General features: G+C 32.7%; 2 protein-coding genes and 5 long non-coding RNA genes across 23 annotated transcripts; 3 read left to right on the forward strand and 4 right to left on the reverse strand.

Moving 5' to 3' along the window:
* Window positions 1-29121: 29121 nt before the first annotated feature.
* LOC127736561 (mucin-12-like) lies at window positions 29122-96464 on the reverse strand. Of its 10 annotated transcripts, XM_052247123.1 has the most exons (13): window positions 96425-96464; window positions 93673-93819; window positions 89450-89875; window positions 86716-86889; window positions 85910-85984; window positions 83741-83914; window positions 82963-83037; window positions 71975-72148; window positions 68769-68843; window positions 61060-61131; window positions 49343-49384; window positions 42876-43691; window positions 29122-38689 (listed from the first exon to the last, which is right to left on the reverse strand). In XM_052247123.1, exons 2-13 carry the CDS (start codon window positions 93782-93784, stop codon window positions 38226-38228), a joined length of 2679 nt encoding a protein of 892 aa, XP_052103083.1. In that variant the 5' UTR covers window positions 93785-93819; window positions 96425-96464; the 3' UTR covers window positions 29122-38225. The 10 variants fall into 10 exon arrangements, with proteins under 10 accessions (XP_052103083.1, XP_052103084.1, XP_052103088.1 ...); XM_052247124.1 differs by lacking the exon at window positions 71975-72148; XM_052247128.1 differs by lacking the exons at window positions 85910-85984; window positions 86716-86889.
* On the reverse strand, window positions 76088-80513 carry LOC127736573 (uncharacterized). The gene is made up of 3 exons (XR_007999046.1): window positions 79495-80513; window positions 77630-77951; window positions 76088-76115 (listed from the first exon to the last, which is right to left on the reverse strand). It is a non-coding gene; the product is annotated as an uncharacterized LOC127736573 (long non-coding RNA).
* Window positions 96465-96682: 218 nt separating the features above from the next.
* Window positions 96683-197376, forward strand: LOC127736564 (uncharacterized). 8 transcript variants are annotated; one of them, XM_052247140.1, is made up of 7 exons: window positions 96689-96748; window positions 98690-98782; window positions 115616-116070; window positions 119609-119967; window positions 122128-122285; window positions 122850-123180; window positions 126034-128816. In XM_052247140.1, exons 3-7 carry the CDS (start codon window positions 115784-115786, stop codon window positions 126231-126233), a joined length of 1335 nt encoding a protein of 444 aa, XP_052103100.1. In that variant the 5' UTR covers window positions 96689-96748; window positions 98690-98782; window positions 115616-115783; the 3' UTR covers window positions 126234-128816. The 8 variants fall into 8 exon arrangements, with proteins under 8 accessions (XP_052103101.1, XP_052103103.1, XP_052103100.1 ...); XM_052247142.1 differs by having other exon boundaries at window positions 115697-116070; XM_052247141.1 differs by lacking the exon at window positions 98690-98782 and having other exon boundaries at window positions 96683-96725.
* LOC127736569 (uncharacterized) lies at window positions 144430-183639 on the forward strand. The gene is made up of 3 exons (XR_007999042.1): window positions 144430-144558; window positions 180248-180355; window positions 183155-183639. It is a non-coding gene; the product is annotated as an uncharacterized LOC127736569 (long non-coding RNA).
* Window positions 197377-201282: 3906 nt separating the features above from the next.
* LOC127736574 (uncharacterized) lies at window positions 201283-204160 on the reverse strand. Its single transcript, XR_007999047.1, has 3 exons — window positions 204010-204160; window positions 203163-203291; window positions 201283-201583 (listed from the first exon to the last, which is right to left on the reverse strand). It is a non-coding gene; the product is annotated as an uncharacterized LOC127736574 (long non-coding RNA).
* Window positions 204161-218596: 14436 nt separating this feature from the next.
* Window positions 218597-233476, reverse strand: LOC127736570 (uncharacterized). Its single transcript, XR_007999043.1, has 4 exons — window positions 233328-233476; window positions 225553-225735; window positions 222713-222889; window positions 218597-220000 (listed from the first exon to the last, which is right to left on the reverse strand). It is a non-coding gene; the product is annotated as an uncharacterized LOC127736570 (long non-coding RNA).
* A 29170-nt stretch (window positions 233477-262646) lies between these two features.
* Window positions 262647-263969, forward strand: LOC127736571 (uncharacterized). Its single transcript, XR_007999044.1, has 2 exons — window positions 262647-262840; window positions 263842-263969. It is a non-coding gene; the product is annotated as an uncharacterized LOC127736571 (long non-coding RNA).
* Window positions 263970-288358: the final 24389 nt, after the last annotated feature.

A 288358-nucleotide genomic window follows, 5' to 3' on the forward strand; every position in this document is an offset into this window, starting at 1 on the left:
TAGTAATATACCAACTTCACCTGCATATGGGATATACATTTCCCAACTCATTTGGTATGTAAGAGCTTGCAGCTGCTTCTCAGACTTTATAAAACGTCACCAGTGTCTGAGCAGAAAGTTGATGAAGTAGGGTTATGTCATTATGTCAAAGAACGTCTCGTCCTGTTTCTAAAAAAAGTTCATCGGAAGATAACAAGACCTTGTTGATAAATATTCCGTATCAACGTCACAAATAATACATTATGGTCTTGAAGTATAGATTCTGGGTACTGACGTTGTTTATCATCTTAATTACGTGTTATAGTGTTTTTTTATTTGTCTTTGTAAATTATTAACCTTTACTGTTTAGTCCATTTTTGGTAATATCCTTTTGGCGTGGCTAGGTGCTTATGCATTCCGCCAATGTGTTGTTGTGCTATAGTCATTTTATGTATTCTTGTCTTAAATGTTTGCTTATGTGCTTTGTCTATATGCCATTTTGTTTTTCTTTGTTGACATATTTTTTGTTTTTTTTTTTTTTTTTTTAATGATTAACATTATAACACAATGTTGACTGCTGTACCCTATTTTTGACATTTTTACCTATTATATAGATATAAGAAGATGTGGTATGAGTGCCAATGAGACAACCCTCCATCCAAGTCAAAATTTATAAAAGTAAACCATTATAGGTCAAAGTACGGTCTTCAACACGGAGCCTTGGCTCACACCGAACAGCAAGCTATAAAGGGCCCCAAAAATTACTAGTGTAAAACCATTCAAACGGGAAAACCAACGGTCTAATCTATATAAAAAACGAGATGAACCACATCAACAAACGACAACTACTGAACATCAGATTCCTGACTTAGGACAGGTGCAAACAATTGCAGCGGGTTTAAACGTTTTAATGTACCAAACCTTCACCCTTATCTGAAACATTAGTGTAACATCAAAACATAGAAAAACACACTATAAAATATCAATTGAAATGGCTTAACTCAATCAAAAGACATATTAACGCGGTGAACATACACTGAACAAATAAATTTGATCTATGATACAATGCAAATACAAAATAAATTAACTAAGGGAAGAATAATTAATGTAACATGTTATACCCCTGTGAATTGTTAAACAATTTAAGAAAAACAATATACCTGAACAAAAATATCAGCCATTTGCAATTACTTTAAACACAGGTAAATACAAATAATTTTGTTGTTAGGTATACGTGTACAGTTCAGATAGAGAAAGGAAATATTTTTACAAAATAAATAATTTTGATGTTCATAGTACGAAGAAGTGAAAATTTATAGTAATACCAAACACTTATCAATGCATGTATATAGACCAGATACAACCCTGAATAACATTAAATAACAAAAAAGCATTACAATTAGTATTACATGTCATAAACAAGAAAGTACGATTTGAGAGTCCTCGCAGATACTGACAGCTAGTTAAAAGCCAAAAACAATTAATAATAAAAAATCATGCATCAGAGACTAAAATCAACTAAAAAACATCCCAGGGATTTAGTATTTTAACGTCATGGACAGTCAAAGAAGACATGACTTGTGCATTGCCAAAAATAAATGTATCGACAGGCAGTAGGCTAGTTAGGAGTTAACCTTTTATAGATCAAAATGAACGTGGGTCTGTCTTTATACATCCCGTTTGAAAAGAATACAAATTTAGTTATGTTTAAATTTGCCGATGACAAAATCGATATTATTGCCAATGTAAACTATATTCAAAGATCGAATTACAACATTGGTAAGATAACCTTTACTAATAAGTTTGTTTCAAGGTTCGATGAGTTTACACTGATCACATAGTATTATGTCTGTTTGTTTTGTTCACACATCGTTGTCAATATAATGAAATTGTATGCGACTGTCATACAAGTGAGAGGTTCAGCTAGCTATCAAACCAGGTTTAATCCACCATTTTCTACATAAGGAAATGCCTGTTCCAAGTTAGGAATATGACAGTTGTTTACCATTCGTTTGATGTGTTTGAGCTTTTGAATTTGCCATTTGATAAGGGACTTTCCGATTTGAATTTTCCTTGGAGTTCGGTATTTTTGTTATGTTACTTCTTTTTTAAGTCAGTTGTGTTGTATGTCTGTGATATATGTTTACACAGTTTTGACTGCTTGATTCTAATTATTATCACATTAACCTATTATGTCTGTTTTTGGTTGTTTAATCAATTTTGTCAATATGATTGAACTATAAACAACCGTCATACAAGTTGGAAATTTAGTTAGCGATAAAACCAGGTTTAACCCACCTTTGTACCAAGTCAAAAATATGGCAGGTTTTTTTTCTCACTTTTGCGGTTGATTGATAGTGTTTGAGTTTATCAGTTTTTTATGGACTTCACCTTTTTCAATTTGTTTATGAGTTCAGTATATTTGTTATACTTTTTTACGCCCAGTGGAAAGTTAAATGCATATTCAGGAGTAGGACATGTTTATGTGAATTTTGTGGAGTAAATATCAGACTTTTTTTGTCTTTGAATATGATGAAAATAACAACTTTTGTACATGGAAGTGTTCAAATTTAATAATTTATAATTGTAGATTGATTTACATATTTTATCAGTACCAAACTCAAGAGTGGATTTTAAAATGAAATCATTTTCACAAGGAAAAAAATATATATTTGAACTAAAATTATAAAGGTTAAAATGAAATTGAGAAAATACTAAAATGGGTTATCTAAAATCATAAACGGAAGAAAAACTAACAAAACCATTGCCATAGATTCTTATAAATTTATTAAGTTGATTGAACTAAGCCTGTGACTAATTAAAAACCCCATATATATGGTCAAGGGATAATTTCATATCATGACTTTTAAATTTCATCCAAGTAGATAGATAAGATGTGGTATGAGTGCCAATGAAACAACTCTCCATCCAAGTCACAATTTGTAAAAGTAAACCATTATAGGTCAAAGTACAGTACGTTTAATACTAGTTGTGGAATCACCTATTAACATATAACAACATTTCATAGTAAAGAAGAACTATTAGTCAATTAAGTGGTTCGAATTCGAATTCTTGGGCAGTGAATCTTTCTATTTAATAGTCATAGCAGAATCATGTATAAAGGTGATAAAAAATAGGACAAACACACTACTCTGGAAAAAAGGTGTAGAAGTTCTGATGAGATCAGGAAAAAGAGTTTTTAACATTGCATAAAATTGTGTGAAAAAAGGACATAAAATTATTAAACTTTTAACAAGGTGTGCCAAAGTTTTTATCATTAAAATAAAACAAATTAAACCGAGGTACTGATTTCAACACCACAGTAATGAATAATTGATTATTTGTTTCATATCAGTGCTTACAATCTTAAATTTTTTAAATTATCGTTATATTTAAGTAATTCAACTATTGCATATCGGATATTTTATATTACTTTCATAATTTACTATGAATAAAGTAAACGTGAACTGGTAGTACCAGGATGTTTCAGATCACTTAATCTATTTTTAATGGACACAGTTAGATGGTGGTTTCCACACATTTCTTATAATTATGAAGGCGATGAATAGAAATAGCCAATGAGACTGATTACAACTCAAGAACATCTAGGAGAAAGTGGGCAATTGGTGGATGCGGACTCGTTCAAAAAACAAAAACTAATTGCAAGCGAATTGTCCATTGGAGAGTGTTTAATGACTCTATAGAGATACGTGAAAAGGGGAAATTGTACTTTATTTTTGCGATTTATTATTCTATATACTAAACAAGTGTAAAATAACAAATATAATATATACAAAGAAGTTGTATTTCAATTTTTACTGATTTATTAGACCGACTTCAGCCCGTTATTTACCTATTCGTAGGTCCAAAATATACCGAGGTAGTGTAAAAATAAAGTTTTTTTTAGAAATTATATAAAAATCAATAACATAAATAAACAACACACAAAAAAGCGTAGCACCTACATGTAAGAAATAAAATGTAAATATTTGCATAATGTGAGTACGACACTCTTAGTATACAAATATATATATAATATACATGTATTTTTTTAAATTATATTTTGCCTGATTATTATACTGTTTTATACCAAAGGAACTGTTAGAAACTAGATTTAAGTTTGTATCCCTCCGTATCCACTTGTACCACTTGTGAATTATATTTCTAATTACAAACCGTTGACGTTATTATTTGCCATCAGGATGAATCGATTAAAGCGCAACGTAAATACAGTAGGGCCCTGTGTACTCGACCGGGGCCTATAAAGAATTACTAAAACTATCTTTAGTCAGATTTTATATTAAAATTTTCAACATAAGGTTTAGAAAAAATACAATGAAATACTTTAATCAGATTTTCTATTACGATACATATAAACAAATTTGCGGCATAGGTAGAAGAAAACGTAGACACCAAATATATATTTTTTTTATTAGAGAACAAGATAAAAAACTGAAATTTCATGTTAAATCCCCAAATATTCCAATTCATACGTAACTTGTAGCGACAGTCCGAAGACAAGAAAATTTAGAAATAAATGGGAAAGTTTTTTAATTTTTTTTCAAATGTTGTCACTTAACTGTTACATCATTTCTAACTTGGAAAACAAATATTAATGAAAAGTTTGATCAACGTAATAAACATTTAAACTTGAATTTAGTTTTTGTCACTATATGAGCTTTTACAACTGAAAAATGATTAGACAGTTTTATTGACAGTTAAATGGATATTTTTCTTAAACGGTTTCAATAATGCTTTCACATTTTTAATCATATTTGGTTCGTTTATATTAAAAAGCAAATATTTTATTGGAACCTTATCGTTAAATTTACCGATATTAACAATGTACAGATAAAATTGTCATGGCAAATAAAGCATTGCACACTGTACTCCCTTTTCTGTTCTCTAAAATCATTTTTATCTAAATTTATATAAAAATCATATAAAAACCCGATGTCTTTTATGAGTTTTTCTATATCTAAAATTATTTCTTTTCATGTATTGATATGATTTATTACTATGATAGATGATGAATATGCAAAAATGGTATCCTAGATAAAAAAAAACCCCAGTTATTATTATCATTCCTTTTTCAATAGCATTCCAACCATAATGTAGATTTTTATGAATATAAGTTAATATTTTTTTCCTCAATTTGACAACAGTTGGCCACCGTCTTTTACTCGTCCGTGTGAAACAACACTCGCCTCTAGCACCATTGAAGTAGTATAAAGGCACGGGTACATGAAATTCTGAGGGGAGGAGGATCTTGAAAATGAATAACGTGGCCTGGTATGAACTGAAAATAAATAAGTTTGCACAAGACAGAATGAAAATGAATATTCTGAAATAAAAACGCAGGAATCAATGTATCAGGAATCAGGATGTACAAAAATGAAAAGATTTTTTTGCGCGGCGAAGCAGCAGAAAATGAATAAGCATGCGTAGCAACAGGTAAAATTAAAGGATCAATCCCCCAACAATAAAAAACAATACTATTTAGTGTGGTTTTAATTTAGTGATAACAAAATCAATATTTATACCAATAAAAACAATATTCAAAGATCTAATTACAGTGTTGAATTGGTAACCTTTTAGAATAAGTTCATTTATTAAAAGTTTACCCGGATCGCATATAAATTTCCGGGCTCGGTAAACAACATCACCGTAAAATTTAGGATGTGATATTCCGTCTGAAATACTTTTATTACAGGTACAGCAAAACTTGCAAACCAAATTTTTGTAATTATGGATGAATTTACTAAAGGTTTTAAGTAATTTGTGGTAACGAAATCCCTGACTTTATAATTTTACCAGTAATACATAGATTACACTCATAGACATCCAAAACGTCACTACAGACACGGGCATAGCGAACGAGTTGGGATATATAAACACAGTAAGACGGTGATAAAGGAACATCATCGTCAAAAAAAGGAAAATTAACAATAGGGAAAGAAAAAAATCATCCCTTTTGTCGTAAATTTTTGTGTAGAGTTTCTGGTGTAAAACTGAAATGTCTAAATCAAGGAAAGGACACTTATTGCTGTTAATGTCTGATTTATTTAAGGTAAGTTCCTTTTGGGTAATTTCGGCAGTATATTTAGGGAATTCTTGGTTATTTATCGAAAAAATATCATTTGAATTATATGATTTGAATGGCGGGTGATGCATGCATAGCAGGAGACGCTTATCCTGTCGACAGACCCGAGCTCGTTCATACGATTCCATCAGTTTTTGTTTTTGACCTTGATTTGTCTTCTTAGTCAGTTAATGAGATTTAAACATAGGTAAACGTCAGCTGCTTAAGATAAATCACTGATATCTTAATACTTTGTGAATTTTCTACAATCTTTTCTTTTTTAAATGACACTTGATCGTAAGTTAATATATACATATTTGTATAATTGATATGTCATATAATTTTCAAATTTGGTCGTAATGGTGTTTCTATTGTCTCTTCAGAATAACCATCAATTACCCCTCTTGACATCTAATTTGATCGCCTCCGTAGATGAGGATAGATTTGCAAAAGAAGAACTACTTTTTGACCCATGAAATACCAAATTTACATCCGTATCAGACTTAATGATGTTCATTCGGTAAGTGTTTGCATCTCATTTATCATAGTGAACGTGACATTTATGCATACTATCGAATTTGATAATATGCCTCATATCTGGTTTTCTTTTGCTGATATGGATACAGATAGACGACTTCAACCTAGAACCTATGACAAACGTGACGATTTCTGTTTTACCACTTGGTTGACCGATACGACGTGTTTGTGTCTCAACCCCCTGACAGGAAACAGGTATTAGAGTTTGAAGATAGCAAATGGATATTCAAACTTATAAGACAAACTGGCAACGCCATGGCAACAATAACAAAAACGATAAACGATAAACGCCGAAAAAACAAACAGTATAAGAAGACTGGTACATTTATTGTCTAGACAACAATCAATTAACGACATCAATCTACACCAGATAGTTTTTCGTCTGTTTATATGTTAATGATATTGTGACTTACATCAGACGTATATGCTTCATTAAATAAATATTTTATTAAATTTCGTCATGATATAAAGAATGATGTAAATGATTTGACAAGATTATTTTTTTTTTATATTCTTGACAATATATATAACAGAAAGATAACCAAGTGTATGGCGCAGCGGTTTTTAGAGAGTACACAATGTTATCTAAAAAAGTATCAACAAAAATACCGAACTCCAAGGAAGACCAAAAAGGGGGAAGTCCATAAAAATGACAAAATCAAAAGATCGACTTTATCAACCAATAGAACGAATGGAAAACAACTGTCGTATTCCTGACTTGGTTCAGGCATTTCCCGAAGATGGTGGTTTAAACCTAGCTTTAAAGGTAGCTAAACTTCCCAATTGTACAACAGTGGTTTATAGTTCCGTAACATTGAAAAAAAAAAAAAAAACTGGTGAGCAACCGAAATAGACATAACTGGGGAATGTGACAATGATTGGGACCCAGCAGCAAAACTGAGTAGATATACACCATAGACATATAACACAACTGACTAAAAATCTCAAAAAAATATACAAATAAATCTGGAATAGACGCCAACAAAAGAATATTTTTGTAGTTGAAAGTACATACATTTTATTAAAACACTATGCCGTTCTAGTATACACTTTCCCGATAAAGTACAAATCAAGTGAAATATAAGATCATGGGTAAACAAAATGAAAACAGCACTGTAAAAACTGTGTCCAAATCACACATCACACCTGAACCAGAAACGCCTAAAGTAAAAAAACCGATAGCTGGATATACAATTACCGAGTCACGTCAACAGTCATACAACCAAAACAAAATGAACATAATAGCTCAAACACAATTAAAGGGAAAAGTGTAAAGTAGATAAAATTATACACATCATTAGCACCTCAAATGTATTACTCAAGACCATCATGTTTTATTTGTGAAGGAGACACTGAATATTTATCTATTAGGTCTTTGCACTTTCCGATGAAGTTTTTTGGGAAAAGGACGATAGTCCTTCGACAAAATCCTGGCTCATTACTGTTTTTGCTCAGACATCGTTGAAGTTTTTCAAAGTCTAAGTAGCCACTGCAAGCGATTGAGTATCGTATGAGTTGAGAAATACGTACTCCTTACGCAGGTGAAGTTGGCGTATTGCTGTTGAGGTGACAAAAATTTATGATTTCAAAATTGAAATCGCCTTGATTGTAATACCTTCTGGTACTGAGATGACCGCTGTAGTCAATGTCGAGGTATATATCTAGAAATGAAGCTGGGGAGCTGTATCTGTGTTTTTTAATCTCTAGTTTAGGAGGGTATATCATTGGACCAAATCAGAAAAGTTTGGACTGTAAATGAATAGAACATCATACACCTTATCGCTATTTATTCCAATCCGGATAGGTTCTGGAATTAAACAACTTTTTCATCCAGCGGAAGCTATCTGGAGCTCTGTTTAAACAATGCATTATGCACAAAACTTTTCAACGAAACATGTTTAAACCATCGTAAACACCTCATTCAAAGCATTTTTATGATTTAAATTGGAATCTATCAAAGTTTCAAAGTGTTCGCTTTCTAAACATTTTACTCCCTCAGCTCGTTACTGGTGAACTTTGTTTTAGCGACACTTGACCCAAACAGGAAGTTGTCTAAGCGACTGTGTTTTTCCGGATTGGACTGAATAGCGATAAGGTGTATTAATACACCTGTACATTCAATGAAATGATATAGTTTCTCTGATCTTCTGATCTGATTCTTCTGATCTGTGTCCGAAGAAACTCCGACTTGTATGATAATAAGAAAAGGTCGGCCAAAAGGGTTCACAGTTGGTTCCCATACGACAAACTGCTGAAAAATTCCGCCTTCGAATTTTTGGCATATGATACTATTCTTAGTTAGGAAAGCATTGTGGGATATTTTTAGACGGGCTTTCAATTTACATGTTGTATGGTGGTGTAAATGGTGAAAAAAAAATCGAAGGTTTGATAGAATCTATTTCAGAGAATGACCGAGATTTTAATATTTTACAGAAGTTCTTTTGCGAATCGACAAAGGGTTAATCCCACTACGCGAATAAATAGTATCCCTTATGGAAAAGTCAGAGTGTATTAAACATCTTGATAACGGAATAATGTAATTATGTATTGTGTCGCTTTCCTAGTCGTTACCATCATACTCATATGAACAAAGAATTAGGGATACACAGACTATAAAATTTGGTATGTAAATGAAAATTTTGAAGGAATTTAGGACTATAATAGAGTTTAGATTGAATGGTTGATTCATTGATTGATTGTTACTGTTTAATAAAAAAATAAGAAGATGTGGTATAATTGTCAATGAGACAACTCTCCACCAGAGGCCAAATTACAAAGAAGTTAACAACTATAGGTCACCGTACGGCCTTCAACAATGAGCCAAACCTATACCACATAGTCAGCTATTAAAGGCCCCGAAATGAAAATGTAATACAATTCAAACGAGAAAACTAACGGCCTGATTTATGAACAAATTATTGAACGAAAAACAAATATTATAAAAAGAAAAAAACGACAACCACTGAATTACAGGCTCCTGACTTGGGATAGGCACATACAGAATGTGGCGGAGTTAAACATGTTAGCGGGCGCCCAACCCTCCCTTAACCTGGGACAGCGGTGTAACAATACAACATATGAACAAACTATAAAAATCAGTTGATAAGGGCTTAACTCTTCAGATCACAAAAACACAGACAGGACGTTGCAGAGTATTTATACATCCCTACAACAAAAACGACACTAATTACAGATCTGAGAGAATTTGCAGTAACTGACAGCTAGTTCAAAGCCAATAACAACCAATAAAAAAATCATGTATCTAAGACTAAAACATCAATCAGCACACATCCAACATCCAATGGATTTAGTGTGAAGACGTCATTAACAGCCAAAATACAGATATCGACAGATTGTAGAACCGTGAATGTGCATATATATTATGTATATGTATATAACAATAATATTATTTTGGTTTTAATTTACTGATAACAAAATCAATATCTCTACCAAGAAAACAATATTTAAAGATTAAATTACAGTGTTGAATATGGGTACCTTTTAGAATAAGTTTATTTAAAGGGTCGATTAGTTTACCCGGATCGTATCTAAATTTACGAGCTCGGTAAACAACATTTCCTAAAAACTAGGATGACCTATCTCGTTTAAATTAAGTACAGGTACAGCCAAACTTACAAACCAAAATCGTTGTATCTATGGAAGAATTAAGTATAGGTTTTGAGTAATTTGTGCTAACGAAATCCCTGACTTAATAATTTACCAGTACTACATAGATTATGTCATTGAAATCTAAAACATCACCACAGACACGGGCATAGCGAACGAGTTGTGAAATATAAACACCGTAACGCCACTTTCCGCACTTTTGGCCATATTGTAGAAGTCAGTTTTTACAAGTGAGGAAGCTGGAGTGCCAAGAGAGAACTACCGGCCTTCGGCAGGAAAACTGATAACCCTAGTAATTTAAGATTGGCATCGAACGCACCTGCCAGATCAGGGGTTCGAACTCATAACAAATACGTATATCATTAAATATTTACCCACGAAATCCATTAAAAGTAAGTACCTTATGACTAAAAATTAATCCACATTATTTATATAATTCATCATATTTAAGTTTCAGCGTAGCTTACATTTTTCGTAGCATATATACTTTTAAAAATGTATGATATTTTTCTTTTTCTAAATTAACTTTCAAGTTCTTCAAAATTGTAATTGGACAATTTTCATTTTGAAAATAATACACGTTTGTGACTTCAATAGTACATGTGTCGTAAAATATTAAACATGCTTGTGGCTAAAGAATGAAAAATGACAGAATATCGAATGCTAACAACGTTAGCAGGTTAATCCGACTTTCTCCAATTAAATAAATTTGATATAAATGTATATTTACATCATAAAAGTGATGCCTAATTTAAAAAAAAAAGATCATCGTGTTACTTTATGAAATCAGTTATCCAGTATATTTATTATTTGATCTAAGATCAATTCACTTCTGCGAGAGGCCGAAAACACTTCCGACATTGATACAAATTCTGTAAGTACAGATTGGTTGCAATAATGATGAATTGCTAACCATATGTTATTCAAATAAGTAACAACATCTTACAAAGATGATGAAAATCGTACATTTTTCATGTAGAATTTGCTAATTAAGGGTTGGATGCCATCAGAATCAGCAATATTTTCCACCAACAATTTGTGCAGAGAGCATTATTACTTTAAAGATAAAACTACAACATGCATTTCATATACAAACACCAAACTTATTGCTTTTAAACTTTTCAACCACAAGAGGGTATTAAAGTCTTTTAATCTGAGGGAAGTAAAATCCAAAGGTCCCGATTGCTCTTGTGCATCGTCCCAATACAAATATAATCCAGCTTGTCATGTTAATGCAGAAGATCTTGGCATCGTTAACAATGGGCAGCTTAGAGTGTGTTTAGCCAAAGTCTAAACATATCAAATTGCACTGCACATTAACTGGAATAATTTCAGGTAGCTGATGTATGCAGATGAGGACTATGCCTGCAAAATGGGTAAAACACGAGCCAGAAGAAAAACAAATGAACACTTTATCTGAATGGACCAAAGCTGTTCGTCTATGCATTGAAAAGTACATTCAAAATCTTCGATGTACAATGCCATCATGAATTTCTATTGCTTTCAAGAAGCCCAGCAGACAAAACCCTAAACAATATTTTTTTATATGGAAAAACCATCATTTAGAATTTCTCTCTAATGAACTCGGAATTCAAAGCACAACTGAGAATTCCACATAATATTATACCCTTAGATCATTCACGAAAGATACGATTTAAGAAAATCACAAATCCGTCCTTCCATCTTTTGGTATAAACATAAAAATGCACGATGAAAATATCCAATCTATATATGCTGGATACTAATACCTAAACTTCACAAAAATCCTTATAATCACCCCCAGGTTTTGGTGGGGCTCGTTTTGCTCAGTGTTTAGTTTTCTATGTTGTGTATTGTATACTGTTGTTTGTCTTTTCATCGTTTTTCATTTTGTGCCATGGCATAGTCGGTTTGTTTTCGATTTATGAGTTTGAATATCTCTATGGTATCTTTCGACTCTCTTTTATAAAGAACGAAATAAAGCACACTCGTCAAGATGTTCCACTTAACATCTTTCTAAAGTTCTTATCACCATTCTTTGCCACAGTAAAGGATGGCCTTCAGAGATATTGTGATGAGGTATTTTCAACCAGCGTTGTAAATCAGATGCGGACTCTTAAAAATTTTAAATTCTAAAATCTAAAATTAAAATCTAACACAAATCGCAGTAATGTCAAAACCTTTGATTTTTCTACGCTTTACACTACTTTTCTCCATGCTTAATTTAAAAATAAAGGCAACAGTAGTATACCGCTATTCGAAATTCATAAATCGATTGAGAAAAAAACAAATCCGGATTACAAACTAAAACTGAGGGAAACACATCAAATATAAGAGGAGAACAACGACACAACAGAAACACAACACTAAAATGCAAAACACACAGAAACGAACTATAATATAACAATGGCCATTTTCCTAAATTGGTACAGGACATTTTAAGAAAAAATGGTGGGTTGAACCTGGAAAGATCGACTACATCATCTCACTAAACAGAGCTTTTTCTACTAAAAATGGAAAACGTAGATACAAATTTCTTGTTTTAAGTCATGGAAATCTTACTTTACAAACAACCACACCAATCCCTACAACAAATGCACCGAAGATGACATCATGAAAATGCTGGACTTTTTGTTCGACTACATATTTGTTGAGTTTGGTGGGTTGATATTTCAGCAGACTGTTGGTATTCCAAAGGTTACAAATTTTGCCCCACCACCGGCCGACTCATATGAAGCAGAATTTTTACAGAACCTTCTTGAAGACAATAAAGAAAAGCATCTTGCAAAGTTTTTTAATTTCAATTTCAGATATATTGATCATGTTCCGTCAATCAATAACCCATATTTCATCTCATAAATCCCAGTGAACTTGAAATTAAAAAAAAAACTATCGAAAGTAGAGGATCTGCTTTATATCTTGATCTTTTCCTCGATATTGACACAGATGGAAGACTCCAAACTAGAATCTATGACAAACGTGATGATATAAAATTTCCTATGGTCAACTTTTTATTTTCAGCAGTCACATACATTCTGCTTCGTCGTAAGGCGTTTTGATATCTCATCTCAGTTAATACGTTTGTACGGTCACCATAACGAATTGGTTGACTGATACTATATGTCAATTCACTAGTGACATTTTTTTTCGCAGGCTTAGATTTCTAGATACCAGTGAAGTCGTCTCATTTGTAATTTTTCCCGATTGTGTCTTATTCCGTTCGTTTTGACTGAATGTGTATTCACATGGCGGCAAGTATAGCAGAAGACGCTTACACTGTCTCGTTCTTTTTGGAGTTAGTTTCTGTTTGTTATCATGATTTGCTCTTCATACCCGGTTTACATCGGTAATATACAGTCTATTTAATTTGATAATGATATAAAACATTGTTGCATTAAACAGTTGAAAGCTGATCAAAGTTTACGAGTTAGTTAATTATTTAACTTTGAAATTATGTGAACGTAAATGTAAAAATGCCAATCATCCAAACCCAAGGCTTGGTTATATGTCAAACGACAAATAATTAAAAACAAATCAAATGCAGATTTAGTGTAAACTGGTTCTACAAATAAGATGCAGACATCAAAAATACAGGTGGTCGATACTAAGGGATATTCTAAACACATAATTCGAAGTGAAACTGACAGCGCCTTGGTAGAAAACGAAATACAACCAAAATAATGTGATAATAAACTTCAATACATCGTATCATTTAGCCATGCATAGAATACTAAAAACATCGTCCTGGGTCAACTTTCTTATCGGCTAACCAGTTAATCGGTCGAAAAATTATCAGATAATTTTTTTTTGATTTGACAACACAGAAAACTAAACAGATGTGGTATGATTACTATTGACACAACTATCCACTCGAGTCCAAATGACGTGTATTTGATTAACTGCAGATCACCGTACGGCATCCAACTACGAATAAAACTCATTGCGTATAGTAAGCTATAAAAAATGACAAAATGTGAAACCTGTGGATTTGTATAGGCATGCATTTCATGCTTGAACTATAATATAACTTATGATTTTTATCAAAGATTTACTTTGATGTTTTATCTGATGTTGCATCAATGCATTAGTAATTTATAGGTTCAAACTTTTTATCTATATTGTGAATTTGTGGAGATATGGAAATTATACTATGATATGAAAGAAGCAAGTGCAGTATACCAGAACTCGTCCATCCATTTTAATATATATATCAAGATAGCGAATATAAGGGGAACGGACGGACTCCAAACGAAGCGAGACCAGATGCGTCTACAGAATAAAAGTCTCCTACTATGCATGCATCACCCATTATGCGAATTTAAACTTTGTCAAACTGTCATGATGTGGAATAGGACACAGTCGATTATTAAATTACAAAAAAGGATCACTATTCTGGTATTTTTATATATAAGACTTGAAATCATGCATCTCTTTAATTGAGACACAGGCATAACAAAATTGGTTAACCAGTGCTGGTGGTAAAAATTGTACCGTGTCGATATCATTCGTTCTTAACTTCCTCCCAACTCTGCTTGAGATTTTTTGGTACTAGGAACACAATCCTATTTAGGATCAGTTGACATGGTTGAGATGTATATTTATACATAAAAAAAAACGATTTGGCAGAGTCTATGTTACAACTGGGAAATGATAGTTTGACAATAGAAAAACTAAAATCGTGATGTTTTTCATAAATTCTACTTCGACGTCATCCATCTGTGTCAATCTCAAGCAATATATCAAGATATGAATTAGACCATCTAGTTTCGGTTTTATCCTTAATGTCAAGTTCACTGATATCCAATCACTCGTTGAAATATGTAGTGACAGGACGTCATCAATTTATTCGAAGTTGAAATTAAAGAATTTTGCAAGATGCTTGTTCTTTTTTTCTTTTTCTGAAGGTGTTGTATGAGTTCTGCGTCATATGAATCGTGTAAAAACAAGTCCATCAGTGGTCGTGAAAAGATAGTACTCATTTAGATTACCAACAATTATACATTTACAATTGAAATTATCCTGCAGCCGTGTTCCTTAGTGCATAAATGTATTGTAATCAACATCTAGCAAAGACTTCAACCCAAACCAGTGCTAGGGACCTAGTTGAACTTACAGTGAAATCCGAGTTAGAGGCGTCGCTGTACATTTTAGATGAAGAACGGCAATACTCATGTTGTTAATACTAAATCGCCTCTCAACGTAATCCAGTCATTCCTTTGTTAATAAAGAATCACATAGGAAATAAGTGATGGGGAACACCCACGCCCCGTTATACACATGTATATGTACTTGGTTCGAGAGATCTAATCAAAATTCAACTTATGCAATGATGTTTAAATGGATATAAGAAGATGTGGTATGAGTGCCAATGAGACAACTCTCCATCCAAGTCACAATTTGTAAAAGTAAACCATTAAAGACTATTGGTATCCTCTTCTTATCAAATACGGAGGATTCATTTTACTTATAGAAAAACTAATCGGATAATTATAGAATAACATTCAACCAGTGACCGAACAACACATTAATTTACGAATGCGCAGTTTTTATTTCACTTGGAAATCACGGTAATTCATTGCAACCAATGTAATAATAGGCAATATTACAAAGCTTTTTTGTCACAGATCGTGCACGTATTTGTTTTTGAATATGTTCAAATTTGAACCATTTATTGGTCTAGGAAAATAGACAAAGAGCCCATGTACCAACATTGTTATCTATCGTCCATTAAAAAATCAGAAAATCACATACAAATCAGGAGTTCACTTCAAATTTAAATTATTCATTGGTATATTACCAACACAGAGTACGCCGTACGATGAAGACAATTTACAAAAATAAACGATGTTTGGCACGCAATATGGAAAGGAATATGACGTTTTTAATGCAGTAAATGGATAACAAATTTACTTCGGGCAACTTTCATCACGTTCTAATGAAGTAACAAACTTATGTTGCCGAAAGTTGGAATTATTTGATGTACAGTGTACGCTCTCGATTCTCGCGGAAGTGATAAAAATTGTCTTCATGAAATAACATGCCACCAACTTAAGTCAATGCTTCGTTGTGGTTGTCGCCTTTCGAAAAACCCGATTTCGATCCAGATAACGCAAAAGGGCACATGGCTTCAAATTTTTTGGAAGAAAAAGGGCATGGCGTCCGAAAAAAAGGGCATGGCGTCAGGAGAAAAGGGCATGGCGTCTCGCCATGCTAAATTGCTTTAGATAAAACACTAAGTACCAGCTCATTTCATATCCAATACTACCATTTGATTAAGATGGATTACAGTTAAGAGATGCCCAAATTCAGGACAGATATATTTAGTAATGAAAAAGTAATCTGAATCATGAATGTATGACTTTTATAAAATGCCAGTATGGTTTTGCACATCATTATCATTATGACAATATGATTATGGTAAAAATAAGGTTTTACTGTCTTCTTCTAACAATAGAAATCCGATTTAAACAATTGTAGATGATCGTTCGAAGAAAGAGCACTCTAATGTTTCTGTAGTATTAGTTAAATTCTAATGTCACTACTGATGTTTACATAAAAGTATTATGCATGAATGTCATCAGCGGTTTTTATGTACTTATCAGAAGATATAGATACACATTTTCATCGGTATTATGCGTTTATTTTACCACTCTTGGCCGATACTGTGGCTGGTATGTAAACCTTTCGCAAACTCCATATATCAGTAATGGTATGATTTAACTGGCAGTGCTTTTTTTAATTTGAAATTTACATAAATAGACTGATATCAAGGATGCAATGTCCTTGTGCAGAGTTACATAGGGAAATTTAACTCACGGAAATTTAGATTCATGTGAATCTCACGTGCAATTCACGTGCATTTCACCTAAAACGAGCTTATACGTGGGAGTTGCGTGAACTAATTTCACGTGAGTTTCACGTAAATCTCATGTGAAACTCACGTGAATTTCACGTGAAAATCACGTGAATTTTTTCACATGAAATTTACGTGAATTAAGAATTGTCACCGGAGTTTCATGCATGAGCTCGTTTGAGGTGAATTTCATGTTAGAAAAATTTGTTTGTGTAATGAATTAGGCTGTTTTGTTTATAGCCTTTGGTTTGCACAATACTCGTAGGTTTTGTTGTGTATTTCATTTTAGTCAACGTAAAAAGAGTACTATAAGGATGATTATCAAGAAATACGTGTCGTGCTTGCTAAAACGTGTTTCATACAATTATCTCGGACATTTTTCGGGTTTTATAATAATATTGAAAAATACAATCAAATGAGGTGAACTTCTATAGTTATCGTCAAGAAATGGGTAAACTTTAAACTATCTTTGTATCAGTCGAGTTAGAGAGATCTTACAAGGTCGGATAAGTATACGTAAACTATCAGTTCAAATAATGATATAAAAAAAACATAAAACATTTCAATCAACCATAAAAATACAAAAATAGTAATGTTATCACGTCAAAATAGAGACATTTTATTCAAATCTATGATTAATTTCTTCCATTAATGAACGAAGTGTAACATAAAAAAGTAATAGAGACCTGCATCTTTATAACATCAAAAGGTCTGTTTTAAACTAGTATTTAAACCCATTGTGAAGTAGAAAAAAGACAAACAAAAGCACAACAAAGAAATCACAAATATTGTTCATGTGACCTGAAGTATAGGTAAATTAAACGTAGAACAAATTGATGTTTAATTTATGCATATGATAATAAAAAAACGATAGATATCTTTTTTTATCTTAGATATGCACAGATTGAAATCTAAAACTTCAAATGATAAACAAGTTGTTATTGCAGATTTATATTATATTATGATATAGTCTAATAGATTTTATCAACATATGAAAATAGACATTGAAATCATAGTTTTTCACGTCTTATTTGTTTCTGAGATGGTTTAACGATAACTACTTTTTCAAGTTAATTCTACTTTGGAGAATTAAGAAATCAAGGTTGGAATTAGAAATATCAAAAGTATAGCAATTGAAGCGGTCCTTTAAAATATTTACAAGGCTCAGGAAAAAATTGCCTATCAGTTTATATGAATATGGATTATAATAAAGTTGATCAATATCTACCTAATATTCCAAAATTTTATAAAAATGTATTAAAAAGCTGGATAAAAGTAGGAGGAGGGCAGACAGATATACCAAATTGTCAATAATCAATGTCCTTTTCATTTACAACATTCAATTCAGATTAAACAAAACAAATATTCTTTTAGATTTCAAAATACAGAACAACTTCCACCGACAAGCTATTTACGACTGTGTATATAATTATTTGTTATGTCGTATGTATGCTGTATATTTGGAAAATTTCGGTGTCAAAGCTCTATATGTTGTTCAGTTGCAATATATTTGACTTTAAAATAAACGTTTTGTATTGGAATGCGTATTCAGTTGCATCAACTGCATACGAATACAAAAAAGAAAGGTAATAAGGACAGTTACACAAACCTGCATACTCTATGGCCTAATATTTGCACATAACCATGTGTCGGGGTTTATTTAACGTTACAATTGTTCATTGATCGTGATTCTCTCTGAATTATTTTTTAACTTTGAGAACCAGTTTGAATAATCTAATGTACCCGATGATGTTTGTTTAAGATACGGGTGCCGACTGTATATAATGGTATTAGGGATATTCCCCATCAGTGTTTTATTGTCTAGGTTGTCAAATTAACAATTAAATTATACTTAAGACCTGATGTCAAGATTTATTTCAATTCTTATTTTTAATTTTTTGTTCACAAGAGTATGTGCGCTTATATCCCCTGTCAATGTAAAAACATCATTAGAGATACCAACCATACATTTTGCACGCCAGACGTGCGTTTCGTGCACAAAATACTCATCAGTGATTTTCGAATCAACAAACGACTGTCTTTTCTTGCCACTATGGTGTTGTCTTTTTTATTTTATTATTAATCATTACTGCTTTAATATCTTCTTACTTTTCTTGATATATACTGGCAAAGCATGGTCAAAGAATTATGAAAAATGTTCAAGAATTTTGTATCATACAATATGATTAGAATCATACACCACTACGGGTATTTTTTTAAAACAAAGATCAAAGACAGGTCAACAAAAGCAGCAGCCTTTAACCTCAAAGATGTGAAATCCAAACCTCCGGATTGTTCATGTGCATCGTCAAAATACAATTATAGTCCAGCTGGTCATGTTATTACTGGCGACCTTAGCATCGTTACCAATGAACAACTAAGAGAAGCTAGCCATAAAACCTGGTTTAACCCACAATTTTTTTTTAAAATGTCCTGTACCAAGTCAGGAATATGGCAGTTGTTATCAAATAGTTCGTTCCTATGTATGTGGCGTTTGTTTTTGTTGCACTTCAGTGTTCCTGTTTTTCCTTTGTTTTCCTCTTATAGTTGATGTGTTTCCCTCGGTTTTAGTTTGTAACCCGGATTTGTTTTCTCTCAATCGATTTATGACTTTTGAACAGCGGTATACTACTGTTTCCTTTATATATCCCTGAATTATACATACTCTTACAGTTATGTATTGAACTATATCATACTTATTGAAATACCTTTGACCTATGAACCTGAAACAAATACAGTTTTTTTTTTCAGAAGGAATATAGTTAAGATACTGTTGTCAGGTAATTAAAGATAGCATTTCTTTTTAAATTAATATTTATTCACTCATAGTGTCTTTGCATCTGAAATAAACACATTTATTCTAAAACCAGTTATTGGCATGGTACGGGTTAAGTTCTTATATCGTATATTTTATGATGGTATGATACTAAACCCTTAAAGGGAGGAATTGTGTTTGATTTTCATATGATGAAGACATAATCTTTCAATCAGTTTGATTGAGGTCTGGAGCTGGCATGTCAGTAACTGCTAGTAGTCCTTTGCTAATTTATGTTGATTATTGTCATTTTGCTTAGTTTCTTCTGTTACCTATTCTTACATCGGACTCGGAATTCTTTTAAACTGAATTTTACTGTGCGTATTGCTGTGTGTTTCTTTATTCCACATTGGCTACAGGTGTTTAAGGGGGTTTGAGATCTCACAAAAGATGTTTAATTCCGCCGCAATTTTGCGTCTGTCCCAAGTCAGGAACCTCTTGCCTTTGTTAATCTAGTATGTTTTTTTTAAATCTTGGTTCATTTATGTTTCGGAGTTTAGTGTGACGTCCATTTTCGCTGAACTAGTATACATTATTGGTGAGTGGCCAGCAAAAGCCCGCCTCCGGGTGCGAAATTTTCTCTCTGTGTTGAAGACCCATTGGTGGCCTTGGGCTGCTTCCTGCTCTTCGGTCGGTTGTCTCTTTGACGCATTCCCCGTTTCCATTCTCAATTTTGAAATGTATTCATCAATTTCATTCAAGCATGACTCATAGTCCAAGTTGGGTTTTTTAATGGTCGGCATAATGCGATGAAAGCCAGCTGTGTACACCATAGTTAATGAGGTTAATCTTATATAATAGCTAATACGGGCAGGAAAATAAGAATCCTTACGCCACACCCAAATTTCAGCAAGGGATAACAGACGGTCCTCTAGAAGCCCAAAATTGCTTCACCAGTAAGATAGGTATCTAAAAAATTTTCAACGCTGGTGTCAAGTAAAAAGAGTTTTCTAAAACGGTTAAGGTATTGTATTCCAGTAACACGTGACATTCGTAATGAAGTAAATACCATACTTTTACTTAACTAACACTTGGTCAGAGTCGCAGACAGTCTCCGAGGGAACATGTACCTAGTAGTCCATTTACAACTTTTTCTCACCAAATAAATCAAGTCTATAAATGTTTAAATCATAAAAACGAGAACAGTCACGTCCCTATCTGTATTTTTCGTATATTATACATCTTCTATTGAAGGAGACTTAATCGATGCAATTAAGTTATTTTTTTCAGCAGCGAATATCCTTAAATTATACATTTTTGGGACGAATATTCAATCTATAAAGTATGAGACTACGAAAAAAAATTGAAATATAAATCCAATTAAAATAAGGCAAAGCCGACTTTAAAGGATGTATACTGCTTTGTTTACGGTCATATAATCAAAAGTAAAATTACAAAAATACCGAACTCCAATGAAAATTCAAAACGGAAAGTTCCAAATCAAATGGAAAAATCAAACACATCAAAAGAATGGAAAACAACTGCCATATTCCTGACTTGGTACAGACATTTCCTTATGTAGAAAAATGGTGGATTAAATTAATATTTCACATATTAATCTTCACTTGTTGGCGCTCGTGAGAACTTATTTTTGAATCTGTTGAATACTTTTCCAGAAGCCCGTTTCGTGAGCATTCGTAATGTTATCATACATTTGCTTTGTGGCGGAAATAAGTTGGTATCTTGGCAGAAATAACGATTTCATAAGATTACTACAACTACAATGATACTTTCATGACCAGTCAGTGATGGAATCTTCTAAAGATCTCAAAATCTCAAATGTAATATTTAATCTACTATTTGCAATAAGGGTATAGTGCTCAACAAATGTCATTTCTAAAAATGGGACCTACTGAAGGAGGTCAATATTATCAATGAAGCAAACATTAAGTAAAAGATAAATTAGAGGCATCAGTAGTCTACCGATTTTCAGATCTCTTTGTACAATTAAAATATATATTCATAGGTGTATAACATTAGTAGACATTCAATTATGTAGGACGAGAAGAAGTTGCTAAAGTTGAAAAACTTGTGTCTAATTCGTTTGTCCTTTTTGAGCAATAAAGTATGTATAAACTTAAATAAACTATCATGTACTTTCACCTAAAATACAAATCCTGTAATTGTCACACGAACTAAGCATTAGCATGGATCAATCTAATTAAAATTAGATATCCGCATTTGCTCACTTTCTATGCTTGGTCGATGAAGTCTTGCAATCTTTAAATTAGATTGAGCAAGGAATTATGCAAGTATACTTCAGTATACTTTGAATATTTCGAAATACTAAGGATTTTCTACCCCATAGACAGATTAGGAAAACCTTTCGGAATTTCGGGTCCTCAATTCTCTTAAACTTTAATATTTTATTTACCCTTTTTGTTTAGCCTTACTGATGAGTCTCGCTATATGCAAAAACAGTATGTATGGAACACAAATTGTCTCGCCCTTAACAGATGCCTAGGTTTGTTGAGCGAGCTGTTGTTAAGATGGAAAACCAAAATCATGGCTCAGAGAGCCTACATTTTATTATTTCTTTCATAATGAGAAACATTTAGAAATTACAAGTTGATATATTACATGGTCTCCTTGACTAAAATTAATTGTGCTGAAAATTATACATAATTTTAATTCTAACCCTTAAAAAATACACAATTGTATGTACTACAACCATTAAGAAAGATAATGTATAGGAAACGAACTAGTTTGAAAATCTTTTCTTAATATTCCATATCAAAGGTAATTGTCTAGTCTATATTCGTTTCGTCTGGTGATCTTGATGAATCACACGGTACATGTATGTGAAAATCACATGAGAATGACGTTGCAAGCTGCGTATGTCGCCAGAAAACTGACATTCATGAATATTTAAGATTTGCTTTAGATTTATTGTTGCTTGCTTAACGTCCAGAGTGGCAAATATAACGTCCACAGAGTGACAAATATCTAATGCATATCCCTGACAATAATAATATAATAAAAAGCAAACTCACCAATTAATTGTGTTTATCTCAAACCACAAATTCTTAACATGCAACAAAAACAATCCCAGTCATATATAAGCAACAGGTATAATAAAATGTATCGTTATACTGTTTTGCAATCCGTTCAGGATCAATACCCGTAGAAGATTTACTGATGAGGACCTACTGTGCATGATTTACTTAACACCCTAGGACAAATCTCCTTATAAGATACTTTGAATCAAATCAATTAATGATGATAGACATCACTTAATAAGAAATAAAATATATTCATCTGAATCAAGATGTTGATTATACACATATTTATTCTACAGTGAATTTCTCAAATTCATGACCCTAGTTTGACTGGCACAGTTGGTATATTTTGTATGTTATAGCTGCATGAGTCTTCAAACTAAGTATTCATTAAGAATGCAAGTTTATGCTTGGCTTCAAGGAAAATACCCTGACAAAACACAAACTTAAAATTTTCGACTTACTTAGTTAGCAAATCTAGTCTTTTCAAGATGCCACTATCCAGCCTTTTTTTTTTTACAAAGAACCCAACTGGGGTATGTGAATAATCCTTGATAGACATTGTAAACTTTTAAACTATACATTCAGGTTGTCGTTCATTAAAACTATTAATGCCGCAGAATGATCTTAGTTGTAAAAAGAGGATATAAAATAAAAGCTTATGAAACTCGTCAAACATAAAAATAAGAAAAGGCGATATGAATGCAAATGAGTCTATCAACTAAAATTCTAAGGACAAAGATATGAACACAACCCATATTGCACAACAAGCAATATAAAGCCCTGGAATGATAAAATGTGAAATGATTAAAAAGAGAAACCCTTTGACGATTTAAAGCTGACTATACGGGATGGGTTTGCTCACAGGCTTTACTGTGATCTGTAAAAGCTAACATCTTGTCATTTCGTCTTTAGAAAATAATTTCCTAATGCTTGTAGAGTAAGAATTTGGTTGGCTTGCTTGCTTTGTTTGTATTAATGTTTGTTCAAGCATTGTAATTAAGATTGACATCTTCAAACAATATAAATAAGCGGAATTAAACCTATATACATTTATATTTAGATTTCTAACCTCCAGGATAACATCCTGTTATATTGAAGTATAATTTATACAGGCTTAAACAAACAAAGCAAGCAACCCAACCTAAGTCTCACTCTACAAGCATTGGGAAATTAGCTCTAATGAAAGCTGTCTCATTATAAATTATACCACATCGACTTATTATACGACAGCAAAAATATTTTGCGGTCGTATATTGGTATGACGTTGGCGTCGTCGTCGACGTCGTCCGAAGACACATTGGTTTTCGCACTCTAACTTTAGTTTAAGTAAATGGATTTTACCATAAGGTTCAATACCACAAAAGGAAGGTTGGGATTGATTTTGGGGGTTATGGTACCAACAGTTAAGGAATTAGGGGCCAAAAAGGGGCCAAAAATAAGCATTTTTGTAACTTCCAGACATAACTTGTGTGTTAGTGTATAGATCTCTCTGACATTGAACCACAAGGTTCCATATCACAAAGGGAATGCTGGGATTGATTTTTGGGGTTATTGCCTCAAAATTTAAGGAAAAAGGGGCCAAAAAAGGGGCAAAAAACAAGCATTTTTCTAGTTTCATGACAATAACTTGTGTGTAAGTGTATGGATCTTTCTGAAATTGTACTACAAGGTTCCATATCACAAAGAAAAAGCTGGAATTGAGTTTGGGAGTAATTGCCCAAAACATTTAGGAATAAGGGGCTAAAAGGGGCATAAAAATAAGCATTTTTCTAGTTTCCAGACAATAACTTGTGTTCAAGTGTATGAATCTCTCTGAAATTGTACTGCAAGGTACCATACCACAAAGGGAAGGCTGGGATTGATTTTGGGGGTAATTACCTCAAAATTTTAGGAATTAGGGGCCAAAAAAGGGGCAAAAAACAAGCATTTTTCTAGTTTCAGGACAATTACTTGTGTGTAAGTGTATGGATCTTTATGAAATTGTACTACAAGGTTCCATATCACAAAGGGAAAGCTGGAATTGAGTTTGGAGGTAATTGCCCAAAACGTTTAGGAATAAGGGGCCAAAAATAAGCATTTTTCTAGTTTCCAGACAATAACTTGTGTTCAAGTGTATGGATCTCTCTGAAATTGTACTGCAAGGTACCATATCACAATAGGAAGGCTGGGACTGATTTTGGGGGTAATTGCCTCAAAATTGTAGGAATTAGGGGCCAAAAAGGGGAAAAAAACAAGCATTTTTCTAGTTTCAGGACAATAACTTGTGTGTAAGTGTATGGATCTTTATGAAATTGTACTACAAGGTTCCATATCACAAAGGGAAAGCTGGAATTGAGTTTGGAGGTAATTGCCCAAAACGTTTAGGAAATATGGGCCAAAAAGGGGCCAAAAATAAGCATTTTTCTAGTTTCCAGACAATAACTTGTGTTCAAGTGTATGGATCTCTCTGAAATTGTACTGCAAGGTACCATATCACAATAGGAAGACTGGGACTGATTTTGGGGGTAATTGCCTCAAAATTGTAGGAATAAGGGGCCAAAAAGGGGCAAAAAAACAAGCATTTTTCTAGTTTCAGGACAATAACTTGTGTGTAAGTGTATGGATCTTTATGAAATTGTACTACAAGGTTCCATATCAGAAAGCTTGGTTTGAGTTTGGGGGTAATTGCCCTAAACGTTTATGAATTTGGGGCCAAAAAGGGGCCTTAAAAAAACATTTTTCTAGTTTCCAGACAATAACTTGTGTTCAAGTGTTTGGATCTCTCTGAAATTGTACTGCAAGGTACCTTACCAGAAAGGGAAGGCTAGGATGGATTTTGGTGGTAATTGCCTCAACATTTTAGGAATTAGAGGCCAAAAGGGGCAAAAAACAAGCATTTTTCTAGTTTCATGACAATAACTTGTGTGTAAGTATATGGATCTTTATGAAATTGTACTACAAGGTTCCATATCACAAGGGAAAAGCTTGGTTTGAGTTTGGGGGTAATTGCCCTAAACGTTTAGGAATAAGGGGCCAAAAAGGGGCCAAAAAGGGGCATAAAAACAAGCGTTTTTCTAGTTTCCAGACAATAACTTGTGTTCAAGTGTATGGATCTCTCTGAAATTGTACTGCAAGGTACCATACCACAAAGGGAAGGCTGGGGTTGAGTTTGGGGGTTATGAATCATAAGGGGATTCAAAAAATTTGGGGGAGGGATTTTTTTCCCTTTTTTTCCTTTTTTTTCTTTAAAATTTTCCATTTTAAATTGGTTATTTCTGATTTATATATAAAAGCAAATAATAATGATATGGTTTGAAAAGGTAAATTACAAGGTTTTAAGTTCTTAGACCACATTCATTCTGTGTCAGAAACCTATGCTGTGTCAAACATTTAATCACAATCCAAATTCAGTGCTGTATCAAGCTTGAATGTTGTGTCCATACTTGCCCCAACTGTTCAGGGTTCGACCTCTGCGGTCGTATCAAGCTCGCCCAGCGGAGCATTTTATTTTTTTATTATCGCAAGTCAAGAACCTTATCAGTGATTGACTTATCACATGTATAATATATTTTTGTTATTTAGAGAATTGAACAATCTCAAATATTTTCTGTTTAATTCATACAAAATTATAAACACCAGACTATTAAGAGTTTTACAGATTGTAACGAAATCTGCCTATTGCTGAAGACAGTATGGTTGACCTCTCAATTTTTTTTGCTTTGTGTGTCGTTTGGTTTTTCTGCAATTTGCATGTACCCCACGTTTCGTTGTAATGATTTTGATTGATGATTCTGGTCTTTTAGTCTATGCTTCATCCTTTTCTGTTTAACTATCTTTTCCTGAACATTTTGCGCTTTTTTTAACATGTAACACGAATGGACATATGCGCTGAAAACACTTTGGACATTTGCGCTTATAACTGTAATACACCTGTATTAAATTGACAGGACATTTGCGCTAAAATTTTACCTATGAAATCTAATCATTACGCAAATTAAAATCAACGTATATTCGTATCATTCATCGATTTAAAATCGGAAACTACATTCCTCTTGTGTTAATTCTATAGCCTGGAAAGTCAGAGGACTTCTCACGTCAATGCTTATCTTAGTTTATTTAAACCAAAGGCTGTTTCTACATTTTGTACATCTCTGGCTTTCACGTGTTTGGGTGTGACCATTTCTGATGAAAGTTAATCGAGAAAAGTGCCCAGAACACATGAATGAATGCAACAGTAATTAGTCATCTTCCTGTTTAATAGATTACTGTAAGACTAAAGAAGAAAGAAAATCAGTTCGCTAATTTACATACAGTTAAAAAAAACAAGGTTAAAATGTTCCTTTCGTTTTTTCTGTATTGAAATTCTACACAGCTTTGTTCAGGACATTGCACAAGATGGTGTCTACTTGTACTGTTTGTGACCTTCTTGTACGCATATTGCTGATCGTGTTGCTGAATGAAATCTACTATAAAGTACAGCCACTGATGTTCTAGTGGATGGAATTACTTCATACCAGCGGGATGTTCTTTGAACTTGCTTTCCGGTTCTACAAGCATTTTGAGACGGTATGGATTCGATCCTATTTTAGAGCTTGGAAATGTTGCAAAGACATCCTTCTATTGTTAAAGACTATATGTTGTCTTTAAGATGTCATTTTGTAATTTTTATCTTTGGTCTCTTTGACCTATACTTCATATCTCTTTTCATTCAGATTTACTATTGCTTTGTCTGTACTTTTGTTTTTATTATCTATTTTACCTTTATTCTGCAGATGGCAGATCTTTTAAAGTCTTTGTTAAATTTATTCACAACCTTTTAGACTCCGGATGATTGAGAGATTGAAGACTTTCTGAAGTTGTTGAATACCCTATGTTGGCCTGTCTTGATGTCTTTTGATTTTATTTTTTGTTGAGTTGCTGTCTCACTTACATATACCAACATCTTTTATTCTTATTTGTATAATTGTTGCTTTGATCATCTGAAATTAAATACAAGTTTGCTAGTGAGGGGACTAAAATAAGAACTCAATTAGAATACCAAATATTAGTTAAAATATCAATCAACATACATTTGTAACTTAATAAATATATTGGCACTAAATATGTTAACCCCTTTGATCCTTTCAACCTGGATGAAATTATTATTGGATCGGCATCGTTGTACAGAAAACTGGTATATAGGTTTAATGGAAGACCATTTGATATTCTGGGGGAGGAGGATTTTTTCCGGATTGATCATTTATCTTCCATCTGTTGCTACGCATTTTTTTCTGTACAAAAAAATATTTTCTCTTTTGTACACACATTTGTTTCTTGCATTTTGTTTGCATAATATTCATTCTCATCATGTCTTGTGCAAAGTTATTTATTTTCAGTTCTTACCAGGCTAAGTTTTCCATTTTTTAAATCCCCCACCCTTATTAATTAGATGGTCGTCCACTTACCAGTGAAGAAGAGGACTAGAAGATAGTGTAAAAGGTAAATAAATTGAACATTCTGATATTACAGCTAAACTTCTGACTGGGGTTGAAGTAAAACTAGTAAATCATTTGAATATTAAGAATCCTTATCTGATTGACACCATTGTTGGGAGTAAACCTCTTCACAATATTTGGTTTTCTTTGACTGCTAAGAATAGTTCTAAAATTTCTATTTATGTTTTTTTTTTTGCATTTTTCAAGTATCTTATATAAGGTAGAAAAGAGCATCCTTTTCTTAGATATTTATACCAAAAGAGGACAATATATATATATATATATAAGATTTCTAAAATTTCTTCCATGGTAAAGGCTGCGAGTGTGTAAGTGAGATTGATGAACAATGCCTTCAAAATAGTAAAGTGTTCCTTTAATAATAGTATTGAACGAGGCATTATCAGCTGTAACCACAACATATATCATGTAGGGAGCTGAGAATATTCATAAGGTCTGGTTCACTAAATATGTTTCAAATTTGGTATTCATTAAACCTTGTAATTTGATGGATTATGTCTTAACCAATTCAGTATAATGTATATAGTTCACTGATCCCTGTTTCACACATTTCCTGATGTGGTCCTATAAAACCCACTTTATTCAAGTTCACCAACAGCCTGAGATCCTTTTTCCAGATGATGGGTGTGTGTATGCAATATTTGTCAATGGCCAAAGTCCCCTGTGATAAGATGCACCAAAGGATGAAATTCAGCATACTTGTTACAATTGGCCAATACTAAATTTTGTTCCAAAAATTTACAAAAGGGAACATATTTGAAAAATAAAAATGCATAAAGATTTTCAAAAATGTATTTATTATAACTTGCAATGTCATGAAGCATTTATCACAGATGTATATAACAAGGCTCCAATAGATTGACATATAAACGTCATATATATCCTGTTTGGCTACTAAAGCTATGAAGACAAATAAGTAACATAATACAATGTGATATCATTAATACAAATGGATGGATTCATAAGAAAATATATGTACACTCTTTCTACTTTGTAGAAAAATCTCAAAATGATTAAAATTCCATGAAAGGGACTTTTGATTTGTATTGCCCCTTGATGTTTTTACCTTTTTATCACAGCAAATGGGTATTTGTAATTTCATTTAAAAGATACCACTGATGACTATTATAAGTCCCTCAAGCAAAGTATATTTGTTTGTTAATATTTTCAGAGACTAAGGCAATTACCAGGAGTATCCCCCAAAATCCTATGAGTAAACCAACTTTAAAAAAATGAACATGAGATCAGCACAATTTGATTAAGATCTAAAATCTCTTATATATTAAATCATCCTTTTAACTTTACTGAAGTGTATTACATGTGCAACGTAAATAAAATTATAAATTAAGTCACATCTTGGGAGTGGCTCTTTTGAATGCAGGGAATTTTGGGTTTTATCCCTAAACACTAATACCAAAAAACTTAACAATGATAATAGCTACACAGTTAAGGTGGAGTTGCCATAATATCACAGAAGCATGGGTTAAAATCCAGCTGAGTGAAGAACAAATATTTGATCCTGCATATGTTGGTATATATATAAAAGTCAGAGTTGTGTAATAATAAGACAAGAGACAGTCGAAGGATACATGATAAAAAGAAGGTAAAATAAGTTATTATTACAATACAATAACAGAACAAACAAATGTCAATAAAACATGCACTTGCCATTTTATTGGATTTCAAGATACCAGAAAACAATCGGTCTAGATCTTTAAGAAAATGTGCAAATTTTGAGAGTAGTAGGTAATTCATGTGTAAGAATTTTCATTTCAATATAGAAAATGACATGTTTTATCATATTTATGGTTGTATTTTACAAAATAACAGAATACTTTTGTTTGATTAAATTTTTTCCAACTTTGCCACATAAGGGGAGGCAACTCAAATGTAAGGGCAGATAATTCAGATAAAGTTACTTTTACAATAGAATGTGTTATTAATTTACCCATTTTATTATGTAGCAAGAAAACGGGTCCCGTGACCCCATTTTTTCTTTTTCTTATCTGAAAGCATAATATTAGAGCTATCTTCTCATATTTTATCTCAAAATTCTATGGTGTAGTTTTCGTTTTATGGCAGAAAATTGGGTTTTCCATGCATAATCTATACAAAATCTGTCAATTTTGCACAACCTGTAGCGTGAAAATAAGCCCCGTGACCCATTCTTTTTATTATTTTTTTTTAAAAAGCATGATATAAGCTACATTTTGGCAAATTATTAAAAAATTCTATGGATTATAATTTAGACACCCCATCTACCTCAAGATGTATGGTGGTTTTTTGGTACTGATTTCAAATTTATGAAACTTAACAAATATAATATACCTGTAATCGTTGGTTGTCAAGTTAAATTGCAGTCCTACTAATAAATACAGGAATATGAGTAACTCAAGAGTTCCTCAAAAGAATGAAATGGTGTCAACTATAGGATAATATACCAGTAATGGTTGATTGTCAGGTTAAATTTCATTCCTACTAATAAAAACAGGAATATGAGTAACTCAGGGTTCCTCAAAAGAATGAAATGGTGTCAACTATGGGATGATAGCGGATCTTCATTTTAAGAATTTGAAAATAATTTTCTAAAATACCGTTTTCTATTTATAGAATCAGCAGCCATTTTTGTTGGTTGATATTGGCAGCGGTAGAATTTCAAAATGAAACCACTACAAAATAGTTTAATAAATTTGGCCAATTATATTGGCTTTCTAATGAAAAAACACAAGACACACATGCAGTATAGAGTGCCTGGCATATATGATCGTAATGATGTTGAAATGGGCCCAAAAAATATTCATTATGAATTCATTGGAACAAATCATAAATATGAGTTCATAATCAACAGAAATGTCTGCTATGCAGCACATTCCAGTATACAAAAATATATTACTTAAGTTTTAAATTACTCATTTACAAAATTATCTATATCTTCGATAAATTATAAAGTATACAATAGTTATACTACATGACAATTTCCCATATAGAATTTAAATAAATATACATGTACTTCAAATTTATAATGAATTTATTGCATAGTCATTCATTGAGTATTTAAATTACTTACAAAGCATGAAAGCAATCACAGAGTTGAATAAGGTTTCTACTGATCTCATGAGAGCAAAAAAAACCTTGCCCAGCTTGGACAAGATAGAAACAAAATTACACAATGGAACTGCAATGCATTTAAATTACTTCATCATAGTTTTTTAAGGTGGTACCAAACACCTTGACTAAATTTAATTTGGCTCGTTTTATTTTCATAAAATTTTGACAAAATATTTACTTTGGCCCTTTGACAAACATATAAAAATTTCAATAAACTTGAACTACACACTTTGTCGGAAAAATTTCATTGGCCATATAGCAATTTGACAAACACTAATTTTGATCATTGAGAAGCTTTATATTTCCTTAACAATAGAATGTGATTAAAACGTTCAGCTGATTTTTACAGAGTTATCTCCCTGTAGTGTTATGTACCACCTTAAATTGATTTTACAAATATAATTCAAAGTTGTAATGTTAAATTTTTTATTTCAATGGCATAAACATAAATAAATTTGGACATTTAACATCTAATAATATGGAAATTATCATTATTACTTATTGAAAAACCTTTCTATTTTCTTTATAAGTAGACTAATACACATCTATACATTCCTTGGTATGTCAAAATTCCCTCTTGAAATAGTAGCTCTTACAAATGAAAACAAACTATAAATATGAATATGAAATATTGTACAATGTATTCAGATTTGTTTTAAAGAAATATTTTCCCAATAATCAGTCGAGCGAAGAAGGCAAAAATGTTTGTACAAGTTCTGAATTATAAATATGATAGATACTGCAACTTATATAGCTAGTAACCTACTTGTCTGTCAAATAAAAACATGATTTGCAAAGCATAAACAAAGAAACTCTCAGCTAATCAAACTTGTTCTCAATCATATTAAACACATGATTGAAATATAATTAACAAACAAAAAGCTATCAAAGTAAGTCTCAAATACTGTGGATTCATTGTTATTCGTGGGATACAAATTTTTGTGGATTACATGGTTAAAGGTGAAACACATATTTTAATGTGCAATGAAGTACAAATTGTTTATAGGCTTGTATGCAGACTTTTAAAAAACCATGAAATCAAATATCCATAATCATGATATTGCATGACATGAGATATTGTTAGTATATAAAGAATATATACCTCAATGCAATGTTATGTTTATTCACAAAAACAGCAAGTGACTAAAGGGATTCTATTGCATTTTGTGCAATCTTTGCAAAAAAACTATAAGAGGCTACATATATTTATATATATTAGTAAGTGAACTCACAACCATAAGTAACTTGAAATCAAATGACTGAAAAGGGGTACCTATCTCAATATAAAGCAAAAGGATCACACTGTTAAATGGTGAATCTAGTGTCAGCTGGTGCTTGCAATTTTTTCTACTGGTTTTATTGAATGATTAAATATGAGTATTATCAAATTCCTAAACTTGACTAGTCTTTATAATAACTGTAGCTAGCTAGAAATTTGTACTTCATTGCACATTAATATATGTGGTTCACCTTTAACCATGTAATCCACGAAAATTTGTATCCCATGAAAACAATATATGTTAATCTGAATGATTATTTGCTAAGATTTTAACAGTTTCTATGTAAAGAAGTGTTTACCCTGTGTCAGCTAAGTGTAATATCATTTTTTCTTACTAGTCATACTAGTTGTTACTCTGTTATTTTTATGTACCTCCTGTCATCATATCAAGCTCTTTAAAAAATGATCATATTTATTTCCAGTAGTTTTTAAAAACATATCAATTTTGAAATTTTTATAGAATTTTGCAAGACATGAGATACTTTTTAAATATGGTGCAGTACGGTGTATCTGCGCACCTAAGACTTTTGGCTTCACTTTGGCAATCTCATAAAACCAATAATGGGATAATATTGTGTGAACAAAATTATGGCATACTTTAATTTCATGAAATCTTTATGTATGGTTCTACTCTTCACATTTTATGTTATCTGTGTCCAAAATTAGGGAAACCCCTGTTTTAACAGTCCTTCAAATTTCAGGTGATTTCATGCATGCCTTCTAAAAATAGCTAATTTTGAATACAGAAAAGATTTTATCCTACAAAATACACTTCAGTATGAACCAAAGAGACTGCCAAAGATGTGAACCAAAATCTATTTCATTTTGATAAAAATTTGACTTAAAATGAAAATGATTTTATCTGATGATGTTATTTTTTTTAATGGAAAATGGTGAAATATGGTTAATCATGGGATTGCAATTATAAATTTATGCTTGAACTTATCAATTTTAATATTTTTTGTCGCTTCGAAAGACTTAACCATTTACAAGAACGATTTTATTTGTGTTACATTGTGGATATGACGAAATCAGGTAATGCACAATATCACCAGCCACGCGGACACAGGAGATTCCACTGTACTGTTTATGTTTTTTTGGCTGTTTGCTAAACACACTCAAATAAAAGGTAATACTAAACAATATCAATGCACTGAAAACTTGATAACTGATTCACATAGCTTTTATTTTTATAGCCTTCATTAGCAAATACCATGATACAATATTTTAAAGAAGCCACCCAATTTTTAACATACATCCTTCATACTTTAACATACATTCATAACAACATTGTCTCAAGCTTTGCCTACAGTTCAATACATTGTAAATCTATCTTCACTAATACTAATATAATACAAATAGAGGAGCACTTGTTTATAATATTTACCAGCATAAAATGTTAAAATGCCATTTTGTTTTGTTAATAATGATGCCCATTCATATAACTTAATTCTGAAAACCAACAAAAATACCATGTCCTCCCCCCCCAGATAGCAAAAACCAAAAATTCAGCAATTTTTCAATTTGTAAAGGGACATAACTCTAAAACAGTAAAAGTGAGGCCACCAAAATTCAAACTTGATCTTTGTTTTGTGGTAATAAGTATTGCACATAAATTTCATAACATTTGTAAGAGACAAACTTAAGTTAGAGAACGAAACGAAAAATTCTGCAATTTTTCCATTTGTAAAGGAGCATAACTGTAGAACGGTAAAAGTGACGCCACCAAAATTCAAACTTGATCTGTGTTTTGTGGTAATAAGCATTGTGTATAAGTTTCATAACATTTGATTGAGGCAAACTAAAGTAAGAGAACAGAAACCAGTTTTGTGACGTAAGTACGGACGGACGGACAAGGGTAAAAATTAATGCCCCCTCTACTACAGCGGGGGCATAAAAAGTTATACATGTTATATAAAGAATAACAAAACAATTTAGAATAAAACAAAACAAAACAGAAAAAATATGGATATCCTTAACCTACATTGTATATATTATTATTCTCTAAAAATTCTTGACCATCACAAAGCATTAATTTGTCATATTTCATGTGTTGTTTTATTAACTTTAATAAAGGTTTCCTGAATAAATTTTATGGACTCAAAAAATTACTTCGATTTGCACTATAAACAGAAGCTGAAAATAGAATTTCTATAAAGGCTCATGACTTCAATATTCTTCTAAATGATATGAGCCATGTCACTTATCATTTCTTAACAGGTCATTCCATTAAAAAACATACATCAGTCATGGTTAAATATAAATATATTGTATAGCAGCTATTCTGCAACATCATAATTTGTTTTTGTATGCATTTTATAAATGAGTTAATCAAGGTCAATCGGTCATGACATCATTGAACAATGATGTAAGAATATAAACATTCTATGGGAAAATGCATGAATGTGAAACTGAAAGTTGTCAAAACATGGAAACATAAACAAACACGGATAAGAAGTTGTTGAAAGCCCATTTTCTTAAAAAAAAAGTCAGATAATCATTTAAATTTAACTTCACTCAAACCTGTCTAAGTGTATTATTGTTAATGGTTTATTCATGTCACTAATTCATTTTTATTTGTCTTGTACGTCAATATTAATAGTGTATTTAATAACGGGAACAACAAATATTTGCCTTCACCTAGAGTGTTTCCAACCAAAAGAATTGCCGTCTTTGACCATGCCCATGGTAAAATATTTTGCATAAAGTGCCAACCTGTGGTAAAATAACTAAATTCAGCCCTAATGAATTATTTCTTAAATAAAGTATTCAAACCCGCATACTTGATTGTCTATGGTACGATAGTTAAATTATGCCCTCTTGAACATTATTTACAAATATAAATACATTCAGTTTATATTCAACTTTTAAATTCAATAATGTAAATTGAACAGTAAGAATGATAACTCTAGCTAACAAATATAAGCAAGCTATATTGTATCTTGATAAATAATTGTTACAAAGTAGATAACAGAATAAAACACAAAAAATAACGATTTATGTCATAGATTTAACAACCAAAGGTCACTCAACTAAAACATAAAACAATCGATAATAAAACATTTTTCCCCTGTCCCCTAACAAAGTAACAAAAATCACACCCATCTTCAAGAAATCCATACACCCCCTCCAACAAAAACCATGAACTTTATCTAACATGTTTATCTAAAAGGCCTATTTTGTATGTTGTCTTTCCTTCAATTTTGAAGAGGGCAAATATTTGCAGTGGTAATTTCTTTTAACAATTTAAAACAGTCTTATACATGTTATAAAATTCAAGTACAACCACATCAATTAAACATAAATAACTTTCAAAGATCTTTACTTCTAATTCAGGTTTACATTCAAACAATATCTTAATATGTTAAATATACTGTTTACTCAAATTAAAAAAAAAAATTGTTGAAATCTTAAATTCATAAAAAAATCATTTTAACATTTAAATTTATACTTGTAAAACCTCCAACATAATCCAAATTGAAAACAAAATTTGAATTTTTTAACAAATAAACTCTTTTGCATTATCAAGATGTAAAAGAATGCTTAGACCAGGGTTTTTTAATTTGTTGGTTTACAGATCAGCCGACCCTATTTTTCCAATTTGCAGAATAAAAATAAAATTGACATTTCATGCTTTTTTATTCCCGCCTACCCTAACAAATACATTATCCCTGAGACATAAATAAAAAATTTATTTTTTATGAAATTAAATGCATTAAACATAAACAGAAATAATTACGCATTGTGTTGTAAAAAAATAAAAATCTAAAAATAATCAGAAGGTTTACGTATCTAAAAATAGACAATCATAACTGACCTTGAAATGGTAATTGCGCAAATAATTTTGCAGAATGAAACCTGTGTTAAAAACCCATTACAATAAGTTTGTTTTCCTTTCTTGTCATAATTTTCGTAAGATTTATCAATCTCATAGATGAAATGGGCCCGTCCAAACGTGAAAGATGTCAAGTTAAGAGTAAGAGATATTCACAAACAATTTAGAATTTTCTGGTTTCATAGATTGAAGAAAAAAGTTCGTCCATTTGGATATCAAAAAAGGGAATGCATGACAAATGATGAAACCAATATCCTTGTCTTTCCAGTAGACGAGTCTACTTCGTTTTTGATACGGATGGTAAAGTCTTATTTTCATACGACGTGTTTGCAATTTTTATTTGACATGTTTTCGTGCTTGAAGATCATTATTCACCTTTCCTGAAAGTAAATAAAAAGCAAAGTGGAGCTGTTTTTTCTTGTTTGTGAAATGACGATTTAATTTCATATTTGTCTGTGGACATATCCCCCTTTTTTGAAATTATATGACAATGGCATGCATTGAATGTTTAAAACAGCTGAGCAATAATATTTGGAACTAAAATTTAAAATGATGACAAAATAGCATACCAAAAATATTGTTAGTAAGCTGAAATATATATTTATGTTTTACATATATCATATGTATTGCAAGATATTTTTTTTTTTTTTTCCCAACTGACCAACATGACTTTTTCATGTAAAAAATCTGTAAACCAACAAATTAAAAAACTCTGGCCTAAATACAAGAATATTTATGGAAATAAATCGTCAACTTCAGATATATGAGTTAATTGCTAAACTGGCATTGAAAAACCCCTAATTCAGAGATAGTTCTTGAAGATGCAGACCTACCTACTTTTGAAAATCCCCATGGTGGTTTTAGTGCGCGACCAGATTTTTAAGGGTTACAATTTTAGCGGTGTTTCTGTGTGCACTGTTTTTTACTCTTGAAATATGGTATACTGAGGATAAGCTTATTAGCCTTTATTTCTTGCCTCAAAAATAAGGATACAAAATGAAGACCCCCATTTCCCCTTCCAAAGACCTTCTCATCTTTGCAACATGACTCAAAAGACCTAAACCTAAATGTCCTAAAGTTAGAAGGATGAAGACAGATCTTGAGTTAATAGTCTATCAGAAATGAGAAAATGGATAAAATTTGAGTTATCTTTCTTTGTATTCAGAGGTTCTCCTACATCCATAGGCTTACACACAGTAGAAGTGAAAACAATACGGCACCGATTTTTAAAATCAGAACTGGACAGAAACATGTCTGATTTCAAAAATTTTAAACGGATTTCAAGATAAACGTCTTTAAGATAATTATGATTTTATCATGAAACTACAGTAAACCTTGCAAATTATGATAGTATGATAAATTGATTATAATTGAAATGCTGACTGACCGCTTCTATTTTTTCGCGTAGACTTTGTGAAAATCAGGATTTTGACTATCGGGATTCAGGTTGAGGCATGAAAATCGGGATGATTCTGCCAAAATTGGGATAGTTGGCAGGTCTGAAGACAGTGTAAAATATCCTTTTGAAACTTGCTGTTTTTAAATGTTCAAGCTTTAGATATACCTTAAAGTTGGTAAATCTTTAATCCTATTATTTCTATAGGTTGTTTAACACCCTATAAGGGAATTGTAGTTTCTACTTTAACATAAAAGATTTGCTAGCTTTTTAAGTAATTTGTCCTACCAATTTTTACCAATTTCTCAAAACTATTTAAAAACCCACGATCTTTTTTGTTTTGAGATTTGCCCTCCAAATATCTATTGTACTTCAAAGGAATCAGGGGAGATAACTCTGGAAGATAACAGTCATCCTTCAATACTGGTATTAATCTGCTGCTTTTGTCCTTAAATGTTATAGTTTCCATCAATAGAATCTCATTCACGAATCTTGGCAGCTCATCCTGGGCAAATTTTTTTGTCACAAACACGAATAAGAATCTACAGGTTCCAAACAGAAGTGGTGCTGATGCTAACATACTTTTTCCTGCATTTAACTCTTCAAATATTTTTAAATTTAGTTTTAATTCTGGAAATTCTGTCTCCATATTTTGAATGAGTTCTAATACTAGTTCTCTGTCATCTTCAGCATGAAGAATTACAGCATCTGTGACATCTGTGATATCTGTGAAAAAATCATTTATACAGAGTTTAAAATTACTTCTTTCAGTCTCTCTTTTATAGGAACTAAGACTAGTTTAACTGGGAATCCACAAACATACATCACTTATTGTCATGATTGAGTTTAAAATTTAACAAGTAACATATTGAGTGTCAAGTATTATATAATGACTTTTCAAATCAATAAACTTCAGGAAGAGAGAAATTATAATCTGGAGAATATCTTGGGTACCTCAAACATTTTTTTACTTTCCTAAGGTTTCTATCTTGAGTCAAGTTATTATTTGTTTAGTCCATTTTGTCTATCCCTCAGTCTATTCCTTTCTGTCTTTTATGACATGAAAAAGACAGAACTACAGCAGTCTCATTGTAGTAAAGGAAATTTACATTTGTTGTTAAAACTTCAGTCTGGTTATTTTCAATCAGATATTGAAATAGATGACCATCTTTGATGATATCAGTAGTTGACTCCCAAGATTTTTGAAGATATTTCCAAATCTCCTTCTGAAAACCAGTATCTAGACAAAAAACTCTTCCAATTATATGTATGCAAAACAGGAAAGTAGATTATTAACAAACTAGAGGCTCTAAAGAGCCTGTGTCGCTCACCTTGGTCTATGTGCATATTAAACAAAGGACACAGATGGATTCATGACAAAATTGCGTTTTGGTGATGGTGATGTGTTTGTAGATCTTACTTTACTGAACATTCTTGCTGCTTACAATTATCTCCATCTATAATGAACTTGGCCCAGTAGTTACAGTGGAAAATATTTTGTAAAAATTTACAAAAATTTACAAAATTTATGAAAATTGTAAAAAATTGACTATAAAGGGCAATAACTCCTTAAAAGGTCAATTGACAATTTTGGTCATGTTGACTTATTTGTAGATCTTACTTTGCTGTACATTATTGCTGTTTACAGTTTATCTCTATCTATAATAATATTCAAGATAATAACCAAAAGCTGCAAAATTTTCTTAAAATTACAAATTCAGGTGCAGCAACCCAACAACGTGTTGCCTGATTGGTCTGATTTCAGGGCAGATAGATCTTGACCTAATGAACAATTTTATCCTGTCAGATTTGCTCTAAATGCTTTGGTTTCAAAGATATGAGCCAAAAACTGCATTTTACCCTATGTACTATTTTTTAGCCATGTCGGCCATCTTTGTTCGCGGGCGGGGTCATCGGACACATTTTTTAAACTAGATACCCTAATGATGATTGTGGACAAGTTTGGTTAAGTTTGTCTTAGTAGTTTCAGAGGAGAAGATTTTTGTAGAAGATTACAAAAATTTACGAAAAATGGTTAAAAATTGACTGTAAAGGGCAATAACTCCTTAAGGGGTCAATTGACAATTTTGGTCAAGTTTGACTTATTTGGAGATCTTACTTTGCTGAACATTATTGCTGTTACAGTTTATCTCTATCTATAATAATATTCAAGATAATAACCAAAAACAGCAAAATTTCCTTAAAATTACCAATTCAGGGGCAGCATCCCAACAACGGGTTGTCAGATTCATCTGAAACTTTCAGGGCAGATAGATCTTAACCTGATAAACAATTTTACCCCATGTCAGATTTGCTCTAAATGCTTTGGTTTCAGAGATATAAGCCAAAATCTACATTTTACCCCTATGTTCTATTTTTAGCCATGGCGGCCATCTTGGTTGGTTGGCCGGGTCATCGGACACTTTAAACTAGATACCCCAATGATGATTGTGGCCAAGTTTGGTCAAATGTGGCCCAGTAGTTTCAGAGGAGAAGTTTTTTGTAAAAGTTTACGGACGACGGACGGCGGAAGCCAAGTGATGAGAAAAGCTCACTTGGCCCTTTGGGCCAGGTGAGCTAAAAAGGATATGCTCTCAACCATGAAAAACAAAATTTTTGTCAGTAGTGGAATACAATATTATATAAACTATGCTGTATAAGAATTCTTTAAGTCACAAATGAGATATTGATATAAATGAACTGAAAGAAAATTTTATTGACTGGGATCTAATTATAAAATTAATGTTCCTTCTTAAAATGACACTATAAGTTATATGGTTCGCTACTGACCCCTTACGGATCCATAGAGGGTTAGTAAAATCCATAGGGGGTGAGGCCAAAGGCGGAATCTCCTATGTATTTTACTCACCTTTTATGGTCTGTAGGGGGTCAGTAGTGAACTGTAGAACGAATTTATTGCACGCAGGACTCTTTCTGCCGAGTTTTGTAGAAAAATAAACAATGAAACACAACAACATTAATAGATGGATGACCATTAACAGTAGACGTGACATCTTGAACCCCATATGAAATTTACTAACCCCCTACAGATCTATAGGGGGTCACCATGTGACGGCGTTAAACCAATCACAATGTAATAATTTACCCGTGGGGCGATCATTTTTTTTCGTTATATTTTTGCGGTTTGCAACATAAGTATTGTGGTTAAATTTTGCTGTCAAATTTTGGCACATTGAGTCAATATTGTATTATTATTTTCGCATAATGATATTCATTGTTCAATTAGTCTTCAGTGACTCAGCAATGAGATCATTTTTAATTCCAATAATTTGAAGAGGGTAGATTTACTAAAGTTTACGTTGTATTAATGGTGTGTTCACGTTTCTCCAACATTTGATTTTTTTTGTATACCGTTCAGGGCTTCTAAAAATATTTGTGCCAGCAGGACATTTTTTGTCTTATCCCAAGTTTAATCCCTTAAGCATGTTAAGACTAAGTAGCAAAAGACAATCATGCAATCAGTTGGGCATCATATAAACAAAGATTGACCTGAAAACTATGTTAAACTTGACTTTTGATACAAATGCAATGAACTGACATAAAGTGTTAAATTGACAGTGCATAATTCGAAGTGTACAACATTCATTTGACATTAGCCTACTAATATCTGCCTTAGAATCTTTATTTGTGCAAAATTATGTTTTCAAAATCTTCACTTTTGTTTTTTCAAAAAGGCACATTTTCTAATACCTGATGTTTCCTTGACAATGGTAAAACACGGACCAGAGACAGATACCGGTACTTAAAATCAGTGTACATTTACACAGCATGATTGAGATTTTAGCTTGTGAGATTTAGTTATGCATCTGAATTCTTCAAAAATGCTAAAATTATCATTGATACCTTTATCTAACATTCATTTCAAGTATTTTAACCGAGCACATGCGCACACATGTACTTGTTTAAACAACGTTGTTCTGATGATATTTCGCTTAAACCTTTATAACTGCCTTTTTAAATTTTTCATCAAATCATGCTTTTATACATATTTTTGATAATCTTAATCTTTTTAACTAAATTCATTAGATGCAAACCGCTGAAATATGTGAAAATAACTTCAAATAGACCGATCAATGTGCAGTACATATTAGTTAACCTGTCACCTGAACAGGTAAATTTCAACTCTCTGAAAACTAATTAACCTTGATTGTAATGAGAGGGTATTAAAGTAGGGTTTGTTTTTATAGTACTTATTCACCATGTCACTTGTATGACCAGAAATGTGGCTGTTTAAGGCAAAAGAACAGGTTAAAAGATGGCAAAATCTTTTTTTTGAATTATGTTAAAATGGCAAACCCAATGTCCATTTCAGGTTCGGCACAACAAGTTATAAATATAATTTATCTGTCAAGTACGGACAATATGATTGTTTTGGAAGTCCTGATACAAGAAAATAATTTCTCATTATTGAGAACAGTGAAAAAACCTTATTGATTTGTGTTATTTTATAATATTGACCTGGTAATCAAGTAAGATGGGCCAATAATTAAAATGTCATGTCATTTGATGTTAGGGTCCTACGAATTATACCATTAGACTAAGTGCAATTGTTAGTTTTCTCACCAAATTAAATTATGTATCACATAATATATTTTATCATTGTAATCCAAAAAATGGCATTTGTATTTTTGAGCAATGTTTTATTTTGGTGTGATTAATTTTGGCACTTTTATCTTAGTCATCAAATAACCCCAAAAATGACTATTTACAGTATGTAGATTCTCATCCAACTTTTTAAAAACATTCATAGGGTGGGCAATATTTATTTTCTTAAGGAAAGACATTAATGTGGTATCAGGGCTAATGGTAAATGAAGACATATGGAAGAAACATTTTCTAATTGCCTAATAATGATTTTTACATATCTACATGATCTATATATACTCATTACCTTTTTCATCATTTTGACCTGATGCAGTTTCCACCTGTTCTGGAACAGATTTGTCAGTACCAGTACCTGGTTCAGCATCTGCCATAGGTAAAGATGTCTTACATTCAGGATTAGTGTCAGATCTACGATAATTAACCTCCTGAACCTCAGGAGTAACATTATCAGTATAACTCTGGTCATCTAGGTTAGGTGAAAGATTGTCACTATTACTTGTCATTGTGCCGTACTCTGATGTACTTTCATTGCTTTCGTTATCCACAACACTTTCTGTAACAGTTGGGTCATTATCTGATTGACCTTGTCCTGTGTCAAGGTTATTGTCATTAGTCCTTACAATAGGATTTTGTACAGAACTAACGGTAATGTTTTGATTGGTATTTTTAATACTGAGATCCCTTGTAGTAGAACCAGCTGGAGGCAGGGATGTTTCTGGTGATATTGTAGGCAACTGAGGACTTGGTTCTGATATATTCATTGCTGAGATACAAGGTTGAAGTAGTTCTGAACTCTGTGGTTTTTCTGGCTGACTTATATGTGATGCTACATTTTCCTCTTGAACTACTTGTGACTGGATTATATGATGAGCTGGACTTACAGAATGAGTATTTTGTGTCTGAGTAGATTGTGGAATATTATGGTCAAATGGAATCTGATTGGATGCCTGAGAAGTATAACTACTGGTAGACAATAAAGTCTCCTCTTCTCGTAAACTTAATCCTGGAAATTCCGAATACCTAAAGGAATTTGCTGGTAAAAATGGCTCCTCAATAGTAGAATCTGGTATTGTCTCATTTAAGACATGTCTATATTCACTCACTGAAATGGTATCAATGAATATTTTGTAATATAAAAATGATATTTTTGCAAATGAAAACAGAAGCTTAGATGCAATGATATTGGACTTATTATCATTAGTATCAAAAGCGGTTTAAATTTTTTTGTGTGTTGATTTAAATGTTTCAAACTCACTCCCAATCATTTAACAGAAAATAGATTACTTTTTTGCTATGGTTGTAATAAATGTTTTTTGTCTCATACTCAAGCTTCTGCATAATATCAGCTATGTTTTCTCATTTTTTTTTCTTCTTTTTAATAAACATAAATAATTTGATTGTGTATTGCTGGCACCCTTGTGGTCTTAGTTTGAATAAAAGTAGTGATCAATCTATCATACTGCATTTACACAAGTATAATAAACAGCTGCACCATGAGCGCATGATACGCCCGTCGTCTTGTGTGTGAATTTTTATGCAATAAGCATAAATAGTTTCTGACATACGGCGTGACATGCGAAAACCCCCTTTTTTTTTTTATAAAAAACTCAATATCTCTAAAATAAAATTTTGAATCAAAACCAAAAAGTATACAGATCTTTAGTTTGTATAACTAAGAAGTGTGTAAAATTTTAAGCAATAATCATAAATCGTTTTTGAGATACGGCGCGACGTGAAAACCCCCCTTTAAAAAAAAAAAATCAATATCTCAAAAATAAAATTTTGAATCAAAACCAAAAAGTATACAGATCTTTAGATTAATATAACTAAGAAGTGTGTAAAATTTTAAGCAATAATCAAAAATCGTTTTTGAGATACGGCGCGACGTGAAAAACCCCTACCCCTTTTTTACAAAATACTCAATAACTCAAAAATAAAATGTTGAATCATCACCAAAAAGTATACAGATCTTAAGGTTAATATAACTAAGAAGTGTGTAAAGTTTTAAGCAATAATCGTAAATTGTTTTTGAGATACGGCGCGACATGTGAAAAAAAAAACACACACCTGTTTTAGTTACTAAGTCCCGTAACTCAAAAAGTTTTAATCTTATTTTCACCAAAAAGTATACAGATCGTTTGACCATCATAAGAAACAACTATCTTAAGTTTCATGAAATTTGGATAAGTCATTATCAAGTTACGGTGCGACATGTTTAGGCCGGACAGACAGACGGACGGACACTGGACATTTGTATACCATAATACGTCCCGTCAAAAATTGACGGGCATATAAAAACTAGAGGCTCTAAAGAGCCTGTGTCCCTCACCTTGGTCTATGTGCATATTCAACAAAGGACACTCTCCAACATTGTAGACGAGAATAGAACTCATTACAAAAATCTCTGTTTTGTTGATCTTGTAATGCTGATCATTAAGTCTGTTTAGTTTCTCTCTATCTGCTTTAGTATTTGCTCAAAACACAAAAGAGGGTAAAAAAAAATCCTCATTTAAGGGCAATCACTCCAATTAAGAGTGACAGTCTACTAGCTATATTGGCAAAACTTGACTTGTAAGTAGATCTTGCCTTGCTGATAATTTTTGTGCTTTAAAGTGTCTATCTATCTATAATAATTTTTATCATATAAGGCAAAACGCAAAAAAAATGGTAAAAATCATCATTAAAGGGCAATAACTCCAATAAAGAGTCGTGGGACGATTTCAAGCAGATGGTCTTAATTGTAGATCTTGTCTTGCTGATCATTTTTGGGACAATAACTCCTATAAGAAGTCGTCTGACAGTTTTAGTGTATATGAACAATTGGTAAAGCTCAATATTTTGAACATTTTTGCTCTTGTCCGATTTTCTCTATTTATAACAGATTTTCTCTATTTATAATGGTTTTAAAAATAATAGACAAAACTTGCATTTACCCCTATGCTCTATTTTTAGCAGTGTCGGTCATCTCGGTTGGCAAGCAGGGTAATTGGGCACATTTTTTAAACTAGATACCCCAATGATGATTATGGCCAAGTTTGGTTAAATTTGGCCCAGTAGTTTCAGAGGAGAACATTTTTGTAAAAGTTAACGATGACAGATGACGCTGGACGCCAAGTGATGAGAAAAGCTCACTTGGCCTTTAAGGCTAGGAGAGCTAAAAAATGTCAACCTTTTATTAAAAATCTTGATTCAACCCCTTGGTAAAACTTTTCAAATATGATAGGACAAAGTTAAAAGTTCATAGCATCAATTCCTAATTGATACTGTTATATTACCCTGTGTTTGGTATGATTTTTGGTTATGAAAAAATATAATTTTGTTTTTGTTTTTTGTTTTTAAGGACATAGATATAAGAAGATGTAGTATGAGTGCCAATGAGACATTTCTCCATCCAAGTCACAATTTGTAAAAGTAAACCATTATAGGTCAAAGAACGGCCTTCAACACGGAGCCTTGGCTCACACCGAATAGCAAGCTATAAAAGGCCCCAAAAATAACTAGTGTAAAACCATTCAAACAAGAAAACCATCAGTCTAATCTATATAAAATATGAGAAACGAGAAACACTTATGAACCACATCAACAAACAACATCCACTGAACATCAGGTTCCTGACTTAGAACAGGGGCAAACAAATGCAGCGGGTTTGAACATTTTATCTGGCGCCAACCTTCATCCCAACCTGAGACAGTGGTGTAACAATACGACATAAAAGGACACACTATAAAACATTAATTGAATAAAATGCTCCGCAGGGTGCAGCTTGATACGACCGCAGAGGTCGAACCCTGAACAGTTGGGGCAAGTATGGACACAACATTCAAGCTTGATACAGGTTTGCATTTGGATTGTGATTAAATATTTGACACAGCATAGGTTTCTGACACAGAATGAATGTGGTCTAAGAACCTAAAAATTTTAAATTGGACATTCACCTATTATGGTCCAATATCCAAAATCTAAATACATGGTTAGATTCAGCATATCAAAGAACCCCAAGAATTCAATTTTTGATGAAATCAAACAAAGTTTAATTTTGGACCCTTTTGACCTCAATGTGGACAAAGTTGATAACGGGGCCCAAAAATCAAAAATCTAAATACATGGTTAGATTCAGCATATCAAAGAACCCCATATATTCAATTTTTGTTGAAATCAAACAAAGTTTAATTTTGGACCCCGATTTGCAACAACTTGAAAACTGGGCCCATAATAAAAAATCTAAATACATGTTTAAATTCAGCATATCAAAAAACCCTAAGAATTCAATTTTTGTTAAAATCAAACTAAGTTTAATTTTGGACCCTTTGGACCTTAATGAAGACCAATTTGAAAACGGAACCAAAAATTAAGAATCTAAATACACAGTTAGATTCGGCATATCAAAGAACCCCAACAATTTAATTTTTGATGAAATCAAACAAAGTTTAATTTTGGACCCTTTGAACCTCAATGTGGACCAATTTAAAAACGGGGCCCAAAATCCAAAAACTAAATACACGGTTAGATTCAGCATATTAAAGAACCCCAAGAATTCAAGAATAAAACCCCATTGAAATTGGTCAAGAAATAAGCAATTTATACGAAGTATCTTCTTTTGCACAATACTGTGCAATTAAATATTTCTTGCTATTGCGCAATACTGTACAATTGACAATTTCTTGCTATTGCGCAATATTGTGCTATTGGATATTTCTTGTTATTGCGCAATACTGTGCAATTGAAGATTTCTTGCTATTGCGCAATACTGTGCAATTGAAGATTTCTTGCTATTGTGCAATACTGTGCAATTGAAAATTCTTGCTATTGCACAATACTTGTTATATAATAATTTACACATCCTGTTTGGTGTGTATCTCCTACCATATCATTATTATTTGCTTTTAAATATAAATCAGAAATAACCAACTTAAAATGGAAAATTTTAAAAGAAAAAAAAAAGGAAGAAAGAAAAAAAAGGAAAAAAAAAATAAACCCCCCCAAATTTTTAGAACCCCCTTATGATTCATCACACCCAAACTCAATCCCAGCCTTCCCTTTGTGGTATGGTACCTTGCAGTACAATTTCAGAGAGATCCATACACTTGAACACAAGTTATTGTCTGGAAACTAGAAAAATGCTTATTTTTGACCCCTTTTTGGCCTCCAATTCCTAAACGTTTCGGCAATTACCCCCAAACTCAATTCCAGTTTTCCCTTTGTGATATGGAACCTTCTAGTACAATTTCAGAAAGATCCATACACTTACACACAAGTTATTGTCATGAAACTAGAAAAATGCTTATTTTTTGCCCCTTTTTTGGCCCCTAATTCCTAAAATTTTTAGGCAATTACCCCCAAAATCAATCCCAGCATTCCTTTTGTGATATGGAACCTTGTGGTACAATGTCAGAGAGATCCATACACTAACACACAAGTTATGTCTGGAAGTTACAAAAATGCTTATTTTTGGCCCCCAATTCCTTTACTGTTGGTACCATAACCCCCAAAATCAATCCCAACCTTCCTTTTGTGGTATTGAACCTTGTGGTAAAATTTCATAGAGATCCATTGACTTTAACTAAAGTTAGAGTGCGAAAACCAATGTGTCTTCGGACGACGACGACGACGCCAACGTCATACCATACGACCACAAAATTTTTTTGGCGGTCGTATAAAAAGGCTCAACTCATCAAAGTATGAATACTAACAGATTTTAGACAAAAGTTAGACCATGAAAACCAAATTACCAATAGTTGAAGTATAAACCACAGAAAAATATATCAAAGCTACAATGAAGATAACAGTTTTATACTTAATAGATTTGTTAGTAACAAATTCAAAGCAAATACTTGAAATAGCAATATACCATATTATGTCAATATAGTTATCTCCTAATCTGAATGCATAGCCCCATGTCAAAATTAGTTCCTTTAATATTTAGCCAATTTTACTCTCCTTGACTGAACAAATAATCAATGTTCCGGTATGCTTGGATTGTTCTTAGTTCTTCATTGGTCAATATCTCATTATTACATCAAATTGTTTAGCCTTCCTTTAAGTTTTGCTATTGTGACATCACAAAAAGAACAAGCCTGATGACGTCTTATAGAACTAATACAACTAATTTTAAGCTAATCACAAAATTTTTTTCTTCTTCTAAAAATCATAAGAGAGACAGACTTCACAACCGTATTTCATACAATATGATATTCCTCCAATCTCATCAGTTAGAAATAAATATCTTTAAATAACTTGGAAAGAGTAGTCAGAATAATGTGACCAGGGTAGGTTGACATTTCTTCCTGTTACCTTGTGAACTATCACATTGAAAATCTGGCTCAACAGCATGTTGTCTAGTACAGAGTAGGGTTTATATTCCTATCACATTGTCATGTTCTGTTTCTGAATGTGCATTTAATTTTCATTTGGATATATCATTTGGAACAGTTTTAATGGTTTTAAGAGTTGTAGTAAAAAGTTAATAACTAAAAAGTTTGTACAAGGCTTAAAACAGGTAAAATGCAAGGCTTTATAAAATATGAAGATTTGGTAGGATTGCATATGAGCTTACTAGTCCAAATGAAGTTGATTTAAGCAATTATAGGTTACCATATTTAACTTTAACTGTCTCAAGTTGAGAAATATCCTATCACCTAAACGCAGTAGTAGAATCTATACTCACTGACGAAGCAAAATCAGTAAAAACATAATTATATTTATGGTTTTCAAAATAAGCTAAATTTTAACACAACACTTTATATATTTAATTACCTGACATTCTGCCTGATGGTCCATGTGGCTCAATATCCATTTCTAAAGAAAAGGAAACCCATCATATTAATGAAACTAAGAGGCAGAAAAGTTATTAAATGATCTTCATTTTTTTCCCCTATTTCTAGCTAGTGTCTGAAATTGAATCAATGAAAAATGCAATGCCTGAAATTATATGCAAGAACAGGTACATCGACTCCTATCAGGACATATACAACTTAAAATTCATATTTGTTGGTATTTCATTTGGAACAGTTTTAAAATTTGCAGTAAAAAGACAGTAACTATACATTTTCCCAATTTATTATAATTTATTTGGTCTAGGCTTAGGAACAAGTAAAATGCAAGACTTAATTTGCCATTTTTAAATTTCACATAGTATAAATGTGGATATTTTTATTATTTGTCATTTTAGTTACATTTGTGCATCAATTAATGTAAATTCAGAAATTATTGCCAAGTTTTTATTAATATGAATAATGCTATGGGGTGAGAATCACAATAATAAGAACTCTCATTCTGGTATCAGAAACATATATCTGTATACAGATTTTCCTGATTACAAAAAATAATTTCACACAATCATTAATGCACACAATAATTTCTGAATTTACAGTTAAAGTTTGCAATTCGCATCAATATTTATGTTTGTTTAATGCGATAGCTAAATAAGTGAAAAGAATCTCTATGAAAAAATTTCCACTTTACATGCAGTAGTATATATATATTTGAATATATAGGTTTGAACGTTGTTTTCAATTTAGACTTGTTTATATTTTTTCGTTATATATATACAAGTCTCTTCAAACCTATGATTGCATTGGATAAAAACCGCAATTTTTATACATGTGCATGCAAAAAATATTTCTTGGTAGAGGGGTCTAAATATATATATATAGTGTTTAGCCGACATATTACATGAAGCATTGAGAAATTATTAAACCATGAAAACTTAATATCAGATTCCACATTTGTAATGTAACAATAACCAGTGCACATGCTGAAATATCTAGTCATATTTAAATTATGATTGAACTTTATGTTAAAATGCTTTAAGGTAGCTGGGGTGTCTTAAATGTATGACGATAATTTTTTCTTAAAACTTCTGAAAAAGACTTCTGGATCAATGTTCTTTCAAAGACCTTGTCTTTTCATTAAAATATGTTGAAATTAACAAAATCTGGGTTATTTTATATTAGTTTTCTAGGGGAAACTTAATTTTCCTTATTGAGGAACCATTAAACGATAGAATTGGCTAAAATTCATTGAGAAAATTCCTTTTCATAAATACTTCTGAAATATCAAATAAAAATAGGGGGTCACAGACTTATTTTTCTTGAAAAAATCTAAAAAACACAAATTGCCCTATCAAATTCAGTATAATTATCTGCCCTTGATTTTTAATGGATTTTTCTGAGAATTACAAAGACACTTTAGGACACTGATTTTTTTGATAGTTTAATCTTTAAATTTCAAGTTTAAGATATTTTTGTTGCATATTGAATGATACTTGGTAAAATAATTTTATGTAACATGCCCAGAAGGAATTTCGAAAAAGACACCCTATCTTGCTTAAGAAAACAGTTTTATTACAGCTATCGCATCAACTAAATGTCAACTAATGAACCATCAAAATGAAATCAATCCTGCTAGACGGACATGTACACCTAACAATCATTCCATTACCAAAAAAAGTTGTTTTATATGTCTTAAAGATCTCTATTGCTTGTTTAATCTGTTTATAGCGTTTCTCTATTCATTTTTGCTTTATTGTTAATATTCTAACAATAGGCTCATAAAAACCTGAATAGCTCATCTGTCAAAAAATTGAGATAAAAGACAAAACCTCAAAAGTTTAAAAAAAAAATCTTTCAGGGGAATAACAAATATAAAGAATTGCCCAATGGTTTAGGTTAAAATGGCATTTCTGTAGATTTTGTATTGCTGATCATTTTTGCTAAGAACAGTTTCTTCCTATATATTCAAGTGTTTATGGTTATGAGCAAAAACTAGTAAATCTGTCAAAAATCATCATTTCAGGACAAAAACAATAATTCAATAGAGATAAATGCTATATTCAGTCAAAAATTGTCATTTTAGGGTAATAAAGAATCAATTGATGGCTTATCAGATAAACTGGAATTTTTGAAGATCTTGCTTATCATGCGACATTTAGAAGTCAAAGGAAATAAGGCTCTGCTAGGAGTCATACTAATGTGGCAAAGAAGGGTAAAGTGTCTTTCTTTGGATTGTCACATGGGCAACTAACCTGTTCAAAAATTAGCTCAAATGTTATCATCCTAATATGCATGTAATATTTGCCACTGGATCTTAAACATGAAATGAAATATTGGTTACGGTTAACATACAATGATATTCTAACAGATTTATATTGACATTTTAAATATATTTTATTTTCAAAAGACATGTACACTTTACAATCATTGCATATTGCAACAGTGAAACATACTGAACCAAGAAATCATAGATTTGATCAATGAACCATGAAAATGAGGTCAAGGTCAGAGGAGCCCTGCCAGACAGATTACATCAAGAGACACAATCATTTCTAAATGTGCTTGAAATACAACTAATGTCCTCCAGCTGAGTCTAGCAATATTCAAGGTAATTTACACTGTCCAACAGTGCCTTTACGAATCTGGGTTATTGCACTAAAGTGCCCTTTCAGAAAACTAGCACCTTTCTGCCCTGAGATTCAAGCTGGAACACTGGATATGTACATCTTAAAATCATTCCCTACCACAAATACACTAGACATATTGCATATTGTATCCGAGAAACAGACCAAAGCACAAAAACTTAACAATGACCAATGAACCATGAAAATGAGGTCCAGACCGTCCATGTCAGATCAAACCTGCCAATCGGACATGAACAACTTACAATCATTCCATACAATACCTATATATTTAACCAACTGCTGATGCTTTCTGGTAAATGGACCAGTTCGCCTTCATCACAGAACTTTTAACCATGATCAATAATCCACTAAATGAAGCCTAGTCTGGATAACCTTGTCTAACAGACATAAAGACATTGAAAGGATCCAATATACCAAACATTTTTATCTTTTTACTCCAAAGCAGTGAGAAATTCACATGACAAAAAAACTGCATCAAGAAGTTAATAAACTGTTGACACAGAGATATGTCTTGCCTGTCCGCATAAAATTCAGAAAAAGACGATCTGATGGACAGCAAGATTGCTAATTAATTCAAAGTCACTGGACCAACTAGTGGGTAGGGCCTTAAATGGTTGACAAACTGAGATGCACAGACAGTAATGTAACTTTATAGAAGATATTGTCTATTGTAAGTAGTTCCTATCAAACTAATATCCCCATTACACTAGGACCACGATCCCTCTACGACCTCAGAAATTATGAAAAATTTTGGAAGTCGTAGTAAGATCGGGTGGTTGTGGTAAGGTCGTAGTAAGGATGTGCCAAGTCTTCTTGATCATGGAGGTCCACAACCAACTTTGAACATGCTCAAAACATTAGTAGTGCAGTCATGGCCAAAACTAGTCATTGTAGAAGCGTATGAAGGTCGTAGTGAGGATGTAGTAAGATCGGGATGGGCGTAGAAGCATGGTATTTGAAACATTGTGCAAACGGGGAAGCCAATGGAAAATATATCCTAGTCCAAATAATTATGACGTCTTGAAAGACTATTTCAATTTTTTTTCTATCGCCTTCCTACGACGTAAAATTAAAATAGCCTTTCAATACATCATAATAATTTGGACTATCTGCGACCTTACTACGATTTCACTGCAACTATCCCGATTTCACTACGTCTTTATTACGCTTCTACTATGATATTGATATGATTATACTACGATGAGGAAGACAATAATACGCTGCTACTACGCGCTTTTCGTCATTAGTATGACCTCATACTACTTAGTCTTAGCCACGAAAATTGCATGACCTCATTCTGTTAATACCTCTACTTTTAGCACCACGACCTCTAAGTGTTTTTGATACCTTTGGCGGCATGTTTTCTCAAGGAAAATGGCGTGTACAATGGGACAGTCAAGATATGTATAGGGACGAAGAGCACAGTGAAAACATAGTGGAGATGCAGTGGAGCTGTGGTTCAATCGTAGTAGACACGTATTGAGAAGGTCTTGGTAGAAGCATACAGAGATCGTGTAAGTTGTGGTAAGGTCTTACAATACGTAGCAAGAGCATGACAAGATCGTAACTAGAACATGTAACTGTCATAGTGGAATCGTTGCAGGATCTTATCAGGATCATAGCAAGGTTGTGGTATGAATTTGAAAACTATGAAATATTGAATAATGGTCACGATCTCACCCCGATCTTATTTTTTTATAGATTGTAGTGGGATGTTCATGGTCTTGGTCTATTGTGATAGGGGCTTAACTTAATCAGAAAACTTAATATTGTAAACTGTTAATTGATTGAAAGTTACTTGACCAAGACCTAGGGGGCAGGGCCTTGAAATAGTCATCAAACTGATATGTACTGATAGTTATGCATCTTCATACAAAATATCATTGATCTATCACAAGTAGTTCCTATCAAACTAACTTAAGCAGAAAACTTAACATTGGAAATGTTTAATTAATTCAAAGTCACTGGAACATGGGCTTGGGAGAAGGGCCTCAAAATAGTCATCAAACTGATATGTACTGATAGTAATGCATCTTCATAAAAAATATCATTGATCTCTCACAAGTAGTTCCTATCAAACTAACTTAAGCAGAAAACTTAACATTGAAAATGATTAATTAATTCAAAGTCACTGGACCACGGCCTAGGGGGCAGGGCCTCAAAATAGTCGTCAAACTGATATGTACTGATAGTAATGCATCTTCATACAAAATATCATTGATCTCTCACAAGTAGTTCCTATCAAACTAACTTAAGCAAAAAGCTTAACATTACTTAGAGTGCACACGCTGAAATGTCTCGCCTGTTTTACTGACCATTGATTTTATGTTGAAGGTCTTAAAGATAAAGGTTTTACTACAACTATCACATTAACTTAACATTTTTAAAGATCCATGACAATGAGGTCAAAATCAGATAAAACTGTCACACAGTCATGTACACCTTACAATTATTCCATACACCAAATATAGTTGACCCATTGCTTATGGTAATTGAAAAACAGACCAAAACACAAAAAACTTAATGTTAACCAATGAACCATGGAAATGAGGTCAAGATCAGATGATACTGGCTAGACAGACATGTACACCTTACAATCATTCCATACACCAATCATAGTTGACCTATTGCTATTAGTATTTGAAAAACAGATCAAAACACAAAAACTTAACATTGACCAATGAACCATTGAAATGAGGTCAAGGTCAGTTGACATTGGCTAGACAGACATGTACACCTTACAATCATTCCATCAACCAAATATAGTTGACCTATTGCTTATAGTACTCGAAAAACAGACCAAAACACATAAACTTAACACTGACCAATGAATCATTAAAATGAGGTCAAGGTCAGATGACACCAGCTAGACAGACATGTACACCTTACAATCATTCCATACACCAAATATAGTTGACCTATTGCTTACAGTACTTGAAAAACAGACCAAAACACAAAAAATTAGCAAGGACCAATGAACCATGAAAATCAGGTCAAGGTCAGATGACACCTGCCAGTCTGACATGTACCCTTACAATCATTCCATACACCAGATATAGTTGACCTGCTGCTTGTAGTATCCGAGGAAACAGACCTAATCACGTAACTTTAACCTTGATCACTGATCCATGAGTTGAGGTTGAGGTCAGGTTAACCCTGTCTGACGGACATGTAGACCTTCAAGGAACCCATATACCAAATATAGTTATCCCATTACTCATAATAATTGAGAAATTCACATAAAAAAAAAACTCTGTAATTTTTTTTCAAGCAGTCACTGTACCATGAAAATTAGGTCAAGGGCAATGGGCATATGACAGACTGAAACTTCGTAACATAAGGTATCTGCATACAAGGTATGAAGCATCCAGGTCTTCTACCTTCTGAAATATAAAGCTTTATACAAATAGTTTACGCTGCCACCGCCGCCAACCCCAGATAGTAACACCTATGTCTCGCATACTGCAATTTTCGTTGCAGGCAACACAAAATGGTTAATTAATTGAAAGTCACTGGACCATGGCCTAGGGGGCAGGACCACAAAATAGTTGTCATACTGATATGTACTGATAGTAATGCATCTTCATACAAAATATCATTGATCTCTCACAAGTAGTTCCTATCAAACTAACTTAAGCAAAAAGCTTAACATTACTTAGAGTGCACACGCTGAAATGTCTCGCCTGTTTTACTGACCATTGATTTTATGTTGAAGGTCTTAAAGATAAAGGTTTTACTACAACTATCACATTAACTTAACATTTTTAAAGATCCATGACAATGAGGTCAAAATCAGATAAAACTGTCACACAGTCATGTACACCTTACAATTATTCCATACACCAAATATAGTTGACCCATTGCTTATGGTAATTGAAAAACAGACCAAAACACAAAAAACTTAATGTTAACCAATGAACCATGGAAATGAGGTCAAGATCAGATGATACTGGCTAGACAGACATGTACACCTTACAATCATTCCATACACCAATCATAGTTGACCTATTGCTATTAGTATTTGAAAAACAGATCAAAACACAAAAACTTAACATTGACCAATGAACCATTGAAATGAGGTCAAGGTCAGTTGACATTGGCTAGACAGACATGTACACCTTACAATCATTCCATCAACCAAATATAGTTGACCTATTGCTTATAGTACTCGAAAAACAGACCAAAACACATAAACTTAACACTGACCAATGAATCATTAAAATGAGGTCAAGGTCAGATGACACCAGCTAGACAGACATGTACACCTTACAATCATTCCATACACCAAATATAGTTGACCTATTGCTTACAGTACTTGAAAAACAGACCAAAACACAAAAAATTAGCAAGGACCAATGAACCATGAAAATCAGGTCAAGGTCAGATGACACCTGCCAGTCTGACATGTACCCTTACAATCATTCCATACACCAGATATAGTTGACCTGCTGCTTGTAGTATCCGAGGAAACAGACCTAATCACGTAACTTTAACCTTGATCACTGATCCATGAGTTGAGGTTGAGGTCAGGTTAACCCTGTCTGACGGACATGTAGACCTTCAAGGAACCCATATACCAAATATAGTTATCCCATTACTCATAATAATTGAGAAATTCACATAAAAAAAAAACTCTGTAATTTTTTTTCAAGCAGTCACTGTACCATGAAAATTAGGTCAAGGGCAATGGGCATATGACAGACTGAAACTTCGTAACATAAGGTATCTGCATACAAGGTATGAAGCATCCAGGTCTTCTACCTTCTGAAATATAAAGCTTTATACAAATAGTTTACGCTGCCACCGCCGCCAACCCCAGATAGTAACACCTATGTCTCGCATACTGCAATTTTCGTTGCAGGCAACACAAAATGGTTAATTAATTGAAAGTCACTGGACCATGGCCTAGGGGGCAGGACCACAAAATAGTTGTCATACTGATATGTACTGATAGTAATGCATCTTCATACAAAATATCATTGATCTATCACAAGTTGTTCCTTTCAAACTAGCTTTTCCCCTAGCTGTAGTAGACTGATCTCTTTATAATATCATCTATAATCATGATTGTTTAAACCGATGCATGTGATGAGAATATAGGCTTTATTCAAATGTAAACAAGTTATTTTACCTGGCTTAATTTTGACTGTCATTGTAATTATTAATGAAATTATCAGAGCTTTTGTAAAAATGGTAAATTTCAAGAACATTTTGACAAAATTTAAGAGGACATGCCCTCCCCAAGCCAACAAATAGTCATACAAAATTATTTGTGCAAATATATTATTTCTCAACATGAATGACTCAGTCTCGATATTTTTGTAAAATAAATTTTATTTATTTGCATTTAATAAAAAATGCTACCAAGCTTTACCTTGCAAGGCATTATATGAATTAGCCATTGTATAAATTGTAATAAATACCTTTATTAACTATGACCATCTTTTTAATCCGTGTTTTTTTGCAAATTAAACAACATTGATAAATCAAACCATGCATCAGACTGCCTTGAAAATAAAGTAGTATGCCTAATGAACAATGAAATTTACTTGTAGCCATCTTTTTTTGTAATTCCACAAAAACAATTTCTAGTCATGCGTTTTTTATTTTAAAAAAATTATTCAGTTTCATATCATCTTTTCAATTTCTATACACCCATGTAATGTTTTGTCCTATTTTTACTCAGAACCATGTGATAAAAAAAGTTTTAGTTTCACTTCCTGATTTGTTACCATAAACACTCAGGTAAGTCAGATGATATGAAAAAACTATATTTACATCATATTAAATCATTTTTTTTACTGTTTTTAAATAATTCATGAAATACATTTCATCAGTATTACTTTTTTAGTTTAAAATTATAATACGAACACTATATTTTTTAATTAATTTTGTCACTTTTTTCTAATTTTTTTACAATATTTGAAAAATATGTTTTATAAGGAAGAACATTTTTTTCAATGACTGGTCTAGATTAAAGTGTATCCTTTAATGATAAAAAATCACTACACCCTAATATCAATATAGGAAGTCATAGTTTATTTGTGTTAATTTTAATTTTTTTGTTTATACAACAAATTAATCCATTTTTCATACAGCAATCTCGCATTGTTTTTATAAGTTGTTTTTTATGAATGAATTACACTGGTTGACCCTACGTCTGAAATCATTGTAAATGATGTCAATGAACAATTACTTCTTACTGTGACATAATGACATAAGCATTGTGACACAGGAAATATACCGGGAAAAGTGCACAAATTCAAAAGTAATGGAATTCACAAATTCTTTCTACTCTTTTTGTATTGTAAGTAGTGAATGCAGTGACACACTGAAATGTCTTGTCAGTGTTATTGATCTACATACTATGTTGACACTGATGGGATCATTGTCCACTTTGTTAAGCAAAGTTGCCAGTTGATAATTTTTATACAAAAATGTACATACAGTAGTCTCTGATGACAAGGAACTTCTTTCTACCTTCGATATTGGTTACATTTTTCTTCTTTTTTTTTAAATTAGTTTCTTAACTTAAATGCAGCTGATTTCATACATTAGGCTTAATTTTCATCAAATGTCCTAGTTGTGCTCCCTGAAGACACCTTTTGACAACATTACTGGCGAGGTGTTATTGAGGAGTTGCACGTCTCCCTGGATATATGTCTACGAACTGTATGTAGCTACTTTGAGACTCAGCTAGCATCCACACCTTCACTCCCCATTTATGTGGCTTTGCTGGCATGTATTGTCGAAACTGAACTCGACCTTTAAACGGAATCATACTCTCGTCTATAGTGACATTTCTTTTAGGATTATACTCCTGGTTGAAGCAGGCATTGAAGTGATTTACTAATGGTTTGACTTTAAACAAGGGGTCATAATTTTCAGCACCTGGTAATGGTTCTAATTCTGAGTTTGAAAAGTGGAGGTATCTCATTATCTGTGTGAACCTGTCACGACTCGTGGTTTGCGGAAATACAGGTGTATGCAAAAAATGATCAGTTGACCAGTACATTTTGGTAGATGGTTTCCTATCAACACCCATTTGGAAACAGAGTCCAAGAAAAGCATTCATCTCAGCAACTGAAGGTCTTACCCAGGCCATTTTGTTCTGATTTGGGTGTTGCTCTTAAGGTGTTTAAGGGCATAGCGGTCAGTTTCATCAATCAAATTTTCAATAAGCATGTCAGTCAGGAAAAGCTTGAGGAAATCTATAGGATCCTTGTCTTGTGGCATGATCCTAGTTGGCCCTGAGATTCCAGAAGGTGTGAAAAGGTGAGGCATTCCTCGTTCATAATATATAAAGTTTTCATGCCAACCATTATGATTATGAAAGACATTACCAGGATCACCAGCAGGTCCAGGGATATCATCATTGATATCAATGTCTGAATCACCAGATTCTATGTAGCCATCACTGTCATCACCTAAACCCTGCTGAAGTAACTGATGCTGGTATCTAGCTTCAGCTTCATCTATTTCACCTTGAGAAAATCCTTCAAATTCGTCAGATTCATCAGACGACATTTTTTTAACCTTTTTTGACTGAACAAGTGACCCAACGGTGATACGAGACTTACCTTTCATCACTTCTTTTACTTAAATTAACAGATTAAAATAGCAGAAAACACCACTACAGTGTCAGGTTACATGTCTTATTTAGTTGATAATTTTATTTTTACTTCTAAGTAAACGAAATATAAGCTAAAACAAACTTTTACCGGAGTGCATAAATTGTGTAATATTTTTCCGCCATGATTGTTGACATATTTTCCATAACGATGTCTATTTCCGGTTCAATTTAAGGTCGTTAGAATTTTTGTATTTTTAGCACACAAAAAAAGTTATTAAGGATTAAATTATTATGCCAAAATTCTCGAGATTTTTATCAATTCGTTGATATATAAAATGACCAACAAGAACTATTTTTAATTAGCTTTATTTGTGTTTGCAAATGTGATGTCGCCGAGATAAATTTTACTATCGTACAAGCACCTGCTCGACATTTTAAGCATTTAAAAAAAAAACTACGATCCTGAAGTTAAAGCAAAAATAACCTGAAGTTTGTAACTTTATATTATAAATTTAATTTGATTCGTTGTTGCTTCGAATACTTACACTATTTTCATGAAAAAAACGATTCAACAAGGAGTTTTTCGTTTCGCCATTTTTCCAATGGAGTCGATATTTTTTCAGGTTTTATTTTCAGTTTTCGCATTTGATGAACAATATATCCTTTCAATCATTGTAAAACTCAAATTATGTTATATTATTTTAACTTTATTTACACTATGAACCGAAACCTATAGTTAGAAGTTAGTATTTTTACTTTTGAAGTTGTCGTTCTAAAAATAGAATTTTAGGTATCCTTAAGGATAATTTCGCCCACACCTCCGTGGTGCCAAAAGGATAATTTCGGCTCGCGCTCCAGGGTGCCAAAAGGATCATTTCGGTACGAAAGGGTTAAGGTCAAGTTACAGTAAATGGGCTATGTCACAGATTTTGCTTAAATTTTGCAAACAACTTTGGCTCGTTGAACTATAACTGAAAATCGAAAAAATAATGCATTTATCTCTTTTATCATCCAAAATATTACTGATTTAATTCTTTCAAAATAGGAAACATTTGTATAGAAAGCACATAAAATCAGCGAAAAACCTTTTTAAATTTGTATTAAAATCATCAAATCTCTAATTTCTAAAACATAAGATTTTTCTTAAATGCCAAACAATTGTAAAGATCACATGGCCTCTGGCAGAACTTTCAATGGCTAGTTTCCATTTTGACAAAAAAAAAAATCCAGGGAGAAAACACAGTTTTCATTGCAGAACATTTTTTTGTAATAAGATATTAAGAATTCAAGAAACATTTTAATTCTAGTTAATGAATATATATATTTGTTTTGTTTGCTAATCTACTCAAAATTAAAAATGTCTACCAGATTCTCATGGAACTGTATCAGTAAGACCATTCATCATACTTAATGAGCTGCTGATTGGTTTTTTTTTCATGAATCTTAAAACTAAGTATTCTAATACTTCACCAAAGTACATACCTAGTGAATGCTGAGAACTTAAAGATGAAGTTGAATCTTTAGATCCCTGATATGTAAATCGTCTTCCATTAGCTATTTAATAATTAATACAAAGATCTTTTAGACAATTGTATAGCACAATACAAGCATACATTATTCTAAAATATGACAGATAAACACTGTTTTAATTAATTGATTATTTTCAAATTTAGAATCATGAAACTGATCATGGGCTTTTTTTTCTACAGCCTACTTCTATATTTCCCCTTTTCAGGAAACTGTACAAAAATAACTTGATGTAAGGAAATGAACATTACAACTTGCAATATCTATAAATAGAATCAATGACCCATATGTTAGTTGTTGTAACATGTCTTTCAGGTTTATTTTAAATTTCCCTGCTGTCTAGAAGATACTAAAAGTTCTGTAAAACATATTGACATCAAAATGAAAATGTTTGATATAACTATGGTGACCCTACACTTTTTGCAACAAAATTTTTCAGGATTTGTCCAAGTTTTCTCCAGGACATTCAAGTCTTTTTTTCAAGAACAATATCAGTTAATTTAGATTATTAGCCATTAAAGTAATTACATATCCCTATCTTACAATCACTCATAAGACTTCTGTAATGAACACTAATCATAAGCAAAATAAATCCAGCATCAATGTATCAAAGTTTTCAAAATTCTTAATCAGACATAGATTTGCAAAGCAAAAGGGAAATAACTTAAATTTTTTAACATAACAACTCAAGGGTTTTTCCTAGATATTTGCCATTTACACAAATTTCAAAGATATTTCCAGGTCTGTAAATACTAGATAAAATTCTAGGCTTTGTCTTGTTTTCAAGTTATATGGCTGAAACCAATTACTTATCCTTCTATGTTTTGTAAGTCTTCAAGACAAGATTTTGCTCACTAATTTAAAGTACCTTGAAATACAATCAACCTAACTTTAAAACTGGGGCTCCCTTACTCCTAGACAAAAATGGGAACCTTTTCCAGCATATCCTTATTTTTTACTCCACCTCTTCGCCCAGTTCCCTCCCCTCTTCTCCTGATTTCCACTTTTAATACTGCTTACTGCAACCTCATTTTTTATTTGGTAGTAATAAGCATTATTTTTGCAAAGAATTCCCCTCAAGCTGGTGATACAGGCCGTCTTAAACTTGCAGTGAGGTGAGAGTTCTTTTGCTCCGTGTTGAAGGCCTCATTGTGACTTCGAGATGAAGAACAGCAATAAAAGCGCTGTTCCTTTGCTTTTTGTGTGTTTTTTGCTATATGCATGTACTTATTTTGTGTCAGGCCACACTTAAAAATATTTTGGTTTGCCCAAACCCTACCCAAAGGTAGAGACAGTGGGTAGGTAGGTAGCCATTTTCCTTTTTTTTTCTGCAAAGAGAAATTGAAGTGTCAGATCTTTGTTAGTCTTCATGCCTATCTGATTTTAAAAAAATGTGGATAGTGTCCACATGTGGACACAGATGATGCCCCTGCTTGCATATCATATAGTTATAAAGGGACATAACTGAAGAACGGTAAAAGTGACGCTACCCAAATTTGAACTTGATCTGAGTTTTGTGGTAATAAGCATTGTGTGTAAGTCTCATAACATTTGGTTGAGGCTAACTTAAGAAGAGAACAGAAACGAAAAATTCAGCAATTTTTCTATTTGTAAACACGCATAACTCTAGAACGGTTGTGTATAAGTTTTATAACATTTGGTTGAGACAAACTTAAGTTAGAGAACGGAAACGAAAAATTCAGCAATTTTTATGTTTATAAAGGGACATAACTCAAGAATGGTAAAAGTGTCGCCATCAAATTTCGTACTTAATCTGTATTATGTAGTAATAAGTATTGTGTATAAGTTTCATAATATTTGGTTGAGGCAAACTAAAGTTAGAAAACGGAAACAAAAAATTTGTACTTGATCTTAGTTTTGTGGTAATGAATATTGTGTATAGGTTTCATAATGTTTGGTTGGGGCAAACTTAAGTTACAGAATGGAAACTAAAAATTTTGCAATCTTTCGATTTATAAAGGGGCATAACTCAATAATGGTTAAAGTGACACTACTCAAATTCAACTTGATCTGTGTTTTATCAGTAGAAGTCAAAATTAAACATTGCATCATATAAAGCATTGATTGTAGTTGATTCAACTATAAACATGGACAAAGGAAGATAACACCAATTTTAAAAATTACTTGATATTGAGAAGAAAATAAAAATTTTGCAATTTTTCCATTTATAAAGGGGCATAACTCTAGAACGGTTAAAGTGACGCCACCAAAATTCAAACTTGATCTGTGTTTTGTGGCAATAAGCATTGTGTATAAGTTTCATAACATTTTGTTGGGGCAAACTTAAGTTAGAGAACGGAAACTAAAAATTTTGCAATTTTTCCATTTATAAAGGGGCATAACTCTAGAACGGTTAAAGTGACCCCACCAAAATTCAGACTTGATCTGTGTTTTGTGGTAATAAGCATTGTGTATAAGTTTCATAACATTTGGTTGAGGCAAACTCAAGTTAGAGAACAAAAACCAATTTTGGAACATACGTATGTACAGACGGACAAGGGTAAAACTTAATGCCCCCAGCGCTATGGCGGGGGCATAAAAATGGGGAATGTGTCCATGGGACACAGATGATGCCCCCGCTGGCATATCATATAAAGTTATAAAGGGACATAACTGAAGAATGGTAAAAGTGACACTACCCAAATTTGTACTTAATCTGAGTTTTGTGGTAATAAGTATTGTGTATAAGTTTAATAAAATTTGGTTAAGGCAAACTTAAGCTAATGACGGAAACGATAAATTCAGCAATTTTTCCATTTGTAAAAGGGCATAACTCTAGAACAATAAAAGTGATACCCCCAAAATTCAAACTTGATCTGTATTTTGTGGTAATAAGCATTGTGTATAAGTTTCATAACATTTGGTTGAGGCAAACTAAAGTTAGAGAACGGAAACCAACTTTGGGACGTACATACGGACGTACAGACGGACAAGGGTAAAACTTAATGACCCCTCCGCTACGGTGGGGGCATAAAAACTTTTTCACATCAGGACAAAAAAAGATTTTGAGTAGGCAGCTATTTTCTGGGTAGGTAGGGTTAGGGCAAACAAACATATTATTTTTTATGGTCTCATGGATAGATACCCCATATCTTTTGCTTTTCTATTGTGTATAAGTTTCATAAGATTTGGTTGAGGCAATCTAAAGTTAGAGAACGGAAACTAATTTTGTGACGTACAAGGTTCAGACAAAAAAAAAGACAGATCAGGGTAAAACTTAATGCCCCCTCTGCCGCTGCTGGGGCTTTAAAAGAAAAAGATAATACCATTGAATACTGCATACCTGCCAACTGTCACTATTTGCGGGGGATTTCCCCCATGAAAGCTACCAAATGGAAATTTTAAAAGAGCAATTTTGTCCACAATTTAAAACAAAACAATCAATTTTACCATGGCTATAGGATTGTAAAAGTATGAAGAAGCAAAAAAAAAAACATATAAATACATTTGAAGGCCCCTTGAAGGTTTTGTAGGACTATAAGAACCATCTTGCACACAAAACCCCTATGGGCATTTTGAAATGTTGGCAGGTATGATACTGTGGCCAAAAAGAAACTGCAAACAGAAAAAACAATACTCTAAAAACAGATGTTTTTGAAGGGTTAGCAGATCAAGGCTAAAATTAATATAGAATCTCAAATCTAATTGGTTTGATGGCAAACATGTTGTAAATGCCACTTCTTTTCTGACAAATATATCAGTGATCCATGGCCATTCATTTTTCTCAAACTACAAGACAATTTCATTCTGTTGCAAATCTAGGTCCTTCAAAACATTAGCATTACCTCAGTAATGAACTTTAGCTGTTTTCTTTTATAGAAAGATATCAGTCAAATCAAAATGTGGATAAAAAAAGGTGAATATGGGTAATGTTGTACAATTTTTTACTGTCAGAGTGGCCTATAAACATTAGATGAAATACTTTCATTTATATCACAGAAAAAGAAAAGTCAGCCAACACCAAAAAGGCTATTATAAGTTTAATTGAGAGTGGACATTGAGCAAACAGTGTTGTGAAAAAAACTTAGTATTCAATTTCTAATATTATTGAAGCTATGGCAGATATGTGAGATTAGGGTGACATGACTATTGTATTGATTGTACATCTATTGTATAACAGAGTTTGAATGTAAACATGTCTTTCTATTCACACAAAGCGAATAGCTAACCAACTTAATCCAAACACATTGTGAGCTGAGTGTTTATTAATAGAACATTTAACATTTTACTTCTTTTTGGCAGTCATTGAAAAAGTTTATTCATTTATGGCACTATGCTATGCTATGTTGATAAAATAAATATCCCTAGTTTTAGGATAAAATATAAGAAGAAAAAGTCCTCATAACAGTAGAAAATTCTATACATGCAATAAGAAGTATAATTAATTTAAAAATCAATATACTAGTGAATCTTATATACTGTAAATTCAGAAATTATTGTGTGCAGTTATTATTTGGATTTTGTAAGAATGGACAAAAATGCAAGATTAATTATTGCAATTTTGGCAAATCTGTATACAAATATCTGTATCAGATATCAGAATACAAGTTTATATTATTGCGATACTCCCCGGTCTTATTATTCACATTAATAAAAACCTCACAATAATTTCTGAATTTACAGTATTTTAAATTATCAGTTTTCTATCTTTCCCATTTACACAGATATCCCTTCAGGTTTTCATTTTTTCTTAAGATTTTTCCTAAAATATATTTAAGAGGAATTGGATTTACTGCAAAATTCTGTCAATTACATCATAAAAAAGCACAAAATTCCAGAAATTTTGTATATTTGATTACCAGCAAGTAATATGTGGCAAGTGCTACCTGTGACAGAGGACAAATATTTTGAATTCTTTCTGTTTGTATATATAATAAAAGAACAGAGTTCCAATGTCCCCCGAGTTGCACATATTTTATCTATCCAAGGTACAAGGGCAATAACTAAAAAAAACCACTTTTTTTTTGTTCTTTAAAACAATTTATAAATATCTTAGAGAAATGAAGGCTTCAGAGCAAATGCAATGCGATTTCCGTTATGATTAATTTCTCCAAGGGGCATCCCTCGTTAAAAATATTTGATCAGCATTTATTTTCAAAAGTGTCAAAGACATTGCTGATATAAACCTATGATATAAGTTTCATACAATTCTGGCAAGAATTGTACATATGAGAGCACTAACAATGCAATTTTCCATATATCAATATTTCCAAGGGACATAACTCTTTTAAAAATGATTGATCGGCACTGATTTTCAAATTTGTCTGAGACAGTGATTATATAAACCTATAATATAAAATGCATAAAAATCTGGCAAGAATTGTACACATGAGAATGCTAACAATGCAATTTTCCATATAATCAATATTTCCAAGGAGCATAACTCTTTTACGAATAATTGATTGGCACTGATTTTTGAACTCGTCAAAAACATTGCTGATATAAACCTATGATATAAGTTTCATAATATTCTGGCAAGAATTGTACATATGAGAGCGCTAACATTGCAATTTTCCATATAATCAATATTTCCAAGGGGCATAACTTTTTTAAAAATAATCAATCAGCATTGATTTTCAAACTCGCCCAAGACATTGCTGATATAAACCTATGATATACGTTTCATAAAAAATCTGGCAAGAATTATGAACATGAGAGCGCTAACAATGTAATTTTCCATATAATTAATGTTTCTAAGGAGCATAACTCTTTTAAAAATAAATGTTCGGCACTGATTTTTTAACTCGTCCAAGACATTGCTAATATAAACCTATGATATAAGTTTCTAAAAATCTGGCAAGAATTGTAAAGGAGAGCACTTACGATGCAATTTTCCATATAATTAATGTTTCCAAGGGGCAAAACTCTTTTAAAAATAAATGATTGGCACTGATTTTCGAACTCGTCCAAGACATTGCTGATATAAACCTATGATAAAAGTTTCATAAAAATCTGGCAAGAAATGTACACATGAGAGGGCTAACAAGACTGGACGGACGGAGGCCCGGCATTTCTATGTCCCCTGCAACGTGTTGCGCTTGGGACAAAAATCAATTCTATAATATTCTTATATAAGATGGGAACCAAAGTGCAAAATAAGTTTCTGGGAAAATCACCAAATATATTGGAGATTTTTTTAAAACAAAAATTATAATCATGCGGACTCATCAACATTCTCTAAATTTTTGAAAAAAATTATAATTTTGATTCAATAATACTTTAATATGATAAAAACCTTACCTAAAACATGCAGTGAGAATCTTGTTTCTTTGTTTACACAGGAATGACATCATAAATAAAATGCCTTATAGGTTGACCAACATCTGGGGCACTTGATTCCATATTTTCAACAGAAATAATGTAAGAAATTCTTTTGGTAATTTTTTTGGTCAGGCTTCAATCATGAAGACAGTGACATATGTGGTATTGTCATTTTATATTTCTGGTGATTGTAAATGTACAAAGTGAACTAGAGGATCTAAAGAGCCTGTGTCACTCCCTAGATCTATGCACATCTTCAACAATGGCCACTTTTCAACATTGTTGACTAGAATATAGTTCTTGTCTAAAATTTCTTTTTGAATGATCCTATTCTGGTGATAATTTTTACTGTTTTCAGTTTCTATCTTCTATAATTTTTGCCCATTATGAAAAAATAGGTAGAAATCATCAATAAAGGGAAACAACTCTTATAAAGAGTTGACAATTTCAGCCATGTTGACATATTTGTAGATCTAGTGCTTCTGAATCATTTTGCATATTTTTTTAACTAGATACACAAATGATGATTGTAGCAAAGTTAAGTTCCAATTGGAACAATAGTTTTAGAGGAGAAGATGTAAATGTTAACGGAAGCTAAGGTCAATGGATGTCAAGTTCCTTAGTAAAAAGAAAAAAAATTTGAATCAAATAAGTAAAAGTATTTTATACCTGGCTAGCTAAGAAAATTGCTTAAAGCATTTTTAAGTTATAGTCAGAAAACTGGAAAATCCCCAATTTTTTTATGAATAAAATCTCATAACTAAGAAATGTAAAATCTTAAATTTATAAAAATCGAAAGGGAGCTTGCGTCAATAGATATAAACAATTCACCAAAGTTTCATGAAAATTGGTGAAAGTGTTTTTTGAGTTATTGTCTGAAATGTTGACGTCGGATGGACAGACAGACAAATTGACATAAGACAGAGGGATGGACAAACAACTGTTAACCATAATACCTTTGTCTATATATAAAGACGGGCATATAAAAATTTACTATTTATATGCTCAAACTCTGAGCAGTTCTTACACCTTTCAATGGCAAGGGTTACATGTATGAAATACAAAAAATACTAACAAATTTATTTTGAATGGTTCTTTCTTAACATGGTATGAAGATATACTTACTTGCCTCTCATAAATAATTTTCATTAATTTCAATAAAATGTTGATATAACTTCAGCTGTTAGTTTTGTTTCTGACCTTTTAGTTTTCTTATGCAGCAATATTCAAGCAGCAGTCCGGTGAAAAATAGCAGATTCAAGCCAATTTTGAAAGCACTACTAAGCACAACTATGTATCTTTTGTTATTTCACTGCTTGAGATTTGGAATAAGTCTATACTCAACCAGTGCCATACAGATTTACAATATATATTGTACTTACCAGGTGTTGATGTCGTCATTGGAGAGTCATCAAGCATTGTCTCAGGGAAACTTCTCTCGGGTGGGCCATGTGTTTCTGAAATACAGAACAATTATTATTTTTCATTTTCAATCGAATTACAATGGCTTAAATGTGGTAAAATTAACCTTCAACAAGAAATCATATAAACTGTATTTAATTCACGAATACTGAAAACTAAGTTATCTTTTTAAGGAGATACTATTTTTGCCTTTAATCCTTTCTTGTCTACGTACCCTTACTACTTTTAATTTTCTCAATTTTCTAACTTTGTGTGAGTTTGACATTCACAATGATAAAAATTTGAACTAATTTTCTTCTCAAGAAATTGGCATAAATAAATTGCTCGCTCTCAAAAATTAGTTGGTTGATAGCAAACATATCACCTAATTATTGTGAGTTTTACATTAATATTATTAAAGAGATGAAAAATATAATGGCATGATATAATAAATTGCTTCGTCGATCGCAGCTGGATACAACCGCAGAGGTCCAACCCTGAACAGTTGGGGCAAAAATGGACACAATATTCGCGCTTGATACAGGTCTGAATTTGGATTGTAATTCAATATTTGACACATAATAGGTTTCTGACACAGATTAACTGTAGTCAAAGAACTTAGAATTGGTTATATCATTTGAATTTATATTCAATTTTTTGCATTTGTGCAATACACTATGCTGTTGCAAATTGACCTCCCCCCCCTTTTTTCAAAAAAAAAAAATTTGGAGGATTTTCTTTTTGATTTCTGAAATCTTGAAGAGAAAAAATTGTCCCCCCCCCCCCCCTTCCAATTTTTTTATTACCTCCCCCCTCTTTTTCCAAAAAAAAATTCTTTCCCTCAGGCTTGGTTATAATTTCAATTCAAATTTCCAAGGAGTTTGCAACCATAATAACCCATTTAAATACATCATAAAAGTCTTAAAATAGAAAATGACATACATGATCATAGCTAAAATTAATTTACCATAATCAGCATTTTTAAAATTATTAAAATAGTAACTTCTAATAAAATGCTCCGCTGGGCGCAGCTTGATACGACCGCAGAGGTCGAACCCTGAACAGTTGGGCACAACATTCAAGCTTGATACAGCACTGAATTTGGATTGTAATTAAATATTTGACACAGCATAGGTTTCTGACACAGAATGAATGTGGTCTAAGAACTTAAAATTTTTAATTTACCTATTCAAACCATATCATTATTATTTGCTTTTATATATAAATCAGAAATAACCAATTTAAAATGGAAAATTTTAAAGAAAAAAAGGAAAAAAAAATCCCCCCCCCCTAAATTTTTTGAACCCCCTTATGATTCATCACCCCAAAACTCAATTCTAGCCTTCCCTTTGAGGTATGGTACCTTGCAGTACAATTTCAGAGAGATCCATACACTTGAACACAAGTTATTGTCTGGAAACTAGAAAAATGCCTGTTTTTTGGCCCTTTTTTGGCCCCAAATTCCTAAACATTTAGGGCAACTACCCCCAAACTCAAACCCAGCTTTCCCTTTGTGATATGGAACCTTGTAGTACAATTTCATTAAGATCCATACACTTACACACAAGTTATTGTCATGAAACTAGAAAAATACTTGTTCTTTTGCCCCTTTATGGCCCCTAATTCCTAAAATGTTGAGGCAATTACCCCCAAAATCAATCCCAGCCTTCCCTTTGTAGTATGGTACCTTGCAGTACAATTTCAGAGAGATCCATACACTTGAACACAAGTTATTGTCTGGAAACTAGAAAAATGCTTATTTTTGGCCCCTTTTTGGCCCCTTATTCCTAAAGTTTTGGGCAATTACCCCCAAACTCAATTCCAGCTTTTCCTTTGTGATATGGAACCTTGTAGTATAATTTCATAAAGATCCATACACTTACACACAAGTTATTGTCATGAAACTAGAAAAATGCTTGTTTTTGGCCCCTTTTTGGCCCCTAATTCCTAAAATTTGGAGGCAATTACCCCCAAAATCTATCCCAGCATTCCCTTTGTGATATGGAACCTTGTGGTACAATGTCAGAGAGATCCATACACTTACACACAAGTTATTGTCATGAAACTAGAAAAATGCTTGTTTTTTACCCCATTTTGGCCCAATAATTCCTAAAATTTGGAGGCAATTACCCCCAAAATCAATCATAGCATTCCCTTTGTGATATGGAACCTTGTGGTACAATGTCAGAGATATCCATACACTAACACACAAATTATGTCTGGAAGTTACAAAAATGCTTATTTTTGGCCCCTTTTTGGCCCCTAATTCCTTAACTGTTGGTACCATAACCCCCAAAATCAATCCCCACCTTCCTTTTGTGGTATTGAACCTTATGGTAAAATTTCATAGAGATCCATTCACTTAAACTAAAGCAAGAGTGCGAAAACCAATGTGTCTTCGGACGAAGACGACGAAGACGCCAACGTCATACCAATATACGACCGCAAAATATTTTTGCGGTCGTATAAAAATTTCTTGATATTTAGAAGAAAATAAAAATTTTGCAATTTTTCCATTTATAAAGGGGCATAACTCTAGAAAAGTTAAAGTGACACCACCAAAATTCAAACTTGATCTGTGTTTTGTGGTAATAAGCATTGTGTATAAGTTTCTTAACATTTGGTTGAGGCAAACTTAAGTTAGAGAACGGAAACTGAACATTTTTCAATTTTTCCATTTATAAAGGGGCATAACTCTAGAACGGTTAAAGTGACCCCACCAAAATTCAAACTTGATCTGTGTTTTGTGGTAATAAGCATTGTGTATAAATTTCATAACAATTGGTTGAGGCAAACTCAAGTTAGAGAACGGAAAACAATTTTGGGACGTACATACAGACGGACAAGTGTAAAACTTAATGCCCCCACCGCTATGGTGGGGGCATAAAAAATGATGATGGGGTCGTTAACTTATCACTAGGTAAAATTTTGCGGTCGTATAAAAACCAAGACATCTAGATTTTAAAGGTCAAAATGCAGATCTAAATAATTGACTAGTGGCTATACAGTTTGTTTAACATTGTTGAAGGACAATTTAATAGAAAAACAAAGTATATGGGGTATCCATCCATGACACAAAATCAGTACATGCACAGCAAAAAAGCACACAATAAGCAAAGGAATATCTCAAGAATAAATACACCATAACTTTACAAATACAGGAGAGCATACGAAATATGAACATTACCACTGTCTACAGTTAAATCTGGTTGATTTAATTGCAACGCTGGCCATTTCTGATTCTGGTTGGCATTTCCTTCCATCTGCACACTTTGAATGTCAGTCACATCTGGCTTCTGTCCATCAAATTCTTTCTCCTTCTCAAGATCTTTATCATTACATGGCATCATGGATTTTTCAACTGTAAAATATATGTATCTGTATAGATATAACTATGTGCTTATTTTTCATAATCATACATTCCTTTCTAATGTCAAAGGAAATGCAGTTAGATGGAGAACTGAAATTGTTTGCTAAATATTCAGGGATTGTGTTGGAACATGGACAGTAATTCTGAGATTATTGCATGCAAATTCCTACCAGCAGTAACATTGGACACGTTTATACTTAATTTTGTCCCGGATTAAAGGTAGGATTTTGAGGCCTTTTGTCACCTTTGTAAGATAGGAAATAAATGTGGATAGTGTCCACATGTGGACACAGATGATGCCCCCGCTTGCATATCATATAGTTATAAAGGGACATAACTGAAGAACTGTAAAAGTGACGCTACCCAAATTTGAACTTGATCTGAGTTGTGTGGTAAAAAGCATTGTGTGTAAGTCTCATAAAATTTGGTTGAGGCTAACTTAAGTAGAGAACAGAAACTCATAAAATGCTCTGCAGGGCGCAGCTTGATACGACCGCAGAGGTCGAACCCTGAACAGTTGGGGCAAGCATGGACACAACATTCAAGCTTGATACAGCACTGAATTTGGATTGTGATTAAAATATTTGACACAGCATAGGTTTCTGACACAGAATGAATGTGGTCAAAGAACTTAAAAAAATTTAATTTACCTATTCAAACCATATCATTATTATTTGTTTGTATATATAAATCAGAAATAAACAATTTAAAATGGAAAATTTAAAAAAAAAAAAAAGGAAAAAAAGGAAAAAAAATCCCTCCCCCAAATTTTTTGAACCCCCTTATGATTCATCACCCCCAAACTCAATCCCAGCCTTCCCTTTGTGGTATGGTACCTTGCAGTACAATTTCAGAGAGATCCATACACTTTAACACAAGTTTTTGTCTGGAAACTAGAAAAATGCTTGTTTTTAGGCCCCTTTTTGGCCCCAAATTCCTAAACGTTTAGCGCAATTACCCCCAAACTCGATTCCAGCTTTCCCTTTGTGATATGGGTCAATGTTGGCATTTGTTTCTCCATAGGCGGTAATGGTAACGTTTTCTTCTGTTGCTCAGTCCATATCGTTAACTTGGATATGTATGATGGCTTGTCTCGAAGCTGAGACATTTTCACATATGTGGTTAAATTTTTCGGGGTACGAAGTGAGTTTACTTTTTCCTTAAATTAGGAAACCCTGAGAATCCTTTCGTGATGCGGCTCCTCGTGGTAAAAAATCCCTTTTTTAACACAATAAGTTCTTTGAAAATTTAATACTTTGAACACATTTAATAGCTCCATAGTTTTTACACATTTATTCTATGTTCCCCTACTTTCTAAATCAACACAAATGGTTAAGCTCAGTCACTTGTTTATCATAGAAACGTGTCAAATATCACTACACAGAGATTTTTGGTTTACACAAAACTTTTGAGTTCCTCATTTTGAGGCACATTAGGGATATTGACCCATATTGGAATCCATAGTTCTGATTTTTCCAAATATTCTTGTGTGATCTTCATTGGTATGACTTTCTGAATAAATATTTGTATTTTTGTCCATTTCTGAAAAAAAATAAAGTTGTTTTAGCACTATAAGGCAATGATCCTTTAATCGCTTTATTTATTTATTTTTAATACAATGTGTATGTATAATTATTTTTTTCCAATATACCTTCACTAATCATAATATTGACAAAACATCTGATGATTACCTTAAATTACAATACACAGACCTAGTGAAAACATTCAATAAAATTTTCTGGTGCCTAAAAGTGCATTTTGACTGAGAAATTATGTAAAAATGTAGATTTCATTAAAAAGACACCAAAATACTTAAATATTTTTACCAGTGGAAATCTGTTATTTTCAACTATATTATCCACTCTAAACTACTGTGAATGTCATTTTTATCATATAATTAGAGTGCAATGAAGTACAAATTTTCAAAACTTGTCCTTTCACATAATTCTATTTAAAAAAAAAAGTTTTTTAGATGTATTTCAGTGAAAACCCTTTATCAGTGAGAAATGCACATGAGGTTTCAAAGGAAATATTGTGACATCACACGTATTATGACATCATTAAATAACAGCCGATCAAAATAATGCTAATTACAGTTTGCAGTGATACATGAGGAACAGTTGCCTCAAGGTTTAACTCGAAATATTGAGTCGAAAAGATCAGTAACTAAGCATTTTTATATAATATCAAGACCATAGTAACAGTTTTCATATCAGCATATTTTCAACATACTGACTGTAATTTCAACTGCATAATTCTATAAATAAATAATTTAGAGCTTGCCTAATAAAATAAAATGCTTACCAGTTATTCAGAACTTTTTAAAACCTCTTGTTTGCCGTCGCAGATTAAATAGTAATCATATGTCTGAAACTGAAATAAGACAAAAAATTTACTCAGGCTGTGTTATCATTTGATATAAATACATAAGTATTATTGAGAGAGAAAAAATCTAATTCTTGAAAGTTTTATCACAAAAAAAAGAGAGATGCTTCTCCCTTGTGGCTTATTAACCTTCATTTTAACCTTTTCTATGAGGAGCGATGAGTAGTATCTTAATCATAATAGTTGAATAGGTGCAGCACTGTGTTTTCAAAAGGTTTGACCCTCCCCCTTTTTCACTGAGAAAAAGACAATATCTTGTGATTAGCTAGTGTGCATTAAAATAGAATAGTTCATGATTTTCTTAAGATGTGTTTGTCTGTTTATTCGCATATAATTTATAATGACCAGGGGTCAAATTATTGGTTTAACGCACATGTACAAAATGTAATGATGACTGATGTATCTAATTTTACTTGTATGAAGTTTGTTATTTTCCTATATTATCAGTAATTCCTGTAGACTAGAATGATAATTACAAAACAAAGACTTTATTGTGTCATGTTTACTTACAATTTAACAATATTAAATGTTCATGCCTTTTTCCAGTCATAACAAGTGCCTTTCGGATCTCTTGGGAAAACAGAGATTTGATTGTGCCTAAAAGAAGTGTTCAGCCCCGTGCCAGTAATGCATTTCAAAAGTGAAAAAAGTGGCTGATCTTTATAGATAATGTTTATCTAGAACCCAGCTGTGATAACTAGGTATATATAAAACTAACCTTCATTTTCACAATTTTCTCTGGTGTACAAGGTGCAATCATTCATAAATCAGTCTGAGAGCTGCTGAATATCTTGTTGTAAGATGGTTTAATGTTCGCAATTGTTTCTCCATAGGCGATAATGGTAACGTTTTCTTCTGTTGCTCAGTCCATATCGTTAACTTGGATATGTATGATGGCTCGTCTCGAGACATTTTCACATATGTGGTTAAATTTTTCGGGGTACGAAGTGAGTTTACTTTTTCCGTAAATTAGCAAACCCTGAGAATCCTTTCGTGCTGCGGCTCCTCGTGGTAAAAAATCCCTTTTTTAACACAATTAGTTCTTTGAAAATTTAATACTTTGAACACATTTAATAGCTCTATAGTTTTTACACATTTATTCTATGTTCCCCTACTTTCTAAATCAACACAAATGGTTAAGCTCAGTCACTTGTTTCTCATAGAAACGTGTCAAATATCACTACACAGAGTTTTTTTGTTTACACAAAACTTTTGAGTTCCTAATTTTGAGGCGCATTAGGGATATTGACCCATATGGAACCTTGTAGTACAATTTCATAATGATCCATACACTTACACACAAGTTATTGTCATGAAACTAGAAAAATGCTTGTTTTTTGCCCCTTTTTGGCCCCTAATTCCTAAAACTTTGAGGCAATTACCCCCAAAATCAATCCCAGCCTTCCCTTTGTGGTATGGTCAGTACAATTTCAGAGAGATCCATTATCCATACACTAGAACACAAGTTATAGTCTGGAAACAAGAAAAATGTTTATTTTTGGCCCCTTATTCCGAAAAGTTTTGGGCAATTACCCCCAAACTTGATTCCAGCTTTCCCTTTGTGATATGGAACCTTGTAGTACAATTTCAGAAAGATCCATACACTTACACACAAGTTATTGTCATGAAACTAGAAAAATACTTGTTTTGTGCCCCCTAATTCCTAAAATTGAGGCAATTAGCCCCAAAAATCAATCCCAGCATTCCCTTTGTGATATGGAACCTTGTGGTACAATGTCATAGAGATCCATACACTAACACACAAGTTATGTCTGGAAGTTTCAAAAATGCTTATTTTTGGCCCCTAATTCCTTAACTGTTGGTACCATAACCCCCAAAATCAATCCCAACCTTCCTTTTGTGGTATTGAACCTTATGGTAAAATTTCATAGAGATCCATTCACTTAAAATAAAGTTAAAGTGCGAAAACCAATGTGTCTTCGGACGACGAAGACGACGCCAACGTCATACCAATATATGATTTTGCCGTCGTATAAAAATTCAGCAATTTTTCTATTTGTTAACATGCATAACTCTAGAACGGTTGTGTATATGTTTTATAACATTTGGTTGAGACAAACTAAACTTAGAGAATGGAAACGAAAAATTCAGCAATTTTTATGTTTATAAAGGGACATAACTCAAGAATGGTAAAAGTGTCGCCACCAAATTTTGTACTTAATCTGTATTATGTAGTCATAAGCATTTTGTATAAGTTTCATAACATTTGGTTGAGGCAAACTAAAGTTAGAAAACGGAAACAAAAAATTTGTACTTGATCTTAGTTTTGTGGTAATGAATATTGTGTATAGGTTTCATAATGTTTGGTTGGGGCAAACTTAAGTTACAGAATGGAAACTAAAAATTTTGCAATCTTTCGATTTATAAAGGGGCATAACTCAATAATGGTTAAAGTGACACTACCCAAATTCAACTTGATCTGTGTTTTATCAGTGGAAGTAAAAATTAAACATTGCATTGTATAAAGCATTGATTGTAGTTGATTCAACTATAATCATGGACAAAGGAAAATAACTCCAATTTTAATAAAATGCTCCGCTGGGGGCAGCTTGATACGACCACAGAGGTCGAACCCTGAACAGTTGGGGCAAGTATGGACACAACATTCAAGCTTAATCAGCACTGAATTTGGATTGTGATTAAATATTTGACACAGCATATATATAGGTTTCTGACACAGAATGAATGTGGTCTAAGAACTTAAAAAATTTTAATTTACCTATTCAAACCATATCATTATTATTTGCTTTTATATATAAATCAGAAATAAACAATTTAAAATGGAAAATTTTAAAGAAAAAAAAAGGAAAAAAAGGGAAAAAAAAATCCCTCACCCAAATATTTTGAACCCCTTATGATTAATCACCCCCAAACTCAATCCCAACCTTCCTTTTGTGGTATGGTACCTTGCAGTACAATTTCAGAGAGATCCATACACTTGAACACAAGTTATTGTCTGGAAACTAGAAAAATGCTTGTTTTAGGCCCCTTTTTGGCCCTAAACTCCTAAACGTTTAGGGCAATTACCCCCTAACTCAAACCCAGCTTTCCTTTGTGATATGGAACCTTGTAGTACAACTTCATAAAGATCCATACACTTACACACAAGTTATTGTCATGAAACTAGAAAAATACTTGTTTTTTGCCCCTTTTTGGCCCCTAATTCCTAAAATTTTGAGGCAATTACCCCCAAAATCAATCCCAGTCTTCCCTTTGTGGTATGGTACCTTGCAGTACAATTTCAGAGAGATCCATACACTTAAACACAAGTTATTGTCTGTAAACTAGAAAAATGCTTATTTTTGGCCCTTTTTTGGCCCCTAATTCCTAAACGTTTTGGGCAATTACCCCCAAACTCATTTCCAGCTTTCCCTTTGTGATATGGAACCTTGTGGTACAATTTCAGAAAGATCCATACAATTACACACAAGTTATGTCTGGAAGTTACAATAAAATGCTCCGCAGGGCGCAGCTTGATACGACCGCAGAGGTCGAACCCTGAACAGTTGGGGCAAGTATGGACACAACATTCAAGCTTGATACAGCTCTGAATTTGGATTGTGATTAAATATTTGACACAGCATAGGTTTCTGACACAGAATGAATGTGGTCTAAGAACTTAAAAATTTTAAATTGGACATTCACCTGTTATGGTCCAATATCCAAAATCTAAATACATGGTTAGATTCAGCATATCAAAGAACCCCAAGAATTCAATTTTTGATGAAATCAAAACAAAGTTTAATTTTGGACCCTTTTGACCTCAATGTGGACAAAGTTGATTACGAGGCCCAAAAATCAAAAATCTAAATACATGGTTAGATTCAGCATATCAAAGAACCCCATATATTCAATTTTTGTTGAAATCAAACAAAGTTTAATTTTGGACCCCGATTTGGACCAACTTGAAAACTGGGCCCATAATAAAAAATCTAAATACATGTTTAGATTCAGCATATCAAACAACCCTAAAAATTCAATTTTTGTTAAAATCAAACTAAGTTTAATTTTGGACCCTTTGGACCTTAATGTAGACCAATTTGAAAACTGAACCAAAAATTAAGAATCTAAATACAAGGTTAGATTCGGCATATCAAAGAACCCCAATAATTAAATTTTTGATGAAATCAAACAAAGTTAAATTTTGGACCCTTTGGACCTCAATGTGGACCAATTTAAAAACAGGACCCAAAATCCAAAAACTTAATACACGGTTAGATTCAGCATATTAAAGAACCCCAAGAATTCAAGAATAAAACCCCATTGAAATTGATCAAGAAATAAGCAATTTATAGGAAGTATCTTCTTTTGCACAATACTGTGCAATTGAATATTTCTTGCTATTGCGCAATATTGTACAATTGACAATTTCTTGCTATTGCGCAATATTGTGCTATTGGATATTTCTTGCTATTGTGCAATACTGTGCAATTGAAGATTCCTTGCTATTGCGCAATACTGTGCAATTGAAGATTTCTTGCTATTGTGCAATACTGTGCAATTGAAAATTTCTTGCTATTGCACAATACTTATTATATAATAATTTACACATCCTGTTTGGTGTGTATCTCCTACCATATCATTATTACTTGCTTTTAAATATAAATCAGAAATAACCAACTTAAAATGGAAAATTTTAAAAGAAAAAAAAAAGGAAAAAAAGAAAAAAAAAAGAAAAAAAAAAATCCCCCCCCCCCCCAAATTTTTTGAACCCCTTATGATTCATCACCCCCAAACTCAATCCCAGCCTTCCCTTTGTGGTATGGTACCTTGCAGTACAATTTCAGAGAGATCCATACACTTAAACACAAAATATTGTCTGGAAACTAGAAAAAATGCTTATTTTTGGCCCCTTTTTGGCCCCCAATTCCTAAACGTTTCGGGCAATTACCCCCAAACTCAATTCCAGCTTTCCCTTTGTGATATGGAACCTTGTAGTACAATTTCAGAAATATCCAAACACTTACACACAAGTTATTGTCATGAAACTAGAAAAATGCTTGTTTTTTGCCCCTTTTTTGGCCCCTAATTCCTAACATTTTGAGGCAATTACCCCCAAAATCAATTACAGCCTTCCCTTTGTGATATGGAACCTTGTGGTACAATGTCAGAGAGATCCATACACTTACACACAAGTTATTGTCTGGAAGTTACAAAATGCTTATTTTTGGCCCCTTTTTGGCCCCTAATTCCTTAACTGTTGGTACCATAACCCCCAAAATCAATCCCAACCTTCCTTTCGTGGTCTTGAACCTTATGGTAAAATTTCATGGAGATCCATTCACTTAAACTAAAGTTAGAGTGCGAAAACCAATGTGTCTTCGGACAATGACGCCGGACGACGACGCCAACGTCATACCAATATACGACCAAAAATTTTTTAATTTTTGCGGTCGTATAAAAATGGTTATTTTTGGCCCCTTTTTGGCCCCTAATTCCTTAACTGTTGGTACCATAACCCCCAAAATCAATCCCAACCTTCCTTTTGTGGTATTGAACCTTATGGTAAAATTTCATAGAGATCCATTCACTTAAACTAAAGTTAGAGTGCGAAAACCAATGTGTCTTTGGACGACGACGACGAAGACGCCAACGTCATACCAATATACGACCGCAAAATTTTTTTGCGGTCGTATAAAAATTACTTGATATTTAGAAGAAAATAAAAATTTTGCAATTTTTCCATTTATATAGGGGCATAACTCTAGAAAAGTTAAAGTGACACCACCAAAATTCAAACTTGATCTGTGTTTTGTGGTAATAAGCATTGTGTATAAGTTTCTTAACATTTGGTTGAGGCAAACTTAAGTTAGAGAACGGAAACTGAACATTTTTCAATTTTTCCATTTATAAAGGGGCATAACTCTAGAACGGTTAAAGTGACCCCACCAAAATTCAAACTTGATCTGTGTTTTGTGGTAATAAGCATTGTGTATAAATTTCATAACAATTGGTTGAGGCAAACTCAAGTTAGAGAACCGAAAACAATTTTGGGACATACATACAGACGGACAAGTGTAAAACTTAATGCCCCCACCGCTATGGTGGGGGCATAAAAAATGATGATGGGGTCGTTAACTTATCACTAGGTAAAATTTTGCATACTGAATTTTGTTACTTTTACAAATTGAAGTGATGAAATTGATCAAAAATACTTTTGATATTTTGAAAATTATTTCGTAAATGCCGAAAATGACAGGCACTGGCAAAATCACTGTAAATGGGAGAAGCATTTTGTTGGGAGAAATGTGAAAAACTGATATTTCAGGTAATTTTCTTTAGAATATTGTGCATGAAGAGTAAAAAAAAAATGGTGTATGGCCATAACTTCTGCAATAATCAATCAATTTAAACTTTAATTAATTATAGATTCTTAAGATATGAATGCATACCAAACAGCTAATCAAATGAATCATTGCATTACAGAAAAAGTGCTGAAAATGATATTTCCAGCCAATTTGCACTTTTCAAAAGCCACAAATTTGCAAAAATCTCCTAACAAGAATTAATCTCCAAGTTAATATTTTTCTTCTTCTAATAAATATCTTATAAATCATTTCAGAGATTCCAGAAATTAGCGGCTCTAAAGAGCCTGTGTAGCTCACCTTGGTCTATGTGCATATCAAACAAAGGAAAGACACTCTCCAACATTGTAGACAAGAATAGACTTCATGACAAAAATCTCTATTTTGTTGATCTTGTACTACTGATCTTTCAGTCTATTTAGTTTCTCTCTATCTTCTTTAGTTTTTGCTCAAAACACACAAGAGGGTAAAAAAATTCTCAATTAAGGGCAATCACTCCTATCAAGAGTGACAGTCTACAAACAATATCGGCGAAATTTCACTTTTTAATAGATCTTGCCTTGCTGATCATGTTTGTGATTTAAAGTGTTTATTTATCTATTATAATATAAATCATATAAGGCATAACGGAAAATAATGTTTCTCTCTAAATATCATAGTTTTCAAGATAATAGGCAAAAATGAAAAAAATAAATGGAGAATGTGTCCCCATGGACACAGATGATGCCCCAGCTTGCATACAACATTATAAAGGGACATAACTCAAGAACAATAAAAGTGACGCTACCCAAATTTGTACTTGATCTTAGTTTTGTGGTAATAAGTATTGTGTATAGGTTTCATGTTTGGTTGGGGCAAACTTAAGTTACAGAACGGAAACTAAAAATTTTGCAGTTTTTCGATTTATAAAGGAGCATATCTCAATAATGGTTAAAGTGACACTACCCAAATTCAACTTGATCTGTGTTTTATCAGTAGAAGGCAAAATTAAACATTGTATTGTATAAAGCATTGATTGTAGTTGATTCAACTATAATCATGGACAAAGGAAGATAATTCCAAATTTAAAAATTACTTGAATGACATCAATATTTTTAGAAAAAAAATGAAAAATTTAGCAAGAACAGTTAAAGTGACTCCACCAAAATTCAAACTTTATCTGTATTTTGTGGTAATAAGCATTGTGTATAAGTTTGAAAACATTTAGTTGAGGCAAACTTAAGTTAGAGAACAGAAACAAATTTTGGGACGTACGGACAGACGGACAAGGGTAAAACTTAATGCCCCCTCCGCTTCGTCGGGGGCATATAAATATATGGTAAAATTTGTCATTTATGGGCAATAACTCCTATAAGAATTTGTCTTACAGTTTTGACGTATATGGACAATGGGTAGAGCTCATTATGCTGAATTTTTTTGCTAATATTTTCTCTATTTAGAACGGTTCAAAAAATAATAGACAAAACTTGCATTTTACCCCTATGTTCTATTTTTAGCCATGTCTGCCATATTGGTTGGCGGGCTGGGTCATCGGGCACATTTTAAAACTAGATATCCCAATAATGATTGTGGCCAAGTTTGGTTAAATTTGGCCAAGTAGTTTCAGAGGAGAAGATTTTTGTAAAAGTTAACGGACAAGGACGACAGACGACAGACGCCAAGTGATGAGAAAAGCTCACTTGGCCCATTGGGCCAGGTGAGCTAAAATTGCAGAAAACAGATATTTTCAACCAAATTTCAATCGACAAGGGCTTCAACTATCACAAAAGTTGCTCAACCAATGCAAATGTTGAAATTTTTATGGCATAACTGTAACATGTTAACAACATGTATGAAAAAGTTTCAAATTCAATGGACCATGACAAACGGGACAGACCAAAAAATCTCCAAGAAAATGAGAATTGTCAGTGCTAATACAACCATCTGCAAATTGAATCTTATTGCTTACCATAAAATGACCATATCAAAAAGAATTGTTGTTGCAACTAAAGCTGCCTGAAACAGCAGGCTTAATCTTCTAACTGAGGTAAGACGAAAAATTAACTTGTTCTATCAAATAGTGCCATACAGATTTACAATATATATTGTACTTACCAGGTGTTGATGTGGTCGTTGGAGAGTCATCAAGCATTGTCTCAGGAAAACTTCTCTCGGGTGGGCCATGTGTTTCTGAAATACAGAACAATTATTATTTTTCATTTTCAATCGAATTACAATGGCTTAAATGTGGTAAAATTAACCTTCAACAAGAAATCATATAAGCTGTATTAAATTCACGAATACTGAAAACTAAGTTATCTTTTTAAGGAGATACTATTTTTGCCTTTAATCCTTTCTTGTCTACGTACCCTTACTACTTTTTATTTTCTCAATTTTTCTAACTTTGTGTGAGTTTGACATATTCACAATGATAAAAATTTGAATTAATTTTCTTCTCAAGAAATTCGCATAAATAAATTGCTGGCTCACAATAATTAGTTGGTTGATAGCAAACAAATCACCTAATTATTGTGAGTTTACATTAATATTACTAAAGAGATGATAAATATAATGGCATGATATAATAAATAATATGACTAAAAAGATGTGGGGAGTTACATGATAATGAGACACCAACCCAATCACAAAAACCAAGACATCTAGATTTTAAAGGTCAAAATGCAGATCTAAACAATTGACTAGTGGCTATACAGTTTGTTTAACATTGTTGAAGGACAATTTAATAGAAAAACAAAGGATATGGGGTATCCATCCATGACACAAAATCAGTACATGCACAGCAAAAAAGCACACAATAAGCAAAGGAATATCTCAAGAATAAATACACCATAACTTTACAAATACAGAAGAGCATACAAAATATGAACATTACCACTGTCTACAGTTAAATCTGGTTGATTTAATTGCAATGCTGGCCATTTCTGATTCTGGTTGGCATTTCCTTCCATCTGCACACTTTGAATGTCAGTCACATCTGGCTTCTGTCCATCAAATTCTTTCTCCTTCTCCAGATCTTTATCATTACATGGCATCATGGATTTTTCAACTGTAAAATATATGTATCTATATAGATATAACTATGTGCTTATTTTTCATAATCATACATTCCTTTCTAATGTCAAAGGAAATGCAGTTAGATGGAGAACTGAAATTGTTTGCTAAATATTCAGGGATTGTGTTAGAACATGGACAGTAATTCTGAGGTTATTGCATGCAAATTCCAACCAGCAGTAACATTGGACACGTTTATACTTACATTTTGTCCCGGATTTAAGGCAGGATTTTGAGGGCTTTAGTCACCTTTGTAAGATAGGAAAAAAATGATGATGGGGTCGTTAACTTGTCACTAGGTAAAATTTTGCACACTGAATTTTTTTAATTTTACAAATTGAAGTGTTGAAATTGATCAGAAATACTTTTGATTTTTTGAAAATTATTTCGTAAATACCGAAAATGACAGGCACTGGCAAAATCACTGTAAATGGGAGAAGCATTTTGTTGGGAGAGACGTGAAAAACTGATATTTCAGGTAATTTTCTTTAGAATATTGTGCATGAAGAGTAAAAAAAAAATGGTGTATGGCCATAACTTCTGCAATAATCAATCAATTTAAACTTTAACTAATTATAGATTCTTAAGATATGAATGCATACCAAACAGCTAATCAAATGAATCATTGCATTACAGAAAAAGTGCTGAAAATGATATTTTCAGCCAATTTGCACTATTCAAAAGCCACAAATTTGCAAAAATCTCCTAACAAGAATTAATCTCCAAGTTAATATTTTTCTTCTTCTAATAAATATCTTATAAATCATTTCAGAGATCCAGAAATTAGAGGCTCTAAAGAGCCTGTGTAGCTCACCTTGGTCTATGTGCATATCAAACAAAGGACAGACACTCTCCAACATTGTAGACAAGAATAGACTTCATGACAAAAATCTCTATTTTGTTGATCTTGTACTACTAATCTTTCAGTCTATTTAGTTTCTCTCTATCTTCTTTAGTTTTTGCTCAAAACACAAAAGAGGGTAAAAAAATCCTCAATTAAGGGCAATCACTCCTATGAATAGTGACAGTCTAGATCTACTAACAATATCGGCGAAATTTGACATTTTAATAGATCTTGCCTTGCTGATCATTTTTGTGATTTAAAGTGTTTATTTATCTATTATAATTTAAATCATATAAGGCATAACAGAAAAAAAATGTTTCTCTCTAAATATCATAGTTTTCAAGATAATAGGCAAAAATGAAAAAAAAATGGTAAAATTTGTCATTTATGGGCAATAACTCCTATAAGAATTTGTCTTACAGTTTTGACGTATATGGACAATTGGTAGAGCTCATTATGCTGAACATTTTTGCTAATATTTTCTCTATTTAGAACGGTTCAAAAATAATAGACAAAACTTGCATTTTACCCCTATGTTCTATTTTTAGCCATGTCTGCCATATTGGTTGGCGGGCTGGGTCATCGGGCACATTTTAAAACTAGATATCCCAATAATGATTGTGGCCAAGTTTGGTTAAATTTGGCCCAGTAGTTTCAGAGGAGAAGATTTTTGTAAAAGTTAACGGACAAGGACGACAGACGACAGACGCCAAGTGATGAGAAAAGCTCACTTGGCCCATTGGGCCAGGTGAGCTAAAATTGCAGAAAACAGATATTTTCAACCAAATTTCAATCGACAAGGGCTTCAACTATCACAAAAGTTGCTCAACCAATGCAAATGTTGAAATTTTTATGGCATAACTGTAACATGTTAACAACATGTATGAAAAAGTTTCAAATTCAATGGACCATGACAAACGGGACAGACCAAAAAATCTCCAAGAAAATGAGAATTGTCAGTGCTAATACAACCATCTGCAAATTGAATCTTATTGCTTACCATAAAATGACCATATCAAAAAGAATTGTTGTTGCAACTAAAGCTGCCTGAAACAGCAGGCTTAATCTTCTAACTGAGGTAAGACGAAAAATTAACTTGTTCTATCAAATAGTGCCATATAGATTTACAATATATATTGTACTTACCAGGTGTTGATGTGGTCGTTGGAGAGTCATCAAGCATTGTCTCAGGAAAACTTCTCTCGGGTGGGCCATGTGTTTCTGAAATACAGAACAATTATTATTTTTCATTTTCAATCGAATTACAATGGCTTAAATGTGGTAAAATTAACCTTCAACAAGAAATCATATAAGCTGTATTAAATTCACGAATACTGAAAACTAAGTTATCTTTTTAAGGAGATACTATTTTTGCCTTTAATCCTTTCTTGTCTACGTACCCTTACTACTTTTTATTTTCTCAATTTTCTAACTTTGTGTGAGTTTGACATATTCACAATGATAAAAATTTGAATTAATTTTCTTCTCAAGAAATTCGCATAAATAAATTGCTGGCTCACAATAATTAGTTGGGTGATAGCAAACAAATCACCTAATTATTGTGAGTTTACATTAATATTACTAAAGAGATGATAAATATAATGGCATGATATAATAAATAATATGACTAAAAAGATGTGGGGAGTTACATGATAATGAGACACCAACCCAATCACAAAAACCAAGACATCTAGATTTTAAAGGTCAAAATGCAGATCTAAACAATTGACTAGTGGCTATACAGTTTGTTTAACATTGTTGAAGGACAATTTAATAGAAAAACAAAGTTGAAGGACAATTTAATAGAAAAACAAAGGATATGGGGTATCCATCCATGACACAAAATCAGTACATGCACAGCAAAAAAGCACACAATAAGCAAAGGAATATCTCAAGAATAAATACACCATAACTTTACAAATACAGAAAAGCATACAAAATATGAACATTACCACTGTCTACAGTTAAATCTGGTTGATTTAATTGCAATGCTGGCCATTTCTGATTCTGGTTGGCATTTCCTTCCATCTGCACACTTTGAATGTCAGTCACATCTGGCTTCTGTCCATCAAATTCTTTCTCCTTCTCCAGATCTTTATCATTACATGGCATCATGGATTTTTCAACTGTAAAATATATGTATCTATATAGATATAACTATGTGCTTATTTTTCATAATCATACATTCCTTTCTAATGTCAAAGGAAATGCAGTTAGATGGAGAACTGAAATTGTTTGCTAAATATTCAGGGATTGTGTTAGAACATGGACAGTAATTCTGAGGTTATTGTATGCAAATTCCAACCAGCAGAAACATTGGACACGTTTATACTTACATTTTGTCCCGGATTTAAGGCAGGATTTTGAGGGCTTTAGTCACCTTTGTAAGATAGGAAAAAAATGATGATGGGGTCGTTAACTTGTCACTAGGTAAAATTTTGCACACTGAATTTTTTTACTTTCACAAATTGAAGTGTTGAAATTGATCAGAAATACTTTTGATTTTTTGAAAATTATTTCGTAAATACCGAAAATGACAGGCACTGGCAAAATCACTGTAAATGGGAGAAGCATTTTGTTGGGAGAGACGTGAAAAACTGATATTTCAGGTAATTTTCTTTAGAATATTGTGCATGAAGAGTAAAAAAAAAATGGTGTATGGCCATAACTTCTGCAATAATCAATCAATTTAAACTTTAACTAATTATAGATTCTTAAGATATGAATGCATACCAAACAGCTAATCAAATGAATCATTGCATTACAGAAAAAGTGCTGAAAATGATATTTTCAGCCAATTTGCACTATTCAAAAGCCACAAATTTGCAAAAATCTCCTAACAAGAATTAATCTCCAAGTTAATATTTTTCTTCTTCTAATAAATATCTTATAAATCATTTCAGAGATTCCAGAAATTAGAGGCTCTAAAGAGCCTGTGTAGCTCACCTTGGTCTATGTGCATATCAAACAAAGGACAGACACTCTCCAACATTGTAGACAAGAATAGACTTCATGACAAAAATCTCTATTTTGTTGATCTTGTACTACTGATCTTTCAGTCTATTTAGTTTCTCTCTATCTTCTTTAGTTTTTGCTCAAAACACAAAAGAGGGTAAAAAAATTCTCAATTAAGGGCAATCACTCCTATGAATAGTGACAGTCTAGATCTACTAACAATATCGGCGAAATTTGACTTTTTAATAGATCTTGCCTTGCTGATCATTTTTGTGATTTAAAGTGTTTATTTATCTATTATAATTTAAATCATATAAGGCATAACAGAAAAAAAATGTTTCTCTCTAAATATCATAGTTTTCAAGATAATAGGCAAAAATGAAAAAAAAATGGTAAAATTTGTCATTTATGGGCAATAACTCCTATAAGAATTCGTCTTACAGTTCTGACGTATATGGACAATTGGTAGAGCTCATTATGCTGAACATTTTTGCTCAGATTTTCTGTATTTAAAACGGTTCAAAAAATAATAGACAAAACATTTTACCCCTATGCTCTATTTTTAGCCATGTCTGCCATGTTGGTTGGCGGGCTGGGTCATCGGGGATATTTTAAAACTAGATACCCCAATAATGATTGTGGCCAAGTTTGGTTAAATTTGGCCCAGTAGTTTCAGAGGAGAAGATTTTTGTAAAAGTTAACGGACAAGGACGACAGACGACAGACGCCAAGTGATGAGAAAAGCTCACTTGGCCCATTGGGCCAGGTGAGCTAAAATTGCAGAAAACAGATATTTTCAACCAAATTTCAGTCGACAAGGGCTTCAACTATCACAAAAGTTGCTCAACCAATGCAAATGTTGAAATTTTTATGGCATAACTGTAACATGTTAACAACATGTATGAAAAAGTTTCAAATTCAATGGACCATGACAAACGGGACAGGGCCAAAAAATCTCCAAGAAAATGAGAATTGTCAGTGCTAATACAACCATCTGCAAATTGAATCTTATTGCTTACCATAAAATGACCAAATCAAAAAGAATTGTTGTTGCAACTAAAGCTGCCTGAAACAGCAGGCTTAATCTTCTAACTGAGGTAAGACGAAAAATTAACTTGTTCTAACAAATAGTTAATGATTACATGCCTTCACAAAATTACTAATATGAATCTTTTACAAGACAGAAAAGGAATTAATCACAGTTCAATAGATCCATTAAAAATAGAGGACTTGATGTGTTTGCATGACTATTGTCTGGGTGAAAGGAGGAACATACAGACAAGAGGAAACCAGTGATTCCAACTATCTATGAGGGGGGCCTATAAAGTTGTTGCTTAGACTTCAAGAACAATGGCAAAATGAGGATAACAAATAAAATATTACATTATACTTGTGTTCTTGCATTCCATCAAAGTAGCTGGATAACAAATAAAATATTACATAATACTTGTGTTCTTGCATTCCATCAAAGGAGCTGTTAAGATTATTTACCCTTTTCACAAGTATCCTACAATAAAAATTTTCCACTGGCTTTGTAGGATTTCTATCAGCATGATCAGAACTGAAGAAATATTTGGAAAACAAATAAATGCAAAAATTCATGGTGTCTATAACTAATCTAATAAGAAAGAATTTACATTTGTTTGTTTACATGCTTTTTCGTGCCCTCAAAATTGTGTAGCATTATGAGTATGATGGAGAAATTCATCAACATTACTTTCTATAACTTACAGTTTAAAGATGCATATTTCTGAGGAGTTGGATTAGCTGAACAAGAATCCAATTTACTATTGTCTAAAAGCTGCCTTAAATTTGATGTGTTTGTCAAATGGTTATCCTGTAATGATTCATGGTGTGAATTGACATGATTGTCCCCTAAATCATTTGCTTTCTTGAGGACAGTCTGCCGTGAGATTAGGTATCCATCGTCTTCAGGTTTATTACTCTGAGAAGCATTACAGTTTATACAGTTATCTTCTCCTGATGTACCATAACTGGTTCCTTGTTCAGTATCTGATCCACTGTTAACAGGATGGTGATCACTCAAATGACCTTCAGATCTATGAAATGTCCTCTGCTCTGATGTGTTACCTTCCTGTTCTTTTATCTCTGCACTTTCAAAGAAATCTGCTGATCCAGATGCATCATTTTCAGTACCTATAAATACATTAATGCTTCAATTGAAAATAGTTTAATGAATTAATAACTGTCTTGTCAGTCAGGGGTAATTCTTATACAAGTGTTTTAACCTTTTTTATTTACTGGTTACTGGAAATTATCTTGGGGGAAGAGTTATATCCCTTACATATTCAGATTTAAAAAAAAAATTATATAAGTAAAAAAGTCTTATTTAATTTTTTTCTTGAATTTCTCCTTACTACATTGCTCTAATAGAGTGTTTAATTGTATGTCATTAGTTGTTGTCTATATCATGTAAATATACTATTTATAAAAGTACTATTTCATGGACAATGATTAAATCTCCTTTGTTTTCAAAATACTGCTTATTTCCAAGCCTCCACATGCTCCAGGGAGCAGTTTTTGAATGACTTGCACAGATACTTAACATCTGTGCCCATTAGTTCTTCAGATAAAAGGTTGAACTCAAATTAAAACATCATAAGCAAACCAGAAAAATATTGCTTAGGCATGTTTTGACCTCCCTCGGCAAAACTTCAGAATTAAAGGGGTTGTAAAAAAATATTACCAGTACTTCTATGAGTAAACTTTTGGGGAAGATTAAAGGGAGATTATTCAAGCCTAGCTTGAAAAGATAATAAAAATCTTACAAATTTACTTATACAGGTAAATATTACTTACATCTTTAAGTAAATAAACATGATATGTACCCAGTATAAGTATTACCTGTGACTGCTTGTTATTTGTCAATTATAAAATGTCTAATTATCATACCCCTTAACAAATGCTTAATGTACAATTGATTAATATTTAATTAATTTTTCTGACAATCATATTTTCAGATCTCACTGATATAATTGTTATTTAAATTTTAAGTTAGACAAGTATAAAATTTAAAAAAAGATATAAATTTCAACTGACATAAAATTATAACTATTGTCTTTTTAAAAATAGTTCTTACCTGTTATTTACAAAGCACTAAAAATATTTTAAAATTGTTAACTTAAAGATAAAGACAAAGTTTACCTTCTGGGGGTACATTTATAACAATAAATGATTACAACAAATAAATTTGTGTTGCTTTGCTTGTTTTTATATATGTTGTATTTGGCTTGATTATTTCTAGAGCAGAATTATTTTGTTGTTTCACATTCTTCAAACATTGCCTTAAATAGACACTTAAAAACAGGGGTATCCTGAACATTTGGTATTAGAAAACCTGTCAGCAACCAAAAATAAGTTACAAGAATTTAACCCTACCTGAAATATATTGCAATCTGTTACAACCATACCAATACCAATGTCCACAATTGATATATGGAATATCCAAGTTTCAATGTTATGGTTTTTTTTTACCTTCACCTTTCCATTAAAGGAAATACCAAATAAATTAAAATATCACAGGTGTTTCATTTTATTTATTTTTGGAGCACTATTTTTAGTAACTGTGTAATATATGATTGCGTACTTTAATATCTGGAAATTATAAATAACATATTTTCCCTTTGAATTTTTATTTTGATACTGACACCATTGAATGTAAATAAATTGGGGTCCTACATTAAAAAGTCATTAGAACTGAGGACAGCGGACTCAGGACTATTTACTGTTATTAAATGATTGTGTGAATTTCATATACTGTATACTTATTTTGTATTTGTCACAAACTTATTGTTTAAAGTGTGTATAGCAATAAACATTTGAATTGAATTGATAATGTACTTTACACACTGATTGTGATTAACTGACATGACTTAAGTATAATAATCTTTTCACTCCTTCAAAAAAGTTTGTAATTCTTTATAATTCTATAACCATGATAACCTGCATTATTCAATAAAAAAAAACTAGTTTTCTACTGTTTATGCTATTTAAATGGAAACCTTACTTTAAATAGTGTATGTCTAAAATGAAAGTTATATAAACTTTATGGTAATGTAGTATTCAAAATTTTCTTTTTTCAACTGATTCATGCTTCAAATATACCCCACAACAAAAATGATAATTCTCATTTAATTCAAACATGATATTTTAAGCATGCTACATCAATAGAACTTTCAGCCAATTGTTGCTTTACTTGGTTTCATGTTTAATTTATATCTATAACTATAATTTTATTGCCATATAAATTATAAGATGTGTGACAGTAACATACACAAATATAACATATAAACATTATATGAATGAAAACATACACACAAATACAAAAACAAAACCATAGGAAAACATATCCCATAAAACATTTACAAGTAAAAAGCAAAACAATCCATTTATATATTAATATAAATAAATCAAGAGTCCCCTGTCCTCAGTTCTAATGCCTGTTTTTTCTTCCATTTTGAATGATATGCTAATGAACATTGTACATCATCTGACCTAGTTTTAGATGGTCAAACAAAGGACTGTACAAATATCTGTTTTATCATGTATTTCCTGGTACTAATATAGGTCAAAAAATTTTTTTTTACTTCAGTCTTTTTCATCTGTCAATATCAGAATGGAATATTATAAGGACACTGGGTAGGCGTAATTAAATTATGTCTAAAATGGATGCCATTCAAGGGCTGCTGTATCATGAATATTGGAATATGTAGGGGTCCAATTTCATGAATAAGATTTTAAAAAAAGTATATCAGTCAATCAATTTTCAGTCACCATACCCCTGTTCTGAAGAAGTGAGCATGTATATTGTTTTACCCCTGTTTGTCTTTTGTCTGTCCCATGAAATTTCTATCACATTTTTCCAGGAACTATAATTCAGGATGAGCTTCCTGAAGTTTGGTTTCTTGCTTCATGTAAATTATACTGTGTAAAGAGTTTTCACATTCATCCCTCATCAACTTCCTGCTTACCAAAATACTTGTATACATTCTTACACGAAATAGCCATACACTGTGACCTAAAGTTGCTAACATCAGCATCATTTGGACTATGCAGGATAAGGTGTATCATTTGCAATTAGACCACATCTCCGTATTTTTATTTAATTTTCGTAGCATTATTTTCAGGAACTATGAATTAGAATTTTCTGAAATTTGGTATGAGGCTTCATGTGAGTATGCTCTACAGCGTGATCATTGTGATGCTTTATCAGATTCATCACTCATTATATTCTTCTTTATCGAAATTCTCATACATGTCATATTTTCTTACACGGAATGACCATGTACAAAATTTTTGTTGCATTTTTCTCAGAATCTACGATTGTCTACAAATCAGATCCAGCACCCTAAAAAGGTTACTGGCTTCGTGTGAGCATGCTATACTGTGAAATGCATTTCCACATCTATTAATTATTCATCAGCTTTCTGCTTAGAATTGAATCTTTATAGCAAGGATATCATTAGTGAGCAAGAGCTCTCAGTTCAATTTGTTATATCTCATTTTCATTTTATGAGTTTGGAAAATCACCATTTTTTTTAAGCAATAATTCAACATTATGAATGTTTCCAATCGAACTATTTGATTTAGTCAACACAGCAGAATCAAAGAGATGATGTCAGTTCAATCATTTTAAAATACCTGGGAGTGGGAGACAAAATGTAATAACAGAAATTTCTGTTTTTTAAATAATAGCAATTATATTTCTGCAATCAAACCCATAAGTATTCAAGAATACTGTCAAAACATTACCCTTAGTATACATGTAGGCTACAGCAGTTGGTGATGTTAAAACCCCTACCAAGAAATACTAGCTCAATAGATATGTTTTGATTGACACAATTATTATTACCGTGTTGGAGGCCCCTATCTAGATTTATTTTTACCTTGGAGTTTGTATATTTATCTAAACATTGTACATGTTGTCTTCTTACCTCCTGGTTCAACCAATGAATAATGTCTGGTTATTTGTTTATATATGAAGTAACAACCACAGGTGGCAGCACCAACACCAATGGCTACGATAACCTCTCTCTGGATAGGCATGCTGCATATAACTCAACCCATTGTTGAAGCTTAACCTGTAATAAAGAATCTTAATTGTATAAAAAGAGTTCTTCCATTTTGAATGATATGCTAATGGACATTGTACATCATCTGACCTAGTTTTAGATGGTCAAACAAAGGACTGTACAAATATCTGTTTTATCATGTGTTTCCTGGTACTAATATAGGTCAAAAAAATTTTTTTTACTTCAGTCTTTTTCATCTGTCAATATCAGAATGGAATATTATAAGGACACTAGGTAGGCGTATTAAATTATGTCTAAAATGGATGCCATTCAAGGGCTGCTGTATCATGAATATTGGAATATGTGTAGGGGTCCAATTTCATGAATAAGATTTTAATAAAATTTGGTGGGATCAACGAATCAAAATTTAAATGAATGTCACTGACATATTGACTGTCAAAGATTCCTTTCTGAATTATTCATCTGTTTAACACACAGGCTATCCCAATCTGAAATCCACTGAGGGATCCAAATCCTAAGGAGCAATTAACATGATTAATGAAAAGTTTGTAGCGGTGGGTAGGTAAAATCTGGATTAGATTCCCACCAAGCATAATTCCTGCATGGGAATTGGATCCAAATTCTACTTACCTCGAGATTCAGATCCCTCTGCATTTTGGGATTGGGATACCAGGTATGATAATGACTAAATCAAATTCTAAAAGGGAAGCACCTTCATTTTGACTTAAGGCTTAATAATTCTTAACTAAATACTAGTTGCAAAGAGAATACCGTTATAATTTGACCATATTGACATAATTCTGAAGAGGAACCATAGCACTATTTTTATAATCATTTGGTTTCTTTCACATCATGACAATAAATAAAAGATGAACTTCTGAATAGCTGATAGAAAATATCATAGAAATATTTCTTACTAACCTATAATGTCTCAAATCAATATTTGATATATGATTAAAGAACCTTTGTGAGAAGGCTCACATACCCCATGTCCCCACATTGTCACTTGGCAAACAAAATCTCACCAGATTACAAAGACTCATAACTCCTGCAAAATTCAACTGATAACAATTTCTGAAGGCTATGCACATCTACATGTACATAGTACATATATTGCAATAATTTTTTATCGCCTACCATTAACATATTGTGATGATTTTGTATCTTAGACTTAGGTTAGATAGTTTACCTTAGATACAGTTCAACAGCAGCAGCCTTATTTTATGTATTAGAAATGAATAAGATATTTGGCGGGTAAACTGAATGTGAAGGGGTGTTCCAAAGGAATCTCTAATGCGAGTAATGAGGGCTTTTTGAGGCACTTAGGAAAGAACACCCCTCCTTCAAGAATGGTACGGCTACCATTGTGGTATATAAGCAGGCACGATTCCTTGCTCTATGTTATTCGTCTGAAGTCTACGAAGACGATGGCCATGATACGTACGGTATGTGATTAGATTGTATTCTCTAATATGGAATTGTATTCATGATTGTAATGCAACAAAGGACAAGGTTGGTACCTGTCCTTTATGACTTGTACAAGTTGTAGTTTGTCAAGTATAAATTTTACCGTATAAGACAAGTCGTAGCTTGTATGGTACCAAAATGTACCATTAGGACAAGTCGTAGCTTGTAGGGTACTAAATTGTACCATTAGGCATGTTAGAAGTTTGTCCATGACCAAGGACAAATCGGTATTTGTACATGTTGTACAAATTTGTGTCATTTGTATATATTTCAAAGTGGAATGATTAATGTATAATTAAATTTAACTGTTAAACATGTTAAAGCAAGAGCAGTTGTATATATTTTAGTTTTAGTTCATTGACATAATTTGATGGATATAAATTATTTGGTGAATAATTCATATACTTTGTAAATAGTATATTTCGGATCCAGTATCAAACTGGTAACAAACCTATTCTATAATAAAAATAGACACGCTTACCCTGTGTACACGTTACACTATTATTCCATTGTATCACATGTATATTCATAATATTCTTTAACCTGTATTTTCTAAAAATCAATTAATACTACTTTTATCACTTGTAAGTATTTTTCATATAGGGGCCAAATCGACTCTAAATATGTAATGGGCCAGATTGACTTGGGATGGATAGATTTGGGCTAATCAACCTAGAGTCGGAACAACATGAAACCTTTGTCAATTCCTTCTGATAAACCTTTTTTTAAATAAGATGTCAACATATTGCGAGTCTAAAAACACAAGATTCCAATTTCGATTTATGAATGAACTGCCCGATTGACCTGGGGTCATTTGGAGGGAAAACTCATCATAGGACATTGTGACATCAAATTTTTCTGGAAAAAAAACATCAGTTGGAAGATAAATTGTATTGTGAAAGGGATCAATTCAAAGATCAATAGTTTTTCTGCATAGTCAAACACCATTCATATCTATATGAGTATTCAGTAAGCTTGACTTACTTGTACAAGTTAGCATGACAGTAATACTGTCAAAAGTGTCATGACTGTAGTTGACTGACACTTTATAATTAATACACCCATGTAATTTCAATTCCCATACATTTTGAACTCAACAGTTCAGACCAAATGTTGTCATTATTTCAATGATGGGATAATTTCCCCCTGACATGTATATTTTGAAGAAAAATATAAAAATACACACATAAAAATTCCATAGGGGTACCCACGTTTCCTCTTTTTTCTTTCAGTTTATAGCATATTGAAGTGTTGATATGTTGATGTATGGTATGGATTTAAAATCATTTCAAGTATGAATCAAACCTTAGATAATTTAAAAAATATTATCAAAGAAACAAAATAAGAGATATGATATCCTCTTCATTTTCAATATTATTAGAATTGAATTGTTCACATTTTTTTTTATTTTAACAGTGTTACTTTCACCCGGGATAAATTTACACTTTACTGGATAAGTGACTTGAAAACGAAAGTACATATTCGCAGTAAGTTCTCTGACTTCTTCAAGGTACGAAATTCAATTCAAAACCCTGTAATTGTTTTGTCAACAAGAAACATGGAAATTATTACCAAATTCAAGGAGCCCAGACAACTAATTTAACAGTATTAATTTTTATTTTCACCGAGAGGTGGTTTGAAAACGAAAGTATAAACTAAATTATCCACGTATTAAGGGTTTTCGTGTTATTAAGAATGCATTGTGACGTCACAATATCCATTGAAAAAGCATGCATAGTACGAATTCATATGACGTACGAAAACATATGATCTGACCATATGTCTGATAATTTTTTTCGCAATAAGTCTATCAATTTAACATGTTTAAAGTACACTGTGTCTCTGTGACAAAACAGAAGGTAGTTGTAAACAACACTTTATTCGGCCGGTCTAGAACGGTGTGTCCATAACGGACGGTCTTTTTTCAACAGTGCATGCAATAGTTTATATACAATTTCATTTGAATATAACAGTTTATCAAAATTTCTATTACTTTGGCAATAATAGTTTTTATTCTAAAGATACACAGATGAATATCTATCAAGCTGACTTTAATTGACATGTTTTTACCAATCTGGACAATTTATAGTAGTGAATCTTGCGTATGTCCAGTTCATTAATTAATTGTTATTATAACATGTCAGCATATGGCCTACATGTGTACATGTACTTATATTTACATGTAATTTTAACCTTGAATTAAAACAATCACTGTCTAAAACTTATTTGTATAATTTTCTTGATAGATATATCCCTGTGTTATTTTATTCAATGAATTTTATTAAACATATTAAGAATATATAAATATATATACACAAGTCTAAATTGAAAACAACGTTCAAACCTATATGTTGGATAAAAACCGCAATTTTTATACGTGTGCATGCAAAACAAATTTCTTGGTAGAGGGGTCTAAATACAGCACAAACAACATTTTCCAAAAGATCAAATGAGTGAAAAAGTATATTTTAAAAAAACGCATTTGACTAGCAGGTCGAACAACTGATGTTCTTAAACCCTGCTATAATTATATATATAAATTTTTTGCACCTCATGTTTGTGTTTATACCATCTTTTCCGCAAGTTTATTGTTTTCTGTTTGGTATTAAATTTATAATTAAGATCCATTTTGTTACATCTGGTGATCCGTTTATTTGGCAATCACCATGGCAGTCAGTAGTGTTTAAGAACATCCGTTGTTCGACCTGCTAGTCAAATGCGTTTTGTTAAAATATACTTTTTCATTTTTTTGGTCTTTTGGAAAATGTTGTTTGTGCTGTATTTAGACCCCTCTACCAAGAAATTTGTTTTGCATGCACACGTATAAAAATTGCGGTTTTTATCCCACGCAATTATAGGTTTGAACGTTGTTTTCAATTTAGACTTGTTTATATTTTTTCGTTTGGGCTTGTATTATATTTGCCTTCGGGTTTATATAATCCGTTCATCCTATTTCGACTCTTCAAAATTTAAGAGTCAATCCTAAATTGAGGTAAATTATATGGCCTTCCAAAGACCGTTTCGATTCCTAACATCAATGAAGAGACATTAATTGTCGAAATCGGGATATGGTGTACAAATTTTTGCACCTCATGTTTGCGGTATACCATCTTTTCCGCAAGTTTATGTTTTCTGTTTGGTATTAAATTTATAATTGAGATCCATTTTGTTACATCTGGTGATCCGTTTATTTGGCTATCGCCAATGGCAGTCAGTAGTGTTTAAGAACATCCGTTGTTCGACCTGCTAGTCAAATGTGTTTTGTTAAAATATACTTTTTCATTTTTTTGGTCTTTTGGAAAATGTTGTTTGTGCTGTATTTAGACCCCTCTACCAAGAAATTTGTTTTGCATGCACACGTATAAAAATTGCGGTTTTTATCCCACGCAATCATAGGTTTGAACGTTGTTTTCAATTTAGACTTGTAAATATATAAATATATATTTTGAAGCCCATCATATTGTCACATTTTGGCAAAAAATGTTTGGACTCAATAGTATCTAATATCCGGTACGGTGACAGACCATCAACAGACAGAGAAAAGGTAGGAGTTCTGTTTATTTATTTTTTATTTTTATGATATTGACGACAAGGGTGTTGACCACTTGTCCCCGGGCAAGTGAAATTATAAATTTTACTTGTCCAGAAGAAAAGTTACTTGCCCTGATTTCTTAATGAATTTTGGAATGAAGATGTATTTTACTGTAGACGTGTATGTTTCTAAAACAGTTTTTATAAACACAATGAATATGGTATTCATGAGGATAAGAATGCTCTCTACCTTCAGGCGTCAAAAGGTCATTTTCGGCTATTGTTAGCATCAAATTAGTTAAAATTTTATCGTGATTCGTCAAAATATTCTTATCGTGATTTGTCAGAGGTCTCAAATAATGATCCATTACCGTTATTTTTGGAAAAAAATTAACATGATTTGTCAAAATCATTTTATTTTTTTATTGTCCATGTCGTCATAAAGGAAATGTACATTTTATCATCATGCACCAAAAATCACCATTAACGCCATTTAGCAAGATTTTTTTACCGTTATTCGTCATGCAGGTACCCCATTATAACCCTCATTCATGGTCTTTGTTTGTATGTTAGAATGATAAAAATATAAGTTGAGTATACACCAACGAGATAGAAACCAACCAAAAAACCCACTTTAAAGAATCTAGAGACCAATTTTGCAAATTATTTTTCGATGCTAGCTTCCATGAACCTGGGAGATTATATCATGACTTATATTTTCTTCTGTGAGCCTGTGTGAAGTTTTAAAGTTAATGAAGAGATGAAAACCAAATAATTGATAATTTATTGAATTGTTGTTTAAACCCCCCTGCCCCTTTTCCCCCAAAAAACACTTGGTAGGCCAATTGTAAATTTGAGACTATTTTAGATAACTAAGCGAAATCAAAATATTATAGAACTTGAAATTCCTCTATTCTGTTTATTTTCATGCTATTTGTCCTTTATTGCTAGAATTGATTTCCGTTTCTTGTCTAAACCAAGTTCTTCAACCAACTGTTTTATTTCTATGCCCCCACCGTAGCGGAGTGGGCATTAAGGTTTACCCTTGTCCGTCTGTACATATGTCCGTACATCCGTACGTCCTGAAATTGGTTTCAAAATGTTATGAAACTTATACACAATGCTTATTACCACAAAACACAGATCAAGTTTGAATTTTGGTGGCGTCACTTTAACTTTCTTCTAAATATCAAGTAATTTTTAAAATTGGTGTTATCTTCCTTTGTCCATGTTTATAGTTGAATCAACTACAATCAATGCTTTATATGATGCAATGTTTAATTTTGACTTCTACTGATAAAACACAGATCAAGTTGAATTTGAGTAGTGTCACTTTAACCATTATTGAGTTATGCCCCTTTATAAATCGAAAGATTGCAAAATTTTTAGTTTCCATTCTGTAACTTAAGTTTGCCCCAACCAAACATTATGAAACCTATACACAATATTCATTACCACAAAACTAAGATCAAGTACAAATTTTTTGTTTCCGTTTTCTAACTTTAGTTTGCCTCAACCAAATGTTATGAAATTTATACACAATGCTAATTACCACAAAACACATATCAAGTTTGAATTTTGGTGGCGTCACTTTTTTCCTTTCTAGAGTTATGTCCCTTTACAAATGGAAAAATTGCTGAATTTTTCGTTTCTATTCTCTAACTTTAGTTTGCCTCAATCAAATGTTATGAATCTTATACACAATGCTTATTTTATGAGGTGCCTCTTTTCCCTTGGTCAACATCCGAGCAATGACATATCTAAAGATGCTTATCCAACCGATCATTTAGTTTTCATTCTTGAGAAATCAGAGCTTGAAATTAATAATGACCATTTCCAGTGTATCGTTGCTATTACCTGATTGAGCATTTCCACACCCCTGGACGAATATAAATACACATATAACTATTTTCGATTGTGAGATGTGATATTTTCTACAACAGTTCTAGATCAATGGAGAAATAGGTAAAAAGGTACGTCAAAATGATGAATTGAGTGAACCTTGCCTCGAATTTGTTTAATTTCTCGTTAAATTGTGCACATTGTATGGTAACAAAGGTATGGAAAGAAAGATATCAACATGGAGATTGCAAGACTAGTCACTTTGAGCACCTCAATATTTGTATTAATATGCATGGAACGGAAGAAATGGGTCATGTCAAAATTGAAGGACCTGGTTTTGTCAATGTGTACGACCCGCTTTCGTTCTAAAAGCAGAACTTGGTTTTGTCATAGAAAATAATGCATAACTGTATAACGCAAATTAAGATCCATCATTCAACAGGAGTTTGATGACACGTTGGAAAATGGTTTCTCTGAGAGGACAACTCATCATTTATTTAAATTCGTAAACGCTTGAATTCCTGCTTTATTGGAAAAAAAATAATTTCAATTTTTCTTTGTATAAAAACAAATACTTTTACAGCGAAATACAAAGAAATGAAGGTTGTAACACAATTTGAGGTTTAAGCTCTCTATACGTTTTTATACGACCGCAAAAAATTTTGCGTTCGTATAATGCTATCATATGGTCATCGTCAGAAGACACATTTGGTTTCCGGACAATAACTTTAGTTTAAGTGAATGGATCTCTATGAAATTTTACCAGAAGGTTCAATATACCACAAAAGGAAGGTTGGGATTGATTTTGGGGGTTATGGTACCAACAGTTTAGGAATAAGGGGCCAAAAACAAGCATTTTTGTAGTTTCCGGACAATAACTTGTGTGTAAGTGTATGGATCTCTCTGAAATTGTACCACAAGGTTCCATATCACAAAGGGAAGGCTGGGATTGAGTTTGGGGGTAATTGCCACAAACATTCAGGAATTAGGGGCAAATAAATGTGGATAGTGTCCACATGTGGACACAGATGATGCCCCCGCTTGCATATCATATAGTTATAAAGGGACATAACTGAAGAACGGTAAAAGTGACGCTACCCAAATTTGAACTTGATCTGAGTTTTGTGGTACTAAGCATTGTGTGTAAGTCTCATAACATTTGGTTGAGGCTAACTTAAGTAGAGAACAGAAACTAAAAATTCAGCAATTTTTATACGACCCAGAAATTAAAAATTTTTTGGTCGTATATTGGTATGACGTTGGCGTCGTCGTCGTCGTCGTCGTCGTCTGGCGTCGTCCGAAGACACATTGGTTTTCGCACTCTAACTTTAGTTTAAGTGAATGGATCTCCATGAAATTTTACCATAAGGTTTAATACCACGAAAGGAAGGTTGGGATTGATTTTGGGGGTTATGGTACCAACAGTTAAGGAATAAGGGGCCAAAAAGGGGCCACAAATAAGCATTTTTGTAACTTCCAGACAATAACTTGTGTGTAAGTGTATGGATCTCTGTGACATTGTACCACAAGGTTCCATATCACAAAGGGAAGGCTGTAATTGATTTTGGGGGTAATTGCCTCAAAATTTTAGGAATTAGGGGCCAAAAAAGGGGCAAAAAACAAGCATTTTTCTAGTTTCATGACAATAACTTGTGTGTAAGTGTTTGGATATTTCTGAAATTGTACTACAAGGTTCCATATCACAAAGGGAAAGCTGGAATTGAGTTTGGGGGTAATTGCCTGAAACGTTTAGGAATTGGGGGCCAAAAAGGGGCCAAAAATAAGCATTTTTCTAGTTTCCAGACAATAACTTGTGTTCAAGTGTATGGATCTCTCTGAAATTGTACTGCAAGGTACCATACCACAAAGGGAAGGCTGGTATTGAGTTTGGGGGTGATGAATCATAAGGGGGTTCAAAAAATTTGGGAGGGGGGATTTTTTTTTTTTCTTTTTTTTTTTTTTTTCCTTTTTTTTTTCTTTTAAAATTTTTCATTTTAAGTTGGTTATTTCTGATTAATATTTAAAAGCAAATAATAATGATATGGTAGGAGATACACACCAAACAGGATGTGTAAATTATTATATCATAAGTATTGTGCAATAGCAAGAAATTTTCAATTGCACAGTATTGCACAATAGCAAGAAATCTTCAATTGCACAGTATTGCGCAATAGCAAGAAATCTTCAATTGCACAGTATTGCGCAATAGCAAGAAATATCCAATAGCACAATATTGCGCAATAGCAAGAAATTGTCAATTGTACAGTATTGCGCAATAGCAAGAAATATTCAATTGCACAGTATTGTGCAAAAGAAGATACTTCGTATAAATTGCTTATTTCTTGATCAATTTCAATGGGGTTTTATTCTTGAATTCTTGGGGTTCTTTAATATGCTGAATCTAACCGTGTATTAAGTTTTTGGATTTTGGGCCCCATTTTTAAATTGGTCCACATTGAGGTCCAAAGGGTCCAAAATTTAACTTTGTTTGATTTCATCAAAAATTGAATTATTGGGGTTCTTTGATATGCCGAATCTAACCGTGTATTAAGATTCTTAATTTTTGGTTCCGTTTTCAAATTGGTCTACATTAAGGTCCAAAGGGTCCAAAATAAAACTTAGTTTGATTTTAACAAAAATTGAATTTTTAGGGTTCTTTGATATGCTGAATCTAAACATGTATTTAGATTTTTGATTATGGGCCCAGTTTTCAAGTTGGTCCAAATCGGGGTCCAAAATTAAACTTTGTTTGATTTCAACAAAAATTGAATATATGGGGTTCTTTGATATACTGAATCTAACCATGTATTTAGATTTTTGATTTTTGGGCCCCGTTATCAACTTTGTCCACATTGAGGTCAAAAGGGTCCAAAATTAAACTTTGTTTGATTTCATCAAAAATTGAATTCTTGGGGTTCTTTGATATGCTGAATCTAACCATGTATTTAGATTTTGGATATTGGACCATAATAGGTGAATGTCCAATTTAAAATTTTTAAGTTCTTAGACCACATTCATTCTGTGTCAGAAACCTATGCTGTGTCAAATATTTAATCACAATCCAAATTCAGAGCTGTATCAAGCTTGAATGTTGTGTCCATACTTGCCCCAACTGTTCAGGGTTCGACCTCTGCGGTCGTATCAAGCTGCGCCCTGCGGAGCATTTTATTCTATTTGTAAACACACATAACTCTAGAACGGTTGTGTATAAGTTTTATAACATTTGGTTGAGACAAACTAAATTTAGAGAACGGAAACGAAAAATTCCGCAATTTTTATGTTTTTATAAAGGGACATTTCTCAAGAATGGTAAAAGTGTTGCCACCAAATTTCCTACTTACCGGTAATCTGAATTATGTAGTAATAAGCATTGTGTATAAGTTTCATAACATTTGGTTGAGGCAAACTAAAGTTAGAAAACGGAAACAAAAAATTTGTACTCGATCTCAGTTTTGTGGTAATGAATATTGTGTATAGGTTTCATAATGTTTGGTTGGGGCAAACTAAAGTTACAGAATGGAAACTAAAAATTTTGCAATCTTTCGATTTATAAAGGGGCATCACTCAATAATGGTTAAAGTGACACTACCCAAATTCAACTTGATCTGTGTTTTAGGGAGCTACCATTTGATTTTTATGGGGGGGCTAGGATGAAAAATTTTGTCCTGCCTATTTATTTTCCCCTCTATTCGGGCCTGCCTTTTTATTTTTCACTCGATTCGGTCCTGCCTTTTTTTTTTAGTTTATCCTGACTTTTTTTTTTACATAAATTGTCATCCTGCCTTTTTTTTTTGCAAATAATCTCATCCTGCCTTTTTTTTAACTTAAAAATCCTGTCCTGCCTTTTTTTTTTAACTTAAAAATCCTGTCCTGCCTATTTTTATACGCCCGTTTAAGGGATGTATTATGGTATATCGTTGTCCGTCTGTCCGTCCGTCCGTCTGTCCGTCCGTCGTCAACATGTCGGACATTAACTCAAAAATGCTTTAACCAATTTGCATAAAACTTTGGTGAATTGTTTATATCTACTGACGTGAGCTCCCTTTCGTTTTTTATAAATTTTAGATTTTACCTTTCTGAGTTATGGGGTTTTATTCATTAAAAAAAGGGGGATTTTCCAGTTTTCGGACAAAAAGTCAAGAATGCTTTCACCAACTTGCAAGAAATTGTGGTGAATTGTGTATATCTATTGACATGAACTCCCTTTCGATTTTTATAAATTTTAGATTTTACGTTTCCGAGTTACAGGGTTTTATTCATAAAAAAGGGGGGATTTTCCAGTTTTCGGACAAAAACTCAAAAACGCTTTCAGCAATTCTTATGAAACTTTGATGAATTGTTTGTATGTATTAATGTAAGCTCCCTTGAGAATTTTATAAATTTTACATTTTACATTTCTGAGTTATGGGGTTTTATTCATTAAAAAAAGGGGTGATTTTCCAGTTTTCGGACAATAACTCAAAAATTCTGTCACCAATTCTCATGAAACTTTGGTGAATTGTTTATATTTATTGATGTAAGCTCCCTTTTTATTTTCATGAATTTCTAAAATGACATTGAGAATTAATTCAACTTTATTTGTTTATAGTCTGACAACAGATTTACTAAGTATTGCACAACAGCAAGAAATCTTTAATTGAATATAAATTCAATTCATATAACCAATTTCAAGTTCTTTGATTACATTTATTCAGAAACCTATAATATGTCAAATATTTAATTACAATCCAAATTCAGACCTGAATCAAGCTTGAATATTGTGTCCATTTTTGCCCCAACTGTTCAGGGTTGGACCTCTGCGGGCGTATCTAGCTGCGCTCAGCGAAGCAGTTTATTTTCAAATTTCATCCTAGCCCCCCCATAAAAATCAAATGGTAGCTCCCTTATCAGTGGAAGTCAAAATTTAACATTGCATTGTATAAAGCATTGATTGTAGTTGATTCAACTATAATCATGGACAAAGGAAGATAACTCCAATTTTAAAAATTACTTGATATATAGAAGAAAATAAAAATTTAGCAATTTTTTCATTTTTAAAGGGGCATAACTCTAGAACGGTTAAAGTGACGCCACCAAAATTCAAACTAGATCTGTGTTTTGTGGTAATAAGCATTGTGTATAAGTTTCATAACATTTGGTTGAGGCAAACTAAAATTAGAGAACGGAAACGAAAAATTCAGCAATTTTTCCATTTGTAAAGGGGCATAATTCTAGAACGGTAAAAGTGACGCCACCAAAATTCAAATTTGATCTGTGTTTTGTGGTAATAAGCATTGTGTATAAGTTTCATAACATTTGGTTGAGACAAACTAAAGTTAGAGAACGGAAACGAAAAATTCAGCAATTTTTCCATTTGTAAAGGGGCATAATTCTAGAACGGTAAAAGTGACGCCACCAAAATTCAAATTTGATCTGTGTTTTGTGGTAATAAGCATTGTGTATAAGTTTCATAACATTTGGTTGAGACAAACTAAAGTTAGAGAACGGAAACGATATATTCAGCAATTCTCCATTTGTAAAGGGGCATAACTCTAGAACGGTAAAAGTGATGCCACCAAAATTCAAACTTGATCTGTGTTTTGTGTTAATAAGCATTGTGTATAAGTTTCATAACATTTGGTTGAGGCAAACTAAAGTTAGAGAACGGAAACCAATTTTGGGACGTACGTAAGTACAGACGGACAAGGGTAAAACTTAATGCCCCCTTCGCTATGGCAGGGGGAATAAAAATGGGCCAAAAACAAGCATTTTTCTAGTTTCCAGACATTAACTTGTGTTTAAGTGTGTGGATCTCTCTGAAATTGTACTACAAGGTTCCATACCACAAAGGGAAGGCTGGGATTGAGTTTTTTTTCATATTTTTTTTGTTTTTTTTTTTTTCCAAAAAATTTTCCATTTGTACATTGATTATTTCTGATTTATATATATAAGCAACAAATACTGATATGGCAGGAGATACACACCAAACAGGGTGTGTAAATTATTTTCTCTAATTTTTGTGCTATTTTCACATTTCTTGATCGGTGTGAGAAAAATATTTCTCCTCACTAGTGAAATATCTGTTCTCGGCAAATGATAGGTCGAAATTTAATTATGATGTCAAATTTTCTTGGTTTCTTCTGAATTTCCTATTGTGATGTCATGAAAAAAGGCGACCATGCCTGATGACGTCACATATAAAGAACACAACTTTCTGTAAATCTTTGAAAAGGAAGAATAAAAATCATTAGAGAAACAGATTCCACCACTATAACTCGTGTATTACGATATTTCTCCACTCTCAACGTTAAATTTTAATTATTTTAAAAGCTCGGCAAGCCTCACGCTTTAAATATTAAAATTTAACTGTCTCGAGTGGACAAATATCGTAACATATTTGTTGTAGTGGCGAAATCTATATATATAACAGATTAACTAAGTATTGTGCAACAGCACAGTATTGCGCAATAGCAAGAAATCTTCAATTGAAAATAAATACAAATCTTTTAACCAATTTCAATGGGATTAGATTAAGTCTTTAATTTTTGGGGGTTCTAACCTTGTATTACTATTTTGGATATTGGGCCCCATTTTTAAATTGGTCTACATTGAGGTCCAAAGGGTCCAAAATTAAACTTTGGCAAACATGGATTTGTGTTCTTTAATAGTTTGGCCAAAAGCCTGAAGATCAAGAAATCAAATTGATGTGGCCTTAAATTACCTTACAAGCTATATTTATTCAAAGAATGACTGCAACTTTAAGAAATCATAGCGCATATTCCGCCATATCAGAAACAAACTGATTCAAGAAATCATAAATACTTGGTATATGAAAAATATGCTGCATACATATGCATGGAAGTTATTGTAGAGAAAAAATATTGAAGGTAACGAAGAACATTTTTGTATTTGCATAATTACCATACACTTAGTACTTTTCTATCAAATGAAAACAAAAATTAGCCTTTCATAATTGTCATGTATTTTTCTGAAGCACAAAATATTTGTTTGATTATCTATTAAAGTCTTTGTAATTAAACCAGTTTCGACTGTGATGATCTACATATTATGCCTTCTGAGGACCAATATTCTAGATCCTTTGCCATCCACCCTGTTTAAAGAAACGTCCAAAATACATGGGTATTTAATCAAAATATTTGAATTTAATTTTTAAAATCATATAGAATATCAGTGTAAAACAGAACAATAGTGAATTCACTTGAAAAATATGAACGGCTATTTCAACCGGGATACATTTCACTCCAAAATTAAACTATATGTATTTCTATTGAAATATAAGGAAAAGGGCAAAATGAAAACTCATATCCAACAAATCAAAGTATAATCAACTGTTAAAAATCCAATAATGCAGTTAAGTAACTGATGGAAAATTTTGTTCATTTCTCGCAGAAATTTAGTATAAACGTTCAGTTTATAGCACCCTCCCACCAGTTATGCATATTGTTGTCAGTTATAAATCGAGATATATATACATGTAAGTAAATTTGTCCTAAATATTAACCTGTAAGTTGCTTCATTATTTTTTATTTTGCGCGTTAATGTCATCGTTAAACTGGACATTGCCGTTTTTACACACAAAATACCATTGACAAGCTGGAAGACACATTTTTTATTTTTCAGTTACTATTATCCCATAAAGAAATTACGATTATCAAACAAGAAAAATGCCATCGAATTACGATTATCATCCCGAATTTTTCGACGGCAATTTTCTAAGCGCTTAGACAATTATAGTGCACCGTTACGATTCAAATATGATGTAATGGTATAGATAAACCTTGCAGCTGAGTAACTCTTGACAACAACGAGCTGCATTTGAGAAAAATGACTGAAAAGATTTTACCTATTTCTGCCGTCGCCATATTGGGATAGTCGTAATTCCAGTTACGATTATCAGTTTAACACCAGTGATTATGTCAAAAATTTGATCACAATCCAAATTCAGACAGTATCAAGCTTGAATATTGTGTCCAAACTTGCCCCAACTGTTCAGGGTTTGACCTTTGCGGTCGTATCAGGCTGTGCTCGGCGAAGCATTTTATTTTATATGAATTATGTAAATATAAGTGTTCAAACTTGGATAATGTATATATGTACGGCCTTTAAATTGAAGAACGCACATTTGATGTGATTTTCTTGAACAACAGGATGGTTATCTTAATAAATATTTCACTCGACTTAGGGGGTGTAATCTTTTCTGTGATCGTCAGAAAAAAAAAAAATTCTGAACACTAAATGTTCATTATAAAGCAAGAGAATAATTAGACAAAAGTGTATGCATGAATTTTCATGCAGCGCAACGGATCACAATAATCATGCGTTAAAAATATGTTCACCCCTCCTTGTTAAATAAACTCAGGCCATCCAGAAAATGCAATAATGATTATTTCATTAATAATTTCATAAATAAACGGTTTTTTTATCTCTCCATTGTATAATGATTATTGTACATTGACAAATGTTTTACATTATAGTGACATTGGTCAAGTTTCTAATTGTCAATATACAAAGGCAGATCCACGAGCCGAGCTTAGCGAGGTGGGAATTTTTTTGGACAAATTTATGCTAAAAAAATCATTTATAAATCGTGAAAAACATGATAGAATAATCTTTTTTGGCCAATAAAGGGGGCCTACGCCCTTTATGCTCACTGGATCCGCCACTGATATATTATAGCTATATGGTATACCATCTTAGAATTTTATAAGAAACAAGATAACAGAGACAACCGCCAAATTGGATGTATGTGAATTGGATCATCATGTTTATTTTCAAAATTCACATTCATGTTTTGATCTCGTTGGAATGCAAGACCAAGGGATGCAAATTCATGGCTGCTTAACTATTTGTATCAAACCGCAAATAAATCCAGAATAATCATTGGTGTTGTTTAAAGCAGCTGTAACAGCAGATGAGTTTCATGAATACGCTCATATATATTGAATTTCTTTCAAAGGACAATGTTCAGATCCGTGTTACTATTACTTTTCATAAAATAATGGTTTCAAAACAAAACAAAACCGGGTCCTTGTGTAGTAAACAACATTGACAAAACTGGTCCTTCCATTTTGACATGACACATTTCTTTCGTTCCATGCACATTAATACAAACATTGAGATGCTCAAACGAAGTGACTAGCAATTTCCATGTTAATACCTTTCTTTCTGTGCAATGTGCACAATTTAGCAAGCAATTAAACAAATTTGAGGCAAGGTTTACTCAATTCATCATTTTGACGTGCCTTTTTACTTATTTCTCCATTAATCTAGAACGGTTGTAGAAAGTATTACATCTCACAATCGAAAATAGTTATATGTGTATTTATATTCTTCAATATCATAAAAATAACAAATAAATAAACAGAAATCCTACCTTTTCTCTGTCTGTTGATGGTCCGTCACCGTACCAGATATTAGATACTATTGAGTCCAAACATTTATTGCCGGAGTAGTTTAAACACAGTGAAGTATACACAGTCACTTCATTGATACAAAATTCATTAGAACATGTTACTATTTTGTCAGCAAGAAACAGGAAAAAGATTTGCAGTAGCAAGGAGCTCAAGAATATTTGGCTGAACCTCAACAGTCAACTAAAAAATCAATACTCCTTCCGGACCTTAAAAAAATGGAGGCAATTGTTTTGATCATGAAAATCACAAAAATGCAATTGTATAAATTTATTATAAGATTTTCCTTAAATTAATCTAACAACGCCCAATGCTTTGTAAGGTTTTTCTCTGCACTCTGCAGAAATAACAGTGACTTTGCCCACTGTGACTTTGCCAGCGATCATCATTTTCTCCATATACAAAAATATTTTCAAAGTGACCAAAGTATTTCTGATCAATTTTGTCACTTAAGGATGTTCGCTAATCTGTTTCAAAGCCTTTTAAATGACTGATATAAATTGATAGTATATATATATAACCTAAATAAACTAAAATTGCAGAAAAAAATGCAAGGTTCATGTCCTTGTTTTTGATATATATATAACACTTATAAGCCATTGAGAATTTGGCGGGAAGTGGTTCTCTCTAGATTTTTCTTACAATTAAAATGAGCACCTTTTTTCTTTCAAAAACTATGAAAAAAATAAGGATTTTATAAGATTTTCAAAAATGGCTTTTTAAACTTATAATAAAATATAATAGAAAATTTACTTCCATACATGTATACTTTCACTTTCTATTTATACTTTAGTAATTTATGCATACCCTATTTTGTACTTCAGGCGCAATTTTCTGTATTGTTTTTATCCTGATGACAGTGCCCTAGGCACCTAAACATGTCGATCTAATTAAATTACTGCAGCAATCCCTAAAGTGTTGTTGTTATAAATTCTTTCAAATTTAGTGTTTTTTATCGTAACAACACTGCATACCCGAGGTATCCACTTTAGGGATTCTATTGTACTGAAGATTTACCAGGCCTTGGTTCACTGTCGTTTATAATTTTATAATAAAATTATGAAAAGAAAAGTAAGGGTTAGCTGGTAAAATTTGTTTAATAAATAAATGGTACCATGTGGATAAAACAAGAGGATTCAGAATATCTGATAAAAAAATCAAAAACAATACAAGGAACATCCTTAAATAACCCTAAAAAGTTGATTTCTGACAAAATATTTAGCATTGTTCCTAATGAAATTTGTGTATTTTTTTTTGTTTTTGTTTAGCTATATAATACATTTAAGGAGGCCTTAATTTGAACTTTGTCATTTTCCAGTGTTTATTTGTCAAACACACAAATAAACAATTTTCAATAGGAACAATGTTGAAAATTTTGTCAGAAATCAACTTTTTACAATTAAATCAGTGTTTATATATTAAACAGATTGAAAATATATTATTAATATTGAATGAATTATCAGTAACAACGTACATCAATTGCAGTTTTTGAGTTGAAAAATGTATTTTCATCTATTTAGAAGATAACTTTTTTACTCAGGTAAATTAATCAATGAGTGATAGATTTCTCTTAGAAGAAGTTTAAAGGTCTCAGTGAATAAGCTACACATAGAACAATAGCTATTGTATTTATTCAATGGGACAATAGAACTGACAAAAGGTTAAATAGATTGACCAATAAGAGATGACTCTGTGGAAAAGTTTCATTTGGGTCGCAATAATTTCATAGATAACCAAAAATATTGAAATGTACAAAATGTAACTATAAGTACAAACAAGTCTATGATGAACATTGCTGGAGGGAATTCATGTATTAAGTCCCAGAGTAAAGCTATAATGATGTCGCTTAACTTTTTGATGAATATTAATTAGCATATCAAAATTTATGTGTTTTGAAAACTGTTGAGGAAAAGGTTATCGAAACAGATCTTCTGAATTAGGCATATATAGAATATATAAATGATTATAGGATGCAGTTGTTCTATCTGTTTACTTAAGAATATTAAACTGACAAAAAATGCATTTCAAAAAGGACAACAGTTCAAAGAATATAGAATTGTTTTTATGCCCCACTTAGGGGCATTATGTTTTTCGGTCTGTGTGTCCAATCGTCCGTCCGTCCATCCGTCCGTTCGGTCGTTTGTTCGTTCGTCCGTCCGTCCCGCCTTAGGTTAAAGTTTTTGGTCAAGGTAGTTTTTGATGAAGTTGAAGTCCAATCAACTTGAAACTTAGTACACATGTTCCCTATGATATGATCTTTCTAATTTTAATGCCAAATTAGAGTTTTGACCCCAATTTCACGGTCCACTGAACATAGAAAATGAAAGTGCGAGTGGGGCATCCGTGTACTATGGACACATTCTTGTTTGATTTTGATTTAATGAGAGATTAAATAAGATTATGTTATAGTGCCAAATGAAGCCAAGGTTGCAACTCCTTCCAGCAATGTTGAACATTATAGACTATATATCTATTATCTATATATCTATTGGTTGTATTTATAGTTCCATTTCAATGTGTTTGGTTATCTATGGATTTTACTAGGTGTTGATTGCAGATCTTTGGTATTCTCTGTTTCATTATTATGTCTTACCTTGACACAATGCTCTGACTGCAAGCTTACCAGTTTTTACTCCAATGCCCTTATGCTGTTTGCTGTGCATAGAACATGTAGAAAGCAAAATTTTATATCTTTGGTTTCAAGCAGTCATTAGGATTGAATGACAACATCCTACACTTAAGATGAGCATGCTACCACAAAACTTCCTCAAGTGTTGTCTATGGAATTTAATTTTAATGAATAGTCAATGGGGAATATATTAAGATTCCTAGAAATTGTTTAATGCTGAACTAAGATATACCGGTACATGTATGTTAAATTCTGTGGTTCAAATACGGTTGGTAAAATTTATTCTTAAATGGCCGATTATGTAGACTTGCAGTATATATATGGCCATTCAAACTCATGGTTTTTGTCAATCTTTGAGGCCTGTACATGGACAGTTAGGTGTCTAATTAGGTTATCTAATGTTGTTGGGTTGTTGTCTCAGTGAATTACCTCAGTTCTTTCATTCAAATTAAATTACTGACTATTGACTGGGGTTAACAGAAATATGACACCGTGGGTAACTTATGGTTTGTTAGAAAACTATAAATATTTCCCTGCTGTTGTGTTATGAATAGATTTTGCTCACCTGGCCTTAAAGGCCTTTTGCCATCCCTTTATTTCAATCATCTGTCTGTCCGACGTTCATCCGTCCGTCGTCTGGTGTAAACTTTATCAAAGATCTTCTCCATTGAAACCACAGGATCAATTTCAAGTAAACTTGGGCTAAATGATCCTTAGGGTATCTAGTGTGAAGTTTGTGTTTTTTATTCTTGTCCACCATGGCTAAAAAAAGAATATGGGAGGAAATGCAGTTTTTGGCTTACATCTCAAAAACTAAAGCAGTTAGAGCAATTCTGACATGGAAACAAATGATCAGCAGGTCAAGGTCTATCTCCTGCAGAATTTAAAAAAAATCAGATGACCTAATTTGGAGCTATTGTGCCTGAAAGATATTTTGTTTGCAAACTTCACTGTTTTTACTAAATATCTTGAAAATATAACAGATACACATAAATTTCGAACAGTAAAAGTCCAGAACAATAAGATCTACAAATAAGCCAGAAACTGTCAAACTGTCAAATGACCCCTTATAGGAGTTATTGCCCTTGATTTGATTCTTACCCTTTTTGCCTTTTTTTTAAAGATAACTGTAGTTGATAGAGAGAATCATTTAATAGTTAAAATGTTCAACAAAATATGATCTACAAATAAGTCAACATAGATGAATCGTCAGTTGACCCCTTATAGGAGTTATTGCCAACAAAAAACTAATAATACCAATTTTGAGTGTTTTTTTTTTGCAACAACTTGAGAAATTCTAGAAAGCTTAAGTGTTCAGCAAAATAAGATCCAAAATAAGTCTCTTGGCCCAAATTGTCGATTGACCCCTAATACATGTAATAGGCTTTTCAAGGAGAAATTTTAAAGGTCCCATAGAATAAACTCCACAGAGAACAATAGCTATTGTATTTATACAATGGGACAGGTCAACTTGCAAAAATTTAAATAGCCTGACAAAGATCAACTGATTCTGGGGTAAATTAAGGTTTCATATCTTTCCCAATAATAGAAAGGCATAAGAAAAAGAGAGGCAAAAGATACCAAAGGGACATTCAAACTCATAAGATGAAAATAAACTGACAATGCCATGGCAAAAGAGGAAAAATACCAAAAGACATACAACAGTTCACAAAATACAACATAGAAAACTCAAGACTTAGCAACACGAACCCCACCAAAAACCGGGGTTGATCAGCATAGATCAGGTGCTCCGGAAGGGTAAGCAGATCCTGCTCCACATGTGGCAACCGTTGTGTTGTTCATGTAAGTACAAACTCGGTGCTAAGTCTAATTTGGTAGGTCACATTCGTGGGAAGAGGACGAGATTGTAGTAACGACAATTTTAACATATCCGTCGTCATCTGTCAAACAGATATTTCAAAACAGTCAACCAACATGCGATGGCGTATGTAAAATTTATGAAGGGATGATTTCAACTTCACCACTTTGAACTCTTGGTTTAATAGCTTCCTTGTGAGCAGCAACCCTCAGTCTATCGGAAATCATGATAGGAAATACAAGCCCTGAAATATCGTATCAACTGGGAGATATATACTCCATATGCAGACGCTGCCAGAATGTTGCTACATAGAATTGGAAAGTTCACAATTGGGAAGCTAAAATCATCTCTTTTGTAGTAAAGTTTTGTTTTCAACCGACCCTCATTGTCAATTTCTAGATGTAAGTCAAGATATGAGGCAGACTTAACTGTATCTGTTGTATCCTTTATCCTCAAGTTCAATGGGATAAACTGTCAACAGTAAGATAGGATCATCAGTACAAGACCTACAAAAATGTCACAAAATAAGATAGATCTACAAATAAGCAAACATAACTAATTGTAATAAATTTTTTTTTATCAAAATGGCATATGTTTACCAGGTGTGCGATTCAGGCTCTAGGTAGCCTCTTGTTTATCAATCAGAATTTGTGGAGAAATCAGCAACTTGTGTGTAGTTTTAGAAGGTGATACAATATTGACAGAGGAAAAATGCAATTTCTCAAATTTTTTCACTATTTTTTAAATTTCCCAACCGATTGTGAAAAATTGTTCTCCTCACTAGTGAAATAACTGTTCTCAGCAAATGATTGGTTGAAATTTGATTATGACGTCAAATTTTCTTGGTTTCTTCTGAATTTCCTATTGTGACGTCATGAAAAAAGGCGACCATGCCTGATGACATAACATATAAAGAACACAACTTTCTACAAATCTTTGAAAAGGAAGGATAAAAATCATTAGAGAAACTCATGTATTACGATATTCCTCCACTCTCAACAGTTAAATTTTAATTATTTAAAAAGCTCGGCAAGCCATGCGCTTTAAATAAACAAATTTAACTGTCTAGAGTGGAGAAATATCGTAACACACTTGTTGCAGTGGTAGAATCTATATTTCTATAATTCACATAATTTATATTTTCAGATAGATAGATAGATGTTTAACATTTTGGTAGGACATATTACCCTACAGAACACAATTAATAAGTGTCCTGATATTTTGTAGTCTGCTGAACATCCCTGTTCAAATAAAGTATTTTGATTTGTCTATGGCAGACATTCTGATACCATTTGTCAGTGTCGTAACAGAGGAATGTCTGGTCAAGGAAATCAAAGAAATCAGACTAATTCTGTAAGGGGATCTGGTAGTGATCAAAAGGGTAGCAGAAGTACTAGTCAGCCTGATCAACAGAATAATAAACATCAAAATGATCATGAGGGTAAACAATCAGTAAAAAATGACAGTGAGAAACAAAACTCATTTTATCAAAACAGTGACAATTTAAATGGTTTAGTGGACGTGGAAACTGTAAAAAGAATAGTTAAAGAAGAATTAAGTAAAGATAAAAGATCATTTACAAAAATGCAGACTGGATTAATGTAAGTCATAATATATATATATATATATCAGTCAGGATTCTCCTTCGTCAAAATTATCTCCCCATTACGCCAGTTCATTTTTACAATCGTAAAAATGGAAGCCATTGTAGGGATGACGCGCTTCCAATTTAGCTCTTGAAAACCGATAAATTTATCCACATAGCACCATTACGATCCTTATATGCCAGGTGTATTTTAAAAGACAAATGTATCTACTAGCTAATGAGCATCAGTTAATGTACTTGTCTGCATTCAATCAACTAAAAACTATTGTCGGATCGTTTGTCAGGTGGAATTTTCGGAAATTCATAAACATTTAAAAAAATTCTAATTAAATATTTCGTGGAAGGGCAGACTAAAAATTTTCAGTGGTTGAAGACTATAAACCCTAATTATCACACACAAAAAATGAAGTTTATTCGAAGATATGCATTTTTAAAATCCAACTTAAAAGTCAGTCGTCAAGTACTTTTAGTAAAAATTTGCCATTCGAACACACCTACTCTGTTTTTGTGATTCATTAGAAAGGTATTTCACTTGACCCATATATCTAATTTTTTAGTACTGTGAACTTTCGATGTTATAAAGTCAACTTGCAGCCTTGATATATAAAAATAATAGAATCTGAAGCGAGATGATGTATCAAATACTCTTGCTTTATACGTTTTCAAGACAAAATATTTAACTCAAACACGCCCTAACATAAAAAGGTGCACTCGATTTTATCTTTTCGGTGCAATTGTTACCCATTTTTTTGAATTTTTTCTTGAGTTACATAATGGAAGGGCGGAAACGAAAATTAAGGAACAAATAGAGTGATATGTTCTCCGTCCGTGGTAAAAAAAAAAAAAATCGGAGGTTATGCATTTTTTAGATCCAGCTGAATAGACATCCATGTCGTCGACTTGATATCTAATTGTTCTGCTTAATTATATAATAGATAAATTGAAAACTTATGCAAATTGTGTTTTTATGATAAAATACTTTGTAATTTAGACAAAAACTGTCATTTTATTTGTTTCTATTAACTTTTAAAAATTTTGTTACTATAGTAAACATTACAGTAAGCATTTATCGCCTTCTCTAACAAAGAGCTTCGATTCTTTTGTTCTATTTCAACTGGGTTTCCGCCTGTATATATCACACAGAGGATATGTTACAAAATTTACATCTAAAAATCCATTTAATGATAAATGAAAGTACAACTTCATAAGTTTCGTCAATCCTGGATCTGGATTTACATTCACTAGAACTCTCTAACACAAAGGCACTGGGAATACAAATAGGTAGAACTGTTTGGAGCTTTATGACCAATTGGCACCTAAAAGAATAGCCAAATTTAGCTAGGGTCAACATTGCATAAGGAATTTGCAGTTGAAGTTTCTTTTAAGTAATTTCTTAATCTATCAGCAGGGAATTTTAGAAAATATATTTAAAAATCATGTCAGTACAGAAGCACTGACTACTGAGCTGATCATACCCTCTGGGACTAACTGTTCACCAGCAGTGGTATCAACACAGTGAGCTGATCATACTCTCTGGGACTAACTGTCCACCAGCAGTGGTATCAACCCAGTTCTTATTTGTTAATGATAATAACACTATAAGTTTTATGATAGACAGAAAATGAGAGAAAAGACATGCATACTTAAGTAAAAATTACAAAATACATATAAATTTACAACTTTTATTATTGGTTTTGTTTAACCTTTTTAAAAGATTTACATAGAGATTCACATTGTACTCGTAGAGTATATTTAAACAAAATCAATCAATGTGAGATAACTTAATATTTTGACTCTTCTTCAGTAATCTTACAGAATAGAAAAAATAAATCATCAACCTGCCTTTAATTTTTTAGATATTGACCCAAATATAAATATGTACAATTTTGTAACACTCTCAAACATTATGTCAAACATGTCTAACCACCAAACCTGTCTGATGACCATTACACTCAAACCTGTCTGCCTAGCAGAAACATGACCATGACACTCAAACCTGTCTGCCTAGCAGAAACATGACCATTACACTCCAACCTGTCTGCGTAGCAGAAACATGACCATGACACTCCAACCTGTCTGCCTAGCAGAAACATGACCATTACACTCCCACCTGTCTGCCTAGCAGAAACATGACCATTACACTCCCACCTGTCTGCCTAGCAGAAACATGACCATTACACTCCAACCTGTCTGCCCAGCAGAAACATGACCATTACACTCCAACCTGTCTGCCTAGCAGAAACATGACCATTACACTCCAACCTGTCTGCCTAGCAGAAACATGACCATTACACTCCAACCTGTCTGCCTAGCAGAAACATGACCATTACACTCCAACCTGTCTGCCTAGCAGAAAAATGACCATTACACTCCAACCTGTCTGCCCAGCAGAAACATGACCATTACACTCCAACCTGTCTGCCTAGCAGAAACATGACCATTACACTCCAACCTGTCTGCCTAGCAGAAACATGACCATTACACTCCAACCTGTCTGCCTAGCAGAAACATGACCATTACACTCAAACCTGTCATTAAATTCAAGACACATCTCTGAGTGTTATGATGAAAGCAAGATAACATGAAATGAAAAAAAACCTGTCAACCACTGTTTACTTTTGGTTATGGCTTTCTTCCAAAAAAAAATTGAGAAGGGTTGAGGTATCTTTAAAGACAGTATCTTTAAAAGTAGAATTTTGTAGTCATTTGATATTAACAACCAAAAGAACCATGACAGCTAGTTGATTGTCAAAATGAAAAAGATGTTTGAGTTGCGTACATTAGTTCACATTTTCAAAAATACCTATTTTAATAAATGTCAGATACATTTTTAATTAATACTTGTTCAACTGCCATCTTGAATTATAAAATAGCAGTTCACAATAGGTCCAATTCTTTGCTTAAATCAGCAAATTTTGAGACAGATTGGTAATTAATGGGTTAGACTGTTTATTGGAATAAAGAAAAATAAGTGATTTATTGCATTATAAAGACTGATTCATCAAAAACCAAATATTTGTGTTTATTCGAATCAAATTGTCAACAGCCATTTATAAGGGGAGATAACTCAAATAGTAAATTTTTCATGAAAGAAATGATAGAGAAATTTTCAATTTTTACTTTTTACAGATATTTCAAAGAAACTAAAGGTTAAAGTGGTATGGTAACTAAAACTGGTTTAACCCCACCACATTTTGTGTCTGTACCAAGTCAGCCTATCTGGATCAAGTGCTGTATGTCTTTGTTTGTTTGTAAACTTCTTGGTACAGTGGGGGATTGGTGTTTGCTGTGTTCAGTTTTTTTGGCAATACATGCATCTGGTATCCATTTTTATACATTAAAAACATCAGAAATAGACTATTATATATATATTAACATCTCTTCTCTGACCTTTTGAAAATACATTTTTAAAAGATATACGAGGTATACATAACTGAGACAGCTACCCAACAACACAGAAAAAAAACAACAGCAATTAAAAACTGAAGAATTTCTTGGATTACTAACTTACTTTGAGTTACTCTATATTTCAGATCATTCGCCTTCTTTCTAGGAGGAGGATTGATGTCATATTGGTGGACTCCACACTATACAAATACAACTTATGTACTAAGTGATAATACTACTCATACAAGTATAGTCATGGAAGACGTGACACAGAAACTTTCACAATGTCAAGCCAACTTGACACGGATAAAGCAAGATTTCAGTCATGTACAAGATAATTTTATTCATTTGAAAAATGATGTCACAGAGGTATCTAATGGTATAACTGGTACCATTGAAGATGTGAAAGAAGAACTCAAAGACGATTACCTTCTGTTGAAAAGGGACATGAATATCTTGACTGGAACACAGCAAATCCATGACAATAGATACATAACATATTCTGGTAAGAACATTTTTTTTAGTTCACTACTTCAAAAGGACAATATACTTATATTATGCCAAAAATAATATTTGAATTGTTTGATGTTGCCTACCTACCCACCTAAAAAGCAGCCTACATGAAAACTTTTATGACACAAATTGTTTCAAATTTTAAAAAGATTTTTTCCTACTCTCAGGTCGTTTTCTTTTATAAAACATGTAACTTATGTTGTTTGAAAAAAAAAGAATTCCTACCTACCTATCTAAGCCTACAAGGCATGGGTAGAAAAAAATCAAGCAAAGAATTTGTTAAGGGTGGCATCTGTACTGTTTTCTCTGTCCTCGTTTGTAATGATTCATGGTCAGTATTTCTCTTCTCAATCATTGGTCAATTTTTTGCTTAAAATCACTAACACCAAAAAAAAAAAAAAAAGTACAATGTACAGATATTTAGCCCTTGATTTGCTGAGAGGAATTGTTTTTCATTTATGACCTTAAAAAGTAACATGCTCTCTGATTGAAATCCAAGGATAATTACTTATGATAGGTCGTTGGTTTTGAGATTTTTTTACCTCTCAGTTTCAATTTTAAAAATTTTCATAAAGAAAATTAAGATTTCTGATAACAGAACTTTTTTTTTTAATATGATATAAAACAAGGGGTCAAGAGGTAACAATGCTGTCATCATTGTAATAACGGTCTATTACATGTAGAGATTTATTAGTCCCCTACCGACGAAGTCGAAGGGGACTTTAGGTTTGCACTCCCTCAGTCTGTCTGTCTGTCTGTCAGTCCGGCAAATCAGTTTTCCAGACTTTTTTTCTTCGTGCTTGGAGATATTGATTTGATATTTAGTTTTTGATTTATCATGACAAGTTACAGGTCAAGTTCAATTTTCACGATTTTTAGCTTTTCTCTTTGTTCAGTTAAAGCCCTTTCCCTAGAATTAAATTTTTGATGAAATACTTATTAATTAGTAGATTTCTGTTCAAAGGGAAATAACTCATTTTTTAAAAGACAAAATGACATTTTGAATTTATTTACTTTTCTTTTAGTAAATTGTTTGAAGAATTCAGTGGTAGGTTTGTTTGTCATTCTTGAAGATATTGATTTGATAATTAGTATATAGTTTTATCATGACAAATTACAGATCAAGTTGGAATTTTGTTCCAGTCTGATAATTTGTGCAGAGTTATGGTCTTTGGACATAGAAAATTCATTTAAATAATCAGTTTTCAACAGTTTTTTTCGTCATGCTTGCAGATTTTGACTTGATATTTTTATGTAGTTACACCATGACAAGTTATAGATCAAGTTAGAATTTCGTTCCATTACAATGAATTTGTAACCGGTAGGGGACTATGTATTGCCATGCAATACTCACAGAATGCTTGTTCAAATTGTTTTTGGTAAAATAAAGTAAATAAACGGATGATATGCACCAGTGTACTTAATTCAATAAAAATGCATGTCTTATGTTTCTGAAGTGTTTACAAATACAATGTATATCATAGGGAATTCTATCAAACAAAAATGGAGAATGTGTCCAAGGGACACAGATGATGCCCCAGCTTGCATATAATGTTATAAAGGGACATAACTCAAGAACGGTAAAAGTGAAGCCACCCAAATTCAAACTTGATCGAAGTTTTGTGGTAATAAGCATTGTGTATTAGTTTTATACATTTGGTTGAGGCAAACTTAAGTTAGAGAAGGAAACAAAAAATTTAACAATTTTTCCATTTGTAAAGGGGCATAACTCTAGAACAGTAAAAATGACACCACCCAAATTCGAACTTGATCTGTGTTTTGTGGTAACAAGCAATTTGTGTTTAAGTTTCATAACATTGGTGGGGGCAAACTAAAGTTAAAGAACGGAAATCAATTTTGGAACGTACAGACAGACAAGAGTAAAACTTAATGCCCCCTATTGTAAGAAGAAAGAAATCAACAGACAAAACCATGCATTACAATTAGAACTAATTCCTAGAGTATCTTAGAATTTTTATGATAACAAAATGCACAACATGACTTTGTTGATAAATCTTTCTATTTTCTTATCGTACACAACATACACAAGCTTGCTGTAGAGGTTAAATCTGTTTTATTTTAAACTGCAAATTTTCAGAAACTTTCTCTCGATTATGATAAAAAGTAATTGACACAATATTTTTTTTTACAGAAACAATCTTTTTTCTAGTAGCTGGTTTAATCCTAGAGCCATTGATAATTTTTCTGTTGTATAAATATTTTCAATGGAGAAATGGTAGTCATCATGGTCCAGATGCATATGTCCATGATTGTCCAAATGCACTGCCACAGTTCAATGATGTACAACATGTAAGTATGTTGTAGAGGAATGGTTGTCATGGTGATCAAATCAATTTAATACTTGTAAATATAGTTTGGAAAAATGGTAGTCGGATAAAGGTACTTCATGTGCATAGTGTGTAAAATAAGTAGTCATGATGACAATACCAATTTAAAAAGGATAGTTATTGCAATCTGCTTAATGTACTACATTTGTACATGTAAAGATAGTGTGGAGGTAATCAAGTTGATCAGATCGCTTTACACTTGTAGATAGAAGCAAGATATGATGGTCTAAATTGTTGATCAGATCAAATTAGGAAAGAAAACAAATGCCAATCTAAGTGCCAAAAAATTTTTTTTTTCTTAGACCCTTAAACTTTTCAAACTGCACAGGTTTGTCTGTACTCAAAATAATGTTTATACAGACACTTATGTCCAAGATGAACCTTAATAAAACATTTGACATAATATATGAAAATTATGACAATGTTATTACTAATGGTGATTTCAATTACGACTGTCTAGAAAAAAAAAGTGTATGTCTTTGAAAACTATGGGTTTGGTTTTTCAAAACTTTAATTTCCATTTCAGCAGAACAGGCAGAATCAGCCAAGAAGAATGAATACTATACTGGATCAGATCTACAGTGGGAACTTGGAGGAATCTATTTGTATCCTTAGTTTCTATGGAGAAACACAGGATTTACATTACAGAATATTAACATCAGCATTGCAACAGAAAGAAATTCCAATGAAGCCATTCTTATTAAAGGTCACTGATCCAGATGCAAAGTCTATACCAAGATGTCACTTTGTTTTTGTATTTGTTGATTTTAATGAAAGGAATGTTATTCTAGAGAATCCTGACCAAGAACTTGGTGATAAGAAAGTAGTAACTGTCAAGGCTTGTCAGAAAATGGGAGGTGAGGCAATAAGTACAATTATTAAATATCCACAAGCAGCAAGTTAAATTTACAGGAGGAATCCCCTGTGTCCATGTGGCTGGTGCATTACCTGATTTTGTCATATCTGCAATGTAACAGATATAGAATTTTTTCTTGTTAGTTTTTTAGGGTTCAGAAAAGGTTAAAATTGATAAGTTAAAGCATAGATTTATAATTACAATCCCAAACTTGACCATCTTCTTTGAAGTTATGACATCTTCGAATAGAATTGTTTCATTTTAAGACAAATGTCTTCAAAATGGAATATCTTTTGCTTCACATCCATGGTGGTCTGTTTGGTTCAAACTGAATAGTATTTCCTTGTATAATATCTTTCCTTTATTCAACTCGTCCTGAATATGCATGAAATATTTGCCACTGGACGTTAACGAACCAACCATCAATCAATCCTTTATTCAAAACTTACTATTTTCAGAAGGCATGCGTGAAATCATCGGACGTTTAAAGAACTGTCAAAACACGGTCTATTAAATTTTGAACACCTTACACAAAATCTTCAGGGAGATTGCATGAAATCAAAGTCTGTCATGAATTTGTTCACAAAATATTGTATAACTATTGGTTTCATGAGTTTAACAAAAATTAATAAGCGTATCAAAAAGTCTTAGGTGTACAGATACACTAGACGTACAGATAAACAGGATGGACAAAATTATTTGTCTGCATTAATATTGAATGTGATCTTTCTGAACTTATCGATTCAGTAACTAATAAAGCCAGAAAGAAAGAAATAATAGTGTCGAATCTGTCTAAACCATTTAAAATTTTAAAAAGCAGATTTTTAGCTTTAGTACCTAGCCAAAAGGAGCATTGTTAATTATTGCTTGGCATCCATTATAAAAATAAGGAGATGTGGTATGATTGCCAATGAGACAACTATCCATCAAAGTTCAAATGAAGTGGATGTAATCAATTATAGGCAATCGTACGGCCTTCAAAAATGAAAAAAACTTATACCGTATAGTTGGCTATAAAAGGCCCTGACATGAAAAATATGAAACAATTCAATTGAGAAAACTAACGGCCTAATTTATAACAAAATAATTTACGAAAAAAAAATATTACAGACATGAACCAACGACAACCACAGAACTACAGGCTCCTGATTGTCTTTTAACTGTAACTAAAATCTTCTTCTCTGAAACAACTTGGCCAGGATCATCCTAAATATATAGTATTATGGTCAGAAATGCATGAAATCTTCAGCTGACACCCCTCATGAGTTATCGCCCTTCAGTGAAGAGTTTACTGCACATTTATGTTTGTTAGATAGAGTGAAATTGTATACAGTAAAATTATCAGAAATAAAAATAACAAATTGGTGAACATGGACAAAATTGTAAGTAGACTTGCATTTTTTGCATTTTTGGTTGAAACTGGAATTGATAGAGTGAAACTGTAAGCAGCAAAAATGATCAACAAAATAAGATCTAGATCTACACTCAAGGCAATAGGATTAAAATAGTAAATTAACTTCTTTTAGCAACTGTTACCCCTATATCAAATTTTTTACCCAATCATTTTCTTTTTCATTTTTGGTTATATAAATCATGAAAAGGTTAATGGGTAGACAAAAACTCTATCCAGAAAAAATGATCAGTAAGAAAAGACTTTGGCCTGCACAAGTTCCCATCCTGCACTAATTAGTACTAATATTTTTGTTGCAGTGTATCAGTTTTATGCAAATATGGGAATCTTATACCCTCTAGTTATATTTAGCCATAGAGTTATGTGTTGTTGTGCTTATGTTTTAATCATTACACACAATGCTGGTTTTTTTTTCATTACCTTGTGTTCCAAATGAACTGTTATGTTAAAACCATTTAATTTTGTGTAAAAAAACTTATCAAAGACACCAGACATACCAGACATGCGTTTCGTCTATAAAAGACCCATCAGTGACACTTTAAATAAATTCCAAAATTTTTTAAAAAAGCCAAATAAAGTACAAAAAAGAGCATTGATGACCGAAAATTCCCAAAAGTTTTGCCAAATACAGCTATGGTAATCAGTACCTAGGGTAGAAAATCCTAAGTATTTCGAACAAGATAATGTTTAATTTGTGAACAATTGATTTACCAGTTGATTTTATGTAATAATTCATGTCAACACAGAAGTGCTGACTTCTGGGCTGGTGATAAAATGAAGACCGATGTTAATTTTAGGGGTTCATCTGTTATGACAGGTAGGCTTGAAAGAGGGGACTGTCATTATATAATGGTTGCAAATTCACATCATGTGCTCAATTTTTAATGCCCCCTCTATTTCCAGATCTGCTGGATATTGGAAACAATTGCCTTTTTCTAATTTAATGGGCTTCCAAGAAGAATTGTACAGTATCAGTTACATAGAATAGTTTTATTTTAGTGAATGATAAAAACTGAAATTGGGTATTTTTTTTACCTTACTGCTTAGTCACAGTTAAAAAATCTAAAACAAAACATATTCATGATTCAGGTTTTCAGCACATTCAACCACTTCAAGTGTGTCTTTATTATTATACCCCTGCTTTAAAAAAGTGGGGGTATACTGTTTTACCTCTGTCTGTCCGTCTGTCGGTCCCATGAATATTTTTCGTTGCATTTTTCTCAGGAACTACATCATAAAGATTTCCGAAATTTGGTTTCAGGGTTTATATAAGTCAGCTATATCATGTGATGAGTTTTCAGATTCATCACTGAACAAATTCCTGTTTAACGAACACTTACATATCTTTACACTATTAAAATTATCCACTTGCGGCAGGGGTATCATCAGTGAGCAGTAGCTCGCAGTTTCACTTGTTTAAAACTTTTCTTCATTCATTTACAGCTGATGTGTTTGTTATATACACAAGAGACAGAGATTCTGGTAATTTAGGTGACGGCAAGCTGTACAACAAGGAGTTGTCAGCCTTTACAAAGCATTTTCTATTGAAAGAACTAACAGCTAAAAACAGAGGACTAAGTGTAAATGATACATTTACCCCATACCAGAAACGTCACATCAAGAGAATTGTACTGAAAAAATGACAAAGTACTGTTTTATTTATCAGTGTTTTTTTAATGATTTAAACATTCACAACTCATATAATGACCACTTACAGTATTGTTATAACTTAGAGGCTATTGCAGAAATGACAAAATGAGGGGATCCAGAGGCATTTTACTAGAATATATGGTTGTTGGAGCATATTTGGCTTGAGGCATTAGAAAATGATATAGGTCTGCAAAATGTGCCCCTTACACCCCTAATGTAATTATTTCTGGATAAGCCAATTAATATACTGATACACCAATAAGCTTTCATTGTTGTCTTAACAATACATAAAAAATACTTACTCAAACTTACTTTAGAGTACTATAGTTATAACTTAAGTAAAGTGATTTTAGGAATTAAAGACACCTCTAATTTATTACTAGTTTATGAAAACTTTGGGCCTGCTGTTAAGTCTGTTTACAAAGTTCTTCAATTTTTAGAAAGCTAATAGCTTGCGACAAACTTGCGGCAAACATTTACATTTGTTTGCCGAAAGGTTGCTGCTAGCGGCTAACACTGGTGAACAACTTTCAGGTCTTCTGGCAAACTGAAAAGATTGCCTCAAGTTTGCTGCTACCTTACCGCACTTTTCATGTACAATTTCATAGTTTTTTATGGTACATATGTACCAGCAAAAACGTATTTATAGTAAAATACTAGTTATAATATTATAAAACATTAAAAATAGAAAATTGCAACTAAGCCAGGACTAAACAAACTGTGAAATTTGGATGCTTGGACAACTGATAGATTTTAGTATGCTGATAAATTCACATTGAACGAATAAATTGCCAGAATACATGAACGAATAAATTGCCAGAATACATAGTAGATAAAACTAAGCCATAATAAGTTTAACCTTTCCAGAAAGGTATGGAGTGCTTTGCAGTACATGTATCATAAAATTTTCGTCAGCTTTTGTTTTTGAGTTTTGTGATTTCATGGTTATTATGTAATGACAGATGATATGATATTAACATTATACATATATAAGATGTATAGAAATTAACGTGTAGTGCAGATCATGCAAAGGGGATGCTAAGTAATAAATGTATATATCTTATATCTATATATTCATCAATCAGGTTTAGAATACCAATACTGATATTTTATTGCTCGTCCCCTTCCAGATGTGTTCCCAATTTTATTACAAAATTACTCATTCATGCAAACAGAATTTAGCCACACCATTAAGTAGCCTATCAGAACTAACTGTTGTTAAGTGACAGTTTCAGGATGGCGTGTACTAGAATATTAACTGAAACTAATAGCCTCGCACTGTGATGAGAAGCAAAAGCTACAAATCAAATGACAAAATGCAAATTGAAATTTTAACTTCTCCTAACTTGTAAAGAACAGATTTGTCATGAAAGATTCTTAATGGAAGATTCTTGTACAATACATCAGTTTAGATGAATATATTAGTTGTTAATATAATAATCTATTTATATCAATAATTTTAAAACTCTGTAAATAGTTATCAAAGGTACCAGGCTTATAATTTGATAAGCCAGACGCTTGTTTCGTCTACATAAGACTTATCAGTGAGGCTCAGATCAAAATAGTTAGAAAGCCAAACAAGTACAAAGTTGAAGAGCATTGAGGACCCAAAATTCCAAAAAGTTGTGCCAAATACGCCTAAGGTAATCTATGCCTGGGATAAGAACATTCTTAGTATTTCAAATAATTCCAACTTGTGTAAATGTGGGTAACTATGTAGATGCAGGAATTTGCTTTTCTATGAATTTTTTTCTCTGTTTTTCTGTCTAGACCATTTTCTTTGTGTGTAATTGCTTTAAACCTTGATAGACTATTGATTATCATGATATAAACCATTTCAGAATTATTGCTCTTTAAAGTTCAGTTGCAAATTTTCATGATTACTGTTTTAATAATACATATGAACTTGCAATACCCTATCAATAAATAATTCACATCATTGAAAACATTTTTTTTTTCACCTACTAAAAATTATAGCTCCATATCAGACCATCCTATTCATTGAATATTCAATATTTTGATGTAAATTTTTATTATTGTTTATTAATTTTTTTTTAATGTTTAACCCATATTTGTTAACATGCTGAAAATTGGAAAAACAAACATACAGATGGAAACTCCAGTACATGAAAAGGTGGATTGAAAAATAGCAAAAGAGGTGTGTTATTTTTCAATAGATTTTTGGCCATTTAAGGCAAAGCATCTGTAATTTGGAGGTATTTTTTTTTTTATTGAATTTTGTATGCATTCAGAACTTGTTGAACTGTTTTGAATATCTAAAAACATGATATATATATTTGTACTTTTAGAGATACAATCAATTATAAATTTGAAAAATAGGTCTAAAATGTATATAGTGTATTTTAATAAGGAGACATATACATTGTATATGCATTATTTTCATTTCTGATTATTATTTTTCATAAATCAACAAATAAAATACTTAGTATATGATTTCAGCTTGATTAACCATATTCTGCTTTCAGTTTGATTGTGTGTAATTTTTTTACGTGCTGAGTAAAGGGGTGTTTTGTTATCAATATTACAAATTTAAAAATAAAGTTTATTTCATTTCATCTCTTTTTTATCCTTACTGTTGCTACTACAGGATGATCTAGGTAAAACTGAGTTCCATTGTTGAAGGTCATATCACTGACCCCTAAATGTCTTTTGAGTTGCTAAGTTGATGTCTCATTAGATTTTACGTGATCTGAAAATTTAAGCAGATGCTGCTCCACTAGTTGCATCTAAGAAACTTAAAAATCTGTAATGATTTGCATTTGGTGATGTCAAAATAGAGGTAAAGATGCTGGGAATTTAGCTTTGACAAAATATCCGTGGTCATCTGTGACTCAGATATTTTAAAATGGTCAACAACATCATGATTGCCTCTGTTAAACATTTGTAGTGACGACTTTAACTTTACCATTTGGAGCTCTTGGCTTAACAGCTAACCTGTAAGCAGCAAGGGAATGATAGGAAACCTATGTCCTGGAAATGCCATCATCTGGGAGTTATATACTCCATATTTAGCAACTGCTGGAATGGTGCTACAAATAAATGGAAAGTTTTCAATGAAGAAATTAAAATCATCCTTAGAAGTGCACATCATTGAAACAGCAATAAAAGATCTTCAAATACATCACATGACCAAAACCATCAATTGACACCTCATAGGCCATTATTACCCTTAACAGCGATTTATGATTATTTTTGTCAATGCGTCGTCCGTCTGGTGTAAACTTTTCAAAGATTTCTGTAATCGCTAAACCAATTTCAACAAAACTTTTTATTCTTATCCATCAAGAAACATGACCATCATGGCTAATAATATAACATGGGAGTAACACGCAGTTTGCGGCTTATATCACAAAACCTAAAGCTGTTAGATCAAAACTGATATGGAAAAAAAGTATTAGCAGGTCAAGGTAAAATTGAGAATGGAAATGGGGAATATGTCAAAGAGACAACAACCCGACCAAAGAGCAGACAACAGCCGAAGGCCACCAATAGGTCTTGAACGCAGCGAGAAAATCCCGCACCCGGAGGTGGTCCTCAGCTGGCCCCTAAATAAAATTGTGTACTAGTTCAGTGAAAATGGACGTCACACTAAACTCCAAAACATATAAATGAACTAAAATTAAAAAAAAAAATACAAGACTAACAAAGGCCAGAGGCTCCTGATTTGGTACAGGCGCAAAAATGCGGCGGGGTTAAACATGTTTTGTGAGATCTCAGCCCTCCCCCTATACCTCTAGCCAATGTAGAATAAAGAAACACATAGCAATACGCACAGTAAAACTCAGTTCAAAAGAAGTCCGAGTCCGATGTCAGAACGAAAGAAACTAAGCAAAATGACAATGATACATAAATGAACAAAGGACTACTAGCATGCAGTTACTGGCATGCCAGCTCCAGACCTCAATTAAACTGATAGACAGATTATGTCTTCATCATATGAAAACCAAGTACAATCCCTCCCGTAAGGGGTTAAGTATCATACCATCATAAAATATATGAGAAGACCATAACCCGTATCATGCCAACAACTGGATTTAGAATAAATGTGTTTATTTCCGATGCAAAGACCCTATGAGTGAATCAATATTAATACCAAAATATGCAATCCTTAATGACTTCACAACAGTATCGTAACTATATCCTTTCCGAATAAGTATGTTTAAAGGTTTGGATAGCTTTTGAGGTGAATGCCGACATTGTTGTGCTTTGTTAAGAATATTACCATAAAATATTGGATGTGAAATACCCGAACGTATAAGATGTCTGCATGTTGATTTATATTTACGAATGATGTCCTTGTACCGATGATAAAATTTAGTAAATGTTTTGACTAGTTTGTGATATCAAAAACCCTGGTGTGATAATTTTTCAGTAATACAGAGATTTCGTTCGTTGAAATCAAATACGTTGTTACATACGAATCGAACAAGTTGAGATATATAAACACCATAAGATGGTGACAAAGGAGCGTCACCATCTAAACATGGATAATTAACAATAGAAAATGAAAAATCATCTCTTTTATCATAAATTTTGGTATTAAGCTTCCCGTTAAAGATATAGATATCAAGATCCAGGAAAGGGCAGTGTGCATTGTTAGTATTAGCTTTATTTAAAGTCAGTTCGGCAGGGTAAATCTCTTAAGTGAACATACTGAAGTTGTCATTATTGAGAGCCAATTGTCATCTAACTATCTAAAAGTGTTATTAAATTTTTGAATCAGATGTTGTTTCGATGGGTCTTTCCTGATTTTAGTCATACATTGTAACTCATAGCAATACAGAAACAGGTCCGCAATAAGTGGTGCACAATTAGTCCCCATGGGAATTCCGATAACCTGACGATATACGGAATCTCCATAAGCGAACAAAAATGTTATCTAGTAAAAATTCAAGGGCAGTTATAGTATCAAAGCAGGTCTAATTGACATAGTTCTTTTGTTTGTTGTTATTAAAAATGACCTAAAAGAATTTGAACATATATATTCGCATTACGACTTTTTAAATGCCCATTTAATCAGGTGTGTGATTTTTTTCTTAATAAGATTATGAGGCAAAGTGGTATATAGGGTACATTTACATTTGTTTGCCGAAAGGTCGCGGCGAACACTGGTGAACAACTTTCAGGTCTTCTGGCAAAATGAAAAGATTGCCGCAAGTTTGCTGCAACCTTATTGCTCTTTTCATTAGGGGAAGAAGTCACAAATTTTTCATATAGAATTTTTATTACAGTAAAGTATTTATTTTTGCTACGTACAAGTTCATAGTTTTTATGGTACCAGCAAAAATGTATTTATAGTAAAATACTAGTTATAATATTATAAAACATTAAAAATAAAAAATTGCAACTAAGCCACGACTAAACAAACAAACTGTGAAATTTGGATGCTTGGACAACTGATAGATTTTAGTATGCTGATAAATTCACATTGAACGAATAAATTGCAAGAATACATAGTAGATAAAACTAAGCCATAATAAGTTTAACCTTTCCAGAAAGGTATGGAGTGCTTTGAAGTACATGTATCATAACATTTTCGTCAGCTTTTGTGTTTGAGTTTTGTGATTTCATGGTTATTATGTAATGACAGATGATATGATATTAACATTATACATATATTCCTTGGCGAGTTCTTGATAAAAAAATCAAAACTTTGAACAGATTCGAAATCACCAATATAAGCATGCAATTTATCAAGTACTTCCAACGAATTTTTGACACTCCAAAAGTAATTAATTCCACTATTTTCAAAGGCCTTATTTGAACAATTTATTACCAGGTTTTTTATTGTACCAAGTGTACTAGTAATTATAATAGATAGTTTAGTAGTGGAACCATATTAACAGAATGATAATTAAAAATACCGGCAATATTTACAAAATCAAAACCTTTATTGACATGGAATTTTCAGAAAAATCTGACAACCCATTTTGAAGTCATTGCCACTGAAATGTCATTTTTTAGAAAACGTACAAGTTTATGATTTTTCTCAAAACTTGAGAAGTTAGAACAAATCCGACATAGAGTTAAAATGACCAGCAAGGTTTATCTCCTATGGATTCTTTTTTTTTGGGGGGGGGGGGGGGGGGGAGGGGGGGATCAGATGACCCAAATGTAATTTGTCAAAAATATAGGTTTGGAGGTAGAGAGAAACTTTAAAGTGAAAAAAAGATCAGCAAAGTAAGAATGGCTAGAAAGTCAATATGGCCAAATTGTTTACCAGATGAGAGATTCAGGCCTCTTCTTTACTGATAAATGGACTTAATTTTTTTGGCGTACAGTATAAGGTTAACGTTTTGTAATAATAATCAATAATCAATAATTTTGTCAAGGCAGAGGAAAAAATAAAAAAAATGCTATTTTGCCAGCTCTGATTAATAGATTTTAATTAAAGCCGGCAAAATATCATATCTCTATAGCAATGGCTATTTTGCCGTTGCTGGCAAATATAGTTATTTAGTTATTTTGACGGTTCTTTGTAAAGAATGAATTTAATATTTACTTTTGAAAAGTATTATACGAAAATCGTCATTGTTACATTTAGTTGACACATTCAACAATACCTACCCATGCTACCGTTATCTTGATATTTTTTCATTAAGTAATCCAGAATTCTCTAAATATACTACCAAAATTTACCCAAAGGAACTTACTTTAAATAAATTTAACATAAACAGCAGTAGTTGTCCTTTCACTATGTGATCCGTGTAAACTTGTCGAACCTTTAAACAAACTTATTAGTAAAAGTTATCTTATTAATGTTGTAATAAGATCTTTGAATATTGCTTTCATTGACACTAACATCGATTTTGTCATCAACAAATTAAAACATAACTAAATTTGTATTCTTTTCGAATGGTTATTTTGTGATGTATATATTATACACATCCACGTTTATTTTCTATTTAGAAATTGTTTTATCTATACATAACATCATGCATATTATTATAAGGTTAAATCCTAACTATCCTACTGCCTGTCGATACTTTTATTTTGGCATTGCACAAGTCATTTCTTCTTTGACTGTCCATGGCGTTAAAACACCAAATCCCTGCCTGGGATGTATATTAATGGTTTTTGGCTTTAAACTAGCTTTCTTTACTTGTTTTTGTGTATTGTCTTTTTGATCGAGTTAAGCCATTTCAAATGATATTTATTGTGTGTCTTTTTTCATGTTGTAATGTTATACCACTGTTTCAGGTTAGGATGAAAGTTGGCGCCTGTTAAAACGTTTAATATAAAATTGAGAATGGAAATGGGGAATATGTCAAAGAGACAACAACCCGAACAAAGAGCAGACAACAGCCGAAGGCCACCTATGGGTCTTCAACGCAACGAGAAAATCCCACGCCCGGAGGTGGTTCTCAGCTGGCCCCTAAATAAAATTGTGTACTAGTTCAATAAAAATGGACGTCACACAAAACTCCAAAACATATAAATGAACTAAAATTAAAAATTATACAATACTAACAAAGGCCAGAGGCTCCTGACTTGGGACAGGCGCAAACATGCGGCGGGGTTAAACATGTTTTGTGAGATCTCAACCCTCCCCCTATACCTCTGGATTTAGTATCATACCATCATAAAATATATGAGAAGAACATAACCTGTATCATGCCAACAACTGGTTTTAGAATAATGTGTTTATTTCCGATGCAAAGACCCTATGATGAGTGAATCAATATTAATACCAAAATATGCAATCCGTGATGACTTTCCGAATAAGTCTGTTTAAAGGTTTGGTTAGCTTTTGAGTTGAATGCCGATATTTTTGTGCTTTGATAAGAATATTACCATAAAATATTGGATATGAAATACCTGAACGTATAAGATGTCTGCATGTTGATTCATATTTACGAATGATGTCTTTGTACCGATGATAAAATTTAGTAAATGTTTTGACTAGTTTGTGATATCGAAAACCCTGGTGTAATAGTTTTTCAGTTAAACAGAGATTTCTTTCGTTGAAATCAAATACGTTGTTACATACCCGAGCGAATCGAACAAGTTGAGATATATAAACACCATAAGATGGTGACAAGGGAACGTCACCATCTAAAAATGGATGATTAACAATAGGAAATGAAAAATCATCTCTTTTATCATAAATTTTGGTATTAAGCTTCCCGTTAAAGACAAAGATATCAAGATCCAGGAAAGGGCAGTGTTCATTGTTAGTATTAGCTTTATTTAAAGTCAGTTCGGCAGGATAAATCTCTTAAGGGTACATACTGAAGTCGTCATTATTGAGAGCCAACATATCATCTAAATATCTAAAAGTGTTATTAAATTTTTGAATCAGATGTTGTTTCGATGGGTCTTTGCTGATTTTAGTCATAAATTGTAACTCATTTTCAAATTCAAGGGCAGTTATAGTATCAAAGCAGGCCCAATTGACATAGTTCTTTTGTTTGTTGTTACCAAAAAATGATCTAAAAGAGTTTGAACATATATATTCGCATTCCGACTTTTTAAATGCCATTTTAATCAGGTGTGTGATTTTTTTCTTTATAAGATTATGAGGCAACTTGGTATATAGGGTAGAAAAATAAAAACTATGGACAGATTCGAAATCACCAATATAAGCATGCAATGTATCAAGTACTTCCAACGAATTTTTATGCACCTGTCCTAAGTCGGGAGCCTGTTGTTCAGTGGTTGTCGTTTGTTGGTGTGGTATATAAGTGTTTCTCGTTTCTTGTTTTTTATATAGATTAGACCGTTGGTTTTCCTGTTTGAATTGTTTTACACTAGTCTTTTGGGGGGATCTTTATAGCTGTTCGGTGTGAGCCAATGCTCCGTGTTAAAGGCCGTACTTTGACATATAATTATTTACTTTTTACACATTGTGACTTGGATGGATAGTTCCCAGTCTCATTGGCACTCTTCTTATTTATATTGTTAACATAAAAGAAATTGAAATTATTACTCATACAGTTCTAAAAATAAGAGACATAGTGTAGATAATTTCAGAGGTGCTCCTACTCTCAGGAGAAGTATATCTCCTTAGCCGGAAGTGATGTCTTCCAATACGGGGCTTCCTGCTCTAACCCAAGGTCTATGTCGGATGTGTGTAACACAGCTCCTACTCGAAGCATACATATTTACTAGAAGCCACGCTCATCTGACAGTTATTGTTGGTATGTTATTAGCATGCCCACACAAACACTTCACTGGTGTCAGATGTAAAAGTAACTGACACAGGTGGAAAATAGTCTTTTCAACGCGAAACGAGTAGTGTTGAAATTTTGATTTTCGCGGGTCAAAAATGTCAATTGAACCGTGTTGTTCCTGTGAATTGCACATTCACGCATTCTTTCCACACCCTTACCAATAAAAAATTTGAATCATTGAGTTAATTATACTCATTTCACTTGAATTAAGTTGAAAACAAATGAAATAAAAACCGTATGAACTGAAGGTTACAATACACCATTAGATTTTATGGGCGCAACATGGTATTCAGAATTAAGAGTTATTTTTTGTTATTAGAGACTTCGTGCATTCTGCATTATACCAAAGGCCAAATAAATTATTTTCCTAAGCCCTAACAGAACTGAGATGTTTTTAAACGCTAGGATGAGACACGTATTTTAAGTGCAAAATTGATAGGCATGGGAGATAAGTACATATTACGCTAAGAAAAGCAACGCGAACCTATATTTTTTGGACCAAAAAATACTGTCCTAATAACTTATCTTTAATTCTAGCAAGGTTTCGTTAAAAAAATCAACTTTCTAAAGTCTGTGCTGGCCGTGTTAAAATAAAATGCGTTCATTGAGTCAACTGTGCTGGCCGTGTCTCAACATAAACTTGATTTGAGTGAGTCAGCTGTGCTGGCCATGTCTTAAAATAATTTTTATTTAAATAAAATACGTTAAAAAAAAAGCCAATAATTAATTTTTTCTTTCTTATAATAAATATAAGAGTTATCCCATTGGAAAATACAGTTAACAATTAATACACAAATTGGTCATAATTGTATTTAATACTCTTTGTAAATTTATGTAATATATAGGGTATATATTGTGTATTGAATAAAAGTGAAGATGTCGACGATCAACATCAATACTGCAACAAAAGAAGAGTTAATGGGAATTAGAGACATTGGGGAGACCGGGGCAAATTTAATTATTAAAGCAAGAAAAATTAAAGGTACTTTGACATTAGAAGATCTAAAGATGACAGAAGGCGTACCAAATACTATTTGGGATCCATTGATAAGGAAAGGTACAGTGGAAGTTATTTCAGAGGAAGAAACTCAAGAAAAACAACCAACAGCACAAGATGACACTTCTGCAATAATAGAACAATATAAGACCAAATTGTTTATTGCAGAACAAGACAAAGTTCATTCAAAAAGGGAATATATGAAAGAAATTGAAGATGTAAAAGCAACATTTGAGAAACAATTGAGGTGTAAGTCAGCTTAGTAGAAGAATGCCTTGCTGAACTCCAACAAACAAAAGAGAAATTTCAAAGAGAGACGGAAAAGGATCAGTTGGAAAAGGAAAAATGTGAAAAAGAGTTAAGTTCTGAAAGTATAATGATTAAACAAGAAATGAGCGAGCTACAACATCGGTACGAAAGCACAATGGCAGAAAAAGAAAGTGATTTTTCAGTAAGAATGCAGAGCATGCAACGGGAACGTCAAACATTAATGGATAAGATCATGGAACAGCCTCAAGATATGGATAAGGAAAGAGAAAGGAGTAAGGAACAATATAAACAGACGAAACAAAGAGATGCAGAATATGGCAGGAAAGTAGCTGCATTAGAAGAACAATTTCATCATGTGAAGACATCAAGACTAATTTCAGAAAAACTAGCTCCAGGGGATATATTCAGGGGTAAGGTAACCGAGATGTCAGCAAGTTCGTGGTATAGTGATTCTGCAAAACTTAAATACAGACAAGGACTCAGCTCAGATAAACTTGGAGATTCAACAGAAGAGGCTACTAACAATGAAAAAATGCCAATCGCAAGGAAGGAAAAAGATGACTTGAGCTCTAGGGAAGTCAAATCAAATCAACGCTCTGGACCAACGCCACCAAAGTTAGCCATATTTGATGGGAAATCATAATAGAAGCCTTATTTCATGCAATTCAACCACATAGCTAGAAAATATGAAGGGTGTAACGAACAAAAAATAGATCGCTTAATTTAATGCCTCAGAGATAAAGCTTTGAAATTTGTGAGTACTCGCCAAGAAACAGTTCAAAAGGACTATGACATATTAGTTCAAAAGCTGAGTCAGAGATTTGGAAATAAAGATTTACCCCATACCATTAGGCGCCAATTGTAAGAGGTTAGACAGTTTGTTGATGAGTCAATAGAGGAATTTGCTGAAAGAATACAGGAATTAGCAACCGATGGTTACCTCAATACGCCAGAGAATGTAGTGGATACCATAGCTGTTGATGCGTTTTTGAAGGGGTGTATTGACAAGAAAGCGGCGTTATTTGCCATGGAGAAAGATCCAAATACCATGGATCAAGTTTTACAATATGTTAAGAGCTCCATTCACAACCAAAAGATTTTATTAGGTTATAGGAAGCCAGAGATAAAAAGGGTTCAGTTTTATGATGATTCAGATGAAGAAAGTACAGAATGTTTAGTACGTCAAGTCAAAACAGGTAATAATCCAAGTATGCAAGACTTACAGAAAAAGTATGAGACTATGGAAACCAGAAGGGCAACTACAGAACAACATATTTGGACCATAAAGTCAGATATCAAGAAAATCATCAATTCAATCAGCCCCAAAGCCACTGCTGATCGTCAGAGGTCGCCTTCACCAAGAGGACGAAGTCCAAACAGAGATGTACGGGATGTACAATGTTATACGTGTAGGGAAATGGGACATTACAGAACACAGTGTCTAAAGAAAAGTTGGTCACCAATGAGACGCAACAGGTCACCATTTCCAAATAATAATCTTAGAGAGTGGACTTTAAACGAACAAGGACTGAAGATTTAGGCCGCTCGTCAGTCCAAAAACCTCAAATAGGCCAATTATCTCCCCTTAGAGAATTGAAACCAGAGGTACTTGGGAAAAACAGGTTACAAGAAGTGACAGCAGTGCTGTCCATTGTGACTTGACATACTTCAATAATGGCTAGAAGGAAGGTAGTGAGAATGGTATTGATAATCCTCAATTACGCGAGATTCAACTGTATCCAGGTGATCGAAATCCAGAATCCAATACGCTTGTGTTAGGTATTTCAATTAATGATGTAACCATAAATGCGGTAATTGATACAGCTGCCCAGGTCACACTTATGAGTGAAGAATTTGCAAAGAAACTCAAGCCTCCTGTAATTTTTAAAGGCTCGTTAGTGTTGAAAGGTGCTGGAAAAGACAATAGCATTACAGCAAGGTATACAGAACGAGTTACAGTTAAGGTGGGAAAGACTGAGACTAAGTGGAGAATTATAGTAGCTAAAATTAATGATCAAGTTATACTAGGATTGGATTTTCTTAAACATCTTGATGCCGTGATAGATTTGACTGACTTGTCAATAACAATTAGAGGTGAAAAACATCTTATCAATGAAGTGAAATCGGAAAATAGTAGTTTCAAAGTTTGCCGCATAACATTGGAAGAGACTCTTATTGTTCCACCTAATTCAACTGTCAGACTACCAGTACAATTGGCAGAGGAATTTGAAAATGAAGTTGCTATTCAACCAAGTAGATCTTTGAATGGGCTGATTATGCCAAATATGTTGACCAAAGCTGATTTAAGAGTACCTATTGTCCTTAACAATTTGACAGATAAGACCATAAGTCTGAAAAAAATTCGCTTAATTGGTACAGCAATGGAAATTTGTGAAGTGATAGATGAGAATATGTGTGATTATGAGGACAAAGCATCAGTAAGGACAGTTAACACAGTGGAGAAGGAACCAAGAGACTTGAAAAATGAATGGGATGAAATGTATAACAATTTCCCTGTACATTTAAAACCGTTACTAGATTCGTCAAAGGAGAATTTGGATTTAAGCGAAAATTTGAGATTGGCTTCACTATTGCTGGACTTTAAAGATACATTTTCGAAACATGATCTGGACATTGGGCATTATACTAAGGTTAAGCATAGGATTGACACTGGAAACTCAGCTCCTGTACGAGAAAGAATGAGACGAACACCACTAGGTTTAGAAGAAGAAGAAGAAAAATATCTCATAGATTTATTAATAGAGGAGTCATACAGCCATAATGATCAGAATGGAGTGCAGCCCCAGTACTAGTTCGCAAGAAGGATTGGAAGATCAGGTACTGCATTGATTACCGGAAATTAAATTCTATTACTCGAAAAGATGCATTTCCAATTCCAAGAACAGAGACCTGTATCGACACTCTGAGAGGTAGTAAATTTATGTCCTGTTTAGACATGGCGTCAGGATATTATCAAGCTGAGATACATGAGAACGATAGGTACAAGACAGCATTCATAACTAAATATGGACTTTTTGAGCACACAAGACTTAGTTTCGGATTATGTAATAGTCCTGCATTTTTTTCAGCGAATGATAGAATTAATTTTTACAGGTTTGACATGGAAAATATGCCTAGCATACATTGATGATGTTATTGTTCTGGGCAAAGATTTTGAAGACCATCTTGTAAATTTAAGAACTGTACTAGAAAGATTCAGGGAAAATAATCTGAAACTAAAGCCACAAAAATGCAAATTTTTCCAAAAAGAAGTTATTTTCTTGGGTAAACTTGTAAGTGAGAATAACTGTCAATCCTGCTAGTAGAGAAGTTATATTGAATTGGCCAGTTCCTCTGACGAAGAAAGCTGTTGAATCCTTCCTTGGGTTCGCCAACTATCATATTGAGCATATTAAAAGCTTTGCCACCCTTGCCGAGCCTCTGTATGCACTTACAAAGAAAAAAGTATTTTTTCAATGGGAAAAGCAACACCAGACAGCTTTTGAGTCATTACAACAGGCACTTGTCAACTCAGTTACATTAGCCTATCCAGAACCAAATGAAAAGTTCATTTTAGATACACATGCCTCACACACCACCATTGGAGAAGAATTATTACAAGTAATTGGTGGAAAAGAGTATGTAATATGTTATGCGAGTAGAGTATTGGCACCAGCCTAAAGGAGATATTGCACTACTAGAAAAGAACTGCTAGCGATTGTATTATTTACCAGACAATTCAGGAATTATTTATTAGGTCAACAATTCATCATAAGAACAGATCATAACAGTTTAACATGGCTACTCAGGTTTAAAATGATCGAAGGACAGCTAGCCAGATGGTTAGAGGAATTGTCTCAATATGACATGGTAATTCAGCGTAGGGCAGGGAAATTACACACCAATGCAGATGGGCTATCAAGAAGACCAGATGATTTGGACTCTTGTAATTGTTATTTTGCTGGTGCAGATATAAAGTTGCTACCTTGCGGCGGTTGCTCATATTGTACTCGAGCATAGAAAGTTTGAAGTTCCTTTGAAAATGATGTTGATTATGTAGTTCCATTGTCTTTAAGGAGTGTTTCAGAGCAAGTAGGAGATTTGGATGAAATCAATATAGATAGCTTAGTGTATTGCAATTGGATAAGTGAGTCTGAAATTCCCAATATGAGAACCGAACAAAGGAAAGGCCAGGAACGTAACAGATTAATAATATGGTTAGAGGATAAAAAAGAACCAGAGGAACATGAATTGTATTTATGTAGCCCTTCTATTAAACATTTATGGAATTGTAAGCATCAGTTAATACTTAAGGATGGTATATTATGCTATAAATGGTTAGATCCAGTTCATTCAAGACTGTTACTAGTTGTCCCGAGATCTTTGAGACACAAAATCTTGGAGAATTGTCATGACACTAAACTGTCAGGGCATTTTGGACAGGCAAAACTATTGAAAGATTAAAACAGAGCTACATTTGGTATGGATTACGTGAAGATGTTAGAAATTACGTGAAGTTTTGTCACACCTGTAATGTCAATAAAAAAGTTAACATCAAACCCAAGGGGCCTTTAGGTCAATTTCATGCAGGAATTCCTATGGAAAAATTGCACATGGACATTCTGGGACCATTACATGAAAGTTCGTCTGCTAACAAATATATATTAGTGTTAGTAGATCAATTTACAAAATGGATGGAAATGTTACCGTTACCTAATCAAAACACTATTACTGTGGCTAAAACATTACTAGATGGCTTCATTTCAAGATTGGGATGTCCAGTCCAAATTCACACATTTCAAGGGAAAAGTTTTGATGGTCATTTGTTTCATGATATTTGCAGACTGTTACAAATCGTCAAGACTAGGACCACTCCATATAGACCGTGTTATGATAGGATAAAACAATGTGACGACGAAATTGTTTCATTATGGATACAGAGACTTCGTAACCGTCTGTTTGGTCAGTGTGTTCCAGAAGAGAAAATTGACTCAAGAAAAGAAGAAAACGAGTTACCTGATGGTTGGTCAGATGTTTTATTTTCACTTCCGTATTCAAACTGTGACAGCAGTGCTGTTCAGTTGAATATGAATGCTGAAAATATTGTCAATCGTGACAGTAGAACTGTTGGATTGGATTTAGACAGTGAGAATGTTATTAATCATGATAGTTGTGATGATCCATTGGATTTGGCTAAAATGAGTAGTGGCAAAAGTGACAGCAGTGCTGTTCTCTTGTCCTCTAATGAGAATACTTTAAAAGTGCCTGATAATACTGAAACATCAGGTAGAGGAAAAAGAAAAAGGGTTCTGCCCAGCTATTCTTTTTGTCAGATTATGTTGTGGATGTAGTTAGCGAAGAGACTTGAGTGATGATGTTAATCACAAATGTTTTTTAAATATTTTTTTTTTCTTTTAAATGTTTAATTGTGTAAAAATATTATAAATATTTATTTATTTCATGAATACACATAAAGGTAACAGTATTTGCTTATTTTCATAGCCTTATTAAATAATAATGAGTAGGGTCATTCAGTATATTCCAGACAGTGGTAAAACGAGCGAGGAAGAATTGGATTACGAGGAAGACCAGGACCATTTAAATGAAGCCAAAAGACAGGTAGCTATCAGAGGCGAGGCCAAGAATGTCCGCTTACGTCACAGAGAGTGTGATATTTGCTTTCACACCTTCAGTAATCCAAGGAGACATACCATACAAATCCATCTACCATGGTATGTGGCGCCAGAGACTGCCTGTTGGATTTGTGGCACTCAGGAACAGACAACAAATTTCCTGAGTAAGCACATAGCTCGCTGCCACTCCACCAATTCTGTCGATGCTACTTTTAAGAACAGGGAAGTGATGTACGCCGAACTGATGAACGGCCTTCTACGAGAGTTAGCTCCTGCACTAGGTACATCCTTCCCTGTAGGCCTTGAAGAGAAATTGAATGCCATTATGAGAATAAGAACATAGCTGCCGCCTACAGAATTCCATATCTCAAAATCTTAACTCGTTGATGCTTTTCTGAAATTGAATTGTTTGGAACCTGCTCTTAATTACAAAATTTCATCTACACCGTTTATGAAAATTCACCACATTTTACATTGGAAAATTCTTAAAAATCTAACTGGTTATTTAAATTCGGATGAACAACTTTGGCTTTTAAAATTTGAAGAAAGAAAAAACAAAGAAGGACTCCAAATTGGACAGTTGAGTATAAAGTTATCAGGACCACTGCAAGTTATTGACTCACACTTTCATCTAGATCAACTCTGTAGGCAGATGGGTAGTGGTGCTTTCCAGGATCTGGATGACCTTGGTTCTCAAAGCATGTTCAAGACAGAATTGAAATATGCTATTGCCAACATTGTGTTTCCTTCATCTTGGCCAAACTCCGCGCAGCGCAGCGAATTCAGAAAGGATAACCGGTTGAGATTCACCTTTGGCATTCATCTTAAAATTATAAGCTCATCTTCAACTTCATCTCTTGAACATAATTGGACTGACCTTCAAAATTTACTAAAATAAACAAAAACAGTGGCAGTTGGAGAGATTGGTCTAGATGATTCTACTAACCCTTCCAGAGAGATTTCGAACGACAGATAAAATATTTCAGGAAACAACTTTATTTGGCAACAGAACTAAATTTAACCGTAGTAATTCACTTAAGAGGAAAACCATCACTGCATGAACACGTTTTGGCCACACTAAGTGAAATCTGTAAGCCAGATCAATTAATTCATTGGCATTGTTTAACCTGTACCACTCAACTTTATTCAGCAGCCGTCAGCCAGTTTTCTAATATTGTTATTGGCATTACTCCATTTATTTTGATAGACCGGTATTTAAATATTGTAGAAATTGTGAAAACCTTTGGCATTACACGTTTAGTTTTGGAATCAGATGCTCAGTATATTCCTCTTCATTCTCACAATTTTGGAAATCCCTACTCAGTACATGCAGCGGCATTAAAAATGTCTGAAGTTTTACAGCAACCAATTGAAGAAGTCTTCAGGATTACTACTGAAAATTCTAAAAGAATCTACAAATTACAGTGAGATTCTAATATTTGTGACTTTATATATATGTACATATTTTTTATGTGGGTTAATAATATTACCTCTTTAAAAGGATTTAAAGAGTGCGTGCTTGATTGACATTTATAGCAGAGATTTGGTGAATTTATCTATATATGTAAATAACTATATTGGTGGAAGGAATTAGATAGGATGATAAAATTCTAGTGTGCGACAGCTGTGTTGTCCACTTACAGTTTTGTGTAAGGAAGGAGATTGGATTGTGAAGGAATGTTCAGAGTAATTGTATGTTATGCGAAATTCTAATGTGCGACAGCTGTGCTGTCCATTTAGAGTTTTGTGTAAGGAAGGAGATCGGAATTATGAAGGAACGTTCAAAGTCACTCTATGTTATTCCGATAAGTTTTTAACAATTTAGAGTTTTGTGTAAGGAAGGAGATCGGAATTGTGAAGGAACGTTCAAAGTCACTCTATGTTATTCCGATAAGTTTTTAACAACATTTTATTACATGTGGATTGGATTTTAAAAATATGGATATTTGCAATAACGTGTTACGTCTATTAAAACATGGATACAAATGGAAATTCTGCAAAGAGGAATATTAGTGAAACTGCCTTCACAACAATGTAGTGAATTTCAGAGGTGTTCCTACTCTCAGGAGAAGTATATCTCCTTAGCCGGAAGTGCTGTCTTCTAATTCGGGGCTTCCTTGCGTTCTAACCCATGGTCTATGTCGGATGTGTGTTACACAGCTCCTACTCAAAGCATACATATTTACTAGAAACCACGCTAATCTGACAGTAACTGTTATTGTTGGTAAGTTATTAGCATGCCCACACAAACACTTCAATATAATACATATATCTCTGATAATAGTCACAATATTTGCGATACATATCATCGTTTCAAAACATTTATTGTTAAAAGTTAGTTAAAATATGAAAAATAGTTATAGTACAGTTTAGTTGCATTTTTCAAAAGTTAAATGGACATGTATAAAATTGATAGAACAGGGACACATTTAGTCAGTGGGGTTTATGATGTAAGCAAACATTTCATTCAGAATATTATACCTATAAACCACGTGCTGTAAACACACTTCAGGAATGACCTTGTACACAAACCCCATTACACATGTTACTTTAAGTGTTTTGGAGAGGTTATAAGTTTAAATAAGTGTAATATAGTGGTTCCTTCAAAGATTCAAAATTTAAGTACCGACGTTTATTGCTATCTCTATAATACATTTATGAGTCGAAGTGAAAATAAATTTGTAAAAAGAAATAAAAATAAAAATATTGAGCATCCATTTGAAGCAATGAAATCATATCAAGACATGTAGTTGAAATTAATTCTAAAATCTGTCACAGTCTAATGCTACATGTAACGTGAGGGCACCCAAGTTGCACCTATTTTGACAGTTTTGTCACCTACTTTTATTTATGATCCAGACAAAAGATTCCATTTTGTGCTTATTTTGTAGATGTATCCTAATTTACTATATAGTTAAATTTCACCAATTTAATTTTGCATCCATATTGAATCATAGAAAAATGGGTTTGAACCGACCTCCAAACAATCCATGATTCTGTAATGGGGAGTTCCCAAATTGCATCCATACTTAAATTCACATCCGTAAAACTAATTTCAATAACTGATGTTTAAATTTGTTTTATTTCTTCAAATATTTACAATTTGACAGTAGTCCATGCTTACTATTAAGCTAAGAAATGGACGCCTGTAACACGTATTTTAATTGCTCATTTTTAAAAGTTGACTTTATGAGGACGTCGCATGGCGACGTTTCCATAGATTTTACTTTTTTTCCGGTGAAAACTTCATCTGTTGATATATACTGTGAACGTCTTGTGAATATTTAAATATAGTCAAATTATAAAAACACAAATGTTTTGTCTCTAAGAAAACTTGTATGATTTCCGCTGCTATTTTTGTGCTAAATGGGTGCATTTTGGGTACTCAGTGCAATTTGGGTACTGTGACGTTATGCATAAAAATCAAATCTCAGATTTTTTAACTGTATGTTGTATAAAAATAAAAGTTAAAAATCTCATTGCATATAAATTTGATAAAACATTAATTTATACAATTTTACAAAATCCAACACATAGCTTTAAAATCAAAAATGTTTAAATTATATTTGATTTTTGAATAAAAGTCAGTTTTTTTACTGCATGTCTGCAGAGACATTTTATTATTTGCCTGATATCTGTGAACAAAATCGTTTTCTTTACAGGCAAAATTGGCTTCCACTTACATAGAGCCGGCAAAATAGCATATTTTCTATTTTGCCGGTGCCGGCAAAATAACCACTGCCTTTTGTCAAACCAGAGAAGTATTATAATGTATAAATATGTATGTAGTCAAACTTTCAAAGGATTTTATGAAACTTGGATGGAAGCTTTTCTATGATTAAAGAATAATATCTGAAGTTATATACTGAAAAAAAAAATTCCTTTCTTTTCTTCCGTTTTACAGTAAGCAATTGCACACAGTCGGCTTATTTGTTTATACGTCAATAACTTTTTGGCAATCAACATTACACTATTTCACTGACAGCAATTATCGTAGGGAAGATAAAGAAATTTTTGTGTTTGTGTCTATTACAAAAAAAAAACAAAACAAAAAATACCTATTTAGTGTAAAGTCATAACGTTTTCTTATACAGTGTAAAGTCATAACGTTTTCTTATAGTGTAAAGTCATAACGTTTTCTTATACAGTGTAAAGTCATAACGTTTTCTTCTCGATAATATCCTGCTTCCCACCTGCACAGATGAACACTTCCATTTGTTTTTTACCCCTTAAAGACTTGGAGTAAGCCTTCTTGCATGTTTTTGTCAATTTTTGTATTATCTGTAATAATTCAGTGCGGAAGATAAAATGGAAAGATGATTACTGACATATTATAATAAAACCTAATTAAAATATAGATCTTTGAATTCGTTATTCTCATACGAGCACGCGAGTTAATATAGATATAAATTTTAATCAGGTTGAATATAATATAATTTCAAACTGCTCATGCCATAACTGGTCAGAATATAATTTGGCACATTTAGAACGTGTGTGGCATAAGTTGCTACTGCAACCGCTTCAAAACTAAAACTTCAAGGCTATTGTTTTTATATGCAAAAAAGAAATTCCACATACCTACATCATTTATGAAGGAGAAGGTTAAGGAAAATTTTTATACTGTTTACCAAAACTTCACAACTTCCCTTTAAAACACGAGAAAAGTCGAGTCTAGATGTTGGACTAAACATATTTCTAAAGTTCTTACTATATCATTCTTTTCTACACTGAACGATAGTTTTCAAAATTAGTGTAATGAAGTATACTCAACCTGTTGTCTTAATCAGATGTTGATTCTCAAAAAGTCTGAAGATCTACTAAAAAACTCACAAGCATTACAATTTTGCAGTTATATCAAAACTGATATGATTTTTCTACGCTTTTCAATATTATTCCCTATGCTCAATTAAAGATTAACTACATCCCCTTACTGAACAGTGGTTTTTTTACAAAAGATTTTTATACAGAAGTGAAAATCATAGATACAAATTCCTTTGTTTCAGGTCATTATTTTATAAAGAACCATACCAAATACAAATACACCGATATTTTGATCGACAGTTTTTTGTTTGTTCAAAGGATTGATATTTCAACAAACAGTCGGTATTCCCATTAGTACTTATTGTGTTTCCCTTCTAGCCGACTGACTTGTTTTTGTACTCATATTAAGCAGAATTATTCAAAACCGTCTAAAACACAGAGAAATCAGAATCTTACCAGATTCTTTAATTTTATTTTTGATATAATCAGCATGTCATGTCCCTCAAAAATCAACATTTCAATGAGTGGATGTATCTCATACATATCATACCCCTTAAAAATCAACATTTCAATGAGTGGTTGTATCTCATACATATCATAACCCTCAAAAATCCACATTTCAATGAGTGGTTGTATCTCATACATATCATAACCCTCAAAAATCTACATTTCAATAAGTGGTTGTATCTCATACATATCATAACCCTCAAAAATCAACATTTCAATGAGTGGTTATATCTCATACATCATAACCCTCAAACATCCACATTTCAATGAGTGGTTGTATCTCATACATCTCATAACCCTCAAAAATGAACATTTCAATGAGTGGTTGTATCTCATACATATCATAACCCTCAAAAATCAACATTTCAATGAGTGCTTGTATCTCATGCATATCATAACCCTCAAAAATCAACATTTCAATGAGTGGTTGTATCTCATGCATATCATAACCCTCAAACATCAACATTTCAATGAGTGGTTGTATCTCATACATATCATAACCCTCAAAAATCAACATTTCAATGAGTGGTTGTATCTCATACATATCATAACCCTCAAAAATCCACATTTCAATGAGTGGTTGTATCTCATACACATCATAACCCTCAAAAATCCACATTTCAATGAGTGGTTGTATCTCATACATCATAACCCTCAAAAATCAACATTTCAATGAGAGGTTGTATCTCATACACATCATAACCCTCAAAAATCCACATTTCAATGAGTAATTTTATTTCATACACCTCAAAAATCCACATTTCAATGAGTGGTTGTATCTCATACATATCATAACCCTCAAAGATCCACATTTCAATGAGTGGTTGTATCTCATACATATCATAACCCTCAAAAATCCACATTTCAATGAATGGTTGTATCTCATACATATCATAACCCTCAAATTCAACATTTCAATGAGTGGTTGTATCTAATACATAACATAACCCTCAAAAATCAACATTTCAATGAGTGGTTGTATCTCATACATATCATAACCCTCAAAAATCAACATTTCAATGAGTGGTTGTATCTCATACATATCATAACCCTCAAAAATCAACATTTCAATGAGTGGTTATATCTCATACATCATAACCCTCAAACATCCACATTTCAATGAGTGGTTGTATCTCATACATCTCATAACCCTCAAAAATCAACATTTCAATGAGTGGTTGTATCTCATACATATCATAACCCTCAAAAATCAACATTTCAATGAGTGGTTGTATCTCATGCATATCATAACCCTCAAAAATCAACATTTCAATGAGTGGTTGTATCTCATGCATATCATAACCCTCAAACATCAACATTTCAATGAGTGGTTGTATCTCATACATATCATAACCCTCAAAAATCCACATTTCAATGAGTGGTTGTATCTCATACATCATAACCTTCAAAAATCAACATTTCAATGAGAGGTTGTATCTCATACACATCATAACCCTCAAAAATCCACATTTCAATGAGTGGTTTTATCTCATACACCTCAAAAATCCACATTTCAATGAGTGGTTGTATCTCATACATATCATAACCCTCAAAGATCAACATTTCAATGAGTGGTTGTATCTCATACATATCATAACCCTCAAAAATCAACATTTCAATGAATGGTTGTATCTCATACATATCATAACCCTCAAATTCAACATTTCAATGAGTGGTTGTATCTCATACACATCATAACCCTAAAATTCAACATTTCAATGAGTGGTTGTATCTCATACATATCATAACCCTCAAAAATCAACATTTCAATGAATGGTTGTATCTCATACATATCATAACCCTCAAATTCAACATTTCAATGAGTGGTTGTATCTAATACATAACATAACCCTCAAAAATCCACATTTCAATGAGTGGTTGTATCTCATACACATCATAACCCTCAAAAATCAACATTTCAATGAGTGGTTGTATCTAATACACATCATAACCCTCAAAAATCAACATTTCAATGAGTGGTTGTATCTCATACATATCATAACCCTCAAAAATCAACATTTCAATGAGTGGTTGTATCTCATACATATCATAACCCTCAAAAATCAACATTTCAATGAGTGGTTGTATCTCATACATATCATAACCCTCAAAGATCCACATTTCAATGAGTGGTTGTATCTCATACATATCATAACCCTCAAAAATCAACATTTCAATGAGTGGTTGTATCTCATACATCATTACCCTCAAAAATCAACATTTCAATGAGAGGTTGTATCTCATACACATCATAACTCTCAAAAATCAACATTTCAATGAGTGGTTGTATCTCATACACCTCAAAAATCCACATTTCAATGAGTGGTTGTATCTCATACATATCATAACCCTCAAAGATCCACATTTCAATGAGTGGTTGTATCTAATACATAACATAACCCTCAAAAATCAACATTTCAATGAGTGGTTGTATCTCATACATATCATAACCCTCAAAAATCAACATTTCAATGAGTGGTTATATCTCATACATCATAACTCTCAAACATCCACATTTCAATGAGTGGTTGTATCTCATACATCTCATAACCCTCAAAAATCAACATTTCAATGAGTGGTTGTATCTCATACATATCATAACCCTCAAAAATCAACATTTCAATGAGTGGTTGTATCTCATGCATATCATAACCCTCAAAAATCAACATTTCAATGAGTGGTTGTATCTCATGCATATCATAACCCTCAAACATCAACATTTCAATGAGTGGTTGTATCTCATATATATCATAACCCTCAAAAATCCACATGTCAATGAGTGGTTGTATCTCATACATCATAACCTTCAAAAATCAAAATTTCAATGAGAGGTTGTATCTCATACACATCATAACCCTCAAAAATCCACATTTCAATGAGTGGTTTTATCTCATACACCTCAAAAATCCACATTTCAATGAGTGGTTGTATCTCATACATATCATAACCCTCAAAGATCAACATTTCAATGAGTGGTTGTATCTCATACATATCATAACCCTCAAAAATCAACATTTCAATGAATGGTTGTATCTCATACATATCATAACCCTCAAATTCAACATTTCAATGAGTGGTTGTATCTCATACACATCATAACCCTAAAATTCAACATTTCAATGAGTGGTTGTATCTCATACATATCATAACCCTCAAAAATCAACATTTCAATGAATGGTTGTATCTCATACATATCATAACCCTCAAATTCAACATTTCAATGAGTGGTTGTATCTAATACATAACATAACCCTCAAAATTCCACATTTCAATGAGTGGTTGTATCTCATACACATCATAACCCTCAAAAATCAACATTTCAATGAGTGGTTGTATCTAATACACATCATAACCCTCAAAAATCAACATTTCAATGAGTGGTTGTATCTCATACATATCATAACCCTCAAAAATCAACATTTCAATGAGTGGTTGTATCTCATACATATCATAACCCTCAAAAATCAACATTTCAATGAGTGGTTGTATCTCATACATCATTACCCTCAAAAATCAACATTTCAATGAGAGGTTGTATCTCATACACATCATAACCCTCAAAAATCAACATTTCAATGAGTGGTTGTATCTCATACACCTCAAAAATCCACATTTCAATGAGTGGTTGTATCTCATACATATCATAACCCTCAAAGATCCACATTTCAATGAGTGGTTGTATCTAATACATAACATAACCCTCAAAAATCAACATTTCAATGAGTGGTTGTATCTCATACATATCATAACCCTCAAAAATCAACATTTCAATGAGTGGTTGTATCTCATACATATCATAACCCTCAAAGATCCACATTTCAATGAGTGGTTGTATCTCATACATATCATAACCCTCAAAAATCAACATTTCAATGAGTGGTTGTATCTAATACATAACATAACCCTCAAAAATCAACATTTCAATGAGTGGTTGTATCTCATACATATCATAACCCTCAAAAATCCACATTTCAATGAGTGGTTGTATCTCATACATATCATAACCCTCAAAAATCAACATTTCAATGAGAGGTTGTATCTCATACGCATCATAACCCTCAAAAATCAACATTTCAATGAGAGGTTGTATCTCATACGCATCATAACCCTCAAAAATCAACATTTCAATGAGTGGTTGTATCTCATACACATCATAACCCTCAAAAATCCACATTTCAATGAGTGGTTGTATCTCATACACATCATAACCCTCAAAAATCAACATTTCAATGAGTGGTTGTATCTAATACACATCATAACCCTCAAAAATCAACATTTCAATGAGTGGTTGTATCTCATACATATCATAACCCTCAAAGATCCACATTTCAATGAGTGGTTGTATCTCATACATATCATAACCCTCAAAAATCAACATTTCAATGAGTGGTTGTATCTCATACATCATTACCCTCAAAAATCAACATTTCAATGAGAGGTTGTATCTCATACACATTATAACCCTCAAAAATCAACATTTCAATTAGTGGTTGTATCTCATACACCTCAAAAATCCACATTTCAATGAGTGGTTGTATCTCATACATATCATAACCCTCACAAATCCACATTTCAATGAGTGGCTGTATCTCATACATATCATAACCCTCAAAAATCCACATTTCAATGAGTGGTTGTATCTCATACATATCATAACCCTCAAAAATCCACATTTCAATGAGTGGTTGTATCTCATACATATCATAACCATCAAAAATCAACATTTCAATGAGTGGTTGTATTTCATACATATCATAACCCTCAAAAATCAACATTTCAATGAGTGGTTGTATCTCATACATACCATAACCCTCAAAAATCAACATTTCAATGAGTGGTTGTATCTCATACATATTATAACCCTCAAAAATCAACATTTCAATGAGTGGTTGTATCTCATACATATCATAACCCTCAAAAATCAACAATTCAATGAGAGGTTGTATCTCATACGCATCATAACCCTCAAAAATCAACATTTCAATGAGTGGTTGTATCTCATACACATCATAACCCTCAAAAATCCACATTTCAATGAGTGGTTGTATCTCATACACACCATAACCCTCAAAAATCCACATTTCAATGAGTGGTTGTATCTCATACACATCATAACCCTCAAAAATCCACATTTCAATGAATGGTTGTATCTCATACATATCATAACCCTCAAAGATCCACATTTCAATGAGTGGTTGTATCTCATACATATCATAACCCTCAAAAATCCACATTTCAATGAGTGGTTGTATCTCATACATCATAACCCTCAAAAATCCACATTTCAATGAGTGGTTGTATCTCATACATATCATAACCCTCAAAGATCCACATTTCAATGAGTGGCTGTATCTCATACATATCATAACCCTCAAAAATCAACATTTCAATGAGTGGTTGTATCTCATACACATCATAACCCTCAAAAATCAACATTTCAATGAGAGGTTGTATCTCATACATATCATAACCCTCAAAAATCCACATTTCAATGCGTGGTTGTATCTCATACATATCATAACCCTCAAAAATCAACATTTCAATGAGTGGTTGTATCTCATACATATCATAACCCTCAAAGATCCACATTTCAATGAGTGGCTGTATCTCATACATATCATAACCCTCAAAAATCAACATTTCAATGAGTGGTTGTATCTCATACACATCATAACCCTCAAAAATCAACATTTCAATGAGAGGTTGTATCTCATACATATCATAACCCTCAAAAATCAACATTTCAATGAGTGGTTGTATCTCATACACCTCAAAAATCCACATTTCAATGAGTGGTTGTATCTCATACATATCATAACCCTCAAAAATCCACATTTCAATGAGTGGTTGTATCTCATAGATATCATAACCCTCAAAAATCCACATTTCAATGAGTGGTTGTATCTCATACATATCATAACCATCAAAAATCAACATTTCAATGAATGGTTGTATCTCATACATATCATAACCCTCAAAAATCAACATTTCAATGAGAGGTTGTATCTCATACGCATCATAACCCTCAAAAATCAACATTTCAATGAGAGGTTGTATCTCATACGCATCATAACCCTCAAAAATCAACATTTCAATGAGTGGTTGTATCTCATACACATCATAACCCTCAAAAATCCACATTTCAATGAGTGGTTGTATCTCATACACATCATAACCCTCAAAAATCAACATTTCAATGAGTGGTTGTATCTAATACACATCATAACCCTCAAAAATCAACATTTCAATGAGTGGTTGTATCTCATACATATCATAACCCTCAAAGATCCACATTTCAATGAGTGGTTGTATCTCATTCATATCATAACCCTCAAAAATCAACATTTCAATGAGTGGTTGTATCTCATACATATCATAACCCTCAAAAATCAACATTTCAATGAGTGGTTGTATCTCATACATATCATAATCTCAAAGATCCACATTTCAATGAGTGGTTGTATCTCATACATATCATAACCCTCAAAGATCCACATTTCAATGAGTGGCTGTATCTCATACATATCATAACCCTCAAAAATCAACATTTCAATGAGTGGTTGTATCTCATACACATCATAACCCTCAAAAATCAACATTTCGTTGAGAGGTTGTATCTCATACATATCATAACCCTCAAAAATCAACATTTCAATGAGTGGTTGTATCTCATACACCTCAAAAATCCACATTTCAATGAGTGGTTGTATCTCATACATATCATAACCCTCAAAAATCCACATTTCAATGATTGGTTGTATCTCATACATATCATAACCCTCAAAAATCCACATTTCAATGAGTGGTTGTATCTCATACATATCATAACCCTCAAAAATCCACATTTCAATGAGTGGTTGTATCTCATACATATCATAACCATCAAAAATCAACATTTCAATGAGTGGTTGTATCTCATACATATCATAACCCTCAAAAATCAACATTTCAATGAGTGGTTGTATCTCATACATATGATAACCCTCAAAAATCAACATTTCAATGAGAGGTTGTATCTCATACGCATCATAACCCTCAAAAATCAACATTTCAATGAGAGGTTGTATCTCATACGCATCATAACCCTCAAAAATCAACATTTCAATGAGTGGTTGTATCTCATACACATCATAACCCTCAAAAATCCACATTTCAATGAGTGGTTGTATCTCATACACATCATAACCCTCAAAAATCAACATTTCAATGAGTGGTTGTATCTAATACACATCATAACCCTCAAAAATCAACATTTCAATGAGTGGTTGTATCTCATACATATCATAACCCTCAAAGATCCACATTTCAATGAGTGGTTGTATCTCATACATATCATAACCCTCAAAAATCAACATTTCAATGAGTGGTTGTATCTCATACATATCATAACCCTCAAAAATCAACATTTCAATGAGTGGTTGTATCTCATACATCATAACCCTCAAAAATCCACATTTCAATGAGTGGTTGTATCTCATACATATCATAACCCTCAAAAATCAACATTTCAATGCGTGGTTGTATCTAATACATATCATAACCCTCAAAAATCAACATTTCAATGAGTGGTTGTATCTCATACATATCATAACCCTCAAAAATCAACATTTCAATGCGTGGTTGTATCTCATACATATCATAACCCTCAAAAATCAACATTTCAATGAGTGGTTGTATCTCATACATATCATAACCCTCAAAGATCCACATTTCAATGAGTGGTTGTATCTCATACATATCATAACCCTCAAAGATCCACATTTCAATGAGTGGCTGTATCTCATACATATCATAACCCTCAAAAATCAACATTTCAATGAGTGGTTGTATCTCATACACATCATAACCCTCAAAAATCAACATTTCAATGAGAGGTTGTATCTCATACATATCATAACCCTCAAAAATCAACATTTCAATGAGTGGTTGTATCTCATACACCTCAAAAATCCACATTTCAATGAGTGGTTGTATCTCATACATATCATAACCCTCAAAAATCCACATTTCAATGAGTGGTTGTATCTCATACATATCATAACCCTCAAAAATCCACATTTCAATGAGTGGTTGTATCTCATACATATCATAACCATCAAAAATCAACATTTCAATGAGTGGTTGTATCTCATACATATCATAACCCTCAAAAATCAACATTTCAATGCGTGGTTGTATCTCATACATATCATAACCCTCAAAAATCAACATTTCAATGAGTGGTTGTATCTCATACATATCATAACCCTCAAAGATCCACATTTCAATGAGTGGCTGTATCTCATACATATCATAACCCTCAAAAATCCACATTTCAATGAGTGGTTGTATCTCATACATATCATAACCCTCAAAAATCCACATTTCAATGAGTGGTTGTATCTCATACATATCATAACCCTCAAAAATCCACATTTCAATGAATGGTTGTATCTCATACATATCATAACCCTCAAAAATCAACATTTCAATCAACATTTCAATGAGTGGTTGTATCTCATACACCTCAAAAATCCACATTTCAATGAGTTTTTGTATCTCATACATATCATAACCCTCAAAGATCCACATTTCAATGAGTGGTTGTATCTCATACATATCATAACCCTCAAAAATCAACATTTCAATGAGTGGTTGTATCTCATACATATCATAACCCTCAAAAGTCAACATTTCAATGAGTGGTTGTATCTCATACATATCATAACCCTCAAAAATCCACATTTCAATGAGTGGTTGTATCTCATACATATCATAACCCTCAAAAATCCACATTTCAATGAGTGGTTGTATCTTATACATATCATAACCCTCAAAAATCAACATTTCAATGAGTGGTTGTATCTCATACATATCATAACCCTCAAAAATCAACATTTCAATGAGTGGCTGTATCTCATACACATCATAACCCTCAAAAATCCACATTTCAGTGAGTGGTTGTATCTCATACACATCATAACCCTCAAAAATCCACATTTCAATGAGTGGTTGTATCTCATACATCATAACCCTCAAAGATCCACATTTCAATGAGTGGTTGTATCTCATACATATCATAACCCTCAAAAATCAACATTTCAATGAGTGGTTGTATCTCAAACATCATAACCCTCAAAAATCAACATTTCAATGAGAGGTTGTATCTCATACACATCATAACCCTCAAAAATCCACATTTCAATGAGTGGTTGTATCTCATACACCTCAAAAATCCACATTTCATGAGTGGTTGTATCTTTTACACATCATAACCCTCAAAGATCCACATTTCAATGAGTGGTTGTATCTCATACATATCATAACCCTCAAAAATCAACATTTCAATGAGTGGTTGTATCTCATACATATCATAACCCTCAAAAATCAACATTTCAATGAGTGGTTGTATCTCATACATATCATAACCCTCAAAAATCAACATTTCAATGAGTGGTTGTATCTCATACATATCATAACCCTCAAAAATCAACATTTCAATGAGTGGTTGTATCTCATACATATCATAACCCTCAAAAATCAACATTTCAATGAGTGGTTGTATCTCATACATATCATAACGCTCAAAAATCAACATTTCAATGAGAGGTTATATCTCATACGCATCATAACCCTCAAGAAATCAACATTTCAATGAGAGGTTGTATCTCATACGCATCATAACCCTCAAAAATCAACATTTCAATGAGTGGTTGTATCTCATACACATCATAACCCTCAAAAATCAACATTTCAATGAGTGGTTGTATCTCATACACATCATAACCCTCAAAAATCAACATTTCAATGAGTGGTTGTATCTCATACACATCATAACCCTCAAAAATCCACATTTCAATGAGTGGTTGTATCTCATACACATCATAACCCTCAAAAATCAACATTTCAATGAGTGGTTGTATCTCATACACATCATAACCCTCAAAAATCAACATTTCAATGAGAGGTTGTATCTCATACGCATCATAACCCTCAAAAATCAACATTTCAATGAGTGGTTGTATCTCATACACATCATAACCCTCAAAAATCCACATTTCAATGAGTGGTTGTATCTCATACACATCATAACCCTCAAAAATCAACATTTCAATGAGTGGTTGTATCTAATACACATCATAACCCTCAAAAATCAACATTTCAATGAGTGGTTGTATCTCATACATATCATAACCCTCAAAGATCCACATTTCAATGAGTGGTTGTATCTCATACATATCATAACCCTCAAAAATCAACATTTCAATGAGTGGTTGTATCTCATACATATCATAACCCTCAAAAATCAACATTTCAATGAGTGGTTGTATCTCATACATATCATAATCTCTAAGATCCACATTTCAATGAGTGGTTGTATCTCATACATATCATAACCCTCAAAGATCCACATTTCAATGAGTGGCTGTATCTCACACATATCATAACCCTCAAAAATCAACATTTCAATGAGTGGTTGTATCTCATACACATCATAACCCTCAAAAATCAACATTTCGTTGAGAGGTTGTATCTCATACATATCATAACCCTCAAAAATCAACATTTCAATGAGTGGTTGTATCTCATACACCTCAAAAATCCACATTTCAATGAGTGGTTGTATCTCATACATATCATAACCCTCAAAAATCCACATTTCAATGAGTGGTTGTATCTCATACATATCATAACCCTCAAAAATCCACATTTCAATGAGTGGTTGTATCTCATACATATCATAACCATCAAAAATCAACATTTCAATGAGTGGTTGTATCTCATACATATCATAACCCTCAAAAATCAACATTTCAATGAGTGGTTGTATCTCATACATATCATAACCCTCAAAAATCAACATTTCAATGAGTGGTTGTATCTCATACATATCCTAACCCTCAAAAATCAACATTTCAATGAGAGGTTGTATCTCATACGCATCATAACCCTCAAAAATCAACATTTCAATGAGAGGTTGTATCTCATACGCATCATAACCCTCAAAAATCAACATTTCAATGAGTGGTTGTATCTCATACACATCATAACCCTCAAAAATCCACATTTCAATGAGTGGTTGTATCTAATACACATCATAACCCTCAAAAATCAACATTTCAATGAGTGGTTGTATCTCATACATATCATAACCCTCAAAGATCCACATTTCAATGAGTGGTTGTATCTCATACATATCATAACCCTCAAAAATCAACATTTCAATGAGTGGTTGTATCTCATACATATCATAACCCTCAAAAATCAACATTTCAATGAGTGGTTGTATCTCATACATCATAACCCTCAAAAATCCACATTTCAATGAGTGGTTGTATCTCATACATATCATAACCCTCAAAAATCAACATTTCAATGCGTGGTTGTATCTAATACATATCATAACCCTCAAAAATCAACATTTCAATGAGTGGTTGTATCTCATACATATCATAACCCTCAAAAATCAACATTTCAATGCGTGGTTGTATCTCATACATATCATAACCCTCAAAAATCAACATTTCAATGAGTGGTTGTATCTCATACATATCATAACCCTCAAAGATCCACATTTCAATGAGTGGTTGTATCTCATACATATCATAACCCTCAAAGATCCACATTTCAATGAGTGGCTGTATCTCATACATATCATAACCCTCAAAAATCAACATTTCAATGAGTGGTTGTATCTCATACACATCATAACCCTCAAAAATCAACATTTCAATGAGAGGTTGTATCTCATACATATCATAACCCTCAAAAATCAACATTTCAATGAGTGGTTGTATCTCATACACCTCAAAAATCCACATTTCAATGAGTGGTTGTATCTCATACATATCATAACCCTCAAAAATCCACATTTCAATGAGTGGTTGTATCTCATACATATCATAACCCTCAAAAATCCACATTTCAATGAGTGGTTGTATCTCATACATATCATAACCCTCAAAAATCAACATTTCAATGCGTGGTTGTATCTCATACATATCATAACCCTCAAAAATCAACATTTCAATGCGTGGTTGTATCTCATACATATCATAACCCTCAAAAATCAACATTTCAATGAGTGGCTGTATCTCATACATATCATAACCCTCAAAGATCCACATTTCAATGAGTGGTTGTATCTCATACATATCATAACCCTCAAAAATCCACATTTCAATGAGTGGTTGTATCTCATACATATCATAACCCTCAAAAATCCACATTTCAATGAGTGGTTGTATCTCATACATATCATAACCCTCAAAAATCCACATTTCAATGAATGGTTGTATCTCATACATATCATAACCCTCAAAAATCAACATTTCAATCAACATTTCAATGAGTGGTTGTATCTCATACACCTCAAAAATCCACATTTCAATGAGTTTTTGTATCTCATACATATCATAACCCTCAAAGATCCACATTTCAATGAGTGGTTGTATCTCATACATATCATAACCCTCAAAAATCAACATTTCAATGAGTGGTTGTATCTCATACATATCATAACCCTCAAAAGTCAACATTTCAATGAGTGGTTGTATCTCATACATATCATAACCCTCAAAAATCCACATTTCAATGAGTGGTTGTATCTCATACATATCATAACCCTCAAAAATCCACATTTCAATGAGTGGTTGTATCTTATACATATCATAACCCTCAAAAATCAACATTTCAATGAGTGGTTGTATCTCATACATATCATAACCCTCAAAAATCAACATTTCAATGAGTGGCTGTATCTCATACACATCATAACCCTCAAAAATCCACATTTCAGTGAGTGGTTGTATCTCATACACATCATAACCCTCAAAAATCCACATTTCAATGAGTGGTTGTATCTCATACATCATAACCCTCAAAGATCCACATTTCAATGAGTGGTTGTATCTCATACATATCATAACCCTCAAAAATCAACATTTCAATGAGTGGTTGTATCTCAAACATCATAACCCTCAAAAATCAACATTTCAATGAGAGGTTGTATCTCATACACATCATAACCCTCAAAAATCCACATTTCAATGAGTGGTTGTATCTCATACACCTCAAAAATCCACATTTCATGAGTGGTTGTATCTCATACACATCATAACCCTCAAAGATCCACATTTCAATGAGTGGTTGTATCTCATACATATCATAACCCTCAAAAATCAACATTTCAATGAGTGGTTGTATCTCATACATATCATAACCCTCAAAAATCAACATTTCAATGAGTGGTTGTATCTCATACATATCATAACCCTCAAAAATCAACATTTCAATGAGTGGTTGTATCTCATACATATCATAACCCTCAAAAATCAACATTTCAATGAGTGGTTGTATCTCATACATATCATAACCCTCAAAAATCAACATTTCAATGAGTGGTTGTATCTCATACATATCATAACGCTCAAAAATCAACATTTCAATGAGAGGTTATATCTCATACGCATCATAACCCTCAAGAAATCAACATTTCAATGAGAGGTTGTATCTCATACGCATCATAACCCTCAAAAATCAACATTTCAATGAGTGGTTGTATCTCATACACATCATAACCCTCAAAAATCAACATTTCAATGAGTGGTTGTATCTCATACACATCATAACCCTCAAAAATCCACATTTCAATGAGTGGTTGTATCTCATACACATCATAACCCTCAAAAATCCACATTTCAATGAGTGGTTGTATCTCATACATATCATAACCCTCAAAGATCCACATTTCAATGAGTGCTTGTATCTCATACATATCATAACCCTAAAAAAATCAACATTTCAATGAGTGGTTGTATCTCATACATCATAACCCTCAAAAATCCACATTTCAATGAGTGGTTGTATCTCATACATATCATAACCCTCAAAGATCCACATTTCAATGAGTGGATGTATCTCATACATATCATAACCCTCAAAAATCCACATTTGAATGAGTGGTTGTATCTCATACATCATAACCCTCAAAAATCAACATTTCAATGAGTGGTTGTATCTCATACATATCATAACCCTCAAAAATCAACATTTCAATGAGTGGTTGTATTTCATACACATCATAACCCTCAAAAATCAACATTTCAATGAGAGGTTGTATCTCATACATATCATAACCCTAAAAAAATCAACATTTCAATGAGTGGTTGTATCTCATACATATCATAACCCTCAAAAATCAACATTTCAATGCGTGGTTGTATCTCATACATATCATAACCCTAAAAAATCAACATTTCAATGAGTGGTTGTATCTCATACATATCATAACCCTCAAAGATCCACATTTCAATGAGTGGTTGTATCTCATACATATCATACCCCTCAAAGATCCACATTTCAATGAGTGGCTGTATCTCATACATATCATAACCCTCAAAAATCCACATTTCAATGAGTGGTTGTATCTCATACATATCATAACCCTCAAAAATCCACATTTCAATGAGTGGTTGTATCTCATACATATCATAACCCTCAAAAATAAACATTTCAATGAGTGGTTGTATCTCATACATATCATAACCCTCAAAAATCAACATTTCAATGAGTGGTTACATCTCAAACATCATAGTACTTTAAGATATGACAAACGTGATGATTACAGCTTTCCCCATTGTCAACTTCACATTTCTAAGCAGTGATACTCTCTGCTCAATCCTATGTCATTTACAGTTGATTTTTGATTATTTACGCTCGTGCAAGCTCATAATATGTGACCCGCCATGACATTTCCAGGCTTTTTGAGGTTGAACGTCATTGTGAGAAAAACGCCGTTAACTATATCATGTGACTAACAACGATATTTCCAAGATTATGATGGTACCTTGTCTGAAATTGGCTTTTTGTTTATTTATCTAGAACACAATGAAACAAAACACTCTGTCCTGTTATTATGACCTATTTGTTGTATTAACAATGAAACGAGTCTTTTTGAATATCGGCATATAATGAGACTATTCGATGACGACTTTTCATTATCGAAGGCACAAATTTATAAAATACTAGATTATTGTATTTTATTGGCGCTCAGTAATTTCCAACAGCGTATTTGAATACAAATTTCAAATGAATTAAATTTACTACAATACAAACAGTTCTTAGTTCTCTGTTAGAAAATGTAATTTAAACTTCTTGTAATGAAGTAAGTATAAAATTTGTCAAAGAAATATTTTAGAATTATTTTTTCAAATTGTCTTTTAACTTAGATTTATGATGCATGTCTCTAAACCACATAGCATGCACAGCGTAACAGTTTATTAGTAGTTGTTCTCATATATGCATTTGATACGGTGCATTTATTATGGATATGTTTTAGACTCCATTTATGAAAATCTATAGAGCAGATAATTTTGATTTTTTTTTATCAATTTTATATGTAGATTCAAATATTTTTCACTTCAAACGATAACGTAAAACTTCTTCAGAGCTTATATAGGATGCATAGTTCAGTACCAGTAAAAAGAGAAGCCAATGTAAATTGTCAATCTCTTCTACACAAATACTCATTCAAATGAATCTCGAGGAAATTGAAGGAACCATCTGAAAACAGTTATAAATTTGTAAATGATTGATTACTTTCAATTTATATATAGTTTTATCGGGCTTCAACTTATGTAGTCAGAGGCTGATTTTTATATCTATATTTGTTTCTTTTCTTTTCTCTTAGTTTTTGGGGTTCTGGGCCACAGCTACATATATATATGGTAACTGCATAAACGTTTTTCAAATGCCGCTCCTATTCTAACGTTGTCATGGTACCCCACCCTTTTCAAAATCCTTGAATTGCAGCTAGAAGTTAATTACTAATATATTTTAATTCTGCGTTGCAAAACCTATTTTACGACATCTTTGGACGTTTATGATAAATATTATGTCTGGTCTTTTCTGTTTGCTTATCGATCTATGGAGTAACTGTACATTGCATATATTCACGTCAATTGTTTTATACCAACCGACTGTCCCTAGTATAGATAAATGCATTTTATTTCTTTAAATCTATTTAAGAAGCCTGTATTCTTATGGAACCTACATTTTTTTTTCAGTTCATGACAAATTTATGTAGACAAACGCGTTGAAAATATATATGATCGGGAAAAGGGGGGGATGTATTAAGTGGGTATGACTTTATAAAAATAAGAAGTTGTGATATGATTGCCAATGAAAAAAAAACTCTCCACCAGAGACCAAATGACGTAGAAGTTAACAACCATAGGTCAACGTACGGCCTTCAACATTGAGCAAAATTCATACCGTATAGTAAACTGAAAAAGGGCCCCAATTTTTTTTTAAAGTTTATGATTAGCTCGCTTTCTTTTGCTAAAAGCTTTAAATTATATAAATTTCATATGCAATGGTAAAAAGCATCCAAAACATAACTTCAGGATAGAAATAAACGTGTATGTCCCCATACGAAATTTTACATAACATTTATATATAACGGCGTTTTTCTAACAATGACGTTCTACCTCCATAAGCCTGGACATGCCATGGCGAGTCACAATTATAAGGACATCGATGTATTTAAAGAATGTGCATCTGACACAATCAAAGCGCGAAAGCGCTGTAAAGGCAGTTAATTACAGGTTGTGTGTATTTTTAGTCCATGCAGTTATATCATTATCTTGCATAGTACAGTGTACTTATCAGAGGTGGCTTTCAGTATTTAAGATTTAGAGTTCTCTAATGACATTGAACAAGTTTTATGAATGCCATATTCTGAGCATTATATGAAGGTGATTGTTCTCACTTGTTTATTAACTAGTGCATTATGTCCAGTTAATACCTTGTTTATCTATGTTTATAGTCAAATACTGTTTAATATAGTTGGACATTTTTCTTTTTAGTAATTAATACCAGTTATCAACTGTATTTTATTCAACTTTGCAAATGTGGATGGGAAACCTTTGACTTCTTTCTTTTATAAAAACTTTTGATCGGTACCATATAACTATATAGAATAATCCTGTTGAACTTATCGTGCACAGATGACTTTGTCTATCTATCATTTTAAATAAGGGTAATTCAACGGTCACTTCAAAGATGCAAAAGTTTAGCACCGACGTTTATTACTTTATTTGATTATATTATCATAGAGAAGTTTTCATTAAATATTCTTCAAAGTTTGAAGTATAATGTATACATAGTTTATGCTTCAAACTTTGAAGAATATTTAATGAAAACTTCTCTATAATATTTGTCAGATGATATACATGTAATGATCAAAATGCGTTAATTTTAAAATGCCAAATACCATCATAGGCATTGTTCACATCTAGTTTCCCGCAAAATTTAAAGTTTCAGAGCCAGCTCTCACAGAGTCGTTCTTCTGTTGAGAATATGTATTCAAAAGGAATAACTCACTCAGCCGACCAAGCATAATAGCACACTCAACAGACCAACCTTCTATATAACATCAAACGGATATCAAAGACTAATAAATTTTATAGTCCAGCTGATTCGTGCATTTTTTCAGTTAGAAGTATTGTGGGTTTGATGATAAAAGCATGAAACTTTGCACAATTGTAAATATGTATTTGTTAATCAATTTAAGCTATGGACCCACTCTGAAAAATTCAATATGGCGGCCATATTTAAGATGTCTGCCACTCAGTCAAATTTCACATCCATGTATAAATTAAAGTAAATAATATTCAAACCAAATCTTTTAAAAACATACACAATGTAATCCAACGTTTCTAGTAAGTCTTGACGTTATATTTGACTTTTCATTTTTTTTTCAAAATGGCGGAAAATTTCAAAATCGCCGCCAAAAAGTGAAAATGAACAAAACTGAGACAAGGCTTTGCTGATATTTATTCATTCTATCGAATTGCACTTTGCAGTTCATACAATATTCTATGGATTGCATTTCCATGATACATGGATGCTGCTTACAAGACTATTTAATCAAAGATACTATAAATGGAAACATTCGAGTCACAAATGATAATGGATATGTTCCACTTCTCCTTTCCACGGTCCTTCCTTTATCCCCGATTGTGTTAACATCAAGATGATAAATAAATACGACTAATCACCGAATTTTTACTTGAAATGAGTAACATCCCGAGTGCTACCGGTTGGCCATAAACTACACACCCTTCCTAAACCTGCGTTGACCCCTAGTTTTGTTGAAAAGGGACTTGTGTTGATTTTGTTTTCAATGTTGAGTAATTTGCTCTTTATCTTTTAATGTCTGTGTTATCTACCAGTGAATTTCTTGTTTATTCATCGTATAGGCATGGAAAACCTTACTTCATTTCAAACGTGGGTTTAATCTTGTCAATTATTATGGCCATTTCTAGACAAAACCGGACTTCGGGTAATTAAAAATGTAATTGTAATTAGCTGTAATTACAATTTTGAAAGTAATGCAATGTAATGTGTAATTGAGTACATTTTCAATTACATGTAATTGAAAGTAATGAATTACATTGCCTTTTTGCCATGTAATTATGAATTACTTTTCAATTAATTTGAATTACATTTAAATAATAGCATGGACATTTTTTTTAAATTTGGCTTTTCCGAGATGCAACTTGGAAATATTTTTTTCCTTCACTTAGTATGCACTTGTTACTTCCATTTTTCTTTACTTTTTAAATATTTATCATGATGAAAAAAATATAACATTCCTCAAGACATTTCATTAATCATTATAGCATGTATAATAATCTTTATTTGTATTTAATTCATTAATTTTTTTTACACATGTTTACATAAAAAATATAAAAATTAAAAACAATACCAATTTATTTACATACAATTTGTAAATATGTTGTTCTAACAATTAACAATAATCTTAGCCTCAGGTTATTCCTTTCACTATTCCCACTTTTTATAAATCTGGTAAGAAAAGTTAAAATTTCATGTGGGAATAGGGGGAAACTTGTGCAAACAAAGGATTATACTGTATTAATTTAATACTTTTAATTGACAAGTGTTTTTTTGGATAGGTAATAGGATGTTTTTGTATGTGTATGAATTCTGTGTTTTTAATTAAAATGAACATGAAAGAAATGTTAACAAATGTAAGTAAATTATTTTATTTCTTTTATAACACAAATTCAACAGTAGATTCAAGCAAGCATTATAATATGAAACAAACTATACAAGTTAACAGCACTAAAACAAATCACACATTGTAGCACACACATTAGAAATTCACTTTATATAAGTCTATTAAAGTTTATTAATCTATTCAATCAAAAATTGAATTATTGGGGTTCTTTGATATGCCGAATCTAACCGTGTATTTAGATTCTTAATTTTTAGTTCCGTTTTCAAATTGGTCTACATTAAGGTCCAAAGGGTCCAAAATTAAACTTAGTTTGATTTTAACAAAAATTGAATTTTTAGTGTTCTTTGATATGCTGAATCTAAACATGTATTTAGATTTTTGATTATGGGCCCAGTTTTCAAGTTGGTCCAAATTGGGGTCCAAAATTAAACTTTGTTTGATTTCAACAAAAATTGAATATATGGGGTTCTTTGATATGCTGAATCTAACCATGTATTTAGATTTTTGGGCCCCGTCATCAACTTTGTCCACATTGAGGTCAAAAAGGTCCAAAATTAAACTTTGTTTGATTTCATCAAAAATTGAATTCTTGGGGTTCTTTGATATGCTGAATCTAACCATGTATTTAGATTTTGGATATTGGACCATAATAGGTGAATGTCCAATTTAAAATTTTTAAGTTCTTAGACCACATTCATTCTGTGTCAGAAACCTATGCTGTGTCAAATATTTAATCACAATCCAAATTCAGAGCTGTATCAAGCTTGAATGTTGTGTCCATACTTGCCCCAACTGTTCAGGGTTCGACCTCTGCGGTCGTATCAAGCTGCGCCCTGCGGAGCATTTTATTCATAAATGAAATCTTCGAGTACTGTAGATAAATGGATAATTGGATCATAGATTAACAACAAACGTAAACTGTACATTTTGACATTTAGTACCTCCTCCTTTCCTGGTCCTAGCATCGAGTAGAAGGCCTATATAATTATGAGAAGGTTTTAATTCAGTTGAATGTAATTTTAAAGAATTATAGAGAAATAAATAAAGGCAACAGTAGTATACCGCTGTTCGAAATTCATTAATCGATTGAGAAAACACAAATCCGGGTTACAAACTAAAACTGAGGGAAACACATTAAATATTAGAGGAGAACTACGACACAACAGAAACACAATATTAAAATGTAACACACACAGAAACGAACTATAATATAACAATGGCCATTTTCCTGACTTGGTACAGGACATTTTAAGAAAAAAATGGTGGGTTGAACCTGGTTTTGTGGCTAGCCAAACCTCCCGCTTTTATGGCAATGTTAAATACAACATTAAAATGACAACATTACATGACAGGACTACAAAACAAATAAATGGGAGAACATATAGGACAGAGAAATACGAATAATAGCTAACAAAAATAAAACAGAAATAACCTTGAAATGGATAATGTCATATTTGCTTCATGGAATAACTCGACTGCAGCTGAATATTTGACCAAAAGATTATCAACTAATGTTTTTAATGACTGTTGAAAAGACTTCTGCCTACATTGTGTCTTCTTGAACTACCTGCATATGCAGTTTTTCAAGTATCGCTGTTGTACAAACAGATTGTTGCGGTTGCTTGTTTAATTGCAAAACCAAAAGTTGCTTGTTTAATTGCAAAACCAAAAGTTGCTTGTTTAATTGCAAAACCAAAATAATCACTAAACAGAAGAAGCAAGCACCTGCTCTGTTAATGGCTTGGCAAGCCTGATCGTATTGCAATTTTTAGATCATTACTATGTCTTCCAGTTGATCACAGAGAAAAGAAAAATTCGACTCGAGAAGCTTACATTAAAGTAAAGTCTGCTTAAATATTAGAATAACGCCAGTGTCTAATACTGTTCTGCAAGAATGGTACCGTAGTTACGATTTTCTATACTTTCCTCAAAAATCTGTTTATGTTTAGCCGTAGCAAATAAATGTGGCATACACTTGGTGTTATAGAGATCACTTAGCTTTACTAAAAGTACGTCAAAACAAAACACTTTGTAACCTTCTATAAGGGCATTTTATCGATTTTGATATCTTTTTGTGGCCATCTTGAAAAAAAGCCGCCATCCTGGAAAAGGCTGCCATTTTGAAATTTCAAGGTGGGTCCATAGATTATATTATTTGAAACGCCAAGAACTACTACCGTGCCAAGTTTGGTTCCTTTATCATCAAACCCACAATTTTGTCACCGATCTGCCGGACTACAATACTTGCACAACCTAAAAAAAAATTAATAGATATAAGAAGATGTGGTATGAGTGCCAATGAGACAACTCTCCATCAAAGTCAAAATGTATAAAAGTAAACCATTATAGGTCAAAGTACGGTCTTCAATACGGAGCCTTGGCTCACACCGAACAGCAAGCTATAAAGGGCCCTAAAAAATTACTAGTGTAACACCATTCAAACGTCAGCTTTTAACAAAATTGCATATAAGTGTCCATAACTTGGAAATTGAAATAGGTCGATATAAGAAAATTCCAAGAGAATATATAGTGAATGTGTAATGTTTGTTAAATTAAAGATGACGAGGAACACTTTTTCCTTCATTGTCAAATCAGCAGTAATATTAGAAATCCCCTTATGAATGCAATTAAAACAAATAATCCTAAGTTTAACCAGCTTGGCTCGAACTCTAAACTTTAGATCCCAATAAAGATTTTTTTCTAATGTTGTGGGCTATATAAAGCAATCCATGGAGTGGAGAAAATAAGGTCCATTTGTCAATTATCTATATACTTATATATTATTAATATTAACTTGCTAATGACTTGTTTAGAATTTTTTTCGTGTATTGTATGTTTCTTGTGTACATATAATGTTTGCATTTCAACCAGTCAGAGTTTTACCTTTTGCAATAAAGTATTTATATCTTCAAAAGTATAAATGCTACATGCATCATTCTTCTATATTCATGTGCAGCTTAACGATGAAACATATAGTCCATTTACGCATGTCTCGGGTAAACAAAGAAAGATTTAAAGCACAGTTCTAAAATTTGCTAGCTTTACAAAACATACTGTAAAAAGACTATAGTTGAGGAACCCTCTTTCTTTTAAAATCCCTAAGAGAGAAGATGTCTACAAATAAATTAATCTTTTATTTGCCAGAACATTTTATAAAAGTGTTTAAGAAAGTTATATCACGGACGCAAACCCGCCCATGCGAAACAAATCTTTGTATATACATGTATCTATACTACTAAAATAACGAGGTTCAATTTGTTAGCCGCCATGACCTGAAAAAGACGAATCAAAGAATTCAACTTTATATATAACTAATATAGGAGTGGACAATAGTGTTGATTAAAAATTACACCATTCCAGGCACTTTTGTTTTCCACATAATCAATATTAGCGATAATTAACAAGTTCCCGGTCGAATCCGATACCGATACCAATAGTGTATGTCACATGTAGTTTTAGCCTGGCATCCTGACCCAATCTAATACTTCGTCGATCTACTAGCTGTCGAGCAGTGAGCCAGGGTCCCAGGCTAATGTAGTTTTCGGTTGTTGTAAGAAAACAAGGACGGGTTCAAACAGAAAGCAGAGAAAACTGTGCACCTTATAATTAGCATGACTTTACCAGATGACAATACGAATACATTTTGTACTAAAATATTCAGGCTAAAAGAAGGCGTATGAACTTTAATTCAGCCACGGACCCGCGATATTGCGGGTGTGTTCTAGTATTTATATAAATATGTAAACAATACTGGGTGTGCAGGAAGTGCCACCAAAATAAATAGCTAAAATACTTCTTCTTTTTATGTAGAAATGATTAAAATTATCATTGTCATGTTCATAAAATAAGGTTCTATTCATATAATTTTTTTTGAAATATATGTCAACCGAAGTGTACGGGGGCAATGACACGAAGACAGTATAAAAGAGGGACGAAAGATACAAGAGGGACAGTCAAACACATTAAGTAACAAACATTTTGCAAATGTTAAATAAAAAAAATTGCGTGTTATTATTTTAATTAATTTTGATTAATTTTATTGTTAACGTCAATTTCCGTATGAAATTGGGTCCCTCTCCGGAAATACATTTCGGCAATTCAGTGGCGGATCCAGAAATTTTCATAAGTGGGGGCCCACTGACTGCGTAAGAGGGGGCCCGCTCCGGTAATGCTTCAGTGATTCTCTATATAATCAACCAAATTTTTCCCAGGAAAGGGGGCCTGGGCCCCCTGCCCCCTCTAAATCTGCCTCTGCCAATCAGTCTCGGAAGTAACAATAATTATTTCTTATTGTTAATTTTTGCGGGTAACCGTAGCCAGTCCCATAAAAATAAGTCCGTTGCAGTGAAGTTGCTAGCAATAACCTTAACAATATTGAGGCCCCTCATGGGGTGTCCAAGTAATCACACAATAACAATTTTTTTGCCAATATAATCACATAATCATTAATTTTTTTTTTTAAACAAGATAATCAAATAATCAAAAATACAGTCTTAGATTATCAAATAATCAAATAATCATGAAATAATCACTAAAAAAACGACCAAGTAATCACATAATCAAAAACCCCATGAGGAGGCTCAATAATGTGCCCGGTATAGGGGAACATGGGGTAACTCGCCACCATAAGAACTATTCAAGCTACTGCATCTTCCCCTCGCAACTTTCGTGAAACGTTTTCATGTGATACTTAAGTGTATTCAGTGTTCTACAAATACTAATAGCAATTGTATGTTTATATTCATTGATAAGGGCCGGAACTTGAATGACTTTCACATCTTATGTGGCGAGTTACCCCATGGATTTGGGGTAACTCGCCACCATATTTCGAATTGTTTCGTTAGCCTGTTGGTCTTGAGTGACAGTTATTTCAAAGAATATTAAAACAAAAAATATCACAGATATCCAAAGTTCACTGTTCAAAAAAGTCAATTGAATAGGTGGAGGGTTGTCCTTCGAACTTCTCTAAACCCGCCACATTCTGTATGTGCCTGTCCCAAGTCAGGAGCCTTTATTTCAGTAGTTGTCGTTTGTTGCTGTGTTACATATGTTTTTTTCGTTCATTATTTTGTACATAAATTAGGCCGTTAGTTTTCTCGTTTGAATTGTTTTATTTGTCATTTCGGGGCCTTTTATAGCTGACAATGCGGTATGGGGTTTGCTAATTGTTGAAGGCCGTACGTTGACCTATAGTTGCTAATTTGTAGATCATTTGGTCTCTTGTGGAGAGTTGTCTCATAGGCAATCATACCACATCTTCTTTTTAAAATAATTGAAGGATATTTATAGGTATATTGTAAATGAAATTCTTCTCAATATGTCATTGAAATTTGTATTGTTAAAATTCACTCAATCAAATAAAGCCATGGTATTTTATTATGAAAAACTATTGCTACTCTCGTTTGGTACATTTTGGTTTAGTGCTTTCTACACTTGAATTGTCTCAAATTACTTTTAAATTTTCCAGTTCAGGATTCGTGATACCAGTCTTGGCATTTTGTACATTTGACCCAGTCCTCATCATCACTGTTGTCGTCAAAATAGTAACCGTCACAAAATGCACAATATAAGCTATTATCTTTTTCGTTATCTTTGTCATAGATCTTTGCTTTTTAACAAGAGGTGCCTTTTCAGATTTTGGTATGTCCTCCGTTTGTGGTGACTTGGTATCTAGTACAGATGTTAAAGACGGTCCATACGCTTCTGTTGGTATGACTCTTTGATTAAAGGGATAAATTCCAGTAGAACAAAAACCGCTAAAAATGTTAACCATATTCATTGAAGACTGAAATGCGGTATTAAATAGTCCACAAAAGTCATACCTTGATACTTGTCTACTTGGATTGTATCTCATACATTTCTGACATTGTTTGTTGTAACTTGTCTTCATTGGTTCGAAAATATAGATCTGTCTAAAGGCTGTAGCCAGTGTGTAGTATGTGGGGGGAGACAAAACATTTCAATCTGGTATCAAAATTCAGGTGTGATGCATGACCATCTAGTATCAAAAGAACAGGTCTGGCTGGTGGCAATTTTTTTCAAGAAGATTTTGGTGAACCACTTGTCAAATAGATCACTGTCTATAAATGAGGATTTGCTACATCCAAATTCTGAGCCAGGTGGTGCGTTTCCTTTCAGAGCTTCACTTACCCGCTGCCCTTTAAAGTTTATCATAGGCGGTAAAACCCGTGCCTCAGCATTGACACAACAGAGTACTGTTACATTTTCACCCCTTTCTCCGCTTGTTTTTTGCATATACCCCTCTTTTCCCTCTATTCCCGACAATCTTTTCTGGGTTGTGTACGGTGCTTATTCCCGATTCATCTGCATTAAATAGTTGTTGTGGTTTGTCTTTAACACCTAAAGATTCCATAATCGATCCTAGCTTTTCAAAATAATTAGCAACAACGGATGGGTTTAGCATAGATGATCTCGCTCAATCCTTCTGGCTTCCTAACCGACAAAATTGGATGTTTTTCAGAGAAGCTTATCCACCAATCATATCCAGCGGACTTCTTCTCTTCACTGAAGCCATGTATCCCAAGTTTGTTTGCCATCTGGTATGCTAGTTTCCTAATGTCAATAACTGTCAGCCCTAAACCCCGTTCTTCCATTTTCAAGATATAGCCGACTAAAATATTTTCTTGGTTTCTGTTCAAGATTGGTGGTTTTGTTGGAGGTGCTGTGATGTCTTCCATATTTAGTCTCCCTCAAAGCGTCGACCTTGGAACATTATATAAAACCGATGCCTTCTTTTTTGCCTTTCCTCCTCTCACTGCCAAAATTGCATTTTCCATGGCTGCCATGCTCCATTGTCCCTGTTTTGATGTCAAGCCTTTCTTTTTTTCTTGCCATATGTATTTTCTGAAAAAAAAATAATAGATCAATAAAAACCTACAATTTATTTACTAGTAAAGAGTTATTTAATATCTATTGTATATTTTAACATAATTTACGTGTAAAAGGTATTACTGTTCTTTTATTCTTAAGGCTCATTTATTTTTAAAAGGATCAATAGGCCTTCTGATAATCTATAATATAATCTGTTTAAATGTATGTACATTTATAGTTTTCACCATGATAAAGAGATGATAACAGTTTTTTTTTTTTATTATTAAATCGAGTTATTTAATTTGGAAAATTTGGAAACGAGCATTGGCGAGATTCTAAATTATCTAAATTAACTAAATTTCGTAACGACAAACGTGAATACAAAGGTAATACTTTTCAACATACATAGATATAGGAAGATGTGGTATGAGTGCCAATGAGACAACTCTCCATCCAAGTTACAATTTATAAAAGTAAACCATTATAGGTCAAGGTATGGCCTTCAACACGGAGCATTGGCTCACATGTATATAACTTGTTGAATATAATAATAATAATAATAGTAATAAATAATTTATTCAAAGAGGGTAAAATCAGTAAAATATAACTTTGAGATGACGACACATGCGTCAAGTTCAAGAATTTACAGGTTCTCAAGCAGTGGATAACATGGCAACATTATGAGAAATATTTTAATTCTTCATTTTTTATAACTTACAAGTTATGTCTTTAATATTCCGAAGTTTGTCAGCCAGGTAGTAAATTGATGCAATAATGTCTGTTTTCATGTGCAAATCAGCCTGCAAATAAAATGCTCCGCTGGGCGCAGCTTGATACGACCGCAGAGGTCGAACCCTGAACAGTTGGGGCAAGTATGGACACATCATTCAAGCTTGATACAGCTCTGAATTTGGATTGTGGTTAAATATTTGACACAGCATAGGTTTTTGACACAGAATGAATGTGGTCTAAGAACTTAAATTTTTTTAATTTACCTATTATGGTACAATATCCAAAATCTAAATACATGGTTAGATTCAGCATATCAAAGAATCCAAAGAATTCAATTTTTGATGAATTCAAACAAAGTTTAATTTTGGACCCTTTTGACATCAATGTGGACCAATTTGATAACGGGCCCAAAAAATCAAAATACATGGTTAGTTAGATTCAGCATATCAAAGAACCCCATATATTCAATTTTTGTTGAAATCAAACAAAGTTTAATTTTGGACCCCAATTTGGACCAACTTGAAAACTGGGCCCATAATCAAAAATCTAAACACATGTTTAGATTCAGCATATCAAAGAACCCCAAGAATTCAATTTTTGTTAACATCAAACTAAGTTTAATTTTGGACCCTTTGGACCTTAATGTAGACCAATTTAAAAACTGGACCCAAAATTAAAAATCTAAATACACGGTTAGATTCGGCATATCAAAGAAATAAACGTGGTCAAAGATTTTACAAATTATCTAATGCGCCATACTGTGCAATTAAGGATTACTTCTTGAAATTTTTCAATATTTGAAATTCGAAAAATGTTTAAAAAAAAAAATATTAACTGTTTAAGAAATATTGGAAAACCCCCCTTTCAAACTTTTTGAATCTCTCTTGGAGCATTAACTATCAAACTCAATTCCTTTGCAACCATGACAGCCCATTTAAATACATCATAAAGGTATTAAAATAGAAAATGACATCATAGTCATGGCTAAAAATAAGCAAAAAAACCTTAATCAGCAACATTTTACAGTAATATCTAAAAATAAAATTCCTTTGTAACCATAAAAGCCCATTTAAATACATCATAAAGGTATTAAAATAGAAAATGACATCATAGTCATGGCTAAAAATAAACAAAAAACCTTCATCAGCCTCATTTTATATTGGCAAATTTCCAATGGAGTTTATTATACTAAAGTTATTGGCAAATTTCCAATGGAATTTATTAATACTAAAGTTATTGGCAAATTTCCAATATACATAATTTAAAACCAGTGTAGATGAGATATTCAAATGAGTTTGAATTACCAACCTTTTACTGCTTTTAAATTATGTTTTGTACTTAAGTAATTGTCTATTAACCATGAAACCCTTGTTTTCCCCCTTTTTTGCACCTTATTCCTTAAAGGTTTGAGCCATAACCCCCCCAAAGCCAATTCTTAGTTTCCAATGGAGTTTATTATACTAAAATTATTGGCAAATTTCCAATGGAATTTATTAATACTAAAGTTATTGGCAAATTTCCAATATACATAATTTAAAACCAGTGTAGCTGAGATATTCAAATGAGTTTGAATTACAACCCCAATAAATTTGCAACCATATAAACACATCACAAAAGTATTAAAAAATTTAAATACATCATAAGGTTATTAAAATAGAAAATGACATCATAGTCATGGCTAAAAATAAACAAAAAAACCTTCATCAGCAACATTTTATATTGGCAAATTTCCAATGAAGTTTATTATACTAAAGTTATATGCAAATTTCCAATGGAATTTATTAACAATAAAGTTGTTGGCAAATTTCCAATATACATAATTTAAAAGCAGTGTAGGTGAGATATTCAAATGAGTTTGAATTACCAACCTTACACTGCTTTTAATTTTAAATTATGTTTTGTACTTAAGTAATTGTCTATTAACCTGGAAACCCTTGTTTTTCCCCCTTTTAGCCCCTTATTCCTTGAAGGTTTGAGCCATAACCCCCCAAAACCAATTCTTACTTTCCAATGGAGTTTAGTATACTAAAATTATTGGCAAATTTCCAATGGAATTTATTAACAATAAAGTTTTCGACAAATTTCCAATATACATAATTTAAAAGCAGTGTAGGTGAGATACTCAAATGAGTTTCAATTACCAACCTTACACTGCTTTTAAATTATGTTTTGTACTTAATTAATTGTCCATTAACCTGGAAACCCTTGTTTTTCCCCCTTTTTTGCCCCTTATTCCTTAACGGTTTGAGCCATAACCCCCCAAAGCCAATTCATACCATCCCTTTGTGGCATGGAAACTTGTGTTATAATTTCAGAGAGATCCATACACCATTCCACAAGTTATTGTCTGAAAACTAGAAAAATGCTTATTTGGGCCCTTTTTTTGGCCCCACATTCCTGTTGGGACCAAAACTCTCAGCATATCAAAGAACCCCCATAATTCAATTTTTAATGAAATAAAACAAAGTTTAATTTTGGACCCTTCGGACCTCAATGTGGATAAATTTAAAAATGAGGCCCAAAATCCAAAAATCTAAATACACGGTTAGATTCAGCATATCAAAGAACCCCATATATTCAATTTTTGTTGAAATCAAACAAAGTGTAATTTTGGACCCCGATTTGGACCAACTTGAGAACTGGGACCATAATAAAAAATCTAAATACATGATTAGATTCAGCATATCAAAGAACCCCAAGAATACATTTTTGATTAAAATCAAAATAAGTTTAATTTTGGACCCTTTGGACCTTAATGTAGACTTATTTGAAAACGGGACCAAAAATTAAGAATCTAAATACACGGTTAGATTCAGCATATCAAAGAACCCCAATATTTCAATTCTTGATGAAATCAAACCATATCATTATTATTTGCTTTTATATATAAATAAAAAATAACCAACTTAAAATGGAAAATTTTTAAGGAAAAAAAAATGAAAAAAAATGAAAAAAAAATCCCCCCCCATTTTTTTGAACCCCCTTATGATTCATCACCCCCAAACTCAATCCCAGCCTTCCTTTGTGGTATGGTACCTTGCAGTACAATTTCGGAGAGATCCATACACTTGAACACAAGTTATTGTCTGGAAACTAGAAAAATGCTTCTTTTTTGGCCCCTTTTTGGCCCCAAATTCCTAAACGTTTAGGGCAATTACCCCCAAAACTCAAACCCAGCTTTCCGTTTGTGATATGGAACCTTGTAGTACAATTTCATAAAGATCCATACACTTACACACAAGTTATTGTCCTGAAACTAGAAAACAATGCTTGTTTTTTGCCCCTAATTCCTAAAATTTTGAGGCAATTACCCCCAAAATCAATCCCAGCCTTTCCTTTGGGGTATGGTACCTTGCAGTACAATTTCAGAGAGATCCATACACTTGAACACAAGTTATTGTCTGGAAACTAGAAAAATGCTTATTTTTGGCCCCTTTTTGGCCCCTTATTCCTAAACGTTTTGGGCAATTACCCCCAAACGTAATTCCAGCTTTCCCTTTGTGATATGGAACCTGGTGGTACAATTTCAGAAAGATCCATACACTTACACACAAGTTATTGTCATGAAACTAGAAAAATGGTTGTTTTTTGCCCCTTTTTTGGCCCCTAATTCCTAAAATTTTTAGGCAATTACCTCCAAAATCAATCCCAGCATTCCCTTTGTAATATGGAACCTTGTGGTACAATGTCAGAGAGATCCATACACTAACACACAAGTTATTGTCTGGAAGTTACAAAAATGCTTATTTTGGGCCCCTTTTTGGCCCCTTATTCCTTAACTGTTGGTACCATAACCCCAAAATCAATCCCAACCTTCCTTTTGTGATATTGAACCTTATGGTAAAATTTCATAGAGATCCATTCACTTAAACTAAAGTTATTGTGCGAAAACCAATGTGTCTTCGGACGACGACGACGACGACGACGACGACGCCAACGTCATACCAATATACGACCGGCGGTCGTATAAAAAGATGGTTATATAAATTAATTATATTGAAGAATAACTGAGGAATTTCCAGTTACCTGAATTAGTCACTAGTTTTGAAAACAATGTAAATATCGGTACAACTGTGTATAATTTATAAATATACTGTCTGTTCAATTTAGTTTTTTGTTGATTTTTTATTGTTTTTTTTGTGTAAAATTATTGTCAAAAGCAGGGGGCTTTGTTGCAACACCCCTGTGTGTTTATGTTTTTAATTGCCACAATTACCTACAAGTTATCCGTAAAAAAAAACCCACTACAAACAGACAAGCTTGGGCAAAAAAAAAACAATAAAAAATCAACAAAAAACTTAATTGAATAGACAGTGTATTTATAGTAGATCTACACGTACTTGCCGACATATTCTGCATGTAAAATATGTGTTATACTTTTAACATATCTTATTATGAAATAAAGAATAATGAAATATATACTTTTATCAGTCATTTGGGAAACCGTGGGCATTCACTTTGATGTCAACTAGTTGATTACACACACGAATATTGCTGTGGCGACTTACCCGATCCACATGGGGTAACTCGCCACCTTTCGTATTTGCACGTTTTCTGTATTCACCGATATGAAATGGCACACCTGCCAGGGGCTTAAAATCATATAATGTAGACGTCGAAGACTTCGCTTGTCATTGATTTGATCACATAGAAGTTATTTTACTTTTTTTACGTAGGCAAAACATTTGGTTCTCATTGAAATAATTGATTTCCATTACACCATGACGTCACAAGTCACAAAAATGGAGGAGCTTTCAGCAAATCATGACCACGGTTGGCTTTTCGGTTGCATGAAGTTTACTACATTATTTCACCACACAGCACTAGAAATCTGAATGTTGCATTTTTAAATAAATACAAACCATATCATTATATTTATGCCATTTTTTATGTGTTTAAGTATATATTTTGTTGAAAAAATATGATATTGGTGCCATCCGATCCCCCTTTTTGCGGGAATATCTGAGACTGTGCACGTGAAGTTAGATTAAAAATTGTAAGATTTTATTTTCATAGCTTGCCATAAATCTTATTTTAGACATGTGCTTACACTGTTTTTGTATTTTGACACATTTTTCCAAAACTTGGAGTATTAAACTTTCAGTAAACAATCGGAACTACGCCGTTTCAACATACACCTTATCGCTATTTGTCCGCCATTACTGGACATCACATTCCCGTAAAATTTTGACGTCATAATAGAAAATATCTGACGTCACAATGGAAAAGTGATTGTTGTATGGCGTCAAAAGTTCAAGCGGGACAGATTCTCGGGTCAAGCGGGAATAGCGATAAGGTGTATTCTAAGGAGTAAGTATGCGGTTTCAAAATATGCTGAAATGTGGAGCATTTTTCTGTCTTACAATTTTTCCAAAGAATAAAATGCACTAATTAGATCTACCTGTGAAAGTTTCTATTTCAAATATCTTGACTCAAATGAGCTTGATGACGACAAAGACGCGATGACGTAAATGACGGATGTTGTAACATTCAGACGTAATCAACTTTATACAAAGAGAGACAACTTAAATATTATTAAATGACAGATGTAAAAGGTGGCGAGATACCTTATGGCGAGATACCCCTTATGGCGAGTTACCCCACTTTCCGCTATGTTCATACTATATGAAATAACATGCCTCTTTTTTTAGATAAACTGATCATAGATACCAGGATTGAAATTTTAGACGACACTATCATTCATTTCTTCCGAACTATAAAGTTTTATTTCATTTCATGTTACAACTTACAGTAGTGGTCTAACGTTAGAATACTGACAGATGTGAACAATTATATGTTTCTGACTATAGTATTACAATATTTCAAAACAATAAAACAAATAATTTCCACATATCTCTGGATTTTTGTTGTTTTGTAATGACATATAAAATTAGATCTACTTTCGTTTGACTCAATAAACATCCGGTAAGCTCGTGCACTGTGGTGAATTAACCTTTATAGTTAGAAACTGTGGCTTTGACTGTGAATGATGAAATAATTATGACGTCTTACAAGGATAATTATTTGGACTAAGAAAAGTATATTTATATTAAAATAGCGGAAATTCAAAAGGTTAAGCAGATAAGAAAGCTGTACAGAAATCTGTTAAAGAGGGAAAAAGAAAAGACAAAAGAAACCTTGCAATGGAAGACGGATGCATTACCCTGTAAGTACATTCATTGTAAATATGTAAGTAATAAGTACATACCAATACATGAAAATTCAATAGGGGATATATGGACATGCCTTCATATTCATATATAAATATACAAAGCATTACAAAATGCATAGACATTTGCCCGTTTATAAATTTTGAAATTATAAAGAAACTAAGGTTTCAACTCCTTCAGGCAAAGTTGACCTTATAGATGCATTTGGCTATTTGTTTAAGGTATTTTTGTCATATAGCTCTTCAACTGTTTCGGTACTTATACATGATCCTCGGATTTCAAATGTTTGGCTTTGAGCGTTCCTGATGACGGTAAATCCAGAAAAGCGCTTCGGACGCATGAAATTATTAAACGTGTTGTTTTCAATTTTTTACACATACATGTAGACTATGTTGAAAGCATCTATCCCATCATCCCATCGAACTTGAGATAAAGGATACAACAGATACAGTTAAGTCTGCCTCTTATCTTGACTTGCATCTAGAAATTGACAATGAGGGCCGGTTGAAAACAAAACTTTACGACAAAAGAGATGATTTCAGCTTCCCAATTGTGAACTTTCCATTTCTATGTAGCAACATTCCAGCAGCTCCTGCATACGGAGTATATATCTCCCAGTTGATACGATATTCCAGGGCTTGTTTTGCCTATCGAGATTTCCTTGATAGAGGGTTGCTGCTCACAAGGAAGCTATGAAAATAAGAGTTCCAAGTGGTGAAGTTCGTAAATTTTACGGACGCCATCACGAGTTGTTGACCGTTATGGAATATCCGTTTCACAGATGATAGCGGATATGTTCCAAATATCGTAACTGCAATCCTGTCCCCTTTTCCTCGAATGTGACCTACCGAATTAGAATTATAACCGGGTTTGTACTAACATGAGCAACACGAATGGTGCCACATGTGGTGCAGGATCTACTTACCCTTCCGGAACACCTGAGATCACCCCCCAGTTATTGGTGGGGTTCGTGTTGCTCAGTCTTTAGTTTTCTGTGTTGTGTTTTGTGTACTATTGTTTGTCTTTTTCTTTTTTAGCCATGGCTTTATCAGTTTATTTTCAACTTATGAGTTTGAATGTCCCTTTGGTATTTTTCGCCTCTCTTTTACATCTTTGTGTTAGTTTATGATAAAAGGTGATGTAGTGTATATGACAATATTGAGATGGCAAGCCAACATCAAAACAACCCAAACACGCTTAAGGATCCGTGAAAGAAGAGGCAAAGTTTTTGACATGTTAAAAATTTTCTGACGAGTCTCTACTGATTGATTATTCCGTAAATAACTCGTAACAATCCGTAAGTATTGTAAACCGCTTGTTAACTGATCGCAACAACACGTTACACCCATAAACTGCGTGCAAGAATCCATAAATGACTCGAAACATTTTTTTTAACGACTTGTTACAGTTAGTTTTGGATTTGTTTATGGATTATTTACGGGTTATTACGAGTGCTTACGTGTTGTTTACGATTTCAATTGGGTCGTGTTACGACGACTTTATGGATTGTTCAGAGTTATTATGAACACTTAACGTGTAGTTACGAGTACTTTACGAATATATACGTATAGTTTAGGTATTCTTACATATTGTTTAGGATTTGGGGAAATATATAAAAGCTGCAAAATTGTAAGGACTCGTAATTATTCGTGACTTTCTTATAATAATTTGAAACAACACGAAACAGGTCGAAACTGACACGTAAAAGTTTCGATTTATAGTAGCATTCCGTAATATACTCGTAACAATCGGTAAAAAGCTTGTAAAATGCTCGTAAGTTGATCATAGCGGTCTCACTAATTAGCGACAAGAAGAATTTTAGCGACAAGAAGCGTCATGAAGCGACAAGAACAAAAATATTAGCGACAAGAAGAAAGAAGAAAAAAATAGCGACAAGAAAGTTCATTTACTATTAAAACAATAGGGTTTACTGAAACTAAATCATCTGATTATACTAAGGGTCCATAAAAAAAGAGAAAAATGGCAATTTAAAATTAAAAAAAATGACCCCCCCCCCCCTTTTTTTTAATCCAAACACGCATGTATACCTTTTGATTTTTAACTATGATTAATAATGTAAATATTTGAACTTTTTATCTTGTTTAGACAGAAAAGTTTGTGTCATGTATTTATCTATATATATATATTGACTTTTTGAGACTGAAAATCAAGATTATATTATCTTATAATTTGGTTTGAATCTTTGATATATCAAACCATGCCTACTCTAAATACATATTGATTCATTCATCTATACACTATGCTGTAAACTGTAAATATATTATCTTACAAATATCCTTGGTAATGATAAAAAAATCTTTTCTTTAACAAAGTTTATTCTCAGTTCGTATATTAATGAAAAAACGATTTAATGTATGTTTCAATATTTTTTCATTTAAAATAATCAATATTTTGATTTTGTTTAATCTTAATTTGTTTTCTAGTCACTAAATGATACTTCTTGTCGCTAAATTATTCTTCTTGTCACTAATTTGTTTCTTCTTGTCCCTTCTTGACGCTTCTTGTCGCTAATTAGTGAGACCCAATCATAGTTATCATTGACAACTCGTAACAAATTGTGTAATTTTGCTGTAAATACATCGTTATAATTCGCAATTATCCGTAATAATCCTTAATTTAAATAGCTCTTAACTACTCATAACAACGCTTAAATTGGTCGTAAAAATGTCAAATCGTAAGGATCCGTGAATTTGTGCGATCTGTGATGACTCGTAAGAAAAATCCATGTGTGTGAAGAGGGTATCACTTACTTTCTTTTTAATATTATGTTTCAGGGTATTTGGCTTATTTTTTGCCTTTTTATTTGTATTTGGGGGAGTACTAATATCACATCGACAGACTAATGTAATAAAAGATGACAATACTGATAACAGTGTAGACATGGGCAACATGAGACACAGTGAAGACATGGACAACATGAGACAAGAACTCCAACAATGTAAAGCCAGCATGACACAGATAAAGCAAGATTTCATTAGTTTACAGGACAATTTCACACAAATCCAAGAAAAGATCGAAAACTTTACGAAAGTTATGAATGGTTCTATTAAAAATGCTAGAGATGATTTCCTCCATTTAAAAAGGGACATGAAGATCTTGAATGGAATGCAAGACATCCATGACCACAGATATATAACATATTCTGGTAAGAACAAGTTTCGCTATGCAATATTTTTTACTCAAAACTATTAAAGATATTCTAATATTGTTATAACTCTATGTTTATCTTAGTTGACTACAATTTAGGCAACCAAAAAATACATGCTTGTTTTCTATATTCTTGTACAAAAAATGTAAGGAAGGTATGTAGGTGAAATAAAGTTTTTGGAAAAATATTTTACGGATACTCTTTTAAATGTTCTGAACATTAAAGGTGATTACCAAAAACATAATCCCTAAAATGTGTAAGAGCAGGCATTATTAATGGTTGGTTGCTAAATGGCAAGTGCCAATTATTTCCTGCATATTTATGACAAGAAAAAATTTTCAATTCATACAATAGGTTCTGTTAGGTAGGTTGAAAGCAACGAAGGGAGGGAAATTTTGACTGCTACTGCGTAATGAGGGTATGTTGGATAGGAACAAGAAAATTTGACTTTCAGCAAGCCACTTATGACCCTTCCAAGAGTTGTTGCAACTGTTCTTTAATGTGAAGAGAGTAATATGGCACTCTACCTACACAGCGTCATCCTGTATCAGCCAAAGATAGAACACCCTCTAGAATGGGTTCAATTGCCGGATGGGGGAAGTCCAGGGATGACCATAATTCTAGGGTAGTCATATCAACGTTCTGATTTTGTCTAAACTTTTTTTTAGGGGAGGGGGGGGGGGGGGGGGTATTTCAACTTTCTTGTTTCTTGGGGATTTGATTCGAATTATTATTTGGGGCTTTACTAACAAGAAAAATGAATGCAAAAATGTGACTTTCGTCTGATATTAGAATTTAGAAACCACAATTATGTCATATAAGGAAGCTGTAGCTATAATAATCATCTGTTGTTGTTGTATAAATACCAGGTTCGATTTTTCATTAAAACCCTACACCTTGACACATAACAGTCAAACAGCAATATCTTTTAGCTTTGTGTTGACTTTCTTTTTAGCCCACCCATGCCATGTGAGCGTATGCGATCACCTGTCGTCTGAGTTCGCCCTGCTCACTCTTTAGTTTAGTTTTCTATGTTGTGTTTGTTGATAATTATATTGTGTCTTTTAATCGTTTTACGTTTTTTTGTCTTGGTGGTGCAGTTTGTTTTCGACTTATGAGTTTGAATATCCATTTAGTATCTTTTGCCTATCTTTTGTTGTCCATCGTTAACTTTAAAATTTACAAATATAACACAGCGGTAAAACTGCACTGTTTGGCCCAGATATCTAAACCTAAAGCAGTCATAGTCAACCTGACAAGATAAAATGAGCATTAGAACAAGATCTATCTACCCTTATATTTTAACAAAAAAATCGAATTACCAATTTTAGAGTTATTGATCCTGAATTTAAACTTTTAAGAAAAAAAAATCAGTTTTTTAGGTAGTACCTTGCAAATCATTTGAAGATGAAAAAAAATATATTATAGCAAAAATTACCAGCAAGACAAGATCTATACATGTAAAAAAAATCAACATACTAGTAGTTGAAATATAGGAGTTGGTGCCCTTAAGTGATGATGTTTACCCATGTAACATTGTGTATAATCTTGTAAACTGCAATTGACAGATGGAAACTTTGAACAACAGATAGACATGATCTACAAATAACTCAAGATCCGGCTTTCACCAGGCAATCCCCTTTAGGAGTAATTGGCCTTCAGTGACATATTTAGAAATATTTCAGCAAATGTACAAAAGATAACACCAGTTTAGTGTTATCAATTTCTTTAACAGTTTTTTTTTACCCAGATCCCTGATACTTCACAGAACGATTACATAAATATTGCATCTGCTATTATGAAATTGTTTGATAATGTTTTCCCATTTCCCCAGACTACTGAACTTAGTCTTTTTATAGTTTTATGTTACACATATATTTAAAAGTTTATAATATATTTGAGGCAACAGTAGCTTACCGATGTTCACATAAATTCATTAAGATTTTACAAATTAAGCTAAAACACAAAATTTGAAGGAATTGCATAATCTGCAGAAGAAGTGAGATAGAGTAGGCGTCGCACGCCATGCGAACCTACACTAAAAATGTCACATTCCGGAATAAGACACAATCGGTAAATTTTCAGATCAGACAACTATTCTGATGTCTAAAGATGTAAAACCGCGAAATTATGTCTCTAGTGAGTTGAGACACAGTCACATTGTGTAGGTCAACCAATTCTTTCATGAATATAGACCATTATTCATTGTTTGAAAATCATTATATGTAACCAGTGCATTTGAGTCTTTGGTCTATTTGTTTACTGTGGTAGACAGAAATGTTCAGAAAATAAGATCTTCCACATATTCAACATGTCAGAAATTGATAAAAGATTCGTATTGCCAATTTGTGTTTTGGGATATTTCAAATCAATTCCTTATAGGAGGAATAATTGCAATGTAATGACAATTTTTACTAAATTTTTAGCATTTTTGGTTTTTACCTTGAGAATTATAATGAATAAAAAGAAACTGTAAATAGCTTAAATGATCAGTAAGATAAGATATATACAAATAAGTGAACATAACTGAGGGGATCTTGATCAAACTACCTCACTGTAATAAAGATGATTGCCACTATTACTTATGATTTAAATCTTGCATTTTGATAATAGGTGAGCGCTTAAGACTTGTTGGAGCCAATAGTTTTAGATAGCATGCAAGTAAAAAGACAAAAGTAAAAATGTTTTACCTAATTTATCAAGCTGTTTTTATGCCCCCTTAACAAAGTTGTCTGGGCCATATAGTTTTACCCTTATCCGTCATCCCGCCATTCTCTCATTCCGTCATTCCACAACTAACAGTTATAAGGACTTTTTTCTAAATGTCTTCACATGAGCTGATTTTTAGTATATGAGTCTACTATGATGAGTTAAAGATCGAGTTTACCTTTGGTTCCGCTCCGCTGATTTTTGCCAACATTACGAGTTTTGGACTTTGAACATTTTGTGAAAATAGTAGTTATACAGATTTTTTTCTAAACCCCTCCACATATTGAGCTGATTTTTAGCTCACCTGACCCGAAGTGCCAAGTGAGCTTTTCTCACCACTTGGCGTCTGTCGTCGTCGTTAACTTTTTACATTTTGAACTTCTAGAGAACCACTGAATGGAATGAAACCAAATATGGCATGAATGTTCCTTATGAGGTGCTGACCAAATGTTGTTACTTTGTAGCTGATCTATCATCCAAGATGGCCGCCAGCGGGGGACTTCGTTTAACACAGGACCCTATGGACAATACATACAAAAATATGCTCTTTGGTCGTGTTGTTGTCTCTTTGACATATTCCCCATTTCCATTCTCAATTTTAAATGTCTTCTTTTAAAGAAACACTGAATGGAATGAAACCAAACATGGCATGAATGTTCCTTGTGAGGAGATGAACAAGTGTTGTAACTTTGAAGCCGATCCATAATCCAAAATGGCTGCCAGCGGGTGACTTCGTTTAACATAGGACCCTATGGGAAATACATACAAATGTCTTCTTTTAGAGAACCACTAAATAAAATGAAATAAATCATGGCATGAATGTTCCTTATGAAGTGCTGACCAAGTGTTGTAACTTTTTAGGCGGTCATACATCTTAAGATGGCCGCCAGCGGGGGACTTCATTTAACACAGGACCCTATGGACAATACATACAAATGTCTTCTTTTAGAGAACCACTGAATGGAATGAAACCAAACATGGCCGCCAGAGAGGGACTTAGTTTAGCATAGGACCCTATGGGAAATACATACAAACGTCTTCTTTTAGCATGTTTAGAGAACCACTGAATGGAATGAAATAAACCATTGCATGAATGTTCCTTATGAGGTGCTGACGAAGTGTTGTAACTTTGTAGGCGATCAATCATCCAAGATGGCTGCCAGTGGGGACTTAGTTTAACATAGGACCTAAGGGAAATACACACAAATGTTTTCTTTTAGAGAACCACTAAATGGAATGAAACCAAACTTGGCATGAATGTTCCTAATTAGGTGCTGACCAAGTGTTGTTACTTTGTAGTCAATCAATCTTCCAAGATGGCTGCCAGCGGGGAACTTAGTTTAACAAAGGACCCTTTGGACAATACATATAAAAGTCTTCTTTTAGAGAACCACTGAATGGAATGAAACCAAACATGGCATGAATGTTCCTTTTGAGGTGCTGACCAAGTGTTGTTACTTTGTAGCCAATCAATCTTCCAAGATGGCTGCCAGCGGGGAACTTAGTTTAACAAAGGACTCTATGTGAAATACATACAAAAGTCTTCTTTTGAATAACCACTGAATGGAATGAAACCAAACATGGCATGAATGTTCCTTATGAGGTGCTGACCAAGTGTTGTTACTTTGTAGCAAATCCATCAACCAAGATGGCTGCCAACGGGGGACTTAGTTTAACAAAGGACCCTATTGGAAATATATACAAATGTCTTCTTCTAGAAAACTGCTTAATGGATTGATACCAAACATGGTATGAATGTTTTTTTTAGGTGCTGACCAAGTGTCGTTACTTTGTAGCTGATTTGTCATCCAAGATGGCTGTCAGCAGGTGGAGTAAGTTCAACATACAGTGGCGGATCCAGAACTTTTCATAAGTGGGGGCCCGCTGACTGACCTAAGAAGGGGCCCTATATAATCAACCAAATTTTCCCACAAAAGGGGGGGCCCGGGCCCTCCATGCCCCCCCCCCCTGGATCCGCGTATGACAAAGGACCATATGTGAAATACATACAAATGTTTTCTTCTTGAAAACCACTGAATAGAATAAAACCAAACATGGCATGAATGTTTCTAATGAGGTGCTGACCAAGTGTTGTTACTTTGTAGCCGAACCATCATCCAAGATGGCCGCCAACAGGGGACTTAGTTTAACATAAGACCTTATTGGAAATACATACAAATGCTTCTTCTAGAGGAGCACCGAATGGAATGAAACCAAACATGGCATAAATGTTCCTTATGAGGTGTTGATGAAGACCTTAATACATGTATCTTTAAAGATTGAGATGTACTGTAAACTGCAAAAATATCAAGCATAGAAGATCTACACATAAGTCAACATGAGCAAAATTGTCAATTGACATCTTGTTGGAGTTATTTTCCTTATAAAGTCATTTTCTTCAATTTCAATGAATTTATTGGTAATTTCTTTAAACTTTACAAAAGTCTTCCGCTTTTGATTAAATTACGGGGCCAATATTAAACGAAATTTTGCCTCAATCATTAGGTCTTTCCACTTATCTGTGGAAAGACCTATTGTATTTGTTCTGATTATTAGCTCTTGCCACTTATCTGTGAAAAGACCTATTGTATTTGTTCTGAGTATTATTATTTTTTTCTTCCGCCAAATTTTGTTATCGCCTAAAATTTTTGTTTCGCAATATGTCGCTAAGATATTTCTTATATAGTATCATACAGTTTATTCGATTTTTATTTTCACCCATTCTAAGCTGAACAATTTTCTTTGTAAGAGTTATCTCCCTATTCACTGTTTATCAAGTGTGTGCATCTCCTTCGTAACAAAAAAAGATATCGACAAAATTCTTTTTCTTAATTGTTCGTTACATCCTCAGGAATTTTTGACTAATTTGGATCGAAGCGATTCAATGAAATTTTAAAGGAGTTTATCTACCTTTACCAAATAAATTTGTCGGGATGTGTTTTTAACTCATAAACCGTTAACCGTATAACCCTGGAATCTTTTTTATTTGAGGTCCCTAGGTCCTAACTTAGAAAATGAGGTCAAGGTTAAAGGTCAGGGTCAAGTTCTCAATTTTGACTTTTCCTTGTTTTTGCATTTTCTCAAAACACTTTTAAAGATATATATGGAACAACAAGTGCAAAATGTTTGCTTTATTGTAATGAACATATGTTACATTTGGTCTGAAACAATCTAATGTCATCTTATAGGAGTAAGTGCCCCTGTAATGTCCAATTATAAGGTTAATTGATTATTACTTCAACTTAGTTCATTAAAAAGCCATATAACCTTTTACAAAAGGTTGGATAACCTATGACCTTGGAAAATGACAACCGGAAGTGACCTTGAGAAAACTGGAAGTAGCCATTTTTGCACTTTCTTCATGGAAAAGTACTCGAAATCCATATATTTTGTAATTTTAATATATTAACTTATCACTGAAGACTAGAAATGACTTTCGATAAACCGGAAGTGGCCAATTATCTCCTGGTTTACAAGCAAAAGTATATAGAAACTATATATTTTTGGAATCAGTGTGAATGAAACTATTATATGAGACCGGAAGTGACATTTACTTCACCGGAAGTAGCTAATTATCTCCCTTATTTCACTCAGAAGTATATAGAAACCACTTATTTATCGCATCAGTATGAAGAAACTGATGATAAGATGCCAATTTTAACTTTGAGTAAACACGAACTAGCTTCTTTTCAATAAATTTAAAAATTACTGTCGAAAGACCTTTAATTGTTCTCTGAACAATTGGTTTTTAATTATTAGGGTATCTGTTATGATTTTATTCTATTTTTACATGATCTTCAAAACCACAGTAGAATCAGGTGAGCGACACAGGATTTGAGAGCCTCTAGTTAGTATGTGAGTCTACTTTGATGAGTTACAGATCGAGTTAACGTTTGGTTTCGCTCTGCTGTTTTTTGCCGAAACAATGGCTTTGGACTTTGCAAATTTTGTGAAAATAACAGTTATACAGATTTTTTTCTGAACCCTTTCACATATTGGGCTGATTTTTAGTAAGTGGGTATAATATGATGAGTTATAGAATGAATTTAGGTTTGGTTCAGCTCTGCTTATTTTGCCGAAATTAGGGCTTTGAAAATGAAAATACCAGTTTTACAGACTTTTATCTGAATGTCTTCAAATATTGAGCTGATTATAGTATGTGAGTCTACTATGATGAGTAACAGATCGAGTATACGTTTGGTTACGCTCCGCTGATTTTTGCCAAAATAATGGACATTGTTGAAAATAACAGTTATATGGACTTTTTTCTAACCGCTTTCACATATTGAGCTGATTTTTAGTATGTGAGTGTACCATGATGAGTTACAGATAGGTTGAGTTTACGTTTGGTTCCGCTCAGTTGATTTTTGCTTAAATTACAGCTTTGGACTTTGAACATTTTGTTAAAATAACAGTTATACTGACTTTCATTCTCAAATTTCAACTCCTAAAAATGGCTTCAAGCTTTTTTTGAAGGGGGGGGGGGGGGGGGGTACATTCGTGTCGTTCCGACACATCTAGTTTTTTGCTCTCTTGATGGAACTTTTATTTTTAGTAAAATGGTCGACAAATAATTATAATTTTTAAAATAATCGAACTGATCCAAGGATTTAATATAAGTAAATCTTTTATATTTCTGAATTGGAATGGAAAAAATTTAACGCACTATTTAATTAAGTTTAATAGTTGGGAATTTTTAGTTGGGAAGTGGAATTTTTTTTTCTTCATAAGATGTTTTTTAAATAAGGATTAAGTAACTCATTACTGTTACAGTAACTTTGTTATTAGGGCCCTATAGTGATCAGTCTGTCCGTCCATCCGTAATATATTGTGTCCGCTCTATATCTAGAGAACCGTTATAATTTCATACTTTATACTTGATATATATGTATATTAACCAACACCAGAGGGTGTGTCATAATGTTTGTACAAGTTCCTAGGTCAAAGTTCAAGGTCAGCGGGGCCCAAAGAGATGGCTCCCATCTCATTAATGTCTAGTTATTTTTGTCAGGCAGTTATGTAAACTATATTTCTGAAGGTATAGAAGACATATATACATTATATATCGTAAACATATGCCTTATATTTAGAAATATATTTACTCTGTTCTTTGTGTGTATTTTGTCCCTGACATTGTATTAATGGTTCATATGTCAAATATTTTTGGTGTAAGGAGGAACGATCATAAGGTTTAAATTTTCATCCGGCCGGGAGCTCATCTTACCCTGATCTCATTTTTTTCTCGCCTTGACGGAGTCAAAAGCGAGACATAGGTATGCTGTTTCCGGCGTCGGTGGCGGCGGCGTCAACAATGTATTAGTTTGTGATTAGGTCTAGTTCATGGTGAACCACTAGTGGTAGGTCAATGATATTTGGTATGCAGTTGTATTAGCATTGGCACATCTCATTACCATGGAGATTATTTAGCCCTGCCCCCTCAGTCAAGGTCTATTGACTGTGAAACTTTTCATAGTTCACATATATTAGTTTGTGATTAGGTCAATTTATGGGGAACCACTAGTGGTAGGTCAATGATATTTGGTATGCAGTTGTATAAGCATTGGCATATCTCATTTCCATGAAGATTATTTGGCTCCGCCCCCTTAGTCATGGTCTATAGACTTTGAAAATTTTGCTAAGTTAACATGTATTAGTTTGTGATTAGGTCAGTTCAAGGGGAATCATTAGTGGTAGGCCAATGTTAATTGGTGTTCAGTTGTATAAGCATTAGCACATCTCATTTCCATGGAGAATATTTGGCCCCGCCCCCTCAGTCATGGTCTATTTACTTTGAAACTTTTGCTAACTTTACATGTATTAGTTTGTGATTAGATCAGTTTAAGATGAACTGCTAATGTTAAGTCAATGATATTTGGTATGCAAATTTATTGGCATTTGCAAGTATGGTTTCCATGGAGATTATATAGCCCCGCCCCTGATCATGGTTCATTGACTTTGAAACTTTTACATAGTTTACAAGTTAATGTTTATGTTAAGGTTTGTTTAAAGGGAACGACTTATAATAAGTCAATGGTATTTGAATTTCAACATTTTCATTATCAAAATTACAAAAAGGCGAGACATATCTCTGTGATAACAGTTTATCATGGATTATTTGTCAACATTTAGCTTTTCTGGTTATATCTGTTTCTCTGGTTGTTTATAAATATTATTCATGAATGGTAGTTATGTTACTGGTAAACTTGCTCTAGAATTCGATAATTCTTTCTAGATTTTCTTTTCTAATAGATCACATGCAAATGTTAATCTTTCTGTTTTTCTTTACTTAACAACAATTATTTAAGCAAACTGTAGATATAAAGATAAATGTAAATGATCTTTTGTATTACAGAAACCGTTTCTTCTACTGGTGGGTCTGATCCTATGGACATTGATACTTTTTCTGATTGCATACATGTTTTTTCCATGGAGACATGGTTTTTATGGTAGTCAGGATAGTAATCATGATGGTATTCATGATACACACAATAGTTCCTGTGCACAGGCTCCAGTTCAAGTAAGTGTAGCGTGAAAAATAATCATGTCAAATATGATATTTGAGTATACTTTGGATCAATGGTAGTTGACATAGTGATCAGATTTACGTATGCATAATTTAAGTAAAGGGTGTATAAATGGTAGACATGTGATCGTAACAGTGTACAATTGCATGTTTTTCCTTTGAAATACGATCATAATTATTGAACTTTTCTAAATTTTGTATTTTTAGCTCACTTGGCCCGAAAGGCCAAGTGAGCTTTTCTCATCACTTGGCGTCCGTCGTCCGTCGTCCGTCGTCCGTCGTCCGTCGTCGTCGTTGTCGTCGTCCGTCGTCGTTAGCTTTTTACAAAAATCTTCTCCTCTGAAACCACTGGGCCAAATTTAACCAAACTTGGCCACAATCATCATTAGGGTATCTAGTGTCCGATGACCTCGCCAACCAACCAAGATGGCCGCCATGGCTAAAAATAGAACATAGGGGTAAAATGTAGATTTTGGCTTATATCTCTGAAACCAAAGCATTAAGAGTAAATCTGACATAGGGTAAAACTGATTATCAGGTCAAGATCTATCTGCCCTGAAATTTTCAGACAAATCTGACAACCTGTCGTGGGTTTCTGCCCCTGAATTGGTAATTTTAAGGAAATTTTGCAGTTTTTGGTTATTATCTTGAATATTATTATAGATAGAGATAAACTGTAAACAGCAATAATGTCAGCAAAGTAAGATCTACAAATAAGTTGTTACGACCAAAATTGTCAGTCAACCCCTTTAGGAGTTATTCCCCTTAATAGTCAATTTTTAACAATTTTTTGTAAATTTTTGTAATCTTTTACAAAAATCTTCTTCTCTGAAACTACTAAGACAAATTTAACCATACTTGGCCATAATCATTATTAGGGTATCTAGTTTAAAAAATTTGTCCGATGACCCCGCCTTCTAACCATCATGGCCGACTTGGTTAAAAATAGAACATAGGGGTAAAATGCAGTTTTTGGTTTATATCTCTGAAACTAAAGCATTTAGAGCAAATCTGACAGGTGGCAAAAATGTTCATCAGATTTAGATTTATCTGCCCTGAAATTTTCAGACGAATTTGGTTGCTGCCCCATAGTTAGTAATTTTACACAAATTTTGCAGTTTTTTGTTATTATCTTAGATATCATTATAATATCTAATATCTAATACTATTAAATATGATTTTAACCTTATTTTACCCGATTTCCAAAGCATCAGTAAATACAGGTGAGCGACACAGGCTCTTGAGAGCCTCTAGTTTTTTATTGTTTTGGTAATTCACTGTCATTTAAATTGCAATTTCATTATTGATCAATTGTATTTGATAAAATCAATTTTTATTTCAGCCGATTAAGCAAAAAAGACGGACTATACTAGACCAAATAGAAATACATGAGTTGGAAGAATCTATTTGTATTCTTAGTTTCCATGAAGAAACACAGGATTTACATCACAGAATAATAACATCAGCATTTCAGCAGGAAGAAATTGAAATAAAACCATTCCTACTGGAACAAACTAATCCAGATGTATTGAATATTCCAAGATGTCAATTCATTTTTGTATTTGTTGATTTTAATGAGACAAATATTATTCTTGAGGAACAAGGTGAAAAGAGATTAGTTACTGTCAAGGCTTGTATGAAAATGGGAGGTAAGAGGAAAGTATTATATCGTGCGTCCATCTGATGTCAATTTCGGGACAGTGTGATGCAGGCATATATAAACTCTTGTTTGGAAATGTAATTTCTGTTTACTAAGGAGTGGTAACATCAAATAGCCTTAACACTGTCACAGTATATTGTGCTACATGAAATATAGTCATTACAAAAAAGGGAGAAATCCATTTGCGCCAAAAATTCGTTCTTCTGCGCCAATGCTACGTTTGCGCCCCTAGTTTAAAAATGCATAGTATCAATTGCGCCAAAAATAAAGTATACGATTGCACTTATTCAAAATCGTTTTCTCCTCCTTTATCGGGGCTTGGGACCAGCACTTTACGGAGCACCTGAGATCACCCCCAGTTTTGGGTGGGGTTCGTGTTGCTCCTTCTTTTGTTTTCTATGTTGTTTTGTGTACTGTTGTTTGTCGTTTTGTCTTTTTCTTTATTACCCATGGCGTTGTCAGTTTGTTTTTCGACTTGTGAGTTTGAATGTCCCTTTGGTATCCTTCGACTCTCTTTTACACTGGAGGGGGTTAAAATCATTTACATTTGAAAACATTAAATTATTTACAGTCAGACAACATAGTTATATCAAAGGCTGGAATTGGTAATTCTTCAAAATCAGCATGCATAGTAGTAAAATTAATTCTAAGATTTACATCTTTCACAACATTCTTGAAGCAAAGAAAACATTTTCCGGTAACAATCATTTAATTTAGCAGACAAACTGCATCATACTAATGGTATGTAATGTCCATTCCTGAATCCATTTATTGTATATAATTGAAGAAAATAATTTTTTTATTAAAATACTTAAAAAATGAAAACAACACGTTTAACTTATATAAATTTCATGCGTCCGAAGTAAGTTTCTGGATTTACCTTCATCAGGAACGCTCAAAGCCAAATATTTGAAAGCCAAGGATTTATAAGAACCGAAACAATTGAAGAGCTATATAACCAAAAATAACCTAATAAAATAGCCAAATCGATCTTAGTATATTTTTATGCCCCGCCGTAGCGGAGGGGGCATTAAGTTTTTCCCTTGTCCGTCTGTACGTACGTCCGTACGTATGTCCCAAAATTGGTTTCCGTTCTCTCTTTAGTTTGCCTCAACAAAATGTTATGAAACTTATACACAATGCTTATTACCACAAAATACAGATCAAGTTTGAATTTCGATGGCGTCACTTTTACCATTCTAGCGTTATGCCCCTTAACAAAAGGAAAAATTGCTGAATGTTTCGTTTCCGTTCTCTAACTTTAGTTTGCCTCAACCAAATGTTATGAATCTTATACACAATGCTTATTATCACAAAACACAGATCAAATGTGAATTTTGGTGGCGTCACTTTTACCATTCTAGAGTTATGTTCCTTTACAAATGGAAAAACTGATGAATTTTGTTTTCCGTTCTCTTACTTCAGTTTGCCTCAACCAAATGTTATGTCCCTTTATAATGTTATATGCAAGCAGGGGCATCATCTGTGTCCAATGGACTCATTCCCCATTTATTTGATTTTTCTGTATGATCAATATGTGCACAGGTAAATTGGCGCAAATGAATTCCGTATATTGGCACAATTGATACCTTTGAAAAATAATATTTCGCGCAAATGATACATCTCAAAAATGGCCATTGGCTCAAAAGGACTGCTGCCACAAAAAATATGCCCAGTGACGGATACCATTACTTGCAAGCAATATTTATTTTAGGCTTGATTGTGATAGGCTTATGACATACATGCTTGGACTAATTACTGTTACTGCAAACTAAAACAGGCTGAAAAAATGTCATATGGTTTGCCGAATTAATTCATCACATTTTTCATTACCTTTATGATTTCAAAGGCATGAGGGTTCAATATTCAAATGGGCTTAACACAGTTTTGCATAGTTCATATAAAAACAAACACGAGTTTGGTATTATATATTAACCGAATAACAATTTTAGAATTTTTTGTCTGTACATTACAAGTACATCAATATGCATAGAATATTACAATGTCAACCCCAATAATAATCATGGCACATCCTGATTCCTATGTAGATGGATGAAAATAAAACGCTGCTTAAAGATACATTCTTTTTTTTTTTTTTCTTTTCAGCTAAGATCAAATTCAATTACTCCCTGTGACTTAATATTCAAAATTTATTTTCTTTTTTGTTTACAGCTGATGTGTTTGTTATATATACAAGAGACAGAGATTCTAATGATTTAGAAGATGGCAAGCTGTACAACAAGGACTTGTCAGCCTTTACAGGACATTTTCTGTTGAAAAAATTCACGGCTAAAAACAGAGGACTAAGTGTAAATGATACATTTACACCTTACCAGAAAAGTCATATCAAGGGAGTTGTACTGAAGAAATGACAAAATACTCTCTATAATAATAATATATTGAAAGCCTTCATGACCAAAATGGCTACTAAAAGCACTGTTATATCTTAAGGTGTTTTTGCATAAATGACAAAGTAAGGGGGTTGGAGGTTTTTACATAGAAACATTTTGGTGGCTATAGTATGATTTGATTGAGATATCTGGAATTATCAACATATACAAGTAAAGGATATATCCTTAGACACCACACAGGGCTTATATTTCTGGAGTAGTAAATGGTATATATATATATATAAATCTGATGACTACTTGGTATAATTGTTTTCGTGTATCTTAAAACATAGACATTATAATGGATTGTAGTAACTTAACTGGGATTGTTTTTTATGCCCCACCTAGGGGCATTATGTTTTTTGGTCTGTTTGTCCGTTCGTCCGTCCATTCGTTCGTCCGTCTGTCCCGCTTCAGGTTAAAGTTTTTGGTCAAGGTAGTTTTTGATGAAGTTGAAGTCCAATCAACTTGAAACTTAGTACACATGTTCCTTATGATATGTTCTTTCTAATTTTAATGCCAAATGAGATTTTTGACCCCAATTTCACGGTCCACTGAACATAGATATGTTCATAGAAAATGATAATACGAGTTGGGCATCCGTGTACTATGGACACATTCTTGTTTTAGATCAATGGTGATGCTTTCTTTATTTTATTGTTAATGTTGTAATGAAAAAGAGAAAATTAGCTTAGTTTGCATATACTCCAGAGCCGTATTGATAGCTGTATAACAGTAACGAATTTTCTATGCAATATTTTTTTTTCAGGACTTTGCATGATACATGCAAAAGAACGAAACATTGTACCAAAATGGTATTTATAGTGCAAAACAAATAGTTATTTCTATACACTTATAAATTATTATTTTATTAGCTACTCAATTATTGTCTTTGTAATCACCCGTTGGCCTTGATATTTTTGCAGAATTTACATTAAAAGTTTTTATTAAGAACAATTTGAAAAAACCATAATTACGTATCATTAATATCTAGTATTTTACTAACATTTATTTGTTAAATCTTGTTTCAAATCAGTGTCGTCAAAATGGTGCATATAATTTATGCATATGTTACATTTTGCTGTTGCATCAGCATTAAAAGACCATTTCTTTTTTTTTTTGGCAAATTTTTTTTGGGTGTTCATATTTTTTTTCTTCAAAATGTGTGGGGTGGGGGTGGGGGGATTTTTTTTTGGGGAGGCATACTTTTTTTCTTTTAAGATTTTTCAGAAAAAAAATTTGGGGTTTTTTTTTTTGCGGTTTTTCTTTCCCAAAAATTTCAAATGGATTATTTCTGATTTATATATAAAAGTAACAAATACTGATATGGCAGGAGATACATACCAAACAGGGTGTGTAAATATAGATTCTACCACTGCATCGAGTGTGATACAATATTTATCCACTCGAGACAGTTGAATTTTCAAATTTAAAAAGCGAGGCTCGCCGAGCGTTTTAAATTAGAATTTACCTGTCGAGAGTGGATAAATATCGTATTACACGAGATTTGGTGGTGGAATCTGTTTCTCTAATTATTTTCAAACAATACGCAGGCAAATTTATTCCTTCTTTTCGAATGATCTGCAAAAAGATGTGTTCTTTCTATGTGACGTCATCAGGCATGGTCGCCATTTTTCATGCCGTCACAATAGGAAATTCAGAGGAAAGCAAGAAAATTCGACGTCATAATCGGATTTTAACCAATGAAGAACTGAGATCAAACCAACCTCACGTTGATTAAATTTTTTTTATACAATGGGTGCAGAAAGGGATAAATTGACGAAGAATTAGAGAAACTATTATATACAACAGATTAACTAAGTATTGTGCAATAGCAAGAAATCTTCAAGTGAAAATAAATACAAATCTTTTAACCAATTTCAATGGGATTAAATTAAGGCTTTTATTTTTGGGGGTTCTAACCTTGTATTACTATTTTGGATATTGGGCCCCATTTTTGAATTGGTCTACAATGAGGTCCAAAGGGTCCAAAATTATTTTTTGTTTTTTTATATGCTGAATCTAACCATGTTGTTATATGTTGGATATCAGACCATACTAGGTAAATTAAATGTGCCGTTTCAAATTTTAAAGATCTTTGACCACATTTATTTTGTGTCAGAAACCTATATTATGTCAAAAATTTTATCACAATCCAAATTCAGACAATATCAGGCTTGAATATTGTGCCCAAACTTGCCCCAACTGTTCAGGGTTTGACCTCTGCGGTTGTATCAGGCTGCGCTCGGCGAAGCATTTTATTTTTAGTTTCATTTGCTGCTGAAATTTTATGATTAGGAAATTTATGACACTAATAATAAAATATTTAGTATGCAGCTGCATTTATTTAGTATCAGTGCATTTCATTCCCAAGAACATTACCAATCATCAATAATATTGTTCATGGTACCCGCAGAATATCGAAAAATAGTACCGTTGATGAAATGTATTTATAGTGCATAACAATTAATTATAGCGATACAACTTATTAAAGAAATTATTTATCTGCTCAATTATTGTCATTGTTTTATGGCCCATTGACCTTGATATGTTTGCATATTTAACATGTTAAAAAACGGTTTATAACAGATTACCAGAAACCATAATTCTTTTGTATGGTTCAAAGACCGGAAATGTTCTAAAAAATACTAGGCTTATAAATTGGTACGCTAAACACTCGTTTCTTCTACAATATGTTGCTATCTAATTGTGTATGTTATTTTTTTTTCTCTTTTTCTCTTTCTTTTTTTCTTTGCAACAGTTTCAGAAATCACAAGTCGAATGTTATCAAAACTGGCTAGACTAATGTCCTTATTTGTGCCTTAGGTTAAAATTTGAAGATTTCTTTTTTTATTGTATATTTTGGGGAAATCAAATGGAGGTTGGATTTTCTATGTAAGCATATGACAAAAATTTAAGGTTTTGTTCGTATAGCTGTTATTTTTGCATCAAATGGAACCACATTTCACAAGATTGATATATTTGGTAGCATGCCAATAGACTCATACAATACAATTGGTCTTGTGATTCCAATTTTGATAAATTCTGTATCATAAAAGTATCTCAGACAAAATTACAGAAGAAAAATTCCTAGCAACTATATTTTTGGAAACATATGGACTCCAAGCTTTTATATCTTACAGTTAAATTTCTATTAAAGTTGATTTCTAGCTTAACTCATCAGTTGTTATGTTTATGTGGTATTTATAGTAGATAGAAACTGCAAAAAGGAAAAATGATCAGCAGGACAAGATCTCCAAGTAGGTGACTCCAACCTTATCAAATCTTGCAAATAAACCTGCAACCTGTGACCTTTGAAAATGTCCCAAGCCGATACAGTTTTTTATTTAGTATTGTTTCTGCTTAAAAGTTACCTTGTGACCTAAAGCAATTTTTAAACGTGACCTTTTGACCCAAAGAGTATACCCTACTGGAGCCACAACTATGTCATCTTAGCCGGAATCGTCATTTGACTTCTCGAAGAAGTTATTGTCATTGAATGACGAAACTATGATGGATAGACTCGGTCCAGCAAAAATGACCAGGAAAACAAGATGTTGGCCTAATACTGCTTCCATTCAATACAAATATTCTTATTGCATTGTATGAATTAATGCAAAATTATTAGGTGAGCGATTAAGACTCCTTGGCGCCTTTGGTTATAATTATAAAGTTATAATAAAAGTTAAACGAGGGTTTTTTTGTCACAAATACTGCTTTTATTTTCCTTGTATATTGTATACATGTTGGTGCTATTATCTTTAATGTTATGAAGTTATTTATTTATTTGACTGAAAACTCGGTTGCGAAAAGCATTTGTTATTTCAAACATAATGAATTTATTTTATCCTTTCTATCGTATTATGTCGACTGACAGCGTCTTGTTGTCAATAGGGATGCATCACATTGGTCGTTCGTGTCACACTTACACATAATGTTTTAATCTACAACTCCTGGAAAACGTTTTGACAGATTTCAACCAAACTTGCACAGATTATAATACAGGACTTGAAGTTGTGTACCTTCTTTTTATCTTTTTTGAAATTATCGATTTGTTTGGTTTTCCATACCAACAGATGGATTTTGCCGTTTCTGATTTTATTACTTTGTGAATCCACTACCTCTTGAAAACGACGTAACAGAATTCATCCAAACCTCACGGCAACAGAAATAACGACACGGAGAGGAAAATATAGTAAAATGCTATATTTGCATACAATATATTGCAACTGTAGACCCAAATATCATTTATTTCATCCTGTTGTAAATCATTAATGTTTTTGTACTTCGATTGCAATATTTCGAGGAAAATTATTTTAGATTATTGCGAAGGTTTATAAAACAACCATTAAACTTGGGAAAATTCAGTGGACAAGATGGGGAAAAAACATCAACACCGTCAACACCAAAACATTAAAAAAACTTAAAATCATGGAGATCCGAAAAGGTGAAAATATTTGTTGAACATAAACATATTTCGTTTTGCCGTTTTGTTCAATTAATTCTCATTCATGCAAAATACTCCAATGTTGCGTGAATGCTCTTTTAACAATAGGAGAGACTTCCATAGAAGAACTGTTTCTTATAAAGATGGAATGATTTCTTCATCGACATTTGATTTTTTATCCAAGTCCTCTGGGCCATCATCTGGTTTTCTGCCATCTGTTGTGTCTTTCCTTCTATCCAGGATATGATTTCTAGCCAGTAACAGCAGCACCGGTATCATTAAGCTTGATATTGCCCCAAAAATGATTGTGATCAGGTTATTGATATCTAAAATAAATAAATTGATACAAAACAACTTCTTTATTTTTCGTCGATTTTCTCGTTTCTTTTCTAGATTTTTGAATTCGATTGCATACTAGTATTTAAGATATTTTTTTGCATATATATATATATGCATTAAATATATTATCGGTATGCACATAGTTTACAGTAGTTTTGCTGCTTTCAACATCAAGTTGTTGGCGAATTTCTAAGTTTCTAAGTTTCCTAATCCTTACATTGAGTACTCATCGGGTTTTATTTTAAGTTACCAAGAAATACCATGTCTAAATCGAATCGACATCTGGCTATTTCTTTATTTTGAAAAATATAAGATTTTATAAAAAATAATCCAAAATGCACAAATTAGCAAAAGAGGAAGCACTGACTTTATTGAAGTATGCCATATCTTTGGATGTGTAGCATGGTTTAATATAAAATCCTTGCTAAAGTAAGCTGTCCGTTTGGCTGTACGGGATGTATAAACACGCACCAATGTCTGATCGGAATGGGAATGTTTATACTGATGCCTCGTGTGGGGAGAGAGTCATGCTCTTTGTGTGTTAAAGAACACATTGCAACAACTCTCGAAGGGGTCCGTAGGTGGCCTGTTGCAAGGCAAAATTTCTTTACCTATTCAACATACCCTCATTTTCCATGGAGTAGTAATTCGATTCTAGTCGGCATACCTTGCTGAACCTACATATAATATAACTTTGTTTGCATGAAATATTTTCCACTGGGAATTTAGCAAACAAGCAATAATCAATCAACCAGTTATACTTTTATATTATATATAATAATATTAGTTTCTTCTAAATCTTGATTTTCCTCTCGCTGGTAAATCACCAAATAAAACCGAAATATTCTCTTTACATCACAATAAAGTTAAAGATGACAAAAAACTGATAGTAAAAACAAATAAAATAAGTATGTTTTAAAACTAGGTTGTCTCACAAAAATCTTCACACGGAATTAACACATTTGATCCTAGCTCACAGCTCTACACTACAGTAGATGCAAAGCAGTTTGAGCCAGGAATCAAGCATAAGACCATTCCCACATGTCGTTAAAACACCACGTGAGCTGAAGATTTTAAAAGTCAATTGCTGTCCACAAAATTTCTTGTTCTTATGAAATATTAATTCATACAGATTGGGTTAAACTTGTTTGAAGGCACCAACTCTCTCCAACCTTTCCCCTAACAAGCATATTTAACTCCGCCGCATTCCTTGTGTACCTGTCCCAAGTCAGGAGCCCGTAGTACAGTGGCTGTCGTTGATTCATGTCTGTCATATTTGTTTTCCGTAAATTGTTTTGTTATAAATAAGGCCGTTAGTTTTCTCGTTTAAATTACTTTTATAATTTGGCCTTTTATAGCCGATGGAATTTTGTCATTGTTGAAAGCCTTACGGTGGCCTATGATTGCTTACTAAAACTTCATTCAACTCTGGTAGATAGTTGTCTCATGTGCAATCTTGTTTTTATATTTTTGCATGTAAGAGTTGGCCTTCTTCTGGATTATTGATGTTGCTTATTTCAGGAAAAAAATAATCACGTGACTAAAACAACAGGTAATTCTTATCACCTATAGTGCTGTTAGAATCTTCATCTGGCTTGTTTTCTGTTAAAAATATCATACAGTGACCATCTTGACTGCACTTAATCATCTCGTGGATTCCAAACGAAGTCCTCGACTGGTAGAGTTCCTCAGGTCCTTGAAAAACAATAGTCAAATTAACAATGATAAAAATAAAATAAAACAAGAATGCAAATCAAGAGAGAAATTGATACCATTCGAAATGATGGAAAATGCACAAGAAATAGATACAAATAAACTTCTTGAAAAAAATAATCAAAGATTGGTAAACATTAATTTGTAAATATAAATAGAAAGTAAAACATTGAATTATAAAACAAAAATATCCCTCAATTTCTTAATATATGATTTAACCGTACCCATAATCCGACCCTTTCAAATGTGAGCCAGTAAATTACATTTACGGCAATTCTTGGTAACATTCATTTGTATCCAATTATTTTTTTTATAAATCGTGTACTTCTTAGGTTTCCGTTATGAATACGCTAACTGTTTGCAAATAAACTATTTTGATGTATAATTCTGCACGAATGTGAACTTCAGCACTACACTCATTATAAAACACCTTATTCTTTCTCAATCTTAATCAAATAAACTCCAAAACCGGATATCTAATTTAAAATGTAAAATAAGATTTTCTATAAATAAGTGTTGCCAAAACATGCAAACCATGGAGCAGTCCTGAATAATCATTTTTATGACTAGTGAAAAAGAATTGATAGTTTGTATTTATTTATGACTCAAAAACCCGAGGCAAAACAACAGCGCTTTTATTGCTGTTCGTCATCTCAAAGTCACTGTTAGGCTTATGATGAAAGAGCAATTATAGACAAACCTGTTTGTATTGTGCGTACCCTGATGTTCGGGCTCTCTTTAAAAGTGTTATTAAAGATGTGCATGGTTATATTCAACCTGAAAGGAATGTTTGAACAAAGACGCATTGGAAGTCTCGCTTTCGACCAATTACAATCAAAAGTTATATCCTCTGATAACTGAAAAAGAGATCAGATTTGCATTGAAGAATTAAGCAGATATTAACTAGTTTACGACCTATAAATTAAATACATGATTACGACAGATAGTATATTCTATTGTCTTTATTTATCGATTTGTATTCGTTTTTTTATTCCAAAATAAATACTTATAAACCGCCAGTTGTCTGAAACTATTAAAAAAAATCACTAGAAGCATTAGTTACGATTAAGACCCCCCCCCCCCCCCCGAAAAAAAATGAAATAAGATTTTTTTTTCAAACATTTATCAAAGTGGAGTTTTGAAATTATACTCTGCTATAAGCAGTCAGTTTGGTTCAATTTAGTCAAAATAAGCTGAAAAATATCCTGGTGTATTATTCTCTTGCAAGTCAATAATTCAACCTCATTTGAATCCGTATTCTTGCGACTTTCAGGTTAATCCTTAGTTTGAGATGGGTTACGCATGTGCTAAGCATGTTCAGTTACAAAAAGAAAACACTGCAAAACAAGGGAACAATAACTTTGTTGACTGATTCGATCAACAAAAAAATTATTCTCACACCGGTAAAAACGATGATTTACATTTTTTTTTTCTAATCAAAGACATAAAATCATACAGGACTAGAAAACTTGTCATGTACGATTGCACGTCTGTGTATTTATATTCATATGTATATCTATATTGGACCATAGACCATCGGCATTCTTCGGATATCATCTTGATGGTTAAATTTGGCGTCAAGTCTAAAATACACGCGAAATACATATAGTGAAGAGACTTTAACCATAGAATTACTTTTTTAATGCACCCACCTAACACACGGCTAAATTATATATCATTCAAAAGATCAACATCTGCACTATCTGTTTTGCACAGTCGTAAAAAATTCGTACGGTGCAATTTCCGTCAAATCAAGATCAATGGTCAAGAACGAATACGTGCATATTTTCCAAGATGTCAACTTTATGGTATATTCTGGCTTCTGAATAATAAAATCATGTATGCAAACAATTTGAACTTTTAGCAGAGAGATTTACAGTCACTTATCAAACGCATTTTTAGATATTTTAAGTGTGTTTTTGATAGACAGCACATGTTTCCTGAAATTCGAGTAAAAGTTAACAAAATGAGCAAAAACCAAACTTTTTTGTTTCTATTGTAATTACTTAAAACTAAGTAAAACCCTGCAATTAGTGTTAAAGAAGTTTTTGACATCATCAATTTCATATGATTATGCTTACTTGTAACCAAACAGAAAATTATAACAACTCATACAGTTGCCCAAAATACCGCCATCTGCGGAAACACAGCTTTTAATCACTTCTTCCTTTTTAAACATTGTATGCGGTCAATATAAGATTGAAGGAACAAAATTCTTAAGAATGTGAAAACATTTAAAATGAAAAAATACATGCGTGCATCATGCTATTGCTGGAAATTAAGGGGGAGAAACTTTGACGTATCAATGCGCATTGTAACTGCCAGACTGAAATAAGCATCTTCCGACTTTTCTTATTCTTTGATTTGTTATTTCATTATAAATATTGATGTCGTGAAAAGACGTTTTATCTATATAATGTCAACCATAAACAAATACAGACAAAAATTGATAAGAAATAAATTAATGAAAATTAAAATTTCAAAGAATTCACTTACTAGTATACAAATTAGAAAACTTGTCTTCTTGGATGCATAAACTGCAATGTTCATTGTTTAAATGCATAAATTCATCGAAAAAGAATAATTTTGTTGAAAAAAATCTATTAAATCGCAATGATTTTAGTTACTACTAGACATCCTGAATAGCTTGAATGACCTGTTCCTTTATTCACATGAGGCTGACTTCATCAAAAGAAAGATCTCATGTTAAATGTCGATACTAAAACGGGGAAAAAATCCAACGAACTAGTTCATGCTAAAACAATAACAACAAGAAAATAAATATTTCAGACAGCAAGAAACGACAACCACATAACTACAAGTAATTTGTTCCTGATTTTATAAAACAGAACTAGAAACCGTGGCATGCGACGGGGTTAAAATGTTTGTGAGTGCTCAAATCTATCTTAATCCCGCTGAATCTGGGGCAGTGGTATAAAAACACATCAAAAGATCTAAAGTACCGATTTGAAGATAAATTATCTACCAGTACACATCCAACATACATATCAAAATAAAGAAATGTGGTATGATTGCCAATAAGACAACTATCCACCAAAGTTCATATGAAGTGAACGTATTATAGGCAACCGTACGGCCTTCAACAATGAGAAAACAGATACCGTATAGTCGGCTATAAACCCCAACATGAAAAATATGAAACCATTCAATTGAGAAAACTAACGGCCTAATTTATAACAAAACAATTTACGAAAAAAAAATGACAAACACTAACCATCAACAGTTCATTTAACTCGAGGAAATGTGCTGTTATCCTCACTCAAAGTATACCGTTAAATTTAATAATTATGAACTGTCAATGGATGTTTAAAGTTAAATAAAATGACAGACATTCCGAATTCTCGAGGTACCAGTTTTATATATATATATAAAATAATCGTAAAATTTCGGCCAATTATATGTGAAATACTAGTAGTTGAACTAAAGTTTCAATTACATTTCAGTCAGTGTGATGCTCAATGCATTTTGAATAAGAATATCTATTTTTATTTATATGCATTTTTCATTTACCAGTTTGGGTATAAACATCTTGCGCCGTTTCAATGTTTCAACTGGGACAAGTACACTAAAAATTCAGTAGTCCCAGGTTTCAACAAAGATCGAATAGGAACTCCGGCCTTCAATTAATTTTACCATAGATATAATAGCCATGGCTATTATATCTATGATTTTACAAACTACACCAAACTACAAAAACATGAATCAAAATTATTTTATCGATAACATCTGGTATTGGTTTTCACTGAAGTTATCTTTACAGACCAGCGGGTGTTAAACCCCATAATTATGCGTCTTATCGCATATGGTCAAATTAGCAAGTGACCCCATATGGAGCGAGGACGGGTTATCGTCCTTGTCGATACGAATAATTGTTTTCAAATTGGGTTATCTCCATTAAACCGGACAGATTCTTGGCAATGGATATCCTCGAACAACTTGAAGAAAGAAATAAATACTATGCTATATAAAAATTCTTTTTTCGCTCTTGAAACTGCAACACCAATTTGAAAACAAAATTATCCATAATATTATTTGAATTCCTCATGTGGTGCTGTTAATGCGAAAAATCTGATATAAAGAGTAACAAAAATTTTCCTGTTAATTGTTTTATATTATACATTTGTCGAAATTGGCTTACCAATATGATTCAAAGTTGTCATGAATAAAACATAGTAAAAGTAATATTAAAGTATTCCTAAAGCAAGTAATACAATCTCTCTCTACCTATATAATTACCGTGGATCCAAACAATGTTTCATTGTTGTGCACCAATAGTCTTCGCTTTTGGAACGTGATTGTGTTATTGGCTTTTGTATTACATGGTAAGAATAGGTCCATGATCTCATAACACAAATGTAAATATTTTTGTGTGTTGTTTTCTGCTTTGTAGCCGGTCAATGCAATAGAGCATGGCGGATGTAAAGGATAATCATCTGATGTAATGACAAAAGACTGGTTTTCCAAAACTCCATAATGTTGATAACATTTGTTTTCATACTGTCTTCCCAATATCACTGACATAATTAAAACGATAACATATATGAAAATAACAATAAAAGTAACAAATCAAATATAAGAAATCTGTTTTGAAAAAAAAATGGTCTAGTTATCAACCTAGGGTCTAGATGGGTTTACCTACTAGAGAATAATGACAAGAAAATAAATGGATACTGCAAAATGAGCAAAAACAAATAAGGAATACAGAATAATGGGATGTATAAGTATAAAGAGTAAATGTGGAAAATAAAAGAATTAGGTAATACAATTATGATATCAGAAATGAACGATGTACAGAATGAAGAAATAATATAATTACAGACGAAGGAGAATGTACGATAAGGCCATTGTTTTGGACCCTTAAATTCCTAAATCAAAAAGTATAATATGTCTTCCAAATAACATCCTTGATACCTAAATTACCAAAACATATTCTACATAGTTTGATATTTACACCTATGCGTAGGAATTATTTTGTTTTCTAGGATTCAGAAACAAGCAAATTTGTAAAAGAAATTTGCCTGTTTCTGAATCCAAGATATTTATTTCAATTGTATTATATCGTTATGTAATGATTTATCTGAATATAAATATTGTTTAAACTAACTATTTTGTTTTTTATTTAAATATGTGCTACTTTCCGGTATGTTCTTTTTGATCGGGCCTTAGTTGGCGGTGTTACATCTTACAAGTCTACCCGAATTATTTTCCCTATACATACGTTACTTCCTGCTAAGTTCTCGATGTGCCTCGTGGTTGTTTAAATTTTTGTATTGTTTTTTTTTGGCACGCTTCAGTGTAATTGTCGGACTAAATTATGACAGTAAATGTTTGATTTCTTTGCCAGATTTATTTTATTGATATTACTCCATGGCTTTGTTCTTCAATTTACAGTTGTGGCGTGATCGTCAGTTTGTAAAGAATTCTGCTGAAACCAGTGCTAGGGGTCTTAAACTCGAGTGAGGTGAGAGTTTTTTTGCTCCGTGTTGAAGGCCTCACTGTTCCTTTGCTTTTTGTGTTTTTTGCTGTGCATGTATTGATTGTGTGTCATGAATAGATACCCCATATCCTTTCTTTTCTATTAAAAGACATTAGTCTGTCAGACATCAGTATTTATATTTTTGTGAATTTTTTTTTCGTGCATTTTTGCATTAGGGCATCACACTTCTTAGTGCAAAACAAAAATATGATAAACTGCAAAAAAAAAAAAAAGAATAAAAAATAAAAAGAAGCCTTTTATTGAGATCTTGTCACTATATTCAGATTTGAACAACAGATTTTTACCAAAAAGATACTTTGCTGCAAGATGTATTTTACACATATACTAATGTGTGTTAGATATGATTTTGGATTGGATAAGGCTGTTGATCATATCTATTTTGTCCAATAGCTATGTGTAAAATGGTCATGTTAGCTCAAGCATGTCAATTTCAACACTTTTATGACATCACAATAAGATTACTAGTCACTCTCTAGTGACCATTCTGCAATAAAGTGTCCAGATTATATTGATCTGTTTATTTATCAATAACATTAACATAATTTTGAAAGGCTTGAGTAGTTTTACTAATTTTGCAGTTTCATGTGCCAAATAATTGTTCTTATTTTACCTACTCCTTTCATAGTAAAAAAAATTCATGAGAATTTTACAGATAAAGCGTTTACTACTATTAAATATATTTTAAAAGATGAATGTCCTAAAAAATTGATGAATACAGAAATGAAGGATCCATCCATCCAGACCCTCATACCTGTGTTTATCTGAACATTTCATTTCAGATTACACACTAAAAAAGTATACAGAACACCAACCCATTCAATTTGTCTGTCTATTCTCATTGCTGATGCTCTTAACTTTTTGGTGTATTAGGATTCCCAAGCATTTGGTTTTTAGCGTACCTGATGATCTCTATTCCAGAAACACGTTTAATGCGTACGGATGTCGGTACATGTATTAAGCAGAAACTGCAGCGTGAATAGTTCGCAAAAGAATACATAAATAGTATACATATATATGTCTTTATAATTTCATTGCAACATATATTGAAAACACCATCGGCATAATTTATAATTTTTGACAGTTTACAATATATATTTCATGATATAGTCTGATAGTTTTCGACCTCTCTATCTTTCTTTAAAGTACGGAACTTTCGTGCCACAGTAATATTTAAAAACTTACATTCCTTTTGACTAATTCCAGGAAAGCCGTATCCAGATGATACTATTACGACGAAGAATACCATCTATAAATGTAAATGATACTGGATTAAAATAAAGGCGCCAGAACAGAACTACAGTCTTGTCTTCAATGCGATCTAGAGTCAGTCTCAAGGATACACATGCTATTTGTACGGAAGCCGGTTAGAGCCACATTACGACATAACTTTTTTTTCAATGTGGCTGTTACCGGCTTCCGTAGTTTTGGTACAATGTATAAGTCATTTAAAATGTACATTTACATATATCACTACTTGAATGATGGTGTAAGGAATTGTAATACAATTATATGCAGAACATTTCACAATATTATTGTTTTTGTTTGAAATAATTAATTCTATCTTCTATCAGTTAGATATTTAGACAAATGTATAGCTGATAATAATATATTTGTTTATGTAGTGTTTTGTGGATTACTTCCGTCGCTGTTTTTAAAAATCTTATGACTATGGTGTTTTCTGACTTGTACGGCAGGCATTAAATAGTTTTTTAATTACTTTTTGGTTTCTTTACATTTTTTAACATGCTTATATATATATATATATATATTAGATAAAAAAAATAAATAAAACGAAACTTGTTTTAAAGTTTCGGAATTTTAAATAAAAAAAAAATTTAATTGCTGAGTATTGCCGCTAAAATGTTATTGTAGATTTTAAGTTATGATAATTGTCACTAAAGTGATATAACAGATGTTAAACTATATGATACTTGTCACTTAAGTGTTACAATAGATGTTAAATTATGATAATTGTCATTAAACTGTTATTGTCGATTTTCAATTAAGATAAATGTCACCAGAATGTCACTGTAGATATTACTCCCGATAATTGTCAATAATATGTTAATGGAGATTTTAAATTATGATAAATTGAAGGCGGCGTTTGCTGAGGACAACAGTTTAAAAGAGAAGAGAAAGATACCAAAGGGACATTCAAACTCATAAGTCGAAAACAAAATCACAACGCCATTGCAAAATACGAAAAATGACCTAAGGAAAAACAACAGTATACTAAACACTGAGCAACACGAACCCCAGCCTAGGGGTCAAAGTAAATGAAATCAATTCTTTGATCGTAGCGTAATCATTGATCACTGACGGGACATGCATCAAATCACAAGGAACGTGTTAGCATAATCAAATCGGCGCGGTACGTTTGCGCAAAACATTTTCCACGTTTGCGCGGAAGGTTTTCCACGTTTCCGCAACATTTACTAATTGAATAATACACACGGTAGCGTAGAGAAAAAGGACAAAATTTTGTTCACTATTGAACATTTTTAAAAATTTCAAACAAGGGAAGTCTCACGCACTTGTAATCTTAAATCGCCGGGTACGAAATACCAGACAAGGACTGACTTACGCATGTAGATTATTCCTGTCGAGAACATACATACTGTGTTTTGTTCCAGACAGGTATTTACAATTATTCAGCGCTATTTTATGTTTAGAATAAAAAAATAAAGACTTCTTGACTTGTATATTTATCGATTTAATTAATCTTAAACAAAATTACCGGAAATGATAGTTTTAGGATTAAAACATAGGTAAACATTCGGGTAAATTAGCGCAAATGTCATACCTGTCGAAATTCAAATTCGCGCAAATGTAGGTTGTAACATCAAATAACTAGCGAACAGTTAGAAATAAGCGGTACCAAAGTGTTGTAATTTTGAAGAAAAAAAAAACAATGACAACGATCTCATCGCTCTCGTGTTATATAAAAAAAAGTATACGTTATTATAAAATATAGTGTATAGGCTCCATTCTAATTCCTAAATGAAAAAAAAAAACAAAAAAAAACAAAAGCTTTAAAATAAGTAATTATCTTAAAATATTTTATACCAACATAGTACCCTCTGATTACACAAGTGGATTCAAGTTTGGGCCGTAAAAAAAAGAAGAAGAAAACTACAATCCTTATTTTCATAACGGTGGCAAGTCACAAATAAAGTTTGATTCATCATGAAGTTGCAAAGTTGCAAAGGCATACTAGATATTTGTTGAAAAGACAGTAAATTAAGTATTTAGAAAGCACGTTTTTTTTTAAATATCTTCCGAAAGTTTATCAATTTAAGAAACAATCTTACCGTAAATTTGAAAACTCGTGTTTGTGCCATTGCATGTGTTCATTGAAGAGCATTATCATTATTCTTTACATACTATGACAAATGTGAAATGTATAATGTATAAACCATTACCACTAATATAACGTTATTCTTGACATAAACTAATATCGTGTCACGGAATTTTTTATTTACAAATACATAGTATAAACATTTAAGGTATACAAAAATAATGAATCGTTTGTCATGTAATGAATTTCTGTTGATATATGCATAGGTAATCTTACAGAAGGATTATTTATTTCACTCCAGACTTTAACACTTAATATTTTTAATAACAAATTATTAACAAAATAGTTTATTCTTTATTAATAACCCTGCTACATAGATACTAACCACCACAGAATATATTTCAAGATGGCACAAAAATTTCAAATGTTATATCAGCTCCATTTTCCAACATAACAGCCCTGCATATTCAATTTAGCTCCATAATGTATTAAAAACAATTGAAATTAAGGCTATTTCTTAGATACTCTGAAATGGTATAAAATCAACAGTGAACCTTCTCTCTATGATTTAATGTGGTTACCACTAAAAAAAAATGGATAAAAGCTTAACCTCCAGTATCAAAAGATTAAATTGATATTTGTATTTTATCGCTGTTAGTCAAAGGTTCCATTTTTACAGAAGTCAGTGCTTCAACGCTGTCAAGATTTCAGTGCGTTGATAGTGTAATTGAAGCAATATTGCTACATCCGGATGTAAATTTGAATATGACACGCTGTTCTGGTAAAATATCTAAAGATCGGAACAAAAAGTATACACTTAGATTGCAAAAAATACACAACTAGATTTGTATAATACATAGCTAGATTAAGAAATATTACAGACACATATAAATTTCAATATAACACTGTTAGATTTAAAAGAGGCAAACAAAGAAGTAGAGGCAGCAACCTCAATAAACTACCCGTTAAAGGCGTATTTTTAAAAGTTCAATTGTTTGAGTAAATCAAGTATAATGAGAAAAAATACATTTCTGCTACATATATTATAAATATATTAGCCTGAAATAGGAATACATTTCATTTTAGTCCATTTTTCTAAAAAAAAAAATACCGTTTTTCATGATTTTATGTGTGGCACCACACCTCGCGCTTGAAATTTTGGTTGAAATGTAAAGAATACAATGGTATTTAAGAAATATTTCAGAAACAAATATATGTGGAAGAGAGATGGCGCTACTGTTTAATTTTCAGAAAACTGTCATGAATTTTGTCAAATTATGTAAAAAAAATCAGTTTTTGACACAATTCGCCTACATTTTTAACGTCACAAATGCATGCTTCACTAATGACACAATTGGTGATAATCTTTTGTATCTGCAACTTGTACATTTTCCCTTTGATTTTACTGCCTAATATTTTTATCTTTTATAACGGAAATAGTTGGACATTTTAATACATGTTTCAATCACATTTTCGCAACATTATCGCAGTCAAAATTTTCAAAATTATTATGAAATTCAATTATTTAGCTAGATTTCAAATTTATACAGCTAGGTTTGAAAAATACGCAATTAGATTTCTAGATGTTTGCTTTGCCTTACTGACGCGCATTATGGTGCGAAGTTATTTGTTTAGACGACATACACGTCATCTTGAAATCACTTAACAAACGTTAGTTCTGATTGGTTGTTTAAAAATGTTGCTAAGACTCTATTGGCTTGATGAGTAATTGATTACGGATACAAACTGTTTGATAAGCGCTGATAGTAAAAATTGACACTTTATTACGCATTCCGTACCTTAATCTGCTCGTGTTACAAGAAATAGCTTTTCTAAAGAGCTAGCGGTCTCATAGCTGATGAAATTTGAAAATGTTTTTTTCCACATACACCTTAATATATAACTTCATATATGACATTTTTTTCAGCGTTGCCTGTGGGGGAATGTATAAACACCGAAAAAAGGGGGTATACTTACTCAATCATCTGCGTTTGTATCTGTTTATTGATTACTTTTTTTCTCTCAAAAAGATATGTTATCCATTTACTTCTAGATCAGTTGTTTATTTCTTTGTGTTAAAAAAGTATGACCACTTCCGGCTGTTTCTGTTGCAGTCATGGTAGGTCTAGAAAAAAGTATAGAGTGTGAAACGTAGTAAAATTTAAACATTAAAGAAGACAAAAATATTACTCACATCTTTTCAAAATGATCATTAAAACTTATATTGAACATTCTTTTATCTGCCTTTTGTCATTCAAAACTAATTAAAACGAGAAGTGTTGAGATCAAGAAAAACGGAGCTTAAGCAGTTGACCTATAATAAAGTTAGTGTATTGCTCCCAGGTCAGGCTAGTTCCGATAAATTTACTCATCGACGTTTTAAGGCTATAAGAAAGCTGGACAAGGCCAAAATATAACTATCATATCGAGCTTAAAATTTAAATTTTGATTGATGGCTGTTATAGCAATGAAACACTTTAAAACAATAACTATAGATTATATATCATTCTTTGACGATACAGTTAGCATCAATCCCAATTTCCCAGCAAACACAAAGAAAGCAGGCCACGTATTCCATTCGTTTTCGGAACCGGAAACAGCGCTAGCGCACACGTCAACAAAAAGTTCTTGCAACATTATGCTTATAATACATGATATAATAAATAAAATATCTAAGGAAGCTACCATTTGATACTTATGGGGGGGGGGGGGGGGGGGGGGGGGGGGCTTGGATGACAAATTTTGTCCTGCATTTTTTTTATTTGTAATTTCTGTCCTGCATTTTTATTTTTCACTCTATTCGGTCCTGCCTTTTTTTTTTTTAGTTTATCCTGACTTTTTTTTTACATAAATTGTCATCCTGCCTTTTTTTTTGCAAAGTGTCTCATCCTGCCTTTTTTTTTACTCAAAACTCCTGTCCTGCCTATTTTTTTTTCAAATTTCTTCCTAGCCCCCTCCCCCCCCCCCCCCCCCCCCCCCCCCCCCCCATAAAAATCAAATGGTAGCTCCCTAACTAAAATAGTGAGTTTGTCGAATACAGCGCTTTATACCATTTAAGCCTAAATTTCGTTGAAATCCATAAGATTTGGAAAATTGCATCAAATTTTGTTTTTGATAGTCCTTTCGGGTATACATTCCAACGTAACTTTCGAAGCATTCGTTCTATTTCGCTTTTTCGCATATGGACTTGATCGATATTGAGGGGGAAATAAGGCCTTTATCGTACTTACCACCAAAGCTAAACATGCTGAATTAACATATCCTTTTGTGGGAGAGCGTTTACATGTTGACATGTAGATGTATTTCTGTTTTATTATCATGCATATAGTGTTTGTATGTGTATATATGTACATGGTTTTAAATTCCTCTAGAAAATATCCATTTTCAAATAATCCAATGCCAACAGTATTTTCGTCTTTGTTTATCTATTTTCTTTCTCTTTTTCGTATAGCATGTTTAGTATAAATAGTCAATAAATCTCAAAAACAAGTAAAAGACGTTTGTTTCTGACTCTGTTCATTGTTTTCAGTTGTATATATTAATTCATTGTTTGCCATATTTTTTTTTAACATTAATTCACAATTGTTTTATATCTAGCAAGACAAAGTCACTTGGGAGGGTTAAAAGCTTAAAATATTGGAATGACATAATATGTCCATTGTAGAAGACTTTATAACTTGTAAGAGGCATGCGCTGTTTGAACTTTGTAAAAAAAACAAGAAACGAGAAACATTTATGAACCACACCAACAAACGACAACCACTGAACAGCAGTGAAGTATACATAAAGAATTAAGACAGGCAACCGAATTAATCGACACACAAAACTCTTTACTTATATAGATTAGACCGTTGGTTTTCCGGTTTGAATTGTTTTACACTATTCTTTTTGGGGCCCTTTAAAATTATAGCTTGCTGTTCGGTGTGAGCCAAGGCTCCGTGTTGAAGGCCGTACTTTGACCTATAACTGTATACTTTTTACACACTGTGACTTGGATGGATAGCATGCGCGGTGTGTCCCTAGGTTTTCATATACGTTTCAACTATAATGACTCTAAACATTTATAACAACGAGCGAATGGATTAAATGTGGAATGATCACGTGTGCGTTTTTATACATTAGATAATTGCAGGAGTTTCGTCTATTTATAGAATAATGTTACTGTGTATACCGATATACATGATTGATCACGATGCAACTTTAATAACGAAAAAATAAAGAGTTCAAACCCGACACTCTGCGGGATTGAAGGACATTTACTAGGTTTCAAAATGCCCCAAACAATCAACATACTTTTACTATAAAGAGTCAGTAATATCTTCCAATCAGGTAGTAAGAAAGCATTAAGTCCGAAGACTGTCCATCGTTCAACTTATAAGACCGTCTCCTCGTAACTTATCACCAATCATTAATTTACACGTACATACTATACGAACTGAGATATAAATAGCTCTGTTCACTGATGCGTTTACTCAGTGCTGACGGTTATGTAATTATACGATACGATATCATATCTGAGAACCAGTAGGTAAACGAAACAAAATAACTATAAACATTAGGAATCTACCCAAAAGAGGCGTGGTTTGTGCATGATCATGAATCAGCTATATTTACAAAGTGCAACCTTTATAGTTTAACTTAGGATAGTTGCCATATTAGCAAGACTTCTGATTTTATACGTAGAGGCACCGTCTATAACAACAGTTTAATTAGAAGTGGGACACTTAAAGACGCATCGTATCTGTATCTGATACGTTGACGTATATGAACGTATCTATTGGTTATTGTTAAAATACATGTAGCAATCGAGAATAGGGAAAAGAGTTGGAAAAAAAAAGTGAAAGGTTAATGACTATTTTTGGTCTCTATCAATTTTAATACCTGAATTGTTTTTTAATAATTGTTTAACAGATGTATTTAAAATGTGTTTATATACTTGCTTCTTGTATGTCAAAATCATGACTTCTTTTATCTATTGTTACATTTGTTGCCCTAAAGGAATTGTTTCTACGATATATATTTAGTTACAGAAACTAACAATACAATTATGAAAGCATGGACGACAGCAGAAGCTAACATCTACACACATTTAACAATCACGTGTTTTTCGTGTCAATCTATATACTTGTATATGTTTTAGCACTCGATATTTAAATCATTAGAACTACCCAGGCGTGAAGTTGAATTATATTTACTAATTAAAGTTTACGTTGACAATATTTATACGCGTACTTTAAATTTGCTAATAAATGAATCATTCAACATCTACAGAGTCGGATTGGTGACTGCTACCAATTTTAATACATTTAGCAGGCAATACTTTTTTTTCAAATAGTAAAAATGAAAGAGAACAAAAATTTTCATTACCCTTTCCCTATTTGTTTACCTCTCTTATCCTTGTTCTCGAAATTATCATCACAGTTTTTGACTCAATCATTATCTATATCTGCATTAGTATCATTTAAATTCATGCCTGAAAAGTGACGATCGATGGTTTAAATATCGAGTGTTTAGATATAAACGAGTAAACATAAATTGAAAACTATCGTGTTAAAAAGAGAGTGTATTAATGACCGAAAGACATCTAACACAACAAAAAAAAATCCACATAAACATGTACTATTTAAACACGTAAATAATCAATTTTGATCAATAACCCATAGATACGTTCAGATACGTCAACGCATCAGATACGGATACGATACGTCTTTAAATGTCCCGCTTCTTATAGTAACTCTTCGTAGGTGCCGTATCATAAATTGTTGTTTTAAGTTGAGGAAGGGTCTTTAACAACAGTTTATTCAGTATCTATATAGGTAGGCACCGTATTAGGAGGAAATGCTATAGGAAGAGACGGGGTTTACAAAAGTTTATATAATTTCTAAGTTAAAAACGGTAAAAGCAATTGCAGCAGATGAAGTTATTGTTATTAAAACAACTCAAACCGTCCAAACTTATGAACATGTTATTCAGTGGTTGCTGTTGGTTCATTGGTCTGTCATATTGTTTTGTAATTAACCAGGCCTTTGGTTTTCTCAGTTGAAATATTTCACATTTTGTCATGTCAGGGCCTTTTATAGCTGATTATACGGCATGGGTTCTATTCATTGTTGAGAACCGTACGGTGACCTATAATTATTTACATACAAGTCATTTGGTCTATGCAGGACATTTGTATAATTAACAATCATACCAAATCTCCTTATTTATATAAGGACCAGTTTCCTTACTTTGGATTGACAGGTCAATATATTGGTTGCTTTGGCGGGGTAACACTGATGTTTTTTTTAGTTCCTTTTACCTTTGGTTTAGAATCAATCAGTTGACTCAAAATAATTAAAAAGGAGAACTACTAAAAAGGCATTTAATAACGCACTCCTTAAGTGTTTGATACTTTAATAAAAGCAGTCTTTTCACTATATTTTTTTGAAATTATGTAGGACAAATCACTAAACTATCTGAAACTGCTACCAGAACAAAACATGTTTCAGTGCTTTATGGAATTAAAACTTACGATAGATGTTATTAACTATACTTTTGACAATATAATTTGAAATATTTAAAATATGTTTTTCTTGGCCTGAAACATTTACAACAACGGATTATAATTGATTAATTATTCATTATAAGCGTCAAGTGGGATTATTTTTGTCAAAATAAGCCAAACAATAAAATAACTAACACTGTGTTGTCTAGCGGACAATTATATGACACTTATTTAGATTCATCTGCATGCGACCTTTGAGTCTGTCCTTCGCTGGCGATGATAACGTATGTGCTTAGCTGTACCAGTTACATTGTCAGCTGCAAAAGGTCAAACAGGATTATCGATTTCGTTGACTGTTGCGACTCGCAAAAGTCTTATACCGGTTACAGGTAAAATGCCGAAATACCTAATGTTTTAACCTCTTACTGTATATGAGATCGACTAGTAGTACTGTATGTGCTATGTATGTCATCTGTTATATTTACACGGGGGACAGATAAATGATAATCGGCAATCTTCGTGCGTCATGTGGATGGTTAGTGAGCTGACGACCGTTCTCAAAGTGTTGATACTGTTTATTATTTCTTGCACTGTTTTATGGTTTCCTTTGATTGAGACTTTTGAAATTCTGATATGCCTTTTAGTATGCCATCAAACACACTTGAAATTCAGTGGACAGGAATGTAGAAGGTAGCGCCTCTTTTATAATTTAAAATCGGCGCTAGAATCGAAAAATTGTAAAAGCCCTATCCATAGCGATGTTGAAATCCATTTAAAATCAAAAATTAAAAAAAAACCTTTAATTTCCGAATGTGGCTAAGATCAACTATGTCTGGGATGCAAACACCTTTGTGTTTCGATAGATTTAAGCATTTTATGAACAATTTGTTCATAGAGAATATCAGTTTCCCTGATATGTTATGAAAGCACATTGGGTAAGATAGACTCGCTCTCTGAGATGGTGATACCAATTGTTAAAACGAAACGCACTTTAACATACATCCACATTGAGTGTTATTTTTTAATAACCATGTTAAACAATAAACTAAATTTCATGCAGACCAAAATTGAGTTTTTGCAAACAAGCAAAACTTTCGACCGAAAAATCTTTTCTTGAAAAAGTGATCACTCCATTTTTGTAATATATATTCACTTATCCTGTTTGCTTGATTAAAATGCCTACACTTTATGAACCATTTTTGACTGTGATGTGAATTTTTCTAGTCACCTTACATGTATTTATTTTAAAACCTAGGTCAAAGATATTGTCATAAATATAATATAAGAAATTGACCAGATTTAATATGCAGAATGAAAAGATAATTCATCACTCGTCATAGATTGTCTGGGAGTTAATAGACATAATTCATGTTGGTCCTCTTCTGAAGCTGAAAATAAAATAAACAGAAATATGATTATCGTTCACATGCTGTAAACAAGATTGGCAAAAGTTTCTGATTTGGTACAATTTAAATACATTTACTTGTAGTATTTAGACTATTGGATAAACATTAGACTAAGTGTGTGTATGTCGGTTGGCAGTGTATCAAAATTAGACAAAAGTACCACTGTATACACGGACAGAATATGGCTAAAACTGAAAAGAAATAGAGCAATGTTTTTTAGATAAAGGCTCTTTCTGTATATACTTTCATCAGAATCCACAACAGTTACTTTGGAAAATCGGTAATATGAGTAAATATAAAGTTATATGGACTAAAATGTTTAAAAATAAAAGTTGATTGTTACAAAAGTTTCAACTACAAACAAACTACAAGCAGGATCTACATATTGACGACTTTAAGTCTAATCCTCTTGATTGTACCTGTGCTATGTCCCTATTTGTAAATATTTTGGCTAGCCAAGTAATTACTAGTGACCTGAGCATAACCAACAACACTTCTCTGCGAATTGTGTGGTACCATTGGCATAAATGCCGAGAACCTAAATCCAATAATAAGGATCACAACTTAAAAAAGAATTTACCAAAGATACTAGCCTGATAATTTGGTGTGGCAGACGCGTGTTTCGTCTACAGAAGATGATTCTGGGGTGCTCAATTAATAGAACTTTAGAAGACCAAATTTAAAAGAAAATATTAGAGCTTTGAAAACCGAAAATTCTGAAAAGTTATGTCAAAAAAATTGGCTAAAGCAAACAATGCCTGATCTAGAAAAACCTCAGTGCATCGAATAATTCAATAGTTTTAAAACAGTAAGTTTTGTAAAATCTCATAAAAACTCAGACTTATAATTTGATATGCTAGACGCACATTTCGTTTACACAAGACGAACCAGTGGTGCGCGAATAAAACACTTGGAAGGGCAAATCTATTACGAAATTGAAGAATAAACTTCTTCTGAAAATCTGAAATCAGGCTAGGTTAATGCTAGGTAACGGGCTCAATGTGAAAAAGAGTACGTATAAACTCTTTCTAAATGGGTTTATGCTGTCTGGTCGTTGATATAAATATAAACTAAAGGGTCTATGATCAGGCATGCTTCATCTTTCTTTGCCAAATGGTCCGTATAACTTATTTTCAAATAAGTAACATCTATTTTTATAGTTTATATGTTACGTTCGTGTTTGTTTACACTATGAGAACCTCATTAACAGGGTGTGCTCCTTCAACAAAATGAATTATGAGGAAGAACGACTAAAATCAACACTACATAAGTTTTACGGTCACCATCACGATTTGGTTGACCGATACTATGTGTATCAACTCACAATCGAAATATTTTCACGGTCTTAAATCTTTAGATACCAGTAAAGTCGTCTGATCTGTAATTTTACCGATTGTATCCTATTCCCGACTGAGCTATTTTAAAAGGGTGTGAATTCTCTTGACGGGTGATGCAAGCATAGGAAAGTTTACACCGATGCTTTTTTCTTTTTGTCTATGAGAAAGTTCTGTATGAATACTGCTTAATATGAGTCCAAAAACAAGTCAACAAATAGTGGGGCACAATTAGTAGCCTTTTGGATACCGACTGTCTACTAAATTATCATTCCATCAAACTCAATACATATGTTGTCGATCAAAAATTCAAGGGCAGTAACTTGAACAATGTGTTATTAACGATTTTCACAATGTTGACTTATTTGAAAAACTTGTCATGTCTCTTTATCTACTATAATTTCTTCAAAACACACATACATGTGTTAAAATGATCACACAACGACAAAAACACCTCAAAGGAGTCGACTGACCATTTTGACCATTTGACTTATTTGAAGATCTTGCCACAAAGAAATCCAAAATATTAAACAACATGTAATCTAATTCAGGTGCCGGGTGGAATATATTTGAGCTTATATAATTAAAATCTTTCTAAAAAACTCAGTACTAGTAAAATTCTGTGTGATTTTCTTACTTGTACAGTGTGCATTTGTATAGATTGAAATCACAATTTCCGCTTCTTTTTTTTTAATCCGGCTTATTTATCTTTATTGTCCTTTGGCATTTTCAGCCTCCTTCTATGTCGATTCCATTTTCACATTTAATGTAAAGTTTATATAATTATTATATAATAACAAAACATATACTAGAATTATAAGTTGTCAGGAACAGATGCTTTATTGGCTTTCCTATCGCCTACATACGCTGGCAAATAAAAAAGATCCTAACTGGATGAATAGAAAAACCAATTTTCCCATTTACTGATTAACAAAAAAGTTAAAACCGTTTTGCTTGATTTTTTTACAAGTTGTATCAAACTTATAAATAGCTTTCCAAAACAACACATCTTATGATGAGGCCAATAAATAGATTTGATAAATAAAACTTCTTAAGGTGGTACCCAACACCTTGACTAATATTAATTTGGCTCGTTTAATTTCCAAAAATTTATTGACAAAATGTTTACTTTGACCCTTTGACAAAAATATAAAAATTTCAAAAAATTTGAACCAACCACTTTATCAGAAAAATTTCATTGGTTATATAGCAGTTTGACAAACACTAATTTTGATCATTGAGAAGCTTAATATTTCCTTTTAAAACAATACAACGTGATTAAAACGTTTATCTGATTTTTACAGAGTTATCTCCCTGTAGTGTTAGGTACCACCTTAAATAAAAAAAAAGAAACCTGTACCAGCATCATTGTTGTCGATTTTTCCGTCAATATCGTCGGAGCCATCCCCTGGATTTCTTTTACTGGTTTGTTCTTTAACACTCCGGTTTCGAATATTATGTCGAACAAGGAGCAGAACTACAGGAATAAATAAGCTTGTGACTACACCTCCCAATATTGTTATCAGATTGTTGAAGTCTGTAAATAAGAAATTAATTCAATTTTAGTATGTTCTGAACAAAAAATATATCTTATTACGAGTAAACAAGTCATACTTTTTTTCAATGTTTCAAATTGTTTCAATTTAAACATGAATATTGAAATTGTTGATAGAAACATGTTTCAATAGTCCTTACTTTGAAAGTATTTTAAAAGATGAATTAAGACAATTTACAAAACAATGAAAACTTTTCAAACTAGAAGTTAAATAATTGTATTCTAAGAAATATTGCTTCTGTTTTGCTAAACACTTATTTCATGCTCCAGGATTTTACTACGAATGACTTTCACTTCGTTTAATGGCGTTTGCTAGAAATATTATTTGTTTAATGTTTTTGTATTTTAGAAACAAATAAAGGGGAACTTTTCTATCCGGCAATGACAAACATGAAATTCGTGTATAAGTGCAACATGTTCAACAGAAGAAGAAAATGCATCATCGTCATTGACAAACGTTACCTAATTATTCCAAAATTAACGTTTAAGGTGTAACACCACTAATTCGGCCCGGCCAGAAAGCACATACCAGAAAGTAGACTTAGTACATATTTAACACAAAATAGTTCCTACGCATGAGTGTAACTTTCAAAATATGTAGAATATTTAGGTATTGTTGGTATCAAATGAAAGCTGAATGACTGGTGATCATTGTAGAACACTTTTTGACTTACAATTTTGAATATTAAAAAAACTGCACCAAATTTTATAAAGAGGGTACTTTTTGCCTGTATGTCAGATCTGAAGTACCTGTTTTGGTACATCCGAAGTTCCGGGAACCAGTTCTTTCTTATATGCCATTAAAGGTATGTTGATTTTTCCAGTACAAGACACCATAAAGTGTTGCTTTGACATGCAATGATTGTCACTTTATTTGAACTTGAAACAAAAGAGCTGTGTCTGCTTGAAATTGAGGAATTTAACATAGAAAGCAATGGGGCCATGAATTAGTGGTGTACTTCCTATTACAGAGAATCATCAGAAATTCAATTTTTAGAAGTTGTACATATTCCAATGAAAATAAGTCATATTTGATGTAAGTAAACATGTTTAATCATCTTTTTGGATGAACAATTCTGTTTATGGGAAATTTCAGCTCTTAAATTGACATAATCAGGTATTTTAGCCTTTTATGGTCACACAACATGCATGCAGTTAAGACTTGACTTCAAATTTTTATTTTTGCATTATTTGGGATTGCAATCAATGAAACATGTATATAATGACTTGTTTATGGTAAAAAAATAGCTCTTGGTCAAATAATCCTATGATTTTTCAAGTTTTATTGGTTTTCTTATGATAGCCTTTTACAATCTAGGCAATTGGTATATACTCATATAAGAATTCCAAAATCTCACTGTACATGCAATTTTGAACCAGTTTAGCAAGTTATCCAGCTGAAAAATATATAAACTGCTCTTTATAATCTATGTTGTACCACAGAAGTATGGTTTATACCAAAAATGTCCCTTTTCCAATTTGAAGAAAAAAGGGGGGACAATTTTCTCAATTATGTCTTAGGTTTGGTCTAATATATTTTTATTAAATGAACAAACTCTGGTAAAATATGACTATTGGTAAGCACATTGTTTTCCTAACAGAAATTATTAAATACAACAATAATATTGAGAATAAAATAAGTAAATTGGCCATTTATAATATCCATATGCAGTTTTTTTTTTGAATAACCTATATGTTACTACCAGTCCAATTTGAGCTTAAAACTAGTAAAATAGTATTTGGACTTAAGCTTTATGTGTTTTTATTGCTTGAAATAGATCGTAGAATGAAATAAAGTGATGCTGAAGTCAGTATAGCAAATTTGGTTCTGTGTGTGGTACATACACACTACAGGGAGATAACTCTGTAAAAATCAGATGAACGTTTTAATCACGTTCTATTATTAAGGAAAATATTTAGCTTCTCAATGATCAAAATTAATTTTTGTCAAACTGCTATATATCCAATGAAATTTTTCCGATAAGGTGTGTGGTTCAAGTTTTTTGAAAAATTTATAATATTGTCATAGGGTTAAAGTAAATATTTTGTCAAAATTTTATGAAAATTAAACGAGCCAAATTAATTTTAGTCAAGGTGTTTGGTACCACCTTAAATGTTAATCGTTTGTTTGTTTGTGTTGTTTTTATTTTACATGAATTAGAAAGTCGCCCTTCACTTTGAATTCATAATAATATATTTGCCAATTACCGATTTTTTCTGTTATAATGACATTTTTTTTAATTATTTTTATCATTTATTTAATAAAAAATAAAAATTGATATCAAAAGTTTTTAGGTAGACAAAGGATTCATTGTTATCATAAGATTTGAAAAATTTCCGGTAAGCTCTTATTTGTAAATAATTTATGTCCCTACTAGGGAAAATAGCTGAACAAATGGATATCTAGTTACAGGGTCAATTAGAGATTTTAGAAATAGGTTATTACATAATCTTGTGTTGATAAAGTTTCTCTAAGTAGATTATTGCCATTGAACAATAATGTTTTATTAGACTATAAGATTTTCACTTAAAAACCAGATATGTGGTGATACAAATTTGATGTGAGTATTCCTTAGTCATATTAATTCATTCTTCTGCGATAAGAAATATTTCTTCACTTCATGCATGAAATTGTATTTAATAACCTATAGTTTTTTCTTTGGAATCATCTTCGTCCTTCACAATCTCAACTAATTTTCCAAATACTTCTGTACAAGGTGGACAGCCTTGACAAGCACAGCGGCTAGAGTTTCTCATCAAGAACATTGGGTTGACTCGTCCACTGTAATGAATTGTAGGTCTAGATTCTCTATATTCAAGACTGATATCTAATTTGAAAAAGACGTTAAAAGTGTATTGTTAAAAGGTCAATATTCAATTTGGTTAAATATTAAATAGTTTGGTGCGAATAACATTTCTAAATGCTACTAAAGTCATGACGACCTAACTCTCGCCTTTAAAAACTCTCTGAGACTCGAACATATTATACAATACTTCGCATTATAAAGTAAAGAAATTTGTTTTCACCTTGTTCACACATTTAAACAATAACAATGAATCGTATGACTTTAAGGATATAGCGTCTGGGGTAGAGTTGTGTGTATTGTTAAAACATATTCTTGCATTTTGATTCAACAAATTCAAGTTGAAAAATACCATCGTAGGGGCTGTTTCAAAGTGGCTATTTCAGTCTTCAGTAGCACTCTAAACGAGACATCCGCATGATTTATGAAATAGGTACATTTGTAAATACTTTAAACTATGGACCTGATAATTTTGTCACCTTCGTGAAAGTGTGTTTCATTTAATTATTCTTCCCTTCGTTTATTTATTTTGTATTTACATTGTATCATAGATCAAATTTATTTGTTCAGTGTATGTTCACTGGTGTTAATATGTCTTTTGATTGAGTTAAGCCATTTCAATTGCTATTTTGTAGAGTGTCTTTCTATGTTGTGATGTTACACTATTGTTTCAGATAAGGGTGAAAGTTTGGTACCATTAAAACGTTTAAACCCTGCAATTGTTTGCATCTGTCCTAAGTCAGGAATCTGATGTTCAGTAGTTGTCGTTTGTTGATGTGGTTCATAAGTGTTTTTCTTTTTTTATATAGATTAGACCGTTAGTTTTCCCGTTTGAATGGTTTTAAACTAGTAATTTTTGGGGTCCTTTATAGCTTGCTGTTCGGTGTGAGCCAAGGCTCCGTGTTGAAGACCGTACTTTGACCTATAATGGTTTTCTTTTATAAATTTTGACTTGAATGGAGAGTTGTCTCATTGGCGCTCATACCACATCTTCTTATATCTAATAAGTCGAAATCATACTTACAATGCCATGGCAAATAAACAAAGATCAACGAAAAGACAAACAATAGTATACAAAACACAACATTGAAAACTAAAGACTGAGCAACACGAACCCCTCCAAAAAAACAGAGATGATCGTAGGTGCTTCGGAAGGGTAAGTAGATTCTGAAACCATTGCTATATTTATGTGACAGGACAATATATTATCCCCCGTTAATCTACGAATTATAAGAAATATCAATTCTAAGTATTCATAAAATAAAAGATAAATATTCCTGTCTGTACGAACACGTATATTTTTTTGGCGCCATTTGTTGACGGGAAAATTCTACATATTAAAGGTAAATAAAAAATGATGTAATCTAATCGAACAATACAGATTTCAATAAGAATGACGAGTTATCTTCTTTTACACATATTAGAGAAATATGGATGATTTTTTAAGATATTTTCTTGCAAAAAAGACCGATAAAAAACTCATCAAAGATATCAGGATAATAAAAATTACTTTATTTGTTGCAATCACAATTTAATACTATGCATTATAATGCATTGGTACTATTTCCAATTTTCTGTTGGCAAAATTTTAGCTACAGAAATTTAAGGTGCAAGTATTAAACGAGTAGGGCCAATATCTCCTGAATGTATTTCACACAAGGTCTATTTAAAAAAAATCTTTCAAATTTACTTAAATTCATAGTATCACTGCCAAAAATATATGTACTTTAAGGTTCAACAATAATGTGGCTTATTTTTAAACAGTCAATCAAATTATTAACGCCTAGAAATGGTAAACAAACTGAGATTTTAAAACGATATAGGATTTGATCAATTGCGATCATTCGTATCGGATCAATATTTAAGCAGACGGTCAGAAATATCCGATGACAATAGAGAAACAAAAACTAAATTGTATAAATTAATTGAAAATAAACATTCATTTTTTTAATTTTCTTTTTAACATTTCATTCTTTCATAATTAAATTAATCTGTCGATCACTTAAACGAATTATTTGTAAAATTTATCGTTTATTTCATTAATGGATATACATACATTATAAATCTAAGCTAATACATTATTTTGCTTGAGGATTTTTTTTAACAAGTTTTTTTTTTATATTCTATTATAATTTTGTGCAATGCTGAACAGGATAGCCGTCATTAATCCAAATTAGTAATACAGTAGTTGTAATAAAATGCATATCTTAGTAATATATAACTGATATTGACGATTTTAAAACAGTTCGTCCCAACCTCGTTGTTCTTGAAACAATCCTTACTAGTAGTCTTGTAAGTTTCCTGACGTATAAGCGCCATTGAGGATGAGCGCCAGGGGTTCTTTTTAACAGACAAAGCAGACTAGTAGTTTTTCGGTAGTTTGTTTTTTGGGGCAGGAGAAGCCAACCACAGGTACAGATAAACAGAATCACCATACAAGCTTATGTTGTCAACACTATCAGAAAAGAGTTCCCATCGTCGGATGGTGAAAGATTCTATATATATATTAAATGTAACAATAATCAAACGCCTACAGGCAATAACTAAACGGGTATGAAGTTTTTATACAGATTTATTCTTATTTACATAATCATTAACAAACTAAATAAATTGAACAAAGAAACACAGTGACACTACGATATAACAAATGGGATACTTAATTATTTTAACCATGCTATGCAGAAACTTCACACATCAAGTTAGCGCACGTGAAAACCAATTTGGATCACGATGTGTGATTTTGTATAAAAATATCAAAGCGAGCAGTAACTTTGTCTAGCAAGTAATTTTTTACTATGTCTCTCTTTATCTCTTTTCCGTTACAATTACTATTACCCTTTTCTTCAATCATTCTCTATATAGTATATTTTTCTCTAATCGGTTATTTTTTTTTCACTATGCCACTATATCTCCGTTCCTTTACAGTGACTGTTTCCCCTGTCGTTCTTATCCGTATAAAGATAGGCACATTAGACATAGAAGGAGCTCTCTTATCTTCAATGAATAAATATTTGATACTGACTATAAGTGCTGCATTACTTTATACTGCATGTTTGCAAATCGTCAAAAGCTTGTATTTGCATGAAGAATTTTTTTTTTCAAAAAGGAGGGTCTAGAATCATGACAAAACAGTATTTATTTCACAATTCTTTTTAAAGGTCATGTTAATAAAATTTTAAACTTATTATCAGCAAAAATAGTGGATAATATTATTATCAGAACATCATTCATTAACAGGTGGAATTATAATTTCAAACACGCACATGATATATAACGTCGAACACAAATATATGTGGTTCAATAAATCACTGGTGTCAAATTGATCACCGTAACTGCAGTTACGGTGATCCCAACATGGCGGAGCCAAAAACAGGTAAAATCGTCATTTTGTAATTTCTCCGTGTACACGCATTGTTTTAAAGAATTACTCAGCCGCTAGGTTGATAATGACGATATTGTTGTATGTGTGTGTTCTTAATATCATATGTGACCTTGTTACCGAAATTATAGCCATTAAAAATTTACGGAAGATCATCGTAACTCCAAGAATTTTGTTTGTTATGATAGTGGTAACTTGATTATAAGATAGTCGTAACTTAGACATGATCATAGTAACTTGTTAGTGATGATCGTAACTTTCTCTATATGCTGATAAGCGACTACATATAAATCGTGTTTGCGCTTGTGCGGGTGCACTCGACTCCAATCTAAATTGACTAGGATTGTCAGTTTTCCTATCGAAGGTCGGTGGTTTTCTCCGGGCACTCCGGCTTTCTCCACCAATAAAAACTGGCCGCCACGAAATATCCTAAATGCGGTGCTTAAAAGTGGCGTAAAAACACCAAAAATCAAATCAAATCAAATAAATCGTGTTTGAATATTTGATAGTGTGGCTAGAACTAGTGAATATTTTACTAATTTACTTTTTGCATTGTAGATATAGTCTTTGTATTTTACAAGTCATAATTTACGGTAAATTTTCTTCAAGATGACAAGATGAGGCAAACATTTTCCATGTTCACACATTATTAAGGGAAACTATAATCTTTAAATTATGTTCGTTTTCATGTTAAGATATGCTTTATGTCACGGCATCTTATTTTCCTGTGAATCATATTCTTTAAGAGTTTGTATTTTCCATGCTAAATGCAGTGACTGAAATGCAAAATGTCCTAATCGCTCCTCAAACACTTTTTTTCGTAAACTGAATGTTGTATCAGTTCTTATGGTGTAGGTAAATAAGGTGTGCGCCAATACTGCCGGTCTGCACTAGACACAAACGAACACATATAGCACATATACATGTAACCTACAAAAAAATAAAGTTACTAAGAGTGTTAAATAAAGATATAATGGAAACTATATTTTTGTATAGTTTTAACATAAGGAGGCATTATATTTTTAATATCGTTGACATCTGGTTGTCCGAATAGTATACCAATATTTGTTAAAATGTTCATGAAAAATTGCAAGAGAAGAGGGGCGTAAGATACCAGAGGAACAGTCGAACTTATAAATCGAAAATAAACTGACAACGCTATGGCTAAAAATGAAAAAGACAAACAGACAAATAATAGTAAACAAGAAACAACATAGAAATGTAAAGACTGAGTAACACGAACCCCACCAAAAACTGGGAGTGATTTCAGGTGCTCCGGAAGGGTAAGCAGATCCTGCTCCACATGTGCAAACTTACCTTAATATGTTGAAAAAATATTTCAATCACGAATCTTGTTTACGCGTTTGTTGTTATCTTTAACACAACTTTTTTTAATTAAAAAATTCCGTTAGCAGAAGGTTCTGACAAAATCAGTTACTATGATCATAGACATATTGTATACAGTTACGACTATCTTTCAAGTTAGTTGTCCACAAGTTACGACTATCTTCTTTTGGAGTTACGGTGATCTTCCGTAAATTTTCAATGGCTATTATTTCGGTAACAAGGTCACATATGATATTAAGGACACACACATACAACAATACCGTACATATCAACGTAGCGGCTGAGTAATTCTTTAAAACAATGCGTGACGGAGAAATTACAAAAAGACGATTTTACCTGTTTTGGGCTCCGCCATGTTGGGATCACCGTAACTGCAGTTACGGTGATCAGTTTAACACCAGTGATAAATGTTACCTGTGCACGCCGGGTATCTCAATTAAGAAGCCATGCATGAACCTGTATAATATATTGTGTAATAGGAATTTTTAGTCGACAGGATGTCACTGGAATAACCAAGGACGTGTATCTAATATACGTCCTTGGGATAATTTACTGAATGTGTCGCTCTGACACGACATCTATAAATAATTCTGACATACCTATTATCAATTCGGGAGGAAGCCAATATATATATAATAAGACAACGTAAATAGAATTTAAAAAAGAAAAAAAAAAAACTATACTATATTTTTTCCAAACATACTAGATAGGGTCACACATTTAACTGTAGAGTGTCTTTATAAGTGACTGTTCCGAATTGATCCCGTATCAATTTGATATAGTTAAAAGATTACTAGTAGTTAAAAAACACTTTTGATAAAAAATTGAGATGTCCAATATTTCGATATTTACATTTCTATAACCTGGGAATATTATACTATATCAACATGTTTTGTCTTAGCTAAAACCTCTTCCTAACATTGCTCCCCGCCAATATCCGTTAAATATCATAATTTAAAAATGTTATTTATCGTATAACTTTATTAATTTGAAAAATTATCTTGTCTAAATACGGAACTATTCTTTATATAAATCAATGCACTTTATATAAAAGATGCATACTAATGAATCTTTTGTAAATCAGTGATTGTTACAAGAACACTGCATTTGTCTTTCTTTTAATAATTGAAACTTTTCTTCCTCATCAAATCTATATTTTTTTTTAATCAACGAGATCTTATCATATAAGGATTTGATAACTATAGCTATCAGAACTGCTAGGTTATTTTGTTATTAAAAAAAGTATAATTACCATCAAATCTCCCTCGAAACAAGATTGTTCAAAGTGGTCTTCACACATCAATTTGTGCTTGCTATAGATGTAACTATTTGCTGTGAGTTTAAGGTTGAACACACATGTCTGATACAATTTTTTCTTTTTTTTTTTGTGGGTTTGGGAAAACTATTTAGACTTTTGTCATAACCTTGTCGGACAGAACAACCGTACGCTTGACAAGACATTTTCACACTGAGTGATCATCTACGGTAATTCCCGATTAATGATGGGAGTTTTTAACGCACGGTCGGTAAATCCCTGATTCATTTTGGTCTTTGTGGTTTATAGATATCACGTGACTTTTTAGATCGAACATGCCGACAAGATGGCGATATGTCGAGAACTGATAGTGAATTTCAAAAATCGATTTTGATCTCTTTTCATAGAGAATAAAAGTTTTTTTTATTTATGAACATGTGGTTTTTTATGCTTAAAAAACAAAATATCAATTTTTCATTTTTTTGCGGAGTTTCCCTTTTAAGGAAACTACCGGTAGTAAATGTCTGCTTCATATCTTGATCTTCAAACTAGAATCTATGACACGTGATGATTTCCACTTTCCAATTGTCAAACTTCCAATTTCTCATCAGAAACGTACCCTCCTCTCGTTCGTATGGTGTTTACTTATCCCAGTTAATACGTTACGCTCGTGCATGTTCACACTAAATGGGATGTACATCTTACACAAAAACTGCTCCATCAAGTTATGAGGAAGAAAAACAGAAATCAACTTCATAAGTTTTAAGATTACCATTACAAATTGCTTGACCAATACGATGTGTCATTTTCACAACTTGCTAGCGCCATGTTTTTGCGGTCATAGAAATTGAGTAACAAAAATAGTAGTCTAATCTGCAATTTTACCGATTGTGACCAAATTCCGGTTTTGACTTTTTGACTGAGTGAGGATTCGCATGGCGGGTGAAGCACGCATAGCAGGTGACGATTACCATGTCGACGAACCCAGTCTCGCTCATTAAGGAGCTCATGCCATTCACTATGTTTTTTGTTTGTTACCTTGAATTGTCTCTTAATTGATTTACGAGATTTTATCAGCGATAAACTATTGTCGCCTTAATTTAATCCAATCATATTACAAATAACTTAATTTTATGAAATTCCAACAAAAAAAAAAAGAGGATAACGGATATATATTTTTCACATTACTTAATTGTGACTACTTTGGCAACACGTATATCTCATCTAACCGTAAAACGTTTGGTAAGCCACATACACAAGTCATTGAAGAGCATTGAGACAGCCAAAACAAATAATCAAAATGAAAATAAAATCACAAAATCGGGCCTTATTAAGTAAATTATAAAGTTTGATTCCAGTGCCAATGTAAAAACGGCTTCCTGCAATTTTACCGATTGTATCCTATTTGGTTGATTACTCGAATTCGAGTATGGATTTGCATGGCGGGTGATCCATTCATAACAGGTGACGCTCATCTTGTCGACGAACCCGTCTCGCTCCTTTAGGAGTTCATGCCATTCACTCATTTACGAGACTTGATCACCGGTAAACTATTGTTGCCTTAATATACTCTTGTATTCAATCATATTGCAAAGAAAAATTCTGATCGTATACGGAAAAGTTATTCGCACTAACCTTGTCTGCTCTTGGCTTTGAAAAATGGTGATGTTTTTGACAGTGATTTGTTGTAATAAATTGGAATGTATGTGGTTATTTCTAGCAAGAACGCCTCATCATTATCTTGTCCACAGAAAGGTGTGAAGAACCCTTCATTCGTGTCTTCTCTGAACGGCTGTAAATTAAATTCATAAACTATCTCTGGAAATAATATAATCATTAGTACTTGAAGACATGATGCACAACACTTTACCTCAGGTTTAAACCGGTCAAATAAAACAAAAATAACAGACTCACTTTAGTTCATATCGTTCGCATTCGCATCATTAGTTGATAAGTTTTAATAAAACATTAAGCAGTTATTGAGAATTGCACATCTTTACAAGATTTCAAATTAACAAAAAAAGTATTAAAATAAATGTGTATTACTAAATAGTCAAATAATCAAATTAAAAAAATCACGGATTTCGAACTCGTTACTCTGCTTTACACTTATAACTAATTTTCTCTTTAATATTTCTCGATTAAGGAGGGGGTGGAAAGATATCAAAGGGATATTCAAAATCATAAGTGGAAAACAAACTGACAATGCCATGGCAAATAAACGAAAAACGACCAAAAGATAAATGGCGACAATCTGTGAAGAGGTTGACGGGACCTTTTCATTTCATCTTTTGTTTGTTAATACGTGATAACCCATGTATAATGGATGCAAACTATCAGTGGTATGAACTTTCTGCTTATTCAAAAGAGAATAAAAAGTCAGTAGAACAATAATGAGAAAAGATGATTTTTTTAATTGAAGAAACTTCAATTCTTTTGTTACACACTGCAGCTTGTTGTCTGATGTTTTACTCACCGAAGATCCGTTAAATCTAATGTAGGTCGCAGTATCGTTCTCGTATACAACCAACGACCATGCCTTGACAACAACTGAACTATTGGAATTACTTGGTAAGCGAATTTCGTTGATGTCATAACAAAGGTCCACGAATGTTTTATTTTGCAATGTATACCCTACAAGACTGATTGTACATGGTGGGTCTATAGGATAGCCGTCAGCAAACAAAATGACTGTTCTGTTAGCTTGTATTTGAAATAACTTATCACAAATGCTTTCTGGATGATGACGCCCAACTTGCACTGCAATCAATGTAAAGTGTTAATCAGGTATGTACATTTACGGGTCTAAATTCTGTCGATACTTATATTTTGGTATTGCACATGATCATGTTTTCTCTGACTGTTTATGAGTCTTTATATCATACTAAATCCATTGGTTGATATTTAAGTAGCACTGTAGATACATGATTTTTTTGTCAGGTGTTATTGGCTTTGGATAAACTTTCAGTAACTTGGAGTACTCTCAGATCAGTACTTTGTGTCTTTTGTTTATTTTTCATTGTTTGTGCTTTGTGTCGATCTGATAAGTGAAGCCCCTTTTAACTGATTTTTATCGTTTTTTCTTATGGTTTGCTGTTACATCACTGTCTCAGGTTAGAGGAAGAGTTGGGCGCGCGCAGTCATGTTCAACCCCGCCACATTATATATGTGCCTTCCAAGCCAGGAGCCTGGAATTCAGTGTATATTTTATGGTAATATTCTTTACAAAGCACAAAAATGTCAGCATTCACCTAAAAAGCTAACCAAACCTTTAAACAGACTTATTCGGAAGAGATATAGTTACGATACTGTTGTCAGATCATTAAGGGTTGCATATTTTGGTATTAATATTGATTCACTCATAGAGTCTTTGCATCGGAAATAAACACATTTATTTTAACACCAGTTGTTGGTATGATACGGGTTATGTTCTTCTCATATATTTTATGATGGTATGATACTAAACCCCTAACGGGAGGGATTGTACCTGATTTTCATATGATGAAGACATAATCTTTCAATCAGTTTAATTGAGGTCTGGAGCTGGCATGTCAGTAACTGCTAGTAGTCCTTTGTTAATTTATGTATCATTGTCATTTTGCTTAGTTTCTTTTGTTACCTATTCTGACATCGGACTCGGACTTCTTTTAAACTGAGTTTTACTGTGCGTATTGCTGTGTGTTTCTTTATTCTACATTGGCTAGAGGTATAGGGGGAGGGTTGAGATCTCACAAAACATGTTTAACCCCGCCGCATTTTTGCGCCTGTCCCAAGTCAGGAGCCTCTGGCCTTTGTTAGTCTTGTATGTTTTTTTAATTTTAGTTCCTTTATATATTTTGGAGTTAAGTGTGACGTCCGTTTTCACTGAACCAGTACACAATTTTGTTTAGGGGCCAGCAGCTAAGGATCACCTCCGGGTGCGGGATTTTCTCGCTGCGTTGAAGACCCATTTGTGGTCTTCGGCTGTTATCTGCTCTTTGGTCGGGTTGTTGTCTCTTTGACATATTCCCCATTTCCATTCTCAATTTTATTGTTGTTGGTTGCTTTATATCATATTCATTTTTTTTCATTGTTTTGTACAGTTTGTACCTGTGTTGTGATGTTGCACCTCGGTCACAGGTAAGGGTAGTGTTGGGTCCCCGCCACATGTTTAATCCCTCCCTTTTCTGTGTGCCTGTCCCAATTCAGGAGGGGCCTCGGTGGCCGAGTGGTCTAAGTAGTTACTACTGTAATCACTAGCCAGTCAACACTGAGGTTGTGAGTTCGAACCCCGCTCGTGCGGGTGCACTCGAATCCAATCTTAATTGACTAGGACTGTTAGTTTTCCTACTGAAGGTCGGTGGTTTTCTCCGGGCACTCCGGCTTCCTCCACCAATTAAAACTGGCCGCCACGAAATAGCCCAAATGCGGTGCTTAAAAGTGGCGTTAAAACACCAAAAACCAAAAACCAAACCCAATTCAGGAGCATGTTAACTCAGTGGTTGTCGTTTGTTGGTGTATAACATATTTGTTTTTCGTTTATTGTATTGTACATGAACCAGGTTTTCTCGTTTGAATTGTTTTACATTTGTCATGTCGGGGCTTTTTATATCGTTCAAGGCGGTATGGGTTTTGCTAACATTGATAGCCAAAAGTTGACATATAGTTGCTAAATTCTACGTCATTTAGTCTCATCGGCAATCACACCACATCTTCTTATTTTACATCTATGAGCGTACATAAAAATTCTGAACGTTTTAGGTGTATAAATAACTACTCAACAATTACCTTACAGGTACATCCTGACTTCTAAAACTTTGTGTACATGCATACATTATTTAAGATATAGAGTGGTGATACAAGTTACAGTAGTACTTTGGCCAACATAGGCATTATTTTTGGTTTTATTCAGTAAAACTCGACAAAGGAGTTCCAAATATACTTGTTTCAGAAGTAACATTAATCTAAATCAAGGTTAGACCGTCTTAATTCCCTGAAAGCACACTTCCAGGCAAACGTCATTGTACGACATTTGATGATAGAAAATATTAAGAAAGATCATATTTTCTATTACTAAGTCTATAGTCATCGTCAGTCAACAAAAAGTTCTGTTAGTCTTTGTTAAATTTATTCACATTCAAAAAGCAGGCAAAATATCAACTCCGTTCATACGAAAATACTTACATTCAAAATGTGTGTTGTTACCATAGCAAATCTTTACTTCTGAACTAAGCAACTGAATGACAAAAGTTCAAAGATATTTTATCATAACATGTATTATCCTCATCATTACAGTTATAATTATCAATGTGTGTGTGTGTGCTCGAAATAGAGAAATGGGTGCAAGTTTACGAAAGCCGAGAAGGATCATTCATAATTCAGAATTCAAAATTCAAAATTCAAAATTCAGAACTCGCAAATCAAGAAAGATAATCCTGTTTTATTGCAGTTGAAATCCAAACACAACATTATAGGGTACTCAGAATAGAATCCTGTACGGCTTTTGATTGGATGATACAGGATTGGAATTACTTTTAATCGAAAGCTTATCCAATTAGGTTTAAAAAATTCAGAAAATCAAATTCACATTTTACAAAGTATAGAAAATATCTTCCATATCTGCACGTCGGAGCCATTAAAATATGCCTTATTCATGTATCGAAAAAAAATAGAAGATCTTTTTCCACTGCATTTTAAGTCGATTTTTGCGGCATGATCATATATATTATTTTGGTTGTTATGCAACACTGGCATTTCTAGTAACAGGAACTGCTACCCTTTTTTCCCTTGTTTGAGTAGTCTTCGAGAAATAAAATACGGAACACCAATGGTACCCTATGGAAAATGCATTACGAATAATTGCGCTCTTGTAACCTATAATTATCTTATAATCTTATCGCTTGATCTTATATATACCATAGATTAATTGTGCACAGACAAACAATAAAACTTTTGAAAGGATATGGCGCTCATTAGCATTAGGAAATTAGAGGACTTTATTTTGACGTAAAATTGGCTGTAAAGTCTTAATTTTTCCTTTTTTAGGGGAAGTGGGGTCCCAGCTTGAATCCGCACCTGCTGGTAAATAAACGGGGCTTATTACATATTTCACTTCAAAACAGAATGTTTTCAGGTATTATGAAGCTTAAATCTGGTACCTATTCCAAATTTTATATTTTGAAATTGTTTGCATTGATATAGATTGCAGGTGAACCTTTTTGTGGCAAATTGTACATTCTTTTATACAACACAAAAATATATTGCGTCCGCTTTTCGGTGTAGTGAATGAGAATTATTGTCAGGTGTAAAATTAGAGAATAGGCACGCGAAGAATGGAGACCGTAGCGATGGTTTTTTTTAATTCACACAGGGAACAAACTGAGAACTCTATGTTGTAAGAAATTAAGCATTCGCATTGTGTCCGAAAAGACAAATTTTCATACATTATAGAGGACGTGCTTTAATACATAATTTTGACATACTATATTTGATTGTTTTATAAAATTTCAATTATTTTTCAAATGATTATTCATTAATTTTTTTTTTTTATTTATTTATTTGTCCCGAAATCGCCTTTGTAAAGGACGAAAATGTTTTGCAATGTTCCTGGATATCAATTTTACCCAGGGCTTCCGGACTTTTCATTGCATCTTAACACTCTCAGTGGTAATCTATACCGTGTTCAAAGTATGAAATTTGCTCCGGTTCGAATCCGGGATAATTAATCCGAATTAATTTCCCCAGTTCACACTAAATGAAAAATTAACCCAGTTTGGGATTTTCCATCTTAACAAAAATAGAAATATATAAGCGCCAAAATCGTTATCCGCATCTGTCCACTGTAACATATTTACATTCTTTTTCATCACAGTTGAATTATTTCAAAGTCTGAAATTTTTTCCCGCACTCCTGATCGACCGCTTCGGAGTAATTCCACATCAACCACTTTCCATGTTTACAAATAACGTCACTTTATCCAAATTGCACCCATTTTGTCCCCAAAATAAGCCACGGAAATCTTCTAATAGGTTTTCGTAAAGACTGAACAATTCGTATTCTCATTATTTGTCATTATGCAGGTCTTTCAACATAGCTAAATATATACGTTTCCCTCTTGCTGTCGCTAAATCACAATTGTGACGTCACGCAATAATTACGTTACATTGAAGAAAAGCAAACGGCGTGTATCACCATAGCAACAACCTCACATTAACTCCACTTTACGTTCACATATAGAAGGTAATTGATCCGGGTTCGCCCCATATTAACTCCACCAAAAATGAGGGGTAATTTTATCCGGATTCGCCCCGGTTTAAGGCGTTTACACTACCTAAATTTAACCCGGCTTAACTAATATGAGTTGAACCGGTTTTAAAAGGCATAGTGTGAACGGGGTACTAGTGTCAAAATGTTACCTCCCCTGTAAACACTGAAAACTTGATATTTCAATATTGGTTCTTTTTTAGCAAGGACACTATTAGTTATAAATTCATAAGAAAACGTTCTGGTAAATACTAACAATAAAAAAGATTTGAAATAAAAACAAAATTTCCATATAAAGTTATCATTTACTTCCTAAACTAGCAAACGACGCCGAGTACAACAGGCTATAGAAGTTTTGTGTATAATTATAATAAAGATATAAAAAATGCATTTTGTAAAATTGGCTTAAAATACTCCTATACGAATAAATTCCTGGAGTACCAGCTTCAATTTATGTTTCTACTGGCTGTATACTTATCTGGAACATGTCAATTATCCGCATATGTATCATATGTACAGTTTGGTTTAGTGGTACTGATGGCATTTGTAGCAGCCGTCCTTTTTATATATTGATATAAGGGTTTTTATGCCTTCCTATGCGGTATGGGGTTTGCTCATTGTTGAAGTGTTAATAAGCATTGTATGCAAGTTTCATACCATTTGGTTCAGGCAAATAAAGTGAGAGTGCGGACACGGCAAATTTAGCAATGTTTCCATTTATAAAGGGGCATAATTCAAGAACGATGAATGTGACGCCAGCCAAATTCGAACTTGGTCTTTGTTTGGTGGTAATAAGCATTGTGCGTACGTGTCATAACATTTGGTTGAGGTAAACTAAAGTTAGAGTGCGGAAACGTCAAATTTATCATTTTTCCATTTATAAAGGAACATAACTCGAGAACGGTTATAGTGACGCCACCTTAATCCAATCTTTATCTGAGTTTGGTGGTAATAAGTATTGTGTATATAAGTTTCATAACATTTGGTTGAGGTAAACTAAAGCTAGAGAACGGATTCGAAACTAATTAAGGACGTATACGTACGGACGGACAAGGGTTAAAATTAAATTCCCCCTCCTCCGCTGCTGAGATTATCCGGCGGCACGTCTGTGTATACCTTCGTACAGGAATAGTCCATTTATAAGAATAGAGTAGACTGAAAAAAGTGTGTATGTGGAAAATAGGAGGGGGATATAGTTTTGCCCCCTTTTTGCCACTGGCTCCTACGCTAGTGCAAAAACTTTACATAGATAATAGGTTACAATTAAAGACTATTAGCTACTCAAGCCTATCATATTGGAGTCACATATTTTTTTAATTTTTAATTGAATTTAAGTAAAAAAAAAAATTTCTTCAGTACTTTTACTTATTCCACCACTTTTTAACGTATTCTTGCTATCATCGTTTGATTTGATAATAATGATAATAATAACCATCGTTTGATTTAACAATAAGTGTATTGTATGACGGCCCCTGTATTGCAATTTTAAATAAATTCCAAAAATAAAATTTAAAGGAAGGGTCCAATCCTCTAAGCGCCTGTGAATGGAGATCTTGTAGAATTCGGAAATAATGAGAAAGCACCTCAAAGAAGGGAATCACATTTTCTTACAATGTAATTATATTTACAATTTGAAACATTGTTAATTTTACTATTAGACTATTTAACGGATTTGTAATAACATAAGCAACACGACGGGTGCCACATGTTGAGCAGGATCTGCTTCCCCTTCCGGAGCACCTGCGATCACCCCCAGTTTTTGGTGGGGTTCGTGTTGCTTAGTCTTTAGTTTTCTATGTTGTGTCATCTGTACTATTATTTGTCTGTTTGTCTTTTTATTTTTGGCCATGGCGTTGTCAGTTTGTTTTCGATCTATGAGTTTGACTGTCCCTCTGGTATCTTTCGTCCCTCTTTCATGAAAACATCCTCAAACTACATTTGTCTGCTAATATATCACAAGCTGTTCTGGTAATTTTAAACATTTGACATAATTTTCATTTTATCAGCTTTATTCGTGAAACAGATATTATAACGACATTCACCTTTAACAAGTTTAATAATGATGATCAATGATAAGATAATGATAAGATTTGCATGCGGTAATCTGGGTGACTGTTTAAAAACAGGAGAACGATTTTCAACTTTCGTGTGTTCAACATTAGTAAAACCTTTATATATTATATGTAAATTAAATACATGATAATCAAGTGTGTTGAAACGCACTTGGTTATTAGGTATTTCCACTTTTCTGTGGAAAGACCTATTGTATTTGTTCTGATTATTATTATTATTATTATTACTATTTTTTTCTTCCGCCATATTTTGTTCTCGCGTAAAATTTTTGTTTCACAATATGTCGCTGAGATATTTCTTATATAGTATCATACAGTCTATGCGCTTTTTATTTTCACCCATTCTAAGCGGAACCAGTTTCTTTGTAAGAGTTATCTCCCTATTCACTGTTTATCATGTGATTGCATCTCCTTCGTAAGAAAAAAAGATATCGACAAAATTCTTTTTCTAAATTGTTTGTTACATCCTCAGGAATTTTTGCCTAATTTGGATCGAAGCAATCCAGTGAGATCTAAAAGGAGTTATCTGCCTTTACCAAATTAATTTGTCGTTATGTTTTTGTAACACGTAAACCGTAAGCCGTTTCAAAAAAATTTGACCAAGATGTTAGTCGCGACATGATATAACTGGAAAGTTTTTGTCAAAATGGTACGCGTCATTGTTTTAGGGGTTCCATGCCACTGAAATAGTAAAATGAACAAAATGAACTAATTATAGCCTCAAACTTTGCAGCTATCATGATGTATACATGCATCTTATCTTAATTTATCAACCAAGTTCCACCATCCTCCACCTCCCCCCTCCCCCCCCCCCTTTTTTCTTATTTTTTTTTCTTCTACTTTGAGGAATCCCATTTCGCCTTGAAGTTCAGTCCTGTACATTTTACTGTAAAAATGCAATCCTTCTGATGTACAAACTTCTTAAATAGAAATTCATTCCTGCAAAAATCGGCTCCAATTCATGTTCCCGTTAGACGCGGTCCGCTTGATTGAGAAATAAAATTCAATGACGTAAAAAATTGCTCCCAAATTCGTAAATATTGCTGAAATCCTACAATCAAATTCTTTAATCGTGCATTAAAATACAAATCTGTGCTCCCGTAAACATGTGTACGTAAGATGCATGCATGATCCGTCATCAATGACCTGTAAATAATAAAACCAATAGTGATCATGTTTGTCCGATCAGTACACATGTGCTCTGTTCAACGGTCTCCCCTGAAAAGAAATTATCCAGACATATATATTCGAGGGTCACGTGACTTCACATCACCATCTCGCACGCAGACCTAAATTTGGAATAAAACATTCCATATCCAAATAAGGAAAATAAAACTTCCAAGATAAAATTTACTCCGTTTTCCTACAAATTCAATCAAAATGCATACACAACAAATAGATGAAAAATGGAAGCCCGAGGTAACATAGAAACTAGAGAAAATTTATAAACGAATGATGCTAGTATCAATTTTTATGAGGACATCTCAGGCGTCCGTTTGGCTGTGCGAGATGTATAAGTACGCAGTCACGTTCGGTCAGAATATAGGCGTTATTTAAGCTAGCTGCGTCGCACAGAGAAAGTGCCATGCAATCAATCAATCAATCAATCAATTAATCAATCAATTGACCGACTAACCAACCAACCAACCAACCAACCAACCAAAACACCAATTAATCATCTTTCGGAGGGGAAAGACCGTTTAACAATTGTTTTTAAAAAAATTGATTTATATTTGTAATATTGTTTGTTTTTTTTTAAATTTAATTGTGTGGTAGCCCTTTACTTCGCCCCTTAGGTGTTTGTGGATGCGAGTGTCCAGAAGGGAGAAATACAAACTTTATTACAATCTATAATTGCTGCTTTTTGTGCATTTTTTCTTATATATCATATATTTATAAAAACATTTCCAGTATATCATATCGATGCACCTCACTTGCCATCTTATTGACGACTAACTGCATTCTAAAATAAATTTAGGTCAATAACCGAGTGTCTTGGCTTGTCATGTTCAACTGTAGAACGTGTATATTGTGTGCATCTATTTTTAGAAAAGTTTGTACTTGTGTGAAACTATTATATGAATTTTGTGCTTTGTTTGGACTTTTCTGTACTATTCATCGTTATGGGCGATCCCGAGACTTCATTCGATTTTATATAATTATATATTTATATTCAATTTCAAATATTTTATTGTATAAAGCACACTTTTATTGTATAAAGCACACATGATTAATATGACATTGCGTAATCCATAAAGTAAACAACATACATGACATATACAACATGACAAATAATGTATATTTTTTAAATTGAATTGCATAAGTTAATGACAAAAGTGTAATCTTTCGTTCAATCATAGACCGTGACTCCTAAACAATTAACATAACAAAAAAAATCGTCAAAAACTTGACTCGAAATTTGTTGATATAACAACATAAAAATATCAAAATTTGATAAATGTTACACAAAATATGTCTGTTGTATATATACATACCTATTTTAATAACTAGATTCTTTCTTTGGAAAACCGGATTATAATAAGAGATTGGTTGTTGTTTGCTTTACCTCCAGTGGCAAATATTTCATGCATATTTATGACGAGAGAAAAATAGCAATTAATACAAAAGGTAGGTCATGTAATAGGCGATCGACCGGTATGAAGGGCGAAAAATTGAAATGCCACTGGAAATAAGGATATATTGGGTAGGACAGAAATTTGACCTTGCAACAAGACCCCTCAAAAGTTGGTGTAAGCTAGGTTTTTAACATGCAGAGATCGTGACATTCTCTGTACGCGAACCGTCGGATTAAACGTTCCCAATATGACCGGGCGTGACTGCGAATTTATGCGTCCATCAAAGCAAAGAAGGACTTGATTTGACAAGTGTTTTACTGCCGATCGGAAGAGGACCAAGGGATGACCATATTTCTATACACCAGCCAAAAAGAAAAATAATAAGAGACGTACCTATATTATTATGAGACAGACTTTAAACAAGAGCTTCTCAATTAAAATGAAAATAACTGGGATTTATCTAAACTTTACTTCTGATTCGCTACATAGGTTATTTAAATCTATATCAATGAATCTGAAATAACTATTCCGAAGGTACAGTGGTCAGAACATTCAGAAATTAACAACGAGCGTCGGTTGACATCTAAAACTTTACGAAAAAGCGATTATTTCCATTCGTACCATTTCAGTGAAGCGACATTTCAGCTGTGCCTTCACATTGAATATAGATACGATTCGATACGATAGTACATGGCTTGGGTTTCCTTTCCTATTGTCTTGATAGAGGGTTGCTACTTGCAAGGACGCTGTGTTACCAAGGGTTTCAAATGGTAAAGTTGGATGCAACCCTATGAAGGTTTTACGAACCATTTGCCTTGTTTTGATGTGTTCGTTTTTCTTAACAAACTTTATAAAATAGCTTTCAGTAGTTTATTAAAGTGCGATCTTTGTTGGCTTTCGTAAGCGCGGGGAAACATAATAAATTTTTGTAGGATTTTTGAATTTTGAATTTTGAATTTTGAATGATCCTTCTCGGCTTTCGTACAAGATTATGCATCCTTCTGGAGTTAAACATTAATATTTGCAGAATATTTGATTTTTTTCTTCAAAAAAATCATAATTACAAAAACTATGTTTCCGACATTTCAACGAGTCCAATCTGATGAAGATTTAGTAACATAATAGCTGGAAAAGATAACTGCCAAATTGAAATAAAAGTAAAGATATAGAGATGCAATTTCCGATATAATTCATGCTAACAAGGTTAAATCCACCCAATCAGAGTATTTAGAAATGAAACATAAATGTTCTTCTAGGTGAATTTATTCCATAGTTCAATACACTATTAATGAAATCATATTCTGTCTCAAACACTTATGTATAGGTAAGGTATTCAATATTGTTGTGTATTCATGTCATATAATGGTAAAAGTTCGAATAAAAGAAATCCAATATGGATAGGAAAATCAAAAAAAAAATATGGATTTCAACCTTTAATACTACGTATATAACAGATGCAAGTTTGCAATTAGTTAGTATTTGACTGAAAGATATAACAAATGCAAATTGAAACAAAACGCGAAAGTTAATATTACTATATATGCAATAATCACAAATGCAGTCTATCAGTTAGAGCCAGGATTTTCGGCTTATTTTCTTTTTCACGTATGAACTTTTGTTTGTTTTAAATGATGATTGTGTTTTATCTTACCACTAAAGAATTATTTTCTAAAAGATTTCTGCAAATTAGAGGAGTTTCTAACTATACAAGCCAATACATGAAAACGATGTTGTTCAATTAAGGCAACACTTCGACAGCAGCAACTCTTTTTTGTTAGTTTTATCTCTTAGTATATACATGTACCTACACTTATGTACATATTACTCAATATATATATGGCCTTCCAAATACCGTTTCGATTCCTAACATCACTGAGGAGACATTAATTGTCGAAGTCCGGATATGGTGTACTAATTTTTGCACCTTTTGTTTGCGGTATACCATCTTTTCCGCAAGTTTATTGTTTTCTGTTTGGTATTAAATTAATGGTTAAGATCCATTTTGTTACATCTGGTGATCCGTTTATTTGGCAATCGCCAATGGCAGTCAGCAGGGTTTAAGAACATCCGTTGTTCGACCTGCTAGTCAAATGCGTTTTGTTAAAATATACTTTTCACTTTTTTGGTCTTTTGGAAAAAGTGCATGCACACGTATAAAAGTTGCGGTTTTTATCCAACGCAATCATAGGTTTGAACGTTGTTTTCAATTTAGACTTGTTTATATTTTTTCGTTTGGGCTTGTATTATATTTGCCTTCGGGTTGATATGATCCGTTCATCCTATTTTGACTCCTCAAAATTCAAGAGTCTATCCTAAATTGAGGTAAATTGTATGGCTTTCCAAATACCGTTTCGATCCCTAACATCACTGAAGAGACATTAATTGTCGAAATCCGGATATGGTGTACAAAAGCCTTTGCACCTTTTGTTTGCGGTATACCATCTTTTCCGCCAGTTTATTGTTTTCTGTTTAGTATTACATTTATAATTAAGATCCATTTATTACATCGGTGATCCGTTTATTTGGCAATCGCCAATGGCAGTCAGCAGGGTTTAAGAACATTTGTTGTTCGACCTGTTAGTCAAATGCGTTTTGTTATTTAAAAATATACTTTTTAACTTTTTTGGTCTTTTGGAAAATGTTGTTTGTGCTGTATTTAGACCCCTCTAACAAGAAATTTGTTTTGCATGCACACGTATAAAAGTTGCGGTTTTTATCCAACGCAATCATAGGTTTGAACGTTGTTTTCAATTTAGACTTGTTTATATTTTTTCGTTTGGGCTTGTATTATATTTGCCTTCGGGTTTATATGATCCGTTCATCCTATTTTGACTCCTCAAAATTCAAGAGTCTATCCTAAATTGAGGTAAATTGTATGGCTTTCCAAATACCGTTTCGATCCCTAGCACCACTGAAGAGACATTAATTGTCGAAATCCGGATATGGTGTACAAAAACCTTTGCACCTTTTGTTTGCGGTTTCCGCAAGTTTATTGTTTTCTGTTTAGTATTAAATTTATAATTAAGATCCATGTATTACATCGGTGATCCGTTTATTTGGCAATCGCCAATGGCAGTCAGCAGGGTTTAAGAACATTTGTTGTTCGACCTGTTAGTCAAATGCGTTTTGTTAAAATATACTTTTTCACTTTTTTGGTCTTTTGGAAAATGTTGTTTGTGCTGTATTTAGACCCCTCTAACAAGAAATTTGTTTTGCATGCACACGTATAAAAGTTGCGGTTTTTATCCAACGCAATCATAGGTTTGAACGTTGTTTTCAATTTAGACTTGTTTATATTTTTTCGTTTGGGCTTGTATTATATTTGCCTTCGGGTTGATATGATCCGTTCATCCTATTTTGACTCCTCAAAATTCAAGAGTCTATCCTAAATTGAGGTAAATTGTATGGCTTTCCAAATACCGTTTCGATCCCTAACATCACTGAAGAGACATTAATTGTCGAAATCCGGATATGGTGTACAAAAGCCTTTGCACCTTTTGTTTGCGGTATACCATCTTTTCCGCAAGTTTATTGTTTTCTGTTTAGTATTAAATTTATAATTAAGATCCATTTATTACATCGGTGATCCGTTTATTTGGCAATCGCCAATGGCAGTCAGCAGGGTTTAAGAACATTTGTTGTTCCACCTGTTAGTCAAATGCGTTTTGTTATTTAAAAATATACTTTTTAACTTTTTTGGACTTTTGGAAAATGTTGTTTGTGCTGTATTTAGACCCCTCTAACAAGAAATTTGTTTTGCATGCACACGTATAAAAGTTGCGGTTTTTATCCAACGCAATCATAGGTTTGAACGTTGTTTTCAATTTAGACTTGTATATATATATATATATATAGAAGTCTATAAAAAGGACCAACCAGCAAATTTACTATGTACCGGATCGTCTAGAATAGACGATACTGTACAGATAAGGAAAAAAATATATAAGTCTAGAGATTTGCACAACGATACTAATATAAGATGGTATTATACGAAGATGTTGTTATTAAATCGTGTTGACAAATATTTCGGCTTAACAAATAGCCTTCTTCAGTGTCAATTATTTTAACAATACTGATAACAAATAGCCTTCTTCAGTGTCACTGAAGAAGGCTATTTGTTAAGCCGAAATATTTGTCAAGACGATTTAATAACAACATCTTCGTATATATATATATATATATATATATATATATATACAAGTCTAAATTGAAAACAACGTTCAAACCTATGATTGCGTTGGATAAAAACCGCAATTTTTATACGTGTGCATGCAAAACTTATTTCTTGGTAGAGGGGTCTAAATACAGCACAAACAACATTTTCCAAAAGACCAAATGAGTGAAAAAGTATATTTTTACAAAACGCATTTGACTAGCAGGTCGAACAACTGATGTTCTTAAACCCTGCTGACTGCCATTGGCGATTGCCAAATAAACGGATCACAAGATGTAACAAAATAGATCTTATTATTAATTTATTAACAAACAGAAAACAATAAACTTGCGGAAAAGATGGTATACCGCAAACATGAGGTGCAAAAATTTGTACACCATATCCGGATTTCGACAATTAATGTCTCTTCAGTGATGTTATGAATCTATATATATATATATACAACTCTAAACATCAGCCCAACAATGTTAGATCTGTAAATTTGCTTTCGCAAATTTTTTGTTCTTCCCTCGCCGGGATTTGAACCCATTTATATATATATATATATATATATACATTTACTTATAAGGTTATTGTCGTTTGTAATTTTTGTAATTTTTGCTACTTTTTTTTCCAAATATCTACAATTTAAACCACTTACCCTAAACAACATTGGAATTATCCTGAATACAATATTCATCCTCAATTTATAAATACACTTTTTGAATTAAAACATCGTATTTCGATTCTGGTGTATTGCAAATGAAAGTATAAGCATATCTATGCTATTCAGTAACACACCTATATGAATAATAAATAGTTAACTCTATAATAAATCAACTTTATGACTGTTCAAGTTACAAAATGTTAATTAAAGTCTAAAATTTCTGTTTTTACAAGTAAGTCTACTGTAGATATAATCTGGGGCTGTTATACTAACAGTTAGTATAATAGTCCCAGATATAATACGCTTGACTTAATTTCAGTAACCTCATTTTCATAAAAAAAATCGTCTCATATTCGTTTACAACAGCTTGAATCAGTGATACATTACTCTTGGTAAAATCAATTAATAATAGATCTAAACAATGACGTAGCAAAACATAAATGGGGATGGATGCACCCAGGTATATAACAGGGGGAGTGCAAGTTTTGTCTAAGTTGTGGTGAGACGATGTGCATGCTCCACCATACAAGTATAAACACCAACTTAGCCCTTACTGAAGTTTCAAATACAGAGCTTATTCAGGCCATTAGTTGTCTCGTTTGAATTGTTTTGCAATTATCATTTCGGGGACTTTTATAGCTTGCTTTGCGGTATGGTGTTGCTCATTGTTGAATGCCGTACGATGACCTATAGTTGTTCATTTCTACGTCATTTGGTCTCTGCTGAAGGGTTGTCTCATTGGTAAGCATACCACATCGCCATAATTTTATAAAGTAAAGCTGTTGATTTAGTTAAGTGGAGTTTAAACTCAAGAGGTCGAGGTATTTTACTTCAAGAGGCACATATTTCGATCTGAAGTGGATTCGTTTTAATACATCCCGCACAGCCAAACGGAAAAAATTATTTCTTGCGCACAGCACGTGTTTTGAAATAAATTTTAATAGCTACGCTCATGCCCAGAAGTTAAAAAAAACAAAAATTTAAAATTTTGAGAACATAAAAACAAAATTACATAAACAGAACAACAAAAACCTCCTAAAGTAAACTTTTCCATTGGGGAATGCAAATTTTGTTTAAGTACAATCACATGATAATATGAACTAAAAATTTAGACAAAATGTATTATATAAATCATGCCAACACCAAATCACTAGAGGATGGTACATGTACCCTCGGGGACTTATCAAGCGGAAGTAAAAACATTATTTCCATGCGCAAGACCAACATTTCGTCTGGTATGCACGTGACCAAAAATTATAATGTATATTGAATCTTATGATGCTTCGAAAGTAATATTTATATATTAAATATACTAAAATTGAGAATGGAAACGGGTAATGCGTCAAAGAGACAAAAACCCGACCAAAGAGCAGAAAACAGCACAAGGCCACCAATGGGTCTTCAACACAGCGAGGAAAATCCCGCACCCGGAGGCGGGCTTCAACTGGTCCCTAAACAATAATGTATACTAGTTCAGCGAAAATGAACGTCACACTAAACTCCGAAACATACTAGTATATATAAGTCATTGTAAGTTTAACTGTTATGCCGATCTTATTATATTTAAAAAGAATTTCCATTTTTTAACCTCGGAAGATTTAGGCGTTCAAAGCAACAAAAAAAAAGCCACGTCTATATACTTACGCCCCGCCTTATACTTTAAATAAAGAGACGGAAAATACCAAATAGTCATTCAAAACTGCATGAGTCGAAGATAAAATGAAAATTCGAGGACAAAAAAAAAAAAAAAAAAACGACGAAAAGACGAACATACCAATAAAACACTAAACAGAAAACTAAAGATAAAGCAACACGAACCTGATGACGATACTTTGTCATTGATACCAATCAAGGCTAGAGCTATTACATCATCTAAAACTAAAGATAGAGCAACACGAACCTGATGACGATACTTTGTCATTGATACCAATCAAGGCTAGAGCTATTACATCATCTAAAACTAAAGATAGAGCAACACGAACCTGATGACGATACTTTGTCATTGATACCAATCAAGGCTAGAGCTATTACATCATCTAAAACTAAAGATAGAGCAACACGAACCTGATGACGATACTTTGTCATTGATACCAATCAAGGCTAGAGCTATTACATCATCTAAAACTAAAGATAGAGCAACACGAACCTGATGACGATACTTTGTCATTGATACCAATCAAGGCTAGAGCTATTACATCATCTAAAACTAAAGATAGAGCAACACGAACCTGATGACGATACTTTGTCATTGATACCAATCAAGGCTAGAGCTATTACATCATCTAAAACTAAAGATAGAGCAACACGAACCTGATGACGATACTTTGTCATTGATACCAATCAAGGCTAGAGCTATTACATCATCTAAAACTAAAGATAGAGCAACACGAACCTGATGACGATACTTTGTCATTGATACCAATCAAGGCTAGAGCTATTACATCATCTAAAACTAAAGATAGAGCAACACGAACCTGATGACGATACTTTGTCATTGATACCAATCAAGGCTAGAGCTATTACATCATCTAAAACTAAAGATAGAGCAACACGAACCTGATGACGATACTTTGTCATTGATACCAATCAAGGCTAGAGCTATTACATCATCTAAAACTAAAGATAGAGCAACACGAACCTGATGACGATACTTTGTCATTGATACCAATCAAGGCTAGAGCTATTACATCATCTAAAACTAAAGATAGAGCAACACGAACCTGATGACGATACTTTGTCATTGATACCAATCAAGGCTAGAGCTATTACATCATCTAAAACTAAAGATAGAGCAACACGAACCTGATGACGATACTTTGTCATTGATACCAATCAAGGCTAGAGCTATTACATCATCTAAAACTAAAGATAGAGCAACACGAACCTGATGACGATACTTTGTCATTGATACCAATCAAGGCTAGAGCTATTACATCATCTAAAACTAAAGATAGAGCAACACGAACCTGATGACGATACTTTGTCATTGATACCAATCAAGGCTAGAGCTATTACATCATCTAAAACTAAAGATAGAGCAACACGAACCTGATGACGATACTTTGTCATTGATACCAATCAAGGCTAGAGCTATTACATCATCTAAAACTAAAGATAGAGCAACACGAACCTGATGACGATACTTTGTCATTGATACCAATCAAGGCTAGAGCTATTACATCATCTAAAACTAAAGATAGAGCAACACGAACCTGATGACGATACTTTGTCATTGATACCAATCAAGGCTAGAGCTATTACATCATCTAAAACTAAAGATAGAGCAACACGAACCTGATGACGATACTTTGTCATTGATACCAATCAAGGCTAGAGCTATTACATCATCTAAAACTAAAGATAGAGCAACACGAACCTGATGACGATACTTTGTCATTGATACCAATCAAGGCTAGAGCTATTACATCATCTAAAACTAAAGATAGAGCAACACGAACCTGATGACGATACTTTGTCATTGATACCAATCAAGGCTAGAGCTATTACATCATCTAAAACTAAAGATAGAGCAACACGAACCTGATGACGATACTTTGTCATTGATACCAATCAAGGCTAGAGCTATTACATCATCTAAAACTAAAGATAGAGCAACACGAACCTGATGACGATACTTTGTCATTGATACCAATCAAGGCTAGAGCTATTACATCATCTAAAACTAAAGATAGAGCAACACGAACCTGATGACGATACTTTGTCATTGATACCAATCAAGGCTAGAGCTATTACATCATCTAAAACTAAAGATAAAGCAACACGAACCTGATGACGATACTTTGTCATTGATACCAATCAAGGCTAGAGCTATTACATCATCTAAAACTAAAGATAGAGCAACACGAACCTGATGACGATACTTTGTCATTGATACCAATCAAGGCTAGAGCTATTACATCATCTAAAACTAAAGATAGAGCAACACGAACCTGATGACGATACTTTGTCATTGATACCAATCAAGGCTAGAGCTATTACATCATCTAAAACTAAAGATAGAGCAACACGAACCTGATGACGATACTTTGTCATTGATACCAATCAAGGCTAGAGCTATTACATCATCTAAAACTAAAGATAGAGCAACACGAACCTGATGACGATACTTTGTCATTGATACCAATCAAGGCTAGAGCTATTACATCATCTAAAACTAAAGATAGAGCAACACGAACCTGATGACGATACTTTGTCATTGATACCAATCAAGGCTAGAGCTATTACATCATCTAAAACTAAAGATAGAGCAACACGAACCTGATGACGATACTTTGTCATTGATACCAATCAAGGCTAGAGCTATTACATCATCTAAAACTAAAGATAGAGCAACACGAACCTGATGACGATACTTTGTCATTGATACCAATCAAGGCTAGAGCTATTACATCATCTAAAACTAAAGATAGAGCAACACGAACCTGATGACGATACTTTGTCATTGATACCAATCAAGGCTAGAGCTATTACATCATCTAAAACTAAAGATAGAGCAACACGAACCTGATGACGATACTTTGTCATTGATACCAATCAAGGCTAGAGCTATTACATCATCTAAAACTAAAGATAGAGCAACACGAACCTGATGACGATACTTTGTCATTGATACCAATCAAGGCTAGAGCTATTACATCATCTGTAAATGTAAACGACTTTCCCTTAAAATATGTATGTTGATAGATCTTGGATATTCGGTAAAATCCTAAAAAATCTAGAACGAAATGTTGATCGTGCTTTTATGTAAACTTACTGTACATACATATCATTGTGTCTTAAAATAAATTAACTGAGAGAGGATACTTTTACATCAAAATCTTTTAGAAATTCAATCTTTTCGCCTTCTATTACGACGTAAATCTCCCCTATGTAGCTACCATACCGATATAGTATCCATATACACACAATCGCATGTCGTTTTGACAAATCTATAGTGATTAACATTATTTTCCTACCTATATATATGATTTTATCTCATCTGTTCAGGTCATACAAGTTCGGTATGACTTTGATTTTTTTTCTTAAATTGCACTGCCAGCACTTTTGTTTTGAATGATGATACATTTTATCATTTGAGTTTTTAACTTATGGATGAGGATTCAAACCTAAATTTGTACGATATAGAATTACAAATAAAAAAGAAAAGCGTCATACTATTATAATACGGTATGGATTTTTCGCATTGTTGAAGGCCATTAGGTGACCAATAATTGCTTTTATCGTCCGTCATTTAAACTCTGATGGATAGTTGTCTCATTGGCAATCATTTCACATCTGCTTATTTTTATATCAGCATATGAAAATTAAATATCGAAAATCTTATCCGTTGCAACCAGAGCACTAAATTTAATGTTTCATGCAGAAACACACTCTTTTATGCCTCGAAACATATATATCGGTGCATCGATAATAGCTATCTTTTTGAGTCCAATCTTTCAATAATTTTTAACAGTTTTTGGAAAGGTAAACATTGGCCTCAACCTCTGATGCAAAAATCTATTGTGCCTACACAGGCAAATTTTGCTCACGTGAATTTCACATGAATCTCACGTGGAACTCATGTGATAAATTCACATGAAATTCACCCCAAACGAGCTTATACTTGAAACTCACATGAAAATTGTCGCATGAATTTCGTGTGAATTGAGATTCATGTGTGAATCTCACGTGAAATTCATGTGAAATTTAAGTGAACAGAATTTACCTGTGTAGATCCCAAAAAAGAATGGTATTTTTCATGATTTTAATTAAATTTGAAAATTTATATCTTATATGATTAACTTTATTTTGAAAATTCACGTGAATTACATGTGAAAAAAAATCATGTGATTTTCACGTGAAACTCACGTGAAAGTTCATGTGAGTTTCACGTAAAAGCTCGTTTGAGGTGAAATTCACATAAGTGAAATTTCTCTGTGTAGGGATTCTACATAAACCTTGGCATCTGTTGGTAACCGAACAAGATCGTAGGTTTCGGCCAAGGTTTCCATGAAGCTTGTATGTCCAAAAAATGCACAAAATGATAATTTTGTTTCATCACATTTCATTAAAAAACAGACTTTGAAGCTTATAATGTATTTTATAGAGATAGTTGTTTAACATGGCATTTAGGCTTTTGGAATAGATCCGTCTAAGAACCAAATTGTGACCTTTTCGATAAAAATTCAAGGCAATCTTTTGGCAAAAGTTAACGTAAGCAGAAATCTATATTCAACTCTTTTCCAGTTTCTATATAGATCCAAAGTTTTATATGGCAAATACAAATGAGATGCACATGACCAAACAAGAACCCAAAAAAGTAGTACAATGTATATCCACCAGCTCGTTCTATTCATAAATATTTTAGAACTGACTGTATGTTAAATAGAAAACATAACCGTGGAGGAGGAAGAAATTGACTGGTAGAATAAATAAACAGAAACATCAAACAAGATACATGTAACACAGTGCATGCATGTTTCTAGACTGATAAATATGTCTCAAATCTGCACTCGTCAGTCAAGCATGTATCTTCAAACGCAATATCGGCTTACTTGTAATGTAATTGACGGATGTGTTGAACTGAAGATTTATATTTATTAATTGCTTAAATATGCATTGTAAGTCTCCTGTTGTATTATTTCAAATAAAACCTGCATGTTTACTAATTAACATTGCAATCTGATGAAAAATGTCCAATTTCCTGAATTATCTCTTCACTTAACAGGCTGAAAGCCAGGTGAAATCAAACAAAAGAAATGGAACCCTTTATTAAAGAAGGTAAAAATGGCCAAGTTGGTATATTTGAATTGTTTACAACTGTTTCTATTGGCTTTAAAAGTTTAACGTTGGTGCAAATTTTTTTTTTTTTTTTGCATTTTATATACGTGTGTATAGTTTAATTATAGTATGAAGCTTCTAGATATTTGTAAACGTTTGAAATTAAGACAAATTTTCACTTTACAGTTCATTATGATTGGTGCAAGTACATATTGGATCTTTTCTGTGCATAAGAATAAATTCCGCCCGAAAATAATTCCACAGAAAGATAAAAGATTCATCTTTTCAAGCATTAATTTGTATCTCTGCCCCCGGCAACAGTTTTTTTTGAAAAAAAATCCCCATAAAGGGCAACAATCTCATCGAAAAAGAGTCGGGCACAATAAATTTCGCAGCATTTTATTTACATGATTATCAATTTAAATCATTGTGACAGAATTAAATCAAAGCGATTTATTTTCGCGAATTTATTTATGCTGTAAAGTATCGCTCGCGGATAACATTAAACAATGACCACATTAAATAATAAGTTTCGGCAGCGTAACAACCATCAGCACAATTAGACTTAAATCCAAGCAAAAGGTCTGCACCTACAACAGTCATGATATAACAATATTTTTTTGAGAAGAAACAGTATTCTATTTCACTAGTTTTAAAAGAAACAAAATGTTTAAAATTCATGTAGTATAGATGGACATTGTAAATTTTAAATGTAAATGTATAAAATGTGTTTGTATGTAAAAGTCTCTCATAATAGAAATAAGAAGATGTGGTATGAGTGCCAATGGGACAACTCTCCATCCAAGTCACAATGTGTAAAAAGTAAACAATTATAGGTCAAAGTACGGCCCTCAACACGGAGCTCTGGCTCACACCGAACAGCAAGCATAAATCTTTTTAAGATTGGTAAAATTGAGAACGGAAACGGGGAATGTGTCAAAGAGACAACAACCCGACCATAGAGCAGACAACAGCCGAAGGCCACCAATGGGTCTTCAATGCAGCGAGAAACTCCCGCACCCGGAGGCGTCCTTCAGCTGGCCCCTAAACAAATATGTATACTAGTTCAGTGATAATGGACGTCATACTAAACTCCAAATTATACACAAGAAACTAAAATTAAAAATGATACAAGACTAACAAAGGCCAGAGGCTCCTGACTTGGGACAGGCGCAAAAATGCGACGGGGTTAAACATGTTTTTTGAGATCTCAACCCTCCCCCTATACCTCTAGCCAATGTAGAAAAAACAAACGTACAACAGTACGCACAGTAAAACTCAGTTTAAGAGAAGTCCGAGTCCGATGTCAGAATAGGAAACAAAAGAAAATAAACAAAATGACAATAATACATAAATAACAACAGACTACTAGCAGTTACTGACATGCCAGCTCCAGACCTCAATTAAACTGATTGAAAGATTATGTCTTCATCATATGAATATCAGGCACAATCCCTCCTGTTAGGGGTTTAGTATTATACCATCATAAAATATATGAGAAGAACATAACCCGTGTCATGCCAACAACTGGTTTTAGAATAAATATGTTTAATTCCGATGCAAAGACCCTATAAGTGAATCAATATTAAAGCCAAAATATGCAATCTTTAATGACCTGACAACAGTATCGTAACTATATCCCTTCTTATTAAGTCTGTTTAAAGGTTTTGTTAGCTTTTGAGGTGAATACTGACATTTTTGTGCTTTGTAAAGAATATTACCATAAAAGATTGGATGTGAAATACCCGAACGTATAAGATGTATGCATGTTGAGTTATATTTACGAATGATGTCCTTATACCGATGATAAAATTTAGTAAATGTTTTGACTAGTTTATGATATCGAGAACCTTGGTGTAATAATTTTTCAGTAATACATAAATTTCTTTCGCTAAAATCTAATACGTTGTTACATACACGAGCGAATCGTACAAGTTGAGATATATAAACACCATAAGATGGTGACAAGGGAACGTCACCATATAAAAATGGATAATTAAATATAGGAAATGAAAAATCATCTCTTTTATCATAAATTTTTGTATTAAGCTTCCCGTTAATGATATAGATATCAAGATCGAGGAAAGGACAGTGGTCATTGTTAGTATTAGCTTTATTTTAAAGTAAGTTCAACAGGATAACTGTCTTTAGTATACATACTGAAGTCGTCATTATTGAGAGCCAATATATCATCCAAATATCTAAAAGTATTGTTAATTTTTTGTATCAGATGTTGTTTCGATGGGTCTTTGCTGATTTTAGTCATAAATTGTAACTCATAACAATACAAAAACAGGTCCGCAATAAGTGGTGCACAGTTAGTCCCCATTGGAATTCCGATAACTTGACGATATACGGAATCTCCAAAGCGATCAAAAATGGTATCAAGTAAAAATTCAAGGGCAGATATAGTATCAAAGCATGTCCAATTGACATAGCTCTTTTGTTTGTTGCTACTAAAAAATGACCTAAAAGAGTTTGAACATATGTATTCGCATTCCGACTTTTTAAATGCCCATTTAATTAGGTGTGTGAATTTTTTCTTAATAAGAATGTGAGGCAAAGTGGTATATAGGGTAGAAAAATCAAAACTTTGAACAGATTCAAAATCACCAATATATGCATGCAATTTATCAAGTACTTCCAACGAGTTTTTGACACTCCAAAAGTAGTTAATTCCACTATTTTCAAAGGCCTTATTTGAATAATTTATTATCAGGTTTTTGATTGTACCAAGTGTACTAGTAAGTAGAATAGACAATTTAGTAGTGGAACAATGACTTGAAGACGAAATAAATCTATATTTGTAAGGTGATTTGTGTAGCTTCGGAATCCAGTACATAGTTGGGACTTTCATTGTATTTGGTTCTGCTTGTAAAGAAGTAGCTAATAGTTTATGTTTGTTACAGATATCGTTTTCTGAAAATGAAGTCAGTTGGAATGTTGGTGAATTCGTGATTTCCTTTTGCAGAACCTCAATGTAAAATTTACGTCAAACTATAATGATATTATTAGCAACTTTATCAGCCGGGACAAAAACAAATTCCTTGGCTAGTTCTGTTAGTTTATGTTTGATACGAGAAATAGGATTTTTATGGTTGTTGTTAAGAGTAAAATGTTCTTTAAAATGTTGTATACGTATATCAACTATCTTCATTACTGAATTAAAAAAAGAGTCCAAAGATTTTTTGTCAGCTTTTTCCCGTTTTATCCATTTCAAACAGTAAGCACGAAGTGAGTCGTGGATGATATTACGACACTCATTCCAAATAATAATTGACGGGGAACGATATTTAGGTCCTTTACTGAGGAATGATTTTAACTCTCGGTCGCGAACGATGTTGAGGTCTCCAGTTATAACATGGGAAATGGGGCCATAAGTGTATTCGGAATTACTACAATTACATGACGGAGGTGTATTTTCACTGATATTTACATCTTTACAGACTTGGCTATAATTAAACACAAATTTTCGGGTAGATTTCTTGTAAATATAACAAATAAGAGGGAGTTCAGTATTATCAAAATATCCCGGAATTTGTTTTCTTTAACAGAATGGTCGTTAAAAATACCGGCAATATTTACAAAATCAAAACCTTTATTGACATACTTTATTTTTTGGGAAACAGTTTAGAATAACAATATGCCATTATAATTTTAACGATTTGTATAATTTGGTGCATACATTGCAAATGTTTTAACTGTTTTATGTGTAATTCTGTGAATCTAATTTCATTTTTGTATGTGGTGAGACTATAATAAAATATTGAATCTGAACCTGAATCTATAACTGCACGTTTTTATTGAAATTATTGAAACGAGAATAACATTTTGGTAGTGTATACTAATAGGAGTAATCCAAAGATAGATATTTTAGGTATAGGCTGATTGAAAAAGACAGAAACAATGTTTATTCTATGCTGTCATTCAAGGGCATTCTGATTATATACGAATGTTAGAACGTCATATTATATCAAACAAATTTCAGTTATGTGGAAACATTTTTTTTTATTTATTAAATTGACTTAGTTGAAAATTAAACATAACCTTTTGAAGTTAACATTACTTTTAGCGACACAATCTGATTAAAAAGTGTCCATGAAAATAAAAAAAAAAGTTTACGAATATTCATTTTGGATATTCAACCGAGATATCGGTTTGAAGATAAATATTTCGTACTTGGCATTTGAGTTTACACATAGTATGATAAAAATAAATATAATTGTCGATCTTTCGAATGATTGTCATAAAATTGGATAATGGACACAGTAGTTATTTCTAATATTTATATTCAACATATTTCGTTAAGTATCAAATTTGAAGTAGAATATATTAAAAATCCATTATCACTTAAAAAATTAAAAGCATTGACGTTTTCTGATTTTATCGTTTTTGGTGTACATGTACGATCTTATTGCCTGAATACATTTTCCGCCAGTGGTCAAGAATTTGGCTTGGTATATATATATATATAAAACAGTCACTTTTAACATTTCCAGTTGATCTGCATTAGACTAGGTAAGAAACATTATTTACATATTAACATATCACGATTATCAGTTACATGGAGTTTCATGAAATATTTGGTGTCTGTAATGTTGCACATGAATCCTATACATATAATGTTTGATATCTATTTGATTTCCATTGAAAACAGTATGCTAGATATGAAATAAAACGAGACCAAAATAAGAATTTCTAACAACTCTATTTTTTCGTCAGTGCTTTTTAAACGTAAATGCACTAAGATATAACATTTTAAGCCATTGGAATTTTGTTAATTCACTCGCACTAAAAATACCCGGACTATTCTCTAAAAAACCCAGACATATAAAAATGAATTTATTCTGAAAATGTCCTTTTCAATACAATTTTACAAATTTACAAGAGTACCGGAGTTCCATCATGACTTCGGAAAATTTCGTATATACTCGACAAAGTACGAAAAAGGTAAAATAACAAAAATACCGAACTCAAAGGAAAATTCAAAACGGAAAGTCCCTTATCAAATTGCGAAATCAAAATCTCAAACACATCAAACGAATGGAAAACAACTGTCATATTTCTGACTTTGTACAGGCATTTCCTGTATGTAATTCGTATACTTAAGAAAAAAAAAAGTTGCCATGGTGTTGTTCGTTTTTCTTCGACTTGTAATTCCTAGGGCGCAAGGAGCGCTTGATTTGTGTATGAAGATGCTAGTTCCGTAACGTGTCCAGGAAATGTCTAACAAATAGCTATAACACCTTCTAAATACTACCAAGTATAAAATCGTTCAAGAGTTATCAAAATAGATTCATCTACCGTCAATTATTTTCAAATTACTATATAATAACTACTTACTCATATGGAAGAACATCATATTCCGTACTATGTTTAGGCTATTCAAAAAAAGTACTTTCCACTAGTTACGCTAGAACTTTCCTAAACTGTAAAACGAAACCATGTCAAGTTCGAGTACCAGATAACTCGGCCAAAGACAACTTGGACCATTTATAAAAAAGTCAAATCAGATCGTCTGGACAGACAAGTCGAATAGTATATAGAGGCATGTCAGATCGTCTATTAGAGAGGCAGTTCGGATCGTCCTACAGACAGTTGCTGATGTATCATTTGATCTATATGAAGAGATATAAATAAGACAATTTGGACCATTTTATGGGACGCCACTCTTAAACAATTCAGTCTGTTCGGCCTTCAACAATGAGTAAAACCGAAGGAATTATAAGATTGAACAATTCAAACGAAAAAAAACTAGATACCTTCTGTATGATAAAACTATAAACCAAAATCAAATATCGCATACAGTTACCACTAATTTACAGATTCCTGACTTAGGACAGACACATATTATAAATAAAGTAGCGGGGTTGAACATTTTTCTGAGCGCTTAACTTTCCCTTGTGACCAGGGACAGTGGTGTTATAGCTATACAAACTGTAAATATAAGGTTGAAAGGGCTCGTCTCGTCTGATTGACACGAGATACAGAAAAAACTAACAACAAGGCAAAAGAAAACACATTACCGATCTAACAGAAAAGTAGTTACTATACACTATTAGTCGAAAGCTCACTACATGTCAACTAGCAAATAACTCATGTTATACCAGACTTTGATATCAATTCCTATACATCCAATGGAATTAGCGTAAAGACGTCATACACAGCCCCATGACCTGATGCAGCAATGCCAAAATATATAAGTATCGACATGATATAGGCCAATGAATGTTCATAACTGTAAAGCTTTACCATTAAGTTATGTTTTAATTTATTGTTAGTAAGCATAACTCCAGATTCTGATAAAACATACAATCGGATCATTTTTTATCTGAAATTACTAGATATTTCGTACCAAAGATAAATTCCATTACACCATAATGTAACACTATTTACTTTTTCTCACATCTTTTAATACAAATTGACTGTCCTGACATTTTGATAGATCTTTTGATAATTTGTTGACAAGCATTGCAACAGACAACGAAACATACAGTAAAACATCAATGATGTAAATTGCAGGGTGGACTAAAGAACTACTATGCTAGCCAGTCTATTAGTTTTTGCTCTGGCGTTAGGAACTGTATTAACAGTACCAGCTGACAAGAGATGTAGTGGTATGGATTCAGCATGCTGTTACATTCAGGATGGGACACAGATAATGGATCTTAGGGACGAACGTTGTCAAATGTATACAAGGAAAAGAGGCAAGCGTATAAGAATTCTTGTGCATTTTATGATAGTCTGGTACATCAAAAGTTTTTACAATATGATAAGCAAGATGAAAATGAAAATGTTTTTGAATATTTTATCATTGCTATGTGTAGCATAATTCACAGATCTTCGAGTAATAAATAGTACAAACGAAAAAATATGAAAACTCGCGATATGCGGCGGGAAATTTTCAAAGTTACCATACCTTCTAATGGTTATGAATTGAATTCTCGTTTTTTATTTTGGAATACTTTGATGAGACAGCACGAAAAATTTAATAAAGTCAACGAAATAAGTCATTCATCGGTCACCATGCGGTCAACTAAGATGCACAAGCTTCCTTCATAGCGAATGAGCTATCGCATTTCAATAAAACACTTTTCATAATTGAATTTATGGAATATTTTATTGATGATTAATAAGGCAAAAACTAAAAAAAAAGATAAACAACACAAATGTGTGATTTCCAGACCTTTTTTTAAATTTTGGATTTACAGGTTTTTGTTTGTTATTAGAATAAAGAAATAAGCTATCCCCGTCCTAGTATACTTTCTTGGTTGTACGAGTATTGCTCGCTGTGTCAAATTAATACATTTATTGAATTGTTTTTGGTAGTGGTTGCTTTGCCTATTACTATATTGTTTTTTTTCATTCAGATTTTCTGGTTCAACGAACAGATTTTAAGAAAAAGTTATTTATTAGTATCATATACTAGGTCCATTTAATTTGACATTTTGCATTTACAGATCTTTTAAAGAAAACAGCATGCGCGGACAAAAACCGTTTGATATTTGAAAATGACGGATGCGAGGTAATGTGCACTTTTCTACCTTGGGGAACCTATGGCTGTTTAGATGAAGAGAACAGAACAGAATGGTTTTACTGTAGAAATGGACACTCTTTGTGGGATTCCTCACCCGGAGCGTGTGATAAAAGACGAGCTGGTTAGTTTTTATAGTTTCTTTAGTTTTTACATAAAAACATATTTATTCATTTCAGGTAACTAGTTCGCAATGTTTCCATAATTGTGAAGTAGTTAACAGATTGGTTGATGTCATATAGCTAATATATCACAAGAACATTTTAAACAATAATTCAGATAAGTGTGTTCTACAGTAAGGATGGACAGCAATGAGTGAAGGCAAATTCAACAGATCAACAAAAAAAGAGTATAATTCATAGAGACGGATAATAGTCTTGCAACAGGACACATAATTACCAACCACAGGTTATTGTAAGGTTCCTTAATGTAGAGAGAGCGCGTTGCATCTGATGGAAAGCTTCATTCTGCCCGAATGTGGCTCTATTATTATGCATAGCGTAGGGTCAATTCGATGAACCCTCAACAAATTTTATCCTTCTGGAAGAGAGAATCGTTTACATAATAAAACTGACCAGTCAACCTTCGGTGTGAATAGATTACATTAGATGCAACAGTAGTATACCGATGTTCAAATCTCATAGAGCAATTACGAAGAGACATATCAAGATAACGAACAAAAACCGAGGGGACTTTATGAAAGAGGGTATGGATGGGGGGTCTCTTCATTTCTGTATTCTTTATACTTTTTGCCCATCATTCACTATTCTTTATATTATAGCACCTCATTATTCTCTGTTCTTCATTTTTCGGTCCATTTTACTCTATTTTTTATATTTTTTGCCCATTATTATCTATTCTGTAAACCCCATCCACACCCTCATGAAACCCAAAAAAGAGAGAGATTGGATGCGACGACAGGATAAGTGTATCCTACTAGGCATGTATCACCTGTTATATATATATTGTGATATCATACAAAATGCATCTCAATTTAAATACTTTAAAACGGTTTGTAATCGATATATTAAAAGAAAAAGATATGAAGTCAATATATAATTCATTGAATTCCTGTTTCCTTATTTTGGTAAATGATGACCAATAACAATGTTTTTTTATTTACAGATACCGACCTTTGTACAAAGTGAAGATTGTTAACTGTTGATTATCATTTTTCAATTATCTCTCTTATATATATATATATATATATATATATATACATGTATATTAAGAATAAATCATTTTTATTTACATTTGACAATACAATTATATTTATAAAAAACGAAACTGACCTGTAATCACGTAGAAAATTGACTTCAAAATGAAAATCCTCCTTTCTCAAAGTTGTCTTATATTCTGCCTTTTCCTGTGCTTTTTATGTTTATATCAATCAACACATGCATTGCTTAAAAGCATTCTGATAATATTAGATCACAGATATATTCTCATGTATCTAAATTGTAAATTTAATTTGCGGTGATAACTAAGTATGTCACAATTTTCTGCCAAAAAAAAAAGAAAAGACAACACCTGATAATTCATTGCCACCCACGCATTACTAATCGTTTACCTTTATATTGTCCCACCGTCTATTGAAACATCTTATGATCTAAAACCGAAACAATATCCAAAACTTGGTGCTCAAGATCAGAGCAGTCATAATCCTTTCCTTGGCCTCGTAGTAGACGCTTAAAATAATATCCTGATATTGTGCTCAGGAAGAGTATTAGCATCCTGCAGCTGAAGTACAAGATCGGTCATAAGTACATGTATATCTTGCAGTTTATGCACAAGACATGAAACACTATGGTGTGCAAAATATGGACAATATCTCATATCTGGACCTGATATAATTGTTTTGTGATAACCACTCTACAATAATAAACAAAAACTAAAAAAACTTAAACGTACACGACCCTCCCCCCTTTTCCCTTGAAGAAAAAAACAAAAACGAAATTGGATCTGACGAGAGAGCTGGTTCAGTATTATCTTTTATGTTTAATCGCGTTCTGTTAGTTGAATAAGAAGGGACCGTTACGGATCTCCAGAAGATACCAAATGGATAATCGAAACTCATAAGGCGAAGAAAGACCTACACAATCAAGGCAAGATGCGATTGACGATGAAAGACTTACACAATCAAGGCAAAAAACGATTGACGATGAAAGACCTACACAATCCAATTAGTTGACCATATCATACCGTCGTTTTGATTCTACCATTTGTACGGGATTTTTTGAGACTTTGACCATTTTTTACTATTGTACACAATAATACCTTGTGAACACAAACTTTTGAGACAGTTTTACAGAAATCTTTCATACTTGGCAGGATTGTTTTCAATCATCTGGTTAGGAACCATATCATACCGCCAGTTTGATTTAACTTTTTTACAGGAGTTGTGGAACTTTGACAGTCATTTTATCATTTTGATATTTATATCTTTATATGTAAATTCCTTAACATGGCAAATAAAAATACGAAAATAAGAAGTTTTGGTACGATTGGTAATAAGACAGAATTCAAGACATCAAAGAATAACAGAAATAATATCACTGTAAATACCATACTTACATTAAAGTCTGCAGAAACCCTTCTACAAATTGAAAGTAATATCTTTTGACAGGTGCACCGTGTTTAAAAAAAAAATATACTTGGAAATCCATTGAGGGATGTTCGCTACTCTTGTTTTTGACTTTTTTAAGGTTTTATCCATGTAGTGCCAATAAAATTTTTTGCCCACAAACCTTACTTTTCTTTTCACACTTATATCACAGATAGTTTAAAGAGCCATTTTTTATATCTAATAAAATACTTGTTAATTTTTTCATAGGTTTTGAAAGATACTAAATGTATTAAAAATCTAGAGAGAATCATTTCCCGCCAAATTTTCAATTGATTATATCTCAAAAACAAGTACAAGGATCATTCATTGGCTTTTGCTTTTTTTAAAGTACTATTGTTTACATACTATCAATTCATAATAGTCTTTTAAAAAAAGTTTGTTATTTTGAAACAAAGGAGCGAGCATCCTTAACAGTGAATAGAAGTCTTTACTTTTGTAAACACGTTTCCAATACTTGTATCATTAGATAAACAGAAAATATCTTGTTCTTAAAAAAAGTGAAAAATCCCAAATTTACAAAATTGACAGCATGGTCAATTTGACACGAATAAGTTACAAAAAAAAAAAAAATCACTACCATATGATTTTTTCTTTATCGGTTACTTTCTTACAGTCATATAAACCCAAAAATCAGGTTAAGAAAAAAAAAAGTATAATTCTAGAACTTTTTGGCTCCTCAGAGGTGTACATCCTTAATCGTTCAACATGATACGTTCGAACTCATCTTGATAAAATAAAATCTAAGTTAAACGCATATCAAGATCAAAGCAGTAGAAATAAATAGAACTGCTATTTCCCGGTTTGCAGGACAAAGCGTTTTTTCCCTATCAATTTTCAGTAGATACACGTTATACATCAGGATAGCTTTTTATTAAACAGTATCGATTTGACAGCAAAATGGATTCAATGTTGAAAATAATTATGAAGAAAAAGTACATGTGCGGTAATTGCAAATGAGACTTCAATCAAACGACAAAAAGAAAATCGAGAGGACAACATACAGTTAAATGCTACGTCCGAAATCATCAAGAGTCAAACAGAATAAATTTCACAGAAACAATCAAATATTTGCCACCAACACTCAATTATTCAAATAACAAAAACAAATCGACTGCTTTTGAAAAAGAAAAGCAATCGTGAACCCTGAAATGTTGATTGGCGAACTTTCTTTACAATTCTGTTATTAAAACTTTGTAGTTACTTCGGTTGATATATTTGTATCGATCAATGTTTTGTCAAATTGTGAGGACAAATTAGACATAACAAACGTCAAGTTAACAGTGGTTGGTGTAGAAAAACAAATAAGGTTTGAATTGTACTTGAAACTTTATTTCAGAATTATATTACAATTTCAAAGTGAAGATCTACAGAAGAATGATATTTTGATTTATTACGGTGAATATCTATAGAAAAAATGATGCAGTGGTGGTGGGAAATTTTGTTTATTTCATCAGTAAACGTAAGAGAAGTCAGACCAGTTGTTTTGTTTCTCCTACGATAGAAGGGAGGCCCTTTTTCTGATATTTGCTTCCGTCTGTTCGTATATCCAATATTTGGCTAGATTTTGGTTTAGGTAATTTACCATGAAGTTGTGGTCACACCAATTTGAAACTAAGTACACATATTTATTAAGATGTTCACTTTTAAAATAATTTTTCAAATTACTGTTTTTCCATGAGTTTATAGTTCCTTGAACATGAAATTGTGATAGTGTGATACAAGTACATTTGCAGAGTAAATGTGTTTATTTACAATAAAGTTGTGGTCACATCAACTTGACATTTAGTACACCAAATCATATGCCAAATACAGTGCGGAAAGTTAGAAACTACAAGTTAAACGCATGACAAAATTTTTTTTTACAATGGCCTGCTTTAGAGAGGAGTGCCAATCCGCCATATAAAGAGTATCACCAAGTCTGAATAAAAGGAATTTAATCATTTTTGAAGTGTGTTTATTCTAACATATGGACGGTACAGATATAAAAAAAGTATTTATATACAGGAACGCGAATTACATTTATATATAATCAAATGTACTATATAAAAATAAAAATCTGCCGTCCGATGTTTTTTTTCTTCTGAAAAGACAGTTCTATAACAATGTACGTTTTTACATTTATATTAATTTGTATAAGTTTACAAACGCTGCTATGATTGATATATTAGTACGCCACAAGGACTGTATTTTGGAAAGTAAAATGCATATATAAAAAAAAACCACGCACACCCGGAAAAATAATAGGACAACAGTGATGGAGATTTCTGTTATCAAAGTTTTGAGAAATTCATCTTTCTCAAACAAAAAGTTTTTCTGTAGGTCAAATAGTAAAATAGTAAGAGAATCAGTCCTTAAAAAAATGAAATCTACTCTTCAAGTGTGATGCGTCTGAAGCGCTCTTCTGGATTTACATACACCGGGAATGCGCTGAAAGCCGAAATTTGAAAGCCAATGATGTAAAAATACCGAACTATTTGAAGAGCTATATGATAAAAAAAGACCTACAAATAATAGCCAAATCCGTAGGAGGCCAAACGTTCGTTTCTTGATAATTTCTAAATTTATAAACGAAAAATTTAAGAAATGTTTGTTATAAATCATGTCAGTACCTAAGTATTGACAACCGAGCTATTAATACACTCGGGGAAAGCTAGTCAACCAGCAGCGGTGTCCTTAAGTTGTGGTTCCAATGTTATGACTTTATTCGTCGTTTTTTTTTTTACTGTTTAAAATGTTTCAAAATGAAACATTGTTTGAAATATGCTAAATCACATACCACAGTATGAGGCACAATGAATAAAAATTACGTTACAATTGCAGAATTGGTCAAATTATAAGGATATACGAAAATTACAATTGATTTGGTCAGCTAAACGCTGCTTCTAACAATTGTGACTTCTGTTTTATCTTAACTTTTTATGTAGGGGTAAAGACACATACAGATAATTTTTCTACAGTAATCCAATATTTTAAATATTCTATCCCACCATAATTTTAGTGTTCAATATGTTCTTACATCTGTATTTGTATATATAGCATTTAAATAACAGCACATTATCATTTACTATATTATTTATAAAAATCTCCAACGCATCGTAAATTATTAGGGGCAGGTGGCCGAAAGGTCTACGTCAAAGAGACAACAACCCGACCAAAGAGCCGTAAACAGGCCAAGGCCACCAATGGGTCATCAAAATAGCGAAAATATCGCATACCCGCAGACGGGCTTCAGCTGGCCCCTAAACAAAAATGTGTACTAGAATGAGAGAATGGACGTCACACTAAACTCCGAAACATATAAATGAACCAAGTTAAAAACACTTACAACACTAACAAATGCCAGAGGTTCCTAACTTGGAACAGGCGCAAAAATGCGGTGGGGTTAAACATGTTTTGTGAGATGGAGTTATGATCCTTAATTAGATATAAGAAGATGTGGTTTGAGTGCCAATGAGACAACTCTCCATCCAAGTCAAAATTTATAAAAGTAAACCAATATAGGTCAAAGTACGGTCTTCAACACGGAGCCTTGGCTCACACCGAACAGCATGCTATAAAGGGCCCCAAAAATTACTAGTGTAAAACCATTCATTCGGGAAAACCAACAGTCTAATCTATATAAAAAACGAGAAACGAGAAACAAATATGAACCACATCAACAAACGACAACTACTGAACATCAGATTCCTGACTTAGGACAGGTGCAAACAATTGCAGCGGGTTTGAACGTTTTAATGGTACCAAACCTTCACCCTTATCTGAAACAATAGTGTAACATCACAACATAGAAAGATAATGAATTTTGTCGAATTGTTTTTGCCACTTATCTCAAGAACAATAAAAGAACTTAAAGGACACAAATTTTAATCAGCAAAAATGGTTAGCCGGATAAACAAAAAGCAAATATGATTGGAGCCGTTGGATGAGTCCTTGTAGGAGTTGTTGCCCTTTTAACAATTTGTTGACTAATTTTTACAATGTGCAAATTATCTTAAACCTAATAGTATATAAAAAAGGTTCAAATTGTAAATATAAAAATGATCAGCTAAACAAGAGCTACATAAATATTACAGAAATCACTGGAATACGCTTCAAAGGATTTATTGTGTTTTTGAATAAATTCTAAAAACTAAAGGTACAAACTGCGTACTGCAACAATGTTCAGCAAAACAAGACTACTAAAATAACATAACTGATTGAAATGCATTAAAAAATTGATATCAAAATATCATATCTTTACCATGTGAGCGATTCAGTCACTTTGGAGGATCTAGTTTCAAGTCAATGAACAAACATGGCCGCCATGGCTAAACATAGAAGAGTTATCTAATTAACGACCTAGTGTGTCCGTGTAGACTAAAGCAGGGTCCATATACACCACATCTTCGCCCGGCAGTAAGAAAGTTGCTAATGGAACATAATAATATGTTTTTTTTTCCTATTCGGTATTTTCACATACACCTAAACACGTTCAATCAGAATCTGAGCAATGAGGGTGTATAACAATTCTGAAACAAAAATGCTTGTGTAGTGCGTAAGTTACCTAGCGCAAGACAAAATGTCTGCATTTACCAAATGCAAACAATTTGCTTTTTGAATGACAGTTAAGATTATCTCCTTTAATTCCTATCGACTTCCCAGCTAACACAAAATATTTTCATGATATTATTGACTGGTTATATTTATATTTTCTATAATATTGCAAAAAAATATTTTATAGATATTTTCTTTACATTAAAAAATATGCATGAATATTTGTTCAAAAACATTTTTTCAAAATGTTTCATTGATAATAAAAAAAAACGTTTTTTGGAAATGTTTTTATTTTGATAGTGTATAATATTTTTTATGACGCCTTTAAAATGCTTTACAGCTATTTTTTTTGTGTAAAATATAACATTTTAGATTATAACAGTTATATGTTCGAAAAACATTTCATTGTAATATTCAAAAAATATCTTCTAAACATTTTTATTTAAAATTAATGTAAAATATTTGTAAGATGTATAGAAGAAATGTGCATAAAACATTTTCATTTAATATCTGTGTAAAGCATATGTTTGATGTGAAAACAAAATATCTAGGAGATATTGTACCTTAATATTATCCACTTCACGTTTAAATAATATAAGCCGCTAATATTTAATAAACATTTCAAACAAGACATTTGTTAGTTACATCCAGAAAATATTATTGAAACAATATTTCATATTCATTTTTATATAACATTCATGTAAAATATTTGTAAGATGTTTAACAGAAATATTCATAAAACATTTTCATTTAATATCTGTGTAAAGCATTATGTTTGATGTGAAAACAAAATATCTAGGAGATATTGTACCTAAATGTTTTCACTTCACGTTTAAATAATATAAGCCGCTAATAGTTAATGAATATTTTAAACAAGTTCTAAAAGACATTTTTGGATTAGAGGCATATATCCAGATAATTTTGTTTAAATAATATTTTAAAAACATTTTTTTTATAAGATTGATGTAAAATGTTTGTAACATGCATAAAAGAAATGTTTATAAAAGATTTTTATTAAAAATCTTAGTACAGCATAAGTTTGATGTAAAAAATAAATATCTAGGAGATATTGTACCTTAATATCATTCACTTAATGTTTAAACAATGTAAGCTGCTAATGTTCAATGAACATTATTTTCAAGTTCTTAACAACACATTTTAAAATAATATCAAGAAAATATATTGTTCATATTTTCATAAATAATATATAATAATAATATGTCATGATGCGGCTCATCGTGGAAAAAAAGTTACGATAAAAATTTGAAGGATTAGCAAGATAGGCAAAATATACTGTTTATAAATTTAGAAAAAAGCAAATCTTTTTAAAACATCTATTAGGAGCTATTAATTTCAGTCGATATACACGCCATCTTGAAATAATTACTAATTACATATAGATTTTGATTAATTGCTTTATGATGCGGTTGAGATACAGCAACAGCTATTGGCTTAAATGAGATAAAGAATTACAGACTTTTCTCGTCTCAGGATAAGACCTCAAATGCCGGAAAATTAACTATGTGTATTACAGTTCCGATCAACTGTCATTAATTCATGTTCGTTTTATTATGCATATATTGCACACTGAAGTTCAATATTGAAATATCAATTATAAATACGTGTTTATTTGCCTTGTTACTCTGCAATATGCACGATTTGTTTTGCTAAACAATGTTCCTATACAATGTTTACAAAAATGCATTATCTGTATTTTATAACTTCTGCCAATCTAGGCATACCTCCAGAATACTAATTCAACAACCACATGTACACATATAACGTTAAATAGACTATTTTGACTTTTGACTCCGGATTATATAATTTGTCAACTAGTTACCTTGGACATCATGGTACTCGGTCAAGTAAGAGCAACCAAAATAAGTAAAATCAAACATAATCGGTGTAATTTGAGGGGAAAGTTTACTGTTTTCCGATGAATTGGTAGTGAAAAAAAAATATTAACCAGGTAATTTTCCCCAAAATTGTACCGATTGAAAGCTTGGTTTTACTTCTTTAGCTTGCTCTTACCTGACTTGGTACCATGATGTCCAAGGTAACCAGTCGACAAATTATATAATCCGGAGTCAAAAGTCGGTAATATGAAAATAGTCTATTAGGATAGAGCGAGGCAGTCACCAGCTTTTTAGAAAGCTCAAACTTGTCTACTTGCTATATTTACAAGGTCGATAGAGGGCGCAGCGGTATAGCGGAAGTGTCTTTTACGCGCTTTGTTTAACTGCAGAGAAGCCACGTTTTGGAAAGACTCAGGACAGTTTGTCGAATTATTATTTAATTTGTGTTTCATAATTGGTAAGAAAACTTAGAAATAGTGATTGTTTATGGAACAGTGTTTTTTTCGATAGTGATGTTGCAAAATTGGTAATATTCTTGTCCTGGATTCACCCCCTTTTTATCGTCATGATTGTACTTGTAGTGATTATATACTGGCCGAAGAGCCATTTCAATAATTTATAAACATCCTTTTGGTTTTATAGTATACAACTTCCTACGGTAACGAAATAATTATTTATAATATAAATATAACAACATCAAACATGGCCCAAGGTAATGACCACGAGATCATGCTAGGAAAGTTGTCATAGTGCTTCATCATCTAAATTTACAACCAAAATACTACTGTAAATTAAAAAACAAACTAGTGGTTGTCCATTGCAATAGTTGCCCTATGACTTTTAAAAAACAAATTCAACTATTTTAAAATGGGACTGCCTCTATGGTCTTTCAGTAGCATGCTCACATCAAGTGCGGGAGGTCATGTGTATGATCCCCAGCCTGGTCAAACCAGAGGGTGCAAGACAGCTCGGGCTGTCTATAATGCCAACTGAGATGGAGTATTAAAGGAGAGTTTTGACAATCTAAACATGTTTAATGATTAAATGAGTATTATACTATAATTGAAAAAGACAAAGCAGACCGTCTATGAAGACAATTGGTCCGGTCAGACCGTCTATATAGACAATTCAAGAGCACAACTTTTAGACTCAGTACAATATAGAGCTTGACATTTTACGTAGACATGTATCTGTCTATTGTTGAAAATTGGAATAGTTAAATTTACATAACTGATTGTTAAGGTTCATCAATACACTTTGACAAAATGGCTGTGTTTACACAATGAAATTTTCTCTTGAATGCAGACAAAACTGTAATTTTAAAAGTTTTAAAGCCTGGCAGCACCTAGATATATATACAAGTTGTATTCATTTTGTGTTTTAAAAAAATAAAAACTTTTGTGGATTTTGCTAAACATTTTCTTTCCTTGCTGCTGGTGGTGTAAAAATAAACAAAGTCTGGTGAAATCTTTGAGATGGTCCCCCAAGGTATGATTGTATTGTATCATATTGATTGAAATGGACAATAGAAGTCTTACCCTTCCGATCATCCCCAGTTTTTGTGGGATATGTGTTGCTCAGTCTTAAGTTTTCTATGTTGTGTTTTGTGAAATGTTGTTTGTCTGTTTGTTTATTTCTGACAACGCCATTTTTAGTTTTTAAGTACATTGTTATCATGGTAATTGGTAACATTTTTGGTGTTTAGGTTGAAAATGAGAAGTGAAATATAAAAATTACGAAAATCTTCAATCCCATAAAACTTTATCTTCATTAATCTGAAAATATTTGTTCAAAGTTTTGCCTCCTTTCAATAACCGTTTAAGCTCAATATCAATAGAATTTGTAACAACAAAGACGTAAAGGAGTTCCGTATTTTATTGAGTACACTTCAATATTACTAATGAATATAAACGTTGTCCTTGTTATTAACAATATACATTTGTTTACTTCTGCTCTATACATAAAAAGACTATTTGAATTTCAATTAATGTTTTACATTCTTGGATATCAAATTTGTTGTCAATTGCAGTTGTGCTGATTTATCAATCACCTTTGAAGGTCGAACAAAAGATAATGCACTCTGTAAGCAGAATTTTGCGATACAATCTTTCTTTTTTGCTGGGTCCTGCATATTGCTACACATCGAACACATCACGTTTGTCAATACACTAATCATAACACTAGCTTTATCATCAAGATATCCTTTATCGAGTTTGATATGATTCAATTGTTTGGATATTCCTATAATACAAATTTTATATTTATCAATATTGAACGTACACAATATTGGATTAAAGGTAAAATGTTTATACAAAAATGCATAACAAGAGACGCTTACCCTATCAACGCACTCAGAGTCGCTACTTTTAGAATTCAGTCAATTATCTAAATTGTTTTTATCAAAATGAATTTAAAATATTTAATTAAACACAAATTATAATGTCATTTTAGTTGCAAGATTTATAAATACTTTCGGATTTTCGAATTCAAGGGCCAGTCAGTGAACCTATCAAACATTCTTCTCGAAAATATCCATTTGATTGTTATGGCAAAGCTAAGAAGTTTATATTGAATTCTAATTGGGGAGTGTCGATGCGTTTTAGTGCCTGACATATTTATTCATGTAGCATTGATTTTAAATTTCAGTCCCGGTACATTGTGCTATATTGTATGATGTGGTAGCCGTATATCGTACATCTTTTTATTCTTATACAAATACAATGTCTTAGTTATGTAGATTTTAATCTTCCACGTCATATGGGTTTTACCTCAATCTTTAGTTTTCTTTGTAAAGTGTTCGTCATGTTGTATTAGCTTAGTTTAGCCATAAGGTTGTCAGGCTTTTTCGGGTTATGGTTTCCTTTAATTGCCCAGAAATTTTAAGTATCTTCGTACCTTGTTGTAGTTCATTCGAAATGTTTCAATCACTTCTTGTCTTCTTGTCAGCATATTGTTTTTGTTTAGCTTACATTTTATTCTAAATAAAACAAATATTTCGAAGTTGTTCTTACCTGCACAGCTTCTTTGTTGAAAGCATAAGACTAATGACAAAATCAGCGAACAACAGGACAGAATTCTCATACTGATAGCTTTCCTGTTTAGTCACATAAATGCAATTTATGGGATTTAATAGAACATGTCATTATTATTTCGTGTAGTTTAATATTTTTGAATAGCTTGAGGTAATTCAAAATCATTCAATTTATTGAAACAAACGAATCATGTGACAAAAAAACCCGTTAATATGTTCGTGTTTCATTTATCATCATAGCAAAGGTTATCTAGACATGATATAAACAGCGTATATAAATAAGGTCACCACAGGATAATCACGTAGTATATTTGGGAACGGCATTGTATTGAGCCCTCCAACAACATTTAAGCAGTCATTGTCCTAGTAGAAATAGGAATATTTGAATAAAGGAAATACTTAGATTGATCAATTGGTTGTTGTTTCCTTAACATCAGATTCCAAATATTTTATGCATATTCAAAACACAAATCAACAATACATTCAATTTGTTGCTTTTCAAAATTTGTCGACATAAATGAAATGCGTGAAATTTGGACTAACACTGAAAAAAGATGAAATATTATAGGGAGAAATAAATTGTTATTTGAAAAAAGAAACTTAAAGACCACTAGTTATTAAAAATTGGTTTTGAAAGGGTTGTTTAATGCACATAGAGCGTCGCACTCTCTCTACACAAGGCTTCAGATTTCGTGCTTTAAGGAGGTGGTTTCATATTTAAACATCCCGCGCATTATGGATTTAATAACCGATAGGAAGCAGTTTTATGCACGAGAGCTTTACCACAAAACACCAAATGGAGTCTTTTTGTTTGTTGAATTTTGAATATGAGTATGATAATCGGCAATGGTGATCATATTTCTATTCCAGTCATCCCTTGGATTAAAAAAAAAACGTAATTAGTTCTTTCCGATTAAACTATTATACTATTATACAGTAGTTACATACATTGCATGATTGATAACAATAAATATTTATGGCTTTACTGTATACGTAGTAATTTGCATTCTTTTACAGCCGCGAACTATTAGACAATTCGAGCACTGAAATAGTGCATACTTATACTGAATTTTCCTTTTCTGGGTTCGGGTGAAAACAAAATACTCTGAAAGTATGATTATCTGACATTTCCCACACATTAATGTTTGTTTTTATATTGCACTTATATTGTATAAACTGGTATTTTCGTTTGATCGTTAATATACGTGTCTAATGACATTTAGATATAAATGCTTCTAGTTGTGACAAAAGAGAGGCAAAAGATACCAAAGGGACATTCAAACTCATAAGTCGAAAATAAACTGACAACGCCATGGCTAAAAATGAAAAAGACCAACAGACAAACAACAGTACACAAAACACAACATAGAAAACTAAAGACTGAGCAACAGAAACGCAACTTAAAACTGGGGGTGATCTCAGCTGCTCCGGAAGGGTAGGCAGATTCTGCTCAACATGTGGCACCCGTCGGGTTGCTCGTATTAGTACAAAACCGGTAATAAGTCTAATTCGGTAGGTCGCATTCGGGATTGTAGTTACGACATTTGGAACATATCCGCTGTTATCTATGAAACGGATATGCCATAACTGTCAACCAACTCGTGATGGCGTCCGTAAAATTAACGAAGGGATGATTTCAACTTCTCTTCTTGGAACTTTTGGTTCCTTGTGAGCAGCAACCCTCTATCAAATAAATATTACAAGCCTTGGAATATCGTGTCAACTGAGATATATATACTCCGTATGCAGGCGCTGCTGGAATGTTGCTACATAGAAATGGAAAATTCACAATTGGGAAGCTGAAATCCTCTTTTTTGTCGTGAAGTTTTGTTTTCAACCGACCCTCGTTGTCAATTTCTAGATGTAAGTCAAGATATGAGGCAGACTTAACTGTATCTGTTGTGTTCTTTATCTCAAGTTCGATGGGATAGATGCGTTCAACATAGTCACCAAATTTTGAATTATTTAGTGAGAGAACATCATCTATGTAGCGGAAAGTAAAATTTAAGGATACTGCCAACTTCTTTTCTTTCTTTCTAAGATATTAATTCCAGCAGCAATATTTTTCAACTGTTAGTCCATACAATTACCTATGTGTATTCCATATATAGGGTACTGGCTGACATAGAAATACGGAGATTTTGCATGATTGCGAATGAGACAACTATCCACCAAAGGAAATTTTAAAATGAAGTGGATGTAAGCAATTATAGGCCATCGTACGGCCTTCAACAAGAAGAAAAATCCATAGCATACAGTCCCGACATGAAAAATGTGAAACAATTCAAACGACAAAATTAACGGTCTAATTTATAACAAAACAATTTACCAAAAACAAAAATGACAAATATAGGTAAACGACAACCACTGACTTGGGACAGGCACATATAGAATGTGGCGGGGTTAAACTAGTTTGTTAGCGCCCAACGTCCCCTAACATTGAACACAGGAAAAGAGCGAATCAGAACGACGTATAAAGAATATGCATGCATCTGTTTTATGACGTTGCCTTTTAACTTCATCATTTAAAAATGTCTTCCATATACATATTGGTAACCAATAAATTGCATGACAATTAATTCATGCATCGTACCATGCCGAATATGTTTCATATAAACAAATTTAATATATTTATACATTACAAGTATTATATATGAGGGGTAGCAGTCAGGGGGATGAAAGTGGGAATCAGTGACCCCTGTCCACCCCCTCAGCTAAAAAGTACTTCATACAGGGAATAAACTTTACCACTACTATTTTATAGATATCTATACATTCTGTTTTTTTCCCTTTCATGACTATTTCAAACTTTTCCATCAGCTGCTGTCAAATAATATATCATGTTTTAGTCATATGTCGATCCTTTTTGTGCTCGTTATTTCTTTGCCTGTAGTAATATGTACTTTGTGACGTGTATGTTAATGAATAAGTAACATTTACAGAATAATTATCAGACATATTTTACACAATTATAAAACTTCCGGAAACGGCTTTGACATAACATATTCATAGATAAAGGAACTAAATCTGGAAGTATTCAATGGATTGAACTGAATTGTTCATTCTTTCTTTTTTTATTTTTGTTTGTGAAGGCAGAGAAGACATGTATGCTTTGAAAGTACACTTTTAATACTCCACAGCGAAGGTACAGCGTGTCTTGATATTAATACTCAGAGGTCTACCAATTATAAGGCGATGACCACTCGAGCGTATGCTGAGTTAATCATATAGCAAACGACACCATTATTTTAGTTATTGTCCGATTTGCCTAATGCAGGGGTAAATAAGCTTCAGCACGTAGATTGAATAACAAAATATCGGAAAGTAATACACAATATACATGTACAAACAGCATCTGCGAGGATCAAACCTGTAAGTGCCTAACTACAGCAGACAAAATCTAAGAAGTCAGCTTTATCTGAGGAATGTTTACATAACTGAACAGTTTGGTCATATTTTAAAGACGTTTGACTTGGTTTAATTTCATTAAGCATTTTAAACTTAAACAAGAAATTTAGAAAAAATTATTAAACTGTACTCTATCCTTAGGTATGAATAATAAAAATTTAAAAAAATACGCGCGTATATTGTTTTCAAGTTATTGAAATCATTAAAAGGTATCCAATAAATCATCTGAAAATCCTCCATCTTCAAATTCATCCCTTTCATTATATACATTTTAAAATCAAATACCTTCTTCTTTATGTATTTGAAAACTAGTATACCGTTAAATTGAACTATTAATTCGTAAACCAAAAGAAAATTTCTCATATTACGTGATATATACACTACTTTCAAAATTCACGAAGTAGACTATAAAATCCGTAAAAATATTTTATACACAGAAATAAATAGTAATCGGTGATCATACAAACACTGCCCGTAAATTAAAATTTTGATTATTTTACAATTGTTCCTGACCATTTAATATGCATTTGAAATGGTATGGTATGCCTACGGTGAAGACTATACATGTGCACATAGTGGAATCATATACGTTTTACTACAGCGAACAATAATAACAATAAAAACCGGTACTATGGTATATTTTTAAGTATTTACATATAAAGATATTATCTTTTTCCATGATTAACATAACATAGGTTAATATTTTAACATTATTTTTCCCTGAATTAGCAGTTTACAGATATGCTCCATATATAACCGTGCACTGTCTTTATGCGGTCACCTAATGCACAAATAAAATCAGTAATGCCGTTTTTCAATGTTATTTCAGTTAAAATACAGTCGAAACTCGTTATCTCAAAGTTCTCAGACTTAAAAACAAAATAATTTTACAAAACAGATATTTTGAGAGATTAGGAGTAAATTTATGAATTGGGAATGATATTTTACTTAACTGTAACAGGAGTTTTGAGATAACGAGATTTAACACTATTTCACAAACATTTTGTTTTTATATATTCAAATTTTTGTCAATGTTATTCATCTCTACTTGCGAGTTCTTGTAGGATTTAAACAGTTTTGCATGACACAATTTGTGTTTTTTTTATCTTTTATATCTCTGCAGAGTTGACACATCATGTCTGTTAAATGAGAAAAGATGACAGGCCAACGGTCTTCAGGTGTAGTTTTCTTAGACAAGTATGTCTCTATTTTGCCCTCACCAACAGCATCATCATCATCAACTTCATCATTATCGTTATCTTCATCATTTGTGATACTTAATGATGTGGATGACCTTTTACAAAACTTCTTTTGACATATTTCTTTTTCCTGTTTATTATTGGGTTTTGTACAATCATTACACAGCATATGCTTTATCTCATCAAAAACACCTGGTATGTCATTGGGAAGAATGTTTAGTTCCTTTCTTAGTTGAATAATGCGTGGTGCTGAGTTTGTTTCTACAACATATAATAACATTAAAGTGCAATATAGTTTGCAAATTGAAATTTGAATTCTTAGTATAATTTGACATTTTCTTTTGACGTCGTTACTTATACTGCATAATATGATATTTGATTTCGAAGAACGTTTTTGGTAATATAATAATTCTCAATAGCAAAAATAATGGTTATAGAATTGATAAAAAAAAACATATTTTAGTGCAATAAAAATTGTCACTATAAAAAAAAAGTAAAATTACAAAAATACTGAACTCCGAGGAAAATTCAAAAAGGAAAGTCCCCAATCAAATGGCAAAATAAAAAAAAACCAAACACATCAAACGAATGGATAACAACTGTCATATTCCTGACTTGTACAGGCATTTTCTTATGTAGAAAATCGTCCTGAATATGCATGAAATATTTGCCACTGGACGTTAAGCAACCAACAATCAATCAATTATGTAGAAAATGGTGGATTGAACCTGGTTTTATAGCTAGCTAAACCTCTCACTTGTATGACAGTCGCATCAAATTCCATTATATTGACAACGATGCGTGAACAAAACAAACAGACACTATAGGTGAAAATGTCAAAAATAGGGGTGCAGCAGTCAACATTGTGTTATCATCTTAATCACTATAAAAACAAACAAATGTAACGAAGAAGCACAAAAAGGCATACATCAAATTTAAAATCCTCATTTTGCTTATATTATACGATTTTATTTATCTATGTAAAATCCACCCATAAAGGATGGAAGGTTTTAAGTACTGGCGTAAAATCGCGCGTTTGAAATTTGCACAGGTAGACATAAAATAATTTTGTCGTTCAAAGCATGAGGGGATACATAAATACAGAGTCACGTAAAATGGATATAACAAAAAACAGACTTAACAGTAAAAGTAATATTAATAAATAAAATAAAATAATTGTGTGGTACAAAGTATGACGATATACATAAGTACAGAGTCACGTCAAATGTATATCACTAAAAACAGACTCAACAGTAAAAGTAATATTAATAAATAAATTATTTTGTCGTTCAAAGTATGACGGGATACATAAGCACAGAGTCACGTCAAATGGATATCTAAAAAAAACCAGACTTAACAGTAAAAGTAATATAAATAAAGATAAATAAAAGAATACTATAACACGTTATTAAGATGATAAACAACGTCAGTACGCAAAATCTATACTTCAAGACCATCGTGTATTATTTGTGAAGTTGATACGGAATATTTATCAACAAGTTCTTGGTACCTTCCGATGAACTTTTTTTAGAAAAAGGACGAGACGTTATTTGACATACCCCTGGTTCATCAACTTTCTGCTCAGACACTGGTGACGTTTTACAAAGTTAAAGTAGGAGCTGCAAGCTCTTGAATACCGAATAAGTTTGGAAATGTATAAACAACAGTACAAACAAAAGAGATCTAATTTTAACCCGCCACATACTCATGTGTCTGTCCCTAATCAGTAGAGGTCCTTCACTTGGGACAGGCATATAAGCATTGATAATTTCTGTATCAAAAAGACAATATTAATAGTTCTTACTACAGTGCTAAATTGATCACCTTTAATAACAAGTGTAGAAGAATGACTAGAATAAAAAAAAATCGCTAAAAAATTGCATTCATCAGTTTCGGATCTGAACAGGTTTTTGTTTGGCGTTTGTTTTTGTAAAAGTTCAGTGTTTCTGTTGTTGCGTTGTTTTCCTCTTATAGTTGATGTGTTTCCCTCGGTTTTGGTTTGTGACCCGGATTTGTTTTCGCTTAATCGATTTATGACTATTGAACAGCGGTATACTACTGTTCCCTTTATTTAAGTTGTAAAAATTGTTTGCCTTATGATTCAAAATGCTTTAAAGCTGTTAAATATTTGCACCTTCATTGGAATTCAACTCTTGGAAAAATGCCTCAAAATTAAAACTTACAAGCTCCTGAAAAGCGCTACGGACGCACAAAAGCAATAGTGTTATCTTCAATTGCAACGCCACTTACAGGGACCCGTAGCGGGCCTGATGCAAGGGATCATTTCTGCCCCTATTTTACACAAATTTAATTTATTGACAGTTCAATTGTCCCGCCTTTCATTCCGGTCAAAAATCTTTGTAAAATAATTATGACATTTTACGCATCTGAAAGCAAAATATGTGTTTGGGAAAAGCCTTGGTTGGTATCTAAATATTAGTGAAAATATGGCATAATATTTTTTTAAATGAAGAAGATCGAAACTCTAAAGCAATTACGAAAGAACACAATTCATAATTATGAATGCAGATATCCGAAATACTAAAGTTTATGAATATCCTTAGGGTGTTATTCAAAACTTATAATACCTTTTGAAAGGCCAGAAAAAGTGGCCTTATCATACTTTCGCATTTGTTCTCAAAATTATATGTGCATGGCAAAAATGATACAATTAAGTAAAAACTCAAATGAAGTAAAGCTTTCTCTTGTGCTACTGGTATATAAATTGTATCTATTCGATTTTAAAATGAATATGGAATCGAATGGTGAATGATTTATCTACTTGAATATTGATCTGTAACGATATCGAGACGGAAACTTGCCGTCTGGATTGGCAATTTCCATGTCAATTGTCTGCACTCAGAGCGAATCCTAAAAAGGCCATTTGACGCCAAAGCAATCTCGGACTGAAATAATGAATGATTAATGTGTGAACACTCCGAATTTCTGGAATAAGCTTTAATCAGGTAGGCTCGGGAACACAAGTTTGGATAGCACAACATTTAAAATTTGGAGAGCTTTAATGACAAAAGGGCCTACGGAGAACAATCAACACCGTGTATAAAGGTAATTTTTTTTTATATTTACAAATAATATGTAATTTAAATTTTGTAATTTAAGTTTAGTATTACTAATATTTTGCAGTTACAAGGTAGTACACTTGTGAATATTGGAACAGAACAATTATTTTATACATACCTTTTTGCTTTATAACTGAAGGAAGGACAAACTGGAAATACGAAATTGACAATACAATCAAAAACATCATTTCAGTGACTTATTCCCGGTGTTTATCTTCACACAATACAATCTTATGTAACTTATTTTATGCATAGTACTTCATTTGCATAGTTTTATGTCATCTATGATGCATCACTTATCCATCTGATAAGATTTCGTAATAGTAACCATTATATAGTATTGTACACACAGGACCATAAAAATTATATTGAAAGGTAAAAGGTTATTTTTACCAAAGAAAGTTGAAAACTTGGTAAAGTAAAAATATCAAAATTTGTTCCAAACTGAGAATTTTATTAAGTGCTTAACCTACGAAAGACGGGTAAGGACATCCTGTTGTTCGAGGTTGGATCAGATAAATTCAATTTGGAAGTGAGAAATGCCAACTTGAAAGTGAGAAATGCCAATTTGGGACTTAGAAATGTCAGTTTGGAAGTGAGAAATGTCAAGTTGGAAGTGACAAATGTCAAGTTGGAAGTGACAAATGTCAAGTTGGAAGAGACAAATGTCAATTTGGAAGTGACAGATGTTAATTTGGAAGTGACAAATGTGAAGTCGAAAGTTAGAAATGTCAAGCTGGAAGTGAAATGTCAAGTTGGAAGTGACAAATGTTAATTTGGAAGTGACACATGTCAACTTGGAAGTTAGAAATGTCAATTTGGAAGTAAAAAATGTCAAATTGGAAGTGAAAATGTGAACTTGGAAGTGAGAAATGACAATTTGGAAGTGAGAAATGTAAATTTGGAAGTGAAAAATGTCAAGTTGGAAGTGAAAAATGTGAACTTGGAAGTGAGAAATGTCAATCTGGATTGTAAATAAGGCAATTGGATATGAAAAATCCGAACCAGTCTTTCGTATCAAACCGGTATTCGTGAAGGAATATAATTGTAAAAATTCTTTTTGAACAAAAAATTATCCACTCTCTTTCATTCTCTCATCATTGTTCAGAAATGTAAAGGTGCAAAGAATCAACAGTATTCTTACAATTGTTATAACTACGAAAGTCAGGTAGGACATTCTTTCATTTTAATTTCGTACCTAAAGCCTGACATATCTCACCTCAAATTTAATATTTCTAACTTCCAAATTGTCAATATTTAGTTTAAAGTTGACATTTCCAGTTTCAATTTTGAAGCCAGAAATTTGAACCACAGAATGTCCCTACCGATCTTTCTTTTATTTCAAACTATTCTTAGAAGTTTAACAGTTTTTGAATTTGAATTAATATCTTAAATTCTTGGATATAACACTAAATCTTATGTTATGACGTTTATGAGATAACTGATGTCTTGGTGCTTTTTCAATCCTCTTTGGTGCCTGAACAAGAGAAATCTTTCTCTGTAAACAAAATTTCGTGATGCACTCCTTCTTTTTCACTGGGTCCTTTATCTTGCTACACAACGAACATAACATGTCTGTTAATTCGGCAATAACGCCATGTGTTGGGTCCACGGGAAGTCCTTTATTACCAAAAATTTCATTGTGAAGCTTTTTCTTGATTATCGAGACACCAGTTGACGGTCGTATAGCATGGGTTCCGCTTGACAGACAAAATTTCTTACTGCACTTTTCACGGTCATTTTTGTCGGATATTTTGCTACATGCCTCACATGCGATATCGGTCAGAATTGGAATAATAGTGGCAATGTGTTTACGTTGCCAATCCACAAGATCCTTCTCGAGTTTGATATGATTCAATTGTCTGTTTATTCCTAAAAGAATAATATTATTTTATTCATGTTGAATATACATAAGGTTTAATTTGAAAGTTTTCCTTTACATGAAATCTTTTGTGTTTTTTACAGGCGTAAGATTCGGTGGAGTATACATCCAACTACTATTATAACTATGTTTCCTATGGAGTTGTTGTTATTCATTTACTAGTTAGTAGCTTACAGTATATATAAAGTGCGGATCTTGAAATACCATTTTCACAGTATATGCCATACATTTTTAATGTAGAATGATAAATAAACAGACGAAAACTTGATGATTTTGGATTAAATTATAAATAATATATCAAATGGAGTGTTTTAACTAACTCATGATACACGTAAGAGATGCATTCGGGTATATATCGCTCCTACAGCTATACAAATGTGAAATCGATACACAAATAGGTAAATATTGAGAATATTCCAAGAACAGAGCGTGCAGGAGATTTAAAATCAGCTGTAAAGTTTTATTTTCAGAAAAATATACCTTTTAACATAATCATTAATGTTGTATAACTTTAAACAGGTTTTGTTGTACAGGTTGTTGATGTGGAGTTAAATTCCACTGTGTTGCTTTCGTTATGCAATTCATGTTCACTGTCGAATAATGATACACTACTTTCATTTTCACTGTAGGGGCGATTCATTTCTACTGTATATGCGGTGCATTTTCACAGTAGAAATCTTATTCATTTTCACCAAATAGAGTGTTAATTCAGTCGACTCTCTCACAAACTAAATTACGACAGAAGGACTTTGTGGGTGAAAGACGAACGAATTACAAAAAAATGAATTCTGTATACTTATATATTACGTACAAATGAAACGTCATTAATCAATGCATCTTGGATAATAAAGAGAGTTCACTAAACGACCTACACTTTACGCTTGGGTGACTGGTTACAATTTCAATCTTTGTTTAAATCTTAGGTGATATACATCACGTATCGATGCAACTTCATCAGTGCGTATATCGTGAATATGAAAAAATACACAATTTTGATATTACAATGACAAATTGGGAACAGTTTATTGTTACAACTTTTAATGGTTCTATATCACTGCTATATCCACCATGCGAAGTTGGTAGATAGAAAGTCCAAATGTTTTTTTCTTCACAGGCAGTTAGTATAACATGTTAAGGAAAACAAAGTTTACTGCTTCCTGACAGCATTGTTTATTGTTTATAATACATGAACATCCATTATTAATTTGAACAACAACAAAAATCATTAAACGCACAGCACATTAAGTTTTCGAATAAACATACCCTGCTTTTATTTATAATTTACTCAGGTTTGTGTTACACAGAATCTTTGTTTCGCAATGTTTACAAGTAATTCATACACACTTCTATTTAAAATAGTCACAGCTAATGAGAAACCCGTTGTTATATTTCATTTATACATGTTTATAGACCAAACTCCGAATTTCGTCATGTTTAATTGTCTTTATAGTGTTTTTGTTTAGTACCGTTCATCTCAAATTCTTGTACTGTTTTCAGTGCATTTTGACAATCCAAAGCTGATCAGTATGGTAAAAATATGTATATAACATAACAATACTGCTTGACAACTTTTCAAAGCTTATTTATATTGATACATTCGTGTGACGCACAGTTCATAATTCTATTGTGATGTAAATGGGAGGTGTCCGTTGTTATTCTGTGGTTAACATGTTGTAATGTACTATTATATTATTTATTATTTATATATGCATGTCTCTGTCCTGAGTGTTCTTGCGTTCAGTTGCAATGTATTCCTGTCACGTAATGTTGCTATTTTAGCGGTATTTGTAACATTGCCATATAAGCGGAAGGTTTGGCTAGCCATAAAACCAGGTTCGCCCACCATTTTTTCTTAAAATGTCCTGTACCAAGTCGGGAATATGGCAGTTGTTATCAAATAGTCCGTTTCTATGTATGTTGGCGTTTGTTTTTGTAGCAGTTCTGTGTTTATGTTGTTCCGTTGTTTTCCTCTAATAGTTGATGTGCTTTCCTCGGTTTTGGTTTGTGACCCGGATTTGTGTCAGTTAAATCGATTTATGACTATTGAACAGCGGTATACTAATGTTGCCTTTATTTATTTAATCAAGTACTAAAACTTTTTAAGGAAAATTCGCCATAGAAATACGTTGCAAACATTGATTTTCGACACACGAATATTTTCGAATCCCTGACACACGAATTGCAAACTCAGAAAGATGTGTCGCATATCATCATGTCAATCGTTTGACCTCGACCTCAAGATCAACATACTATATATTTTCTCGAAATCTCTCAGAAACTAAATTGCAATCATGCAGGTGCTCCCGATGAATGGGGTCCTCTTGGTCTTACATTAAACATACACACACTTCATGTGTTTTAATTTTCAATGTGAAATGTTAGAAATGTAAAATATTTAAGTCGTAAAAATAAAAGATTGGTATTACAGAGGCGACAGCATATGTTCTGCTCGATATTTTTTAGCAACGAAGGATACAGTACTGTTACAAAAACGCGCAACAAACGGTACAGTGTAAACAATTTTATAAACTGATTACTATTTTAGAAAATCATAGTAGTTACAACAAACTAGGTATGTGGGATATATTCTGGAGAAAGATATGCTCACAAACCTGTACATATATCAGTTGTTATTCAAATTGATAAGTTGTTTGCATTTTTGAAGCATTTTTAAGTGAGTTTTTGCGACCAAGGTTTGTAAAAATACGTTCGTTTATCATTTAGTAAGTACAATTCGAGTTAAAATTGGAATTCTGTAATAAATATTGATGACTTAACATGTATACAACGTGTATAATATATTTTTGTATGCAAACTGTGTACTTAACTCAGAATTTTTTTAATATCATTTATCGGTTTCTCTCAGCTTGTTGTTTGTCGCAAAAAAAAAACAAAAAACAAACAAACAAAAAAACGCACAACGTCCGGAATCAACTGTACGGTTGTTATACCCTGTGTATATTCAAGTAAGCATGTACGATAAGTTTGGATTTTTGAATTATAAATATCATCAATATTTAAGTCATCAAATGAATGTCCAATTATCACATAAAACCAAAATGAAAATCCATCGCACCTAAAAATAATCCCACATCAGAAATGATCGCACTTACAGTGATAACGCATGGCACCAAATGTAACTAGAGGCTCTTAAGAGCCTGTGTCGCTCACCTTGGTCTATGTGCATATTAAACAAAGGACACAAATGGATTCATGACAAAATTGTGTTTTGGTGATGGTGATGTGTTTGTAGATCTTACTTTACTGAACATTCTTGCTCCTTACTATTATCTTTATCTATAATGAACTTGGCCCAGTAGTTACAGTGGAAAATATTTTGTAAAAATTTACAAAAATTTACAAAATTTATGAAAATTGTAAAAAAATTACTATAAAGGGCAATAACTCCTGAAAGGGTCAATTGACAATTTTGGTCATGTTGACTTATTTGTAGATCTAACTTTGCTGTACATTATTGCTGTTTACAGTTTATCTCTATCTATAATAATATTCAAGATAATAACCAAAAGCTGCAAAATTTTCTTAAAATTACCAATTCAGGGGCAGCAACCCAACAACGTGTTGCCTGATTGGTCTGAAAATTTCAGGGCAGATAGATCTTGACCTAATGAACAATTTTATCCTCATCAGATTTGCTCTAAATGCTTTGGTTTTAGAGATATGAGCCAAAAACTGCATTTTACCCTATGTACTATTTTTTACCCATGTCGGCCATCTTGGTTCGCGGGCGGGGTCATCGGACACATTTTTTAAACTATATACCCTAATGATGATTGTGGACAAGTTTGGTTAAATGTGTCTTAGTAGTTTCAGAGGAGAAGATTTTTGTAAAAAATTACAAAAATTTACGAAAAATGGTTAAAAATTGACTATAAAGGGCAATAACTCCTTAAGGGGTCAACTGACCATTTTGGTCAAGTTGACTTATTTGTAGATCTTACTTTGCTGAACATTATTGCTGTTTACAATTTATCTCTATCTATAATAATATTCAAGATAATAACCA

This window comes from Mytilus californianus, unplaced genomic scaffold (assembly GCF_021869535.1).
Source record: "Mytilus californianus isolate M0D057914Y unplaced genomic scaffold, xbMytCali1.0.p SCAF_33, whole genome shotgun sequence".
NCBI lineage: Eukaryota > Metazoa > Mollusca > Bivalvia > Mytilida > Mytilidae > Mytilus > Mytilus californianus.

Excerpts from the sequence above, each read along its gene's own strand:
- LOC127736564 (XM_052247141.1), top strand. The coding sequence starts at position 115,784 with ATGTCTGGTCAAGGAAATCAAAGAAATCAGACTAATTCTGTAAGGGGA. Across the intron at positions 116,071-119,608 it reads AAAATGCAGACTGGATTAAT|ATCATTCGCCTTCTTTCTAG; the intron begins GTAAGTCATAAT and ends TCTATATTTCAG. Across the intron at positions 119,968-122,127 it reads TAGATACATAACATATTCTG|AAACAATCTTTTTTCTAGTA; the intron begins GTAAGAACATTT and ends TTTTTTTTACAG.
- LOC127736561 (XM_052247123.1), bottom strand. The coding sequence starts at position 93,784 with ATGCCTATCCAGAGAGAGGTTATCGTAGCCATTGGTGTTGGTGCTGCC. Across the intron at positions 83,915-85,909 it reads AACGACCACATCAACACCTG|TTGAAAAATCCATGATGCCA; the intron begins GTAAGTACAATA and ends TATATTTTACAG. Across the intron at positions 49,385-61,059 it reads AAGTTCTCAGCATTCACTAG|AAATGGATATTGAGCCACAT; the intron begins GTATGTACTTTG and ends CCTTTTCTTTAG.